The following is a 285,385-nucleotide window of genomic DNA, read 5'->3' as shown; positions in this document are numbered from 1 at the left end:
TGGAGGGGGGTGAGGGGGTGAGAGAACCTGGATTTGTGCAGGAAATGGCCCACCTTGATTATCAAAAAGAAAAGGAGTACTTGTGGCACCTTAGAGACTAACCAATTTATTTGAGCATGAGCTTTCGTGAGCTACAGCTCACTTCATCAGATGTTTACCGTGGAAACTGCAGCAGACTTTATATACACACAGAAATCATGAAACAATACCTCCTCCCACCCCACTGTCCTGCTGGTAATAGCTATTAAGCAGCAGGACAGTGGGGTGGGAGGAGGTATTGTTTCATGATTTCTGTGTGTATATAAAGTCTGCTGCAGTTTCCACGGTAAACATCTGATGAAGTGAGCTGTAGCTCACGAAAGCTCATGCTCAAATAAATTGGTTAGTCTCTAAGGTGCCACAAGTACTCCTTTTCTTTTTGCGAATACAGACTAACACGGCTGTTCCTCTGAAACCTTGATTATCATGCACATTGTGTAGAGAGTTGTCACTTTGGATGGGCTATTACCAGCAGGAGAGTGAGTTTGTGTGGGGGGGGGTGGAGGGTGAGAAAACCTGGATTTGTGCTGGAAATGGCCCAACTTGATGATCACTTTAGATAAGCTATTACCAGCAGGACAGTGGGGTGGGAGGAGGTATTGTTTCATGATCTCTGTGTGCATATAAAGTCTGCTGCAGTTTCCACGGTATGCATCCGATGAAGTGAGCTGTAGCTCACGAAAGCTCGTGCTCAAATAAATTGGTTAGTCTCTAAGGTGCCACAAGTACTCCTTTTCTTTTCACCTCGATATGGTGCTCATGCAATCTCCAGAGGGATCCAGCAGAAATAGAGGGGGGCCCATGTCCAGGGCCAGAACTGCGAGAGGCCTGGAGGGGTTTCTGTGTGTGACTGAAGATGCTGGCCCCTAGCGGAGAGGGGGCATTGCAACAGCAAGGTGGATAGAGAAGGTTAATTGGGTGCTGCCCTTCCCTCTTGCTCTCCTGCCCAGGAGCAGTCTGTGACCAAACCTACATAAACTCAGTGGCTAAAAGAAGAACAATGAAAGCCACTGGGCTCTCAGCTGGATGACTGTCCGGGGCTGTATAAGGACAGCATGTCGCTCTCTGTTAGCCTTGTTCTCTCAGACTGTTTTAGAATCATAGAATCATAGAATATCAGGGTTGGAAGGGACCTCAGGAGGTCATCTAGTCCAACCCCCTGCTCAAAAGCAGGACCCATCCCCAATTAAATCATCTCAGCCAGGGCTTTGTCAAGCCTGACCTTAAAAACTTCTAAGGAAGGAGATTCCACCACCTCCCTAGGCAACGCATTCCAGTGTTTCACCACCCTCCTAGTGAAAAAGTTTTTCCTAATATCCAACCTAAACCGCCCCCACTGCAACTTGAGACCATTACTCCTTGTCCTGTCCTCTTCCACCACTGAGAATAGTCTAGAACCCATCCTCTCTGGAACCACCTCTCAGGTAGTTGAAAGCAGCTATCAAATCCCCCCTCATTCTTCTCTTCCGCAGACTAAACAATCCCAGTTCCCTCAGCCTCTCCTCATAAGTCACGTGTTCCAGACCCCTAATCATTTTTGTTGCCCTTCGCTGGACTCTTTCCAATTTATCCACATCCTTTTGGGGATTTTTTTTTTTTGTTTTGGGGAAGCAAATAATGTACATTGTGTAAGTCGCTAATATTGTTGCTACTGCGGTGCCCAGGGTCTCGCTGCGCCAGGTGCTGTATGCGCCCAGCGAGTGCCGCAGTCCTGGCCCTCAAGCGATGCACAGAATCTCCAGAGATGTTTGCTTTTATAGCTCAAGCAGGAATCAGCTCTCCCCATCCGCCTCCCGAGCTGGTTTCCCCTAGCAGAGGTGGGCTGGGGGGAGAGTAGTGGACTTACAGATGGGTTCAGGAAGAGCGGTTCCTGTGGAAGAGGTAAGCATTGGCATGAGAAGCTGATGAAGTGGTGGGTGAGGTGGGCACGCTGGTGGAGCTGAGGAAGCAGGGGTGACATGATAGCTGAGACAAGGAAGTAGACATGGTGAGCAGGAGGGATTGAGAGGGGGTGATGAGCCCATCCCATGGCTTTCCTTTGGGAGACACTAGGGAGCAGAGCTCCCTCATTAGAACAGGTTTCAGAGTAGCAGCCGTGTTAGTCTGTATCCGCAAAAAGAACAGGAGTACTATACTCTCAGCCCAGCAGAAGCAGCTGTTCTATCTCGGGGCCTCTCCTTCTGCCCCTCCACCCCCATGAACATGATACAGTTCTGTGGTGACCTAGAATCCTATTTTCGACGTCTCCGACTCAAGGAATATTTCCAAAATACCTCTGAACAGCATACTAATCCACAGAGGTCTCCCTACCAACACTACAGAAAGAGGGATTCTAGGTGGACTCCTCCTGAAGGTCGAAACAGCAGACTGGACTTCTACATAGAGTGCTTCCGCCGACGTGCACGGGCTGAAATTGTGGAAAAGCAGCATCACTTGCCCCATAACCTCAGCCATGCGGAACGCAATGCCATCCACAGCCTCAGAAACAACTCTGACATCATAATCAAAAAGGCTGACAAAGGAGGTGCTGTTGTCGTCATGAATAGGTCGGAATATGAACAAGAGGCTGCTCGGCAGCTCTCCAACACGAGTTTCTACAAGCCATTACCCTCTGATCCCACTGAGAGTTACCAAAAGCAACTACAGCATTTGCTCAAGAAACTTCCTGAAAAAGCACAAGATCAAATCCGCACAGACACACCCCTGGAACCCCGACCTGGGATATTCTATCTACTACCCAAGACCCATAAACCTGGAAATCCTGGGCGCCCCATCATCTCAGGCATTGGCACCCTGACAGCAGGATTGTCTGGCTATGTAGACTCCCTCCTCAGGCCCTACGCTACCAGCACTCCCAGCTACCTTCGAGACACCACTGACTTCCTGAGGAAACTACAATCCATCGGTAATCTTCCTGATAACACCATCCTGGCCACTATGGATGTAGAAGTCCTCTACACCAACATTCCACACAAAGATGGACTACAAGCCGTCAAGAACACTATCCCCGATAATGTCACGGCTAACCTGGTGGCTGAACTTTGTGACTTTGTCCTTACCCATAACTACTTCACATTTGGGGACAATGTATACCTTCAGATCAGCGGCACTGCTATGGGTACCCGCATGGCCCCACAGTATGCCAACATTTTTATGGCTGATTTAGAACAACGCTTCCTCAGCTCTCGTCCCCTAAAGCCCCTACTCTACTTGCGCTATATTGATGACATCTTCATCATCTGGACCCATGGAAAAGAAGCCCTTGAGGAATTCCACCATGATTTCAACAATTTCCATCCCACCACCAACCTCAGCCTGGTCCAGTCCACACAAGAGATCCACTTCCTGGACACTACAGTGCTAATAAACAATGGTCACATAAACACCACCCTATACCGGAAACCTACTGACCGCTATTCCTACCTGCATGCCTCCAGCTTTCACCCTGACCACACCACACGATCCATCGTCTACAGCCAAGCTCTGCGATACAACCGCATTTGCTCCAACCCCTCAGACAGAGACAAACACCTACAAGATCTCTGTCAAGCTTTCTTACAACTACAATACCCACCTGCAGAAGTAAAGAAACAGATTGATAGAGCCAGAAGAGTTCCCAGAAGTTACCTACTACAGGACAGGCCTAACAAAGAAAATAACAGAACGCCACTAGCCGTCACCTTCAGCCCCCAACTAAAACCCCTCCAACGCATTATTAAGGATCTACAACCTATCCTAAAGGATGACCCAACACTCTCACAAATCTTGGGAGACAGGCCAGTCCTTGCCTACAGACAGCCCCGCAACCTGAAGCAAATACTCACCAACAACCACATACCACACAACAGAACCACTAACCCAGGAACTTATCCTTGCAACAAAGCCCGTTGCCAACTGTGCCCACATATCTATTCAGGGGACACCATCACAGGGCCTAATAACATCAGCCACACTATCAGAGGCTCGTTCACCTGCACATCCACCAATGTGATATATGCCATCATGTGCCAGCAATGCCCCTCTGCCATGTACATTGGTCAAACTGGACAGTCTCTACGTAAAAGAATAAATGGACACAAATCAGATGTCAAGAATTATAACATTCATAAACCAGTCGGAGAACACTTCAATCTCTCTGGTCACGCGATCACAGACATGAAGGTCGCTATCTTAAAACAAAAAAACTTCAAATCCAGACTCCAGCGAGAAACTGCTGAATTGGAATTCATTTGCAAATTGGATACTATTAATTTAGGCTTAAATAGAGACTTGGAGTGGCTAAGTCATTATGCAAGGTAGCCTGTTTCCTCTTGTTTTTTCCTACCCCCCCCCCCCCAGATGTTCTGGTTTAACTTGGATTTTAACTTGAAGAGTGGTCAGTTTGGATGAGCTATTACCAGCAGGAGAGTGAGTTTGTGTGTGTATGGGGGTGGGGGGGATGTGAGAACCTGGATTTGTGCAGGAAATAGCCCAGCTTGATTGTCATGCACATTGTGTAAAGAGTTGTCACTTTGGATGGGCTATCACCAGCAGGAGAGTGAATTTGTGTGGGGGGGTGGAGGGTGAGAAAACCTGGATTTGTGCTGGAAATCACTTTAGATAAGCTATTACCAGCAGGACAGTGGGGTGGGAATAGGTATTGTTTCATATTCTCTGTGTATATATAAAGCCTGCTGCAGTTTCCACGATATGCATCTGAGGAAGTGAGCTGTAGCTCACGAAAGCTTATGCTCTAATAAATTGGTTAGTCTCTAAGGTGCCACAAGTCCTCCTTTTCTTTTTGCGAATACAGACTAACACGGCTGTTACTCTGAAACCTTAGAGACTAACAAATTTATTAGAGTATAAGCTTTCGTGGGCTACAGCTCCCTTCATCAGATGCATAGATGGAACATATAATAAGATAGATAGATAGATATACAGATAAGATGGAAGTTACCCTACAAACTGTGAGAGGCTAATGAGTTAAGATGAGCTATTATCAGCAGGAGGAAAAAAAATTTTGTAGTGATAATCAAGATGGCCCATTTAGACAGTTGACAAGAAGGTGGGAAGATGCTTAACTTAAGGAAATAGATTCAATATGTGTAATGACCCAGCCACTCCCAGTCTCTATTCAAACCCAAGTTAATGGTATCTAGTTTGCATATTAATTCAAGCTCAGCAGTTTCTCCTTGGAGTCTCAGAGTAGCAGCCATGTTAGTCTGTATCCACTAAAAGAAAAGGAGGACTTGTGGCACCTTAGAGACTAACCAATTTATTAGAGCATAAGCTTTCGTGAGCTACAGCTCACTTCATCGGATGCATTTAGTGGAAAATACAGTGGGGAGATTTATATACACACAGACCATGAAAACATGGGTGTTATCATACACATTGTAAGGAGAAAGAAAAGGAGTACTTGTGGCACCTTAGAGACTAGCCAATTTATTTGAGCATTTGGTTAGTTTCTAAGGTGCTACAAGTCCTCCTTTTCTTTTTGCAGATACAGACTAACACGGCTGTTACTCTGAAACCTGTCATTGTAAGGAGAGTGATCACTTAAGATGAGCTATTACCAGCAGGAGAGTGGGGTGGGGGGAGAGAGAACCTTTTGAAGTGATAATCAAGGTGGGCCATTTCCAGGAGTTAACAAGAATGTCTGAGGAACAGTGGGGGGGGGAGAGGAATAAACAAGGGGAAATAGTTTTACTTTGTATAATGACTCAACCACTCCCAGTGTCTATTCAAGCCTAAGTTTTTTTCAAAACCAGACTCCAAGGAGAGACTGCTGAATTGGAATTAATTTGCAAATTGGATACAATTAACTTAGGCTTGAATAGAGACTGGGAGTGGTTGAGTAGTTTTTGTTGTGTGGTGTTAGAACCAGATTCCACCACCCCCCCCCCAAACACACACACACACACACCCCCAGGCACTGCAAGAGGACTCCTTTGGGTTGGCCAGTGGCCTTTCTAATGCGGATGAGCAATGAGGAATTTACCCCTGGGTGTGTATGTGTGATAAATAACAAAGCACCTTTATTGTGAAAACGAAGGGAGGTGATGGCAGAAGCTGCTGCTGGCTTTGTGGGAAATGATTAACACCAAATCCACTCTACTCAGTGACTTTAGGAAATCCTAGCTCCCCCCCACCCCCCCGGGGTGTATGTGGGGATGGGAAAACAAGAGCACAGAGCAGGGCTTTTTGACCTTGGGGTCACAAACAGATGTTGGGTGCTTGCAACACCCCGAGGAGGAGGAGGAGGAACCCAGACAGTATGGGAAGGTTGAGAATTGGGGTCACTGAGTTTAACGAGACTCTGACTCCTTGTGGCCTGTCAGCACTCCCCCAACTCCCTCATCTCCTCTCCCCTTGCCCTGGGGTGCTTATAAAACCATGTCCGCCCTCCCTGTGTCCATCTCCCCCTGCTGCTTAGGCCCTGCCTGACACCATCAGCCCTCCCCAGGCGGTGGGCCCTAAACAAGGATCTTTCACATCACTGACAGCTAGGCAGCCCCTGAACATGTCCATGCACCCTGGGATTGGGAGTGGCACTTCTGCAGCCTGGCTGGCTTCACCCCCCCCCCCCCATGTGTGTGGCAGGAAACTGAGCATTATAGCAAAGCTGCCCTGGCAGAAGAGTTCCCCTGGGTGCAGCAAGCTTCTTTTTGCCTCTGGGCAACTGCTTTCCTAGCCTGAACAGTAGAAAAGTGATTGCAGTTCCTGGAATATCCAAGTCCTCACGGCAGCAAGGGAGAGAAGGCTGTAATGGAGAGACATGATTGTCCTGGTGGCCTGGATTAGCTTCCTCAGTGCTAAACTGGAAGAGCCTTTCTGAAAGAGAACAGGGTGCTTGCCAGCTAAACAGCCAGGGAGAATGGCTGTTTGCAGTGTTCTTGTAACCATGTGGTCCCAGGATACTAGAGAGATAAGGTGCGTGAGGACTTTGCACCCCTTGATAATCTGTACTTATTCCCTGATAACCAGAAACTTCTACGCTTAAACTCTGTACCATTTTTTTATTTTAACAACATCATAATAAAATTATTAAATCTTCTATTGGACCAACTTTTGTTGGTAAAAGAAACAAGCTTTCCAGCTACTACATAGAGTCATCTTCAGGTCTGGGGAAGGTACAGAGCTAATACAAGGTAGAACTGGAACAGATTGTTTATCATGTAGTTAGCACATATTCCAAGGATCCATTCAAGGTAAAAAGAAAAGGAGTACTTGTGGCACCTTAGAGACTAACCAATTTATTTGAGCATAAGCTTTCGTGAGCTACAGCTCACTTCATCGGACGCTGTAGCTCACGAAAGCTCATGCTCAAATAAATTGGTTAGTCTCTAAGGTGCCACAAGTCCTCCTTTTCTTTTTGCGAATACAGACTAACATGGCTGTTACTCTGAAACCATTCAAGGTGAAGTGGCTCATTCACACCTCTGCAGTCATGGGACAAAAAGGGGGCTACAGATTGTTGTAATGAGCCATAAATCCAGTGTCTCTGTTGAGACCAAGGAGTACTTGTGGCACCTTAGAGACTAACCAATTTATTAGAGCATAAGCTTTCGTGAGCTACAGCATCTGAGGAAGTGAGCTGTAGCTCACGAAAGCTTATGCTCTAATAAATTGGTTAGTCTCTAAGGTGCCACAAGTACTCCTTTTCTTTTTGCAGATACAGACTAACACGGCTGTTACTCTGAAATCTGTTGAGACCATGATTTTTACAGCCTAGCAACATTATGAATTTAAGCACCCAGGGCTCAGCTTTTGAAGGTGCTGTGCAGGTTTCCATTGAGGATGAGGACTGAGAGGTCAGGTATGGAGTGATCGTTTTGTGAGACGTGTTCACCAACAGGTGACAGGGTTTTTGTGTTTTATCATTTTTCTATGTGAGTTCATTTGAGAGCATAGTGATTGTCTGCACCCCCATAATTGTTAATGAGCCATTTAATCCACTGGATGAGGTACCCCACATGTTGTGAAAGGCATGTATAGGATTCATCAATCTTGAAAGGTGTATTGTGGGAGGTATGGATCACTGTAGCAGTGGGGACAGGTTTTGCATCTCTTTGTTCTCGCAGCATCTGGTGCCGCTTTGAGTTGGTGGGTCCTGGTCTGTGAGGACCTTGCTTCTGATGGTGAGATTGGAGGGTGGCTTGAAGCCCAGAAGAGGGGGTTCAGGAAAGATTTATTTCAGGATGTGGTCCCCATCGAGTCTAGGCTGTAACTGTTTAATATACCCTGCATGGGTTCCAGTTGAGATGGTAGTTAACAAGGGATGTGCAGTCGGAGAGGGTTTATTTCTGTATTGAAGCAGTTCTCTTGGGCTATTTGGGTGACCCGTTCCATGACGTGATCTATTTCTCTGGTGGAGTGTCCCTGTTTGGTGAAGGCAGTTTTAAGTGTGTATCCTGGACTTTCTCCTCGCAGCGCATTCTGCAGTGTCTGAGGGCCTGGCTGGTAGAGAACAGATTTTCTGGTATGTTTGGGGTGGTTACTGGATCTCTGGAGATCGGTGTGGTGATCCGTGGGTTTCTGGTTGTCTGCAGCTTCCATTGTTAAAGCTTCCATTGTTAAAGCCAGCTCAGCCAGTGGCTGGAGAAGAGTAGGGATAGTGGGTCTGGTAGGGGACTGTAAGCTCTAGTAACACAACTCCTACCATGGCTAAATCATGTTGGTTTCCTGAGAAGTCCAAGCTCCAGGACTAATGATCTGGCTAGTTCAGGTGGGCACAGACCTGGTGTGCAGCTCCATGAGCCCACGCAAGCCCTATATCACGGGCCCCAGCCCCACAGTGCAGATGCTGCCTGGATATGCCCAAAGATAGCCTGTCCCCAGCCTGGGAACAAGAGTGACTATTGCAAAATGTGTACAGAGAAACCCAGAGATAAGGAAGCAGAAGGAGCTGTTGCAAAAGCCAGAACGCTAATGCAGCTACAGGTCAGCAAAGGAGGAAGTAAGGCAGCTGCCACTTGGGGAGGAAGAAGCTGGCCAGTCCACTCTCTGGAAGCCTAAATACCTGCAGGATCAACCCAAGAAACTGCCAACTGGGCAAGGGCAATTTGATCCACCAGAGAAACCAGGAGGAGAAGAGACTGTGCAGGGAGGAGAAGCGCTCGAGAGGCCTTGCCAGGCTGCCGAGATGCAGCTGCTCAGAGGAGGGAAACCCAGCACAGAACATGGTGGGCAGCGGATACCCGGGGGCCATGAGTGGCGGGACATGGGCCCTCTGGGGGAAATGCACCCCTCTGCAGGTGATCATAGTGGTTAGGCCAAGCATGGGTGGCAGGAGTAATATGTTCCTTATTTATCACTGCAAACTCCATCAGAAGCCCTCCAGAGTGGCGGAGCCCCTAAAGAAGCCCTATAAGTAAGTAACCTCCCCTCGAGAGGCAAGTGACTGGCAGGATCGCAGTTCTGGGAACACAATGTTTCTGGTGGGTAAATATCAGCTAACGCAGTGCCCAGTGTTTAGCAAACACTCTAGGGAGACAGCAATTACTTCCCTCAGAGCAAACACATCAAGGCTGCCACGGGCCCTGAGCCCCTCCTTCCTGGGGGTCATCCCACACACACCCCAGATCTCCTATCTCATGCACAAGAAAAGCTGCAACTCCCCATATCCTGAGGGCAAGGCAGAGAGCCCAGCCCCTTCTTGGGGGCGATGCCACGAAGTGGGGGGGTGGCCTGCACTTGGCAGCTGGGCTGGAGGCTGCCCCGCTCCAATGGCACTTAGCCGCAGGTGCCAAGGTGGGACTGGATCTCAGTCAACACCTAGTTGTTACCATGTGGAACACCCTGATGCCTGAGAGCATTTCACAGCCAAGGCTGAAAGCCAGATTCCTCTCCACCAGGGCTAGGGTTGAGGGATCCAGGACCTTCTTTACAGCTAGAGACGGGTCAGGAACTCTACCCTCCACTGCTCATCTCCCCACTTTTCACCAAAGCCTCTGCCCCTGAACCACTTAAGGCTGAAGTCTCTTTCCACTCACCCTCTCCCTCCAGAATCCCCCAAACCTGGGCTTGCCCACATGCATTTACTGCTGATCCCTAGGAGGTTCCGATGGGAAGCTTCTGATGGTATGAAACAGCCTGACATCCCCTTCAGGCAAAGGCCCAGAGCTGCTCTGTGCAGCCTGCTCTGAACCCAGGCTCTGTTGCACCAGGGAAACACGGGGCAGGGGACTCATCCCTTCGCTCTGGAATGCCGTCACTGGTCTCCTGCTCTGATGCCTGCGGTGACTCCTTTGCCCTGGGCAAGGCAAGTCCCACCTGGTTCCCTCTGCCCCAGCCTGTGCATGGGCTGATGCTACTCATCCATCATCTCTCAGTGGCATGCATTATGTATGGGACTCCTGAGCTTCAGCTCTTCACATGCTGGGGCTATTTTTGCCCCTTGTTCTCAGCGCCCTGCAGAACAAGTAGGCGGGTGCATGGATACAGCCTGACATCAGGGCAATTGCAGTGTCCTCAGCCCTCAGGATTTGGGGTGGGTTTTTTTCTTAAAGCTCCAGCTCCTGGAGTCCTGGGATTAGGGGAGAATCTCAGCTTTCATTTTAAAAAAATTAGAAGTTTCTGCTTTTCCTGGTTACTGAGAGAAGCCTGAAAACGTGACCCAAGTGCACCCTTAATGCTCAGAAACCAGGTGGCCAATAAGAAGAACTTTCTGTATTAAACCTCATGATTTTTAAGCTAATCTCATGATTGGGGGGGGGCACTGACTCATGATTTGTAGCCCCTGCAGTGCAGCCAAAGAGTGTCATGATACCCTGCATGACCAAGTCCCGTTACATGTGGAATTTGCCCTGTGCCTCCATAGCATCAGATGTGCCACCAGAACAAAAAGCCAAATTCAGCCTGGCCCAGCCTGTCAGAGGGCTGGGGGGATGTGATACTGGGGCTATGTCTACACTTGCAGAGTTTTTTCACTGTCAGTTTCTCCGGTGATAGGGAACCGGTGAAAGAAAAGCACTGGTTTGTGTACTCACTTACTTCCACCGGCGTCAGAGACTGTTCACATTTGCAGCACTTCTGTCAAAATGAGAGCAGCGCACTGAGGGCAGCTATCCCACAGTGCAGCTCTCTCCATTTTGACGATAGGTCTTGTGGGAAAGGGGGGGATGATCACGGGGCATCCTGGGTCCCTGCACAGCCTCCCCCCCGCAGACACTGATCAGCTCCAGGAGCTCAGCATTGCTCCAAGCAGGGGATTGTTTGCTCCATAGAGCAGGCATTGTCACCTGGCCAGATGATACATGAGCACTTGCCAAGAAAACAGGAAGGGAAGTTTCTAACTTCCCGGGGCTTTACAGATGTTTGTTTACCTGGCTTCAGAGCAGCAGCTGCTGGCCAGAGTGGTCACCTAGGCACTGTGGGATATCCCGCGGAGGCTAAAAGCTCCGTAAACAGTAAGAACGGGTCTTCACTTGCACATCACCGCAAAAGCCTCACTGGTAAGAGCTGTCCACCTCTCGTGGAGGTGGTTTTCTTTTTGTGGTGAAACTTCTGAGTTTCACCGCAAAAAGTCATTGGCAAGCGTAGGCGCTCCCACCAGACTTTTTCCGCTTTAAATGGCAAATGTAGACATCCCCTGAAACTGATGCCATGTCAGGTAGCTCTTTGCAAGGACTTCCTCTCTGTGAAATAACTGCAGTAGTGCAAAGGACCCTGCCCAGCTGAGACCAGCTCCTGCCGCTCAGACCAGGGTAGAGGGAAGGTTCAGCTTTCTGAACCATGGCGCTTTCAGTTTCCATTCTTCCCCTGCTTTTATGTGCCCCAGAGATCACAGGGCATCTCTGAGATGGAAAGTCCTGAGGCAGAGGCCTGAGCTCAGAGAGTTGCCATCCTGATGCCTCAATAGTATCCAATCCTACTCGGGGTAGGGGGAAACCCAAGAACTGGGAGGGGGAGGGGGGGCGGATGCTCTGTGTAGCACCGGAGAGGGCACAAACTCAGCCCTGTCATGCCCAGCAGGATGTTCCTGACAGGTGTTGTTTAAACACCCACAAGGTGACCCTGTTTAAATCCAGACGATGTCTGCCCCAAAGAGCCACTCTGCAGGTGGCTTGTTAGTGGGGCAAGATCTTCTTGGGAGCTGCTCGTCCCCTGAGTGCTGCACTAGTCTTGGGTTGGGAAAGGGGCATCGGGCCACACAGAGGAGTTCTGAACACACACCCACAGCTCAGTGGCAGGTGGGAACGCACGTCTAACCATTATTTCACTATCCAGTTGTGGCTCCTCCCAGAGAAACAGGACAACTAAGGGATCAACCAGCCAGGCCAGAGAGGGTGCAAAGAGAAGATCTGGGCAATATGTGGGCAGGATTTCCTGAGCAATGCTGTCGGGGGGGAAGGGTCATACTTGAGGGGGGTATCTACCCAGACAGTGCCAGACTCAAAGTCCATGTTGCTCTGTGTAGTGCAGTCCAGGGCACCTTCATTATCGCCATTTCCATGTGGGGGCTGGCGCTGCTGAGGCTTCTCTGATTGACCCTCCCTCTCCCTGTGCTTCCAGCAAAGCACACCACTGGCATGAGCCAAGATCTTTCTTGCATAACTGCAGTAATACAAAAATTGCATTGGAGTCTGAGTCATCCTGGCTTATCTCTGCTTCCTCAGCACAGGGACACATTTAGCTGGGGGCATGCTGGCAGCCTGAGGTCTCCTGGCTGCCACTCCCTCCCTTCTGACTTTATCTGCATGTTGGGTATAACCTGCGTATGGGGAAGTCATTGCTGAGTCTGTTTATGAATAGGTGCAATTCCCATTGCCCCACTCGGGCAGTCTCCAGGGGCTCCGTCAACATGCAAGGTTGCGGGGTGCACGAGTTTGCTTGAAAATGGGCAAACTTTGCCACTGCTCCCAATGTTCAAAAAATTTGCAAAAATTTTGCTCCATCCATTAGTCTTACCCCAAAAAATATTAGTGGGGGAAGGATAGAGAAAGCAAAAGTGTTAGAGAGAAAGAAGAGGTGTAATGAGAGTCTTTATCTAAAATGGCTGAAGCCAAACTGAAAAGTCACCTGGAATGTGGCATGGGGCAATGCCCCGCAGGGGGGAGCCAGAAAGGGGGGAACCTCCCCAAATCCCTTCTTCAGAGATAAACTGCTGTTGAGCTTTATTTTGAAAATGCTTCTTCGATGTGGGGCACGGAGCCATGAGGCTGTTGGACACAGAGGCAGTTTGTGGCGGAGTTTGGAAGACTCACTCTCCCGCTGTCTGCCCTGGGGAGAGAGGTTCCTGCAGCTTACATCCCATAGCTGTTTTCATTTAATTCCAAAAAGCCCAGGTAAGCCATTAAAGTGTTCTTTAAAAGTTCCCCTCCTGGCCTCAGTGCAGAGCAGGGCCCTGGCCTGTTGTCCCTACAGAGGAAATGGAGTGGTATTCTTTGATGGTTTGGAGGAATGTCTGCTGCTGAGAGTTGCTGAAATTCACTGAGAATGAGACCCCTCCCTGTGGCTTTGGGGCTGGTCCTGCCGGCAGCTCCCTTTACTCCCCCTTAGCATTCGTGTCCCCGAATATACACCCCATCACTCTCTGCAAAGGCTCTTTACAGGTGGCTCCATTAATTCACAGGATTCTCCAGACCAGCAGTGCTCCCTCTGGGAACCACAGGCCACAGTGATTGAGAGAGGCCTGGAAGCGCTAACACTGTATCAGCAATAGACTTAGCCAGCGAGGTGACAAGGTTGATTTCCTACAGGCTACATTTGTCCTTTGGGATGCATCTGGGACCATCCCAGGGCAACAGGGTGTGGGAGATGCTCTGAGCATGGGACTGGGAGGCAAACACTGCCTGCATTCCCCTCCTGACCATGGTCCTGTTCCTTGACCTCTCTCCCTGCATTTCTCCTACCTCACCTAAGGAATTGTGGGGAAGGCCCAGGTGGCAATTCCTGCACCCCTGTTACATAGCAGGAGTCACAGGCTGCTCCAAGAGCCCCAGGGAGCCGTGGAAGAGGCAGTAGTTGGGCGCACAGGTGCTGACTTTCTTTGGATTGGCTGGTGGGTGCTAAGCACTCCCTGTTTTTTTCCTGGGGGTGTTTGAGCCCATGGAGTCGGCTACTATAGTTGGGAAGATGGAGGAATTTACCCTGACTTAGGCACGGAGGCTGCTTCGAAAAGGAGGGGTGCCCCGTTGAGATTCACAAACAGGACTCTCGGATTCTGTGGCATGATCTGGGTGAAGAATACTCTTGGGAACCTTGTACTCCCAGCAGCATGCAGGGCCAGAGAAATCCACAGACACAGCCTGTTCTTGGGCAGTCTGCCAGTTCTGTGCTACCCACACCCTTCTCCAGAAAACTCTGCCCACTATTTTTACGGTGGCCATGGACTCTCTTCCCTGCGTCCATCAGCCTGACCCCTGTAGACTTTCCCACTGAGATGTGCAACTATCATTATTGATATCAGAGCAACACCCAAGCAGTCCCAAAACAGGGGCCTTGTCATGCTAGGTGCTTTACGTACAGGCAGTATGGCAGCGTAGAGTGTAAAGACAGACAAGGGAGACAAAAGAAGGATCATTATTCCTGTTGTACAGAAGAGAAACAAACACAGAGAGAGATTAGGTGACTTGTCCAAGGTTGCACAGGGAGTCTGTGGCAGAGATGGGAACCGGACCATGATCTTCTGGTCTCAGGTCAGTACCTGAGCCACAAGAACATCCCTCTGCTGGGAAAAAGGGTGACACACTGCATTACATTTTCCAAAATATCAGGTTCCGCAAGGAACTCGCCAGGGAGAGGTTGGTGAGGTCGGGGGTCTGTATTTCCTTTCCCATCATTGCTCTTCGTTAAGTAGCAGCCCAGGCAATCAACACACGAGGTCCCTTTTGGGTGACATCACATGTGCTATTGCCAGCTGACCTTTGAAAATAGCTGGGGACTAACCAAGGTCAAATCCTCAGCAATGCCGCCAGCCCCAAGTGCACAAAGAACACGAGGCAGGCCCCCCAAATCATGAGATTTTAAAAACAAATGGAACTTGGGTGGCTTTTATTGGCCTTTTGGGATTTGAACCTGTAGAGTTCATGGTTTTCAAGCTTTTTCTCCCCAAAAAGAAGGGCTAGAAACTTAGTTTTGCTAAAGTGAAAGCTGAGAGCGTCCCATAATCACATGGCCACAGGTGCTGTGGCTTTAAGAAAAACACCAACTATCACAAAACTTGAGATAAAATCATGGGAGCTGGCAGCACTGCTTCAGTCAAAACGATTCCTCTCCTCCCATCACAACTAGGCTGAAGCCCAGCCTGTTGTCCTGGTTTAGCCAAAACACTGAGTTCAGTAGCGCGATTGAAAGAGAGGAAAGTAGAGTCGGAAAGAACCCCTGGCGCCTCTATTCTCCATGTGTTCCCCACCTTTGCCCCATCCAGCCTGCCTCCCAGAAGCTGCGCTCCAAAACATGATGTATCTCCAGAATCTTGCAATTCCAGCCTTTTACTCTGGATAGTAGGGGAGTGTTGTGACTTATGTGGTTATTGCCAAGAGAAATCAGTCACCAAAGGCAAGAATTTAGACCAGAAACACCAATCAGACCCTCTTCTGTCTCAGCTCAACTTCATGACCGTTAGTTTCACTTTAAGTGAACAAGTTTATTCCCAGATCCTGGTGTGGCACCCTCCCCCAAGTCACCCTGGATGGATTTATTGCTAAATTAAGTAACATCCCAACTGCCTTTCTTCAGGCTAAACATTGTCCTCACCTCCTCCCTCCAGGACTTTCCAGCCATGTCCCACATCAACATTGTTGTACTTCTGCAGAGCAATTGTTCTCTCTGAAAAGAGGCCTCAAGTCTTTCCTCACTTTGCCCTGCCAAACACAAGACCTCCAGGGTTCTGGGGAAGCCAAATGCAAACTCACTGCTGAGTAAAATCCCACAGCAGGGACTACTGTGCCAAAGCCAATGGGGATCTAACTACAGTATTCTCATCTCATGTCATGTGCTCTTTGCTGTGGTTCTCTGATGTGAGTTGAAGGAGTATTTCCCCCTTAGGAATTAATCTCCTACCCTGGGGCAGGGAACTCAGAGTTTGTATCTATTGCCAACTCCACCTGCTCCTCTGACCTCATACGTTAGTCATTGCTATTGGCCAGAGGACAGGGCAGGGCTCTGACGTGGCTGTGTCAGACGAAACCAGCCTGGGCGGGATCAGGTCCGAGGTGAAGCAGTTCTTGAAAATCCGGACAAGAACCTTCCTCAGCTGTTCTTTTCCATTCTGTTTTGTTGCCAAGTCATTTGCATTTATTGTTGTGTCCTATTCACCTCAAACTGTGTCCTTGTTGGGACTCACACCCGCTCTTGTGTCTCAAGGTATTGGGAAAGGAAGGGGCCCCAGAGAGAAAGCAGGGATAAGCCCACAATTTACACAGCCCATCCTGCAAGGGGACCGCTACCTGAGTTGCTATTTCCAAGTAGATTTTCAAGTCCAGGGACTCCTTCATGCCCATTTCTATTACCATAACTATGGTTTGTTTGTATTACGCCAGCCCCTAAGGCCAGGACTGAGATCACAGCCCGGTTGCACTTGGGGCTGGCGGCATTGGACACAGGAAGAGACATTCCTGGCCTTGAGGAGCTTGCAATCTAAGTAGCTGAAATGGGAGAACAGGAGCATTAATATCCCCATGTTACAGGTGGGGAACTGAGGCCCAAAGAGGCTAAGTGATTTGCTAAGGGTCACTCAGAGAGGCTGTGGCAGAGTTAGAGATTGAACCTGGATCTCCCTGTTCCCAGTCTGGTCTCTACAAACTGCCTTTCTCAATTTCAAATGCTTTTAAAAGCTGCCAGCTTCCTTTTCTGTGACAGCCCTCTAGAATTGTAGGCCCAACTGAGAATCCCTTTCGCTGCTCAGGGGCTCACTGCCTCCAGCTCTCTTTAGTGAGGAATTAATGTCCACTCCAAGCTGGGATCGGTCAGCATTGCTCACTTGTGCATAACTCCCCACCACGTCTTCTTCCTCATTGTTTCAGGATGGCTTTCTTGTCCCTTTTCTGTTCTCTTAATCAGGACTTTCCTGATGACCTACCAATATAGGGCTTTGCCTGCACATTGTCCTTGGCATTTGTCGTTTTATAGGGTGGACAGGGGCGGGTTCACCTTCTTTTCTCTGAATCATTTATTTGTTTTGCAAACAAGCTGCTGCATAAATCAGCTGGCTGGGGCAGGCTGTGGAGCTATAATATTGCTGGCTGGGACTCATCTGTTTTGGGAGTTGGAAGGCTTAGGCCAAATCACGTACAATGCCCTCATTATACACTAGCAGCTGCCCGTAAAGATAACGGCTATAATCAAATCATGCTTCAGCTGGTCACCTACAGGGGCAGGAAGGAGCTTTTTCCCCCAGTAAGTACTCGATTGGCTGGATGTGCTGAGGGGGGCCAGTTGGCCTGCCTGAAACATCAGAGATTGACCACAGGTGGAGACAGACAGGACACCCTGAGATAGCACAGAGAATCCAGTTTCTAGCTGGTGGATCTTGCTCACATGCTCAGGGTCATATGCATTGGAAGATTTGAGGTCAGGAAGGAATTTTCTCTGAGGTCGGATTGGCTGGGACCTGAGCAGGGAGGACGGGGGACTTCCCCTTCCTCTGTGGCATGCGGATCATGCATGCATGATTGAGCTTTCTGGGATCATCTGGGTATATCTCACCTTATCAATTCCCTGCCATCGCCACGGCCTGGGTCTCTCCCATTCTCTCAATGAGGTACACCGTTTAGTCTCCTGAGGGCTGAAATGCTGTTTTGTGTAAAGTCTTTGGGCTCAGTGTAGGTGGATCTGAATGAAAAACAATGGCCTGTGTGACACAAGAGGTCAAACGAGGGGAACCCATGGAGCCTTCTGGCCTGAAACTATGAAACTGGGAGTTTGAACTTCCCAATGTTGCCTTACTGAAGTGCTGCATGGATGTTTGGGTGCAGCCAGGAGTCTGTGCATCTACCAGTGAGCCACAGCCTTCCTTGCACCCCAGTTAGTCAGCCCAGTCGGCTGGAAAGTCACTAAGTGAATAAATAGAAATGACAAGTTAATGATTATAAAAGCTGGGGATAACACCGTTCGTCAGGAGTAACAAGGCCTTGAATGAGGTCATGGAAAAAGCCTACATATCCGGGGAGGCGCTGAGGGATAATCCCTTGTGTGAGGGGGAGAAGGAAAGGGAAGAAACCTGTCCAATATCTCCTTCATTTTGAGGGATGTCACTCAGTTTAGTCCTTATGTTCCGCATGGGTTTGTTGTGCCCCTGCTTTTTATTGCTGAGAATTATTTATAGCTGAAAGTAGCTGAGGTTTCAAAAAAGTCTGTGATGCTAAAGGAACCAATCCCACAGCATTTGGCGTTTTCCTGCAAAAATAATGAAAAGGAGTACTTGTGGCATCTTAGAGACTAACCAATTTATTTGAGCATAAGCTTTCGTGAGCTACAGCTCACTTCATCGGATGCATACTGTGGAAACTGCAGAAGACATTATATACACAGAGACCATGAAACAATACCTCCTCCCACCCCACTCTCCTGCTGGTAATAGCTTATCTAAAGTGATCACTCTCCTTACAATGTGTATGATAATCAAGTTGGGCCATTTCCAGCACAAATCCAGGTTTTCTCACACCCCTCCCCCCTTTCAAAAAACCACACACACAAACTTACTCTCCTGCTGGTAATAGCTTATCCAAAGTGACCACTCTCCTTACAATGTGTATGAAAATCAAGGTGGGCCATTTCCAGCACAAATCCAGGTTTTCTCACCCCAAACCCCCCCCCCCAAAAAAACACACGCACACAAACTCACTCTCCTGCTGGTAATAGCTTATCCAAAGTGACCACTCTCCCTACAATGTGCATGATAATCAAGGTGGGCCATTTCCAGCACAAATCCAGGTTTTCTCAGCCCCCCACCCCCATACACACACAAACTCACTCAAAGTGGATGAGCTATTACCAGCAGGAGAGTGAGTTTGTGTGTGTATGGGGGTGGGGGGTGAGAAAACCTGGATTTGTGCTGGAAATGGCCCACCTTGATTTTCATGCACATTGTAGGGAGAGTGGTCACTTTGCATAAGCTATTACCAGCAGGAGAGTGAGTTTATGTGTGTGGTTTTTGGAAAGGGGCGGGGGGTGAGAAAACCTGGATTTGTGCTGGAAATGTCCCACCTTGATTATCATACACACAGTATGCATCCGATGAAGTGAGCTGTAGCTCACAAAAGCTTATGCTCAAATAAATTGGTTAGTCTCTAAAGTGCCACAAGTACTCCTTTTCTTTTTGCGAATACAGACTAACACGGCTGTTACTCTGAAACCTGCCATTGTAAAGAGAGTGGTCACTTTGGATAGGCTATTACCAGCAGGAGAGTGAGTTTGTGGGGGGGGGGTCGGAGGGTGAGAAAACCTGGATTTGAGCTGGAAATGGCCCAACTTGATTATCATACATATTGTAAGAAGAGTGATCACTTTAGATAAGCTATTACCAGCAGGAGAGTGGGGTGGGAGGAGGTATTGTTTCATGGTCTCTGTGTATATAATGTCTTCTGCAGTTTCCACAGTATGCATCCGATGAAGTGAGCTGTAGCTCACGAAAGCTTATGCTCAAATAAATTGGTTAGTCTCTAAGGTGCCACAAGTACTCCTTATCTTTTTGCAAATACAGACTAACACGGCTGTTACTCTGAAACCTGCAAGAATAATATGTCCCCCTCCCCCACGTCATTCTGGGGCTTTCTTTAGGGCAGCGTTTCCCAAACTGTGCTCCGCGGAACACTGGGAATAGGTGTTCTGTGAAAAAATCTAGAATTTCATTTTGACCCTTGCACTTGATTTTTGTACTACTTTATACACGCTTTCCACTTAGAAATTGTTAGTTCAAGTTGTTTTAAATTTGTATTTTTGCTTTGTTTTATAAAATAAAATATATTTGCGCATAAATAATGTAATTTCTTATTTGAAAACCAAATGACCACAAAATAATATTATAAAGTGTTCCGTAATAGGCTAAAAAGTGTTCCGTGGCCAAAAAAAGTTTGGGAAACGCTGCTTTAGGGGTTTGTGACAAAAATCAAGTCCAAGTAGAACAAGCCCCCCCTACCCTGTCACACTGCCCTGTCTCATGACAAGTTGTACAGACTTCCCAACCAGAGTCCATGAAACGCAGCACTGACATACGAACACCCCCGGACCCGGAATATTGGGTTCATCCCCTGGTCTCTGGAATCCATCCTTTCACAGCCGGCTTCCAAGCCAGGAACTATGGCAAAGAAAGTAGGTCCAAAGGCAGCCTCAAGTTAGACCCCTAAATCAAAGCTGCCTGAGTCCACTGAGTTGGAATTTGGTGTCTAATTTTTGGCTATTAAATTCTGGAAATTGTTGTCCTTAGTTTCCAAACCCTCTCCCCCCCAACCCCTCCCCCCCCCAAAAAAAACCAAAAACCTGATAAACTAATAGTGTATCAGCAAACCAATTGTTGGTGCATTTGGGTTATTCCTCAAACTGTTTTCAGAATAACGGGGGGGAGTGTATCAAACGCTAGGCTGTATGTGAGCTTCTGAGCTTCCTGCTCTGGTATCTGGGCTTCAGTCTCTATATAAGAGTTGTTACCCCGTTAATGTCAATTAAACGGTAAATATACGTTACATTACATATACCCCCTGTCTGGATTATCTCTGTATCATCATAAAGGCCCCATAAGAAACAGCTCTTGCAGGACATTTGGTATACAAAGATCCCGTAATTATCCTAGTACCTTTGTAGAGTCTCAGACCTCTGGTCTGAATCAAGATCCTGTTTCAGTACTTTCAGAAGACATGCAGGAGGTGCAGGGGAAGACTTGAGAATTGGAGGTTTGGGGGATATCTGGCAAATAAGTCGCTGTTGATATAGGTAGGGTGTAAGGACCTGCATTAAACTACAGAATAGAATAGTTCCTCGTTGAGATAGACTCCTTAAAAAAAAATGCAATTTGCCACGCTGCCAATCAACCTCAAGTTGACTAACCCAGGAGGCCAGTTGCTGAACCAGATACCACATGTTATCAGCATGATCTCAGCAGTGAAAAATTCCTCTTACTTCCCTTAAAAGAAAGAAGCTCTCTCTCTCTTCTATCTCCGACTGCAATGTCATCCATTAGCCAACTCTTGTGTACATGAAATTTCACAGAGCGTTGAAGTTCTTCCTGCTGATGTTGCAACAAGGGCTAGGGAGACATCAAAATCCTCTCCATATACAGAAGGACTCGGATGGCTGTCAAGGAATGTTCTGAACCGGTTCTGTAAATCCCTGGTCTGCTGCTTCCCTACCCCATCACAGCCAGAAAACAAAAGAATATAACCTTTGCAAAACTTAAAAAAAAAGGAGGAAATAAAATTGCCACCATGAGTCAGGTGTTTGCACTGAGATCATGGCGTTGAACCAAGCATCCCATTAAAGGCCATTTGTTTTCATCCTCCTTAATACTAATAGGACTTATGACCGAATAGGAATCTCTTTCATGTAACCAAATTATCTGGCTACCACCCACCAAATTTTGTGGCACTGGAGTTGGGAGTGAGAGGGGAAGAGGATGGAAAGTCCTACAGCATGTAATAGAAAATGATCCCTGTGCTACAGGTTTATTGAACAACCTTCTAGAACTGAATAGATAATTTTATCCCTGCTACAGAATTCTAGGGGCAGGGAATGTCAAAAGAACCACTGGAATCTAAGAAAATAAAATCTATCTAATTCTGTTCTATGGGCCCAGATCCTCCAACTGAGCTAGGCTGATTTACACCAGCTGAGGATCTATCTCTGTAGGCTTTTAGAGCAATTTCCCTAGAACCGTCTTAACTTTCTGTTGACCCCTCTTGGTTTCATCCTTATTTATTTCTAGAGTAGTTTACAACAAGATCTCTTGCTTCAGTAGAGGGCCACAGTATGGGAAAGTGTGAGACCTCCACATTGGCTCTTTGCACTGCTGTGGGGCTGAGATCTGAGGGTTGCACGTGACCCCCAATCCAGCACACACAGCCTTTTCGCAGGGCTCCCAAGAGGGGCCACTGAAGGCTGAGCCCTTCACTCCCTCTTACCCCAAACAGACTTGGTGATTGTACTGGCCTGTATCTGTGCACCGGGAAGAGCTATCCACTTTGTGCTTTACCCCCACTGGGAGGTGAAGCCCATGTAGGCCTGGACGCTAGGACACATGTATGTCCCATGCCGTTCCCTCCCACAGTCTCACACTTCTGCAGCTGCCTGGGTGAAGCATCAACACCACGCAACACTCCCCTGTGCAAAGGGCTGGGGGGGGAAAACTTGCTCTTCAAGTCCACAGATGCTTCGATGAGATGTAAAAGGCCCAGTGCTAAAGTAGCTCTTAGCAGCTAGTTTCCCCCTTTCAAGCCAGAACGTTGATTAAGATCCTGAGCAGGTAGAAGGAAGTTAAACTCCAAAAATGTGAACATGTGGAACCTCCCATTCAGGTGAGTGAACTGGAGTGGGAGGGAAAATCTGCCTCTGCCTCCTCAAGAAGGTGGTATAAATAGCCTTGCATCTGGTGTTCCTCCGCAGTACAGGTCTGTCCTTAACAGAAGGAGAGAGACTAGCAAAACTGACCATGGCAGCCCTTACCTCCTCCCTGCAATTGCTCTTCCTTGGGGCTCTGATTTCCCCCATCTACTTGCTGGATGCTTGTGAACTGATCCAGAATACCACTCATCTTGGCTCTTACAATCTATCTGTGATCCCTGATGACTACAAGGCAGACACAAACTACAATGGTAAGTTGACTCTCTCTGGATCTAGGAACTTTCCTCCTGCATAGATCTCGCTTTGCCTGGATGTTCTCTTGAGTTTCATGGTGTGTCTGCAGTGTGCAAGAATGAGCATGCATTTGAGCAGCTTTTATGTCAGCTGGGAAGCGTAAAAAGAAAGGTTTCAGAGTAACAGCCGTGTCAGTCTGTATTCGCAAAAAGAAAAGGAGTTCTTGTGGCACCTTAGAGACTAACCAATTTATTTGAGCTGTAGCTCACAAAAGCTTATGCTCAAATAAATTGGTTAGTCGCTAAGGTGCCACAAGTACTCCTTTTCTTTTTGTAAAAAGAAAGGTAGCAGTAATCATTTGTGTTTTAATGTCAGTGCCCTCCAGGGTCCCCAGCAGATGCTCTCTCCTTGCCTGCAGCTGGGATTCTTATTTCATATCTGCCAAAATTGTGCAGCAAAACTTGAAAACTGGTTGTTTGAAAAGGCATGACATTTGGGGTGATTTCCCCCTCCCCCCCCCCCACACGCACTATGAGAATTCACCCTTTCCTGGGGAAATAGAAGAAAGGACAAAGGTGTGGAGGCCAGGGCTTAAAGGGGGCGAGGGGAGGGATCACAAAGAGTCACAGATCCTGCAAAAATAAATACATTTTAAACTGAGCTGGGTTGCATTGTTTTACCAAAGCTGCCCCCCACTCACCCCATGCCTCTTTTCAGATCATGTAAGCACTGCTGGACGCTGTTTGGGGCCCATTCTGTTTGGGTGCATATACCTTTCCTGAACACCGCCCTGAAGTCACTTTTACTGCTTTTTATGCACCCTCTGACACAGTGATTAGTAGCCTGATCCTGTTCTTATCATCCAATAGCAAATCTTCCATTGACTTCAAAATGCAAAATGAGCAGGATCAAGCCCCCAGTGCTGAATAAATGTCTGGATTGACAGACACTGTGTATCTCTCTCTGAAGTCAGTGGAACTATCTTTCTTTACAGGTCAGGATCTGACACAAAGAGCAGCCACTTTGTAAAGTTAGGGATGGTTCCTTTTTTTTTTTTTTTTTTTTTTTTTTTCCATTTCTATACCAAAAAGGATTGAACACAACTGCAGATTAATTTCATTCCAAATGCCACTCACAACCAAACTTGGCTCTAATTAACGCACACGCACACAGAGTCTGCTGCTAGTTAACATCTATTTTATTGGCACCTGGCAGTCTGGCTGGTTTCTTTGAATTGTGGCTCAGGATAAACTCTCCCTCAGGCTGAGCATTGCCAAAGGGAGCCTTTCCCATCCTCAGGGGTTACAATGAGACACACTGGAGCCTGGTTTGCTGGTTACGGAGTAGCTTTCCTTGTACAGTGAGTAGCCCACTGAGTAGATGATCTTTGTAATAAAGATGCTGTAGCTAGGAAAACTGGTAAGACTGAGAGAGCTCCAGTCTTTGCCATGACGTGCAGTCAAACTGTACAAGGTAGCAAGGAGGAATGACAGGGCCTGGTCTTATCAGCTTAGGGGAGAATGGGAGGACTCCGGGCTCCAAAGTCTTGTGCTGCTTAGATTTTTAGGCTAAAAGCAGTTGTCCTGCTCCCCTTGTGTGTGGAGAATCTTCTTTTGGACCCATGTGAAGGGAACTCCTGAACTTGGATGAGTGGCTAGTCCTCTTTGGAACTTTACATTTCCCTTGGGGGGGAGGGGTCCATGAGACACCAAAGCAACACTCACCCCATAGATCTGTAGCATTCTCTGCTTCTCTCAGATCCCCTGGGGCCTGGTGGGGTTTTGTGGGTGCTGGTTCTCAGCACAGAGAACTTACGTTTTCCTCCTCTGCATTCTCTCTAGTAACCATCAGTAGTGGAGCCATCAACAGCAGCTCAGTTATCCTGCAGGCCGTCAATAGCCAGAACTCCTCTGTGGGCCACTGGGAAAATCCAGTTGTGAACTGCAGCAACGGCCTATCAGGGCAGCAAAATATCACCAACACAGCCACAGTACAATGGAAATCTCCAACCAGTGGGACAGACAGGGTGGAAATAAGGTAATGCTCTTCCTTACCTGGGAGAGGAGACGGAGTATGGGGAGCAGAGCTACATTCTGCAGGAGGCGTGCATGAAATGAGGGTTCTGCTTTCATTAAAAGGTTTAATGGGAAGGTTTTATAGAGGGGGGAAGTGCAGCTCAACCACGAAGTGCAGCTCAATCAGAGGAAATTCAAAGTGGAGCTGAAATGCAAATCCAGCAGGTCCCATCATCATTCCATCTTATTATTTTGATTTAGTTGGGGATTGGTCCTGCTTTGAGCAGGGGGTTGGACTAGATGACCTCCAGAGGTCCCTTCCAACCCTGAGTTTCTGTGATTCTATGATAAGCTATTACCAGCAGGAGAGTGGGCTGGGGGGAGGTATTTTTTCATGCTTTGTGTGTATAAAAAGATCTTCTACACTTTCCACAGTATGCATCCGATGAAGTGAGCTGTAGCTCATGAAAGCTTATGCTCAGATAAATTGGTTAGTCTCTAAGGTGCCACAAGTCCTCCTTTTCCTTTTGTGATTCTATGATTATTATTTATTGGTATTAATATATCACCTATGAGCCGTAAGCATGCACTAGGGGACACACACACACCCCAAAAAGCCGCGCCCCAAAGTCCTTAAGAGTTCGGGTGCTGCTGTTCACACAGCAGATGCCTTTGCAGGCCATTCTAACCATGCACCTGTTCCATGACTCCTCTGTTAGAGCTGGAGACTAACACCTCTGTGTGCTCCGAATTCTCATTTGGCTGCATTCACCCCCAATGGGTGAAAATCCAGAGTGACTCCACCGAAACAAATGGACTTGTATCAGCCTGGTCTACACTAATATTCACCTTAATGGAGCTGCATCAGTGAGAAATATTTACCAAAGAAAACCAGAGATAAGGCTTATCAGGCTGACTGAGAAAGGAAAGAGTGCACTGGTTATTTTCAACAATTAGTTCTATATTTAATTGTAATGGTTGGCATCAACAGACTTACAGCTTGCGACAAACATTGGAAAGTGCAAAAAGAAAAGGAGGACTTATGGCACCTTAGTGACTAACAAATGTATTTGAGCATAAGCTTTAGTGAGCTACAGCTCACTTCATCGGATGTAGCTCACGAAAGCTTATGCTCAAATAAATTTGTTAGTCTCTAAGGTGCCACAAGTACTCCTTTTCTTTTTGCGAATGTAGACTAACACAGCTGCTACCCTGAAACCTGTCATTGGAAAGTGCTGTAAAGCAATAAATGACAGGAGTATTGATGGCAACTAGTGACTAACGACATGTGTCACAGAAACAAAAGATAATAGGGAAATTTATCATGTTTGCTCAATAAAATAATCTCTTTATGACTTTATTCCTCCTCTCTTTATCTACCTTTATTGTCGCCTACATTATTCTAGGGAACAGAGGGTATTAGTGAGACCAAGCCCTTGATGTGTGTTGTTCCTTTATTTTCCACAGGGTGTTTGTGACGTTTTCCAATGGCTCTACACTGCTCCAGAAGACAACCCTGAGTACAGGTAAATCAGCCTAATATGCATGTATCAAATGACAAAGCAGTTGAACGGATTCATTTTTTTTTATTGTGGCTTTTGTGAAATAAGAATCAATTCCATCTTTTTCAAGACAAACACCCATTCTCTCCTGTAATGAAATATAAGGCAAAGACACTAAAACCAGTTGAAAATTGGCATCCGCATAAAATGAGGGTCACAAAAATATCATTGACATCTTGAAAAATGTCAGGTGGCTTTAAAAGATACAGAGTAGATATAAATAGGAGATCCTCAGCTGGTGTAAATCAGCATCACTCCATTGGCTTCAGTAACAGGCCTGATCCTCAAAAGGGCGTAAAGGGCATAACTCCCTCAACTTCAGTAAAGCTGTGGTGTCTTACACCGCTACAGGATCATCATTTGTCCGCAGCTTCCTCCTCTAATGCAGCTGAGCACAGTAAGAACTGATTATAGGAACTACATGGCACACTACAGACTAATTCCCAGTAAGTCTATCTGGAGGTTTTTCAGGCCATTTCCTTCCTGTAGCAGGAGGATCACTCTGTGTTCAGAGCAAAGCTAATCCTGTTCTTGTTCAATGTGGCTGTCTCATGAAAAAGCATATTTGGTGCCTTGACGGATGGTCACTGACAGCTGCTGCGGCTGCAGACACACAGAAGGGAGTTCTGATCGGAACAGCACCTCCCAGCCTGATCCAATGGGACCTTTGAATATAGATCCAGTAGGTCCTGCTTGGCACTCAGCCCCAGCTGTCCAACTGGACACCAGGAAATCACATGCCGTTGTGGTACCATCAGTGAAATGATGAGGGAGGGAGCAGGTGCTGCCCTGTGATGTTGGCACAAGGCATGGGATGTGTCCTTCTGCTTAACTTCTCTGCCACACACACAGACCCTGCTGAGATTGTGGCTCCACACACCAAACCAAAGGGACCTCTGCTGTCCTTGATCCCATTTATACTTATTCCACAGAAGGGAGAGACTTCTTTCTCTCACTTCTCCGCCCCAAGGCACCTAAGACAGGATCTTCAAATCCTTTTAATCTGCAATGCTCCACTGAATTCAATGGAGCAATGCCAGTTTACCCCACGGGCAGATCTGATCCCAATTTCTGAGAGATACATGCAGCAACAGGAATTGATGCACCGTCTTGCAGTGAGCCCACAGTTCATCCGCTCCGCCGATTTCTAATCCTGGTTTGCTTCTGCATTTCAGCATCTTCAATCACACCTGCGTCGACAACAAGAATACCCACCACCAGTTCCGTCTCCACAGTGCAGGCCAGCTCCTTCCTCCTGGCAGCTGTCCACCTGCTGTCAATCTTTGTTACCGGCAAACTGTTCTCCTAGTGGGAAACGCACCCCAGTTGAGCCACGCCCTTCCATCTTTGCTTTCTACCTGGATGCAAGGGTGGACAGCTGATCTACTCAGGAAGTCTCTCTTCTACTGTTATGTATTTAAGCATGATGACTGCACTTTCTTTTACACCCTACTCAACCAGAGAGCTGACACCCAACCCCATTGCCAGCAGCAGGAAACACAGGAAGAAATTCTGGCACATACTTGTCTCAAGAGTTTTCATGAGCTGAAATGTTCTGTAACAAGTCAGGATTCGATACATTCATAGAGTGTAGAATAGCGTCGGGTAGAGTAATCTGTCAAAAGGTGATTGAACAAGGTAACACCAAGGGTTCCTTCCATCCTGATCTCCTATAGTTCTATGAAGCAGAGACAGCATGTGCCTTCCACCAGGAGGGCTAAACTGTTTTCCACATTAGGGCACTGCAGGTTGATAAATGGGCATGGGGAAGGGTCTTCCACAGCTGCTGCTGCATCCCATTTGCTGTGGACACATCCCATTTGCAGTGTCTTTCTGAGCCAGTACCTCCTGTATGTGACTCATCAACAGTCTACAGGGCCCTAACTGGGGAGGGGCACTGTAATCAGTCGGACTTGCAGAGAATTGTGAAGGGCAGGGCAGACTTACACAGTTCAGACTGATTTAAAGCCTGCATGGGATACAAATTTAAATGATCATTAAATAAGTAAATACACCCTGTTTTTCAGTCTAGCCTGCCATATGGAGGCAAGTCCTTTCCATAAATCAAGCTAGAACCCCCTACTGGCAGGGCCTCTCCATGAAGGCCCCCTAACTGGAATTCCCTGCCAGTTTCAATCCTTGGCCCAAGATAACCTGTTGTACTTCAGGGCACCCTGCAATACCCTCCTTGATTTTTCTCTGGTGTTTTGGGGCAGAAACCTGAGATGAAGGAAGGGTTAGATCTCTGAAATGAGTAGGAATATTTTTAATAGACAGCAGATGATTTTTACTGCCATGTTGGCTGGGACGTGCCGTTGAATTTGTTGATCCATTTTCTTGTTGAGATTTTGGGGTTTTTTTGTATGGACTGCGTTCGTTTAGAAATTGTTAAATGGCCGTAGAGAAGTAGATTTTCTTACACAAATCTAAATAAATTAATGAATAAAATACTTCATATTGTGCCTGGGGCTCTTTCTTGGCTTTTCCATGACGTTTCTTGGAAGAGCTGGGTGACAGAAATGACTCTAAATACTGTGAAATGCTTGGTTTCTGCCTATAGAGGAGCACTTAAATGTTACGGTGAAAGACCAAGGTCAAAATCTCCCTTTAGTTGCTCCCTGGTAATCTTGTTCAAGTCAATATGGTGTAACTGTGGGTGAATTGTTTCCTCCAAAGCATGTGGCATGTCTCAACTGCAAAATGTCTAGTTGCTGGCTGGTTGATGTGTGAACGTGCATTGTGGGGAATGGACAGTTGTGTTCAGAAACAATAAGTCATTGCAAGGCATCTGGGGTGCATGCTTCAATATTGCACCAATTCATGTAGGATGCTCAGAGAGGCAGTAACACAATTCCAGTAATCCACCTGCCATTCCCTTCCACCCCAGGATACTGGGATCCAAAACATCACAGTAGTTATATATTCCCTGGGTCAAAGATTTAACTAAACTTCTCACTTCTTAGGTTTCAGAGTAGCAGCCGTGTTAGTCTGTATCCGCAAAAAGAAAAGGAGGACTTGTGGCACCTTAGAGACTAACCAATTTATTTGAGCATAAGCTTTCGTGAGCTACACACAGTATGCATCCGATGAAGGGAGCTGTAGCTCACAAAAGCTTATGCTCAAATAAATTTGTTAGTCTTTAAGGTGACACAAGTCCTCCTTTTCTTCTCACTCTTAGTATCTCAGAGTGAACAGGATGTAAACTGCCCATATTATCCATATAGCTAGCCCCCTCCCTCTCATAAACCCACATTCAATTTCTGTGAATTAGTGTTAATTGGTCAATTTTAATTTGAAGTGGACTAAATGGTGAACTGTTCAAGCCAGAGTGCCCCAGAGCACTGTGAACTGCAGGGGGGCGGGGGGTTGCAGGTGGGAGAATGGAGCTGGGAACTGAAACGCCACATTTCCAAGGAGATTGAATGCCCAGGAACAGTTGATTCCTGTTGTTCCTGCCTTCTGCATATTGACTCCTCAGTCATCAGGACATGGCTGTTCTTAGGAAAGGTGAGACTTTTTTGCTAAAGAAATGTGTGCAACATTTATAGCTAAAACATAATGGGCATGATTCAACCCTGCCCCCTGTGATTGTCACCACCCAGCTGGAGAGGTGGGTGTTGCTTCTGAAATGCATTTGTTTGTTACTTAAATATGTTCCATTGTCTCTTGGCCAGCTCACAACTTAGAAAGGGTTGTTTTGTGATCCCAGCCACTCATTCTTTATGCTTTTCTCTCTGCTTCAGTACTTCTTCCTCCCAAATAATGTTAGGGGTGGGATAAAAGGATGTCGCCTCTCACTGCCTCCCTCCCCTGCATAATGTTGAGGCTCTGGGTGAAAGGGTCAGAGCTGTTTTAAAGGGACATGTGAGGCCAGATTAGCCTCTGACTTAATATTTATGGAAGTTGTGGAGAGTCTGTTCCATGGTGAATCTGAACCTTAAGCTCCAGGAATCGCCTTTCAGAGACTCGCCTAGGCTAAACTGCAGCATTAAATGAACGTCGGCTGGCGCTAGCAGGCAACTGGCCGCAAGAGAGCAGCATCTCAGGAACCTGCAGTATGGAGGGCTACCCAGCCAGCTTCAGGCCTCTGAACCGTAGTGACAAACCCCAGCCTGGCTTGTGGGATCCATGGATCTCAGAGATGCTGGGCTTGAAGGCCAGAGAGTCTGTCAGCACTGGGGGAACCGTCAAATGATGGCCTCATTAGGGGAGAGGGTGTCCCCTAAGGCCTTCAGGAGGAAGGCCCAGGATCAATCAACTCTGATTTTGTAATCTTCCATCCACTGAATGCTGCCCACTAGTCTTTCCTTGCACCCCTCCCCTCCAGTGATATCACAACACAAAGGTAAACAGGTGGGGCTATTGTCTTGCATTCCTACTGTGAAGGGTTATTCTGACCTCAAGGGTGCAGCTGCAAAAACAGGCCAGAGTCTTTCACTTTAGTTACTTGCACCTCCAGCGAAGTGTAAATAGAGCTTTCAAGCAAAGGCTCAGGAGTAACTTGATAGATAGATAGGTTTCAGAGTAGCAGCTGTGTTAGTTTGTATTCGCAAAAAGAAAAGGAGTACTTGTGGCACCTTAGAGACTAACCAATTTATTTGAGCATAAGCTTTCATGAGCTACAGTTCACTTCATCGGATGCATTCAGTGGAAAATACAGTGGGGAGATTTATATACATAGAGAACATGAAACAATGGGTGTTACCATACATACTGTAACCAGAGTGATCACTTAAGGTGAGCTATTACCAGCAGGAAAGCTGGGGGGGCGGAACCTTTTGTAGTGATAATCAAGGTGGGCTGGAAATGGTATGCTGATATGCTTTCTGCTTGTCAGCTTCACTCCCTTAATTATCTGCTGTTCTTCTCTCTTATCACATTGCCCACACTCACCCTCTGCTCTTTCGCTGATGCTCGTTCTGGGAACTCTTTTCCAGATTACCACTTGGGGATGAAATGCTCTCTTTATCGAACTGATTCCTAGCACCACTGCCCCTCGCTTCCTTCCAGTACCACCTCAAGACCCATCTCTGATGTGACACACACCAGAAATCTGTCTCCAGCGATGTACAGCAGACAGGGAGGGCTTATTGCAGAGGCTTTAATGATTTGGAACTACCGCATGATCTAATTATAGTTCCCACCATCCTTCCTTGGGTTGGTCACGTTCACTTGGTGCTTCTTCTTTCCTATTGCATTTCAGGGCAGTGACCCCCTCTGCCTCTCCATTTGTGCAGCACCTAGAACAGTAGGGCCTCCCTCAGGCACCACAGTACAAATAACTATCTAGACTGCAGGGCTCTCAGGCCAGCTTTCAAATGTCACCTACTGATCTTGACACTGGGCATGTATACATTTCAGGGCTCCTTAGAACCATGCTTTCTTGCAGAACGTGCAGATCCAAAGGGGTGCCGGTGAGTTTGCGGTTACCCCAAAGATCCTGCCCAATCAGATGATGTGATTTATCCTAAAATGCCCACTACTAGATTCATGCCATGCCCTGTAGAGCACCTGGATCTTTCTAGATGTTTATCCTGTGCTTGGGATTTAAGCAGTCCATATGTGTATTGATCTAAATTCACACCACCTCTGTATTGCTGATCAAAGCAAGGGATTGGAAATCAGGATTCTTGGGTTCTAGTCCCAGCTATGACATTGATTTGCTGTGTGACCTTGAGGAAGGTGTTTCCTTGATCTGTGCTGCATCTGAAAATTGAGATAATAGTATCTAGGTTGCAGGGCTCTTGCGAGGATTAACATATTGTTTGCAAAGTGTTTTGCATTTCAATAGCTCTTTTCATATTGTTGGTTTATCATCAAAGGTTGGGGGCAGAACTTTGAATGTATCTTTCTGGCATTCCCGTAGGACTAATTTTCTCTTGAGATGAACATTCCCAGGAGCATTAGACATCCCCAGTGCACTCCTCTTTCTTCTCCCTTCTTTGTTAGAAAATGACCATTATTCTAGTGCTACATAGTGGAGACAAAAAATAAATACAAAGGAACATCAGAGCTAATGTTTAATCATCCCAGGAACTTTTAACGAGCCTTTTCCCCAAATTCAAAACATGCAAAACTTTCTCACCACCCATAGATGAAACCACATAGCCTGTTCCAGGAGGAACAGGATATTTTTCCCAGGGATGAGCATGGGACATCCCAGGGATGGGATATGCTGGCAATAGTTAGTTATTTGACCAAGCTCTGCCTGGCTCATCGTGGGGAGGATGGACTGCTCTGGGATGCTGCCCATTGGGTTCCTAGAGGCCTGGCCAAATGGTCTGCTCTAAGTAGTTGCATGCTAATATTTCATCTCACCTCAGCACCTGCCCCTCTGTATATGGGGGAATTTCCTCAGCAGTCCCGCAGGGGGATGATGTGTATTAATACCAGAAAATCCTTTTGAGATCTGTAGAGGAAGGTGCTGGAAGAGGGTTGAGGATTAATGTGTTGATTGTTGTTATATTTTTTCTTCTTTCTTCCTTTATCCTGTGCCCTTAAGTATATAGGGTGGCCAACAATTTCCACCATTTATTTTGGTCTTGTGCTGGTCTGTTCAGACTTCTGAGTGTCATGTTCATGGACTTGGCTTCTCTCCCTATTGTTCTATGTAATGTTTCTCTAAGTCACCCTCTTCCCAGGTTGTGTTTGCGTATCACTTGATGTGGAAATCATGTTAGTGGCATCCTTAAAGCGTACCTTAAATACATCCCTCATCTTCTTCTTACCATGTTTGTTGCTTACATTAGTTTGCTCTCCTTAGAATTTCTGATGTTCCATGAAATTCTTTCAAAGGGACTGAAGATTTTTCCCAGGAATTTACTCAGGAATGAACTGATCTCCATGACTTTGCTCTGTGAAGGAGGAGAAACACGATGCCAGTGTTAAAAATTCATATTTTTGTGTCGGTGCTACTTTCCCAAATCTTTTCAAGTTTACGAAAGCTGGTTTTTGCTTTTGATGTTTGTTGCTTGACATCTAGCCTGGTGCCAGCATCACTGCACATCTCACTCCTTAAGTAGGTAAAATGACTCGTTACCGTGTTTCTCCATCGAAGCTGATGGTTGCTTTTGGAACACGGAGAGCCACAAATTCTGTCTTCGCCTTATTGATGAACAAACCAACCAAAGCGTGACTTTTTTTCCCTGTTAAGCAATGGCTCAGCAATAAAGATGTTGGCAAACACAAATAGATGTCAATCCCTCTAGTTAAGCAATAAATGGCTTTGTCAGAGTCACAAAACCGGGCACATAATCTTTGTTTATGGTCTTTCATTATTAGGGGAAGCACACTCCACCCTTCTGCAACTTTCAGATGATGACGCACAATAAGGTAGAGTTGAGTTCTGACAAGCTGCCAGTGAGCTCAGCTGCCAGAGCCCCTCAATGCTTAGGAGAGATGGGCTGTTCCCTCCATTCGTTCTAGGAGCCTGTTTTATCCTGCATTACAACTAAGAAAAATCACCTCCATTCCCGAGGGGAAATCCTACTGCTTAGCAAGTGGGAAATCAAAATTTCGCCAGGGCTGAAGGGTTTAGATGCTGGTGGTGGCTCACAGTTACAGCACCTAGCAGAGCATGGAGGTGATTCTACTCTAGTCTACATAGATTCGTATGGCCCTGTGGCAGAGTGCAAGCAGCAATGCCCTGATCACTGACGTCACTACGGCATGGAGAACGCTGCAAGCTCCTCGTGGACATGCCACATGGGCCACTGTGGCCTGCAGGAGTGCCCAGCAAGGAGCAAAGCCGGGTATGTATAAACCCAAGGTGGAAAGGACTGAGCTGGATAGAGAGCCTGGGTGAGCCCGACGCTGTGAGGGCACAGGAGAGCCTCCCAAGGGGTGTCTTAGCTCAAGTGATTGTCTTTCCTTCCTGTTTGTTTCCCCACAGCTGTGCTATATCCAATATAGTCAGACCGGGAGAGTCCCAATAAGCAGCTCAATGAACAGCATTCACAAAGTATTACAGGCAGCTCCAAATCCATCACACCTGGTTCTCTCCACGCCCAGAGCCACCCGCATTTCCTATATCAAGGGTACACCTGCTACAGTCGGTCAGCCTTTCCTCGCAGGTTTCTGACACCTGCTAACAAGGTGGGTCAACAGAAGAGCGTGGACCTCAGTTACAGAGGCCCCTTGCCCTACCCCAGTCCCTCAGTTTGGTTTTCCTTTGGAAAGCGGTGTCCTCTGCATTAAGGGAATTACTCCTTGGGATGCATAAACAGGGAAATCTCAAATAGGAGGAGAGAGGTTATTTTATCTCCGTCCGCTGCTGGAATCCTGTGTCCTGTTCTAGTGTCCACAGTTCAAGAAGGATGTTGATAAACTGGGGAGCGTTCAGAGAAAAGCCGCAATTCGAAAACATGAATTATAGTGAAATACTCAAGGAACTCAATCTATTTAGCTTAACAAAGAGAAGGTTAAGCGGCGATTTGATGACAGCCTATAAGTATGTTCATGGGGAACAAATATTTAATAACAGGCTCTTCAGTCTATCAGACAAAGGTAGAACATCATCCAGTAGCTGGAAATTGAAGCGAGACTGGAAATAAGGTGTACGTTTTTAACAGTGAGGCTAATTAATGTTTAAAACAATTTACCAGGGGGCATGGTGGATTCTCCATCACTGGCAATTTTTAATGGATGTTTGTTCTAACAGATCTGCTCTAGGAATTAGTTTGGGGAAGTTCTATGGTCTCTGCTATACAGGAGGTTGGACTAGATGATCCCATTGATCTCTTCTGGCCTTGGAATCCCGTGAGATGAGCTGTCTGCCCTGGGTTAGCATCCAGGAATCTTGGCCAACATATTCCATACAGTTGTTGGGAACACTGGGGCATGGCCACTAGGTAACTCGAGGGGATGGAAGACCACAAGTGTCGATGAAGCCCCCTCGCACTAGGCCCCGGTGTCCTTGGCCCCCCCCTCCTGCCTGGAGGCACTCGCAGCAGCTCTGTGTGCTAGGCCCAAGTGTCCTTGGCCCCCCCGCCTGGAGGCACACACAGCAGTTATGCTGAGAATCTGCAACAGTATGTTGCAGAGTCAGACTGCCTGAAACTAAGCAAGGCCAAACAGGGGAGATATGGAAGAACAATGCTGAATAAAGCAGCTTTATGTATAGTTTAACAAATGATACAGAGAATCAGGGAACTAGCTGGGAACTGGATTGGCTGGCTATATGGATACTTGGGGCAGCTTGCTATTGGATAAGTATGCTGGGAAAAAGGATGTATAAAAGCCTGTGTAACTTCCTGCTCTGTTGTGCAGGATTTGAGATTTTATTCTCCCTGTACCTTTTTGAAGCTTCAAATAAACTTTTCTGCTTCTCCACCCCGTTGTGATTATTGGGTGTAGCACACCGGGTAACGAACCACTCAAGCTGTTGTTCAGCCTCTCGGCACTGGGTGCCGGCAACACTATCAAAAGGTCAAGACCCACCTCTGACTGGCCTATGATGCCAGTATCATCACCCACTTGCTAAAATTTCCAACAAACACCTTTGTGCTGCCCCTGACAGCTGGGAGGAGCTACCCATAGACACCTGCAAAGCTGCTTCTTTGTCCTCCTTTAAATCCCTCCTTAAAACTCCCCTTGGCTATGATGCCTACCAAGGACGTGACAACAGTTATATCACAGGTGAGCAAAGACCACAGCCTATCGCGCTGGCCAGGATGGACTCATTGTTTCCTTGCTCTGCTAACGGTCTCTGTATGCATCTGTCGTCTCTCGTCTTATACCGAGATTGTCAGCTCTCCAGAGCAAGGGCCGTCTTTTCGTTCTGTGTTTGTGCAGCACCCTAGAACACCGGGGTCCTGATCTGGGACTCAGAGCTCCTAGGTGCTACGATAATACAAATGATAAATAATAACAACATTCCTGTCTGGTGATCTCATTGCAGCCGGGGGAAATAAAGCAGAAGCATCGTCCGTGTCCTGTCCCGTCCCCCATCCCCCCCCCCCCCCGACCCCGAAACTACAGCTTGTGCACTAATCTCTCATCACAGCCAGAAAAACAGGCCTGAGCAGAGACAGCAATTGTCTTCCCTCTGGCTTTGTTCCTTCGCAAAGGGATTTTCCAACAATGTGATCAAATGGGCTAGCTACCCTGAAATACAAACAAATCTGTCTGCAAAGCACCACGGGCCATTCTTCTGGGGTGGCTAAACAGGTTATTCCCTCCCTTGCTAAACACTCATGTTCCTTAAGCAATAACTGGGGAACAGTGACATAGAGGAACCACCTGGCTCCCATGGGCCAGCCTGGCCTGCCCCCTTCTGAATGCACAGAAGAGCTGTGAGAAAGAGCATAGGGCCTTCCACATTGTGTTTAAGACAGAAACTGAAATGGTGCCTACAAAGCGCAGTGGCCAGCGCAGATGGCGAGAGCCGGGCAGCTGTGGCCCGGGTGCGGGGTGGCTGTAGGGTGGCTCCGTGAGCTCCATCTCAGCCGGAGAGCAGCCATGGCTCTTACATGTGGTGTGTGCTACGACGGGGACAAGGAATGGCCTCTCGGATCCTCTCCGCTAGATGCTGTGGGGCCTAAGGGGGGTGCAGAAGAGAAGACATCTCACACTAAAGTTGCACTGTGTTGTTAAGGGGAGCCTTTGGTGTGAGGAATAGCAGGCTGTTGTCATGTACAGAACAATGAGTTCAGAGCAAACACCAGGCAGTCAGCTGCCACACGCTCGCTCCCCCCTGCCCTCCAGCCGAGGAGGGGTTCAGGAAATCAATTAACACACCACCCAGAACATGTGACAAGCAGCTGCCAAGGAAAGCAGCTGACTATGAAAGGAGGCTGCTTGGCTGCATGGGCTTCTGCAGGCAGCTGGGTGCGAAGACAAGACCAGAAACCTCACATCTCGGCCCAGTTCAGAGAACAGGCCCTTTGACACTGACTGAATCTTGTGACGTGTCCCCGGGCCGGGCTGGTGATGACTTCTCATAGTGCGTCAGGTTTCAGAGCAGCAGCCGTGTTAGTCTGTAGTCGCAAAAAGAAAAGGACCTTAGAGACGAACCAATTTATTGGAGCATGAGCTTTCGTGAGTTACAGACACAGACACACTGACCCTCTGTTCTCCCCCTGCTGTGTGCAGAGCCCCACACTGCTGCGAACAGCAGGAAGTCTGTTCACATGCAATCCCACGGCCACTAAACGAGAGGGGTAACCTGCCTTGGAGAAGGCAAAAGGGAAGCAGCCTGTGCCAATGCCGTGTCTTCCTTCAGGCTGCGGGTGGGTCTCGCTTCCCCCGCTTCACCTCAAAACAGGAAGCTGCTGAGGCAAAAGCCGAGGCTCAGTGCTGCAGCTCTGCTCCATGGGGATGGGGTGCTGTGGGACCTGCTGTCGGAAGGGATGGTGGAGGAATGGGATGCTATGGACCCCTCTCCATGGGGACAGTATATCATGGGGTCCTGTGGGTCAGGATGTCAGCCCTGGGGCTAGTGTGCCTCACCCAAGTTAAACAGCTACCTCAGCTGCTCTGAAGCATTCATGGCAAATCAGTATTGCCCTGAGGCCAGTTGTCTATCAGTGAATCTTGTTTAACTTGTTCCTTTGTAAAACCAAAAGGAGTACTTGCGGCACCTTAGAGACTAACAAATATATTTGAGCATGTAGGATTCTAGGTCACCACAGAACTGTATCATGTTCTTGGGGGTGGAGGGGCAGAAGGAGAGGACCCGAGATAGGACAGATTCTTCTGCTGGGCTAAGAGTATAGTTGGATAGATTAACCATATTGCTGGGTGGGTTAAGGGAACCACTGTGTGGCCCCTTGTGGCATGTAGTAGTTTAGATAGTTTAGTGTCCTTTTTCTTTTGTAGAGAAGCAAAGTGTGTGTTGTAAATGGCTTGTCTCGGGGCCTCTCCTTCAGCCCCTCTACCCCGACGAACATGGTACAGTTCTGTGGTGACCTAGAATCCTATATGCTCAAATAAATTTGTTAGTCTCTAAGATGCCACAAGTACTCCAGTTCTTTTTGCAGATACAGACTAACACGGCTGCTACTCTGAAACCTGCCATTATGCAAGGCACTGAATTTAGCTGTATGGAGTGGAAATCTATCAACTTCATGAAAATATTTTTACAGATACAGACAGACATCATCTTCCTTTCCAAATGCAAACAGATGGACATCGTACCAAAAGGACTGAAGGTAAAAAATCCATTACAATCTACACACCACACAGACTGTGCTGACAGCTTGTGCCACACGCTCTCAAAGAAACTGCGGAATCACCTGATCAACATCCTCTACAGCAAACAGGGAAAGATTAAGAATGAGCTCTCAAAACTGGATACTCTCATAAATAAACAACCTTCCACACAAACTTCCTCGTGGCTGGATTTTACAAAAACTAGACAAGCCATTTACAACACACACTTTGCTTCTCTACAAAAGAAAAAGGACACTAAACTATCTAAACTACTACATGCCACAAGGGGCCACAACAATGGTTCCCTTAACCCACCCAGCAATATTGTTAATCTATCCAACTATACTCTTAGCCCAGCAGAAGAATCTGTCCTATCTCAGGGCCCCTCCTTCTGCCCCTCCACCCTAGTTCTGTGGTGACCTAGAATCCTATATGCTCAAATAAATTTGTTAGTCTCTAAGGTGCCACGAGTACTCCTTTTGTTTTTGCAGATACAGACTAACATGGCTGCTACTCTGAAACTTGTTCCTTTGTGTCATCTATCACTGCAGCGGCCTCTTCTCCTGGTACCTGGACTCAGTTGAGTTCTCTAGCATGTTCCTATCAGAGCCCAAGTTCAGGGTTCATTCCCACTAAACCCCAGGATCTCCCCAGCATCCCAGGGGATTTTGAACAGAGGGGACTGCGACAGGTGAACCTGCCTTTCCTGCCTCCCTGCCGGAGGCTCCACGGTCCTACTACACCCTGCCCAGGAAAGCAGTAGCAAAGGTGGGTCCTTTGGGCCTGCCTAGAGAAGCCTCGTGCAGGCAGCCAATCAGAGCCCTGCTGGCCCAGATAAAAGGAGCTGCAGGGCCCAGGTAGCTCAGTCCCTGGCTGGGGGGGCCTAGAGGGGTGGGTCTAGGAGCTGCTTTCTGGCCACAGGTGCTCAAGGGGTGGACAGAGTTTGGTTCTGGCTGCAATGGCTTAAGCTGGGGGGCAGGCCCTGAGAACTGAGGCAAGGGTGAAGATATAGGGGCCAGGTGGGAAAAGGTCCAGGGAGGTAGCAGCAAAGAATTGAAGTGAACAAAGCGTGGCTACTGTTTATAGGGTTCCTGAGTCAGAACCTGGAGCAGGGGATGGACCTGGGGTTCCCCTATGAGCGAAGTGGTGCAAACCCTGATAATGGGACAAGGCTACCTTGGAAGCCCAAGCAAAGGGCTGAATTTAAAGGGCCCAGAGCAGGGGCTGGAGACCCTGGTGAGAGCAGACAGTTTTTTGTTGGATTCTTTGCTACCCCCAGAAGGGATTCATTTTGACTGTGTGACCCAGTTTGAGGACCGAGCCAGTGAAGACCTGCCAAGTGAGGCCAACAACTTACAGGTGGCACCAGGAGTGGGGAAAGGACCACACAGCAGCAGGAGGAGGTGAGTGTCCCACCATTACAGGGGTCTTCCATGTAAGCAGCCCTGAAGCTGCAGACTAGCAGTGCAGGGAGAAATGTTATGAGCTGCCTTGGGCTGAATCCCATTGGGGACCCAGGCATGTTCTGTATTAGATCCTTCTGCACAAAGCTGAGACCAGGACAAAAAGAAAAGGAGGACTTGTGGCACCTTAGAGACTAACCAATTTATTTGAGCCACTCTTAGAGCCACTTAGTGACTCTAAGGTGCCACAAGTACTCCTTTTCTTTTTGCGAATACAGACTAACACGGCTGTTACTCTGAGACCAGGACAGTTCAAGGAATCATAACACCTAGAAACAGAAAATCCCTGACTCCATCTCCCCTTGCCAAGTGCAGGGGAGATTGCATAATATTGCATATTGACTTTGGCTTTGCTCAGTCTAGTTTAAAATGGGCCAAGCATGTCCCCCTGAGGGGAAGAAGCAACCTACACAGGAGATAGATAATAACTGGCAATAGAAAGAAGTAACAGGTACCTAGCATGCTCTGGGATGCTGCATAATAGCACTTCACCCACCTCTAGTGCCAATAGGCCCTTCCTGTCACTTATTTATTATTCTCTGTATTACAACAGTGCCTAGAGGCCTTCACCGAGATTCCTATTCATAGGTTTTAAGGCCAGAAGGGGCTATTCTGATTACTTAGTCTGACCTCTTGCATAACACAAGCCAGAGACTCTCACCCACTGGGGCCCCATTGTGCCAGGACAGACTATGAGAGAGGCCCGGAAGAGCTTGCAAGCTAAAGAGACATGGTAGGCAAAGAGAGGGAGAATTATTATCACCATTTTAGAGATGGTGGCGGGGGGGAGGGGGACTGCAGCTCAGAGATTAACTGGTTTGCCCTGGCAAGGTCAGCCTTTGGCAGAGCAGAGGGCTGAAGTTAGCTCTCCGTGATGCCTGAACCACAAGACTACTTTGTCTTCCAGGGCGTTGCCCAGCTGTCTTCTCCTTGCCCCATTACGCAGTAGCACAGTGTGCGTCTCCCAAGCTGAACTATATGAATTCTTTTCTGGCACTGATCACCCTTCTGAACCCTTGTCTGCCTTCCCTGAGAATCCCGTCCCAGCTGTGAACGAATCTTGTCTAATGGGAGATGACTTGTGGTCTCCATCCCTTGTCCCAGAGGGTAAGGGAAATAAGCCAAATTAACTGGGAAAAAACCTCCCAAATGATGTAGTCATGCAGTTTGAGCAGAGTCATCTGGGAAATTACCTTAGCCATTCCATCTGCCTGGTTGCTTTCCTGCAACACACACGATGTCATGTGGCTGTGTTTATTGAGGCTCTGAGTTCCGGCATGGCATACTTTCCACTTCGACAGCGACTGTGCTCCTTGCAATGCAGAGCAGAACTAGAAATGACAAGCTGAGCCCTGCTGCTAAGGTGGCCTTCCTCTCCAAAACAGAAACCTTCGCTGCCACTCACAGGCTGAGCAGGTAATAGGACACAATCAGCCTTTCGGGGGAAATTTTTTTGTATCCCAGGAGCCACTTGGACAGTTGTTGTCTGGCAAAGATGGGTCAAGCCTGTTTGTTACCCACGATTCCCTATTCAACCAGGACAGCATCTTGAGCCACCAGCAAGGGGGCAAATGACTTTTGCAGGCAACTTCTCTGCTAAGTCCAGGCAAAGGGCAATATATAGTGAAAGAGATGGGGCTTCTCTCAGGTTTGGACTTAAAAGGAGATTTGTCAATCCTGAGACCTTTTTTTTTTGTCCAGAGAAAGCTGAGATTCCATAGGCCAGGTCAATGCTTCGGGGGATTGTTTGCATGTGTAGCTAGAATGTATGTAGCAATTTCTATTTAACAAACCATTACACAGTTTGTGTGATATTTAAATATGGGTCATGGCATAATGTATGTTCTGAGACCAAGATCTCAAGCGCATTGTACAATGGTACACAATTAGCCTGTGGAACTAGCTGTCACAAGACATGATGGTACTAGAATTTTGGATGGGAACTAAGCCCTCAAATTTCCCTAAGTGATGGGATTGTGGGAGGGGGTGGAACTCGTGATGGCAGGTTATCCTAGAACTGCAGGGTTTTTTTAAATCTTCCTCTGAAACAGCTGGGGTGGGCCACTGTGGCATGACCAGATATTGGCTGGCTTAGACAGGTGCTCTATCTAATCTGGCAATTTCTATGTTCCTGTGACCAGCAGGAAGATAAAAGCAGAGCAGGTCTGAGCCAGGGAGCACAGCACAGGGAGGAGCTGGGAAAGCAGGGGGGTGCGTTTAAAGCTGCCGGGCAGGACCAAGCTGAGTAACAGAGAACAGGAGAATTAAGAAAGTAGAGAAGCTCTGTGCAGGAAAAGATAGGAAAGTGGGACAGCATCTTCCATGGAGATTTCCCTGACTTCTCCTTCCATTTTTAGATATGAGTGAGAGGAAGTTTCTCTTTCCTCTCTCGTCACTTTTCTTTGCTATCCAATGGCAAATACAGACACAGCTATTGTCTAGGACCTGAAAAATGGTTCTGTAAGGTTCTGCTCTGATCCCTCAGAAAGGTGACAGCCCAGGGCCTAAAGGTGACATGGGGTAGGGCACAGAGTGTTTGATAGAAGCTGTCTTGCCATTGGCTTCCTAAGGCTGGCTTTGTTTTTCCCCAGCAAATCATGAAGTGATGATGAAAACAAGGAACTCTTTGGGAAATGCAACCACAGTCATTGACACAACTATATACGTGAGGGACAGCCCTGCATGTTCCCCTGGTCTAGGGAAGGATCAATGAAAGGGAAATAGGGGTCGGTGTCTAAAAACTTGCTTTCCTATTCCCCATCCAAGCTAACAGCTTCTGTTGCACATTCAAAGCAAAGAAGCCAAAACTGGAGAGTTTTCTCTCCATGGAAAATTGTGAACAAAGACTAAGGCCAGATGGTAGTGTGGCCGAGCAAATAGGACACCTGATTGGGAATCAGGATATGATAACAGTTCTTATCTTCCTTTGTTATGTGCTTGGAGATCTATGAATGAAAAATACTACAGAAGGGCTAAGTACTATTACTTAAAAATCGTAGCTAGGGAATAACTGCTCTGCATCTGATCCTTGAGACAGCAGCCACTTCCCTCCCTTTCCAGCTGCTAACATCAAATGGATGGGTAATAATTTCAAGGTATTATTGTGGGTCTAACCCTCTAGGTTCAGGGCCTGATTTTCAGGGAGGCAGGACATCTGCAGTTCCCACCCTGACTTCACCTGGAGTTGTAACTGCTCAGGGTTTCTGTAAATCAGGCCTTTTAGCAGAGGGGGCCACCTCTTTCCATCGAGCCACAATGATTTGGGGTCTGCATTGCTGCTGTGTCTCTCCATGGCAGTATCTGTGCCTCTTTTATGGGGCACCTCCATGCTTTCCTCCATTGCTTTCCTGTCCCCAGGAAGCCCCCAGATACTGCTGGTAAGGGAAATATTGGACATGCAGTCAAAGATGTCTCATCAGCAAGGCTGCCACACCCAGCAGGCTCCAAAATGCAGGCTGTAATTTAAAGATCCCCATTGCAGTGATATTCCCCTTCTTTTCCCCATCCCTTCCCCCCCAACTCCTGCTCTCCCTGTGCCTGGCAGAGGCAAAAGCAGAGGGGGTTCTATTCACAGCTATTGCCTTCTCTTTGCTTTTCAGTGACCGTGACTGTGCGTGAGGAGGTAGGTGTCTCTGCTCATTTCCCCTTTATCCAGGCGGCGTTTAGTTTCATTTGGAATTCTAGCTAGCTTGGGCCTTGTCTAAGCTTGGGATTGTCCCTGAGCCAGCAGACAATGAAGCTGTACTGGCCCAGGCTCTGAGTGTAGGCAAGGAAAGCAGCAATTTACACCAGTGGAGTTTTCCTTGGCTTCAAGGAGGGAACAGCAGAGCCAGGGCATTTGTCTGCACTGGGAGATTGAACCTTTGCAGCGACGCCAGGTGATGGTGGCCCACCAATTGCTGAACCCCAAGTGCAGACAAGGCCTTAGTCCTGGGGCATGGCTCAGCAAGGATTGCCTCTCTCCTGCTCCCTGAAGCCCTATTGCTTTGCTAGCAGTAATGAAGTGTTTACCCAACTTGCTAGTTTGCCCAGAGTTTACCCAGCTCACTACAACATGGCCTGCATCAAGCCACAGTAAAACCAATCGCCTTTCTCCCTGCTGGACAACTCCTGTTAACCTTCCAAATAACAATGTGAGCCACAGGTTTGTTTATATTGACTTTCACTTTCTCTTCCTGTCCCTGTGTTAATATATCACTTTGCACCAGACAAGAACTTCCCAATGCAATACACAATTTCATTGACTAAGTTGAACTATCCAGTGTCTGTGAAGAAACTCTCAAATTTGTTTCCCTGGAGCACCTCAGTGAGAAGATTTCATTACTATGCAACTGAAAACAGCTCCTGTTTGTGGGTAGGCTAATTGCTATGTAGCATAAGAAATACCACGGTGATGGGCACAGGATAAGGAGCTAATTAGAATAGAATTATAGAGCATAACATTAAACTCCTTCTTGATTTGCATATCAGGTCTGAGCACTACCAGACAGGCAAGGCACTAAGTCTGTATTGCGCATATGAACTTGCTTTTTGCTCAGTGTTCCAGTGTAAAACTCCAGTTGTCATGTCTGTGTTTTAATCGTCCCCGCAGAGCATTTTATGACATTGGACTGAGTTTCCGCTCTCTATTTGTCCTGTAGATAAACCCCACCAGTGGCATGTTTATGAACATTCTCACACTTCAGGAATACATGAAGGTAATGTTATGGATAGTTCCTTTCATGCGGCTTACAATCCTCTCTGATCGTTGGAGTGATTTCACAAGTATCCGCAGAAAGTTTGGAGGGCCAGAAGGAAGAGGAGTGTGCTATGCGATGCCTGTGATTTAAATTCCCTCTGTGACATTTCCTGGTAATCTGAAATCTGGGGAGCAGGCTTAATCCCTGTGTGCCCTAAACTCTCAAGAGCAGAGGATGAAAGCTACGGGCTGAGTGCAAAGTCTGTGACGTTTGTGCTTTGGATAAAGACCCGAGGACAGTTAGGGGCTGAATTATGAGATGCTGAGGGGACCCAAGCCCCGTGTCTTGCTGGTGGAAAATCTTCCCACTACCAGCCTCCTCGCTAGCCTGTGGTGTGGAGAGGAGCTATTCGACTTCCCCTCACCAGCTGCATAACATGCTGCAGTCTCCCTTTAGCAGTTTCACCCTGGTATCTTCACCTGCCAACAGGGCCGGCTCTCAGTTTTTTGCCACCCCAAGCTCCAAGAGCACAACTGCCCACGCTAAAAAAGATAAAAATGGATGGCTGGAATGCCACCCCTGGAATTGTGCCATCCCAGGCACGTGCTTGCTTTGCTGGTGCCTAGAGCTGGTCCTGCCTGCCAACACCAAATCTCTAGGGCCTCACAGGAAAAGACTGAGCCAAGTTCCCCACATTAAAGAGTCTGGGATTCCCCTAACGGTGTCATAGGGCCTTCCCTGCTCAGCTCTGAGTCCAGGGCACCAGGAATGAGCCTGTAGTGGTTAAAATGTGCCACGCAGATGTACCCACTAATGTCCTTCCTCTCTGCTCCAGGAGACCATCCTGGAGCTACTTGACCACAAGAACCTGGATCAGGATGTGCCCTATTTTGCTGATGTTGTAAGGTAAGTGGCAGGGTTTCGTGGCAGAACTAGATTCTGTGCCTGGGAATTTTAGGGACAAGTGGCTCCCTTCTATTTAACACAGATCTTTCGCTCAGAAGCCATCTGCAACTGCATCTCTCTGTCCTGTCCTGTCAGCCAAATGTAAAAGGCCCCACTTGGGAGGGTGCTCTTGTGGTGCTAATTCTTACCACACTTCCATAGACACCAAATTCTATCCAATGTCCATGGAAACTGGTCAATCTCTGTCTCTGGAATTTCTAACCTGCTTCCCAGGGAGCTTCTGTGCTCAGTCAGCTGTTCAGAATTCTTGAACCTGAATGCACAATTTATTGTTGGTAGTGCCAAGGGGCCAGATCAAGGATGAGGGCCCCACTGAGGCTGGCACTGCAAAAACATGTCACAGTCTCTGGGTCAGTAAATCTACGAAGATTTACTGAATCTTTACAGACAGGCCAAAACAAGCAGAATAGGCCTCTTTATTGGAACATTTCTACAGTCCAAGGGGCAAAGCCCCTAGGGTACGGTTTTGTGTTCAACAAACTGCTTGGCTCATTTGTGACTGCAGAATTGTTATTCTGTGACTCCATGTAACAGGCAGAAAAATACAGCTGAATTTTCAGATCCCAGATTTAAGTTCATAGCCCTGAGTATTAGAAAAATCATAGAAATGTAGGGGTGGTAGGGACCTCAAGAGGTCATCAAGTCCAGCCCCCTGCACTGAAGCAGTGTTATACCAATAAAATGAACACCAGCAGGATCTTATTAAAGGGAAAAAGGCAAAATACCACATTTATTGTGAATACAGAAAGAATCATAGTAAGCAGTTAGTTATAGTTATAACATTCCATTCAATCTCATATTTATTCACACATTCATTCATACAAACATACACACACAGGTTCTGCAAGGTTGTTATCATAGTTACCAGCCTTAGAGTTGCTCATGCCAAGCCACTGGCCAGGTGGCCTGGACATGAGGAGGGAGCAGGGCCTTGTCAGATGCTCATCTGATGCTCCTGGAAGTTGGTTTGCAGAATCAGACCCCAAAGTTCTCACTTTTTAGAGTCTCTTTTTATAGGAATTTCTTCCTATGCCAGTCTATGGGAATTGCTTCATCATGCTGTTGCTGAATCAATCAGCAGATAGCACATTCCTGACGGCTCCAAGATGTTATCTTGTTCTTTGGTTCTCCCATCCTTGAGGCTGTTGGGTGGATTCCAGTCTGCGCTCCGGGGGGGGGGGGGGGGTCATCTGGTTATTTCCACTTGACGCCTTCTTCAGCCGATGGACACTGGATTCTTAGGCTGGCACCTCCCTGATCATTCAGTTATTATCCACACACATCCTCTCTCTATTTTAATCACAATTGTTAATACAACAAAAGGGTGGGGAGTCTCTGGGTGCTGTTTCTGTTGTTAGAGTATCGCTTTGAGTCTCTCTCTCTGTGAATTGCTTTGAGAACAGACTCTGTCTTAGAATGTACTAACACAATTAGCAGCTTGCAAGTTTCACACAAAGAGGGAGAGAAACAGTACCAAAAACCAAGAGACCTCTTAATTAGTAATACCCTGGAATTGAAACTCTGGGGAATCAAACTCATTTGTGATTTTAATACAGAACTTCTTTAATATGATCCAACAGCAGGACCAAGTAAACCTAGATCATCCAAGATAGGTGTGTCTGACCTCTTCTTAAAAACTTCCAAGGATGGGGATTCCACAACCTCCCTTGGAATCCAGTTTCAGAGCTTAACTAGACGTAGAAATCTCCCTTGCTGTAAAATTTAAATTTAACTTCTTGTCCTACGTTCAGTGGACCTGGAGAACAAAAGAATTGTTTTCTTAATAGCAGCCCTTAACATCTAATCCACTGATCAGATTGGATCGGGGAGTTGATTTTATCTAATCTATTGGTATGTGGGTTAGTGGGGGACAAAGATGGGTATCTTTGTGGAATGAATGGTTCAACAGGAATCTCAATGATCAGCAAATTGTTGCGATTTTCTGAGTTGTGGGATTCACCACATTTGGAGAAAAGTCCTTGGGGAAGAGACCTTGAGTTGACACTCCTGATTTACACTCAGGGAAATGAGCAAATAAAGTCCATTGAAATTGCTGGAGTCAAACTGTGTCTGCAAGAGGAGGAACCAAGCCCCCCATTTTCATAGACATGTGCAAAGTGCTAGAGAAATGCACAAGGAGATGGTGATGAGCCAGGTGCTCAGTGGGGCTGGGACAGAAAGACATTCATTACAATCCCACATCAAAGTGCAAGGCAAACTCCAAATACCTATTGTCTATTGATGGGGACTGAACATACTGGTTTAGTTGGTTGTCTAGGAAGGATTGGTTATAGTAGGTGGCTATTCAGTAAAGCAAGTACAGCGCAGTGCACTCACTTATAGGAGTTACTATGTGCAGAATGTCTGTACTGATGCAGTCAATGCAGCCACTCCAGAGGAGCTGGGGTAGGGACTGTGAAGCACAGGCCCAGTAGTGTTTGGAGAGAGTGCCATTTGCAGATGCAGTGCACCAGGCTGCAAGGCACTGGACAGGTGGAATCTGCTGCAAGCTCAGATATATCTGGCAACACCTAGTTTCACCTGAAACAGTGCAGTTCTTCAGCGTTAGACAGCACACTTCTTCCCTTGACTTGCTCCTCTTTTCATCATCAAGCCTCTCTTTCCTCCACAGCACAACAGAGGACCTAGCTGTATATATCTGTACAGACATCCCTCTGGAAGGCATTTCTGGAGGCTGTCCCAAAGTCAAAATCTATGAATTTGACAAACTTTATTGTCTATAAGGCCAAATAGAAGAATCTGAGGATAGTTAGATGCATCCTGAAGCCTAAACCCCCAGGGATTGTGTAATTGGTAAGCAAGACTGATATTGCGAACTTTCAGTCAAAAGAACATTTAACAATTAACAGAAATGATTGTTGCAAAGTCCTTAATATAAGTCATAAAGCTGCATTAAAGGGTTTCCCATCAGATTGGTTGCTTGTGATTCATAAACTTTACTCGCTATTGAAATGTCCTGTGATAATTTTGCAAATGAAACATTTGTGTTACACAAATCACAGTAACAACCCTGACGTTCTTCGCTCCAAACTTGACTTTACAGCTGAAATTTCTTAATAAACAACACAGGAGGTAGTGGAGGAGATTTGTAAAAGTCATTTGGGGGAAAAAAAAAACCTTTTGCAAGGTGAAAGTTTACTATGAGTGCTAATCAATCCGTGCCAAAGGCTATTGTATTTATTTCCCTTATTTATGTGACTCGGACGTACCACTGCAGAATTAGATGTAGCATTTGCCCTGGATCTGCAGTTGCTGATACTTTTCCCTTTCCAGGGGCAAGAACACCAAGACTCTGTCTCATGACCATTGAAATAGACCTGGGTAAAGAGTAGTCTACCAGCCTAGACTCATTTTGGGCATTAAAGGATAACCCAGCAGCTAGAAAAATTTCATTGCTACTATATTAGGCACATAGCTGTTAGTCATCTCCAAGGTGGATGTAGATGCTGAGTGTGGTGCAGTATTTCTATCTCATGTACTGTTTAACTGTTACAGGGGTCATGTGACTTCCTCTGTAGCCCTCTGGTTTGGGTATGTGCATCTGATATCACATGATGCTGGTTCAACTCCCACGTCTGCTTGTTAAGAGATTGGTACCTTAACCTCTTGCCCTCCGAGTGTTCCACTTTCACTATATATCAACTGGGGCAAAGGAAGCTCTCCAAGCCCTCTCTATAGTACAGGGGTTAAGGTGTTCACCTGAGGCATGCGTGCTCCTGGTTCAATTCCCCTAGGTGTTGTTTGAGACAGGAGGGGGTGCCTCAATCTCTTACCGTTCAAGCCTTCCACTTTAACAATATATTAACTGGGCCGAGCTAAGCTTTCAAGTCCCTCTATGGTATGGGGGTTAGGGTGCTCGCTTGGATTGCAGGTGACCCTGGTTCACATCCCCGCTTGGCAGGACAGGAGGGCCTCTGGTGGGCAGGTGAGAGGAGGCCCCTCCTAGCTGAGCAAGAGGCCCAGCCAGGGCCTCTTGCTCTTTTAATTAAAGAGGAAATGCTGCTCTACAGTAAAACCCCCTCTCACTCTTGTCCACCCTGATCAGGATACACGCCCAGGTTGTGGCAGACCCCAGGGCACTCCCCTGCTCTTTTGAGGGGTGTGAACTGGGGGCCGCCACCTCCTGGGAAGAGTCACTGGCGAACGATCCCTGTCCGAATCCCCTCTCCGGCCCAAGAAGACAACAGCCTCTTGAGAAAGAGAGAAGCTTCGGACAAGGATGGCCTACCCCAAAGGACGGTCGCCTAGGAGGCAGGAAATCCCTGTGCAAATTCCCGCTGAACAGGCAGCTGGGGTATTTGAACCAGGATCTCCCCTAACCCAGGCGAGTATCCTACTCACTGGACTAGAGAGTGAGGGTAGCCGTGAGGCTGGCCCAGAGCGCATTTATAGAATCATAGAATATCAGGGTTGGAAGGGACCCCAGAAGGTCATCTAGTCCAACCCCCTGCTCGAAGCAGGACCAATTCCCAGTTAAATCATCCCAGCCAGGGCTTTGTCAAGCCTGACCTTAAAAACCTCTAAGGAAGGAGATTCTACCACCTCCCTAGGTAACGCATTCCAGTGCTTCACCACCCTCATAGTGAAAAAGTTTTTCCTAATATACAATCTAAACCTCCCCCACTGCAACTTGAGACCATTACTCCTTCTTCTGTCATCTGCTACCATTGAGAACAGTCTAGAGCCATCCTCTTTGGAACCCCCTTTCAGGTAGTTGAAAGCAGCTATCAAATCCCCCCCTCATTCTTCTCTTCTGCAGGCTAAACAATCCCAGCTCCTTCAGCCTCTCCTCATAACTCATGTGTTCCAGACCCCTAATCATTTTTGTTTATGATTCGCTGGACTCTCTCCAATTTATCCACATCCTTCTTGTAGTGTGGGGCCCAAAACTGGACACAGTACTCCAGATGAGGCCTCACCAATGTCGAATAGAGGGGGACGATCACGTCCCTCCATCTGCTCGCTATGCCCCTACTTATACATCCCAAAATGCCATTGGCCTTCTTGGCAACAAGGGCACACTGCTGACTCATATCCAGCTTCTCATCCACTGTTACCCCTAGGTCCTTTTCCGCAGAACTGCTGCCTAGCCATTCGGCCCCTAGTCTGTAGCGGTGCATTGGATTCTTCCGTCCTAAGTGCAGGACCCTGCACTTATCCTTATTGAACCTCATCAGATTTCTTTTTGGCCCAATCCTCCAATTTGTCTAGATCCCTCTGTATCCTATCCCTCCCCTCCAGCATATCTACCACTCCTCCCAGTTTAGTATCATCCGCAAATTTGCTGAGAGTGCAATCCACACCATCCTCCAGATCATTTATGAAGATATTGAACAAAACCGGCCCCAGGACCGACCCCTGGGGCACTCCACTTGACACCGGCTGCCAACTAGACATGGAGCCATTGATCACCACCCATTGAGCCCGACAATCTATCCAGCTTTCTACCCACCTTATAGTGCATTCATCCAGCCCATACTTCCTTAACTTGCTGACAAGAATACTGTGGGAGACCGTGTCAAAAGCTTTGCTAAAGTCAAGAAACAATACATCCACTGCTTTCCCTTCATCCACAGAACCAGTAATCTCATCATAAAAGGCGATTAGATTGGTCAGGCATGACCTTCCCTTGGTGAATCCATGCTGGCTGTTCCTGATCGCTTTCCTCTCATGCAAGTGCTTCAGGATTGATTCTTTGAGGACCTGCTCCATGATTTTTCCAGGGACTGAGGTGAGGCTGACTGGCCTGTAGTTCCCAGGATCCTCCTTCTTCCCTTTTTTAAAGATTGGCACTACATTAGCCTTTTTCCAGACATCCGGGACTTCCCCCGTTCGCCACGAGTTTTCAAAGATAATGGCCAGTGGCTCTGCAATCACAGCCGCCAATTCCTTCAGCACTCTCGGATGCAACTCGTCCGGCCCCATGGACTTGTGCATGTCCAGCTTTTCTAAATAGTCCCTAGCCACCTCTATCTCCACAGAGGGCTGGCCATCTCTTCCCCATTTTGTGATGCCCAGCGCAGCAGTCTGGGAGCTGACCTTGTTAGTGAAATCAGAGGCAAAAAAAGCATTGAGTACATTAGCTTTTTCCACATCCTCTGTCACTAGGTTGCCTCCCTCATTCAGTAAGGGGCCCACACTTTCCTTGGCTTTCTTCTTGTTGCCAACATACCTGAAGAAACCCTTCTTGTTACTCTTGACATCTCTTGCTAGCTGTAGCTCCAGGTGCGATTTGGCCCTCCTGATATCATTCCTACATGTCTGAGCAATATTTTTATACTCTTCCCTGGTCATAATGTCCAACCTTCCACTTCTTGTAAGCTTCTTTTTTATGTTTAAGATCCGCTAGGATTTCACCATTAAGCCAAGCTGGTCGCCTGCCATATTTACTATTCTTTCGACTCAGCGGGATGGTTTGTCCCTGTAACCTCAACAGGGATTCCTTGAAATACAGCTAGCTCTCCTGGACTCCTTTCCCCTTCATGTTAGTCCCCCAGGGGATCCTGGCCATCCGTTCCCTGAGGGAGGCGAAGTCTGCTTTCCTGAAGTCCAGGGTCCGTATCCTGCTGCTTACCTTTCTTCCCTGCGTCAGGATCCTGAACTCAACCAACTCATGGTCACTGCCTCCCAGATTCCCATCCACTTTTGCTTCCCCCACTAATTCTACCCGGTTTGTGAGCAGCAGGTCAAGAAAAGCTCCCCCCTAGTTGGCTCCTCTAGCACTTGCGCCAGGAAATTGTCCCCTACGCTTTCCAAAAACTTCCTGGATTGTCTATGCACTGCTGTATTGCTCTCCCCTGTGTTAAATGCTCATCTCAAGCCCTTTTTAGCATCAGCAGACGTGGGAATTAAACCCACATGCCACACCTGGGGCCCAGCCACTGGACCACGGGAGGAGTGGTGCCTGTTGCTTTGCCTGAACAATAGTTAATTAATGTGGAACAGCTTCTATGGGCAAAAAAACAAGGGACGCCACAGATTCATTCCAGGACCACCGGCCAGCTCTTCTCAAGGCTTTTTGCAACAGACAAAGGGAGGATTAAAACCCACAGCGGCCACAAGCCAGACCAAAAGCATAACCACTGGACTACACAGGAAGCTGCTAAATTGGTTGGCCCAAATAATATTTCATTAAAGTGGAACAGCTTCATGGGCAAGAGAAAGGGAATCATGAGACCCCCCCCAACACCACCACCACTGGAGCTATAGAACCGCAGAACACAGACAGCCTGTAGGGCAGCGCTCGTCAAAGTCCCCCACAACCTTCCCAGCAGGATGAAGGGGGATTTGAACGAGCCAGCCTCCTTGCCCCTCTCTGAAGCCTAACCACGGAATCAGAGGGGGAGCCGCAGCCTTTAACTGGACTCAGGGCCCTTCAATTAAAGTGTAACAGCTTCAAGTGAGGGTGCTCCCGTCGCTGTAGCCCAGGACCCAATGATTAGGGCACTCACCCGGGAGGTAGGTGAGCCCTTTGCAAATCCCTGTGCTCGTCAGGCAGCGGGGAGAATTAAGAAGGTGAATGGCCATAATGCATCAGACCCATGGCCCAGCTAGCCCACTGTCCTGCTTTCCGACAGCGGCCAATGCCTGCTGCATCAAAGGCAGTGAACAGAAGAGGGCAACACTCAAGCCATCTATCCCATCGGGCCCCCCTCCCAGCAGCTGGCCATCAGCGGGCAAAGGACACCCGGACCACGGGTCTGCGTCCCTGACCGTCTTGGCTAATAGCCACGGATGGACCCATTCGCCACGCACTTTCTCAGTCTTTCTTTTCGAACCCACTTACAGTTTTGGCCCACCCCACCTCCACCGGCAACCACTTCCACAGGCTGAGCGTGCGTTGCGGGGCCAAGTACTGCCTTTGGTTTGGGTTAAAGCTGCTGCCTGCTCATTTCAGCGGGTGACCCCTGTTCTTGCGTTGCGTGAAGGGGTAAATAACACGTCCCGATTCCCGTTCCCCACCCCAGTCATGACTGGCTAGCCCTCTGTCAGATCCAACCTGAACCGTCTCTTTGCCCAGCTGAACCAGAAGCACGCTCCCCCCCACCAGCCTCCCTCACCGGCGAGGCCCCGAACCACGAGGTTAAAAGTTACACGAGGGGGCCTCCGCCTCCGTCCCCTGGGCTGTTTTGTGGGGCGTTGGGCCAGTCCCTAACCAGCTCACGCTAAGTCACCGGAGGGGTTCCTGGCCGTGGCTGGCAAGCAGAGGGCTGTACCTGGGAGGGGAAGACGCTGGGTCGATTTCCTTCTCCCCGCCTGATGAGCTGCAGGGAGTTGAAGAGGGCTCTGCAGTCTCTCAAGCATGAGCCCCAATACTGAAGTAAAGAACCGCCTTAGGAGGCTTGCTCGTTGTAGCTTGTCGGGGCCTGTGCCACTTCCATGAAGTGGTAACTGGCCAGCCTTGCAACATGAATCCCTCTGTAGTCCAGTGGTTTGGGCACTTACCCAGTGCGTGGGTGATGCTGGTTCAACTCCTCCCCCAGCTTGCTGAGGAAGGACTTAAACAGCCATCTCCCTGGTCTCAAGTGGATATCCAGCTTCTGGACTAAGAGGGATTCTCCTGGGGCGTGTGGGCCCCTGTGCCTTTCTTTTTCTGCTGAAGCTGTTCCACTTTTACATGACATATTCATGGGGCCAGGAGTCCCCCCAGCAGCCTGCTGTAGTCTGGGGGGTGTGGTGTGCACCCAGCATGTGGGAGGCTGTGGGTTCAAAGCCCCCTTCTTCTTGCTGAGAAGGGATTTGAACTTTGATCTCCTGCCTCTCAGGTGAATGGCCTAAGTGCTGGGCTCGGAGGTTTTCCCATGTGGGGGCTCTCTCGGTCTTTTCTGTTGTGGGAGAGCTGCGTTCCGTCACATATTCACTGGGGCAAAGACAAAGTAGGCAGGCCTGGGTAGGCTAGTGGCTTGGCAAACTGCCCAGCACATGGGAGCTTGGGGTTCAAATCCCTTTCTCAAAGAAGGAGATCAGGTTGGTTTGGCACAATCCATCTTTTGTAAAACCATGTTGTATTTTGTCCCATTTACCATTGACTTCAATGTCCTTAACTACCTTCTCCTTCAAATTTTTTTCCAAGACCTTGCATACGACACATGTCAAACTAACAGGCCTATAATTACCCAGATCACTTTTTTTCCCTTTCTTAAAAATAGGAAGTATATTAGCAATTCTTCAGTCATACGGTACAAATCCCTTGTCCTCGTCAGGCAGAGGGGTGAGGTAAGAAGGTGAATGGCCATAATGCATCAGACCCATGGCCCAGCTAGCCCACTGTCCTGCTTTCCGACGGCGGCCAACGCCGGCTGCTTCAAAGGCAGTGAACAGAAGAAGGCAACTCTCAAGCGATCCGTCCCATCGGGCCCCCCTCCCAGCAGCTGGCCGTCAGCGGGCGAAGGACGCCCGGACCACGAGGCTGCGTCCCTGACCGTCTTGGCTAATAGCCACAGATGGACCCATTCGCCACGCACTTTCTCAGTCTTTCTTTTCGAACCCACTTACAGTTTTGGCCCACCCCACCTCCACCGGCAACCACTTCCACAGGCTGAGCGTGCGTTGCGGGGCCAAGTACTGCCTTTGGTTTGGGTTAAAGCTGCTGCCTGCTCATTTCAGCGGGTGACCCCTGTTCTTGCGTTGCGTGAAGGGGTAAATAACACGTCCCGATTCCCGTTCCCCACCCCAGTCATGACTGGCTAGCCCTCTGTCAGAGCCAACCTGAACCGTCTCTTTGCCCAGCTGAACCTGATGCACGCTCCCCCCCACCAGTCTCCCTCACAGGCGAGGCCCCGAACCTCGAGGTTAAAAGTTACACGAGGGGGCTTCCGCCTCTGTCCCCTGGGCTGTTTTGTGGGGCTTTGGGCTGGTCCCTAACCAGCTCACGCTAAGTCCCCTGAGGGGTTCCTGGCCGTGGCTGGCAAGCAGAGGGCGGTACCTGGGAGGGGAAGATGCTGGGTCGATTTCCTTCTCCTCGCCTGATGAGCTGCGGGGAGTTGAAGAGGGCTCTGCAGTCTCTCAAGCGTGAGCCCCAATACTGAAGAAGTAAAGAACCGCCTGAGGAGGCTTGCTCGTTGTAGCTTGTCGGGCCTGTGCCACTTCCATGAAGTGGTAACTGGCCAGCCTTGCAACATGAATCCCTCTGTAGTCCAGTGGTTTAGGCACTTACCCAGTGCATGGGTGATGCTGGTTCAACTCCTCCCACAGCTTGCTGAGGAAGGACTTAAACAGCCATCTCCCTGGTCTCAAGTGAATATCCAGCTTCTAGACTAAGAGGGATTCTCCTGGGGCACGTGGGCCCCTGTGCCTTTCTTTTTCTGCTGAAGCTGTTCCACTTTTACATGACATATTCATGGGGCCAGGAGTCCCCCCGCAGCCTGCTGTAGTCTGGGGGGTGTGGTGTGCGCCCAGTGTGTGGGAGGCTGTGGGTTCAAAGCCCCTTTCTTCTTGCTGAGAAGGGATTTGGACTTTGATCTCCTGCCTCTCAGGCGAATGGCCTAAGTTCTGGGCTCGGAGGTTTTCCTATGTGGGGGCTCTCTCTGTCTTTTCTGTTGTGGGAGGGCCGCGTTCAGTTACATATTGATTGGGGCAAAGGCAAGGCAGGCAGGCCTGGGTAGTCTAGTGGCTTGGCAAGCTGCCCAGCATGTGGGAGCTTGGGGTTCAAATCCCCTTCTTTCTTTCTTTCTTTCTTTCTTCTTCTTGAAGAGAAGGGGCTTGAGCCTTGATGACTTATCTCTCAACTGAAAGGCCTAAGTGCCTGGTGAGTGGGATGTGGGGGATCCCTCAGTCTCTTCTATTGAAGGCAGGCCACTTGCAGTAAATATTACATGAGAATTGGGAACCCCACTCACCAGTATTCCCTGTGTAGTCCTGCGGTTGGGCTCCGTGCCCCCGAAGCAGTGAGCTGCTGGTTCAAATCCCTTTTCTGTTTGTTGAGATCAAGGCTTGGGTCCTTAACCTCTTGCCCCGCGAGCGTTCCGCTTTCACTATGTATTAACTGGGGCAAAGGAAGCTTTCTAAGCCCTCTATGGTATGGGGGTTAAGGTGTTGGCCTGCCGTGTGCGTGCTTCCCGGTTCAACTCCCCTGGGTGCCGTTTGAGACGGCCGGGGGTGCCTCAATCTTTTACCGCTCAAGCCTTCCACTTTAACTATATATTAACCGGGGCAAGCTAAGCTCTCAAGTCCCTCTACGGTACGGGGGTTAGGGCGCTCGCTTGGATTGCAGGTGACCCTGGTTCACATCCCCGCTCGGTGGGATAGGAGGGCGTCTGGCGGGTGAGAGGAGGCCCCTCCTAGCTGAGCAAGAGGCCCGACACAGGGCCTCTTGCTCTTTTAATTAAAGAGGCAATGCTGCGCTACAGTAAAACCCCCTCTCACTCTTGTCCACCCTGATCAGGATACACGCCCAGGTTGTGGCAGACCCCAGGGCACTCCCCTGCTCTTTTGAGGGGTGTGAACTGGGGGCCGCCACCTCCTGGGGAGAGTCGCTGGCGAGCGATCCCTGTCCGAATCCCCTCTCCGGCCCAAGAAGACAACGGCCTCTTGAGAAAGAGAGGGGCTTCGGACAAGGATGGCCCACCCAAAGGACGGTCGCCTAGGAGGCAGGAAATCCCTGTGCAAATCCCTGCTGAACAGGCAGCTGGGGGATTTGAACCAGGATCTCCCACAACCCAGGCGAGTATCCTAACCACTGGACTAGAGAGTGAGGGTAGCCATGAGGCTGGCCCAGAGCCCATTTAACTAAAGTGGAACAGCTTCAACAGGCAAGAAGGAGGTGGGCAACCCCCTCGCTAATAGAGAAAGATCCAGGGGAGATTCAAACCCACATCTCATGCACCCCAGGCACACACTGTGACCATCAGCCTACCAAGGGAGTTGTGGTAAAGAGAGGCCCAAATTCCATTTAATTCAAGTGGAACAGCTTTGAAAGGCAAGAAAGGAGGCACCCCCAGAAAGACAGCCACACACACACACACCAAGGGGGATTTGAACTCACATCTTCCCCACCCAAAGCACACAGTCTAACCATCAGCCCACAGAGGGAACTGGGTCAGCCTGTGGCCCAAATACCATTTAATTAAAGTGGAACAGCTTCCACAGGCAAGAGAGAAGCAGCCCCCCTCCGGCAGTACCCAAAGACCGACGAGGCCTGTGTTAAACGCTCATCTCAAGCTCTTTTCAGCATCAGCAGATCTGGGGAATTGAACCCACAGCACCCACATGGAGCCCAACCACTGGACCACGGAAGGAGCAGTGCTGGGCGCTTTGCCTGAACAATAGTTAATTAACGTGGAACACCTTCTTCGGGCCAAAAAGCAAGGGACGCCGCAGATTCAATCCAGGACCACCAGCCATCTCATCAGTTTTTGCAACGGACAAAGGGAGGATTTGAACCCACAGTGCCCACAAGCCAGACCAGTAGCGTAACCCCTGGACAACACAGGAAGCTGCTGAACTAGCTGGCCCAAATAATATTTCATTAAAGTTGAACAGTTTCACAGGCAAGAGGAAGGGATCCCGAGACCCCCATCACTAGATTTACGGAACCACAGAACACAGACAGCCTGTAGGGCAGCGCTCGTCAAACCCCCCCACAACCTTCCCAGCAGGATGAAGGGGGATTTGAACAAGCCAGCCTCCTACCCCCACTCTGAAGTCTAACCACGGAATCAGAGAGGGAGCCGCAGCCTTTAACTGGGCTCAGGGCCCTTCAATTAAAGTGTAACAGCTTCAATTGAGGGTGCTCCCGTCACTGTAGCCCAGGACCCAATGATTAGGGCCCTCACCCGGGAGGTAGGTGAGCCCTTCGCAAATCCCTTGTGCTCATCCAGCAGAGGGGTGAGTTAGAAGGTGAATGGCCATAATGCATCAGACCCATGGCCCAGCTAGCCCACTGTCCTGCTTTCCGACAGCGGCCAATGCCTGCTGCATCAAAGGCAGTGAACAGAAGAGGGCAACACTCAAGCCATCTATCCCATCGGGCCCCCCTCCCAGCAGCTGGCCATCAGCGGGCAAAGGACACCCGGACCACGGGTCTGCGTCCCTGACCGTCTTGGCTAATAGCCACGGATGGACCCATTCGCCACGCACTTTCTCAGTCTTTCTTTTCGAACCCACTTACAGTTTTGGCCCACCCCACCTCCACCGGCAACCACTTCCACAGGCTGAGCGTGCGTTGCGGGGCCAAGTACTGCCTTTGGTTTGGGTTAAAGCTGCTGCCTGCTCATTTCAGCGGGTGACCCCTGTTCTTGCGTTGCGTGAAGGGGTAAATAACACGTCCCGATTCCCGTTCCCCACCCCAGTCATGACTGGCTAGCCCTCTGTCAGATCCAACCTGAACCGTCTCTTTGCCCAGCTGAACCAGAAGCACGCTCCCCCCCACCAGCCTCCCTCACCGGCGAGGCCCCGAACCACGAGGTTAAAAGTTACACGAGGGGGCCTCCGCCTCCGTCCCCTGGGCTGTTTTGTGGGGCGTTGGGCCAGTCCCTAACCAGCTCACGCTAAGTCACCGGAGGGGTTCCTGGCCGTGGCTGGCAAGCAGAGGGCTGTACCTGGGAGGGGAAGACGCTGGGTCGATTTCCTTCTCCCCGCCTGATGAGCTGCAGGGAGTTGAAGAGGGCTCTGCAGTCTCTCAAGCATGAGCCCCAATACTGAAGTAAAGAACCGCCTTAGGAGGCTTGCTCGTTGTAGCTTGTCGGGGCCTGTGCCACTTCCATGAAGTGGTAACTGGCCAGCCTTGCAACATGAATCCCTCTGTAGTCCAGTGGTTTGGGCACTTACCCAGTGCGTGGGTGATGCTGGTTCAACTCCTCCCCCAGCTTGCTGAGGAAGGACTTAAACAGCCATCTCCCTGGTCTCAAGTGGATATCCAGCTTCTGGACTAAGAGGGATTCTCCTGGGGCGTGTGGGCCCCTGTGCCTTTCTTTTTCTGCTGAAGCTGTTCCACTTTTACATGACATATTCATGGGGCCAGGAGTCCCCCCAGCAGCCTGCTGTAGTCTGGGGGGTGTGGTGTGCACCCAGCATGTGGGAGGCTGTGGGTTCAAAGCCCCCTTCTTCTTGCTGAGAAGGGATTTGAACTTTGATCTCCTGCCTCTCAGGTGAATGGCCTAAGTGCTGGGCTCGGAGGTTTTCCCATGTGGGGGCTCTCTCGGTCTTTTCTGTTGTGGGAGAGCTGCGTTCCGTCACATATTCACTGGGGCAAAGACAAAGTAGGCAGGCCTGGGTAGGCTAGTGGCTTGGCAAACTGCCCAGCACATGGGAGCTTGGGGTTCAAATCCCTTTCTCAAAGAAGGAGATCAGGTTGGTTTGGCACAATCCATCTTTTGTAAAACCATGTTGTATTTTGTCCCATTTACCATTGACTTCAATGTCCTTAACTACCTTCTCCTTCAAATTTTTTTCCAAGACCTTGCATACGACACATGTCAAACTAACAGGCCTATAATTACCCAGATCACTTTTTTTCCCTTTCTTAAAAATAGGAAGTATATTAGCAATTCTTCAGTCATACGGTACAAATCCCTTGTCCTCGTCAGGCAGAGGGGTGAGGTAAGAAGGTGAATGGCCATAATGCATCAGACCCATGGCCCAGCTAGCCCACTGTCCTGCTTTCCGACGGCGGCCAACGCCGGCTGCTTCAAAGGCAGTGAACAGAAGAAGGCAACTCTCAAGCGATCCGTCCCATCGGGCCCCCCTCCCAGCAGCTGGCCGTCAGCGGGCGAAGGACGCCCGGACCACGAGGCTGCGTCCCTGACCGTCTTGGCTAATAGCCACAGATGGACCCATTCGCCACGCACTTTCTCAGTCTTTCTTTTCGAACCCACTTACAGTTTTGGCCCACCCCACCTCCACCGGCAACCACTTCCACAGGCTGAGCGTGCGTTGCGGGGCCAAGTACTGCCTTTGGTTTGGGTTAAAGCTGCTGCCTGCTCATTTCAGCGGGTGACCCCTGTTCTTGCGTTGCGTGAAGGGGTAAATAACACGTCCCGATTCCCGTTCCCCACCCCAGTCATGACTGGCTAGCCCTCTGTCAGAGCCAACCTGAACCGTCTCTTTGCCCAGCTGAACCTGATGCACGCTCCCCCCCACCAGTCTCCCTCACAGGCGAGGCCCCGAACCTCGAGGTTAAAAGTTACACGAGGGGGCTTCCGCCTCTGTCCCCTGGGCTGTTTTGTGGGGCTTTGGGCTGGTCCCTAACCAGCTCACGCTAAGTCCCCTGAGGGGTTCCTGGCCGTGGCTGGCAAGCAGAGGGCGGTACCTGGGAGGGGAAGATGCTGGGTCGATTTCCTTCTCCTCGCCTGATGAGCTGCGGGGAGTTGAAGAGGGCTCTGCAGTCTCTCAAGCGTGAGCCCCAATACTGAAGAAGTAAAGAACCGCCTGAGGAGGCTTGCTCGTTGTAGCTTGTCGGGCCTGTGCCACTTCCATGAAGTGGTAACTGGCCAGCCTTGCAACATGAATCCCTCTGTAGTCCAGTGGTTTAGGCACTTACCCAGTGCATGGGTGATGCTGGTTCAACTCCTCCCACAGCTTGCTGAGGAAGGACTTAAACAGCCATCTCCCTGGTCTCAAGTGAATATCCAGCTTCTAGACTAAGAGGGATTCTCCTGGGGCACGTGGGCCCCTGTGCCTTTCTTTTTCTGCTGAAGCTGTTCCACTTTTACATGACATATTCATGGGGCCAGGAGTCCCCCCGCAGCCTGCTGTAGTCTGGGGGGTGTGGTGTGCGCCCAGTGTGTGGGAGGCTGTGGGTTCAAAGCCCCTTTCTTCTTGCTGAGAAGGGATTTGGACTTTGATCTCCTGCCTCTCAGGCGAATGGCCTAAGTTCTGGGCTCGGAGGTTTTCCTATGTGGGGGCTCTCTCTGTCTTTTCTGTTGTGGGAGGGCCGCGTTCAGTTACATATTGATTGGGGCAAAGGCAAGGCAGGCAGGCCTGGGTAGTCTAGTGGCTTGGCAAGCTGCCCAGCATGTGGGAGCTTGGGGTTCAAATCCCCTTCTTTCTTTCTTTCTTTCTTTCTTCTTCTTGAAGAGAAGGGGCTTGAGCCTTGATGACTTATCTCTCAACTGAAAGGCCTAAGTGCCTGGTGAGTGGGATGTGGGGGATCCCTCAGTCTCTTCTATTGAAGGCAGGCCACTTGCAGTAAATATTACATGAGAATTGGGAACCCCACTCACCAGTATTCCCTGTGTAGTCCTGCGGTTGGGCTCCGTGCCCCCGAAGCAGTGAGCTGCTGGTTCAAATCCCTTTTCTGTTTGTTGAGATCAAGGCTTGGGTCCTTAACCTCTTGCCCCGCGAGCGTTCCGCTTTCACTATGTATTAACTGGGGCAAAGGAAGCTTTCTAAGCCCTCTATGGTATGGGGGTTAAGGTGTTGGCCTGCCGTGTGCGTGCTTCCCGGTTCAACTCCCCTGGGTGCCGTTTGAGACGGCCGGGGGTGCCTCAATCTTTTACCGCTCAAGCCTTCCACTTTAACTATATATTAACCGGGGCAAGCTAAGCTCTCAAGTCCCTCTACGGTACGGGGGTTAGGGCGCTCGCTTGGATTGCAGGTGACCCTGGTTCACATCCCCGCTCGGTGGGATAGGAGGGCGTCTGGCGGGTGAGAGGAGGCCCCTCCTAGCTGAGCAAGAGGCCCGACACAGGGCCTCTTGCTCTTTTAATTAAAGAGGCAATGCTGCGCTACAGTAAAACCCCCTCTCACTCTTGTCCACCCTGATCAGGATACACGCCCAGGTTGTGGCAGACCCCAGGGCACTCCCCTGCTCTTTTGAGGGGTGTGAACTGGGGGCCGCCACCTCCTGGGGAGAGTCGCTGGCGAGCGATCCCTGTCCGAATCCCCTCTCCGGCCCAAGAAGACAACGGCCTCTTGAGAAAGAGAGGGGCTTCGGACAAGGATGGCCCACCCAAAGGACGGTCGCCTAGGAGGCAGGAAATCCCTGTGCAAATCCCTGCTGAACAGGCAGCTGGGGGATTTGAACCAGGATCTCCCACAACCCAGGCGAGTATCCTAACCACTGGACTAGAGAGTGAGGGTAGCCATGAGGCTGGCCCAGAGCCCATTTAACTAAAGTGGAACAGCTTCAACAGGCAAGAAGGAGGTGGGCAACCCCCTCGCTAATAGAGAAAGATCCAGGGGAGATTCAAACCCACATCTCATGCACCCCAGGCACACACTGTGACCATCAGCCTACCAAGGGAGTTGTGGTAAAGAGAGGCCCAAATTCCATTTAATTCAAGTGGAACAGCTTTGAAAGGCAAGAAAGGAGGCACCCCCAGAAAGACAGCCACACACACACACACCAAGGGGGATTTGAACTCACATCTTCCCCACCCAAAGCACACAGTCTAACCATCAGCCCACAGAGGGAACTGGGTCAGCCTGTGGCCCAAATACCATTTAATTAAAGTGGAACAGCTTCCACAGGCAAGAGAGAAGCAGCCCCCCTCCGGCAGTACCCAAAGACCGACGAGGCCTGTGTTAAACGCTCATCTCAAGCTCTTTTCAGCATCAGCAGATCTGGGGAATTGAACCCACAGCACCCACATGGAGCCCAACCACTGGACCACGGAAGGAGCAGTGCTGGGCGCTTTGCCTGAACAATAGTTAATTAACGTGGAACACCTTCTTCGGGCCAAAAAGCAAGGGACGCCGCAGATTCAATCCAGGACCACCAGCCATCTCATCAGTTTTTGCAACGGACAAAGGGAGGATTTGAACCCACAGTGCCCACAAGCCAGACCAGTAGCGTAACCCCTGGACAACACAGGAAGCTGCTGAACTAGCTGGCCCAAATAATATTTCATTAAAGTTGAACAGTTTCACAGGCAAGAGGAAGGGATCCCGAGACCCCCATCACTAGATTTACGGAACCACAGAACACAGACAGCCTGTAGGGCAGCGCTCGTCAAACCCCCCCACAACCTTCCCAGCAGGATGAAGGGGGATTTGAACAAGCCAGCCTCCTACCCCCACTCTGAAGTCTAACCACGGAATCAGAGAGGGAGCCGCAGCCTTTAACTGGGCTCAGGGCCCTTCAATTAAAGTGTAACAGCTTCAATTGAGGGTGCTCCCGTCACTGTAGCCCAGGACCCAATGATTAGGGCCCTCACCCGGGAGGTAGGTGAGCCCTTCGCAAATCCCTTGTGCTCATCCAGCAGAGGGGTGAGTTAGAAGGTGAATGGCCATAATGCATCAGACCCATGGCCCAGCTAGCCCACTGTCCTGCTTTCCGACAGCGGCCAATGCCTGCTGCATCAAAGGCAGTGAACAGAAGAGGGCAACACTCAAGCCATCTATCCCATCGGGCCCCCCTCCCAGCAGCTGGCCATCAGCGGGCAAAGGACACCCGGACCACGGGTCTGCGTCCCTGACCGTCTTGGCTAATAGCCACGGATGGACCCATTCGCCACGCACTTTCTCAGTCTTTCTTTTCGAACCCACTTACAGTTTTGGCCCACCCCACCTCCACCGGCAACCACTTCCACAGGCTGAGCGTGCGTTGCGGGGCCAAGTACTGCCTTTGGTTTGGGTTAAAGCTGCTGCCTGCTCATTTCAGCGGGTGACCCCTGTTCTTGCGTTGCGTGAAGGGGTAAATAACACGTCCCGATTCCCGTTCCCCACCCCAGTCATGACTGGCTAGCCCTCTGTCAGATCCAACCTGAACCGTCTCTTTGCCCAGCTGAACCAGAAGCACGCTCCCCCCCACCAGCCTCCCTCACCGGCGAGGCCCCGAACCACGAGGTTAAAAGTTACACGAGGGGGCCTCCGCCTCCGTCCCCTGGGCTGTTTTGTGGGGCGTTGGGCCAGTCCCTAACCAGCTCACGCTAAGTCACCGGAGGGGTTCCTGGCCGTGGCTGGCAAGCAGAGGGCTGTACCTGGGAGGGGAAGACGCTGGGTCGATTTCCTTCTCCCCGCCTGATGAGCTGCAGGGAGTTGAAGAGGGCTCTGCAGTCTCTCAAGCATGAGCCCCAATACTGAAGTAAAGAACCGCCTTAGGAGGCTTGCTCGTTGTAGCTTGTCGGGGCCTGTGCCACTTCCATGAAGTGGTAACTGGCCAGCCTTGCAACATGAATCCCTCTGTAGTCCAGTGGTTTGGGCACTTACCCAGTGCGTGGGTGATGCTGGTTCAACTCCTCCCCCAGCTTGCTGAGGAAGGACTTAAACAGCCATCTCCCTGGTCTCAAGTGGATATCCAGCTTCTGGACTAAGAGGGATTCTCCTGGGGCGTGTGGGCCCCTGTGCCTTTCTTTTTCTGCTGAAGCTGTTCCACTTTTACATGACATATTCATGGGGCCAGGAGTCCCCCCAGCAGCCTGCTGTAGTCTGGGGGGTGTGGTGTGCACCCAGCATGTGGGAGGCTGTGGGTTCAAAGCCCCCTTCTTCTTGCTGAGAAGGGATTTGAACTTTGATCTCCTGCCTCTCAGGTGAATGGCCTAAGTGCTGGGCTCGGAGGTTTTCCCATGTGGGGGCTCTCTCGGTCTTTTCTGTTGTGGGAGAGCTGCGTTCCGTCACATATTCACTGGGGCAAAGACAAAGTAGGCAGGCCTGGGTAGGCTAGTGGCTTGGCAAACTGCCCAGCACATGGGAGCTTGGGGTTCAAATCCCTTTCTCAAAGAAGGAGATCAGGTTGGTTTGGCACAATCCATCTTTTGTAAAACCATGTTGTATTTTGTCCCATTTACCATTGACTTCAATGTCCTTAACTACCTTCTCCTTCAAATTTTTTTCCAAGACCTTGCATACGACACATGTCAAACTAACAGGCCTATAATTACCCAGATCACTTTTTTTCCCTTTCTTAAAAATAGGAAGTATATTAGCAATTCTTCAGTCATACGGTACAAATCCCTTGTCCTCGTCAGGCAGAGGGGTGAGGTAAGAAGGTGAATGGCCATAATGCATCAGACCCATGGCCCAGCTAGCCCACTGTCCTGCTTTCCGACGGCGGCCAACGCCGGCTGCTTCAAAGGCAGTGAACAGAAGAAGGCAACTCTCAAGCGATCCGTCCCATCGGGCCCCCCTCCCAGCAGCTGGCCGTCAGCGGGCGAAGGACGCCCGGACCACGAGGCTGCGTCCCTGACCGTCTTGGCTAATAGCCACAGATGGACCCATTCGCCACGCACTTTCTCAGTCTTTCTTTTCGAACCCACTTACAGTTTTGGCCCACCCCACCTCCACCGGCAACCACTTCCACAGGCTGAGCGTGCGTTGCGGGGCCAAGTACTGCCTTTGGTTTGGGTTAAAGCTGCTGCCTGCTCATTTCAGCGGGTGACCCCTGTTCTTGCGTTGCGTGAAGGGGTAAATAACACGTCCCGATTCCCGTTCCCCACCCCAGTCATGACTGGCTAGCCCTCTGTCAGAGCCAACCTGAACCGTCTCTTTGCCCAGCTGAACCTGATGCACGCTCCCCCCCACCAGTCTCCCTCACAGGCGAGGCCCCGAACCTCGAGGTTAAAAGTTACACGAGGGGGCTTCCGCCTCTGTCCCCTGGGCTGTTTTGTGGGGCTTTGGGCTGGTCCCTAACCAGCTCACGCTAAGTCCCCTGAGGGGTTCCTGGCCGTGGCTGGCAAGCAGAGGGCGGTACCTGGGAGGGGAAGATGCTGGGTCGATTTCCTTCTCCTCGCCTGATGAGCTGCGGGGAGTTGAAGAGGGCTCTGCAGTCTCTCAAGCGTGAGCCCCAATACTGAAGAAGTAAAGAACCGCCTGAGGAGGCTTGCTCGTTGTAGCTTGTCGGGCCTGTGCCACTTCCATGAAGTGGTAACTGGCCAGCCTTGCAACATGAATCCCTCTGTAGTCCAGTGGTTTAGGCACTTACCCAGTGCATGGGTGATGCTGGTTCAACTCCTCCCACAGCTTGCTGAGGAAGGACTTAAACAGCCATCTCCCTGGTCTCAAGTGAATATCCAGCTTCTAGACTAAGAGGGATTCTCCTGGGGCACGTGGGCCCCTGTGCCTTTCTTTTTCTGCTGAAGCTGTTCCACTTTTACATGACATATTCATGGGGCCAGGAGTCCCCCCGCAGCCTGCTGTAGTCTGGGGGGTGTGGTGTGCGCCCAGTGTGTGGGAGGCTGTGGGTTCAAAGCCCCTTTCTTCTTGCTGAGAAGGGATTTGGACTTTGATCTCCTGCCTCTCAGGCGAATGGCCTAAGTTCTGGGCTCGGAGGTTTTCCTATGTGGGGGCTCTCTCTGTCTTTTCTGTTGTGGGAGGGCCGCGTTCAGTTACATATTGATTGGGGCAAAGGCAAGGCAGGCAGGCCTGGGTAGTCTAGTGGCTTGGCAAGCTGCCCAGCATGTGGGAGCTTGGGGTTCAAATCCCCTTCTTTCTTTCTTTCTTTCTTTCTTCTTCTTGAAGAGAAGGGGCTTGAGCCTTGATGACTTATCTCTCAACTGAAAGGCCTAAGTGCCTGGTGAGTGGGATGTGGGGGATCCCTCAGTCTCTTCTATTGAAGGCAGGCCACTTGCAGTAAATATTACATGAGAATTGGGAACCCCACTCACCAGTATTCCCTGTGTAGTCCTGCGGTTGGGCTCCGTGCCCCCGAAGCAGTGAGCTGCTGGTTCAAATCCCTTTTCTGTTTGTTGAGATCAAGGCTTGGGTCCTTAACCTCTTGCCCCGCGAGCGTTCCGCTTTCACTATGTATTAACTGGGGCAAAGGAAGCTTTCTAAGCCCTCTATGGTATGGGGGTTAAGGTGTTGGCCTGCCGTGTGCGTGCTTCCCGGTTCAACTCCCCTGGGTGCCGTTTGAGACGGCCGGGGGTGCCTCAATCTTTTACCGCTCAAGCCTTCCACTTTAACTATATATTAACCGGGGCAAGCTAAGCTCTCAAGTCCCTCTACGGTACGGGGGTTAGGGCGCTCGCTTGGATTGCAGGTGACCCTGGTTCACATCCCCGCTCGGTGGGATAGGAGGGCGTCTGGCGGGTGAGAGGAGGCCCCTCCTAGCTGAGCAAGAGGCCCGACACAGGGCCTCTTGCTCTTTTAATTAAAGAGGCAATGCTGCGCTACAGTAAAACCCCCTCTCACTCTTGTCCACCCTGATCAGGATACACGCCCAGGTTGTGGCAGACCCCAGGGCACTCCCCTGCTCTTTTGAGGGGTGTGAACTGGGGGCCGCCACCTCCTGGGGAGAGTCGCTGGCGAGCGATCCCTGTCCGAATCCCCTCTCCGGCCCAAGAAGACAACGGCCTCTTGAGAAAGAGAGGGGCTTCGGACAAGGATGGCCCACCCAAAGGACGGTCGCCTAGGAGGCAGGAAATCCCTGTGCAAATCCCTGCTGAACAGGCAGCTGGGGGATTTGAACCAGGATCTCCCACAACCCAGGCGAGTATCCTAACCACTGGACTAGAGAGTGAGGGTAGCCATGAGGCTGGCCCAGAGCCCATTTAACTAAAGTGGAACAGCTTCAACAGGCAAGAAGGAGGTGGGCAACCCCCTCGCTAATAGAGAAAGATCCAGGGGAGATTCAAACCCACATCTCATGCACCCCAGGCACACACTGTGACCATCAGCCTACCAAGGGAGTTGTGGTAAAGAGAGGCCCAAATTCCATTTAATTCAAGTGGAACAGCTTTGAAAGGCAAGAAAGGAGGCACCCCCAGAAAGACAGCCACACACACACACACCAAGGGGGATTTGAACTCACATCTTCCCCACCCAAAGCACACAGTCTAACCATCAGCCCACAGAGGGAACTGGGTCAGCCTGTGGCCCAAATACCATTTAATTAAAGTGGAACAGCTTCCACAGGCAAGAGAGAAGCAGCCCCCCTCCGGCAGTACCCAAAGACCGACGAGGCCTGTGTTAAACGCTCATCTCAAGCTCTTTTCAGCATCAGCAGATCTGGGGAATTGAACCCACAGCACCCACATGGAGCCCAACCACTGGACCACGGAAGGAGCAGTGCTGGGCGCTTTGCCTGAACAATAGTTAATTAACGTGGAACACCTTCTTCGGGCCAAAAAGCAAGGGACGCCGCAGATTCAATCCAGGACCACCAGCCATCTCATCAGTTTTTGCAACGGACAAAGGGAGGATTTGAACCCACAGTGCCCACAAGCCAGACCAGTAGCGTAACCCCTGGACAACACAGGAAGCTGCTGAACTAGCTGGCCCAAATAATATTTCATTAAAGTTGAACAGTTTCACAGGCAAGAGGAAGGGATCCCGAGACCCCCATCACTAGATTTACGGAACCACAGAACACAGACAGCCTGTAGGGCAGCGCTCGTCAAACCCCCCCACAACCTTCCCAGCAGGATGAAGGGGGATTTGAACAAGCCAGCCTCCTACCCCCACTCTGAAGTCTAACCACGGAATCAGAGAGGGAGCCGCAGCCTTTAACTGGGCTCAGGGCCCTTCAATTAAAGTGTAACAGCTTCAATTGAGGGTGCTCCCGTCACTGTAGCCCAGGACCCAATGATTAGGGCCCTCACCCGGGAGGTAGGTGAGCCCTTCGCAAATCCCTTGTGCTCATCCAGCAGAGGGGTGAGTTAGAAGGTGAATGGCCATAATGCATCAGACCCATGGCCCAGCTAGCCCACTGTCCTGCTTTCCGACAGCGGCCAATGCCTGCTGCATCAAAGGCAGTGAACAGAAGAAGGCAACTCTCAAGCGATCCGTCCCGTCGGGGCCCCCCCCCCCCCCAGCAGCTGGCCGTCAGCGGGCGAAGGACACCCGGACCACGGGTCTGCGTCCCTGACCGTCTTGGCTAATAGCCACAGATGGACCCATTCGCCACGCACTTTCTCAGTCTTTCTATTCGAACCCACTTACAGTTTTGGCCCACCCCACCTCCACCGGCAACCACTTCCACAGGCTGAGTGTGCGTTGCGGGGCCAAGTACTGCCTTTGGTTTGGGTTAAAACTGCTGCCTGCTCATTTCAGCGGGTGACCCCTGTTCTTGCGTTGCGTGAAGGGGTAAATAACACGTCCCGATTCCCGTTCCCCACCCCAGTCATGACTGGCTAGCCCTCTGTCAGATCCAACCTGAACCGTCTCTTTGCCCAGCTGAACCAGAAGCACGCTCTCCCCCCCCAACCTCCCTCACCGGCGAGGCCCCGAACCACTAGGTTAAAAGTTACACAAGGGGGCCTCCGCCTCTGTCTCCTGGGCTGTTTTGTGGGGCGTTCGGCCAGTCCCTAACCAGCTCACGCTAAATGGTCCCTAACCAGCTCACGCTAAGTCCCCTGAGGGGTTCCTGGCCGTGGCTGGCAAGCAGAGGGCGGTACTTGGGAGGAGAAGACGCTGGGTCGATTTCCTTCTCCCCGCCTGATGGGCGCCGGGGAGTTGAAGAGGGCTCTGCAGTCTCTCAAGCGTGAGCTCCAATACTGAAGAAGTAAAGAACCGCCTGAGGAGACTTCCTCGTTGTAGCTTGTCGGGCCTGTGCCACTTCCATGAAGTGGTAACGGGCCAGCCTTGCAACATGAATCCCTCTGTAGTCCAGTGGTTTGGGTGCTTACCCAGTGTGTGGGTGATGCTGGTTCAACTCCTCCCCCAGCTTGCTGAGGAAGGACTTAAACAAACAGCCATCTCCCTGCTCTCAAGCAAGTATCCAGCTTCTGGACTAAGAGGGATTCTCCTGGGGCGCTTGGGCCCCTATCTCTTTTTTTTCCTGCTGAAGCTGTTCCACTTACATGTCATATTCATGGGGCCAGCAGCTCACCTAGCAGCCCACTGTAGTCTGATGGGTGTGGTGTGCGCCTAGCAAGTGGGAGGCTGTGGGTTCAAAGCTCCTTTCTTCTTGCTGAGAAGGGGTCTGAACTCCCTCTCAGGCGAATTGCCTAAGTGCTAGGCTCGGAGGTTTTCCCCTGTGGGGGCTCTCTCGGTCTTTTCTGTTGCAGGAGGGCTACATTCGGTTACATTATTCACTGGGGCAAAAGCAGAGCCACCAGAGTTGGGTGGTCCAGTGGTTGGACTCTGTGACTTGCATGTGGGAGGTTGGTGGTTCCCATCCCCCTTTTGCTTCTTCTTCTTCTTCTTAAAGAGAAGGGAGTTGAGCACTTGCCTCTCAACCAAATGGCCTAAGTGTCTGCCTAGGAAGTAGTGGGATGTGGGCTCTCCCTCAGGCTTTTCTGTTGCAGGTTGGCCGTTTTCAGTGCATATTACATGAGAATTGGGAAAGCAGCTCCCTGTGACTCCCTGAATAGTCCTGGGGTTGTGCTGTGTGCCCTGGAAGCAGTAAGCTGCTGGTTCAAGCCCCCTCTCTGTTTGTTGAGATCAAGGCTTGGGAGCTTAATCTCTTGCCCCGCCAGTGTTCCACTTTCACTATATATTAACCGGGGCAAAGGCAGCCCCCCAAGCCCTCTATGGTACAGGGGTTAAGGTGCTCACCTGCTGTGTGTGTGCTCCTGGTTCAACTCCCCTGGGCATCACTTGAGATGGGAGCCTCAATTTCTTACCACTCCAGCCTTCCACTTTAACTATATATTAACCGGGGCAAAGAAAAGTCTCCAAGCCCTCTATGGTATGGGGGTTAGGGTGCTTGCTTGGATTGCAGGTGACCCTGGTTCAACTCCCCTGGGTGTCACTTGAGATGGCACAGGGAGCCTCAATTTCTTACTGCTCCAGCCTTCCACTTTAACTATATATTAACTGGGGCAAAGAAAAGTCTCCAAGCCCTCTATGGTATGGGGGTTAGGGTGCTTGCTTGGATTGTGGGTGACCCTGGTTCAACTCCCCTGGGTGTCACTTGAGATGGCACAGAGAGCCTCAATTTCTTACCGCTCCAGCCTTCCACTTTAACTATATATTAACCGGGGCGAGCTAAGTTTTCAAGTCCCTCTATGGTACGGGGGTTAGGGTGCTCGCTTGGATTGTGGGTGACCCTGGTTCGCATCCCCGCTTGGCAGGACAGGAGGGCCTCTGGTGGGTGAGAGGAGGCCCCTCCTAGCTGAGCAAGAGGCCTGGCACAGGGCCTCTTGCTTTTTTAATTAAAGAGGCAATGCTGTGCTACAGTAAAACCCCCCTCTCACTCTTGTCCACCCTGATCAGGATACACGCCCAGGTTGTGGCAGACCCCAGGGCACTCCCCTGCTCTTTTGAGGGGTGTGAACTGGGGGCCGCCACCTCCTGGGGAGAGTCGCTGGCGAGCGATCCCTGTCCGAATCCCCTCTCCGGCCCAAGAAGACAACGGCCACTTGAGAAAGAGAGGGGCTTCGGACAAGGATGGCTCACCCAAAGGACGGTCGCCTAGGAGGCAGGAAATCCCTGTGCAAATCCCTGCTGAACAGGCAGCTGGGGGATTTGAACCAGGATCTCCCACAACCCAGGCGAGTATCCTAACCACTGGACTAGAGAGTGAGGGTAGCTGTGAGGCTGGCCCAGAGCCCATTTAACTAAAGTGGAACAGTTTCAACAGGCAAGAGAAAGGGCACCCAAAAGTCCATACCTGTGGAGATTTGAACCCACATCTTCCCTACCCCATGCACCTCACCTAACCACCAGCCTACAGGGGGAACTGTGTTTGGTTGCTCACCCAAATACCATTTAATTGAAGTAGAGTAGCTCCCATAAGCAAGAAGGAGGGCAGCTTACTTTCACTGAACCCCCTCTTCCCTTCAGGTTGCCTATCTCAAGTTATTCTTAACAAAAGCAGAGGGAGCATTTGGATCCATATTTTTCATTGGCCAGGCATGTAACCCAACCAGTGCACTTATTGAGGGAATATTGCACTTAACTAAAGTGGAACAGCTTTAACAGACAAGAGTGTTGCTTTGATACCTGCGTTTCATTTAATCAATTGTGCTTTGCAATAGATTGGAGCTATGTCCTGCATGATGAAGCTGTCTTGGCCAAGAGAGTGGAACATATCCTGAAAATATTTCACCATGGGGTACGCTGTATTAACATCAGTTGCCAGAGAAGGAATGATTCCACAGTAGCCAATACTCATAAAATAGCAGACAGAAAAACTTTTTCTCAAATCACTCCTTTATATAAATAATGACAGATACTTTGATGTATTATAAAGTATGAACAATCTCATAGTGTCATGTGATAACAGACTTTTGTTTTAACCAAAGGGAAAAAAATACAGGAAAATGCATAAAATATATCTCCTGGGGCTAAATATTTCCCAAAGTTTCCAAAACTGTTCTATTTTGAGTATATAAGTGCATTATCATTTGCATTTAGAAACCATTTGCCAATTTTGGTCAAAATTAGACTACGTTTCTTTGAATTATGACTCTTTTTGTGATTTTATGATTTTTTTTCAGTTTGGCTGTCCCAGAACAATCAAACATTACATGCTGTAATAAAACAGCACCACTTCCAACATCTATACCCACCCTGGTGATGACCACCAGCTGTGTCCCTAACAATGTGGTAGCAAGGACATTTTTCTAGCTGATAGGTTACACTAAGTCATTAATAAGCCCCTTTTAGATCTGGCTGGTAGACTATAGGCAAAACTTGCTGGAGAAATGAGGCAGGACTGGAAGAGCAGGAGGGCTGCAGGTCAGGACTAACATGCATCCACAGAGCTAAATTAGGGAAACTTTGTCGAACACACGCCTTCACTTTGCTCGACTTTGGACAGCACTGTTAGTCTCCCATTACAATCATAAACACACACAGGTGACCTGAAAGTAAAAGATAACATATGCCCTTCCTGGATCTCATTTAATGGCAGGGTTATAGGAACCCCTGCTTTGTCATATGTAAATCTCCAGGGGCCCAGGGCATTTACAATCTCCTTTAAAGTATTTGTGGGAGATATCAACAACTTCATTAGCAGTCTGAAAAAGGTATCACATGTTTTGCATTCGTCTCTGCAGGGTTCTGAGAAACAGAAAGGCTTTGTGAATCATCAAAGGCTTAATGGCTGTTCTGATCCTGCCCAGCTATGTCACAGTGACCTCCCTGGCAGCAAATGAGAACAATCCATTACCCTACTGCATCAGACTGGCAAGAACTGCAGCTGTATTGCAAACCCCTTTTCTAGCCACAGTCCACAGTGAAAGGTGCTGGCTGAGGTGCAGCTTCAAAGGAAACAACATTTGAGAAAAACTCAATTCATTTGATAAGGCCAATGGGTGCAGAACGCTCTCCCTCTGCATGGTGCTGACATGAATTTGCAGCCAGTTACACCCTAATGTGGCAGCTTTACTAGGAGCGAAATACGCAAGGGAGCTCTGATAATGGGAGTTTTCTCTCTGCCAAAATTGAACAATGGAGGAGAAAATTCCTTTCTCCCCCTCTCCTAGCCCCTGCTCCTTTGCAGCTGATAGAGGCCCAGCAGGAAAGCTGAGCAAAAACAGCTCAGGCAGGGGCATCGTACACAGCTGTGTTCTTGCTCTGTTTAAGCTGTTACAGCTTACAAGGAAGCAGTCTAGGTATTTTTCATGACTATGAATACCAGGTTTAGCATAGCTGATGGGCATAAAAGGGCCCCTCACCCTCCACGTGTTAAACTGAGGTCAAGGTTAAATATTAGATAAGCCTCATTAAACCTTTCTAACTCATTTTGATTTATTATTCCTTTGTGGTACACATATTTCTGTGTTTGACTATCGAATGATTGCCCCATCTCACCTCATTTTGAAACTGTACTTGTGAACTATCCGAAATCTCTTCCTGATCGTATTTTCTGATCACTCTTGCTGCCATTTAGACTAATTTTCATGTGATAAAGGAAATGTCACATAGCAATGCACCTTAACACACTTTAAAACTGCCTTCCTCAAACAAAGACATTCCACCAGAGAAGTAGATCGTATCATGGAACAGGCCACCCAAATACCCCAAGGAAACCTGCTTCAATACAGAAATAAAACCCCCTTTGACCACACACCCCTTGTTGTCCCCTACCACTACACACTGGAACCCATACAGGGTGTTATTAAACAATTACAACCCAAAGTCGATGGGGACCACATCCTGAAATAAATCTTTCCTGAACCTCCGCTCTGGCCTTCAAACAACCTCCAGCCTCTCCAAGCTCATCATCAGATTCAAGCTGTCAACAGACCAGGACCCACCAACTCAGAGCGGCATCAGACCCTGCCATAACAATAGATGCAAAACTTGAATACATATCTCAACTGTTATGATGATCAATACTCCCCATAACACACCTTTCAAGATCCACAGGTCCTACACATGTCTATCAAAACATGTGGTGTATCTCATCCAGTACACTAGATGCCCAAGTAACAACTATGTGGGTGAAACCAGACAATCGCTATGCTCTCAGGTGAACTCACAAAGAAAAATGATAAAAGACAAAAACACCCTGTCACCCGTGGGCAAACACTTTTCACAATACAATCACTCCATGTCTGACCTCTGAGTCCTCATCCCCCAAGGAAACCACAACACCTTCAAAAGACAAGCCTGGAGGCTTAAATTCATAACTTTGCTAGACACTGAGAGTTTGTCTACACTTAAAATGATGCAGCAGCATCACTGCTATAGTGCTTCCGTGAAGATCTACGCCAACAGGAGGGCTTCTCCCATCAGCACAGGTACTCCACCTCCCCAAGAGGTGATGGCTAGATTGATGGGAGAATTCTCCCATCCTCCTAGTGCTCACTCCGTGCTCACTAACTGCCTCACTTTGTGGTGTGGATTTTTGGCACTCCTGAGTGATGTAGTTAAACCCACCTTTCCTAGTGCAGACCAGGCCTAGAAATCATGGATTTAGCAAAGACACTGGATTTGTGGTTTAGTACAACCATTTATAAACCACTAGCCCCCACCCCTTTTTGTTTTTCTTCCTGTGACTGAAGAGGTGTTACCCAGTTGAATGGTCTCTTGAAATATGTGTTAACTATTTATGCTAAACAACCTGTTCCACCTTGTATTTAGCTGTCACACTCCGAGTACGTTTCCCAGACCTGAAAAAAAGCTGTGTGTAGACTCCAAAGCGTGTCTCTCTCACAGACAGAAGCTGGTTCAATAAAAGATATCATCTCACCCGCCTTATCTCTCCATAGAGCTACGCAGTGACATAACCCACGTCCTTTGTGGGGTGGTAACAGATATAGTTGAAGGCCCCAGAACAACAAACAGTAGCTGTATGGCAGTGGTTTTCAACCTTTTTTCATATGCGAACCCCTAAAAAATGTCGAATGGAGGTATGGGCCTCTTTGGAAATCTAGTGTCTGTATCTACAGTTGAATTCTGCTCAGTCAGTTTTCAGTCTAAATCTTTTGGGGACCCCTCAGACACAGCCTGCAGACCAAAGGTTGAAAACAACTGCTCTGTGGTAACTGTCCCCCAGCTGATGCTATGTGTATTGCTGCTTCATTTTCACAGTATGCACTTGATTTCTTGACTTATCCTGCACGTTCCGTGATGCTGCAAAAAACACTCCTGACGCACTAAAAGCCACAATGAAGCACAGTGACCAAATGCAGCACTGGCTCTGAGTCTGCAACAGAGACAGCCTGAAGCAACAGCCCTAAGACATGCCACATGCTCCTTTCCTCTACAAGGCCATGTTGACTCTGAAGCCTGAGGATAAAGATGCCAACTCACTGCAGATCATCACAGCAGGAACATCAGGCTAGAGTGCCTTCTTCATCTTTGTGGGTGAATTGGGGTGGGTAGGGAGAGGTGATGGGCAACTGGGTGTTTAGGCCCCTCCTATTTCAAGTCAGCTCCAACACAATCCACAAGAATTAGCTGCCTCCTCCCTATCCAATTTAATCCTGACACGTGACCTGACCCCACATCCTGGTCCTAAAGCCAGCAGATCCTTCTTTACAATGGAGACCAGGCAGATGTCCCCATGTTCAAATGAAACAGAGCATCTAGCCTTATGTTTACAGAGCTCGGCCCATCCCTGTGGCATTCAGCCGCCTTATGGAATTAAAAGATCAGTGAAGTCACTTATACAGAGACTGTGACTCCTGGGTGCTCAAAACCCCAACTGTTCCCTACACCCAGCTGCCAAATCCTCCAACTTTCCCCTACCTTTTGTGCACGAATGGCCCCCACCATGTATCTGAGCCCATCACAAGCTTCCACCTCCTCCTAGGCAGCTCTGCACTAGCCAAAAACGGCACACTGAAAAGGCACAGACAGCCTACAATTGAATTTGATATTTAAAATAAATAAATTATATGTTCATATCTAATTTGATAAAAATCTTATTTAAAAAGTCATTTACCTGACTCTGCTGCAGAATTCACCAGCAGACTGCTACAGATAGCTGGCCCTCTGATACCGGTGTGCTTGGTATGGTATAAATGCCAGACAAAAGGCAGCAGGCCCTGATTTCCAAACTCATTAGTCAAGTGTCTCAGCATTGGTCTTATTCCCACTGCTCTCTGTATCACCACGGAGTGAGTTGTTCATCACTTGGTGTTGTGTAACTGGTGCATTTGCGTTGAGTTCCAGCAACAGGGAAAGGGATCCCTCTGTATACACATGGAGCCTGATACATCTCTGTGCTGATGCAGGGACAGAAGGGAGGTAGTTTGCACCTCCACATTTCAGGGATTGCTGCAGACTAGTGCAGCCCAGGGTAGCCCTACCTTGTGCCTCTGCTGAAATAGGCCCCATGAGGCTTTGTAAGGGTGCACAATTGCTCGGGTGCAGGTCCACCCTGACACGTGCCTGCCATCCATATGGTGCATTTTAGCACATGCCTTACTTTGGAGGCTATTGCAGAGCATAAAAGTCCATTGTATCAGAGATAACCCTGGGGTGAGGTGGGAGCTTACACCTGCCCTGTCACCCCTTTGTCCCTAGCTGAGGGCAACAATGAATTGGGCCCATGGTCTGCGACACAGCTTGGACCAGGGCTCCTATATGGACCAGAGCCACTGCTTAAAACACAGGCACATGGCAAAGCTTGAGTAGAAGCTGAACCATTTGGCCCATGGGATTTCTGTGGAGACTGATCTAGTAAATGCAGGGGGCTAGGGCACTGATTAGTGTGTCTGTATGTGTGAGAAAAGCAGCAAAAAACCAGTAGAGAACTGGGAGAGAGGCACAAAAAGCCAAAGAGACAGCCATAGAAGCACTGGTAGCTTGACCCTGAGACAAAGAGAGAGAGAACTTTTAGGCTAAGTGCTGGCTGGAAAGGGGCTTGGAACTGTGAGCAAAGAAACTGCCTCCTGCTGTTTGATTCCTGCTGTGTTCAGAGAAACTGCATTTTATGTACCTTCATTGTAAATAAACAGCCCTGCACCAAAGAAATACCCAACTCTACCATCAATTTCTCCATCTAGCAGAAACAACTTGCTAGACCCTTAATTTCGGCTAACTATTCAGGTCAAAATGGGTAACAGCGTTTTCCTTTCCCCTCCAGCTCTGCCTCCTCGCTTCACCATAGAGCAGCATGCAGCAGGCCTGCAGGCTGGCATTGGCTAGCAAAACTTTATCAGCAGCACAATTATACAAACAAAAGCATTCTCTGACCTTGTGGTTTATAGCAGCCAGTTTTCATGAAACCCCAAGTTGTCTTAGATCAAAGTGTTACTGAGAACCAGCCTATGGCATAGGAGAAACAAAGCAAAAAACAGTTACGCTCACCACTACCGCCAGTCCCTTATCTTACGGAGAAAACAAAGAATCCAGCCACAGGGAAGAGTGGGCCTGCAGCACAAAAAGGGGAGAAAGTCTTTTCTCAGTCTCCACTTCTTCATCAAAAAAATACCCCATGGCCATTAAAAACCCATAATCAAATCCCAGCGGGACAGGTACATGTTTAGCTTGTACATTTCCGAGAGAGAGAGAGAGAGAGAGAGAGAGAGAGCTGCACAGCCTTACTCAACACGGGCAGAAGACTCCAAGGATTTCACATCACCTGGGTGGTTTTGGTTTGCAGAACAGGACTGTTTTGATTAAAACCAAACAAGAGGCCAGCAAATTCTGAGACCCCCAAATTAAATAGAAAACCTCATTAGCTTGCCACAATAATTGTCTTTAATTACCTAAAAATGACCTTATATTAAAAAAATAAACACTACAAAATCACTGTCTACATGTCACAGATACACCATGGTGTATACTCCATTGATATACTGGTTCGATTAATTCCTCAGAAGGCTGTGATCAGCTGAGTTGAATTTCATTTCTCAGGAGTCGTCTCTTCCCCCTTGTACACAACGATGTTCTGGTCCGTTTCATACACTTTGACTTTATAAAGAGTCCTTGCAGGCAGGCGCTTCTGGAGGTTTTCCCAGATGTACACTGCCACATTCTCAGTTGTACTGCAGGGGAAACAGGGCTGAAGTTAGACATGAAGCAGTCAAGGCACACACGCATATAATGATGGATGATAGAGAGAGAGGATGGGGAGGTAGTCAATCAACTTAAATTAAATGACACCTGGAGAATTAAGGAACTCTGAACTGGTGCGAGACAATATACATGACACCCATTATTATCCATAAAACAACACAGGCTGGACCCTGGCACCAATTCTAGTTCTACCCACCTGACAACATCAGCAAAGTAAGCCACGTCTTTATCCAGGTTCTTGTGGTCAAGTGGCTCCATGATGGCTTCCTGAGGGCAGAGAGGAAGGACATGAGGGGGGAACAACAGTAACAAAATATGTGGAAATGGAAGAGGTGCTTAATGACTTCTTTGTTTCGGTTTTCACCAAGAAGGCTGGTGGTGATTAGACATCTAACATAGTGCAGGCCAGTGAAAATGAGGCAGGATCAGAGGCTAAAATAGGAAAAGAACAAGTTAAAAAATTACTTAGACAAGTTAGATGTTTTCAAGTCACCAAGGCCTGATGAAATGCATCCTAGAAAACTCAAGGAGCTGACTGAGGAGAGATCTGAACCATTAGTGATTATCTTTGAGAAGTTATGGAAGACAGGAGAGATTCCAAAAGACTGGAAAAGGGCAAATATAGTGCCCATCTATAAAAAGGGAAATAAGGACAACCCAGGGAATTACTGACCAGTAAGCTTAACTTCTGTACCCGGAAAGATAATGGAGCAAATAATTAAGCAATCAATTTGCAAACATCTATAAGATAATAATAATCTAGAACAGTCATAATGGATTTGTTAAGAACAAATCATGTCAAACCAACCTGATAGCTTTCTTTGAGAGGGTAACAAGCCTTGTGGATGGGAGGAAGCAGTAGACATGGTATATCTTGACTTTAGTAAGGCTTGGGAGGGGGGTGGGGGGGGAAGAAAACCTGGATTTGTGCTGGAAATGGCCCAACTTGATTATCATACACATTGTAAGGAGAGTGATCACTTTAGATAAGCTATTACCAGCAGGAGAGTGGGGTGGGGGGAGAGAAAACCTTTTGTAGTGGTAAACACCCATTTTTTCATGCTTTGTGTGTATAAAAAGATCTTCTGTACTTTCCACAGTATGCATCCGATGAAGTGAGCTGTAGCTCACGAAAGCTTATGCTCAAATAAATTGTTTAGTCTCTAAGGTGCCACAAGTACTCCTTTTCTTTTTGCGAATACAGACTAACATAGCTGTTACTCTGAAACCAGCTTTTGATACTGTCTCGCATGACCTTCTCATAAACAACCTCGGAAAATGCAAGCTAGATGGAGTTACTATAAGGTGGGTGCATAACTGGCTGGAAAACTGTTCCCAGAGAGTAGTTATTAGTGGTTCACAGTCATGCTGGAAGGGTATAACAAGTGGGGTCCCGCAGGGATCAGCTCTGGGTCGAGTTCTGTTCAATATCTTCATCAGTGATTTAGATAATGGCATAGAGAGTCCACTTATAAAGTTTGCGGACGATACCAAGCTGGGATGGATTGCAAGTGCTTTGGAGGATAGGATTAAAATTCAAAATGATCTGGACAAACTGGAGAAAGGGTCTGAAGTAAACAGGACAATTGAAATTCAATCTGAAATTCAATAAGGACAAATGCAAAGTACTCCACTTAAGAAGGAACAATCTTGCACACATGCAAAATGAGAAATGACTGCCTAGGAAGGAGTACGGCAGAAAGGGATCTGGGGATCATAGTGGACTACAAGCTAAATATGAGTCAACAGTGTAACACTGTTGCAAAAAAAGCGAACATCATTCTGGGATGTATTAGCAGGAGCGTTGTAAGCAAGACACGAGAAGTAATTCTTCCACTCTACTCTGCTCTGATTAGGCCTCAGCTGGAGTATTGTGTCCAGTTCTGGGCGCCACATTTCAGGAAAGATGTGGACAAATTGGAGAAAGCCCAGAGGAGAGCAACAAAAATGATGAAAAGTCTAGAAAACATGACGTATGAGGGAAGATTGAAAAAATTGGGTTTGTTTAGTCTGGAAAAGTGAAGACTGAGGGGGGACATGATAACAGTTTTCAAGTACATAAAAGGTTGTTACAAGGAGGAGGGAGAAAAATTGTTCTTCTTAACCTCTGAGGATAGGACAAGAAGGAATGGGCTTAAATTGCAGGAAAGGAGGTTTAGGTTGGACATTAGGAAAAACTTCTTAACTGTCAAGGTAGTTAAGCACTGGAATAAATTGCCCAGGGAGGTTGTGGAATCTCCCTCATTGGAGATTTTTAAGAGCAGATTGAACAAACACCTGTCAGGGATGGTCTAGATAAGACTTAGTCCTGCCTTGAGTTCAGGGGACTGGACTAGATAACCTCTCGAGGTCCCTTCCAGTCCTATGAGTCTATGACACTGGTAGCTACATCAATAGGGCATGTCAAGGGGGCACAATGAATGGCAGATTCTAACCATCCTGCTGGGACTTAGGAAGGGTCCTTCTGTGTCTGTGGAGCAATTCCAGACACACACACTGGGAACTGAAATGTCACTGAGGCCAATGGTGGCCTTTTCCTGAGAGTCCTAGGTACCCAGAGTTAGTAGGAAGGTACCAGGGAAGCACTATTAGAGGGAGACAGCAACACATTGTGCAGCTGATGAGAGGAAGTCCAAGACCTTGCACATCACAGGCCAGTGTGGGGGCCAGCAGGGGACATTACACTGCAACAGGGCACTGCGCTGAAGCATTTTTAGCTCATAAACCACTCCCTAATTCTCCACTCCTAACAGTATCTACTCCCCACTTCTCCATGCCCTCACTAGCCCATTGTGCCATTGATGATTTCCATGTGAGAGCTCCAGGAACAAAGTTTTATTACCTGCATATATTCTTTCAGGTCTGTCAGGTTTATAACCATTCCTGAGGTAGGATCAATCTACAGGGCAAAGAGCGAAAGGAGATTAGGAGCACATCTACTAACCCTCACTACCCAATTGTGTTACCAATCCCACCAAAAGCTTTAGATGGCAAAAACCCAGACCACCTGGTGTCTGCAGTTTCCAAAATGGGCACTCAGGAATCCTGACCCATGAGAAAAATATCTCTCTTTGCCATCAGACACTCTCTGAGCCTCAGCCCTACTTATGTAATGCCATGAAAAACACGCCTTAATAGCTATATATGGAGTATCAACAACTCTCAAGAGACCAGTGAAGTTCATAATGCCGACACCAAGAAGAAAACTCCCCAGCACACATAGTTACTAAGCAGTGCTTGACCAGAGCCCATCAGCCACACAGAGAAGCAGCCCAGTAGGCAGAAACAAGGGTTTAATCAGTTGTTTCACCAACCTGACACACCACTGCTAGCTAGTAAGGGTCAGGCACAAGCCATGAGCACCAGTGGGGCCTAACCACAGTGCATAGGTAATCTGGCTTCCTCCTGAATTAACTGCTGTTCTGTAGGTTGATGGCCACAGTTCCCCTGTCTAGGACTGTCTAGCAGGAACCTCTGGCTGCCAGAAGTTGGGACTGGATGACCGGGGACGGACCACTCAAAATTGCCCTTTTCCTTTCATTCCCTCTGAAGCATCTGGCATTGGCCACTGTCAGAGGACAAGATACTGGGTGAGATGGATCATTCGTCTGACCCAGTATGGCTGTTCTCATGTTAACTCCGAAAATCAGCAACCACAAATTAAAAGCAATTGTTCTGTGACCCAGATCTCTCTGGAACAAGTTGGCTGAGAGCTAAGTGCAGGACTGTGGCCTCCCACCATTTTGCAGGGGACAGAGTTTAGCCCCGCTTTCGGTCAGGATGGAGGCCATCCAAGTCTGAGAGTGGAAGCTAAGGCTGAGATCCTGCAATGAGCTCTGTGTGGGTGGACCCCCGAAGCCACATGAAGCTCATTGCAAGACTGGCGCTGAAATGTGGCCTCCTGCATGTCCTTGGGAGAGGCAGGATGAGAAGGAGAGCTGCCTTCACTGGACCCATCACTCACACACACGTGATTACAGAAAATCTTCCTTTTTATAGTTGATGGAACACAGGGTTTTCAAGCAATGCAGGATTTTTAGCAATTCTACAAAGGAAAACACCTAGAGGGTTTGGGTTTTTTTAATGATTTGCAGCATTTGCACACGGAAACCACACTCTGATACCTCCAAGAGGGAAAAAGGAAGGAAATAATGATTGCACTTACCTCTCCACGCACAGTCACTACAACTAGAGGAAGAAAAACACCAAGTCATAAGTGTGATCCAATGTACACGAGAACAAATCATGTTAGCAGCAGATCAGAGAGCGCACACAGCATTAATCAGCCCCAGGAGGTGGGTTAATAACATCAGAAGCATTACTGTTTAAAACAATATCCTCTGTATAAAGAACGGTAACTGACCCTACAATAATGGTGGTTTTCCAAGATGGACACAAGATTGGATTCTTTAGGTCAGGAGTTTCCACTGGGACTGTGCCTGCATCCCGCACTGGAGGATATAAAGGGTGGGACAGGCTCAACCGTTCCACAGCAAAGTCCTACCAAAATAGGCATCTGATCTGGAAGCCTCTATTAAGGAATGGCATCTTGTAAATGTGAGGATTGTAGCCACCCAACAAATGTCAGATACAGGGACACTTGTCAAACAAGCAGCAGAGCCTGCACTGGCAATCTGAAAGACAGAGGTGGTAGAGGGAACACTACCAGAGGACCTATCAGCTCTGCTAATACTCTACAGTGATGTCCCAAGACGGAGAGAACACTTGGGGAGAAAACATGCATTAGATATGGCAATTTCCTGCAGTATCCTTGAAACACTGGATCAAATTAAGTTTAAGTATCTTTGGAGTCCATTGTATTAAATGCAAATGTTCTGTATGACTGTGGGCCGGGCTTGTACATAACTTTCATATGGGGGGGGGGGGGGATCTGATGTGAACCCTGGGAAATGTATGAACTTCAAAGGACTATATTGAACAATGTGCCTGACAAGAACAGACTTTTGGGACAGGGTTAAATGGTTTTCCTGGGGAATCTCTAAGGGGAGGTGAATGCAAATTTCCCATTTCTGGTTATGCAAAACCCCAGCCTTTTGAAGTTATGCCTGAGGAGAGGACCATTGTCTGCTGATTATCTGTTCCCAGAATCTCAAGGTCAAAGGCCCAGGCTGTATAAAGGAAAGACTGAGCTACTGAGAGGGTGCTCGTTCTGAGCTAAGGCTCATATGAACTTTTAACCACAGAAAAACCTCACTTTGGGGTTTTAAGGACTGATTCCTACCAGAGCCCTTGTGGGAGCCAGGGTGATCTCTGGTTAGCTTTTTAGCATGCATGCAGGTTCTTTTGTTGTTTTTAATCTGTTTTTGCTGTAATGCTTTTACTTTAAGATTAAATGTGCTTGCTTAGAAGGAGCTGTGTGGTGACTTGTCACTGCTGGCTATTACAGTTGTTCATAACCTCTGGAGTGGAAGGAAAGCACAAACTGGCCTGCTGGCAGCGAACTGTGCAGCCTTGGGAAAAAAACCCAGTCAAGAGGAAGAGAGATATGAGTCCCTATCTGAGAGAGCTGATGGCTGAGGAGCTCGGAGTCTGCAGTGGGTGCCCTTGCTGGACTCCAGAAGGGGAACACAGGTACAGTTGCTCTGAGTTGAGACAGGGCCCTTCAGGAATTTTGCCACTGCAGCATAGGAAAATTTAATATGGTCCTGGACAGGAGGTTGAGGAGCAGATATTGCTTCTAGATGGACCCTTATGGAGCTGACGGAAAGTCCAGATTGTTTCAGGGCTAGCAAATAATTCAATATTGCAGAGACTGTGGACATTGAGGGAGACAGATGCCCAAATCGAAAACCTTCTCCATTTAGCTTTAGGGCATTAAACTAATAACAAAAGAGGGTGAAAAGGGGGAAGAAACGAGTACTCATTTAGCACAAAACTGAGATGTTGAGAAGAAACGAAAGGATCTGAAGAGAAGAAATTCTTTAATTGCCTATATCCCAATGCATTGGAAGCCTGGGTAACCAATGAGGAAATGGAATTTGCTCATTTATGGGCATTAATTTGATCTGGTTGGTATTACTGAAACCTGGGGGGATGAAAAGGAGCATACCTCCTCCAAGGGAGAAGCCACTCTGTCAGGTGTGCCCCATCTCTATATAGGACAGTTCAGTACCAGGGACACTTCTCTAACCCAGTATACCAGTGACTCAAAGCTGGTGGCTTGGATGTCACCACCATAATCTTTCCAGGAGAGGTCACTCTGGTATTGGGCCCACCAATAAGTTACTCGGCACCATGTATGGTTTAGGTGCCAGGATAGTTAGTGCCAAGTACTGGGTACACGAAAGGTAATCTGTACCAAGATGGAAAGTACCAGGGCATATAATCACAGAGGCACTCAGTGCTGAGGCTCCAGGTACCAAAGCATTCAGTGTGGTGCTGAAGGATCAGTACTGAGGGCAGTGTAGTTGTTGATTTAGAGGGCACTGCATGAACTGACTCAGAAGTCAGTGCCAGGGCACATGAAAGGGCCTTCTTAGGCCTATGGCCCTTGGACGAATGACGAGTCATGTGGCCGATGACCCTTTGATCTCAGTTTGCTAGGTCTCAGGGACAGCAAACTGTGTCTGGGCTTGTCTTTGGAGCACTGCTCCTTTCTGCCCATCAGATGTCAATGCAGATGAAGTAATGGACAAGTGGGGCCTCTGAGTGGATGCATCCTGGGAGCTCAGAGTGGGATTATAGGTCTAACGGAGAGAGACTGACCTGATGGCTGAGCCCTGACTGCAGCTCTCCTCTGCATGTCCATGGAGACTTGCATCGATCTCTCATAAGGAACAGCTTCAGATGCACCTCCCTTGCTCTCTGAGTGCACTCAGAGAAAGAACGACAGACAGAACATCGCTCCAGGACATGTCCTCCTCCCAGAGAGAGCAGGCACCAGGATTGCCCATCATTAATGGCCTTAATGCTGGTGCTTTGGCTTCCGCTGTAATGCCAGTTCTCTGTGGGGCAGTTGGGCAGTGGGGGGGGGGTCTAAGTTAACTAAAACATTATATATTTGCCCATTGGGCATATAAAAGAAAAAATTACACTAATTACACTAACTTTATTATCTAATTATTATATGCAAGGCTAAGGAAAATCACACAGTACACAGAGTAAGCAGACATTGCAGAGGTACTGCCTCACTGTCAAGGGCAGTCAGAAGAAACTGAGGGACACCTGGGCCGCTCTGTCCTTTATGCCCTCAGATAGGAGGTGTCAGGGCACCTAGGGGGCAGGCATGGCCCTGACAGAAACATCTGACCAAAAGGATCCAGTCTTGCATTCATGGGGCCCATGCACACTAAGAATGGAATCTATGTGGACAATCTCTTGAAGAAGGTTTGTATTTTTTTTGGAAAAAATTTGTTTGCCAAGTGGAAACCGCCATTAAGATTTACTATCATTTTGAGTATAAGCAGATTTGGTTTATTTAGTAGCATTTTAAAATAAGATTTACTCTTTATTTAATGGCCTAAAAGTCAGATTTGTGGTTTGGACCGTTTCCTGTTGATGATCACTCTTATTTCTCTTTGCAGCCTCTGTCATCAAAAAAATAAATGGGCCAGATTCTGCTCTCAGTTACATAAGTGTTCTCGGTAGCATGGCTAAGAGCAGATCCTGTCCAAATGTCTCTCTCATACAACCATGTGAACTAATTCTCTCCGAGGCTGGATGAATAAGTATTAGCACTCAGGCCAATCAGCCCCCTCACCTTTATAGTTGTGTCCATGTCCATTTGGATTGTTGCATTTCCCAAAGAGTTTCAGGTTTTCTTCATCACTCAGTGACTTACTGTAAAAAAATAAAAAATTGCATTTGAGGGCCAATTGCAAACACTTAGGTTTTCATTTCAACTGGGACTGGTTTTTAGCTCCCCACGATCTTCTTAATGGATACAGCAAAAGAAACATCTCATTCACAGACTCTGCCTACTCAGATTCTGCACCCACTGTCTGAGTTAGTCCAGGCCCTGTGTATGAAAGATTTGCTCTCCACTCACCTTTTAGTTTGTGGTCTCATTTTTCATTGGCCAAGACAGCACTCTTAGCCTATCCTTGTCTATAACACACCCTGAAAAGGGGGTGGTGAATCCTTAAACATTTTATGTAATTTGTTTTTTAAAAGTTCATAAATTACTGTGTGTACTAGTAATCCAATGTAAAAATAATGTACTCTAGTCACTTTCTCTTTTTCAAACAGGTGGATTAGACTGGGGAGGTACTATTAATTTTTTTTTATTCTATTATAATGAACATTCATCCAGGTATTGTATTTCTCACTGACTCTGTACAGCATTACTGGCTAAAGAAATGGCATTGGAGAGTTGAAGGAGCCCAGTCAGGAGATTTGAGGTCTATTAGTTTGGATGCTGCTGATAGTTTCATTGTAGCCTCCTGACTTCTCAGTACTGTGTACTGTTGCCAAGTATCCACTCCTACTGTGAAAAGTGTATCAATTAGAGTTTGAAACACCACATGACTTCCAGCTGTTTATAAAAGGGATCAGATGCCTAACAGAACCACCTAGTTTCTGAATACAAACATTGCAGGCTGTAGTTTCCAGGATCACGGAGATATTTAAGAGACCAGTGGGACCATCGCTAAGTTTACAGTCATCCCTTCTGACTTTCACATTGTACCAACAAGTCTCCCAGAGGATGCGAAGTCTAGGGATGGACAGGTGGTGATCAGAGTAGGCCAGGCAGAAGGACATATCTGAAACATGTGACTCACATCTTGCTTGAAAACAGAAGACACCACTTACCATCAAGTCCCCTTTGCTTCAGGAAAAGCAGGAGATGAAGCATCTTAGATAATGGCTGGGGAAATAAGTGATTTGACCTTAAGTGTGTAAAGTACAATCTATCAAAGTCCACAGCTGCCCACTGAACAAAGAAGTTAGATTTTTGGTCTCAGGGACAGAGGTTGAAAACTGCCTTTGCTACTGCTATTCTCATCTACCAGCCATGAAAAACCTCATGCTTCTCAGAGTGAAATAGACAAGATTCTGGTCAGAATCAGGTTTGCCTGCATCAGTCTTGAAACTAACCAGAGTCTTGTCCCAATTGCACTCTGCTGTTGTTTAAAAATGTTCCTGTTTAGGAGGGCAGGCTGCGGAAAGAAAGGGGAGTCACTCCTTTTTCTCTCCCCCCACTCTCCACTCCCAGAGCCTCCATGAGCAGGAGAATTTTCTGTGCTCTGACCAGCTTCACTGCTGCCATTCCCAAGATATTGAATGGTACTGAATCTGAACTGACTTGCATCAACTTCACTTTTGCTGGTGGAGGGGTGGTGTGGTGAGCACAAGCGCATATAAAGTATTATCCAGGCAAGTGGTACGGGGGAGAAGAGAACCAAAACATGAGGTGAGAAAGCTGCACTCAAGATAGCAAGGGGGAAGGAGAGGCAGGAGGAAGCCCCCAAAAGGGGGCAGAAGAAATGTGCAGGATGATGAGAGAGGGAGTGAGGAAAACAGATGGATTACAGTATTTTCCTTCTCTTCGCCTATCCTTTGTCACCTCTAGCAATAACAATGACCAGACTGTAAGCTCTTTGGGGCAGGGACTGGACTGTTTTACTAGGTGTATGTACTGTGTCTGGCACAACAGGGCCCCAATCTTTGAGGCCTCTAGGTGCTACTGTAATAAAAATAAGAACGCATGGGGCTGTTGAAAAGGGAGCGACCCCACCTTCCCAGCAGCCGGGAGAGCGAGGCGTAGTGAGCTGCAGCCTGGGGTCCATTTTCTCTGTCTCCCTCTTGTGGGCTGTGAGCTCTTAGACAGGGGGACCGCCTGGACTCTGGGTCCGGTACATCGCTGGGCTGCTGGGCACGTTGCCCAGGCGGAGAGCAACTGGCTCTCCTGTCCAAATGGGACAGGAACTGAGGAGCCCCAAGTAAGAACCAGGGACAGCTCCCCCGTGATGACAAACGCCTCCCGTCCCAACGCACGGGGGATTTCTGACCGGGGCACTGGCCCCCGAGTCCATGGCGGGAGCGGGGTCTCCCCTTGCCTCTCCCCTCAGCCCGTTGTTCCAGCCGTCCTCGCTGGGAGCTTGGCAATGACTGAACCCCCCCGGCCAAGCGCGATGGGGGTGGGGGCCCCCCGGCCAAGCGCGATGGGGGTGGGGGCCCGGCCCCCGATCGCAGGGCCCCTCACCTGTGCAGCCGGTGGCAGGCGCTGAAGCTGAGGCAGCGGGAGACCCGCGCGGTGCGGCCCGGGGGCCTGGCGGGGGGCGGCGGCATCGCAGCGGCGGGGCTGGGGAGCGGGGGACCGGCCAGCTCGGCGCCTGCGCGGGGAGGGCGGACGGGGCCCACATCCGGGCATCCCGGGGCACCCTCCTCCCTCCGCCGCGGGCCTGGTCACAGGGGAGGTGGGAGCTCGGAGCTCCGGCCCTGCTCCTCGGGGGCCCCCCCGCCTCGAACCCCACCCCCCGCTCCTCGGGGACCCCCCCCGCCTCGAACCCCGCCCCCCGCTCCTCGGGGACCCCCCCCGCCTCGAACCCTGCCCCCCGCTCCTCGGGGACCCCCCCCGCCTCGAACCCCGCCCCCCGCTCCTCGGGGACCCCCCCGCCTTGAACCCCGCCCCTCGCTCTTCGGGAGCCCCCCCCGCCTCGAACCCCGCCCTTCGCTCCTCGGGGACCCCCCCGCCTCGAACCCCGCCCCCCGCTCCTCGGGCCCCCCCCCGCCTCGAACCCCGCCCCCCGCTCCTCGGGGACCCCCCCCGCCTCGAACCCCGCCCCCCGCTCCTCGGGGCCCCCCCCGCCTCGAACCCCGCCCCCCGCTCCTCGGGCCCCCCCCCGCCTCGAACCCCGCCCCCCGCTCCTCGGGGACCCCCCCCGCCTCGAACCCCGCCCCCCGCTCCTCGGGGACCCCCCCGCCTTGAACCCCGCCCCCCGCTCCTCGGGGACCCCCCCGCCTTGAACCCCGCCCCTCGCTCTTCGGGAGCCCCCCCCGCCTCGAACCCCGCCCCTCGCTCCTCGGGGACGATACAACCCTGCTATCCAGGCCTGTAACCTGGGGCTCATTGGTGGTTGTTCCTCTTCCCTTTCCTCAGACATGCAGGGCACATCCAGATCTTACTGCTTCTTAAGCAACAGTATCTCTAACATACTCCTCCAGCCTTTCATCGTCTCCTCTCTGGCCTCCCTGACATTCAGAGCTCCCCCTTGCAGTCCATACAAAACACAGCTGCTAAGATCGGTGAGAGTGCCTGTCACTTTGATCACTTCACCCATCCTTTGAATCCCTCCATCTTACCCCCTTCATCTCATCCTAGTCAGTCTTCTGGCCCATCCCCTTCAGGGCCCATTGTGACTCTGCCCCCATCTACTAATGTCTCTCTTTTATTGCATCATACAGTCCTGTGCCAGCCTGTCATGCCATCTCTCTACTTCCCCCACAAGCCTTCTAGGATGCCACTTGTGCATGGAACACCCTATCTGATCTTGGCTATGAGGCCACTTCCCCTCTGCTGTCATATCCCTCTACAAGAGCCACTTTTTCAGGAACAAGCTATGTCATCTGCTTCTCTATTACATCTCCCAGGGGCATTGCTCATCTAAGCAGAGGGCAGCATCTAGTGTTGGCAGGGAAGGATTGTGGTGTAAGAATATTTCATATGAAACTGGAGACTGGCCTTGGAGGAAAACAAGGGGGATGAACTGTGGGGGAAGAAAAATCTAGTTTGGTGGTAGTTTTGAGCTTGTATGCTATACCTTTCTCCCCCTGCCTGTGTGTTTCTTGTCTTTCAGACTGAGCACTCCTCAGCACAGGGATAGTGTCTTCCTCTGGGTTTGGAAAATGCAGCACATACTGCGGGCACTATATTAGTAAATTCATGGCAGCCTCACAGGGTCTGAGGTCAGAATCTTGGACAAGTGAATGAGCCAGTGAATGGCCGCAGCGTAGAAGAGGGTATTGTAGCCAGACAGACAGCCCCCCCCCTCAGACCAGCATTGCTGGAAACACAGGAGGAAGCCAGAACAGGGCACTTAACATATATTCCAGCACAGCCTTTGAAGCTGCGAAAAGCACAGGTGTGCTGCTACAATGTGCCTCTGGGAACAGATACGATTAAGCTCACAGCAGGCAGAGGCCCTGTGACAGACATGGCTCTTAGCCCCTACTAAATAGCGTGATGCACACACACCAACATCCTAGGTGGGAAAATATTTACCCTGATAAAAGAAATGTCCAGTAGTCGACACTTATTGTTTCTCTCCCTTGCAAGTGTAAACTACTCTTGCGAAAGCTGGCGTCACCCAGACAGACCAGCCTCAATTTGGCATAAGAAAGGAGAAAGAGAATAAAGGAGTACAGAGGTATAAGTAGGGGACCTACAGCACCATGATTTTTGAGTGCTTTTCATTATCTATCTGCTGGTCAGATAAGTGACAGCCTCCCAAGGCTTCTGCAGCTAAGAGGGTCCCTAAGCCTTGTCCCTTATTCGTCTTTCCGTGGAATTGAGTGACCGATCCTGGCTTGGCACCGCTGGAATTGAGAGACGCAAGGAGGGTAAGAAGCACCCACACCTGATCTCCTATCTTTAGTTTTCAGAGTAACAGCCGAGTTAGTCTGTATTCGCAAAAAGAAAAGGAGGACTTGTGGCACCTTAGAGACTAACCAATTTATTAGAGCATAAGCTTTCGTGAGCTACAGCTCACTTCCTCAGATGCATATCGTGGAAACTGCAGCAGGCTTTATATTCTCTGTGTATATATAAAGCCTGCTGCAGTTTCCACGATATGCATCTGAGGAAGTGAGCTGTAGCTCACGAAAGCTTATGCTCTAATAAATTGGTTAGTCTCTAAGGTGCCACAAGTCCTCCTTTTCCTATCTTTAGTGTACACATATTTTGAAATAGAGCTCTATACTTTGTTTTCTTTCTTTGAGATTGTGGCTTCAGTTTTGTAACTTGTTTGTGTGTGTAACATCTCTACATTTAAATACGTAGGCACTAGCAATTTTGTAACCACATGATTAGAATCTAGCTTAATAAATTTTGGTAACCATTTATGCATAAGCCTGACTTGTTTTCTCTGGTTTACTGTAAAGCAGCCAACACAATTAAAGAACCTCAGCCGTTTTGGCTCTAAAGCCTGGCCATTAGGTGAGAGTACTAAGAGCCTAGCGTTGAGTTGTGCCGCCTCCACGGGGCAAACTCTTGGGGCACCTGTCAGTCAATCCTGGCTGCCCGCTGCGAAGGAGCTCTGAGCTCTAGCAGTTAAAGTCACAGGTGTGGAGAGGCTCTTAGTGCTGCCATTGGGGCACCTGTCAGTCAGTATTGACTGCCCGCTGCGAAGGAGCTCTGAGCTCTAGCAGTTAAAGTCACGGGTGGTTAGGACCTTGGGGCATCCGTCAGCCTAGCCTGGGCTGCCCGCCACGAAGGGACAGTGCGTCCTAGCGGTTAAAGTCACGGATGGTATAAACGGGCATAGCTGGCACCTCACCAACCATCCTTGGCCGTCGGCTAACAGGTATTCGGCATGGGCAGCAGACAGTAGTATCTCTGTGGTTTCCCTGTACACAGCCAGGTGACGCTGCAGGTCAGTGGTAGCGTGAACTTGTGCTGCTGCTGGGGAGAGCAGGGCTCAGACACTGTTAGCTGGAGGCAATAGCTAACAGTTAGCAACAGTCAGGAAGCGGAGCCTGGCACAGTGTAGTGCACCACCTACTGTCCAACCATCTGTAGTGCCGGAGAACTAGCTGAGACATAATGTCTCCATGAAGGGAGCAGTCTAAGGATTTGCAGGAGCTAGTAAACAAGATTATGTAGGTTGATCTGGCCTGCAACCCAGGCAGCCAACAAGACTAGCTGCTCAAAAGGCAGAGAAATATGCCTCTCTGACCGAAACCTTGAGAGCTAAGGGCTACCAGGTTCAGACACACGCACTGATTGTCAGAGCCTTGGGCGCATGGGACCCCAGTAACAAGCGAGTGCTGAGAGGATGCAGAATTGGTCAATGCTACACTCAGCTGATGCGGCAACTCATGGTGTCGGATGTCATCAGGTGGTCGAGGGATATCTACATAGAACACATCACCGGACATTGGCAATACCAAGAGGGATGAGCTGGAGTGCCGATGAGAAGTGCAGTCAGGAAAGTGACTGAAATACTTTCCTCATGGATTGAATTTTCAAAATGGACAACCTACTTAATTCTCAATTACTGAGGGACAATCTCCATTCATTGTTATATTTTGCTTTCCACAACCCAACCTCTGTATAACTTTTTATGAGTGCTGTACCCGAGTATTCAGATTCTAACATCTAAACTGTATTGTTAAATCTATTCACCTAAATGTGGGTTAGTGCTGATTATGTACTCTATGTATCATATGACTTTAAAAACAAACTTTGTATTTGTGGATAATCTAAGCACTATACCCAGATGTACAGACACTCTTTTCTCAGCCTATGTATTATATACATTTCAATCACCTGCCTTCTGCTCTAGGGGATAGGTTTTATCCCTGTGAAAAGCTTGACTTTCACTGTATATTGAACCAAACTTTGTTACAACTATGGGTCTGGATCCAATTTCCTCTGTATGACCTACCAGCCGATGTGCCTGTAACGTGTGCACCTGATACTTGAACAGAGGAAGATGAGAGCTGGGAAAATTCCTAATATCTCATCCAGCTGTCCCACTAGCTGCCCTTTGCTAGTGTTTTATCCAGTCTCATTTCTCAGCCACTAGGGCTTTGCACCAGGAAAAGCTCCCAAGGAAAATAGTTACAGGACTCAGTTTTCCTTTGCTTTATTTCATCTATTGCTCCTACTTATCCCCCCATGTATCTCTGGTCTGATCTAATTCCTCACCCTCCCTCCCTTCTAGGAGCAGTAGAAGATTATGTCCCCCTGGAGTTAGTACTTAGCCCTCCTCTATTGATTGACCTCTTTCCTCATAGTGAATTTCTCTGGCCCCTCAACCATTTTCATTGCTGTTCCCTTAGCTCTCTCCCACTTTACGGCTACCTTTCTGGTAATGAGATGGCCTGAACTGAAAGAGATATATTTCAGGTGTGACGATAGCAGTGCCTTGTAAAGAGGGGCTCTTTCCTACCAAACCCTACTCAGAATCTTACTGCTAGGGGAGACATCTGCAAAAGAGACCAGACTCTTGTCTTTTGCTGCCTTCTTCCCATGCTGCAAGCATCTTTCCCTCACCCACATACAGACACATCTTGGACTGTTTCAGTATCCTTGCTCTCAGATTTCTCCCTCCCAATAAGCACCTGGGGGTTGGGTTACTTGTCCACACATATGTTAGCCTAAGTTGTATCTTATTTCATTTCCCGCCCCTAGAGCCTTTGGATTTCTCTGCCCTCCCTAGTGTCTGCGTCTCCTCACCATTTAGTGTTACCTGTTGGATTCATTGTTAGCCCTGGGCAAAGGGGCTGGATTGACATGGCCTGTCCCTGCTCTAAGGACCTCTGTCACAAGGACGTGGGCTATGTCAGCTTCCTCCAGTCACAGCTGCTTTCCCTTGTCCTGGAGGCCCCTACGCTTATTCCATCTGTGTGGCCCATTCATTTGTGGGTGCTATTTGCAGTAGTTGAGATGGCTCTGAGGGCCCAAGATAAGGCCTGGTTTAATTTGGAAAGGGCTGGATTAGAGTGCAGTGAGAGGGGGCCTTGCCTGTGGAATACTCTCCCCCTGCTTTGCCACAACCCTAGTTTAAAACTCATTTCTCTTCCTTGGCTTTCTCTGGGGCATGGGGGGAGATGAGTAGCAGGATCAGGCTCGGGATAGAGCTTGTTATTTTGGGAGAGTTGCATCTGAATTGCTGTGCTAATTTGGTAATCTGTTTCTTTATTTAGCCTACATGATGCTTTGGAGCTAGGTACAAAGCAGAGCAGGCTAGCTTGTGTGTAGTGAACACCAGCCGCCAAAGTCCTGGGGTGGAGGCTGTGCTCTTCACTCAGGAAAGGGGGGTAGTGTAGTATTTCTGAAACAATACATGCCCAGGGGACTGGCTTTCTGTCCCTCACACCTGCATCAGCATGAACAACTGCAGAAATGTCTGGGTGGGTTTCTCTATGTTATGGAGGAGCTCAGAAGAGATGATCATAATGGTCACTTCTGGCCTTTAAAATGTATGATTCGAGAAGTCCCTGAGCAAGAAATTGAGCCTATTCCCCATGTACCAATCACTGTGAGCAGTCTTTTATTAGTAGAGCCAGACAGATAAGTTGCTGTATGTGGCCTCCACAAACAAACAACTAACCTGTTCCCTCTTCACCCATCCCACCACAACTAAAGCATCTGAGCATAAGGGACTTGCCCATCTACCTGAAAGATGAATGAATGAGAGTTATATTCGACTGGAGGAAGGTTAATTAAGGCAATGCCCTCTAAGTGTGCCTAAGCAGAAAAATAAAAATAGCTGTGTTTGACACCTGCTGGTTTCACTGTGGATTGTGGGGGGCATAATGGGGGCATGACAGATGTGTTGACCCGCGCTGATTTCACAACAGGATGCGGCGTGGGGGCATATTTGACTCATGTTGATTGCACTGGGGGATGTAGCAGGGATGTGTCAGGGGCATGTTTGATCCATGTTGGTCTCACTGGGAGACATGATGGGAAGGGGCATGTTTCACACACTAGTTTTGCTGTGGGCACATGTCAGGGATGTGTTTGCCCCACGCTGGTTTCACTAGGGGGCATGGCAGGGACACAGCAGAGGGGTGTTTGACCCACGCTGGTTTCACTCAGAGGCGTGGCAGGGGCATGGTTTGAGATATGGAGGGTTTCAATGGAAGCATGGGATGACACCGATCCTTTTTCTTTGAGTCGTGATGTTTGCACAGGCTGTTAGCGCACAGCGCATAGACAGACTAGAACGGATATTTTCCAGCTGCCAAGTAGGGCAGCTCCCTCTCTGCTCTTCCTGGCTGAGTTGAGACAGTTTCCTGAAGAAGCAGTGGCATGCTTGGGACTCAGAGGAGGCAATTTCCCCTCCTTCCCTTGATCCCTTCTCGCCTTTAGCTTTGTGCACTAAAGCCAAAGCCACCCCTCCGAGCAGAGCTGCTGACTAGCCTCTCCAACTCAGAGCGCATTGCTGCTGGGAAGAAGCGTGCTCTCTTGGCACCTGCTGCCTCCCTGGCCTGCCCAGCTCTTGGCAGCATGGGGGTTACAGCAGACCGGCAGAGCAGGACAGTGGAAGGAGCCAAGGCACTGGGCTCTTCTAGAGAAGGGGCTATCACCTTGCGCAGTATTAGCTTCAGACCCATTCACTATGCATTAATAATACTGCAGCAGCACACAAAACAGGTTTGGGGGCAACAGAGGCAGCTCCTTCAGCAAAGGCACAATGCAAAAGCGAAAGGAAAGGAAAAGCAGAGATTCACACTGGGCTTCACCTAGCCCTGAGCTCCAAGAGGCCAGGAGCTTCTAATATGAGGTAGCAGGCTTCTACATTAACGTGGGACAAAGGTACCATGGAATCCATAAGGCATTTGCACTGGGACTTCTGCGCGGCCCAGTTCTCTGAAGGTCTCTGCATCCAGGACCAGCAGGAAAGTGTTTTGGTTCTACAGAATGAAAGACAGCAAGAGAAATGGCAGTGCTGGGTTCCACTCTGCCTTCCCATCCCCAACGCATCTCCTACTCCACAAGGAAGAGTCTGTCTGCACAGCAAGACTGCTCAAACCAGTACCCAAGACGGTGAGCCAGACCCAGTGCTACTCAGACATATCCTTAAAGCAGCTTTGACTCTGGAAACTAGGCTGCTATTTGGAATCTGATGCTCTGCTGAGATTGACAATTGCAGAGGATGTAGTGACTGCAAATAAACTCAGCAGTACAGGGACTGGAAAACAGATGAGCATGGGGAATAAAGTGTTGGGATTGCCCTCTCGAGGGCACCAAATCCAATTCTATGATTTAAAAACCATACAACAATTTCTTGCTACTTGTGAGACGTGAGAATGAGTTACCTGCAAGGGTGTGACCACTACAGACAGAATGACCCCACTGTCTTCTGCAGTGGCTTTAGGAACTGGCACAAACACGGGCTCCGAAGGGTAGAATCCATCCTCTTGCCAAATCTATCAGGCCAAGAAAAAAAAAAAGAGAGACAGAAGAGATGCACTTTATTATGATTTAGATACTGCTGATATCCAGAGACCTGAGTCAGGATCAAGGCCCATTTGTATTGTCCAGAAAGGCAGAGACACCTTGTGCCCTGAAGAATTTACAATCTAAGGCCCTGATCCTGCAACTAGCTCCACACAGCTGGACCTACTGAAGTCAGTAGAGCTCCACTCAGGCAGATCTCTGTGTCTAAGATGAACCCATTTATTTCCAGCCCATGACTAGCTGATCATCAAGGTTTAGAAAATCCCTTCAATGCTGAAGAGTCTAAAAGTCATCTGTAAATCTAGTAACACATGCTGTTGCTATATTCAAGTGTTTGTTTTGTGGCAGTCATTCATTTTAAAGGTCACATGCTTATTGGTACACTTGTGCCTATTATCAAGAGTTCTTGGCAACTAAACATACAAGCGATTAAAAAAAAATAATAATAATGAACCCCACTGACTTACTGGAGCTGCCTACACATTGCTCCCTGCAGGATTGGTCTAAATTAAGACAAGATGCAACAAGTGGGGACAGCAAACTAGTGGAGGGAATGCAGAAGGGAACAAAGGGGGCATAGACCAGCTCTGGGCATAGTGAGATACTTCATTCACAGATGGATTTCGCTCTGTTTTTCAGTGACAGCACATCAATAAAGCAGCCCTGAGTGTCCCCATCTGGCCATCATCCAAGGTGAACAAGAAGTCAAGTATTTCCCATTCTCACCACACCTACTGGAGCTAGATAAATCAAGAGCAGGACTGAGACAGACATTTTCCCACTGGTAGATAAAGAGAAGAGTAGCATTAAAGAGAGGACCACAACTGAGACATCCCCTCCAATCTTTCATATGCACAGTGTCACTACTTATCCTAAATAGGAAAGGGTCATTTACTGAACACTAAAGAGAGAGTTTTCAAAAGCATGATCAACATTATTATTCATTATTTCTGTTCCAGCAGCATCTCAAGTTCCCAGCTGAGATTGATGCCCTATTATATGAGGCATTGTACAAACACAGTGAGAAACAGGCCCTGCATCAAAGACAGGCTAAATAGACAAGCAAGGCACAGGGTGGATATTGAGTCATGAACTGACTTGCCCAAGGTCACACACCAGGTCAATGGTAAAGCCAGCAACAGAACACAGGTCTCCTCTATCCCAGTCCAATGGACCACCCGGCTGCTTCTAACATAGACCACCTGGCCATTCCTAACACAGAAAGTGTTATGATCTGCAGGAGGATCTTCTGGATTCTAGTTTCTAATCTGATGTTTGCTTTTAAAATAGGAATTCTTTATAAATGCAGCAGCTAGCCCAAGCCTGCACCAGGTTTTTCTAGGTCCTGTAAAATTTGCTACAACCATTAAGACATTGCCAATCCCTGTAGTACAGGGAGGGTAACTGAAACTAACTCGTCTGTTTTGATTTCAGCAATAACATAAAGGGGAGAAAATGTTTGCTAAATAAAAAAGCACCAATTAGTAGGAGAGATCACCTTTCCTTTTCCGAAAGCTGTTAAAAACAGTAAAGAAAGTAAGAGATGTACTTGAGTGTACTAAAAATCATGAAGTCATTACAGCTTAAATATTATTTGTTAGTGCTCTGGTGGGTAGGGCACTGATCTCTTGCCAGCTCTGCCACAGATTTGCTCTATGACCTTGAACAAGTTTCTTCACTTCTTGTTCATCCCCCTCCCTTCTTCGGTCTTGTCTATTCATCAGGGCTGGGACTCTCTCTCAGAGAGAGAGAGAGAGAGAGAGAGAGAATGCGCATGTGTGTACAGTGCCTAGCACAACGGGATCCCGGTCTCAGTGGGGCCTCTGGACACTACAGTAATACAAATAATCAGTTAATGAACCATTGTTGCAAAGCCAGGATGGACTGAGCCCAACAAGGGTTTCTTCCTGCACAAAGAGAGCCTTTTCAAAAACCTGTGATATTTAGAGTTTCCAGAGGCTTTTCCCAGCCAGATTATGACAATCTGGAAAGAGAGCAAATTTTCAGGGAGAAGTCTTGACCATTCCTGTAGTGTTCAATAAAGAACTTGCTCGTGTTTTTAAAGCTTGGGGAAATCTTACATAAAAAGGGAGACACCAGAATAACTACTTTGCGTTTAATTCATATCTTTCATCATTTCGATGCCTCTGTGGGAGGACATTCTTATTTCACCATAAACATGCCCCTGTTGTGATTTTGCCTAAGGTAATTCATTCCAATTAAAGCTAAATCAAAACAGGATGACTTTCTTCTAAAATAAGAATCCACACACAAACTTGCATTGAATTAAACCCAACTGAGGACTTATTTCAGACAAACCCCACCTCCCTTTGGCCCCTCAGCCTATTAGTGTTGACAAGGAAATACTGGTCTGGGGTTTAAACCCACCAAAGCAGGAAAACACTTGTGGCTGCCACAGACCCATTATGCCACTCAAGGTCCCACATCACAGGCCTAGAGATTAAGATCTGTCCCAGTGAGGTATAGTATAAACTCTGCCTAGTCACATACTGCACACTGGTAGGGCAGAACACCCTAGCTTTATGTTCATTGCCCCAGATCCCAAAAGCCTGAATTCCAAGTGCCCTGGAAGCATCACCTCCACATTGTGAATTTCACTGTATTTTTAGAGTCATAGAGCTTAAGACCAGACAGGCCCACCAGATCAGCTAGTCTGACCTCCTGTATTTCACAGGCCACCAGCACCACTCAGCGTCTGCACACTGAACCCAACAATAATCTTTTGGTACACACATTTCTGGTGCTGTGTTCATTGTGATAATGTGGCGGCACACCCTTTAAGATCTTCTTGATCCTGTCTCCATACCCAAGCCCCCTTCCCCTGCCCTGGTCTGTCCAGAGACCCAGAGATGTCTGCTTCTTGTGTTAGAGTGTCACATTCATGCAGTGCAGGGCAGAGAATGGAAGTGCGGGCCCAACCCCAGCCCCTCTGTTAAATAGATCCCAGTGCTGATGAGTGACAGTGCTGCCTGGGCTGCAGGAGGTCAGAAAACTCACAACAGCCAGTTCACAGGCCGAGTCATTGAATGGGGACAACTCCAGGGTCTTAAAGACTGTGTCTCACCTTCATTTTCTTGGTTTCTGTATCCATCTTGATCAGCGAATCCCCCACCAGGTGCCGAAAGCCGCAGCCATAGAAGAAGCGGTACTTCCTGCCGTTGCACCGTGAGTAGTTAATCTGGGGGAACTCCAGGCCCCCTACCTCCTCCAGGTCCTCGGAGTGGAGATTTTCATGCATGCACCAGACCTAGGGCAAGCAACAGAGCACAGGAGTGTTACTGAGCCCTGACCTGGGACAAGTGCTTCAATGCTGAACTGGTCTCATACACATGCTACACAGCTATTACAGGGAAGATGAAATGTTTGGCTTTGTTCCCTGGACACCTCTAGCCAGCCCATCTCAGAACCATGCTGGCTCCCTTATCCACTCCACACAAGGAAAAGACTTACAGCATTCTGGCATTTCAAAAGGGTCCATAAGGCTGAGCTATGGGGGAAAGCCTCCATACCAGCATCAGCACTCCAATGTATTGTACAGCACCTTTCAGCTTGCAGGATCCTAAAGCACTTGACAAGCTGATCCAGGGATTACTCCTCCACCACTGAGATGACTCCACCTCTGGGGCTATGTCTACACTGCATAGTAAGCCCAGGTCTGTGGGACCTGGGCTTGCAGACTTGGTGTGTCTGAGTCTGTGCTTGAGCATCCACATTGCACTGCAAACCCGGGCCTCCCAACAGTGTTAACGTGTCCATACAGCTCTACACAGACCTGAGTCAGCCCTTCTGCTTCTGGGTGGAACACGGGAACTGATTAACCACCCACTGCAGCACTACACAACAGTTTAGAGAAGGAGGCTAAGAGCAATCTTGTATCCAACTGAAAATGCAGGGTGAATTTTGGGATCAAAAGACAGAATTTGGTCAAGTTACACCAGGGCTAACACCCCAACTCATTCCAAAAGTGCCACAGGGGCTTTAGTGACCATGTGTGGTCAGGATCTTGGTTCTACATCTCATCTAAAAGATAGCATCTCCAGCAACACAGTGCCAGGGCTTTGTACTGACTTCCATCCAAACACAGACAAGCCTGATTCTGCTTAGGTGGCAAGATCTAAAAAGATCACAGGACAATACAATACGGGTGCACACAACCTTCAATGTAGTTATTTATGCCTGTAAGACGTACCGTCCCATCTGCTTCTTTCACAGCACTCGCTGATGTGTAGGGCAAAGGGCTGAGGTTCTGCCCCGTGGGCATGCTTGAATCCACATTCAGGGGTAGAACAAAGCGGCGGGGGAAAGCTCTGGCTGACGAGTTATAGATCTGTTAGAAAGAGAGGAAGTTACAGGGAGAGAGAGAGAGCTGAACAGGCTGGTGAGCTCAGTCCCCGGGGTGGGACATCTCGACTTTCCCCCCAATTCCAAGGCTTCCTGCTCTCTGATTATTTGTATTAGCATAGCACCTAGAGGCCCCACACTGAGGTTGGGGCCCCATTGTATCAGGCACCATACAGACATAGTGAGAAATAGTCCTGCCCGGGAGAGCTCACAGTCTAAATAGATAAGACACACAAAGAATGGGTGGGGAAACCGGCACAGAGAGGGGTAGTGCCAAGTTCACTCAGCAGGTCAGTGGCAGAGCCAGGAATAGAAGCTTGATCTCCTGACTCCCAGTCGACTGTCCCATCCACTCTGCCTCTCCCTCCTACCCAGCACTTTTTATTCCTTCCTCCTGGCCATTCCCCTGGCCCTTCCTTGGCTTAATGTCATTGTTACTTAGATACAAGTTTACAGCTTCTAAAACAATGAAACATTCTCATTTTGCCCACGATAAGAATCACCCACAAATCAATGAGACCAACTAACTCCAGGGACCGTAAAGCTCCCTCTGCATTTCCCAGCCTTCAGCTCAGCCAGCCTGGGATCAGCAGGTCCCATACAACAGACACAGAGACAGGGGCTTTACCTGATCCAGACCCTCCCCAGCTTTGCGCAGGTTTTGAAGCTGGTAAATATGCAGGTTCCCTTCACCATCCTGGCAGCAGAGGTCAAGGACCACACAGCCCTGATCTTCAAAGGCATTGATTTGATGGAAAGTAGCAAATGGCTTGCTGTAAAACTGCCCTGGAAGCAGCTGCAGTGAGACAAAAAACAGCTTTGTTCCTGCCTCCAGCAATCTCTTTGGCTAGATTCATCCAGTACTACAAATTCATCCAGTACTACAGAGTCCCATTTTCCCTTTCCATTTCTCCAGTCACACTTTTCGCACCAGTTTTTCTTAGACCCCAGCAGAATAACAGCTTCACAGCCAGTTATGGGCAGAACCAGATTCAGGAAATCTGGAGCCCAAAGCACACCATGACAAGGGCCCCTCCCACCATTCACCACCCCCCACCTGGAGTGGCAGTGGAAGGGATCCCTTCTCACGCCCCACAGAAGTAGGGACAGTGGCCGCAACACCCACATGGCACCTCCTGGGGAACTGTCACACTCCTCACCCTACACCTGGATCCCCACGTGACTTGGCAGGTACATCTCAGCCCTTGTACCTGCAACTCCAGGACTGCTTCCCAGGAGCCCCTAACTGCCTGTTGATCTACATTCTTTTAAGGGGCAGCACAGGGATTTCTTGCATTTACCTCTGCTCCAGCACCGAATAACTCCTCATCCAGGAGGCCTAACCATTCCCTGGTTTTCAAGCCAATACTACGGTAGTTCCTGGACTGACCAATACAGCCCAGGTTGCTGCTGCCAAAAGCCAGGGGCATTTCCTGTGGGCTCTAAGATTGACTGATCAGGAGAAATCTAGGCCTGCGTACCAGCTTGAATGGCAGAAGATTTACCTCTCCCGTGTGCTTATTCACCACGTGGAAGCGGGTTTTGTACTGCGGCTCCCAGTTTATCCCATCAGCAATGGGCTTCCCCAGGAGCTTGGATGTGATGACCTGAAACAGATTAATCTTGATGGGCTGCTCAATGAAGATCACGTAGTTCTCACTCATTCCTGAATGGACAGAAGCAGAAAATCAAAACATTTTACTCCAAAAGGCAAATGAGGTCACGAGAACTGCTGGGAGCATGGGTGAGTGAACAACCTGCCTCTGCTACTAGAAGCCAGTATGGCAAGTTGTAGCTTGTAGACTGTGTGCTGGATCTGCATGCAGAGGGCCTATTAGAGGATGGGAGGCACCTCACCAAAGCTGTGATAGTAGGAGGGTTTCATCTTCTCCGCTGGAGCGATGGAGCACAGAACTTTTGCTCCCTGTAACGTGTCATTGTGGTTTGACTTCTGCGGAGGAATCCGAATAATGTTATAGCTGGAACCTGGAAAGGAGAAACAGTGTCCATCAGCCCAGAGACCCAGGATTGACCCAGTCAGCACTTCAGGGCAGGCACCAAACAGGTCTGTGCATTAGCCCTCTCCGTGTTCAGAGTCCCAATGGGTCAGTCTTCAGATACAAGACATGCCAGATGAGATTTTCAAAGCAAACTGGGGGATTTAACCACACAATTCCCACTGGAATAAATCCCCCAGCCAGCTTTAAATATTTCAATCACCCACCCCTGAATCCCATCAGGTGCTGACAATAAATCCCAGCTAATGAGCTCTTAAAGCTTTGGCTAGATTCATCCAGTACTACAAATCCCCACTTCCTGTGGAGCACACACTCATGCCTTCTCCTTTCAAACAGTCTTCCTATTTCTTTTATTTATTGGGCACAAGGCAATGAAAGCTCCTCTCTAGCCATGTGTTCAAGTTCTCCCAAACCCATTCCTTCTGTCACAGTATACAGGCTGGCCAGAGCACTCCAGTTTGAGATCAACACAGAATGGCAATTCTTTGATTGTCCCAGGAGAATACCATGTTGACAAATACATTTTATGAACAGGAGCTGCAGTGTTAATGCCTGACCATACCCTGACACATGCTGAAATTCAGATTCAGTTCACAGCAGAACCCAAACCCACCCCCACTTCTCTATCCACCTGCCAGGGGCGCCATTTCAGATTTGGGTAGGGGGAGGCAACTTTAACTGGGATTCCAGGGGCTACTTAGGCACCTGAAAATTCTAGGGTTTTGTTGCCGATAATAATTTGGAAATTAGCTAATAGGAGCACTGTATCTAATTCCTATATAAAAAAGAGGATTAAATAAATTAGACCCACTCGCCTCTAATACTAACATGTTCTCACATCTTGTGTCAAATCACTTAAGGGACACCCAGGGTAGGTTTAAAATTGTAATGTATATTCTTTGTTACTAACTCTTAAATACAACAATTGTAGAAAAATCTAGATGACTTTCTACCACTTTTTTGCAGTTCATCAAGCTTGGAATAGATCATTTAACTTTGGAAACATCCTGCTAGGGCAAGGCCCCATGAGTTTATACTGCACCTGCCTCACTACAAATAATGGACTAGAAACTAACCTTAAACAGGAGTGAAACTGACACTTTCCAGTTACTTTCACAGTACTGCCAATCCCAAATGTTCAAAATCATGAATCAGGCTCACCAGAAATAAGATTGGCTTTACAATCATGAGATTATGTAAAAATAATAGTGTTTTTATAAATTTGGTGTTAAAATGGTGTTTTTTTTTAATTTGCCTTCTGCTTTTTGAGCCTTTAGGGTGCACTGGGTCACATTCTGAATCTTTCCACAGCCATGAGGGCTAGAAACTTCATTTTTCTTTAAGAATAAAGGCTGAAACCATCACATATCCACTTGACTCCAGGAGCTGAGGCTTTAAGGAAAACAATTAGCATGAGATTCTTGACAAAATCATTAGAGTTGGCAACACTGCTTTTACTTCTGTTTAAAGGCTAGTTACTTTCCAGAAGGCTCTTAAGCACAGCACTACAGTGACTGAGTTGCAGTTCTCACAGGAGAATATTTAAAACCAAACACCAAGAAAATTTTGTATTTTAAAGTTGAGAAAAAACCTAACGCTTCTGAGGTATCTCAGGGCCACTACAGGCAGGAATGGAAAATAATCAGGCACAGGAGCTCTGGGCAGCTCTTCCTCTAGAAAGAAAGTTGGAGAGTCAAATCTTCTAGTCCTTAATCCAGTAAAACTTCTACTCCCCCCATGGACTTTCTGTATGACCTCAGGCCAGTGCCTTAGGGACAGAATTTCAAAGGTTTTTAGGCACCCAAAGATGCAGCTAGGTTTACAAAGGACCTAACCTTCTAGGCGCTTATGAAAATCCCACTAGGTGCCTTAATGCCTTTGAAAATCTGGCCTTTAGTTTCTCTGTACCTCAGTCCCTGATCTGTACAATGGGGATAATAGCCCTGCTCTACCTCACCGAGGGGCTGTGAGGATAAATAGGTTAGACCTTGTGAGGCACTCAGATACTGTGGGCCACAGGGTAAAGTAGGAAGTTCTCTATAAAGTGAGCTATAGCTCACGAAAGCTTATGCTCAAATAAATTGGTTAGTCTCTAAGGTGCCACAAGTCCTCCTGTTCTTTTTGCTCTATACTACTGCTATCCCTTCCCCTGATTTTGATCCCTTTTCACTTATGCCCCCAAATCTCACCCTTTTCTTAACGTAACCTTGGCTCAGAGGACTTGGCTGTATTTTTTCTGAGTCCCCTGCGTTCCCTCTAAAACAGCTTCGCCCACGCCCAGGGATTCCTGTTTTACAGGTTTCAGAGTAGCAGCCGTGTTAGTCTGTATTCGCAAAAAGAAAAGGAGGACTTGTGGCACCTTAGAGACTAACCAATTTATTTGAGCATAAGCTTTCGTGAGCTACAGCTCACTTCATCGGATGCATTCATCTGTTTTACAGGCTAGACTTCCAGATCCTTAATTTAATCACCAGCCCTTTCTTATCTCTTATCTTAGTCACCCTGCTTCTGTTTGTAAACAAAATACTGACTCCCTGCCCCAGGGGCACATCTCCTCTGCAGAACTTACATTTCACAGGTTTCAGAGTAACAGCCGTGTTAGTCTGTATTCGCAAAAAGAAAAGGAGGACTTGTGGCACCTTAGAGACTAACCAATTTATTAGAGCATAAGCTTTCGTGAGCTACAGCTCACTTCTGAAGAAGTGAGCTGTAGCTCACGAAAGCTTATGCTCTAATAAATTGGTTAGTCTCTAAGGTGCCACAAGTCCTCCTTTTCTTTTTACATTTCACACTAATTCTGTGCTGTAGTTAAGAACTCCACCTGAGAGCTTGCACACCTCCTATACGAAACTCTCACGTCCCCTCCCCACTAATGGGCGCCCCTGGCACCTGCCCCCATGCTGAAATCTAGGCACAGCTTCCAGCCCCAGAACAGGGGGTCCCATTGGATTCCTTCATCCATTACAGCAGCAATTTCTTCTGATTTGTTCCAAGTCTCACTAGTGGCCATTTCCACATAGCTATTGTCAGGCTCTGCTGTTTTCTCTGCCTCATTAAGAGAGTTGGAGCCACAGCACCAGCTAAGCTGAGCAGATAACAAAAAGCCAGTTTCCTACAACAGGGCCTCAGTCAGAGGAACTGGAATCAAACCTAAGCATTTGTACTAAGCTCATTATCACAACATCTGAGCACCCACAACAATGGAATGAGGACTCAAACCAACCTCACAGCTCCTGGGTCAAAGGGAGAAACTAGAATTCTGAGTCCAGGTGAAATTTAATGATGTTTGTCTACGGAATCTGATCCCCGCCCAAGTGGGATTGATGGCTTGGTAACTCAGCCATCGCGAGGCATGTGCTGTGCATGATCCTGTGGGGGAATACGAAGCTACATGCTGCTGAAGCACAAAGGAATTAGCACAGCAAGAATGAAAGAACAGCAAAGCCAGGGAATTGTTCGGTGAATTGGTGCAAGCCAACAGTGTCAGATATAACAACACGGGGTATTAGCTGCTTTCTCTGGGCTGAGGCATACTGGGGAGGAATGTCTTTATGCAAAAAGAAATTAAAGTTGGTTTTGAAGAGCCACTCGAATAGGGTCATGGTTTTGCACAATATCTTCCTAGTATTGGAAAATCTGCTACAGAAACTGATCCCACCCTAACCCCTGGCTGCAGAGGACAAAGGATGGGGATCAATCCTGGCACCTCAAGTGCAAGGGAATATGGACTAATAGGTTTTCTACCACCACACTCCCCCATCTGTAGGAATTGACAAATTGGATCTCACAAGTGGTCTGTCTAGTCCACTATTCCAGTGGCCAGTACTGGCTGCTTCAAAGGAAGATTCAAGAAGCCCTGCAGTTTTGGGACAAATTGCCACCAGGGAGGTTTCTTCCTGTCCCCCAGTAATCAGAGGTTGGCTCATGCCCCGAAATATTGGGGTTTATCTCTCATCCAGAGCTCTTGGTTATTTTAATCCTTGCTATTCTAAATCTTCTTGTTATCCATAGAAATGTCCTGTTCTGAAGCCTGCTAAGCTTTTGGCCTCATAGACATCTTCTGGCAATGAGTACTACAGGCTAAATGGACATGACTGTATTTAAAAAAAAATTAATCCAACTGTGCCAGTGTTTAGTCCTTTCAATAAACACCTTTATTCAGGTTTGTTTCTGACAGCTGTCCTACATCAGTTTCACACTGTTTCATAACTGGGAACTGCAGAGAGAGTAGCTACAGTGCTGCAGATTTGGGGGTGATGCTTGAATGTGCATAATTTGGCACAACTGAGAATAACTAGCAAGGAGTGGAGTACTTTTGGCACCTTAGAGACTAACCAATTTATTTGAGCATAAGCTTTCGTGAGCTACAGCTCACTTCATCGGATGAATGCATCCGATGAAGTGAGCTGTAGCTCACAAAAGCTTATTCTCAAATAAATTGGTTAGTCTCTAAGGTGCCACAAGTACTCCTTTTCTTTTTGCGGATACAGACTAACATGGCTGCTACTCTGAAACCTAGCAAGGAGTGGGGATTTCACTATAGTGTCCAGGAAGGGTCAATGCACTCACTCTACTGCAGGCTACTGCCCTCATAATAATTTTTCTCTTCCCATAAGGAATGCTTGAAGGCCCCAACCCAAAGCCCATTTAAGTCAATGGAAAAACTCTCACTGATTTCAAAAGGCCTTAGATTCAGCCCTGACACTTTATGTAACTTCCTTAAAAAGCATCCTCTCTCTACCAAACTGATCCACATGTGTGCATGACACATCTCATCCCTACCCAGGGCAGTGCCCTGAGCGTCTTCCTCACCGCTCACAGAAAGGTCTGTGCTCACTGGGATGAGGCAGTCACCCAAATCACATTACCTGAAGAGGCCAAACATTAAGAGAACAAATGTCATGGTGAGACTGACGGCAGCCACAATTTAAGACTGATTCTGCTTTGCTGTCATTGTGTCCCACAGAGAAATGGGAGCTTCCTCACTTTGTTAGACTCCACCAAAAACCCCTCCTTACAGAAGCAGCATGTAGTCTGCCTAGCCACCCGCAGGACTGGCCCTACCTCACCCCACCCTGCTTCCCAGAGCAGTTACCCTGCCTAGCCTCACCATGTTTCCCATAAGAGTTGCCCATGTTGTATGCTGTCCCATCAGGCTCATAATGTGGATGGGCTGTTGCTCCATTCACCACAATGAATTTGCTCCAATCCACCTGCAAATTCAAAGATTTTCAGAGTCAGAGCAGGAATCACTTCCGAGCAGCAGCCATAAGCCAAGAAGCAGAAAGTCACATCCTTACATTCCTTCTAAATTATATCAAAACAATATAATATCAGGCAGTTAAGAAGGTGCCCCTCCTAATAGTACCCACCATCACCAGATAAGCAAGGAATCTCTTTAAGATGTTTTAAGAAAACTTTGCTTGATAGCATTCTCTCTGGCAAGGAATCACTTATCAACAGTTGTGATTGTGAAATTAATACTTCTATTGTATTGTCTTTATGTATTGTCCCTACTTCTCTATTGTTTATCTGTATGGTCTCTGTCTCGTTCTTTGATTGTTTCTGTTTGATTGTTGCATAACTAATTTTGTAAGATTTAAGTCAACTAAGGTGGTGGAGTATGATTGGTTAAAGAATTATTTCGCAATATGTTAGGATTGATCAAAGAATTATTTTGTAATACTTCAGTAAAAATGACTGGTGAAGGTACAGCTAAGCAGGACTCAAGTTTCACTATATAAACTGGGATCCAAAAGAAAGTTCTTTGGAACGAACTCCAGGACACAGCCCCAAGATCAGAGCTGCAAGACCTCAATACCCTGCCAATCACACCATGCAGAAGCTGGAGTCCTCAGATGACCTGATCCTGACTGGCCAGCAGGAACAGTTCACCTGCCTTGTTGGGAGTGGTGAGCATTGTATGCTTAGTGTGTGCATTCTGTTTTGGTGACTGTTAATAAATAGAGGTTAAGGATTACTATGTAAGGCTCTTTCAGTGGTAAAAGACCCCATAAACCCACAAAAGATTACGCCCTGAGCAAGTGTAGGTGCCTTTCCGCTGAAGCCCTAGCAACAGGGAAAGGGTCGGGGTACCTAAATTAACCGAGTTATGCCTTGAGCCCTAGGAACTGGGTAAAGTTGGGTGCCCTAGTATGCAGGTAACACTATAATTTATAAAGCAATAGTATCTGGGCACTACTCAAGGCCCAGGGCATGTGAAGGAGGGTTGTCCAGTGGTCAGGACACTAATTGAGGACTTGGAAAACATGGATTCAAGTTCCTGCTCTTCCAGAGACGTCTTGTGTGACCTTAGCCTCTCGGTGCCTCAGTTCCCATCTGTAAATCGAAGATAAAAGCACTCACAGGGATGATGTTTGGATTAAAGCTTAAAGAATGTGGGGTGTGTCGAAACCCCAGTAATGGAGCCATATAAGTACCTAAGATAAAGATGGCCCCATTGTGCTAGGTGTGTCCAGGCATGCAATTAAAAGACAGTCTCTGTCCCAAAACTATCAGTTCTATTGCAAGCAGACAGAGACATTTGGTAACTGGTGTGTTTTCTTCAAACACCAATATAGGCTATGCAAAGATGCAACAGAGTTTAATATTATCTACAACTAAAGATTTTCTGGATAGCAAATGTTGTAGCAAAGGTCCCATGCACAACTTAATTCTAATTCTATCTTCATGTGCTCATAAGTGTTCAGAATTCTCCTTTGTGGCTGCAACTTTCTATGCTTAGACTTAGTCAAAAGGTGAGTCTCTTAGGGAGAAAGTCTGATGGAAATGCACTGAAATGTCCAAGTGTGAAAAATACACTTCTCAGCCAAGATTTTCAAAAGTGACTAGTGATTTTTGGCTTCCCAACTTGAGACACCTGAAAGGGCCCAGATTTTCAGAAAGTGCTGAGTGTTCACCCTCTGAAAATCAGGCTCTTTAAGGTGTCTTGAGTTAGGCACCCAAAAATTCAGGGCCCCAATTTATTAGCCACTTTTGAAAATATTAGTCCACCTCTTTAAAAATGGCTGATGAGAATTTGTATGTCCGGGTGTCTCCACTTGGCTGAACTTTACCACTGAAACCACCCCCATGGCATCACTTCACTGGGTAATAGTCCCTGGCAAGGGTTGAAATAGGTATTATGCAACCACCAAAATCAACTTAGTTGGATACATGCAGCACGAAATGGCTGCTAAGCTTAGAATTTCCATATGGCTTGCAACTATGGCACACAGTGAATACACGAGAGCTCTAACAGAGTGTTGGGTAGGTGTGGCTTTGTGCTGCTGTTCCGCCACAAAGGAGAGTTTGCCTAGCTCCCAGCTCCGTGCAGCTGTAAACCGTCCCAGTAAAAGCAGCCGCAGTTTTTAATCGGTTTCTCCTGTTCTCTCCTTCCTTGTGTTTTTCCCCCTCTTTTCTATTTTCTCAAAAAGCCTATGAAATTAACATGCCAACTAAATCTTATAGGAATGGAGCATTAAGGTTAGAAATGTAGGCCATGATTCTGCAAGCTGTTCCAGGTGGGCAGATCCCTGCATTCTTGCAGAATCCCCTGGAGTTAATGCAGCTGTACACAGAGCAATTTGCAAGATCAGGGCTTTAATCTGATGTAAACGCCACAAAATGGCAGAAGACAGCAGACAGCTTAATCTGAAATGCAACAGCACATTCGGTGATACGCAGGTGAACAGCATGTAGGCTAGTGCACAGGATGAACACAATGGGGAGGTGGGGTTAGCCAAGAATTCAAGGAGCATGCCGGGGTAGGGCTGGCTTGGAGTTGGGAAAGGTTGAAGGAGATGAGGGGAGCAGATTGGGTGGGACCATGGGGTAGGGCAGAGCATAGGCAGGAGTGGAATTCTGTAAGAGTATTAACATCTATAACCTTGATGTTACATGGGTATATATTTTTGCATTTCCGTACACTGGAATCGCCAGACAAGACCAGATCCTGCACTTCATGGACAGTGACCAAGTTGCGAGGGACCCTGCTCTACCCTTGGTTGAAAACATAACTGACGTGAGGAGTCCTCCAGTCTAACCCTGCCTGCTGCCAATGGCTGTGACTGGACCTCAAGCATGGCAGCTGCTTTACTATTCACCTCGATCCTGCAATGCCCTCCAGCACATGCACCACAGAGGGATTTTTAAGACCATGGGGTGACTGGCAGTGACTGTAGATTTCCTGGCAATTCCAGTATCTGCCACAGAGAAGTCATTTTTGCCAGGAGAGAGAGGTACAGAGGATCTCAACAACAGCCATGGATTCTTACCATGTTGGACATGCAGGTTGGACACAAAGACCAAGAGGGTCTTTGGGAATTGTCCCCACTAGCTGCCATCCTGGGAACAGTGTGACATGATTCCCCCACGCCAGGTGCTAAACCCGTCATCCCACCCACTCTTTACCTTCTCCTTGGTTTCCAGGGTTTCTGGATCCACTTTCTGCATGAAGTTGGTCTCGGTGCTGACATAATAGTCTCCCTTGTACACCACGTAGTTCACATTGGAGTTATCCGTTGGCCCTGAAACAAAATCCGAGAGTAATGCAGATGCATTAAGCTCACATCTCACTACAGCAAGTTAGGCATATTTAAACAAATAAACCAGTTTTCCTAATGACACAAATCCCTTTCAGGACAGACAGGACAGATTAAAACCATCTGGCCAGCAGGACCTGGTTACTTGACAGCCTTAGAGTGTGAGTGCACCTCACATTGCTGTGTCTGCACTGCACAGTTGACTCAGTCTGAGCACCTGAACCCAGGTGTAAGCCTCCCCTCTGCAAAGTCTTACCCACATTACATTGTCCTCCTTGTTTCTGCACTCACCTGTCTCTCTCTGCAGGCCTACAGCAGGGTTTTATACATAATACTTAGTCCTGCCTTGAGTGCAGGGGACCGGACTAGATGACCTCTCGAGGTCCTTTCCAGTTCTATGATTCTATGGTTTTCTTTCTTTTCTATCTCAGTGATCTATAGCAGCACACAGGGCTCTACCTATGCAGGTGAGTTCATGCCAAAGAAAAGACTTGTTTTTAATGCAAACTGAAGAAATCTGATTCCTTTTGATTCAGGTACTACTAAGTCATTGTGCAGGCTCATTTCAGTGTCTTGCAACTAAAGGAAACCAATGATATTACAAACGGAATGCAGACCTGAGGGAAAGGCAACCCCTGGCGAGGGCTGAGATATTCTTTATTATAAGGCCAGACAACCAGTTGCCAGTATTTATCAGAAAGCATGAGCAGAGAACCCAGATTGCACTCTGTACAGGAGGCCAGGTCAGCAATGTAAAAAGCAGAAGCAGGCCCCATACTGGGACAATGCAATTCAAATTCAATGCAAGGGGCATTGTCCCATCACTTGGGACATTAATTGGACTGGACAAAATAACAGGAAATGTACAAAAGGGGATTATCTGTCACTGACTTCTAATGGGAGTGCAAGGGGAATTGATTGAAGGAGACCTGGGAGGCATTTTCCTTCTCTTAACTTCACTAGGGTCTTGTCTACACAAGAGAAGAAATCAGTTTGTAACTGAACTGGATGCACTGAAATAGTTTAAGACAAACATTTCAGCACCAACATGTGAAATAGATTTGTTTCACCCTGCACTCACGCTAGCATTGTCCTAAACCATTTCGGCTGCAATGTCCTCTGGATATCTAGCCTACAATTCCTAGCTGAGCTCCTGGACGCATTCTAGATTGCAGAAGGCTACGACTGGTTATTAAACCCACTGACAGATGGCCTGTTGTAATTATTTATTAGAGCAGGTAGGGCATTTCTAGGTATGGACACAAGTGTTCTACAAATGTTCTAGAGCAGTGGTTCTCAAACTAGGGCTGCCGCTTGTTCAGGGAAAGCCCCGGCCAGGCCGGGACGGTTTGTTTACCTGCCGTGTCTGCAGGTTCAGCTGATTGCGGCTCCCACTGGCCGCGGTTCGCCGCTCCAGGCCAATGGGGGCTGCGGGAAGCGGCGCGGGCCAAGGGATATGCTGGCCGCCCTTCCTGCAGCCCCCATTGGCCTGGAGTGGCGAACCACAGCCAGTGGGAGCCGCGATCAGCCAAACCTGCGGACACGGCAGGTAAACAAACCGGCCCAGCCCACCAGGGGCTTTCCCTGAACAAGCGGTGGCCCTAGTTTGAGAAACACTGTTCTAGAGGCTTTAACCAATTTAATCTCCCAAGTGTAGACCAGACCAAAGGAGCAGTCAGTGGGCCCTGACTGATTTGCAGGGAAGGAATGGGATGCAGGCTGAGCTGCATTTGCTGGTTTCATACAGGTAGCTTCGCCCCTCCTCTATGCTTCACTCAGGAGATAGAGTAACAGCCATGTTAGTCTGTATTCGCAAAAAGAAAAGAAGTACTTGTGGCACCTTAGAGACTAACCAATTTATTTGAGCATGAGCTTTCATGAGTTAACTATATTTCCTTCAAATGTACCTGAAGCGAATCCTGTGAGTCACCATCCACAAATAACCTGGTTCTATCTAAGCAAACAATACACTATAAATTATTAAGGCTATGATTTTTTCATGGATATTTTTAGTAAAAGTCATGGACAGGTCATGGGCAATGAACAAAAATTCACGGAAGACGTGACCTGTCAGTAACTTTCACTAAAAACATCCCTGATAAAATGGGGAGGGAGGAAGGTCCAGCAGTGGGGGCTGGGGAGCTCCAGGGAATCCCCCACCACCCAAGGGGCTGGGGAGCTCCAGGGACTCTCCCGCCACCCAAGGGGGCTGGGGAGCTCCAGGGAATCCCCCGCCACCCAAGGGGGCTGGGGAGCTCCAGGGAATCCCCCGCCACTCTGCAGGACTGGGAGCTGGTGTGGGCCTGCTGGGAGCTGGGACAGTCCTCCACTGTGGCGGCTGGGCTGCTGCAGGGCCCCAATGTCACGGAGGTCACAGAATCTGTGACTTCCATGACATCCGTGACATACTCATAGTCTTAACTATAATCCTACAGCTAATGGTACGTCCGCTTCGGTGTGCCATCCTCTCCTCACCCGTATCACCCTCCCGCCCCTTACCGCAGGAAGGAAAGGAATAACCTACATACCCTAAAAGCTTAGCAAGGTGTGGGGCTTTCAAGACAGGTTTGTACTAAAACCGGCAGATTGTAAGATGCTCATTACGGCACCCTACAGGGTGTTGCTTGTGAGAGGAGGTGCAGAATTTACACAAACCCTGGAACAAGGTGAATCAAATTTGGTAACAAACCCAAAAGTTAAGTAAATGGCATCAAAGGGACCAATGGCGAGAGGTGCTGAGCTACCAGTGCTCCTGTCAACTTCACCTGGAGCTCTGGGTGCCCCCAGCACCTCTGGAGACCAGGCCCAAGGTGCACAAACAGTGAGCTACATTTCTGATTTTGGGTGGAAACAACATGGGGGGGGGGAAGGGGAGCCAAAATCCCAAGTTAAGTGTTTCTATTTCAGCTGAGTTTGGCTTGGAGTTGTTTCTTCAGAGGGGTGATCCCCACAGAAACATGACCACTCAAAGCAAAACCACTAAAACTTCCACACAGCTCCCTTCAAACCTAAAAACTGTTCCTCCAAACAAATATCACCCACTTGGGATGCATACCACCTCCAAAAACATTGCTTTCAACTAAGGAACATACTTACGTGGCATCTCAAACCACGAAATGAAGCGACCAAAGATGCTCTTGCATGGGTCCGGCATAGCCAGGGTTCCGAACTCCGAGACCATGATCCGATTGTGCTGGCTGTTAGTCACATAGGAATCACTCTGCAGGAACTTGCTCCTGTAAGTCACGATGCCATTTTCCAGTTGGAACTGATGCAGCAGGGCCATGCCATCAAACCAATGGTTAAATCTTCCAGCCGAGCAGAGAAACAAAATTACAAGAAGGATCAGTGCAGTGCCGCATCCTCCCACGCCTTCTCCTAAGACCCTGGTGTTTGTTATTATCTGCGCTATAATCTGAGAACCAGATCCTACAAACACTTTTATCATGAAACAACTTTGTGTGTGTCTGTGTGTGTGTAAGAGAGCACGAACACAACGGAAAAACTCAGACATGCAGCTACTCATGTGCCTACATGTTTGCAGGCACAGGGTCCAAGTTTAGAGACAGGCTCAAATTATCAAAAGCATCTAGGGGTTTGTCTACACAGCAAGCTACAGCAAGTCTCAGACCCCAGGTGCTAAAAATAGCTGTGTAGACATTTGGGCTCAGGCTGGAGTTCAGGCTCTAAAGCCTGGAGGGGGGATGAGGGCCTTCAGAGCCCAAGCCCAAACATCTACCCAGCTGTTTTTAGGATGTATTAGCAGCAGTATTGTAAGCAAGACACAAGAAGTAATTCTTCCTCTCTACTCCACGCTGATTAGGCCTTGACTGGAGTATTGTGTCCAGTTCTGGGTGCCTCATTTCAGGAAAGATGTCGACAAATTGGAGAAGGTCCAGAGAAGAGCAACAAAAATGATTAAAGGTCTAGAAAACATGACGTACGAGGGAAGATTGAAAAATTGGGTTTGTTTAGTTTGGAAAAGAGAAGACTGAGAGGGGACATGATAACAGTTTTCAAGTACATAAAAGATTGATACAAGGAGGAGGAAGGAAAATTGTTCTTTTTTACCGCTGATGATAGGACAAGAAGCAATGGGCTTAAATTGCAGGAAAGGAGGTTTAGGTTGGACATTAGGAAAAACTTCCTATCTGTCAGGGTGGTTAAGCACTGGAATAAATTGCCTAGGGAGATTGTGGAATCTCCATCACTGGAGATTTTTAAGAGCAGGTTGGACAAACACCTGTCAGGGATGGTCTAGATAATACTTAGTCCTGCCTTGAGTGCAGGGAACTGGACTACATGACCTCTCGAGGTCCCTTCCAGTCCTATGATTCTGTGAAGCACAACAAGCCCCATAAGTCTGGCTGTAGACCCAGACTTTGAGACTTGCTGTCACAGGCTGCTGCTTGCAGTACAGATGTACCCTAAGAGTAAGTCTGCACTGGAATAAAAGACCTGCAGCATGGCCATGGCTCTCCCGGATCAGCTGACTCGGGCTCGCAGTGGTTGGGCTGCGGGACTAAAAATTGCTGCATAGACCTTTGGGTTTGGGCTGGAACCCAGACACTGTGGCTCTCCTCATACGTGGATCCTGGAGCTCAGGCTCCAGCATAAGCCCAAATGTCTGTGCAGCAATTTTACAGCCCCGCAGCCTAAGCCCATTGAGCCCAAGTCAGCTGACCTGGGCTAGCCACGAGTGTTTAATTGCTGTGTAGACGTGCCCTAAGTGGCTTAAGCGTCTAAGTCTCATTTCCAAAAGTGACTTTCGACACCTAGAAGCCTGAGTTCCGTTCACTTTCAATGACTCAACCTCCTAAGTGCTTAAGTGTCTTTTGAAAATGGGCCTTAGTGCTTCTGAGAACGTTACCCACAAGCTTTCATGGACTGAAACTATGTTGTTCTACAAAGCCCCTGCATGCTTATGGTGCTGCAGAAATAGAACACAAATTAGGGTTGTCTTCACTAACTCTTAGTGCATGGCAAGCTGGGGTGTAAATCTATCCTCAGGAGCCTGCTGTGAGCTGAATGTCTAACCAGTCCCTAGTATGCTTTGGTCTACTCCTGTTTTGTTATTTAAAGCCCCTTGAGCAAGAAACAATCTGGGAGCAATGGGCCAAACTACAGCACTTCGCAGAATTCCATCCCCTCCACAGAGGAGATGCCCTGTGAGGCCTTTTGAAGAAGACCAGTTTTTCAGAGGTAGAACATCAGGTGTGCTAATCTCCATCAGCCACTCTTGCTCCCATCCAGTCAATGTGAAGATGAGCCAGCTCTGTGGGTTTGCTTGAGTGACAGACCATCAGTCAAACACTGGCTTGGGTTCTAACTTGTTAAAAATATAGATCTACATTTTTTTGTTTTGAAATGAGAGAACACCAACCAGCGTGAGGGCTGGGTTTGTTTTTATAGCCACATAAACAGCTTAGTGTAATCAGGATGGCAAATCATGCCTGGGACTACAGGGTGGGCGTGGGAAGTGGCTGTTACAGACAGAGCACTGGGAGTCAGGATGCCAGGGTTTCATCCCCAGCTTTGTTAGCTCATGTTGTGGCCTTCCGCTGGTCACGGCCTCCTTTAAACTGTGGAAAAACACCTTCCTACTTCCCAGGGAGGTCACGAGGATTAATGAATCTGGCTAGTAAAGGTGCTGAAAGCTTCTTGATGAGAGAAGAGTTTGTATTAGAAGAATGGGATCTATAAGCATTTCCTCATGGTCACACACCTTCAGAGCTAAGGAAGGCCTCTAATGGCTGATGTATTTATGCAGGTGCCTTCTAGGTTTGACCAACCCCCAGCCTGGAATCATTAGAAAGTACAATCAAATCTAGACTTACTTCTCCTCTCCAAACTCAAACTTCCCAGGCCCATTCCTTAGCAGGCTGCCATTGAGCCACTTTGGAATGTGCCCTTTGACCTTTGTCAGGATGGGCTGAGGAGTCTCTTCCACACTTCTCATTAGTGGCGAGATGCATTGCAAACCCTTCCGGTTGCTGAAGGTGAGCGGCTCCTGTTGTGGGCTCGGCAGAAAGTCCTTTAGAACTGCGAAGAACAAATAAGAAGTTAGAAGACAGCAAGTGACTAAGGCCCTTAGTGCTAAAGGCTACAGACTGACAGCCACCAGCCTAGATATCTGCAAGTCGGGCTTGGAGTTCCATGACAAAAGCATCCTGCAAATAACCAAAATGCAACCGATGTTCAAAATAAAACTCTGCTTCCAGAGTTTCTGTCACTGCCATGGGGAGCTGAAAATTCAGTGCATTAAATCTTACTGTGATTAATCCAGCACAGACACCTGCAAGGTACTTTTGTATGTTGCAGAGAGGGAGGAAATGAACTTTTCAGGAAGACTAAGCTAATATAATTTATTTGAACATGTAACAACAGTAAGTGAGACAGACATTTGTTACGACCATCTAGAGAGAGAGACTATAATGTGCCCAGAAATAAATATGTTGCAACCTAAATAGAGATAACACAAAGTGGTGCTTATAGATTCCCCGGAAAACCTCATGCTGAACTCCTCCAAAGGCTCTGCTCTTCCACCAACACCAGTGTAAGAGGATCTGTTACAGAGTCTATGCAGGCACCTAGGTCTCCCCATTGAGTGACGGTCCATTGTAGTACCAGGTGGGCTGGGCACAATGCAGGTATGGAAAGCAGTACAGAGGAGCCACCCTAGCACTACTACAGCCCAGACCCAGGCTCAGCCAGCCTGGGAGCAGTGTGCAGGGAACATGCTCAGTCCCAGGGGTTTCCAATCAGTGGTGGGAGGTGATGCATCAGTGCAGGGCAGTACCTCTCAGTCAAGCTCTCAAGGCTTCATTATCAAATGTATTTCTCTGTTCACCTAGATACCTTGGTGATGGGTGCATTAGAAATGCAGAGGAGACCGGACACAGGGGAACATTTTTATACAGCTTGTTACTTAGTTAACTGGCTCCCATGGCCCCAGGGTGGCTCTGAACACACACTGTAGAGGCATAAAAAGCAGGAACATACCCCGAGAGAGCAAGATCACTATGTTCATGCCCTAGGGGATACATGCAGCTTGTCAGAGATGCAACAAGTCAGATGTCACACATGACTCAGCAGGTGGGGCGAGGGCACATCTGAGTATCTGCCGGGGACCTGTCCCTCCTTCAAAGTAGGTTAGTCACATCTAGGCAAAAGGCACTTTAGTCCCCTAACAGTCATGCCTGCTACTTGCTTTTGGAAACCAAGAAGAATTAGCTTTGTTTGTAAAAAATAAAACAAACTCTCTGTATAGTTGCTGACTGGGATATGGGATTGGCCACCTCCATAAAAGCCACCATTAGAACAAACAGCCTTCTCTGTTTTTTTGTCATGCAAGACCCCTTTTTAATCGTGGCACCAGCAAATCACCTGCTAGGCGGAAAGTCCCCTGTGCTGCAACAACTGTAGAACAAAGGTCAGTTCATTGCAAGAGCTTCTGCTTCTTAGCAGCTTTCTCCTCTATTTTACAGATCACATTCTTTCCCCCTTCTGTGGCATTGTTCTCTCTTAAGATTCCTGTTTCTTACCTGCTCTGAGAGCCAGACAGCTTCCCCTCCACTGGGGTGATTCCTGTGTACAGGATTAGATGTTCTGTATTCCAAGTGCAAAAGCTTGACGTGGGAGTGAAACAACTCTCCAGAAGAGACCTGGTTGCACAGCATTAGCATACACCTTTCTGATCCCTGAGGTGGAAGCAGCCAGCCCCATGCCTATGTATTACAGCATCAGAGCTGAACAGTGAATAAAACCTTCTGCAACAATTCTCTTTTCTCAAGATATTTCCATTATACCTGTCACTGTCATATCTGAGCCTTAATTTTTATACCAACCCACGAAAGTGGTTTTGCCATAGACCCAAATTCTCTCTCCTCCCATCATTTCCAGTAAAGTGTTTTTTAAAGAGTGCCTGATTGCAACATCTTACACTGTGAAGGCAACAGTCAGTGTCATGCACAGCAACAGAGAACAAGCTGAACAGATGCCTGGAATGAGATGGACTGTCTTCCAGCTGAAGTCTTTAAATCAAGACCAGACACCTTTCTAAAAGATCCAGTTCCCTTCAACCAGAAGGTATTGTGCTGGATGCAGGAACAGAAATTCTTCAGCCTGCATTATGCAGAAGGACAGAATGGATGATCACAATGGTTTCCTCTCGCTAGGAACTATATATACAAAAAGATGGGGTTTAAATTAGCTGTTATGACTCAAGAACAAGATCTTGGAGTCATTGTGGATAGTTCTCTGAAAACATCCACTCAATGTGCAGCAGAGGCCAAGCAAAGCTAACAGAACATTAGGAACCATTAAAAAAGGGATAGATAATAAAACAGAAAATATCGTAATGCCACTATATAAATCCATGTATGCCCACACCTTGAATACTGTGGGCAGTTCTTGTCATCCCATCTCAAAAAAGATATATTAGAATTGGAAAAAGTACAGTGAAGGGCAACAAAAATTATTAGGAGTATGGAATAGTTTTCCTACTAGGAGAGATTAAAAAGACTTGGACTGTTCATCTTAGAAAAGAGATGACTAAAGAGGGATATGATCGAGATCTATAGACGTACATATAAAAGCATGTATGGTATGAAAAAGTGAATAGGGAAGTGTTATTTACCCCTTCATATAACACAAGAACTAGGGGTCATCCAATGAAATTAATAGGCAGCAGATTAAAAACAAACAAAAGGAATACTTCTTCACAAAATACAGTCAACCTGTGGAACTCATTGCCATGGGATATAGTGAAGTCCAAAAGTATAACTGGGTTCAAAAAAGAATTAGATGAGTTCATGGAGGATAGATCCATCAATGGCTCCTTGCCAAGATGGTCAGAGACACAACCCCATGCTCCCGGTGTCCCTAAACCTTCAACTACCAGAAGCTGGGACTAGACCACAGGGGATGGATAACTCCAAATTGTCCTGTTCTGTTTATTCACTCTGAAGCATCTGGCACTGGTCAGTCAGAATACAGGCTACTGGGCTAGTTGGACCATTGGTCTGACCCAGTATGGCCATTCTCATGTTCTTAAAATCTGCAAATCTGGTCTACGCTCAAAAATTGCTCACTGCTAACAATGGATGTCAGTCACAAGTTCAGCAGCACAGTTTAACAACTAGCAGAGTTTGACTAGCAAGTCAAAGCATGGACATCAGTGCTGTTATGTTCACAGCACACAGAGAATTAGATAAGCACATAAATACCCTTGATGAAAGGTTGCAACATAACACCATTTCATTTCTTAGAATTCAGAACAATAACACACAAGAACCCCAAAACAGAGAGAGAAAAAACAGGCTACTCTCTACAGCAGTGAGACAAAGCTCACCCTATCTTGCTTTAAATTGGCTCTTTCCAGATTGATACCAATTGCACTGACTGCAAGCAGGACCAGAAACCTCCAGCCCCACTGTCAAGTGATAGTTTGCAACTCCCCACATTCCATAATCCAACACAAGTGTTGTTTCAGACACCTGTGATTAAAACTTAATCCACGCAGGGGTTAACCAAGGGTTTCCAGAATCATGCTGAAAAGTTTAGACTGGTGTACCTTTGCTGTCTGACTGCACCTCAGCCCAGTGCTGGCACCCATTGTCAGCAATGGGTAGTTCTTCCTCATATAGACTGCGATAGAGTGGGCTGAGGTCTTGATAGGTTCATGGTATTATAATTTTTAGTCTATGGTAACCCCACAATGTACTGGGTACTTTCCTGACATTCAAGAAGGGACAGTCCCTGTCCCCAGGAGCTTACAATTACACGCAGTAGAAAGAGGTATGGGGAAGGGGAACCTTACAGAGGAAAGGGACGTTGCTTAGTGCACATTGACTAGGAAGCTATTCTGTGTGAAGGGGCAGCTGGGTAAAGCAGACAGACAAAGGGAGCAGCCAGAACAGAAACTTGGGCAGAGCACGAGGAGCTGGGCATGTAGGGGGAGATGAGGAAATGCAGTAATTCGTAAAGTGCTTTGAAGACATAAAATGACACGCAGAGCTTTTCTTGGGCTTTCGAGATGCAGCTGGGCCAAGCCCTGAAAGGGAGGAACTGCAAAGATATGATGCAGGAGAGTGGAAGTCAGCAGAGCAACAGAGAAAGGTGGCAACAGGAGGGACCCTGGCAGGAGAGCCCAGGTGGGCTGCAGCAGGCTTGCAAGTTGTGCACACCCCTGGCTAACTGAGCCACCTATACATCCTGTAAGGGGGTGTTGTGTCTTTTGGTCTTTACCCAACAAATGTAATACGAAGGAACTATATGAGCACAGTTGTGGGGGTGGGGGAGGGTCTAAGTAACCATGCTTACTATGTAGATTGAACATGCCAGGCCTAGCTCCATACACACAGGGACTGGGTGGCTTCTGACACATAAGGAACAGTCAGGGCTACTAGAGAGTTCACAAACTATTTAAAGGGATACTATCCAATTCTTCTACACTACAGGGGGAATCTTTGCTCCCAGGGGACTTTAGAACTCAGTCTCTGATCCTTTGCCTTGCAGAGAGAGCTGAAAACATGACTAATATAAACCAGCTGCTGAGACTGGACTGGGCTCCACATTTGGAGCATGAACGGGCAGATTTTACCTAGGGAATATCATGTGCATCACAGACTGAGGAGGAGCATTTCTGAGGAATCCCCTTGTTGAAATGTTGGCCACACATCCCAGTTAACAGGTGCAGCAGCCCATGGCAGGCACAGATTGAGGAGAACTCTCTTAAACCAACACTTACTCAGTTTGTGGGCTCAGCCAGCCGAGCTCACAAGGCCTCATCAGCACAAAGAGACAGGTGTGGTTCAGCATTTGGTTTAGATTAACCCGTATTGACTAAGGTTTAGCTGTAAGCATAACAAGGACAAACAGTGGCCAGCAATGGTACAGCTAAGCCCCTTCCTGAAACAGAAATATTTCCTAGTGCAAGCAAGGCCTGAGGCTGAAGAAATTCTAGACAATATTAAAATTCCATCTCTTATGAGGTGGCATTTCCTATCAGGAAGCAATTCCTTCTGACAAAACCAATCACTTTCACCACCTCAGCTATATCTTCCAGCCTCCCTCCTTTAATCCTTGAGATTAAATTAAATTGCTGCACAAATGATCTGTAAATCTCCAAAGCCGGATGTCTAGTTCTTCAGAGACAAATTCAGCAATCAGTACAAGAGAACAGAGGAAGGACAATTCAGCAAGAAACTGGTTGACAAGCTGCACTTTTGTAAGCTTGCTTGTTCAGATCTGCTACTAAGGACAGGTAAGGTTGCATGTTGTCCTGAAGGGATATGGCAATTTACCCTCCTACAATGTGGATATCTGGCTCACCAATCCTCAAATCCTTCTTAGATCTCTAATATGAGACTGCAGCTAGATAAATAAGTCAGGTTGCAGGGCTAAAGTAATTATCCTGCAACATATAGCTGCCTCTCCCTCTTAAAACTCAATTAAATTCTATTAAATCCCATATAAAATAATTCATCCAATCCCAACATTAATGCTGATAAAAATCCATTAGAAATAAAGAGAGGGAGTCTTTTCATACAAGCTGAAATCTGACAGCTATACAGACTGATAGAGGCATTTATAGAGGAGTTGGTTGAGATATTCTAGCTGTAAAACATTTTCATTTCAAAATTTTAAACAGAGAGGCTGCAGTTCCACTAAATAGACATTTCTGCAGAGTTGTTATGGTCTAGGATCCAGAACGGGAACTGAGTAGACTCTGTTCTGTAGATTTTTCCCTGTCTCCAAAATGTGAGTACTCCAGCTCATCTCTCAACACCTAACCTCCCCAAAAATGGTCCCCGCAACTCACACGAATCAGATTTGGGCAGAATTCAAGGACAAATCACATAGCATTCTTTTAAACAGTGTTTGGCTCAAAGAGGAGCTGGGTTTGTCCACAGAAGCTTAAGCTGAGAGCATAGTTACATTTATATCCTTAGAACAGTTAACAGTAAGGCAAGCAGCTGGCAAAACTACCATAAAGTGATATAATTTTAAGATGAAGACCCAGACACCATTAGAAAAAGGCAACATACAAAAGGAAAACAAGTGGGCTTTGTACCCTGTTTCTTGAGATGAACAAAGCCTGATACATTCTTTGTTAAACATTTGTTTTAATCAGATATCCCTCAAAATCCTGTTTTTCATGGAAAACTCTACGGATAACTGGAGAGCTAGCAGGATTATGGCTGACTCTGGGGAAGTGACAGCAGCTAGAGTGAAAAAGGGATTTTTATTCAGACTGTTTAGGGGTTTTATCACGACCTGTTTCACTCAAATGCCTGAACAAACAACAGGAAGAAAAGATCTTGTTACAGATTCAGTATTCAGCTAAAGGTTGAGAAATCTCATTCTACGTCCTTGGGGTCTCCAACCAGACTACCAGCAAAAACAATACTGGGAAGACCTAGTATTGCCAATTAGGTACAAGGGGGGAGGGGGCGGGGGGAAACCTCAGGCCTTTTTTCCCCAACTCATAGAATCAAAACAGGGCACAGTCCCATATGCCTCCCTGTACAGCTCATCTTTAAGGATGATTTAGATATAATGAAAGCAGATAGGGGGAGATGCTGAGGGATGGACTATCCAAGAGATCCCCACCCTAAATTATAGAGTGATTCAAGAATCCACCTTCAAACGTACCATGGCCTTTGTAAGTTAGAACTGTGGAAGTTTCACATACATGCTGCCTTGATAGCTTTGCTTTGAGAAATATAGCTCTTCTATCAAAATATAACACAAGACGGCCACAGACACATGCAGTATTGGATCTTTCAGTGGAAAACACTTTACTTTACCAGATCTGAAATGGTGGGGCCAGAGGTTGTTACAGATAGCACTGAAGCCCAGCACTAACATTCCTCAGACATTTTGTGTTGATAATTCCGTCTTTATATTTTCCATCTCCATTCTGATAAAGAACTGCCTGATATTGGATTTCTTGTCATGCCTCACAAATTTAGCAACAGATTTGATTAAAGAGTTAGCCTCTGGGGCTGGCTCCTAACTTCGTATCCTGAGATACACACTGGATAACATCATCACAAGACAGGCTTGGAAAAATATCCAACCTCTTGATGTCCATGGGAGCGGCCCTTTGATTCTACCAAAAAAAAATTCAGCGGGGAATCTGGTTAATTCCTTTCTTTTACAGCTCACCTCCAGATCGCAATGAGTGATGACAGATCTCTCTGTTAAACAAGCAGCAGATTTAAAATTGTGTAGTGGTAGCATACACTGCTGAGTCCCCTGGAGATACTGCACAGAACTCCAAATGGTGGCCTCTTCCTGCCTCCTGTGGTGGGTGATCCAACGGTGGGTGATCCAAACTTCAGTAGGGGCCCCTGCCCCAAGCAGCCATTTCCCTGTTACAACCCACTGACACTTCCCTCATACAACAGACTCCCTGCAGAGACGCTGCTGTTCCTATTAATTTAGGCTTAAATAGAGACTGGGAGTGGCTAAGTCATTATGCAAGGTAGCCTGTTTCCTCTTGTTTTTTCCTACCCTCCCCCCCCCCCCCCCCCCGATGTTCTGGTTTAACTTGGATTTAAACTTGAAGAGTTGTCAGTTTGGATGAGCTATTACCAGCAGGAGAGTGAGTTTGTGTGTGTATGGGGGCGGGGGGGATGTGAGAAAACCTGGATTTGTGCAGGAAATAGCCCAACTTGATTGTCATGCACATTGTGTAAAGAGTTGTCACTTTGGATGGGCTATCACCAGCAGGAGAGTGAATTTGTGTGGGGGGGTGGAGGGTGAGAAAACCTGGATTTGTGCTGGAAATGGCCCACCTGATGATCACTTTAGATAAGCTATTACCAGCAGGACAGTGGGGTGGGAGGAGGTATTGTTTCATATTCTCTGTGTATATATAAAGTCTGCTGCAGTTTCCACGATATCCATCTGATGAAGTGAGCTGTAGCTCACGAAAGCTTATGCTCAAATAAATTGGTTAGTCTCTAAGGTGCCACAAGTACTCCTTTTCTTTTTGCTGTTTACTGATGGTTTCCCGAGCTCTAAACCTGTATTTTCCATTTATAATCTGATATAATCTGTGCAATGCATTTGCTCCTCCTGTTTATTAGCTTGCAAAATAACTAGGGATCTCCGTGCTGTCTAGCAAACTCATTGTATCATTTAATTCCTAATTTCTATTAGAAATAAAATTCCTCTACTGACCTGTCTCCAGCAGCAGATCTAAGAGCAGGAGACCCGTCAGTCCCTGTGCAGGAGGGAGAGAAGGGGATTCTTACCTGGGATGGATTTCATCAAACAGCAGAGGAAATGTCCCACATTCACAGGCAGGAGACTGATGGCAAACAGAAGGATTTGGGAAAACATCTGGAAGATCCTCAGCTCTGAAGAAAGCCTCAGATCCAAGGGTATCTGGGAAAGATGGTATTGTGCAGCTGGCTCCGATGGATGTGTTGAGTAGGACTGGCTGAGGCCATCACTTCAGAATAAAAGCCTGTACAATGGTAGGGATGAGCCTGCACAGTGCAGCAGATAGCTAAACCAATGTTGTGGTTTAAGTGCACCTGCAGGTCTCTAGCTGCTCATGAGGGGGCGACTTTATTCTCAGAACCAGTCTCCCTTAGAAATAAATCCTAAGGCAAAAGCTGCTGCTTTGGAGATATCAGTTGCTCTAGGCAGCTCAACAGTGCTTATGTCCTTATGCAGATTGGGCTAGGTAAGTATTATGTATGATGTATAGTTAAGACTGCACATTTCCCAGCTCTGACAGGCAGGACTTTACTGAAGAGCTTTGCATAAAACATAATAGTTCCACCAGTAAGCAAACTATCTGTAGCTTTCAGAATGATTTTCTTTTCGCTACAGAAAGTCAGGGGCTCCCAGCAGAGACTGTTCTGTTCAGATCCTGATGAAGAATTATTAGCACTTAGTGCTTTTTAAACTGTTTCTGCAAAATACTTTCCAAGCATGAGTCAAACCTCAAAACATTCACATATGGCACTATTCCTATTTTATATTAACAAACTGAAGCATGGAGTTATCAGGTGCATAAGTTAGGTCGCAGTAGTACTGATGCCATGATACTTTATTGTGAGTGGTGCTGGGGGATGTGGGAGTGCATATAAGGAGGGAAGAAACAATATATGTGCCCAGGTACCCAGGCCTCCAGGCAACCTTGATAAAGGATGGCATCTTTCTCTTCAAAAATCCTTTCCACTTAGTCTCAGCAGTCAGTTCAGGAGCTGGGTGACCTTTTTTACCTAATGACAGGTTTCAGAGTAGCAGCCGTGTTAGTCTGTATCCGCAAAAAGAAAAGGAGTATTTGTGGCACCTTAGAGACTAACCAATTTATTTGAGCATAAGTTTTCGTGAGCTACAGCTCACTTCATCGGATGCATGCAGTGGAAAATACAGTGGGGAGATTTTATATACACAGAGAACATGAAACAATGGGTGTTACCATAAACACTGTAACGAGAGTGATCAGGTAAGGTGAGCTATTACCAGCAGGAGAGAAAAAAAAAACCTTTTGTAGTGATAAGCAAGGTGGGCCATTTCCAGCAGTTGACAAGAACATGTGAGGAACAGTGGGGGTGGGGAAAGGGGAAATAAACATGGGGAAATAATTTTACTTTGTGTAATGACACATCCACTCCCAGCTTTATTCAAGCCTAATGTAATGGTGTCCAGTTTGCAAATTAATTCCAGTTCAGAGGCTCGTTCACCTGCACATCTACCAATGTGATATATGTCATCATGTGCCAGCAATGCCCCTCTGCCGTGTACATTGGCCAAACCGGACAGTCTCTACCTAAAAGAATAAATGGACACAAATCAGATGTTAAGAATTATAACATTCAAAAAACAGTCGGAGAACACTTCAATCTCTCTGGTCACTCGATTACATACCTAAAAGTGGCAATTCTTCAACAAAAAAACTTCAAAAACAGACTCCAACGAGAGACTGCTGAATTGGAATTAATTTGCAAACTGGACATCATTACGTTAGGCTTGAATAAAGACTGGGAGTGGATGTGTCATTACATGCTTTTAAAATTGTGCTGCATCTTCATTTCACAATTAAGTGAGAATGATCCCATAATATACATTGCTAGTTCTGAACGTATGTACACTTGGATACTAACTTCTCCTGATCTTTTAGAAGCTAAAGGTTGTGACACATTTGAAAAGGTGAGTGAAGACTGTGGGGTTATATATCTGCCTCCCTATATTTGCATCTGTAACATTCCCTTCCTTCCACCTTGATACCTTGCAGTTGCTTGTTTGGATAAGGATATAGAGTCCTGGATGCCAGAAGTTGGGAATAGGTGACAGGGGATGGAACACTTGATGATTACCTGTTCTGTTCATTCTCTCTGAAGCACCTGGCATTGGCCACTGTTGGAAGATAGGATACTGGGCTAGATAGACTTTTGGTCTGACTCAGTATGGCCGTTCTTATGTAATAAACAGCCAAAAAGTATTTTGTTCCATCCTAGAGAGTGAACATATATTGCCACAATCCACATAGGCACATAAATCCAAATCTAAATATAGTTTTCAGTTCCCATTTGTAATTATGCAAAACCCAATATGTAAGAATACTAAGGAATCTTTCAGAACATACGGGTACAGTTCCCTGCACTACTTTAAGTGTTTGTGTTATCACACCTATTAAGTGCTGGCTTGTCCACAGCCCATGAAGGACCCACTACCAGACTCAGAATCTCTTTTCAAGCAGTTTTATTTTTCAAACCCCAGGGTATGTCTACATTGTGTTTTAAAACTTGCAGCAGTGAGTCTCAAAGCCTGGGTCTACTACAGACTCAGTCAAGCTGATTCTAAAAACAGGCGTACAGACTGTAATGGCATACTTGGTGCTATGTGCAACTTCCCTTATTTAGGCTAACCTCAACCATATATGGCAGTACATTAAAGGATCTTATACCCAACACATCCAGTGTATCTCTCTGGGAAGGAAGCTCCGTAGTCAGTCCATATCTGGCACAGGCATCTGACTTGCTAAGTGGCAGCCCTAAAATCTACCGTGTACAAAGTTTACATAACACACACATTTGGGCTCAGGAGCCCACCCACATCCCTGGGCTTCAAAGCCCAAGCTCCACCCAAGCCCAAACACCTACATAGCTGAATTTTTAGTGCCATAGCACAAGCCCCATGAGCCTGAGTCTGTGGACCCGGGCTCTGAAACTCATTGCCACAGATTTTAAAGTGCAACGTAGACGTATCCCAAAACAACAACAGTTCCCCAGCCCACCCTGGGCTACAGCTCCCAGGGAATTTCCCCCTTTGCCTTTCTCAGGCCTTCCTGCTTCACATCTTATTGCACAAAAAGGACTGAGAAAGGCAAAGGGGGAAATTCCCTGGCAGCTGTAGACCATGGTGGGCTGAGTAATTCTTTTGTTGTTTTTGCTTATGCTTGAAAAATAAAACTGCCTGAAAAGAGATGCTGGGTGTGGCAGTGGGTCTGTCATGGGCTGAGACAAGCAAATACCTTATACACCTATTGCTGGGAAAACAGAACCCTGAACACAAAATCAGGTTGCTAAAGGAAGGATTCTGGGAAAACATGTGAGATTCACCACTTAGTAAGCATCCTTATAGAAGATGGAAGACTGAATATTGAAGTCAGCACCAGAACAGCAAGAGCAAAAGACATTCTGGAAGAATAAACATCTGATCAGAAAGCACATAAATTTGGAGACTAAATTCTAACTCTTAAAACTTACATTTGGCCTGTATCAAATTATGGCTGTGAAACATGAACATTCCAACAATCAGTAACAAAGAAACTATAAGCCTTAGAATTATGATCTTATGGAATAATTTTGAAAATATGATGGATAACCACATAATCAATGAAAAGGTATTGGAGATCATTGGAACTCAGTAAATATTATTTAAAGAACTTATGAAAAGAAAGATTTGATTTACAGGGCACACTTTTAAGAAGTTCAGCAGGCAATGCATGTTCATGGGCATTGGAAGGGAAAGTTAATGACGAAGAATATGAGGCAAAAAAAGATCTTTGGATGGATGAAGTGAGCTGTAGCTCACGAAAGCTCACGCTCAAATAAATTTGTTAGTCTCTAAGGTGCCACAAGTACTCCTTTTCTTTTTGTGGTATCCTGGGTAGATCAAAAGGACTATTCATCCATACAAAAATTACCAGAGGATTGTCCAGAATGGGTTCCATGGTTGCTAATCTCCTGTAATTGAGATGCCACAGAAGAAGAAAAAGAGGATGTCACCGCATCCCTTCTCTTCTGCCTCTCCACACCCACTGCCAAAAAGAAAGTTTTAAAATGCAGGCATGAAATCTGGGCCTCTATTGAAGTCAACTGAAAAACTCTCATTTACTTCAGCAGGCCTACTATTTAACCCCAGGCCTATTTGCTATTTTTAAAGTACATTTATATTCTGTTACTGATCTGAGATTTTACACTTTTTTTTTAAAATTTACTAAGGCAGTACAGTTTAAACAGTGGAGGAGAAGCTTAAAGGAAAAGTAATTGCCAGTTAAGCTTTGCTGATTAGATCTGGCAGGTTTAAAACCAATTAATTTTCAGTTCAAACCTCCCTCAGTAAAACTGGAAAGCGGATTGTGGTGGGAAAGGTGCCAGTTGGAGTCCATAGGTAATTCATTCCTCAGTGACAATGTGGAACAGCTTTTAGATTCATTGTAGGTGATAAAAACAGTTTTGTTTGTTTCTTCCCCCAGTAAATCTTGAGATATTTGAGAGAGGCGATTAGTAAAGATCACCATCAGTGTGGACAAGATAATAAAAACAGCAAAATGATACTCTGGTATATCAGAGAAGGGAACTAAAATAATCAGCAAGGAAACTACTGTGCTGTGAACACTACTATCTATATAGAAGTGTGAAGAACACTAACAGGCAGCCACCAGGCACACAGAAGGAGCACACTGATACTTTTAGCCAGTAAGATGGTCACTGCAGATTCTTTTTTCAACTGAGAGAAATTGAAACATGAAGTCAGCCAGTTGGTCAGTTTCTACACTGATGAAAAGACTTTTTATAAAATCAACAGAGAAGGAGAAACCTTTTTCTCTAAGGAAATGTTCTAAAGATTCTGGACATATTATTTTAAAGGATGTTCTATAACAGGGGTGGCCAACCTGTGGCTCCAGAGCCACATGAGACTCCTCAGAAGTTAATATGTGACTCCTTATATAGGCACCAACTCCAGGGCTTGAGCTACAGGCGCCAACTTTCCAATGTGCCGGGGCGGGGGGGCCTCAATGCTCAACCCCTGGCTCTGCCACAAGCCCTGCCCCCACTCCACCCCTTCCTGCGTCCTCCCCTGAGCCTGCCGTGCCCTTGCTCCTCCTCCCCCCTGCCCCAGCCTCCTGCACACCACAAAACAGCTGATCAGGAGGTGTGGGGAGGGCTGCTGGTGGGTGGGAGGCACTGGGAGCAGGGGGGAGGAGGAGCTGATGGGGGGCTGCTGACGTGTTACTGTGGCTCTTTGGCAATGTACATTGGTAAATTCTGGCTCCTTTTCAGGCTCATGTTGGCCACCCCTGTTCTATCAAAAGCTAAAACTTTATAAAATTAGTTGATTTTTTTAAAAATAACCAAGTTGATAATATTCCTTTGGGTAGTTGCCTAAATGTACATAGGGAAGAGATGGATGTTTTGTTCTTCTTTGGAGGAATTTCATCTAACTTTAATTCCATGTATTTGCTACCCAGATATGATGATGATAAGCACTTTAGAAATGCATAAAAGTGACTATTTCAAAGTCAGACAAACTTCATGTCTGCCCATTTAAAAAAAAACAAAAACATGTCATAAGAATTTTTTTTATTTTTGGCAATTCACTTAACTATGCAGTGTATAGTTTACCAATACCAAGTCCAGGTATTGTGGACATGACAAATGACTTTACTTTCAATGTGTCTTTGGACTATAAAGCGCACTCACTAGAACAGAGTCCCAACATATGTAACATCTTCTGCAGATGCTTATACCTTGGGTGACATAGGTTATGAATATTTTACAACTCAGATGCAAAAAGAATACGACATGACTACACAAAAACAAGGATGATTCTTCAAAGATGATCACCTTGCATTTAATTGAACCTTAATGCCTGACTGTGCAATCATACTTATAAGACATGCACTTATATCTATAAATTATAGTCCTATTAAATAGATTTTAGAATTTTGCAAAGCACTTCAAAAGTAATAGTATTGGACAGTGTTCTGTAAAAAAATAATGTTACTGGTAAAGAATTTAACTATGTGATGCAGTGGGTCTTTTGTGAGCTCTAATCTTTACTGATACTATAAATGTTATGACCAACATTTTCAATACTTGCATGCCTCAAGTTAGACACCTAAATCCATAGTTAGGTGCCTAAATAAGTGGCCTGGTTGCCACAGATGTAAGCACTGGCGATGAACTCCCTTTGACTTTAGTGGAAGCTGTGGATGCTTGGCACCAATGAAAGTCTGATTATGTTTATTTAGGTGCTTAAATAAGGATTTAGGTGTCTAAATTCAGAAACAAGAGTGCTGACCTGTCCTTTTTATCGTCATTATACTTTATAAAGTAAACAATTTGGATGGAGTTTTGTGAAACTATAAATAACCACAATTTTTCAAGTTTCCCTTTTTTTAAAGAGTCAAATTCTTAGTCTAAGATAAACATTTTAGAGTAGTAAACAAAAACATTATATTACTTGGTATTATTTCTAAATTAAGATTGATAATATCTTCCAGTGTCTTCACATTTTGATTTTGTCTAAGTTACGGTGGAGTGTATGGCAAGATAAACATACAATCCATAGTAGCGTACATTAAATATTAACATCTTAACAGTGATGTCATCTGTAAGTTTAAGTTTATGAAGTTTATGCCTGCAGCTACCATGAATTTCTACAAATTCTAGTTGTCTTATACATACCTCTCCCATTCTCCCAAGTTAACCTTTTACAGTACCTCTTAATAGCAATGTAATCATTTATTTTAAAAGAAAATAGGTAAAATTGTTAAACTAAAGTAATATTCTTATAAAATGGACAAAAAGTCAGAAGTAGACGAAGGTTCAGATTTTCAAAGATATTTAGGCACCATCCTACAGGACGTTCTAGTGGTTTTCTTTATTACATTAGTCTGGCAAACTGCACAAATGATGTCTTGTACATTTTATGAATCATTGTTTGAACTCAGTCAATAGACAGTGAAGAAAAATTGTTCAAATACTACTTAAGTATTAAGTAAATTGTATATACGCCACACAATACTGACATAGTATGGGGTTAAATTTCAACATATTGCCTGGGGATTTGGCAATGTGACCCAAACTATTGTTAATGTTAACGCTATGATTCATTTAAAATCAATAAAAGAGCTAAAGTGTATTTTCAAATAAATATTGCCAAAAGCTATTTTTACACTCTTCCCGGAATAAGATCCTTGATAGTTCCTCATTCCCACGCTTCCTTCCTCTCTCTATGTTCTGAGACCAAAAAATAATATTTATTCTAGTAAGAATTGTTTGTAGACAGTATAGAAACAAACAATAACAGAAAATCAGTAAGTGGGAAAACAATTTAAAGGCTATTTTCATTTATACTGTTAGCCAAGTTTGATAAGGGATATCACATAAGTTCGGGGGGGAGGGTGGGGAATTTAATCATAACAATGTTTGATAAAATCTTAGATTTTAGTATCAAAATCCTCCCCGCTTCTGTTCTCTTGTGATAGCCCCAAACCCTAGCATCTCAAGCATCCCAAACCTTATTTTGTTCTTCCCATCTCTTCAACATACTCAAGGGAAGGGACTCCAGGGCTCAGCGTAAGCAAGTCAATAAAGATGACAAACTTATGACTTGATTTTTAAAGCGCCTTAAAGGTACGGGTTTTATCATGGAGACCAGTGTTTTGTATCACTAATTACCACGGCACTAATTACTGTCTGTTGTCTTCGTTTTGATTTTTTTTTTGCTATATTTCAATAAAGTATGCTGCTTCCAAAAGTGTTAAAAATTGCTTGTACTGTTAAAGATACAGACAGAAAACTAAATATGTATGAAACCCGGCATCTTCCCTTACAGCGTATGTTCTAGTATACAACACCATACATGACCAATACTCTGTGCCCTACATTTTGGCTTATTTGCCAGACAAAATCAATTTTAGCTTTGCAGGGTGTTTGCAATGACTGTGAACCTGTGTCTCAGACTCTCTCTTTTCTGTTTCAAGTGATTTTCTATGATCTTTGCTTCTTTCAAGATTCCATCAAGCTCTTGTACATAAGAAGCATCCATTGCCGCTCTCTCACTTAATTGGAAAAAAAAACTAACATTAAAATAAATACTTAAAAATATTAACATTCTCAACTACTGCTGATATTTGGAATTTGCTTTCATGCTTTGCTTATAAATCTGTTGTCTCTCAGTCAATGGAATTCATGACTAAGTTAACTCTTCAGTTTCACAGACTAAATAGATTTCAGAGTCCAGCGGTGTTAGTCTGTATCCGCAAAAAGAAAAGGAGGACTTGTGGCACCTTAGAAACTAACTTGTCAGACTAAATAGAGGAGTTTGTTATTTCAGGATTTAGGGTTAATCTTTTCCTTCTGCAGTTTCTTGACATTGCAGACATTCCACCACACCACATGCCACCTTTATGTATCAATCATCTAGGTATTCATATTAGCACTCTTCGGTGTAGTATCCAAGTGCCTTCCATCAGTTTAAAAAATTGCTAAAAATATTTCTGTCTTCCTTTCCTGATGCTAAGCAGGCAGGTTTTTTATTTTGTTTTTTCAATAAAAAGAACTGCGTGTGTTTGTATTGTAGTGTCAGCATGTAGGAAGGCTAGGGCAAAAAGATGGATTTTGTATTTTGTTCTGAGGTTAAGTTTTGTGATCAATCTGGCAATATTCTAATACAGTGGTTCTCAAACTTTTGTACTGGTGACCCCTTTCACATGGCAATCCTCTGCGTGTGACCCCCCTTATAAATTAAAAACACTTTTTAATATATTTAACACCATTATAAATGCAGGAGGCAAAGTGGAGTTTGGGGTGGAGGCTGACAGCTCATGACCACCCATGTAATAACCTCGTGACCCCTGCGGGTTCCCGACCCCAGTTTGAGAACCCCTGCTCTAACACTACTCAGAACTATGAGCGTGCATCAAGGGAAGAATTACACCCATGCAGCTGAAAGCATTAGCCCATCAAACCACATTGCATCCTATCCATGTCTCAAAGTTGGCAAGTAGTTAGACTAAAAATATTCTAAGAAACAAAAATTATCCCAGGTTATTTTAAGTATATAAAAATTGTATAAAAGGTTAAAGCTCACTTGCCTTAAAATGTGGGCATATTTTGACAACAGGTTATTAATTTCCTTGTTCATATCTGTTAATACAAATATTTATTTTATTTCAAAGATGTGAATTGAGTGCTTCATGTCAACATTTATCTGTCTGAGTAATCTGAATATTTTTAATACATCACCATTTAAAACCTTTTCCAGTGCTTCAGGTTTGTAAAGTGACTGTGAGCTTTCAGAAAGAGCCAAGTCTGGTCTTTCCAGGGAGGACAACTGAGGACTTTCTGAAGCTTCATTCTAGTAACAAAACACATGGGAAAAAATGCATGCTAGTACAGGTTCTTAGGAATTTGAAACTTTGCAGTTTGGACCTGCATTTTGGATTTTATTTTAAATTAAGGTTATAATATTGCTGACTTCACATGCAGTTTGTGTTCTTAACCATGTGAGTGTATTATGCCTCCATCCTGAATGTGAACAGGTAATGTGATTATCAGGTTATAATATGGTTCTGCTGTATAGACAAGACCTCATAAACCAGCTAGTCAGTTTTACCTCCCCAGTATCTTGCTAAAGGACACTACAAAGTGCACTGTACCATATGAAAAAAGCAGCAATCTTCTGCTCTGAGCACCAACAGATGAGGCTGTATGGGACAGCTGCACAGATTTCCCCCCAGTGGCAACAGTTTTGAACAGGCCCAGCATATGGCACATGTTAACACACAATGATGCTATGTTAACACACAATGAAATGAAAATACACAAAATGAACCTAACCATACAGACTGGTCTTGTCTTCCTTGAGTACTTGAATAGTTAAAAAAACTAGCATTATCAGAAAGATAATAAAATTTACCATGTTCAAGACAGCACTTGAATTCCTGGCACTATTATTCCAGTCAGAATAAGAGATAGCAATGAAATTTCAAATTCCCACCTGCGAGAAAGCAAGCTGATTTATGGGGATGGATGAAATTAAAGTCTGTTTGCAACACTGAGTTGAGAGATTTGAGTGGTTCAATAGACAACCTGCTTCTATGCAACCTGAAGTTTTGCTTTCAATCAGGATAAGCCCTACAGAGAAGTGCTGCTGTATGTAAGTCAAATTTCGTTTGTTGTGAAAAGCAAAAGCTTTATTTTGTAATCTCCTAATGCACTCAGGAAAACTCTTCTGTAATTTACATGGAGTGAGATGGTGGCCTGAACCCTGTTCCTACTGTTCCTATTGGACAGTTATCCATGGCAGTCTCAGTGAAGAGTGTATCGACTGAATGGGCATTTTAACTGAGCTCCCCTCATCCCTAGAAGGGTTGCCCGTCCATTCCTCTCCCCCACCAAAGTCAAAGAAAACCACTCACCTCCATCTCCTTTCTACGCTTACTTCTATTTTCATCAGCTTTTACTGTGTTACTTGTCATTGTTACCTAACAAAAAGTGTAATGTCACATTTGATGAGTACATATTTTTATCTTGTGTAACAGAAAAACAAAAGACTATAACATGAATTTTCAGCATAATGTGATCTCCATAGATTCCCACTTTATGAAAGGTGAAGCTAAAGCCCCAAGTAAAGCGTGGCAAGAGAAGCACAACTGGATAGAGTAGGAACTGAAGAAACAATATGTCACAATGATCGTCTGCCACAACCTGCCAGTCTACATACAGTAATTCAGACAACATGAGTACAATTCCATACTCAAGCTCAGATGTCGTGAACTACACTGAGATGGACACCATACTGGCTATGGAGCTATTTGTACCAGAACTACCAATGAAAAACATTACTATTTAAAGCATGACATAGTGTGAGAAGGCCATAGAGTGATCCTTTCGGTCAGCACTCAAAGCAGAACTCTCTGGGCTGCAGGGAAGGCAGCCTGATCATGTGGTGAGAGCCAGGGCCCAGAGTTAGGACTCCTGGGCTCTATTCTTGGCTCTGGAAGTGTGGTCCAGGGGTTAGTGCTGGGGGAAACAGACAGACAGGACTCCTGGGTTCTATCTTCAGCGTCACTCACTGTGGAGCCCTTCCCTCTACGTCAAATGGGAATGGCACTCACCCATCCAGCGCACAGGGACCTGTGAGGCTGAACTAGTTAGTGCCAGCCAAGTGTTGTGAGCTCCTTGGACGAAGGGGCAAATGATTATTCACTCCAAGCCGCTTCTGACAAGCCTCTACCTTGACTGTGCGGCCTATGGGCAGTACAGGTGTGAACTGGGGCGTGGTGGGTCCAAACGCCCCCCACCGTCCCATCTCAGAGGGGATTACCCCTCTTTAGGGAAAGCAGTGCCCACCCAGATCCTAATAATCCCCACAAACTCCCTGCCGCACCCCCCTCACACACCCTCCATTTCTACCCCACCACACCCCTGCAGCTCCACTTCCCGGAGGACTTGGTATGCAGCCCCTAGTGACCCCTCCCCATACACCCCAAAGTGCACCTCCAGACATACACCCCGTTCACCCCACAGCTCTACCTCCTATGGGGCTTGATATGCAATAACCACTCAAACCCTAGTAACCCCCCCCACACACTCCTTTTACCCTCACAGCTCTGTCTCCTGGGGGGTTTGGTATGCAATGACCACTCAAATCCTAGTGACCCCCCCCACCTATAACCTACCCCCACAGCACTAGGAAGGGGCCTCCCCCGCCCTTGCGCACACCTCCCACCAAGCTGCCCCCTCCCCCGCAAGCTGCACGCGCCCCGCCCTGAGGACGAAGGGGGAAGAAGGCTCGCGCCTGAAGCGGCCGTTAACGGTTCAGCGCGCGGCCGCCGGGGAGGGGGCGCGCCTCACTGGGGAAGGGGGGGGGGTCTGCACTTCGCACTGAAGCTCAGCATCCTCCCCCCCCCCGCACCACCTGCGGGGGAGCCCTGCCTAGTCAGCGGTGGAGTTACCCGCTCCCGCCGCCAGGGGGCAGGCGGGCACTGACCGAGCCCTGGCCGCCGAGTGCGCTGGGCTGGGCGCTCGGGCAAGCGGGGTTCGCGCGGGGGCTCAGCCCCGTCAGTGCGGCAGGGGCTGGGCCCTTGCTGGAAATAAGCGCCCCCGGCTCTGCGGCTGCTGCGGTGGGCGGGTTCCGGCTCGTCCGGGCTACCGCAGAGCCCCGGGCGGGATGACACGCACCCCCCCCCACACACACACCCCGCAAACACACCCCGACAGCCCACAAACCTCACACACACACACAGCTACACTCCACAAACTTCACCCCCCCCACAAACGTCACACACACACACCTACACGCCACAAACCGCACCCCCCCACAAACCTCACACACACCTACACCCCCACCCCCAAACCTCACACAGCTGCACACCCCCACACAATACAACCGCCACATCTGCACACACCCACCACACACTAAGCCCCCCACCTACACCCACAGACCAGTCCCCCACACTACCCCCGACCTACACACAACCCCCCACACCTACACACCCCAACCTCCATATCACAACCCCCACACATTTACCTCCACACAGCTACACCCCCCAAACCCCACACCTATACCCCCATACACACCCCTACACACCACATCACACACTCACCTACACACCACAATCCCCACCACGCTGTCTAGAGTGACTCACAGCTGTGAGTGCCTACGTCAGGGCAGACTGTCAAAAGCAGGGTAGATGCCCCAAACTGGTGGTATGTTCTACAATTAGATTTCACCAGCTCAGTACCAAGTGTGAACTCCCAAAGTACTACACTAGTCTTATAATGCAGTCACAGACAGTCTCCTTAGACATGCCAGTCTATCTTGCTACCCAGGCAAGATGAACTATGTGATAAATTGTCACACCCAAAATCACAAAATATTCCAGGTTATGACTAATCCCAACAGACCAGTAACTCAGGTCAATTTTCATCCTAGATCTCACACCAAAAACAGCGCTGATAGCCAATTCTATAGTAAACTAAAGGTTTATTAGGCTGAGAAAAAGGAATGGGAGTTATTGAGAGGTTAGAGCAGGTAAAAAATGTATGTATAGGTGAGTCACAGTCCATAATTCCAAACAGTAGCAGAGATTTTGTAATCTGCCTGTTTCCCCCAATCTCTCAGGGCTATTTGCATAACTCTTGGGATCTGTCTTCCCATTCAGTTATTCTGCCCTGTTAGAATCCAAATAGCACCGAGATAATTCTTCCTTGTGTCCATATTTATAGCTTCTTCTCCCAGAAACAAAATGACAGGGTCACTACCCACTGGGCTCTTTCTTTGAGGGCAGAGAGAGAGGAATGCATTTAGTTTTTGATCTCTAGTCACCACACACAATTACCACTTGCCTTCAAATGCACAAGAACTGGCACTTTCATGTTAAAGTTCTTTATTTACATTACGCAAGGTTTCTTTCTTGTTTGATGGGTTATTTTTAGTTATAGGGATCTATATAATGTAAATGTTTGCTATTGCATTCTACCACAATACAGATAAGTGAAAACAATCCATGCAGCATCCCATTCATTTTCATTAAGGTTAAATACCAAAAACATTCTTGTATATTTAACAATCACTCTGATCTATACTAATACACAAGTGAATAATCGTGGCTTCCACCTGTGAGTTTGTCAGTTCTCAGCTCACGCCTAGGCCTTGGCCAGAGCTGGTACTTGGTCTGCCACCATCACACATACACCCTACCACACCCACATTCACACACTCCATACCTACACACATCCACATTCACAAACCCACATACACACTCAACTCCCCTGCACCCACACACAGTGAAGGGCAGTCTGGCACACAGCAGTGACTAACACCTGCCACACAGTGGAGAGAGTTGTTTTGGGCAAGGATGGTCTTATGCAGTGGGCCATAAAATCTTTAATATCCACACAGAGCATCCTGCACCTCTGTTTCCCCTCTGCACTGTCCAAAAGACACACACTAAATGGCACAAGGCTCAATTTCTCTCCATCAGGAAAATAAATAAATAAATAAATAAATAATGGAGAAATGAGGTTAGCCCGGCTGGGAATCAGACCCCTGGTCTGAGGAGATCTAAATATTCCAAACTGATGCTTAGAGCACAGGTTCTTAACCTGGTGGCTACACACCCCCTATAAACAGCCTCCCCTGACACCTACACATCTCTCACACCTACCCACGACAACCCCTCCACACAACCTGCCCCACATACACATGACTGGGTGTCAGAAGGTCACAATCACCTTCTCTTTCTTGATAGCCAGATGGCAAGGAGGTCCCAGAATTTACAGAAGAGGGGTGCTATTAGAGCTATGAATAATATTAGAATTTTTTCCTATTAATATGGGAGACCCACCAGACACTGATTTAATCATAAATTCTTTTATAAGGTCCAAATAGTATTTTATACAATTGCTCTAAACATGCCTGACCGCGTAAAAATAAGCAATACAGTAACAAAGTATTCTTAAGGACAGGTTTCAGAGTAACAGCCGTGTTAGTCTGTATTCGCAAAAAGAAAAGGAGTACTAGTGGCACCTTAGAGACGAACCAATTTATTTGAGCATGAGCTTTCGTGAGCTACAGCTCACTTCATCGGATGCTCAAATAAATTGGTTCGTCTCTAAGGTGCCACAAGTACTCCTTTTCTTTTTGCGACTACAGACTAACACGGCTGCTACTCTGAAACCTCTCCTTACAATGTGTATAACACCCATTTTTTCATGTTCTGTGTGTATATAAATCTCCTCACTGTATTTTCCACTGAACACATCCGATGAAGTGAGCTGTAGCTCACGAAAGCAAAGCTTATACTCAAATAAATTGGTTAGTCTCTAAGGTGCCACTAGTACTCCTTTTTTTAAAAGTATTATTAAGTAGGTAATCAGTATGCTGACAAATAGGCCAGACCTAGGGGAAACTGTCTCATTTTGGTGTGCTCCAGCATGATTAGGTAGGGTCTCACAACGAACCCTCAAATTCATACCTCTTTTTATACCCTTTAACAAATTATGTCATTGACAATTACAGACTTCAGCTAAAAAATAATTGAGACAATTTATCCTCATTTTCAGTCTGAATCCAGATAAGAGTTACAACCTCCTTTTCCCCCAAGGCCTGGCCTTTCATCCTTATTTCTTCTTGCTGATCAACAGTTTTTCCATTGCACCTGGGTTTACACAGACTTTACTGTTAAGATCACACATAATGTGTGTATGTGGAGTAGGAAGGCAGGCTCCTTTTAAGACAGATTCCATTTGTCTTATTTAAAACTACTTGCAGTCACCCCATTGGTTTTTTAGACATTTCTCCGTATCTTATTAGTTATTCGTTGAACCAGACCTCCCTTCTTCATTCCTTCTGGCCTTGTAACTTATTCTTTTCAAGATCTTCTTCTGCTTGCTCATCAGGGCTTTCTTTACAGAGTACATATATGTCCTTAACCAAAATTATGCTAATTCTAATTCTTTAATTTCATATTTATCCTACAGGTTCCAAGATTTAATGTGGGATCCCAGTATGGAAGGCTGAATAGCACTTGAAGCCACCTCTCCATCTGCACACATGTAACCATACATGAAAACAGAAGAGACTGGAGACCTGTTTCAGACACTTTAATTGTGATTAAAACATTCCGAGCATTCTCTGTTCTATTTAGGCTCTTACACCATGTCCCTCTATATCACAAAAGCAATCTTCCTCATGTGGAAACAAGAATGTAGTCAATAACTTGGAGACTGATGAATGGGAAATAGTACTAGTAAGAATATGTAATGATTTCAAGAGAAAGAATTTTAAGTGATACATAGCAGTCTTATTTCACCATAGTTATATGTTGTCATTTCTAAAATTTGATAGTAAATAGAAAATGTAATAAATATAAATAATAAAAAGTGACATCTATTTTATGCATTCATAACAAGTACCTTCACTGGTATCTAAGCCCCATTGTGTGTTGTGGAGACAGAATCTGGATTACAATTGTCTTCTGGAATGTGCAAGAACTTCTGAAAATCATTAATTTCCTATTGCTAGAACATCTTGGGCTGACAATGCAAAGTCAAACTGGAAACCTGGATCAATCTAATCAGATAAATATGGCCATGGATTAATGACATATAATAAATTACAGCATCTCATTCAAAAATTAGACAGCTTTCAAGCCAAATAGTCTTTAACTACACCTCGTTTAAGAAGACAGAAAATGAAATACCAAATTTTTCTCATGTTGTGCTTAATTTCTCTGGATTATTGTATGCTGCTTTTTTTCAAGAAAATAAATGTATGTTATTAACTAAAAACACAAATACTAAACAGCATTTAAAAGTTATTATTTTCCTAAACCCTAAATTGATACCGTGTAGAAAAGAAAAAACATTAGAACAACCAAAGATACAGCATGAATCAGTTTTGATTTCTCTTGTTTCTTGGAGGAAAAAGTAAAAAATACAGACAAGAAATGAAACTGCTTATAAGACAGAAAAATAACTAAATACTTCCCCAAAATTATGGCCCATATTCAATGTACTGCAACTGTGAACTGTAGTGAAATGATCAGGAATTAGTCAATTGCTCTTACTGGAGAGTTAGTTTTACATTATGAATACTAATGTCTGAGATGGTCCAACAGATGTTGTAATAATTGCCAAAAATTTACCCTAATTATGAGCTCAACTGTGAGAAGACAGTGAAATGTTATAAAGTGTCACAATAACGTATAATAATACATGGGTATGCGAAAAGGTGCAAAAGTGAGACGGAAAGACTGAATTAGTCTAAACAAAAAAGGCCTACAGATATAACTCAAAGACTGTGTTAAGATCATGCCTGGTAACCAAGAAGAGTATGGACCAACATTGATGTGTTAGAAACTGGGTGTAACTGGTGGACGAAATAATGAGATGACGGGCTATTCCAGCCATCACTCCCTTTGGGGGTTCTTAACAGATTTTGGGGAGAAAGCTAGCTACCGCAACGCTGGCTGAGGGGAGGCAAACATCAGATGACCGAAAGACCTGCTTTAATCTCTCCCATCTTAAGAAAAACCCAAACACTTGACCCCACTTATCTCTCCAACTACCTCCCCATCTAACTTTATCAATTAATTGAACACATGGTTTACAATTGCTGTCTGGAATTAATCTCTACCAGTTCCATCCTAGGCCCTCTCCAATCTGCTTCCACCCCTTACGTTCAACTGAAACTGCTCTCACCAAAGTCTCCAATAACCTCTTCTTAGTCAAATCTCCGAACCAGTACTTCATCCTCTTCCCCCAGACCTGTCAGTTACCTTCAACACAGTCATCCATGCTCTTCTTGCAATCTTGTCCGTCCTCTTTTGGTTTCCATGATTCTGTCCTCTCCTGGTCCCCCTCCTACATCTCCAATTGCTCAAGGTGTCCTTTGGAGGAGCCTCCTCATTCCTCCTCCAGCTTGTTGTAGGGATTCCACAGGGCTCTGTCCTTGGTCCCCTTTGCTTCTCCCTCTCCACCTTATCTCTGGGTAATCTCATCCACAAACACAAATTAAACTACCATTTCTATGTGAATCATCCACAGAACTTCCTCTCTACTCCAGAGTTGTCTCCCTCTATCCGAACTATTTGTGTCCTTTTCTCTATCATATCAAACATAAACTACTTGTCTTCACTTGCAAGTCTTTTAATGACCTATCCCCACACTACCTATCATCTTTCACTCAGCATCAGAAAGTCAATTCTCGCCTCTGATTGGCCCAGGATGTCAGCCTCTATTGTCTATTTGTTAAATTTTTGAACAAGCAACTTTGTGCTTTCTCCCATGATGCCCCCCAAGCCTTGGAGAAATTCCCCATAAACTTCCACAAAGATAACTCATTATCCTCCTTCAGATCCCTCCCTAAAACTCTCCTTTACTGTAATGCTTCATGTTCACATGTTTTGGCCTCTAGAATATTTGGCTGATCTCCCCAGCCTTTTCCTAGTCATAGAGTTTAAGGCCAGAAGGGGTCACCAGATCATCTAGTCCAACCTTCTGTACATCACAGGCCACCAACAACAGCCATCCACCCACACAGTATACCCAGCAACCAGAATTAAACCAGACTATTACAGCCCTTAGCAGACTACACTATTGTGTGCCACAGGCAAAGAGAGGACGGACCAAAATGCACCAATCCCCAAGGCCCCTGAAAATAGGCAAGTGAAAACACATCCCCTCAACACAGGTTGTGTAACAAAAGCTCTTTAATCAAGCAATAATTGCCTCCTAACCACAGTATAAGGATATTTGTAAAAAGAACAGGAGTACTTGTGGCACCTTAGAGACTAACAAATTTATTAGAGCATAAGCTTTTGTGAGCTACAGCTCACTTCATCAGATGCATACAGTGGAAAATATATTGGGGAGATTTCATATACACAGAGACCATGAAATCATGAGTGTTACCATACAGACTGTAACAAGAGTGATCAGGAAAGGTGAGCTATTTTTAGCAGGAGAGCGGCAGGGTGGGGGGTGGGGGCGGTGAAGGTTTACCAGAAACCTACTGACTGCTATACTTACCTACATGCCCCCAGCTTTCATCCAGACCACACCACATGATTCATTGTCTACAGCCAAGCTCTGCAATACAACCGCATTTGCTCCAACCCCTCAGACAGAGACAAACACCTACAAGATCTCTATCAAGCATTCTTACAACTACAATACCTACCTGCTGAAGTGAAGAAACAGATTGACAGAGCCAGAAGAGTACCCAGAAGTCACCTACTACAGGACAGGCATAACAAAGAAAATAACAGAATGCCACTAGCCGTCACCTTCAGCCCCCAACTAAAACCTCTCCAACGCATCATCAAGGATCTACAACCTATCCTGAAGGATGACCCATCACTCTCACAGATCTTGGGAGACAGGCCAGTCCTTGCTTACAGACAACCCCCCAACCTGAAGCAAATACTCACCAGCAACCACACACCACACAACAAAAACACTAACCCAGGAACCTATCCTTGCAACAAAGCCTGTTGCCAAACGTGTCCACGTATCCATTCAGGGGACACCATCATAGGGCCTAATCACATCAGCCACACTATCCACGGCAGTTACTCTGAAACCTATCAGAGGCTTGTTCACCTGCACATCTACCAATGTGATACATGCCATCATGTGCCAGCAATGCCCCTCTGCCATGTACATTGGCCAGACTGGACAGTCTCTACGTAAAAGAATAAATGGACACAAATCAGACGTCAAGAATTATAACATTCAAAACCAATCGGAGAACACTTCAATCTCTTTGGTCACTTGATTACAGACCTAAAAGTGGCAATTCTTCAACAAAAAAACTTCAGAAACAGACTCCAATGAGAGACTGCTGAATTGGAATTAATTTGCAAACTGGATACATTTAACTTAGGCTTGAATAAAGACTGGGAATGGATGTGTCATTACACAAAGTAAAACTATTTCCCCTTGTTTATTTCCCCTCCTACTGTTCTTGTAAAGTGCTGGAAATGGCCTACCTTAATTATCAATACAAAAGGTTCCCCCCCACTCCCGCTCTCCTGCTGGTAATAGCTCACCTTTCCTGATCACTCTCATTACAGTAAAAAGAAACGGAGTACTTGTGGCACCTTAGAGACTAACCAATTTATTAGAGCATAAGCTTTCGTGAGCTACAGCTCACTTCATCAGATGCATATCGTGGAAACTGCAGCAGACTTTATATATACAGAGAGAATATGAACCAATACCTCCTCCCACCCCACTGTCCTGTGTATGGTAACACCCATTGTTTCATGTTCTCTGTGTATATAAAGTCCCCCCTTTACATTTTCTACTGTATACATGCGATGAAGTGAGCTGTAGCTCACGAAAACTTATGCTCTAATAAATTTGTTAGTCTCTAAGGTGTCACAAGTACTCCTTTTTACGGATACAGACTAACACGGCTGCTACTCTGAAACCTGTTATAAGGATATTTGTTAGCCTAGTCATAAACCTTGAGTTTGCCAAAGTCAGCGGGTGGACTGGACAGTCACTCCCTGGGTGTTTTGCTATCTGGCATTATAAAAAAGATAGCAAAACATGGGACTATTATTATTCATTATTATTATTATTATTATTTGTATTACAGTAGTGCCAAGATCAGGGCCGCATTGTGCTACATGGTGTACAAACATAAAGACAGTCCCCAAAGGAATGACAAACTAATTAGCATCACATTGTGGGACTGGAAGGTTTTGGGGGATTAGTAATGGGACACAGAAGTTTTTATTTCTTTGTTTTTAGTTTGTATCCAGCCTGGGTCAGTATAAAATAGAAACACAATGTCATCTGGCGGATGTTTGGTAACATGGAAAATGAGTTGGTGGTCTCATTCCTCCATCCTACTGGACTAGAGAAACATTCTCACAATTGGTATTTCTTGGCAATTTCATTACAACCAAAAGATTGACTATTCACACCTAAAGTGGCCCCTCCAGAGCAAGGGAGAGACACTTGCGGGATGTTTTACACAAGTGGGGGGTGGGTGGGAAGAGTATGCACTGATGCTATTTCTGACATCTGTTTCAAAACTGCAACTTCCATCTGTGACATCGGTTACAGAGCAAGACAGCTGATTGTAACAAGTTGGGTAAGAAAACAGGATGTGCCTTCTGCAGGGATGGCCTCAAGCTCCCAGCATTGCATGTGCTGGCATGTCCCACTCTGAAAGCTCCAGCACACTGCACAAACTGATATATTTTGTTTCTTGATTGTGCTGACAAAAGGGGAAGTGATACGGGCCTGCCTGTGTGTATACAGATCTATTGGGAACATCCTGATTTACACTTCAGATTGTCTAGTTGGCTTGATATTTCTCATAGCAATATTACAAGAATCCAGAGTAAAATGCAACAGCTCAGGTCCCCAGATACAAAGCCCTATCATTGATGTTGAAGGAGCATGCCTCAAAATCTAGCCAATGCCGCAGCATGATGCTGGGGCAAGCTGCTAGTTGGAAGTGCCTTCTTTTGGACAATATATAAAACTAAAGTCTGGAAGATGTATGGTCATTAAAGTGTCCATAGTATATGAGAAAACAACTGTTAACTGTTGCTTCTGGTGTCCTGGCTCACTTCTGATTTGGGTAATTCCATTCATTCCCTCTGAAGCTCCAGTTTGATGGGGATTACTCCACACCCTATGTAACTTTGAGCTGTCAGCTGCTGTGTTCCACCCCAGAGGAGGCTGCATTTCAACCACAGGTGAAGTGGTTCCTGGGTCTGGCTTGCAAAGCGCTTTGGGGTCCTTCTGGCTAGAGAACTGCAGCTCCCTAGCAGTATAAACGGGGCAGGAGAGCAAAGGGCGGACCTGGCTTCGAGCATCGCTGCAGCTAAATAACCCAAGGGCAAGTCAGGGGCTCTGCAGGGCGCGGGGCTGAGCTCGACGGGCGCTCGCTGGTGAGCTCCCGGGGCTCGGCGGGGCGGGAGCCCGGCGGGGGACCCTCCCGTCCCCCGCGAGCAGGCAGCGTGCGCTGCGCTCTCCCCGCCTCCAGCCGGGCTGCGCTCCTCCCTCCCCGGCTTCTGGCTGCGCTGCGCATTGCGCTCCGGACTCGGCTGCAGGAGGCAGGTAGGGACCGCTGCCCGGCCTCGGGGGTGGCGGGAGCCAAGCTGGGGCGCTGGCGCTAGGGCGGAGCCCCGCCAAGCGGGGTCGGGAGCCGGTGGTCCGGCCGCTCCCCCCGCGCCCCCGCCCGCCCGGGACCTCTCTGGCTGTCCCGGGGTGGGATGCTCCCTGCGCGGGTGCCTCGGGGCTGGGGCACTGGGGAGGAGCCTCGGCGCAGCGAGCCCGCTCCTTCCCCACGGCACAGCCCCGGCGGCTGGGACAGAGGCGACCACCGGCTTCCACCCAGCGCCGCCGCTTCTCCGTGGGGCGCACAGGCTGCTCCCGAAACTCAGCCGGGGCTCGCTTGCGGCTGTGCCCTCCTCCCCCTAACTTCCACAAGCCAACAGCCGGCTGGCGCCTGGAGCAGCCTCGCCCTTCATTCCCCAACATCCACCTTTGCTTTTAAAACACATCTCCCTTTGGACCGGTCCAGTTCAGGGGTTCTCAGCCTGCCTGGGACAAGAGAGACTGAAAACTGAATTCAACTATATATCCAGAAAATAGATTTCCAAACGGGTCCATACCTCTGTTCGAAATTGTTTAGGGGTCTGCCAATGAAAAACGGTTGAAAACCCACTGATCCAGTTCACGGGGGCGGCACATACGTTTTATTAAAGAGCGGGGCGGGGGGCGGAAGGAGAGCTCTTTTGGGCACTGAGTTAAAGTGCCCAGATAGAGACTTCCAGTGAGAAAAATCTGGCCCTGACCAGCAATCCCTGCTGCTTTGATTCTTACTCCCCCAATCGGCACAGGGGAACCTTGAAACTGATGAAGTGTTGTGCATTTCTTTGTTTGATAGTTTTTTCAGCGTAGAAAGACCTTGCAAAATAAATGTTTACTTATACCAGGGGTTGCCAAACTTACTCACCCTCCAAGCTGCATATGACAATCTTCAGAAGTTCAAGAACGGGGCATGACTGCTGGGGTGGTGGGGTTCAGGGCTTCAGCCCTGTGGGGAGGGGGATCTTGGGGCTGTGGTCTGCCAGGAGGTGTCTGTCTGGATTTGGGGCTTCAGCCCTGCTCCTGCTGAAGTCCCGAGCACTGGCAGGAGTGCCCCACAGGGTTGAAACCTTGACACCCTCTTCCTTGCTGGGCAAAAGTCTGAGGTGACATGGGGTGGGGGGGAAGACATGGGGCCACATACCCTCCCCCCAGATTTTTGCCAGGATTTGCAGGCTCCCTTCAGTCACAAGGTGCCACTGGGCCCCCTCCCTGCACAGCAGCTGCTGGAGCTGGCAAGCTGGGCTGTGGGGAGAGGCAGCAGCAAACAGCTGGGATCTGCAGGGAGAACCACTGAGGGTAAGAGGGAGGGCGTACCTGGGAGGGGCATAACTCAAGCTGTTGGGGGGGGGGCTTTTAAATTGTTCCCCCCCCACACTCTCAACGGGCAACCATCCTCTCTCTGGAACAAGCCCCTAGCCCCACCACCATGCTGCAGCCAGGGCAGAAGCCATGAGCTCCACCCCCTTCTGGTAGGCAGAGAATGGGGATGCAGGGGGGGGGGCTCTGCAAGGTGCACTTTAACTGTAAAAGAGCAGCAGTTTGGCCATCCCTGGCTTATACAGTAAGAGGCAAATGCTGTCCTCCACACGGAGCCTTCACTTAAGCACCTGCATTTAACAAATATGCCCAGGTTTATTAGTGACTTCAGTCTGCACTGTTATGGTGAGTAGGGTTGGGAGGCAGATAAAGTCCTGTCTGAGTGGAATAGGTTTGAAGGAGGCACTCCGTGTGCTCTGAGCTGTTCACAAGAAAAGTAACATTAATGTGTATTTTAACAAAAGACTAATTGCTGTACAATTGCAGCATTTTGTTTCATCTGCCAGTAATGATGCTGTGGATTTGGAGGAAATGTGGCAGTCTAGTGTTTGAGGATGGTTAGTTCCATGGAAAAGAGTGACATTTAATAACATGAGAGCAATGTGCAGAAAGCTTCAGTTTGAATCTAATTTGTGTAGAATTTCTCACCCTTAAAAAGATGCCCCTAATTAGCTGACTTTTAACATAAATTGTGTACTTTAATTTATTTATTTAGATTTGAATAATAAAGGATGCTCATAAAATACTGAATCATAGAAATATGGGACTGGGACATGCATAGGTCATATAATCCAGTCCCCTGCACTGAGGCAGGACCAAGTATTCTAGACCATTCCTATAGGCATTGACCCCAGCAATTAGACTTACAGTTGCAAATAGTGGCCACTTAACACATACAAATAATGAAAAGCACTTTTCATCTCCAGATCTGGTGTTTGCTGGTATGATCAGATTTACCAAGGAAACATTACTGTGGTTAGTGGAAAGGCATCTCAATCTCAATTTGGAGGTGCCAGGTTTGTCACCTCTGAAGTGTCAAACCCGCAGGGCAGCTTGGTTAACGTACAGTTTTGCTCATGTTCTCACCAGTTTACAGAAATGCTTGTGTCAGACCAGTGATGAAATGTCTTGCAGCATTTCACAAAGCCAAGAAAATAGACCTAGCTGTTGCCTGAGTCAGTTTTCAGAAGGGTTTTACTTCTGTAAATTTAAATAGAGCAACCAAGAACAGTTAATTCCAAAATATAGTTCAGAAAACTGACAGAGTTTCATTAGAGTACAGACCAGAGAGCACGTTTGTGTTCTTGTGGCTCAGGAGAGAAAAATGGAAAGTAACAAGAAGGGAGGGTTTTAAGCCATGTGAGGTAACCTGTGCTGTGTATAGTTTGCATCCGATGAAGTGAGCTGTAGCTCACGAAAGCTTATGCGCAAATAAATTGGTTAGTCTCTAAGGTGCCAAAAGTCCTCCTTTTCTCTTTGCGGATACAGACTAACACCGCTGCTACTCTGAAACCTGTCAGTATCTTTAATGGTTAGCAAAGCTATTAAGGATGCAGATGGAGGTTTCCCTGTGGCAAAGCAGCAGGGAATCCAAAATCCCAGTAAATCCACAGTGCTTTGGACTAGACTTTATCTCTTCCTACCTGAGCTGAACACTCATTGTCAGAGTGGGCCACTATTCAAGGCTAGCCATAATGAGGCATTGGTGTTTTCCAGAAAGGAATTTAGATTTATTCTACCATCAAACTCCCAAATTTGTTTGTATAGTTACTCTGGGTGCCAATTTGTTTTCCTCTTTTGTCTGTGTTAGATGTAAAAGCAGCAAGTTGAGGACAGTTCAATAGTAGGATATAGACCATTTGGTTATAATCCCTTTACAAATTATTAAGAGTAATAAAAAAGGCAATTTCTAAACACAAGATATAAGAGCCAAGAAAGAGTAAAGTGGTAGACATAGAAAAAAAAAAGTAAGAGCGGTAAACAAGCCTATTTCAGAAGGAAATAATACATTCAGGAAAACTCGCAACTGCCTACTGCTCCTCATCGAGAGAGAATACCAAGCGATCTGCAGTCTCTCAAACCACCCTGAAATAATTCTCTATTTAGGCAAATTATTTGACACCCCCCATAATTATCCTTCACTGTACCACTTGTAATTGAGGCACAGAGGAAGAGAAGTGTTGGTATCTCCTTCTTGCACATATCCTCTTTTCAATCAGTGATGGTGAAAAGTAGGGTACAGAATACAAACCTATATCCCCATGGAAGCCCCACTCTGCAGATTTACCAAGACGGTATCTTGGAAAGAAAGTTCCCTTACAGGGAGTATTCATGAAACCAGGCCCACTTCAACTCCTTTCCTACAGCCATACCTAGTTAGCTGAGCACTTCTCACAGAAAATCCTTCTAACACTTATACCAAGTTGTAGTTTGCCCTTGAGTGGAGAATTAGTTAACCCCATCTGAACCCTCAGTGAAAGCAAGTTAGATTATGAGATATACTTTTGGAAGCATGCATGAGTTGGGTGTTACTACAGCATTCCCCAACAAACAAACGAGAGCCATCTCACATCATTAGTGTTAACAGGAACAAGGGAAATGATTAATATATTTTTATAGGAGAACAAACGTTTCAGAGGTTATGTACAGTGTGAAAAATTGCATATGCCTGTGAAGAATTCAGCATATAACAATACATAGTTAGGTACCGCATCTTGGAGATTACAGATTGTGGGTTTACTTCTACAGCAATATATCCAGACAGCTAAGAAGCTAATTCTTACCCTCCCGATATGCTTACTACTCACTGTGATTAAAGTGTGACCAACACCTCTTACACTGGAGAGGGGAATATGAACTTTAGGCCTGTGGCCTTTTGGGAACTATAATTTAGTAATTGCGTTATTTGTATGTAGACACTCATTTGCAATCTGTTACAGAAGATTGTGTTTTGTTTCTAGTTAGTTAGCTAGACAGTTAACCATCTAGTGAAGAGAACCCATTGAGGACATCTGTCACCCTACAGTTCATGGTAATTTGGGGCTCAGATCTACCTAGTTTTCAATATCTTTACTTACATGAGGAGTCTCAAGCAACAGGAACAGCAATCTCAGTTGCCAAGAGGAAGAACAAACACTGAAGATTTAATTAAGGACATCTGAAACTGGGCCTGTCTGAAACTCACTCTTCTGGTAGAGTTTAGTCACAGCTAGATTAGCAGGAGAGCAAGCAGGAAAAGATTAAATGTAGCAGTACTCTATTGGGCAGGAGTTTTAATGCCAACTTTTGCTCTAAATTAGCTGATCACTTCTTAAACTGTACAGTAGTTTATTTTTTTGGCACTTTAGCTTTTAAAATCTCTTCTATAATATCCCAGCCTCTTGCCAGACCTGGTGTATTGCACTGTACAACCAAGAAATGTGCCCATGCATACGTACCTACGTGGATTGGTCTCTCTGTTCTGGTCACCAGAGTATTCGGGTTGCCACCATTGCCAGCTAATAGTACTAACAGCAATGGAATTGCTGATTTGGAATCCTGAAACCTGTGGGTCAAATCCCAGGCAGGAGAGGTGACCACATCCCATACGCCTTTCCTGACATGCTGCTAGCACTGAAGACAGGGATGTTTGTGAACTGCATAGAGTCTCCTCAAATCAACCTGTAAAATCTGAAGTCAGACAAAACAGAAGAGTATGGAGTAGCTGTACGTAAAGTGAACAGGCCTGGCAATTTTATGGCCATTACTCGTATGGGCACATGCGTTAGCAGCAGCTCTGGCTCACCTTGCCTTTAGGTAGGAGGGGGAAAAGTCTACTTGTCTGACTGCCATACAAGGTCACTTGAAGAGGCTGTTGCACAGCACGAACCTCTAAGAACATGAACGATCTAAGAGCACCTCAGTAGTTTCAAGTTAGCCATGAAGAGACCAAAGCCCTGAGGTAAGTGGGAAAGCGGGATACCGGGAGGAAGCACAGGCAGGAATGTCTGTGAGGGGAGGGCTCCTGCCTCATATTGGCAATGAGGGGCGATCAACAGGTTATCTCAAGTGCTTATATACAAATGCACAAAGCCTTGGAAACAAGCAGGGAGAACTGGAGGTCCTGGTGATGTCAAGGAACTATGACGTGATCGGAATAACAGAGACTTGGTGGGATAACTCATATGACTGGAGTACTGTCATGGATGGTTATAAACTGTTCAGGAAGGACAGACAGGGCAGAAAAGGTGGGGGAGTAGCACTGTATGTAAGGGAGCAGTATGACTGCTCAGAGCTCCGGTACGAAACTGCAGAAAAACCTGAGTGTCTCTGGATTAAGTTTAGAAGTGTGTGCAACAAGAGTGATGTAGTGGTGGGAGTCTGCTATAGACCACCGGACCAGGGGGATGAGGTGGATGAGGCTTTCTTCCGGCAGCTCACGGAAGCTACTAGATCGCATGCCCTGATTCTCATGGGTGACTTTAATTTTCCTGATATCTGCTGGGAGAGCAATACAGCGGTGCATAGACAATCCAGGAAGTTTTTGGAAAGCGTAGGGGACAATTTCCTGGCGCAAGTGCTAGAGGAGCCAACTAGGGGGGGTGCTTTTCTTGACCTGCTGCTCACAAACCGGGTAGAATTAGTGGGGGAAGCAAAAGTGGATGGGAATCTGGGAGGCAGTGACCATGAGTTGGTTGAGTTCAGGATCCTGACGCAGGGAACAAAGGTAAGCAGCAGGATACGGACCCTGGACTTCAGGAAAGCAGACTTCGACTCCCTCAGGGAACGGATGGCCAGGATCCCCTGGGGGACTAACTTGAAGGGGAAAGGAGTCCAGGAGAGCTGGCTGTATTTCAAGGAATCCCTGTTGAGGTTACAGGGACAAACCATCCCGATGAGTCGAAAGAATAGTAAATATGGCAGGCGACCAACTTGGCTTAATGGTGAAATCCTAGCGGATCTTAAACATAAAAAAGAAGCTTACAAGAAGTGGAAGGTTGGACATATGACCAGGGAAGAGTATAAAAATATTGCTCGGGCATGTAGGAATGTTATCAGGAGGGCCAAATCGCACCTGGAGCTGCAGCTAGCCAGAGATGTCAAGAGTAACAAGAAGGGTTTCTTCAGGTATGTTGGCAACAAGAAGAAAGCCAAGGAATGTGTGGGCCCCTTACTGAATGAGGGAGGCAACCTAGTGACAGAGGATGTGGAAAAAGCTAATGTACTCAATGCTTTTTTTGCCTCTGTTTTCACTAACAAGGTCAGCTCCCAGACTGCTGCGCTGGGCATCACAAAATGCGGAAGAGATGGCCAGCCCTCTGTGGAGATAGAGGCGGTTAGGGACTATTTAGAAAAGCTGGACGTGCACAAGTCCATGGGGCCGGACGAGTTGCATCCGAGAGTGCTGAAGGAATTGGCGGCTGTGACTGCAGAGCCACTGGCCATTATCTTTGAAAACTCGTGGCGAACCGGGGAAGTCCCGGATGACTGGAAAAAGGCTAATGTAGTGCCAATCTTTAAAAAAGGGAAGAAGGAAGATCCTGGGAACTACAGGCCAGTCAGCCTCACCTCAGTCCCTGGAAAAATCATGGAGCAGGTCCTCAAAGAATCAATCCTGAAGCACTTGCATGAGAGGAAAGTGATCAGGAACAGCCAGCATGGATTCACCAAGGGAAGGTCATGCCTGACTAATCTAATCGCCTTTTATGATGAGATTACTGGTTCTGTGGATGAAGGGAAAGCAGTGGATGTATTGTTTCTTGACTTTAGCAAAGCTTTTGACACGGTCTCCCATAGTATTCTTGTCAGCAAGTTAAGGAAGTATGGGCTGGATGAATGCACCATAAGGTGGGTAGAAAGCTGGCTAGATTGTCGGGCTCAACGGGTAGTGATCAATGGCTCCATGTCTAGTTGGCAGCCGGTATCAAGTGGAGTGCCCCAGGGGTCGGTCCTGGGGCCGGTTTTATTCAATATCTTCATAAATGATCTGGAGGATGGTGTGGATTGCACTCTCAGCAAATTTGCGGATGATACTAAACTGGGAGGAGTGGTAGATACGCTGGAGGGGAGGGATAGGATACAGAAGGACCTAGACCAATTGGAAGATTGGGCCAAAAGGAATCTGATGAGGTTCAATAAGGATAAGTGCAGGGTCCTGCACTTAGGACGGAAGAACCCAATGCACAGCTACAGACTAGGGACCGAATGGCTAGGCAGCAGTTCTGCAGAAAAGGACCTAGGGGTGACAGTGGACGAGAAGCTGGATATGAGTCAGCAGTGTGCCCTTGTTGCCAAGAAGGCCAATGGCATTTTGGGATGTATAAGTAGGGGCATAGCGAGCAGATCGAGGGACGTGATCGTTCCCCTCTATTCGACATTGGTGAGGCCTCATCTGGAGTACTGTGTCCAGTTTTGGGCCCCACACTTCAAGAAGGATGTGGATAAATTGGAGAGAGTCCAGCGAAGGGCAACAAAAATGATTAGGGGACTGGAACACATGAGTTATGAGGAGAGGCTGAGGGAGCTGGGATTGTTTAGCCTGCAGAAGAGAAGAATGAGGGGGGATTTGATAGCTGCTTTCAACTACCTGAAAGGGGGTTCCAAAGAGGATGGCTCTAGACTGTTCTCAATGGTAGCAGATGACAGAACGAGGAGTAATGGTCTCAAGTTGCAGTGGGGGAGGTTTAGATTGGATATTAGGAAAAACTTTTTCACTAAGAGGGTGGTGAAACACTGGAATGCGTTACCTAGGGAGGTGGTAGAATCTCCTTCCTTAGAGGTTTTTAAGGTCAGGCTTGACAAAGCCCTGGCTGGGATGATTTAACTGGGAATTGGTCCTGCTTTGAGCAGGGGGTTGGACTAGATGACCTTCTGGGGTCCCTTCCAACCCTGATATTCTATGATTCTATGATTCTATGAAGGCAGGGAGACAGAACTGCAACCTGTAAGCCACAGAGGCCAGCAGGTTTGTGGAGATAATCTCCAGGTTTGAAGATGTAAGTCTTTTGGTGAATAAAGTTTGGTAACATGGAAAATGAGTTGTTATCCTCTGGGTGAAACATTTTAGCCTCCTCTTCTAGATGTCTGCTGGCTCTCTCTAAAGAGGTCGCATCAAGGTCACAGAGCCAGAATTCAACCTGGACTAAAAATATGGTTAAAAACCTGCCCATGAGCAAATCTCCACCACTGCAAAATAAATTACATCCCCCTTCCCTGCTGGAAGCACTGCACCAGCCCAGCCCAAGATGTTTCACACTATCAACTAAAAAGATCCCTAAAACTTTATAGGTCACACTAACATCCGTAGGATCCCAAATTGGAAACAGTTAACCAAATGCACACAAGGTAACATAACTTTTTGCTTGCACAGTAGGGAAGATTAAATGGTGACATGGCATTTTGCTGAGCTATCACCATTTTAGGTTTCTTATGAGCAATTCATTAAATGAGTGACATTTACAAATTTGTAGCTCAGTAGTTTGAGCATTGGCCTGCTAAACCCAAGGTTGTGAGTTCAATCCTTGAGGGGGCCATTTAGGGATCTGGGGCAAAAATTGGGGATTGGCCCTGCTTTGAGCAGGGGGTTGGATTAGATGACCTCCTGAGGTCCCCTCCAACCCTGATATTCTATGATTCTATGAACTACTGTTTAATTAGCATAAAGCACTCCGGGTCTTATTCTTTGTTGCCCTATGTCTTATGACATCATTTACACCACTGCAAGAGTGTAAAAGGTGAAAAACAGCATCAAACCATAATTCTAGTATTTTACATCCAGTGTACACTGGTTTAAATGACACAAGGTACAAGGTAATGGAGAAACAGATACTCAAGAGTCTATGACGGGCACTACAAAAAGTAAAATAAAATAAAAATCAGTCTGCCCTCTCCCCTGTACTAAGTGGTAACGTCAGCCCTCCCACTGATGTGTAGTGAAACACTTCAGTCTCCCTCCCAGCCCTGTTGTGGGCATAACTGTGCACCAGCTGAGAGCAGAGAACTGGCCCAAGTTAGCCCTCTAGATCTGGAGGGTGAGAAGTATTGTTCCCATCTCTGAACCCTTTCCCTTTGCTCTGTTCAGAGTGAAGATGAGCTGTGAAGAGATCCGTGTGTTTGCAGTGAAATTTGGGCAAGACTTTGACCTCTATTTTGCAGGTAACTCTCCTCTTTTATAACTGGATGGGGTGTGCATTTTGGGATTTCTGTGCAGCTGATCAGCACTTGCCATGCAATTCAGTCCATTGCTGGGGTTGATTTATGGACTTCTGTAGCTGCCCACTTTGCTTCTCCATAACCTGTGAAGCCTTCAGAGCAATACTGGTCCTCACAGCTTGGCGAATGACAGTTCTGGGTCTCTGAGTCAGTCTTCCCGACATGCTCTTTAAGAAGTTAGTGGAGCCAAACCTGCTTCTTGAGATTCAAGCGAACACTCTAAGGGCTTGTCTTCACATACAGTGCTACAGTGCAGCTGTGCCCGTGCAGCTGCACCCCTGTAGGGCTTTAGCGAGGCCACTGCTATGCTGACAGGAGGGCTTCTCCCATTGGCAAAGTCCATCCACATCCCTGAGCGACGCAGTTATTTTGATACAGGTCTGTCATGTAGACCTGGCTTGAGTCTTCTGTAATTTCAGCTGTTAAAATGCTGAATTGTTTTTAAATCACTGTTATTCTGATTTCACTTCAGTTTCCTCATAGGCATCAATCTGGAGCATTGCAGACTCAGTACCTCGGTTGATGGGCTACTTGCTGCTTATACGACATCTCCAGAGAAAGGATAATTGGAAGGGGTGATGGTTGTGGTGGAGGTGGGCTTTCCAGCTTACACTGGGGAATGAAACTGGTTAGAAAATGATCTGTTGTTTGTATACAGTCTAACAGTTTTTTCTCTTCTCCCCTTTCGTCGCTCGCTTGGAACACAGATGATGAAGGTAAAGTTGAAATCTGTTTGACATTTATGACTCTGGACTCAGCTAGTGCTGATTCTGCTTGCCATTCCCAACACTGTTGGCTAATCCCCCCCATGGTGTTCATCAGTATTTGGTGGTGACCTTAACACACGAGTGGTGGGCATGGGAAAAACTCCCTCCTTCCTGAGTTCATTAAGTGACTCCAAGTCAAAGATGTTCTGCAGCTGAAGCAGCTCACCTGGCACACAGGTGGCTTTGAGGATCGGGGAAAGGCCACCTATAGGATACTCCACCCACTGTCCTTACCTGTATTTAGCCTTCTCTTCTGAAGTCTAAACTGGAAGAGCAAATGCACATCCTGGGCCATCTTCCAATGATGGAACATGTAGAGCAGGGCTCTTCAATCTATCACATGGAGGCTCTCCCTGGGCACAAACTGGTTGGTGGGCAGTTTGGGGACAAGAGTAAAGATGGAATCCACTAATCTACTTAAGTCCGTGCTGCGATCCACCAAACCCAGTAAGCACCTAAACTCACTTGGTGTCGAAGTTTTTCAGAGTAGAAGTTTCCTAGATGCCTAAGTTTCTGCCTCTAGGGCCCACACCGCTGCCTCACACTAGGCGTCCAGACATCTACCTCCCACCTAAGCCCTGGAATGATTCACAAACTGGGAGACAATAGGTGGCTAAATGCCTCACCCAAGAGGCCCAAGCCAGCAGGTGCCCTCTGAGCATGCCTACTTGATCGGCCCCATTCAAAATTCAAGGGAGGAGGAGAAGGTACTGCCTCCATCCACTCTATAATTTCTATCACGAAAGAGTCATTTGGCCAGAGAGCGAGAGAATAAGTCTACTACCCAGCTCTTTGGACACCCACCTGAGGGGCAGGAGACCCTGGGTCCAATCAACCTGCTCCAATCAGTCTTTCAATATTTATCCACAATGGAACAGCTTCAACAGGAGAGATGGAGAGAACCTTACATCAGAATTAGTATCCCATTCTTCAGTGGTTAGCGCATCTCCTGAGAGGTGGGATACCTCTGTTCAAATCCTTTCTTCCCCTCTGTCAGGGAGGGGGGAACTGAATCTGGGCCTCCCACATCCCAGCTGAGTGCTCCAACCACTCAGCTAAAAGTTATAAAGTGGGCACCACCAACCATTTTGTATGGAACTAGGTCAGGAGACAGGCTAAAGGGGCTTTCTGGCACTCTTTGGACTATACCCAAGTCCCTAGTTGTTTCTGGGAAGAGTGGAGTTAGTTGTGACTGTCTGATTAATGTATATATTAAAAGGTCTGGAATGCGACAACTGGAAGAAGGAACACTCCCTACAGCACCAGATCTTTCGAAACACATCTAATCAGGTACTCGTGGTACAGCCAGGACCAGAGAATACTGTCACGAATGTATTTGAGTCTATGGCAGATCAAGAGATGATACCTGGTATGATACTTCTGGTTTCTACATGTCCTATAACAACTGTTTCCTCTAAGCTGTGCGCGTGCACACAGATCCTAAACCCCACTCACACGGCAAAACCCCGCATGCACAAAAATTTGCACAGAAGCACAACAATTTAAACAGACGCAATTTTTTGCACACACGGCCTGTCAAAAATTAGAGGGAACATTGCCTGTAACCATTGCCCCAGCTCTTCATTCCAGGTACGCTTTTGCCCCATGTACCTCTTGGATTACCTCAGCTAGACCCAAGTTTAGCAACAGTTTCTAGTAATTGTAGTTTGTCCTTAATGCCAGCTAAGAACAGAGCTAAGCTCAGATAAAAGACATCAATCCTCGCCAAAAAAGATTTTGCACATTTTGGAGGTCGGCCAATCTGAGTACAGCTTCACATCACAGCAGAAGCCAAAGATCAGAAGTTCTAGCTGTGGGCAGACAAAAGATCAGGGAATTCCTCCCCCCCACCTACGCCCAAACATTGTCCTGTACCACACCTATGAAAGAGACATGTGGCTCTATAGCCTGAAACTAAGCCCAGGGGCTAGGGAAGTGCTGCAAAGATTTCTAAAGACCTCTATCACAAGCAAAGTTCTGAATCCCCATTTTGTATTAAGTGTCAGTGAGAAGCATCATTTTATATTGAACAAGCAAGGCAACGTATCTGGCACGAAGAGCAATTCGTCAGTCTCTTTTGGTGTGCATCAGCACCATCTCTACATGCCCCCACTTTTTTCAGTTATTCGTTCAGTGCCAGATTTCCAGATCCTGTTTACATTCAACATGAGAAGGAAATGCAACCCTCACCTTGTGCATGTGCTCCAAGGGATTTGCACACTGACATCACACTCTCTAGCCCTTAACTCTTTTGCCCACAAGATAACAGAAGTCCAATTGAATTTTTGTCATCAGCAGTCACAGGGCAGTACACAAAACAAATCCCAGCTCCATTCAGCTGTAAGGAAGGTCATGGACAGAGGCTGCTTGTGGTGGAGTAGTAAGATGCCTGGATAATAAAACTGTTGGAACCCCTTTACGTCTGTTTTTAAATGGCTGTTTGCAAACTTTCTGCACAGGTTCCTAACAGTAAGTACTTTGTGTTTAGGATGCGGAGTGCATTTCACCATCCATTATTACAAAGACTACACATTGGAGGAAGGGTTGCCTGTGGCATTCAGTGTCCTGGTAGAAAACAAGACTTACTGTATGTACTGCACACATGAAAGTGGGGAAAAGACTATTCGATTTAGGGTAAGTAAATCCCTCTGTTTCTAGTGTTTGCCTTAACTCGACAGTTACATCAGGAACCCAAATTAAGAAAAAACTTAAACATGCTAGACTGTGTTTCTCAAATGTGGCCACCTGGGGATTTTTCTGCGGCCACAACAGCCTCATGGGCGGAGATAGGGATGGGGGACAAAGCAGCAGCCCGTCCCTACAGCTTCCAGCTGTTGCTCTTGGATGCACTGCCTTGATGTTTGCTGGCACCACCAGCAGGGGATTGGTGCCATGCACCGCACAGCCTCCTGGGGACTCCAGGCAGCACATCTTCAGGCACATGGGGCCATGGTTTGTGCTCGATGTGGGAGGAACCTTCAACACCTCAGGCACCTGGTGAGTTCCCAACCCACCTTCCCAGGCGTAGAGGGGCTTCGGGCTTCAGCTTGCCGGGGCTCCAGGAGAGGGCTTCAGCCCCGGGGCTCTGGGCTTAAGCCTCCCCATCCCCACCCACAGCTCCAGTCCGGTGGCGGGCTCCAGACTTCAGCCCCTGGGCCCCAGCTCTGGGCTTCAGCCTGGGGCAGTGAGCTTCAGCTTCGGGCTTCAGCCTTGTGGCAGTGGGGCTCCAGCTTGGAAAAACTGTCAGAGGAGCCACCAGCAAGAGTTGGTGGCCGCACTCTGAGGCAACCAAAAAATCTGTTATGAGAAACCCTCTGCTAGAACATGTTAAACTGTTCTTGAAGTAGAGATGTGAAAACTACAGACAAATGTCAAGTTTTTGCACTGGTAGTTAATCTGCATATTTCCTCCATTTCAGGAAGAAGAAGTTCCCGGAGAAATTCATGAACAAAGCAGTGACATCATCTTCATCCAAAAGTCAGTTTCACCAATACACACAAAAGCATTCAAATTTGAATCTTCACTAATGCGAGGCTACTTCTTGGCCTTTCAGAAAGAAGAGGACTTAAGCAAACTGATTTTAAAGCAATGTGAAAATGAAGACCAAGTGGATGAATCCATATATATGACTGTCTCCCAAATAAACTGATTTGATAACGTACCATACACAAGCAATATCTTGGCCATTTTTATCCAACTTTTATTACATAAGTGGTCAAATTATCTCTATGCTAAACTGTGTAACCACTCGAACACACAGCCTCCGGGCACTGAGTTAAATTCCTCGGGGTTTGTGCTGAGTTTATTGACTCCAGGACTAACACTTTTCAATTCTTACCTGCAGCTGAGAGCAAATACTGAAACATAAATTGGCGGACATGGAGCTTAGGAATTTTATGATCATAGAGATGAACGTCTGTTGCTAGTTACAACGGCTTCTATGGTAAGGCTGCTATTACCACAATGCCTTCTCCAAAAAAATAAAGCAAGTCTTTGCATAAAATTGTCATTGCCAACTTTTTGAATTAAGTATTACATTTGGAATTAAATGAACTTTTTGATTTTTTTTTTAATGAAGTGTCCATTTATGTCTCCCTCTATCACAACACGTAAAACTGAAGTAGATTTTGCAGACTCCTATGAGGAAGACTCGCTGTCTTTCTATCCATCTGTGCCGTAAAAGGATGGGTCCGGGTCCGACAGACTCCGTTTTGTACTAGGAACTGACCACATGGCTAACCTTGTCAGCTTAGGCACATATATAAAGGGGAAGAAACCGTATTTTAAAAGGGGGTGTTATGAAAGGCTACATCTCCCCTACACGCTAGGGGTGTGATTTCCCAGCTCATTTACCTATACTTGTGATAGCTAACGCACAAGTACGAATAGTAGTGTAGCTGCAGGATTGGGGGAGCAGCAGCATGTCTTAGCCATGCTGAGCACAAAACCCGTGGGTACGTACTCAGCCCTACTAAGCCATGCTACCTCAGATACTCTGTACACATGCTAACTCTCATCAAGCTACCTAGCTTACAATTAGATATAGCCTGAAAAAGGTGGGCTGTCTGTCATCATATATCAGCAGGAAGGACCCTGCCTAGCCTAAATGCTGTCCCAACCTCAGACTTCCAGAAGGGTGGAGGTCCGATTAGGGGAGGAGGCATCTCAGGACTTTTAGTTTATTTTACTAGCTCTCTGGTGCTTTATAAGAGCACTGACTGTTGTTAAGAAACTTCTTTGCTAAGCCTGTGCTCCTTGCTTTCCTGTCACACTGTCCCCAAAAGGGTTAAACTAGAATGCAGAGTGCCTACAGCTAGGTAGAAGGGGTGTGGGGGGAAGAGAAGGGTATGAAAACAGGTGCAAGGTCTGAGGCAGCTGGACTGCAGAGTGCCACATCCTGAGGAAGAGGTTAGAAAAGAGGGTTGAAGCTGGGTATAAACTCTACAGCCAAAGATCTAGAGACCGGGACTAGACTTAGCCCAGACCCAGTTGGCTTCAGAGTACACTTATGACACACCAGTGATCACACAGGAGTGAGACAGGGCTAGGCTGCACCACACGTCACTACACAGAGCTCTACTGGGCTTGTGTAGTCGTGGCAGAGCGCTGGGAGAGAGCTCTAAAAAATCCACCTCCACAAGGGCCGCGGCTCCCAGCGCTGGTGCACTGTCTATACTGGCCCTTTACAGCACTGAAACTTGCTGCGCTCAGGGGTGTGGGTTTTTTTGCACCCCAAGCGAGAAAGTTGCAGCGCTGTAAATTGCCAGTGTAGACAAGCCCTTAGTGACAATAGCCACTTTATAAAAGGCTAGAAATTTGTATCTGAGAGTGGAGGAGTTGCCCTCTAAACTGCAGGCATGGAATTTGCCGAGCCATGAGAGCTGCACCCCAAATATAGAAGTCCAACTACACGTATGGGGGACAGTAACTGTGAATCAATTAAGAGCAGGCTCTCACCACTATCTTTCACACCAGCCCAAGAACTCAGTTGGGGCCCATTATCATTCAAACATTTATTATGCTGGACAGTTGGCAAAGATCCCATAAATAACTACAGATGACTCATTTCTATGGCTATTGCATCCTCCCAAGCAGGAAGCCATTATACTGACAGGCAGCCAGCTGCAGTGATGATTTCACACAAGAACACCCATATTTGAATTCTTATCCCAAAGACAGCTGTGATACTGACGCTGCCCTAAAATGCTGAGTAGATTCTAAAACAAATGAGATTTAGACCTTATGTGTAAATCTTAGTAGTCAAGAAAGGAATTAAAAATTTAAAACCATCTTGGGTAACATGAAACAACTTCATATTTCCAATCATTAGTTAACGAGACTGACAGTAAAAATAAATGTAGGCAATTTTCTTGCTTGAAAAATCCCATATAAGTCCCCCCTACCCTCCATTAACCTGGGCTTTGGAAACCTCTACACAGTCACAATGAGCATGTAAATCAGAGATCACTCTCTTTCCTATTTATTAACAAACAGAAATAAGTATGATGTTGCAGAGAGTTTAAAATCCACGTAAGGTGGCAGAATATGGCCCCTCTTCACATAGGTTGAGGGTTTTGGGTTTTGCCATTTGACTTCAAGACTGTCTCTCCCCTGTGGAATCACACAGGCAGTACTCAGGAAAAGTGGGTGGGTGGGTTATATTTTCTCCATGAGAGAGAATGCTGCTGACAGAAACAGACAATTTCCATTTGCACTGGTAAACCACATGCAGCTCATAAGTCCTGGAAATTAAGCTGCATTGAAACATTCTTTCCTTCTGTGTTTAGAATGGTTCATAAACAGAGGACAGTCTCAGTAACAACACTCAGCACTGGATCTATTCAAAACATTGCATAAACAATGATTTCTTCCTAAAATAATACCTTCTTCAAGACAGAGTGGTGAGAAGATTTTAACTGTTTATAGCAGATAAAAATGACTGTCAGAATCACACACACACCCAACATTTGTAAATTCTTTATTGTATAGATTAACAAAAAGTCTTCCCTTTTTCAAACTGACTCTCAGGGCCCACTCAGAACATTATGTGAGGCACCTTGTGTACACTTCACTAATTGGAACACTGGAAACAATGGCTGAATCTTCCCACAGCCAAATTCATTTTACAAAATGGGCAATTAAACAGTAATTACACTGCAGCGATCAAAACAATGCAGCCACGGAAAGGGAAAATGGGTTGCAGCCATCCAAGACTGTTCCTGATACAATAACTCTACTAATTCAACCCCAATTACACTGTAGCTACATTAATTTACTCTTGTCTGAATCCAGTTCACATCAGCCTAACTCCTCTCTTCTGGCAGAGCCCCACTTCTAGCCCATTTTTTTGCTACGGATATTGGCTTTTGCAATACGGAGCCAGCTCAAATTGTAGATTTCTACCCATGCATTATGGATTCTTAATTACTGTTTTTCTCTCCTTGAATGATTTAGTAACAATATGATGAAGCAGAGGCAGCAGTGAACAATGATGTTTTGCCAGCAGTTCGGTTGCATCTCAGAGGCTCCACAGCATAGCCACAGCCTTGCAGATACCCACATCGTGATAGTTGAAGTAGCAGAGGCCTGCAAAGGTCACAGCTGAGAGAACATACAGACCTGTATTGGCCAGTTTAATAGATGGCTCCCCATGGACATAGTCAGTTATAACCTGCCCAAGACCCCTACAAAGAAAGAAAGAAAGAAACATGCTGAAAAGAGATCAGAGCAGTCCCTAATCAAATCTGGCTGGCTTTCCTGGCCACCATCTATGGGGACTTTCCCTGAAACAAATGCCCTTGTAACACTCACATGTCTCAGTTTCCACATCATCTGCCTAAACTGAGCCATGTGCCTCCACTACTCAGAGGCTTTTGCTGGAGAAAATGACCCAATTCCTACTCAGCAGGCAGCTGTAGGCGCTCACAGAACAGTTTGTGCTGACTAGTGATTACGGAGCCAAATAAAACTTGGCTACTAACCCTTTTAACAGTATCTAGGAAACACACAGCTAAGAGCTATCCCATTAATGAGTAAATTTCACTCCCAAACTAAGGAACAGTAACAGTGCAGAAGATCTAGCAGGATTCATTGTGCTAAAGCAGCTGTCACTGCGAGGCGGGGAAGAAATACCTGTTTTACCTAGATGGGCATTTTGATAGCCCCGGGTCACCAAAAGGCAGTGAGAGGACTATAATTCACACAGAAGAGGAGGTGGGGAAGTCAGGAAGCTACAAGCCACAGAAAGAATCAGAGGAAGTGCAAGGGGTGACAACTCTCAAACTGCTAGAGCTATGTACTGCCACCAGGTAGTGGAACAGGGTGGTGGTGGGGGGGTCTGATTGGTTCCTATCTGCACCCCTGGCTGTTCTGTATAAAGCCCCATAAAACACAAGGAGAGCAAATATGTATCCACAGGCAGCCCTTATGACCGCACCTTAGATAACTTAGCCTTTGACTGTTTTTACTTTGAATGGCAAAGTCAGCCTATAAATATTACACGCCAAAGAAGCTTGGTCTAAGATCTAAGTGACTTCAGGTTTCTTGTGCAAATAAAGTCAGATTTTGTACTGACACTCACTTCATCAATCATCATGGTTGGCCTGTCAGGAGTGTGTGTTTTGCATGTGGTTTATGACAATACTTGCTGAGTAGAGATTTATACCTGAAGGTCTGAATGTATGGAGGTGCAGTGCAGAGCCATGACGCAGGATTTTAGCACGCCCCCCAAAGTGCCAAGTGAGAGCAAAGGAGAAAAACCAGAGGAAAAGTCTGCAAATGCTGGAGTTTCAGATCAGCCATTAGTATGGGCTCTCTGGTTTGTCACTGGGATTACAGTAGCTTAAAGAGCCTTCCCTTTTTAAATTGTCCCAGCAGCAATGATGCACTTCAAGTCCAAAGCAATGGCTCCAAATGTAATAAAATCCCAGCCCCCCAGTAGGGGATGAGGAGAACACCCTACAAGGGTGCACAGGGATCTTTCACATTCCTACCTCTATCCATCACAGGAAAAACATGACAGGAGAAACAGAGGAATGGCATGACTGACACACACTGGTCACTAGCGCAACAAGCCGGCTGTTTTTAGCCATCTTAGTAACTGAAAGTTCAGCTCCCCTACAGACCTCTAAACAGCTTAAGCCCCTGTAACCTTTGCTTTGGAAGTGGAGAGTTTCTTACTATCAGAGAAACATTTTCAAACTATGAACCCCCATGTGCAGGGGGAGGGTTTCATTTTCTGGCCTTTCTCCATGAGTCATAACAGAAAAGCCAAGACAAAGAGTGTTTATCCTGGAGCAATAGATAAGTGAAACTGAACAAGTTAGCTCTCGTTTTTTTGCTGGGGAAAGCCCCTAATTGTCTGCACAAAAAAGGGTTTTTTTTATTGTGGACATCCAGTTTAGAATTTACTATCCTACTCTTTGCAGAATCACCACAAGGTAGTCATGGAAGAAATGTCAGCATTTGCAAATATTTTTACTCACAAGGAAGCCCAGACAGTACAACTCAGTATCCTGCTACAAACCATGCCATGTCATATGTAATATCCCCTAAAACAGGAACCACCACTGTGACAGTGAAAGGCTCACACACACAGGATGCAGACACCTCTGTAGGAAATCTTAAGTCTGGTTTCATTTCAACACTTCCCTCGGCCCTATAATTGTATTTAGCGAAAGAATTCCTAACAGTGATGATGTTTCAGAGGAGCAGCAAATAGGCAGGACCCAGATTTCACAGCTGCAGGGGGAGCTTCTGCCATTCAGCAAATCACAGGGGTCTGGCACAGCTATGAAGGGGCAAGACTGAGACCTCTCAGGACATTTCTCTTATATTTAGGGAGCACCTTTCATCCCAGAGAATCCCGAAGTGTTTTTCCTACCGATATACAAGCTATATCTAACAATTCACCTTAACTCTGACCCTTGGGGAGTTGTATGCCATGTTGTTGCAACTGTGTCAGTCCCATAAAAGATATTATTACCTCACTCACCTGGGTAGTTGAGCAGTCTGCCACTTTCTAGACATCTGGTACACCATAAGAATGGCAACACTGTCAATTAGGCCTACCACACACCTGTGGAACTCCCCAACAGGAAGAAGTGAACAGAGGAAATTCCAGTGTATGGGAAAGATGACTAAAGAACTACAGTCAATCGGTTGCAGTCAGCAAACAGATATTTCACATGGGCCAAACAAAACACAAACCTACAAACTTCAGGACCTCAGCCCCGTAAGTTCAAGATGAATGCTCAATAAGTCCTTCACTCTCCATCGTCTTCTCACTGATGAGCTGCCAAGCCTGAACTACATCACAGAACCCTGGCAGACTGATACTGCAGTTTCAGTGTCATCTTCCCTTGACTCTTTGCTCCTCTCTCCAACACAGCATGACAGAGCACAAATCTGGAGGTGAAGTAGCCAATCTACTCCCCTCCTGGCTAAAAAGTAGGAGAAGCTCTCTTGAGCTAAAGTCCGCTTAATCTGCAAGGAGAGAGACTATACTCATCTGGGCATCCTACTCATCTATAAGCCACCAGATAGAAAAGTCTTCCCAGAGGAGCAGAAAGAAATGCAGTCTGACCTGGTGATGAAAGTCAGAAGACTCATCATCTTGACAGATTTCAACATTTATACGGATGATCATGTCACTAAAACAATTACCCAATGTCTCCTATTCAAACTTTCCACTATAGGTAATTTCTGGATGCATGCGTACACAGCCACACCATGAAATGAGTATGACACACACACACACACTCTCATGTCTGACCTCCAGGTAGGGAAAAAAGCTCTCTGTTACAAGGCAAGAAACCACCACAACCAAACCCCAGGCCTGAAAATTCTTGGGATCCTGCTAAATTCTAAAACTTAGAAAACTCTATCCAACCAAGAGGCCAAGTAGTACAAGAATTAGCAAGACACTCCAGCCACTCCTTGCTGCTGCCATAGAACACTGTAGCATGATAGCCATCTCTCCAGCCCCCCTGCAGACCACTATGACACTCATACAACCTGCAACTTGAAGAGTAAAAGATAAGAAAACAAACACTGGTGGTGGAACATGCAGCCTGAAAAAGGAAGACAAAAGGAATGTCTACAAATCTATGCCACTACTGTACAGGAGGCAAAGAGCCCACCTCTCCTTTGCTGCAGAGGAAGCAAAGCCATCCTGTATAAAACTTTCCCATACCATAAACCCAGACTGTTCCTTCCAAGCACAGAACCTCTTCATGCTAGGGATTACCTTATTTTACAGAGAAGATCAACCTCATCCAGGAAGACCACGTGGGTGAGCAACAAGGTCAAGAGCAGGACCAGATACACACACCCTTCTTCCACAGAGCTTCACGGAAGTTCTGAAAATCAGGTCACCGCCCCCTGTGACTCCAACTCCTGTCCTTCCTGGATAGGAAGAGACATGGGAACATCCGAGATCCCTACTATCAGATTGTCAATACCTCCTTTGATTAGGAAAATCTAATATGCACCCTAACCCAGGCAATATGCCAACCAACACTAGAATAAACCACTGCTTGACACCAAAGACTTCACGGTGTCTGAGCCCCCTTCGCCTAAGCAAACTAATCTAGTAGCTAGTCAGACAGTCTCCAGTGTTATCTGTCACATGCCAGTATCCTTGATCCCTCTTAGCCAGGACCTGGTGAAGAGAGAGGACTTTTTGCACTGGAAGATTACCTGGTTGTGGACAAGGGAAGTATATCCATAATGCTGAGGGACCGGTCTCGGGTATCTAATACCGGCTCATCACAAAAGATTCCTGTCCCATCTCCAAGAAGCTGTAGTGGGAACAGACACTCCTAGGACAGCTCAGATTCTTCCTCTCAAACCAAACCCAGAGGATTATTATGGGACACTGTTCCTCTACCCCCAAAAACCTTCACCTGGAGAGTTCCACAAGGCTTGATCTTCTCCCCATTCCTTTATCAATCATATCAATACGAAGCTGTTAAAAGAGTTGGTGAGACAACTTGGGCTGAAATGTCAGCAGTACAGAAACAGCCATCTCTATATCCCCTTTATGTCGAATGCAAACAGTAACGTCTCCAAGCTTATTCAATACTTGGTTGAAATCAGCACCTAGATGAAGAGTAACTGGCTAAAGCTGAACCCAAGTGAGACCGAGGCTGGTAGGAAGAGGGAAGTATGCTAAAGTACTTGTCTCTATTAGAATATTCCCCCACTATTGAGGGCAACTGTCCTCAGATTGTCTTAGGATACTTTTGGGCTCCTCAGTGCTTTTGGATGCCCAAATAACTATGGCAGAAAATGTCCACTTCCATCGGAGATAAGGTGGGTGAGGGAATATCTTTTATTGGACCAACTTGTGTTGGCAAGAGAGACAAGCTTTTGAGCTACCACAGAGCTTTTCTTCAGGTCTGGGAAAAGTACTAGAGTATCACAGCTAACTGTGTAGCTCGAAAGCATGTCTCTCTCACCAACACAAGTTGGTCCAATAAAAGATAATCCCTCACCCACCTTGTCTCTCCAATACCCTGGGACCCACATAGCTACAACAACATGGCATACAACAATTCCATCTGTGGCGGATTAGAAGACAGCGCCCCTTCCTGTCAAACAAAGACTTGGCCACAGTGATCCACACATACATGATCTCCAGGCTGGATTATTGCAACTCATATCTAATAATGAAGCCAAAGACCCGTATAGCATTTCACCTAGTACAAAACATTGCGGCAGGTCTCTGTCTACATGATTCCAGTGCTCTGTTCTCTGCAATGGCTCTTCACTGAATATAGAGTCCAGTTCAGAATATGTCCTGACAGTCAAAGCCTTCCATTGGCCTTGCTAAAGCAACCTAAGAGACCTCCAAGGACAACTACTTGCCTGCCAGTCAGGAGAGGCTGGTGAGTGCAGAAAACAGAACTTTCACAGGAGCTTGACCTAGAATTCTTACATCAGACAGAAACCACAAGCCTCAGCACAATCAGAATTAAATGTCAAAAACATTTATTTGACTAGCTTCCCTTCAGTGAGTCATGCACTCGCACATACAAATACTAATCTGATAAAAGTGTCAAACCATTTGTCCTACAGGCTGAAAAGTAAGAATGATGCTATTTCCATTTTAAAGTACTTGGAAAATGCTCAGTTACTAGAATGATGGGGGCTACGTAGACTTAGAAAGGTAACAGATAAACACACCCTCATGGATGCAACATCCTCTGGTCGAAAACTTACAGCAGTTTAACAGCTATACAGCCACAGGAAGTGAAAAATACTGTACCCAACTGAAACTGAAAAAGGAATTTAGGGAGGTAAAGTGGAGTTACCCAAAAAGATATCTGGCCAGGATTCAGGACCAACATCCTGACTCTCGCAAAAATGCCAGGGGATTAACAAGCATGTATAGTCAAGACTGATTTTTGTCTCACCCTAAAGATGGCATCTCCAGTAATACAGTGCCCTCTAATGCTAAGCTGATGCCCAGACTCTGTACTGCCTTTGAGGAAAAAGAGCTACCAATAAAATCCTGAGTTTCCCTTGGAGGTCTTAGTTAAGCACAGATCTGTCCTGATTCTGCTTTAGGGGTATGCTCTGAAACAGTCAGATCTGAAGGCCATATATAATCTACTAGCCAAAGACAACCAATAGTCCCCCTTAGGTAAATTTTCCTACTGTCTACAAAGTATGAGATATGGATAAGGAGATAAACCCAGGAGACAGAGTGAAAGAATGCTCTCCTAATAGGAGTATCTACTCTGCCTTCTAAATGAAGAGGCAAAATGACAAAGAAGGTACCAGGTGTTAATCTGGTCAAGGCTATAACATGCTAAGATGCCAGTAACAATAACACAAGGAATAAGAGTTTTGCTCTTGAGTTTTACCAGGTGTTCCAATGTGAACTTTCTGATTCACATAGATTTGCTGCTCAGCTCCTTTGCATCCAGGACTATAAGCCCAAAGAGTAGCTCTGGCTGGTCCTGGTGAGACATCTACCAGACTTTTTTATACCTACGCTTACCAGTGACTGTGGAGTGTGAGGGCTGCAGCCAGTGAATAGTCCATGGCAGGTCCAGGATACAGATAGGCTGCAGGGAGGAGACCCAGCAAGAGGACACTGACAGCTCGCTCACTCGTCCAGTGCAGAGATGCAGCCTTGGAACCGGCTGCAAAAAAAAGCATTTTCAACACAGAGTTTCTGTGCACAGTATCCCAATCTGAACAATGGTTAACTCATTCTGACCAGCTTTGTGCAACTAGGTGCTTTCTCAGACCTAGATACGCAGCTCTTACCTGGGCAAAACCAGGTTGCCTTTGACTTCTTACGAATATTGTTTGTAGCAATAACATAAGAATGACCATACTGGGTCAGAACAATGGTCTATTTAGCACAATACCTTGTCTTCTGACAGTGGCCAGTGCCAAATGCTTCTGAGGGAATGAACAGAACAGGGAAATTATCAAGTGATCCATCCTGTCATCCAGACCCAGCTTCTGACAGTTAGAGATTTAGGGATACACAGAGCATGGGGCTGCATCCCTAGCCATCTTGGCTACCAGCCATTAATGTACTTATCCTCCATAAACGTATCTAATTCTTTTTTGAACCCCGTTATACTTTTGCCCTTCACAACTTCCCCTGGCAATGAGTTTCACAAGCTAGCTGTGCATTATGTGAAAAAGTACTGCCTCTTGTTTAATCATACCTGTTGTCTACTAATTTCACAGGGTTACCCCAGGTTCTTGTGTTAAATATTCCTATTTTAAATACCGCCTTAAATGGTTGTTTTAAATATCTCCTCTGAATGCTCCCTCTGCTGTTCAGAAAGTAAAGTTCCTTTAATTAGGATACAGACAACAGACTGAAAAAGCTGATAGATGAGGCCAAAGGAAATGCCACCTTTGTTTGTTTCATGGCCTGCTGGTCATTAACAGGCCCTTTCACAAACACCACTGAACAGGCATTTTTGAAAACAATAGTAAAGGTAGTTGCCCTAGTGCATAAGTGTATCAAGAACTGCCTGCAGATGCAGTGCTTGCCGGTTTTGCCTCCCTGTGGCCTTCACTGAGGGCCCTGCTCAGTACATGACAGTTTGAAAGGAGTGGATGAACAACAATGAAGCAGCACAACAGGATGGAGAGGGAAGAACACTGGGCACCAAGATGCATTGGTTCTATTTCTAGTTCTCCCATCAACGGTGTGATCCAAGGCAAGCCACCTCCCTTCTCTGTGCCTTAGTTTTCTACCTGTGATATGGGATAATGATATTGAAACTCCTCCCCTTTCTTTGTGAAATGTTTTAAGACCTATGTATGGAGTATGCTGTATCTGTTAAGTATCTGATACATCTGTGATAAGATCATGAAGAGCTGAGTGCATGAATTAGGATTGCTGTTATCTTAACAAGAGTAGGGGCTGGAACCCCCAGGTATTCAGTGCCTAGAAGTAGCTTAAGAGGCCACATGATCTCAATCCTCTTCCATAGACAACTACCAGAACACAGTTCTGTTTGCACACAAGGTGACTCAGACAAGCACAGAAGTGGTAGTTTGGGGTCTTTGTACCTTGCCTACTCTTCCTACACATTTTGGACACCACTAGAAGAAATATGGTTCTAAGAGATGTTGACATATACTGAGGGAAGCAGGACACCTTACAATACATGGGCATTTAATAGGCGAGAGCTAACAGCATAAAGTTACAAAGAACTGGTTTTAAACACACATCAGATCACTTGTCTAAATTCTTACTGCTGTTTGATCAACCTGAAATCATGAGCTGGAAAAGAGATTTAACGTGAACTGTACCAAAAAGAAGACATGGAATTTCTCCTGCTCTGCACAGGGTGACCGATATTAGAGAAGAACTGCTGTGACAATGGAACAAAAAGATCACCAGCAAAACAACTGTAGTAGACTAACATGCTACTACCATGAACTTTGAGAAGTACTTTCCAATGTGCAACAAGTTTCTTCTTGACATAAATGTAGCAAACTTTTTTTGAGTTGGACTTGTTTACATATTGAGACTGTCCAAGGCCGCGTTGTTTCAAGTAGACATGTTCTGTGGAAAGAACTGTTAACACAGTGTGAGTAGTTTCCATAGCTCGAGAAAGTAGAAAACTTGTAGGGGAAAAGGAGTGGGGGAAGCGTGGCTGTCACTTTTTATCGGTTTGTTTGGTTTGTGTCTGCATTCTTCTTTCTATTTTCTGCCACTTCTTTCTATTTCCAGCTCCACTCTGCCCCTTACTCCGCCCCTAGCCTAGCTCTGCCCTCATTCCCTCTCTGCCACCAGGCCAGCTCCAGCCACAGCTCCGCTCCACCCCCAGCCCAGATCCAGCAACAGCGACGGCTCCGCTTTGGCCCCAGCCCAGCTCTGCCCTCACACCCTCTCCACCCCAAGGCCAGCTCCACCTTTAGCCCCAGCTCCTCCCCCATCCCCAGTTCTACCCCCAGCTCTGCCTTCAGCCCACACTCCTCTGCTGAACCAACTGTGCAGTAATGGAAGGGGCGGCGCAGGCAGATTCCATTACTGGTGCGGGGGTCAGGGGGGCGTGACAGGAAAAGTTTGGGTTTAAAGGATATAAAATCCTAATTAATCCCTGGTTATAGTATTTCTCAGGTTTAATGGCATACATTATGACAGTCCTGGATTTTTGTCTTTGCCTGTTTATCTTACACCACTCTCCACTGATTCTTGGTACGTGGAGAAAGGAAATTTTGTCCAGCAATGAATCTTGCCTCCAATCCAGTCTTTATAGCCTGACCTCAGATGGACCAGAAGCTCCTGTCCAACAGAGGAGCCACAATTTCTGCACCAAGCTTACAACAATCACCATCAATCTATGGGAGGGCCATAAAAAGGATCACCCATTCTTTAATCTAGCTTCCCTTTTCCTATCTTGTGGAGGTCTGTGGAAATTGACTGGATAAAACTAACATCTTTGTTAGTAAACTGAGAATGTTTGTTTGAAACTCAGTCAATTTCTACCATTTAAGAAAGATGCTAAGGGGAAAAAAAAGCTGGATTTAGAATTCCACTTTTCCTGCAAACTGTAATAAAATGACATTGCATGTGAGATTACTGAGAAGTTAGTTTTAGGCTGACAGAAAGAATCATGAAGTTTTCAGCAGAAAACATGAAGTGCAAAGTGAGATCTAATAAACCATTACAGCACAATTTCCTGTTCACAGAGATGACTGCCTGAATTTTCAGGCAATACCAATTTCCATGCCCTTCAAAACAGGAAGGAAAAACCTCACAGCAATTTGGAAATTTTTGTAGCATTGAATTATACTGTAGATGTTTACTTCTCCAACTCCTAATTTAAATTATGTCAATTGATTTTAAATCAAAAGCTTGTTCAGATTGAGGTACAGTGAGTAGATAAGGCAACTTCTTATCTGCGACTATACAAATCACTCCACCGGGGCCAAGAAAACACTGTAATGACTAGGGTGATTGAGCTGGCTGAAAAGGTCAGGATCAAATATCACATAAAAACAAAAATATAGATAAAGAACAGCAGCTTCCCAAGTGGTTATCAACTGAACTTTTGTCCCATCTTAGACTGACATACCATAGCTTCTGGGAGTGATGTGGATTTGATGTGCCAGAGTTGGCCGATCCAAGACTGTTGTACAGGCAAGCATAGGTCTGGTCAACAGACTTTTACTGAGAAGAACTGTCAACGGAATAAAGATTGATTAGTTGCCTTTTATACCCCAAAAACTCAAAGGTAAATCCCTGCAAGTTAAACTACAGCAACCAACATCTTAATCAATAAGCAATAAGAGTCCAGAGGGCCGCCTGAAAAAGGAAGCCAGTGGTTTCTTCAGAAAAAAAGATGCACAAAGTTAGAATAGGGAATACAAATTATACCCCACAAACAAGACCATGGGGGAGAGGGGGAATGTGTTATTTGCAATATTTCTAATAAGCCTGGTGTACACATATGCTTTAGAGTTTCCATTCCAAGGATTTAAAATCCAAAGCCCCATGCCTGCAAAAGTGAGACAAGCTGCACCCAAAACAGTGCTTCCAGGAATCTGAGACAAGAACATCAGCCACCAACTCTGGCATGACAAACTTTGCAGCTATGTTGTGAGCATTAGGGAAATCTTGCCTTTATTTCATGACCTAAACAGGCTACATTAGAAAAGACCTGCTCAATACTAAGCTGTTATGGATAACTATGGTATTTTCAAAGATCTGAACTGCTAGTAGGTCTGTTGTGTTCTTTCTGATGCTTGTTTGCACCTTTAAGCTACCAGATCTTTGTGGCATTGATTCATTCAATGGCTTGACATAGCAGACACATAATATAATATTCTGCACATCTATAGTTAAGTAGTAATAGCACTATGCCTTTCACAAAGGGACCTCAAATGAGCTTTATTTTACTGCCTCACTAAAGCTCACACAGGCAGGTGGAGTGCTGTACAATTACAACTGACAGAGGGAGAACTAACAGATAGCTTAGAGCAGTTGCTCTCAACCTTTCCAGACTACTGTATACCTTTCTGGAGTCTCATTTGTCTTGTGTACTCCCAAGTTTCCCCTCACTTAAAAACTACTTGCTTCCAAAATCAGACATAAAAATACAAAAGTGTCACAGCACACTAGTACTGATAAATTGCTTATGTTCTCATTTTTACCATATAATTATCAAATAAATCAATTGGAATATAAATATTGTACTTACATTTCAGTGTACAGTATATAGAGCAGTGTAACCAAGTCAGTATCTGTATGAAATTTTAGTTTGTACTGACTTTGCTTGTGCTTTTTATGTAGCCTGTTGTAAAACTAGGCAAATATCTAGAGCAGTTGATGTACCCCCTGGAAGACCTCTGCATACCCCAGGCTGAGAACCCACTGGTTTAGAAACTGTGAACCGGGGGTCTCAAACACTTGGCCTGCGGGGTTATTTCCTGCGGCCTGCCAAGCTCCCCATGCCCCCTGGAATTATTTCTTGCTGCTGCCAAGCTCTCCTCACCCACTGCCCACCCTCCCCCACAGCGTGCCGCACTACCACTCTTCTACTTACCTCCAGGCGCTTCCCACTGCCAAACAGCTGTTTGGTAGTACTTAGCGCTTTCCAGGAGGGACGGGGGAGGAGCGGGGAGCACCGCTCAGGGGAGGAGGAGGAGGAGAAGAGGCGGGGCCGGGGATCTGGGGAAGGGGTTGGAATAGGGGCAGGGAGGGGGTGGAGTTGGGGTGGGGACTTTGGGGAAGGAGTGGGAAGAGGCAGGGCAGAGGCAGGGCCCCATAGAAGGGGTGGAGTGGGGGGCAGGGCTTTTGTACCTTTTTATGAAAAGGTGTCAGTGATGCGGCCCTCGGGCCAATGTACTAGTCCTCGTTGGCCCTCGTGGTGAGTTGAGATCCCTACTGTAAACTCTCTGGGGCAGGGAGCATCTCTGGCTCTGCGTTTGTACAGCACCCAGCACAAGAGGCTCCAACCAAACATAGAGCCTTGGGGGGTAACAAGCAATATAAACAGCCGTGGGGGAAAACAACAGCCCAACACCCCCCCAAAGCACAGCCTGCAATGGGGGAGGGAGGAATAGCTCAGTGGTTTGAGCATTGGCCTGCTAAACCCAGGGTTGGGGAAATTGGAGTTCAATCCATCTAGGGATCAGGGCAAAAATTGGGGATTGGTCCTGCTTTGTGCAGGGGGTGGGACTAGATGACCTCCTGAGGTCCCTTCTAACCCTGATAGTCTGTGATTCTATGACCAGCGCTAGTCACGGGATTTAGTGGGGAGGCAGAAGCTGGGGGCCACGGGGGAGGCTCCCAGACCGCGAGGGGTGACAGACCGGCCCAGGACCAGGCAGGCGGGCTTCTGGCGCCCGGCCCGGCCCCGCCCCGCCAAGGGGGTCGTCACTGTCGCTGTGCCGCGTCACCCTTGCCAAGGCCCCAGGGCGGGGAACAGACCCCCCCGCAGCCCTGGCCCAGGGCAGCTCCGTGGAGGGGCCGGGCTGAGCCCCCCCCGCTCCCCATGTCCCGCGCCCCCGGCACTCACCCAGCGACCCGCCTCGGGGCCGCCACAGGCCCCCCCGCACGAGCAGCGCCGCCATCTTGCCGTCTGCCCCTGACCCCGGCCGCCCCCACAGCTCCAAGGGCACCCGGAAGCGGAAACGGACCCGGGGGCGAGCTGCTGGAGTCGGGTTGGCCCCGCGGCGCGAGGAACCGCCCCCTTCCTTCCGGTTCCGCCGGGGAAGGTCACAGCGGCCGGAGTCGCCTTCCCCATGGCGGAGCTGGACGGGGGCCGGGACCCCGCGGTCTCCGAGCTGCAGCGGCTGGTGGCCGCTGAGCAGCAGCGGGCGCAGTTCACTGCCCAGGTACCTGCCCCCCGGGGCCCCGACGGGCAGCCGGGCCCCCTGCGTCCCGCCCCGGCCCGGCCCGGCCCCCCTCCCCCCGGCACGCTCTTCATGGAGCTCCCCCCACATCAGCCCCGACGGGGTCCAGACCGTCAGTCCCTGGGGCCCCTATTGCCGCCCGCCCCCAAGGGATTCCTCCTCCTCCTCCTCCCCCTCGACGCTTGTCACCACTGCTGCACGCTGGCAGCTGATAGCCCTGGCGCCCCTGGGCTTGCTCCATCAGTTAGGGTGCAAAGAAATTGCTTGAGCCGCAGCAACTCTTTTCTTACAAATTAAGCCCGGCTTGTAACCCTCCCAGAGAGAGCAAGGCAGCCCCCTGCGCATATCCCCTGACGCTGGTTTGGGGAGATGGTGGGCGAGCTGGGTAATGTGAGAAAGCGAGTTGGTCCCGTTCCTAATGAGTAGCTGCATGGAGCACAGAAATCACATTGTCTTCAGCATTAATGGACCCCTTTGTGCCATGTCAGCAGAAAGACCAAGCACTGAATTGGCCACAGTGACTGAATTCTCAGTTCTGAGGGTGATGGTCCCTTCGAGCATAAGGCAGAGGGGGAAAGGATGGTGTTCTGGCAGGACTCCTAGACAAGTGATTGTTGTACCCCTCTCATATTTTAGCTTCCCCATCTGTAAAATATTTGATTAAATAGTATTAACTAACATGTTTCCTGTTCACATCCAGGTTCATAATTTCATGGAAGTTTGCTGGGACAAATGTGTGGACAAACCTGGCTCAAAGTTGGACTCCAGAACAGAAGGCTGTCTAGCCAGCTGTGTGGACAGATTCATTGATACCACATTATCCATCACTAACCGCTTTGCTCAGGTTGTACAGAAAGGGGGACACTGACTACTGCATTTCCCAGCTCCGGACAACCCAATCTTTCCTGTTGAGCTCAACGGACTTATCAGCTGTCGGTGGAGCATCATCATGTGTTCTAAGCTACATTTTTTGTGACACTTTCACGAAATGCAGAAGTGGTTGAACAATCATTTGCGGAAAGCACAATTGTCCCTGTGAATTCTTTAGCTGCATTAAACTGTTCATAAATGTGTCATCGTACTGCAATTTAATAAAGCATCAGGAACACTTGTCCAGACAAGTCTTGTGATGTGAAAGTGTGTATCACTGCTCTTCTACGTCTTTTATCTAATTAGAGGAAAGTAGAGAAGAGATGTGCTTGCTACTGACACAAGGGATGGGCATAGTATCTTACATTTTTAAAATTTAATTTTGATGCTAATATGAATATAAATGTTTTCAATGAACTAATAAATTAATGAAAACACTTGTTCTGCTGGAGTGTTTGCAGCCTAAACCTAGAAGCTGCACAGTAGGCTAATGCATGAAAACCAAAAAGTGAAACTAGTTAAAAGCTTATTGCTAGGGCCTAGCCTATTGCACAGTTCTGTGGCTGTGAAATTTGCTGCACGCACCAAGCTTTCTTTTTCTTTCTTTTAAATTGGTTTTAGCCCCTCTGGTTGTAAAGAAAATCTTGAAAATGTCAATGTAAATTGATACAGTATCTAAACTTTTGTCTGTATTAGAAAAATTGTACTGGTTTAACTAAATCTAGTCAAACAGGTGGAAGACCCTCTTATAGAAGCCTTTTCATGGGGTTAACCCTCACTTATATCAGCTGAGCTTAATTTAGTGATACATTAATGCAAATGACAGAAGACCCCAGTTATCTGAGTATGTTGTAGTCCAATGCAGAAGTCTAATGCGGGCTTGAGAGACTAAAATAGATTTCCCTTTACTCATGTTTAAAGGTACAAGAATAGATACAGTCTTATTTAATGGTCTGCATCTAGACATTTTACACAAATTTAGCCTAACCTGATGAGCGGTGGTTGTAAATAAATTGACCACACATTTGAAAAGTCTGGTTTATTCTCTGAGCCCATCAGGACTTATGTTATCTAATAAGGTTAACATCCACCACTGTGTCACACACACACACATTAAAAATCCTGTACTTAAGTTTCATAGAAAGGATCTAATCCACCCGGCCTTCTCTGGCTACCTCTTAGAATTCTCTTCAAAAATATGTTCAATGGTGGTAGTACAACACCACACAGAGCAGTAAAGCTGGGAGTGGGCCTCGGGTAGGAGATTATCCAAACAGAGCTGGAGGGTACCAGAATCACAGACACACAAGCTCTTTAACAGATTTGGGGTAGGTAGAAAAAAAGGGCAACTTCATAAGTGAATTGCTGGTCTGTTTAACAATGATGTTTAATGCTGTACACACTGCTGCATTAAGGGGAAAGAAAGGCAAAGTTAGGATCATCTTGGGTAAATAAATAGTGGCCAGGGCTGGGTAAAAGATCCTGAAGCCCATTCTGGCCAGCCCATTATCCTGAGTAAAATGCCTTTAACTGGCAGGTGCCCAATTGGCATATGTTCTTAGGATGAAGAAGCATGAGGCAACCAAAGTTCCAATGCCTGGAGACACTAGTCCATCAAAGCAAAAAGTACTGACATACCAAGCACTCTATTCACGGGTTGCATTGGGAGCTGGACCATCTAGGATAGTAGGATCACTGTTTGAGCCCCAACGTTCAGTCCTGCCCTAAAATCCACCCACAAAGTCCACACTGGGTCCAGTGCAATATATGAATCTATTAACTTCTGCAGTTATGCATTTCCTAATTTAAAATCTTTCTGTAGAGGATTTCTTTATAAAAATAATTTCCTTGAACATTCTTGTGATGTGTGAAAAGCTGCTGCATTGTTATTGTATGAATATTTCTGCAGATTGAAATAGAAAAGTGGCTCTCACACTGAACTAGAAAAGAATCATTGACAGCTCCCCTTCCTGCTCATGGAAATCCCTGCACCAGGAGACAGGACCTTAGAGAACTAGGACATTGCTTAACTCCATCAGAGAAGGAGCTGCCCACATATCCGTGCCCTGGAAAGGAAGTCACAAACACTGGCCTTCTAGAAGAGGGAGTGGATGACAAGGTGTAGACCAAGCACTGTGCCAGTGGTGGGGAAGGGGGACACAGAATGACAGACACTACAATGATGTCTCTCCATTTTATCAGTGTCAGCCCATATGCACAGGGAGAGCTAAAAAAGCTTCACCAGCTACAGGTGGAGAAAGGGAGACAACAAATTTAAACAAAGACCAAGGATCTGGGCTATTGTGTATTTATCCAGATTCCCTCCTTTTCCTCCCAAGTATCTACTAGTTCTCTGATTGAGCAGATTATAGACAGTAAGGCAGGGAAGATTTGTTTGCCAGGCTGACATATAAGACATTCCCACTAGAAGATAAACCACCCCGACGTTGTGCTTCTGCTATCTAGTTTTGAACTCACATTGGGATCCCCCTTACCTCTGGTATTCCTCCAGTCTATGCTGAGGCCCAAATCCCAGGCACTATTCCCCCATCCCTTTGGGGCCCACCACCTGATTCTTAATTCCTAGGGGCCTGATTCTGCTCTCCTAGCAGGGTAAATCAGGAATAACTCCACAGAAGTCAACAGAGCTACAGTGATATAAGAGTGGGGAGTTAAGAATTGGAGTCTCAGGCAATTTACATCTGCCAAGGGCTGTACAAACATTAATTCCACTCACAAAGACCAAAGAGGTAGGTAGGTATGAGCGAGGCACTTCGTCTGCAGCCCCAGGAGCTGCGAGTGCTGTCTCAACAAGAAGTTCTGAGGAAGAAATCTATAAAACCCTTACCTATTGTATAACCTGCCTTCATGGCGCTGCAGAAGCACAACTGGGAACAGTATTAGTTCATGGATTAGCAGAATGAGGATCAGTACGAGTGTTTAATACAAAAGCATGACCCAGCCTCAATATGTCGGAGGAGTAATCTACACTGCTCAGACCAGAGAAGGCCATCTCACCCTTACTCATTTAGCACTGTCCAGTCTCAGTGGTAAAAGCCTTCAACTGGAACTTCACTCAAGCAAAGCTAAGTCAAAGGAGGATCCCAAGACAGGTACAGATCTGAACTCTCTTAAGAATGATGTTTCCTCTTGACTTGGGCACAGATTTGTAATCCCATTGCATCTCCATGGCTTACGTATATGCAAGCACACATAGAGAGAAAAGGCTTTGTGAAACGTTTGAGACCATAGTTTATATATCTGGGAGCCCAGATACCTCAATTCTGATCTAGAGAGATTCAAGACCTCCAAATTCTGGGAGTGTAGACACCACCTACTGTCGCATATGGAAATTCAGGGGAAATTGGGATATGAGACTGTACATGCTAAGAGTCCCCTTTGCCATCTTCTACTGGAGGGTATTGAGCAGGGACGCAATCTCCTATATACAGACTGGCTCCACAAAACATATTCACAGGTCTATGGAACCTGATCAGTGGTGAACTGATTTTGTACAAAGAGAGGAGCAGCCCTCACCAGACCTTTAAAGAATCCCTGAACACATCCATGCTCTGTCCCTGGGTCTTGCTCTAAAGTGGTGGTAAAGAGATCAGATTTCAAAAGGAAAGTACAAATGGAGTCTTCATGTTTATTGCAGGGAGAAAGGGTTCCTTTCCCCCCCTGCATCCCAATCTTTGTGTCAAACACATTGGGCCAGCCAGAGACAGAACAGGAAACCTATCAGAGGCCCGTCCATCAGCACAAGTGGATCCAGAGGGACGTGTTACTGATAGGAAGGAGGGAAAGTCAGTCACACAAAGGGCAGAGGTAGGGGATCTGAGGTAAATTTGAAACAAACCACTGCAGTGGGGTCACCACACCCGCAGCTAGAATTGTGACACCCCACCCGCCCTTCCTTGTTCCAGACCAGCACCTCCTCCTTATTTTGACTGTCCATGTGGGGCCACATCCGTTTATTTTCATCCTGGCGATAATGCTGCAGTGAAGGACCCCTGCTGTTAAATCCAATGGCACATCCTTTGTAATCAGGCTGGCAGAAGTGCTGTTAGGCTGTGGCCTCTGCTCTTTATTGCAATTGTGTCTTGGCCATTACGTGGTTACGCATGAAAAGAGGAACAATTTAAAAAAACCTAGAGACAGTGCCAATGCACCCGTTTCCCTTCTGAAGACAGCCCACAGGAACGGTCATTTAAAACTGAATATGGCCATGAAATGAGAACAATTATAGAGTCAGGAGTCTGGGGTGGGTGGGCAGGAGATATGACCTGGGGGACAGACATCTTCTCCACAGGTCTTTCAGCTCTCCTGGTTTTAAACCAGCAAAAAAACAAAGAGGTGCCCTTTGCGAGCCAGCAAGGTGCAGAGCCCATACCTGTGGCCTGGCAGGGTATAAAGTTGCTGTGCTCCAGAAATCAGTTAGGCACCATATTTGTACCACGGGGCAGTGTTGGGAGAAAACATCGGCCTCCATTCACTGACGTGCAATTTCACCCATGGCCCCAGACTCACTGCCTCTTATTAGTCCTCATCGGAGCTGTCCTCCGACTTCTCATCAGCTGCCACTTTCCAGTTCGTCCTCTTGCTTTGCTTCTCCGGAATCTCACTGTGCCTCTCTGAGGCAGACACAGGGCATTTCCTCCTTTTTTTCTTAGACCACTTTTCCCTTTTCTCCTCAAGTTCGCTGTCCTCAGAGCTGCTCACACTGGAAGAGTCACTTTCCTGCCCAGAGGAAGAGGCAGGTTCCTTTGCGAGCCTTTTCCTGGTCTTCTTCTTGTGCTTGTGTTTCCCTTTCTTGGTGCCCGAAGTCCCCTCTTCTGAGCACTCGCTTTCCGGGGAAGAATCTGATGATGCCTTCACCTTCTCCTTTTTCCTCTTCTTTCGCTTTTTGTGTGATCTCTTTTTCTGCTTCTTCTTCTGTGATTTCTTTGGCCTCTTCCGTTTGAGTGACGCATGCACAGATTGTTTTCCTGGGTGAGATTTCCTCTTTCCATTGACAGCGTTTTGTTCATCTTTCTCTTGCTGGTCACTGTAACAGGAACAAAGAATAGAGGCCTGGGCAGAGTCTAAATTAGCATTTTCTATTTCAAAGCATCAATCAAACCCATCTACCTGAGCTCCTTTCAGGATAGACATATGGGTGCTATGTCAGATAAGTTGACTGCGTTTTTAACTTCACCTCTTAACAGTTTGAGTCCATATCTTATAATTGGGATGAGAGGCCATTTCAAAGGCATTTTAACCAACCCAGAGTATGGAAAAACATAACATAATGCTGAAAAACTTGCTAAGAACTCCTTATCTGTGACTATCAGGAATCAGGTAAGTGCTAGATTTGGCAATTCTACTATGTACGGTTTTTAAAATAAACGAATCTGTGTCCCAATAGATTTTTTTTTTCTGCATTTTCACTCTTTATTGCTCTCATGCTACTGGAGCTCTCATTCTGACTAGCATTTCTAGGTGCAGACGTGCTTGCAGCCAGCCAGTGAAAGCTGGATCACTTCAGGAAATTGCTCAACTCCGAGAAGCCAAACACTTACTTGCATAACATTTCAGCCACACAGGGTTAAAGCTGGATGTCCTGTTATTAGAAGAGATACAATCACCTCTGAGGACTCAGAACAGGGAGGGATCTTCACTACAGGAATGAGGCCACATATGGGCAAAGTAAGGACAGCATTCAAGCCTTAACTCAATATTTATGCCTTATGAAGTGAAGCCAGCCCTCTCACATTATTGTCAGAATTGTTTTGAGTAAGAGAACACATTAATGGACCGGAATTTCAGGCCACATGTCTGCTAGGTAAACTATTCAATTCTGCCTTGAAAGGTCAATTGACAAGCTCTATATTTCACTGTGCGACTTGACAGAAATTAAGACATTGGACTTTTCAGTAGGCCTGTTTGCCCTTACCTGTCAGTATCAAATTCCTCTGGATATAACTCTTTATAGCCACTGTGACCCCATCTGCAAGAGAACAGCAGGAAACACGTTAAAACCACACACGATATTCAGAACCAAAATGAGGGTGAAATGAAAGAGAGAGCCTTAGGAAAAATATAAAACAAGAGTCCAGAGGAATAACAGCTAGTATTTTCCTTACTTGTTTAAGGTGCTAACATTTTGCTTTGCTAAATTCTGTTCAGATCATTCTGAGCAGACTAACGGCCATTTTGCTTTTTTCTGGTAGGGAACTTGTACCTCCCTGTGCAGCAGAAGCCCAATGATTTTCGAGCTCACACGTCTCATAAACACCCAGGGAACATGGGGTGAAATCTTAGCCCCACTGAAGTCAATGGAAGTTTTGCCATTGACTTCACCCATGGCGTGAGTACTTTGAGTACTTTGCTTTGCTCAGCCTGTGCATTTCCCCATAGTAAGAGGGTTTCATTTGTATTCAATTGTGTGATCACAAAACTCCATTTATAATGCAAAACACAAGTATATGGTTCTTTATCACTGTGGTAAAATCTACATACTACTAGATTCAACATCTAAAACCTGTCTAAATACAGAATTACAACTGTACTGAGAATCTTCAGGCAGCAAGAATGCCAACAGCCAGATTAGGACTGGGTGCTAATAAAAATAAAAAAAGACACCTGGAGGAATGAAACGACTGGCTAAAATGACAGTAAAGGAGGAGTTCAGGGAGGCACAATGCAGGTTCTGTTTCTTAGAAATACCCCCAAAAGCACTGACCAGTATTTCCCTGTAACTCTGGGAGATTAGCTACCTTGATATCATAAGTAGATTCGGTTAAATTCTACAGAGAGCAGTACTAAACAAGTCATGGGTTTAGGGCTGCATTTATTTAGTGCCAGAGAGGAAGGATGCTTTTGTGACTAACGCACAGGACTGAAACTCAGGAGATCTGGGCTCAGTTCCTGGCTTTGTGTGACACTGGGCATGTTACATAAGTCTCCCTGTGCCTCACTTTACCATCTCTAAAATCGGGATGATACTACTTCCTTATTGCACAGGAGTGTTGTGAGGATAAATTCACTAACTTTTGTGAAATGTGGGGGCCATAAAGTACCAGATACTTTTTCTATAGGCACTGTGCCAGGATAGTAATTCACCCACAAACCTGTCTGGCATGTTGGCTTCACATTCGTAGAGCTTCTTATTCCAGGTCCGGGCTCTGAGAAGGTCGTCTTCGATCATGTCAGGAACATGCACAAAGTTCTTTGCCTTCCAGTCAGCCCTTTGGCTCTCCTCATCAAAACCGTCACTGCGCATCCGACTACTGCAGAGAGAAAAGGAGTGTTCTCCAGTGGTAAATTCAGAGGAACAAATGACTTTTTGGGCAATGAATCAATCTAGGGCACAGAGGGCATTGGGGAAAAAGCACACATCTGACACTCTCTGGATGTCAGTCCATGCAAAGAGATTCACTCCATCTCTACAGGATGGTCACTCAGAGCTTCCATGGGACCAAAAAAGGCAAGTATGCATCACGTCAAGCACCACTGAAATGCTACCATCTCTGGAATGGATCGCAGCAGCTGCTTAACAGTGCACAATGACACAACAATTTAAGGCGGGAAATTACGATGACAGTATCCAATACAAACTGGAGAGGGAACATAATTACTGGAGTTGGAATTTGGTCAGAGTACCAGGGTTAACAGCCTGAATCTAATAAAAAGTGCCATGGGGTCTTTAATGATTACAACTGATCATGACTTCACTTTTACATCTCATCTAAAAAAGAGCATCTCCCAGCACCAAGCTGGGCCACTGGGCTCAATACAGACTCAAAGGCAAGAGTTAGCAAAATGACTTCTCACATCACTTGCTAATTCCTTGAAGGTCTTCATCCATGTACAAACCAACCTGATCCTGCTTAGCTTGTGAGATCTTCAAGCACACCAATGACCATTTAACCAGTTTGTTATTGTGAGAGTAACCACAGGTGACCAACTATTATCTACACTAATACTGGCCAGGGGCAGGGAGGAATTTATGTGGTGCAAGACCTTCGGTCAGAATGATTTCATTTAGTGATAACCCACATCACACTATAAATACTAATGCACCAGCACTGAGTACATCTAGCAAAGACAGCGCAGACTTTTCAAATATCACTATCACATTTCTTAACACTTCTTAACCAAACTATAATCTTGCTATTTCAGAGGCCCCAGCCTACCTAAAGTTACATATTTTTAAAACTGCACACCTGGATCACCCCACAAAGATGCAGTGTGAAACTTCAACAGGAAGAGTGGGGTATACAAGTGTGATGGGGCACCTGCCCCACGCTGGGCTCTAAAGAGTTAACAGAGCCCTAGGGAGGCTGTGCAGGAGGCAGCCAATCAGAGAATGGCTGAAGGGAGCAGCCAATCAGGGCCAAGCAGGCCCATATGAAAAAGGAGCTGCAGGGTAGAGAAGGGCAGTTTTCTGCTGGGAGCCCAGGGAGGAAGGACTATGTCTCTGGAGGGCTGTAAGACCTGCCAGCACCCTGAACAGAGCAGTGCCGTGAGCAGGGACCAGGAGAGCGAGAGACAGCTGAGGCAAGGGTAAAGAGGATGCTGGGACCACAGGGAAATAGCCAGACAATTTGCTGCAGTAGCCACAAAGGGAAATGGCTGAACAGTGGACTACAGATCCCCTAGAAAGGGGGAGCACAGCGTGTGGCATGGCTGGAGGGCTGTCACTGAAGAGGATGCCAAGGTCCTTGGAGAGAGGTGGGTCCTAGAGCAGGAGTAATGGTGGCAAGGCACCACCTGGAAGAGGGTGTGCTAATATGTGGAGCTAATCCTGAAGACAGCCAGCAGGAGGCACCACAGTGATGAGTGAACTGTTAAAACCAGCTTATATAGGGATGCTCCTGTGTGATCACCAAAATGGTTAATAAATTTTTGGCCCTTATGCAGGGCTCCCGCTCTCTTTATTTAACTTATTAAGTATTAAATAATACTACAATACAGAGTGGTAAAGAGGATTATTTCCTCCAGATAACTAAGTCCCACCTGGAGGTATTGGGTGACATTCTCCCTTGCTTCCACCGGTAAGTCTCTTGAGTCTGCTTCTCCAGCTCCCTTATTTTCCACATTTCTGATTCTTCCTGAATCTGAAAAATATGAAGAAAATGAGAAAATAAAATTAAGTACCTTACAGAAGTGATGCTCTGCAACTACAAAACATTGTAACCTCACTTCTTCTGGGTCAATAATTGAAGTTTGATGGATTTCAAACTAAGCTGACCTGCTACAGTGACATAAACGAGCCTTTTTAGCTACATCAAGTTAACCAAAATGAGAAATATAATGACAATTAACTGCAGTAACAAACAACTTTGTTTTATAGATGAGGAGCCTTATTCTGTAATCTGATCCATGCAGGTAGACCCTTCAGTTAATACAGAACCTCTCTCTCATTGGAGCTCTGTACTCATCCAGAGTTCTGCTCACATATCTATTGCAGAACTGAGTCCCAAGTGAGTAGTCCTGTAAAATGCTTAAATACAGCATAACCAGCGCTTTGACACAGATTTTGTTCACATAGCCTTGTTGTGCATGTGGCATCATCTTAAGCACATATGAGCTTTGGAAAATGAGTCTGGTGAATTAAATGTCTTAGTAAAGAGGGCCAATTTCTAAATCTCTCAAGAAATAACAGCCTTGTACACTGAAGTGAAATTCAAATCCCAGTGGGGATCCATTTTACAGAGGCACAAAACCCTAATAAATGCTAAATTAAAATAATTTTTCTTATCTTAGAGACAATAAAACCTCAAAGTAAACGTTGGGGGGGGGGGGGAGGGAAAGCTTTTACAAGACATCAGAGCCACAGAAAGACTTCCATTATTTTTAAATAAATCAAACTTGTAAACAAATATTCCCTTGCCATGCTTACAAACCAAACAAGGCAGTGCTGAAAGTGAAACTGACTTTTTCACTGCCCTAATTGAGAGAGAGGCAAAAAACAAAACAAGAGTTTAAACAGGGAAAAGCTAGATTAGTAAAAATACAAGTCATTGTTAGTAATGTAGGTAAGGAGCTGTGCTTATGCACAAATATGATTTTTTTTTCAACTGATGGGGCCCTTTTAAAAATTAATTCACCTATGCATTCAGGATTAAATTAACTTCTGTGCAGAAAATCAGCAGATAGCCTTGGCACCACCTAAGTCTCAAATACAGCCCTGTGAAATTCTTTTATACATTTTTCATTTTATTATATGGAAATGTAGTGTTATTTCTTTTATCAGCTCTCAGTAGGTGGGTTGGATCATGCTGGGGAGGTGGGTTGGGTTGGGTCCTGCCCCTGGGGTGGCGGGGGGGAAGCCTGGGAGGGACAGGTGGGTTGCAGAGCAAGCCCTCCCCACACTCACCATGCAGCAGTGGCTCCTGTCCTGCGGGGCTGGGCTCAGCTCCAACCACTGAGACTGGTGCTGCAACTGCATGCACCAGTTCAGGTTTGGCCTAGCCAACCCTCCATGATGATGGAGGGGCAGCTGGGTCAAATTTGAGCTATGCTATGACTCATGTGCCAGGTGGCAATGTGTGGAGAGGTGAGCCACGACCAGCCCTGAAGAACAGGAGCCAACACTGCAGGGTGAGTTTTTTCATTTTATTTTGTGTTTTGCGTTTGCAAAAAATGTGGGGCTCTAGCCCCACATACACTCCCAAACTAGGGGCCTTGCGCTGGTCTTCTGCCCAAGAGTGAACTTCACCCTAAGCTTTGTCTGTTAAATTTAAAATTAGTGCGAGTTTTTAAGATGAGTAATATCTTAATTTAGGAAGGAAAATGTTGAAACAAATTTAATCATGCAAGTAGCATGGACTTCTCTCTGCCTCCACCTGCTATGGGGCACAAAGGACCCCAATGATGCACTGCAGAAATTTCTACCTTCAAAAATATACTTGTGTGCTGAACTTATTTGCTGTGTGGAACAACTTAAAGTCTAGCCACCATAATTTAGCAACAACAAAATGAAAATACCATAGCTTGACACAATGGCATCAAGAAAGAGCTTTCCCCTGTAAATATCATAACTCTGGACATGCAACACTAAACAGGAGACAGATCTTGATATACAGGAGGAAAGTCAGACTGTATCAGCAAGACAAGGTTGATAAGGTAATATCTTTCATTAGACTAACTTCTGTTGGTGAAAGACAAGCTTTTGAGTTTACAGAGAGCCCAGACTTGAAGAGCCATAAGAAATAGTACCATACTTTATCACAGGAGAGAGAAGCAAAGGGATATAACATGGTACCATACCTTGTTGTGTGCGTCAGTGTGACGAATGACATTTCGCAAGAGGACTTTTCCTAAAGGGACTCGAGACATTCTTTAACCTTCACAGAAGTAACAAAAAAATAAGGCTATTAGAAACTCACATATAAGACTCTGTAATGCAGAAAATGCTCTTGTCAGGACAGTGAGACGAATAGCGTAAAGGCAAGTTTTTTCCATCTGTGACAGTAAATGTGCTATTGACTCAGGCTGAGATGTATGCTCCCAAAGAAGCCACTCCATTACCCCAAAACTAAGTCTCCTATGAAACAGTCTGCATGTACAGGGGCTAGAAAGGATGATCTAGCAGTTGGTGCCCACATCCAGAGTCTTTGATAAATCGCTGTATCTCATATCCCACATACCAATGAGAAGACAAGTGATAATTACTCCGTGTCTCTCAATCTAATATTTTGATGTTGAGCGCTTTACAGAGGGTGGGTCTGGGCCTGCTCTCACTTACCCCAGCATAAGTCAGAAGTAACGGCACTGAAATCAAGGGAGCGCGGCTGGTGTAAAACGGACAGGAGGAGGACAGACCCAGGCCCTACGTATACAGCCATTCACCCACCCCTGAAGCGCAGCCCCCTGTGTGGCATCACCCCGCAGCTAGCTGACCGCTCCCAGCAGACCAGGGCTCTAGGGAGATGTGCTTCAATATCAGCCCAAAGCACCGGCCCGCCTGGGACCCATCAGCCGCAACACGTGGACAGCCAGGCTAGAGGCCCGGACGGGGAAAGCAGAAACCGTGCCAGCTGGCAGGGAGCGCAGGGCGGCAGCCACAGCCCTGGGCGCCTGGTTGGGGGGAGCGGGGGCGGGCGAGGTATCGCCCCACACAGATACGTTCAGGCCTGGGGAGGCCCCCCCCTCCACAGGCACAGTCCTCACCCCTCCCCCAAAGGCCTCACGCTTCCCCCCAAAAAACTCCCCCAGAACCCTCGACCCAGCGCTCCCCCCAAACCCAGAGCCCTTCTCACCCACGGAGGGAGGGGGGTTGCTCGCTCCCCCCCCACCCGGAAGTGGGCGACCCGGAAGTGATTCCACCGGAAGGACTGGGCCGCCTGCGAGGGCCCCGATCCCGAGGGCCCGGGCCGGGAGAGAGACAGCTTCTGCCGGGCTCCGGCGTGGGGACCCAGTCAGACGTCGGAATTCAGGAAGCTGGGGAAGATGTTACGTCACTTCCTCTTCCGGGGGACTGTCGCGTCCGTTGCTATGGAAACGGCGTCGTGTGCCCGGAGGCAGGATCTGCGTGGCGAGGGAAGGGGAGAGAGTGGGGGCAGCACGGGGCGCTGGGGGGAGCCAAGTGGGCAGCATCAGGTGCTGGGGTGGGGACTAAGGGGGCAGCACTGGGGCGCTGGGGTGGGGGCCAATGGGGCAGCACGGGGCATTGGGGTGAGGTCACGGGGCGCTGGGGTGGGGTCAAGGGGGCAGCATCAGGTGCTGGGGTGGGGGCTAAGGGGGCAGCACGGGGCGCTGGGGTGGGGGCCAATGGGGCAGCACGGGGCATTGGGGTGAGGTCACGGGGCGCTGGGGTGGGGTCAAGGGGGCAGCATCAGGTGCTGGGGTGGGGGCTAAGGGGGCAGCACGGGGCGCTGGGGTGGGGGCCAATGGGGCAGCACGGGGCATTGGGGTGAGGTCACGGGGCGCTGGGGGGAGCCAAGTGGGCAGCATCAGGTGCTGGGGTGGGGACTAAGGGGGCAGCACTGGGGCGCTGGGGTGGGGGCCAAGGGGGCAGCACGGGGCATTGGGGAGAGGTCACGGGGCGCTGGGGTGGGGTCAAGGGGGCAGCATCAGGTGCTGGGGTGGGGGCTAAGGGGGCAGCACGGGGCGCTGGGGTGGGGGCCAATGGGGCAGCACGGGGCATTGGGGAGAGGTCACGGGGCGCTGGGGTGGGGTCAAGGGGGCAGCATCAGGTGCTGGGGTGGGGGCTAAGGGGGCAGCACGGGGCGCTGGGGTTGGGGGCAGCACGGGGCGCTGGGGTTGGGGGCAAAGGGGGCAGCATCAGGTGCTGGGGTGGGGGCTAAGGGGGCAGCACGGGGCTCTGGGGTGGGGGCAAAGGGGACAGCATCAGGTGCTGGGGTGAGGTCAAGGCGACAGCATGGGGGCACTGGGGTTGGGGGCCAAGGAGACAGCACGGGGGTGCTGGGATGGGGTCAAGGGTGAAGCATCAGGTGCTGGGTTGGGGGCTAAGGGGCAGCACAGGGCACTGGGGTTGGGGGCCAAGAGGGAAGCATGGGGTGCTGTGGTTGGGGGCCAAGGGGGCGCTAATGTGACTCTCAGATCTCAGGGGCAGGTGAAGGGGGTGGGGAGCGGTTGGCAGATACCCCATCTTTTTTCCTGTTAATAGAACTGATTTTGCCCTGGAGTCGAGGATACAAACCCCTGGACCCTGTGAAGGGCAGCTGTTCAAAGCAGATACTCCCCCTAATTCTCCTTCTTCTCTTATAGGCGTTAAGCATAGGACTGGGGTTGCTTCCTGCAGTACATTTGTGCCAAACATGGCTGCCCCTTCTCACCCAGAGGACATGCTGACCCAAGTGACCCAGCTCTGGAGTATGCTGGATGAGATGTCAGAAAGCACCCCTGAGAGTTACCACAGATTTATGCAGCAGCAGCTGGAAGATGCAAAGCAATATTGTGCTCCCCCTGAACCACATCTTTGCCTACAGACCCACATCCTGGTACGCGGGGCAAGGGCTTATACTATGAAAGAGCCCTGAGATTCCAGTAGGATCTCACCTGGCAATGGTAGTGCCTGGAAGATGCTTCCAGCTGCAAAAAGGCTGTAACCAGCCACAACTAGCTGCTCTGTGTCATGGGAGCCCTCACAGGCTGTCTGAATACCTTGGGAGTGGGTGAAGGTCCTTCTGAGCACCACTGTTCACTGCTAGAGACCCAAGAGAACTGAGACACCAGTTGGGGATGGAATGAGGATATCATTCAGCCTAACGGCTCAATAAGGTTAAAAAAGAATTAGACTTTTGTGAGGAAAAATAGCCTCTGCAGTGCCACTGGCTAGGATAAAAACGATAAAGGTTCTCATGCTTTGTGCTTCAGGATGTGAGCCAGTGCTTCTTCCCAAAATGCACTATCACGGAGGGCACAAAGAGGTGCATTGTGGAAGATTTTTATTTTCACAGAAGCATTGGGCAATGGCCATTGTCAGAGTCAGGTTACCCAAGTGGTCTATATGCCAGTGGCAAAAGTACCATGTTTACATGGGACTGGAAAGAGCAGCAGATGCAGATATGAATTCTAGTGTTAAATGCAGAGCCATTCCTAATTAAACCAAGCAGTGTCCCAGGAAAAAGTAAGGGTCTGGAGGAGATCACATATAATTCAGGAAGGAATACATTGTGGGCTGAGGTTCATTAATAAACTGCAGTACATCCCAGTGTGATAGAGCTGGATTCCTAGCTCTGAGATTCTGCCAGAATTGATGATTATAGCAGATCACTTAATGTAATTTGGAAATCCAGGATATGTTCTGCATCTAAGAGCACAGTAAGCCTTGAAAGGGTCAACCCCATAACTTGAGCTGGATACTGGCACCTCTGGGCACTGAATACAACAGTCTTTAGAGACGCAGCTCTCCCACCTTGTGCTATGAAAGTAGCCAACTCCTAGATACTAGAAACCTGATTCTCCTCTCATACTATTGCTGCAGTGTAATTCTATTGACTGCAGTGGAATTACTTGTGTACACTGGCACAACCATAGGTCACGCTCAGACTCTAAAGCAGTAGTTTGTTTTTGAATGTCCTACATAGCACAGACTGCGACAAGACTTGTACTGTTGGTGTTGTCTGGTAAAAAGGCCCCTTTGTGTCCCGAAAATTGATGTTCATACACTGTATGTAAATCCTATCCTGCTCCTGGTGTATGATCATTTAGACTAGCTTTTGTTTTTTTCTCCTCAGTGTATCTTTTCTTCAATACGAAAGCCCTGTGGGCACAAAGACACACACAGCTCTTTACATGTTTTATATAAAGTTGAACAAAGAAGTTTATAGGTAGTTAAGAAGTTGGAAGTGGCCTATTATTTTACTTTTGGAGATAAGGGGACCTAAACATTTGTGGTGATTAAGTGATTTTGCGTTCTCTTTGCAGGATCCTAATGAAAAATCATTATTCATTAACCTCTGCAGGTGGAAAAGGGTCCCAGCTCCTAAGTCACCTACAGATCCAATACCTCTAAGTGCTGGACTACTAGAGGAGGTGTCCGGTAAAGCGGGCAAGTACATAACGGGTTCCAAAATACTCTCTGTACATGCTACAGTTAGGACACTTTCCCCTCGGTCCTGTAGTATTGTATTGGGAAGGCAAAGGCCTAACTTTGACAAAGAGAATTCCATTGACTGGTATATAGCTCGCAACTTGAAGGTGGAGGAGGCATAGACAGAACCTTAAGTAAAAGTGGTTGTTCTTTCTGAAAACGCAGATCATAACACTAAATGCTTAAGTACCTTGCAGGATTGGGGCCTTAGCATATGTATCTATCTATCTATCTTTAGGCACATGAGTAATCACAGTTCCATTAAACACAGGGAAATTATGCCTATGCTTAACTTTACACGTGTACATAAGTGGTCTGCTGGATAAAAGTGGTATTTTCTACAGGTCAGTTTTCTGGAACCAGCACCTCATAGGAAATCACAGATCAAGCCACTCCCTAGTCACATTATTGACTCTTCAAAACATTCAATCATGAAAAGCATCAAAATTATTCTTAATATAGGTTACCCCCATTGTAGCCACGGCAGATGGTGTATTCTATCCCCTATAAAAGATTGTAGCAGTACAGCAATAATTTTGACTCTCATTGTTTTTCTAGAGCTTTACTCCATCATAGATATTGCATATAACCCATCTGTTCTTCAGCGAGAGAACCAAGCAGAAATGGATCATTTGATCACTCTGACGTTTAAATACATTGAGGAGCATTACAACCTCTCTCTGTCCCACTCTTATCACATTGCAACATTCACACTCAAAGGAAGCCTGAAAAGGATGAAACAGAGTCTGAGAGGAGGGCCAGTACCAGCTCCACTTCTCAACAAGAACATGAGGAACGGTACATACACTTCTTTTAAATTACTGTCAGGACCAGCAGGAGAGTGAATTTGTGTGGGGGGGTGGAGGGTGAGAAAACCTGGATTTGTGCTGGAAATGGCCCACCTGTTGATCACTTTAGATAAGCTATTACCAGCAGGACAGTGGGGTGGGAGGAGGTATTGTTTCATGATTTCTGTGTGTATATAAAGTCTGCTGCAGTTTCCACGGTAAACATCTGATGAAGTGAGCTGTAGCTCACGAAAGCTCATGCTCAAATAAATTGGTTAGTCTCTAAGGTGCCACAAGTACTCCTTTTCTTTTTGCGAATACAGACTAACACGGCTGTTCCTCTGAAACCTGTCAGGAGATGGTGTAATGGGAAAGGCTAAACTCCCAGTCCTGTTCATGTGAGAAGTAGTTACAATGTTACTTTCCATATCCATGAAATCTAAACAATACTGAAACTGACCTGTGCCCTGTTCCAGGGAGATGCTGAGCATCTTGCAGGTCTGGGCCCAGTAGAATCAGGCCTTTGTGGTGTTACTGTAAGGTATAGAACACTGGAAACTTGAGTTTCAATCTTATACCTTACAAATAAAATAAATTACTTACAAATAAAAGTGGAAATGAGGAATGAAGATGGAAAGAGCTCCATGAAATTAGTATACAAGCTTTAGCAGCTGACTTCATAATCACAAAGCTGAGACTTAAGTTTTGGCACATTTTGCCAACTGGTATAAAACCATCAGTTAAATCTACAGCTAAACTATTTCTAATAATAGGTTTCAGAGTAACAGCCGTGTTAGTCTGTATTCGCAAAAAGAAAAGGAATACTTGTTGCACCTTAGAGACTAACCAATTTATTTGAGCTCATGCTCAAATAAATTGGTTAGTCTCTAAGGTGCCACAAGTACTCCTTTTCTTATTTCTAATAAGATATTTTAGTAACTACCTATGTGAATAATATTTTTTCCTGGAAGAACTGACACTGGACCTGATGAAGCACAACCTCGGAGAGGAGGACCACAATAATACTACATTGCTGCCGAACAAGAATGTTACACAGTCTAAAGTGCATCTGATAGAAGAAATTGCCAGTATGGAGCTGCCAGAGGAGGTAAACACACCAGCCTATGAACTGACCATTGCAAAGGATGCAAACAGGAAACCTCTAAAGATTGAACTGAAAGTTGAATTGCCTAAAGTTAGTTCCGTTTCTGAATGTGAACTGAGCATTTCAAGGGTAAGTTTTAAAGGAACAAAAAAACCTCTATTTTCTCTCTGTTGAACCCAAACAGGCTTAGAAAGTCACTTTTAACTAACATATATACTTGCTTATGGAGTATTTTAATTTGCCTATGTTTTAGGACGATGTAATCGTTGAAGTCCCTGAGAAATACAGATTACAGCTGGATTTACCAGAGTTGGTCAATGAAGAAGCAACTACAGCAACATTTAACAAAGGGAAAGGTGTGTTGCTTATCACAATGCCAATTCCCTAAGGAAAATGTTAGGGACAGCAGGTTCTCAAAAAGTTAGTGGATATGTGTCACCCTTAAAGATTAAAAGGAAGGTTAATGGTAAAGATCTTACCCATAAGTAGAAATCAGTATCACTGTGTTATTCTAAGAATCTGTTCTGCTGTCTGCACACACATAATTTCCTCTGAAAATAGAGGGTCATGACGTGTACAGTATAAAGAATAGGAAGGAATTCTTAATGTAAGTTGTAAACATTTAAGTGTTACTTAGATCATTTTATCTCTAACACATGATTCTACATTATAAACTTTACTACCATCTTCAGTTTGTCCATCAGTAGAGCAATAAAGAGGGATTAACTTTGAAGAAATAGTGTTTTTCTTTTTGGTTTTACTCTGCTGAAAAAACTTATCTGGTGTTAGCAAACTGTTTCTTTTTAAATAGAGGATTTAATGCTGGTGAAAGATGGTGACATTGATGATGCATGACATATAACAGTGCAAGCTCTCCCACAACCTGGCTTCTTTTTCAAATTGGTGTAATGCAGGGGTTACCTTTAAAAGGTGAGGTGAGTCGTCTCCAAAGCCAATTCAGTCACTGGCTCCTCTGCCGATAGTACTGAGGGCAGCTGTGCACTAAGAGTTGGCCTTAACCCACCAATGCAGTGGTACTGCAATCTCAGCAGAACTAGGCAACATAACAATAGCGCTCTAGAACTAGTCTGCCCATTCAAGGCCTGTTTACATAATGAATATTAAGGCTCAAGAACCCTACAAATGAAGGTATCTACCAAAAGGGTTTCTCTGCTATAAACATTTTCCAAGTGCTATATCTCTGTGGTGCCTGCTAGCATTCATGAAGAAAACAAGCCAATGCAGATGAAATAATATTAAAAATTAGTACTTCACTGGTTGGGAAAGGTTGGCGAGGAGTCAAGTTGTCTTACAAAGGCAATAATGATCATATTCTATTCTAATATGAAATTATTTTTCAGACTCTAAGTGAGGAAATAAAGCATCAATTCCATGATGCCTTTTGGTAAGTGATTTGATATCACAATGTACTCACCCTTTTATGCCAGGTTGTACCCACTTTAGCTTTACACTACGCTTCTCCCATACAGCATATGACAATATGGCAAAGGAATAACCATGTTTAAAAATAGATCAGAAATTCAACAGACAGGTTACAAATGTATAACTGTATTTAATTTTAACAGACTAATTTACTCATGAGCAGCAATTCTTAGTTTTCCTTTTTTGTTCTGAAACAGTTACAAGGATTGCATCTAAAGACTGCATTTCTATAGTTATAGGTCAGCCTGAAATAGCGTTAATGTACATGAGCTGCCCTAGTTGGAGTGTATAGTGTGCAACAGGGCACTGCAAGCAACACAAAGCCAAATACAAACACAGAGCTGAAAGGATCATTCTGCTGTTCTGCAGCCTGTTCACCAGTCAGGCTCGCAATAGGACCGTGGTCCTTTGGCACAAGCTAGTTCCTGTTTTGATTTTCAGTTTATTACAGGGAAGGAACAACAAGAGTGTCCAGGATTTCCTTAACCCGAATTCTAAGTACTTGGTGCAGTGGAGTCAGAAACATAGATCATCCAAGTCTAGTGCTACATGACAGTGGCTTAACAGAGACACTGCTGAACACTTATGGCGGAAAACCTTAAGGTTAACAGGGTAAAATTGCATTTGCCCAACCAGAAGGGCTGACAACTTGCACAGACTGTGCACTAGCAGCGAGGTCAGCAGCACCCATTACTAAACAGAAAAAGCACTGGGACAATTTTTATTAGTCTAACAATTCCAAAGATTTAATAGAACACATGGACTCACCCAAGAATCTGGAACTGAGAAAATCAGAACATTTTTATACTTAAATGCAACAACTTTTCTTCTTACCCAACCATCAAAGTTAGGTATAACTGCAACCAACCGAGTAAAACATTAAATAGTTCTCACAAAAATATTTCATCTCCACAGTGTATTTTTTCAGTATTATCTTTAGTGGATTCTGTAGCACAACTTTACAAGAGACAATATTTAATGTAATGTATAGGGTACAGAATAACCTTTCATTCCTACCAAGCTCTCCAGGTCACCGATCAACTACATGATCTTTCTTTTTAAGTTAAGATTTCCCTTTGGAAAGTGGAATATTGGGAGTGGCCACTAATGTATCCCCCCACTGTAGGACACAACTATTAGTGTATTTGGGTACAAGTCCAATAGAAAACCATTTAAAGCATTTTACATACATTATATACATGGGACAGCACATTCACAGTTTATGAAGGCTGGGGCAGTAAAGACATTTCATTTAAGAATTGTGATATCAATGACCTCAACTCATGTTAGAGCTTCCCGTGTCAAGAATGTCTGAAAAATCAATTTTCAAACATGCAACTCATCACAAAAATGATTGCCAGGGATGGAATTCCAATGGCCAAATTACACATGCTAACAACAGGTATCGACACACCTAGCAAGAAATTCTCCTGACAGGTCTGCAGTACAACTATTTCCATTGCAACAGGGTGTACTGTTAACATTGCAAAGGGGAAAGCAGCCATTTAAGATAATTTCATACAAAAATACACACATGTGAAAATCCACAAGGATGGGGCACATTCTCTGTGACATTTAGAAGAGATTTGATTGTACTGTTTTGATAGCTTGATTAATTTAACTTCTCTCTTGCCTTTTTTTTTTTTTTTTTTTTTTTTTTAAGTCCTCTAAAAAGGGATCACTTAGCTGTGAAAATCTAAGCTAGTGTTGAATTCCAAGGAGGAATTGCAATGTGAACCCTTTGTCCTATGAAAAAATATTCCTCCTCTCAATGTATGCCTGTCACTCTCACTAATACTAACAGGAGAACAGACCACTTAGGGTTCACTTTTTTTGTTTTGTTTTTTGTTTTAAACTAGCTTGTAGATTTCAGCTACCAAGCCTTACAGATTCTTTTGCACAGATGTTTACAATCTGGTTCTCTTAATTTCTGAGAACATAAGAGATTATATATCTGTGTATGCTCCTGCCCACCCCAATTCAGGAGCATACATGAAGCATACAGTGCTCACATGATTTTAAATCCAAGACACTTGACTTTTTTTTGAGAAACACTGGCAAATTCATTAACTGTATAAAATACAGTATAACTGTATATTGCTCTGTAAAGCCTTTTGCAAACTATTTATCTGTACAGAATGGTAAAAATTACCAGTTAATATACATATTTAAAATAAAAAAGGAAAATTTGTTTAATAGAGTCTAATCACTGAAATATAAATAGCTTGATTAGAACAGAACAATGTGACCTAGGAAAGTCTTGGTTGTTTGGTTCGATTATAGCAGCATGGTTGTTGGCTTTTCAAGGAACTTTTTGAACTCAGCAAGCCACTGGGCTCCAACTGCTCCATCCACAACTCGATGGTCACAACTAAGAGTAACTGACATCATGCTGGCCACATCAAACCTGGGAAGAGAAACAAAATCCCACATTTAGCACTCGCAAGTTAGTTTGCGGAGATTTGTCAGCCAGTGATATTCACACCACCCAGGACTTAAAAGATAAACCCCAAAGGGTGTTGGTCCTGTAGTACTCAGATCTACATGTATACCTTCACAAATGCTTATGATAAAGATCTACATGAGAGAGTAGATCAGATCCTTCACTTTCTGAAATTAGGTGATCCCTTTGGAACATGCAGCTCATTTTATTTAATAAAATGCATATACATTGGTGATAAAACTTCACTCTATCCCCATGCTAAGTCACACTCTAGGCCTGGCTACCTCAGCATGAGTTTTCAGGCAGTAAGACTGTCTTTTATCTATACGTGTCATTCATTTGCTCACCAGATTCAAAAGTCTGCACTGTGCCACTCAAAATTTGCCAGCGAAATATGGTCCTGTGAGAAAGGCACTAATCTAGGATTTAGGAGACAAAGGTTCAGTTCCCTTCTCTGCCACACATTTCCTGTGCAACCTTGAGCAAATTATTTACTCTCTGTGCCTCAGGCCCCCATCTTACAGATGGGGATAATAGGACTTCTCTAACTCACAGTGGCACTGTGCAATACTGCTAAATATTGATCATCTGATGGGAAAATTAGAATACTAGCCACTATTCCAAAGTAAATGTCACCTGTTTGAAGAATTAACTGAATCTAGATAATGCTCTATTTAATACTTACCCCTTCTCATTATTTGCTGGCACCAGCCTGTTCTCTGAAGTACCAACTGCCAGAATACATGCCTGAGGTGGATTGATTATGGCAGAAAAATTCTTAATCCCATACATTCCTAAATTGGAAACCGTAAAAGTGCCTCCCTACAGGAAATAAACACATAGATTAATATATGGATCACCACAAAAGTTACTTCACATAGCATGTTAATTAACATGGCTAAACTAGATCATGGATTTGAAAGTGCCTGTTCTGAAGGGGTCATTTGACCCACATGTCATGAAATGGTTCACTTTTTTTTTTTTTTTTTTTAAAGTCAGGGACAATCACCGCTCCAGTAATTACTAACACACCAAGCTCCTCACCTGGAATTCATGGGGCTGAAGTTTACCTTCTCGTGCTTTGGCTGCCAAAGAGGCAACATCTTTACTAATGGAAGCCAATCCCTTTATGTGCGCATTGAACACGATGGGAGTTATAAGCCCTGCAGGAGTACTCACTGCAATGCTAACATCCACTACATGATTTCTGTAAGACACAATGGGGACACAACCCATATTACTTGAGCGGGACACAAAAGAAAGATTTTTTTTAAAGCATTAAAGCCACCTCGTATAAACAAGTGGTTACTGTCATGTCCATTAAGTCTAGTGCCCAGGCCTCACTCACAAGGGCACTTTAAGAAAGGTATATGAACTCTTGAGAATCCCCTGAGTTTTATACTGCAGCTGCTCCCATTCCTGCCAGCCTTTATGAGATCCTGCCAAAAGTGTGGGAGAATTGCTCCATTTTGCTATTAACACCATACTGAATAAAGTTACTAGCTACATTTGGACCATATACTTACTGCCTGATAACAGTGTCCAACCATGAGGAATTGGCTTCAGGCACCTTCACACATGCCAGAGCTGAAGCTTTAATGATGAAGTCATTGATGGAAAGCTTAATGTTCTCCGACACCTCCTGTAAAGAGAAGACAGAGGTCTGAAATGTCAGTGATTTACTCACTCCTTATAGTCACCATAAAAACTGAATCAGTTTGCATAAACACAAGACTACATGGCCTGTTTACACTTACTACTGACCCTATCACAGTCAGTCAATCTGGCACATCTCTAAGAGGAAACATTTGAAAGTATCTTAAGCCCATTTAACATTTGCATTCCTCCCCCCTGCCCCTGCCCCCGCCTTGTAGTCCGAGAAGCAGTATTCAGTTTTGGGATATGTGATCTTCATTTCCCCAAAAGAAAGAACTCTGCTCAGACGCAGCATCTCATTTACGATTTGATCCTGCTCTTTATCCTATTCTCTAGCTGAGGCAACAATAGTAAAAGAAAGCTGTGCAGCTTGTCTAGGATTCAGTGTGATCAGGCTGGGGAACTCTGAGCACGCAATGGGCAGTGTTTGGATGGAGAAGACTTCTCCACACTCTGTCACAAGAGGGTCAAGACCTGATTAGCAGGAGGCAGCAAAGTTTGGATGCGAAGGAACCTGTTCTTCCCAAGTCCAGCTGGCTCAACCCTGAAGAACAGATGCAGGAGGCTCATCATACTGATTATCTACCTGTCCTCAGACCCACACCACCCTTCAGTTGTGTTACCTTATTAAGTTCTTTCCTGAGCTCCAATATTTCTTCCACATTTATATCAATAGACAGATAGTAGTGAGGTATTGTTTGTTTAGACTGCATCAAACGCTGAGCAATGACCTGAAGGCAAACACAGCAGGTCATTAAAACACAACACACTTTGCAAAATGGGCTTCCATCCAAGTTAAAAGTAGGGTTGACAACGCACACCACTGTCTTAGATGCACACATTCTAGCACAATTAGGTTTGGTCCAAGCATCTTTGGAGTTGCTACATAAAGACCACTGAGCAGCAGACAATAGTCAAAAGACCAATATAAGGATTTTGCATTTTTAAATCAGCTAGAATTTATACCCCTACTCTCATTTTGCTGGATGGCGCAGAGAGATGAACAGATGGGCTGAGACAGAGGAAAACTTTGTTATGGTGATTTGGGAAGCATCTTAGTTTTGGGGACAGTGGTCCTAACTGTTTGTATTTTAGAGAGAGCGAGAGAGATTGTACATGAGGCCAGAAACGTTGGATGGATGCATTTTTATAAACGCAATAAAGCAGCTGCTGTATATAAAAGGCACCTCCACAAGAAGATCTCGCCCTCACCTTCAAATGAAGTTTATTACACCAGAAGAGAGAGATTTGGCTAACAGGAATGGTTGTCCATTATAAGCCACCAGACACCTAGAGATGTCACCCTACTATAAATCACTAATAGCAGTAAAATTTTTGCTTCAACTTTCATTTCTCACAGCGTGGGTGGATCTGACCCTAGTCTCCTTTTTTGGGTACATCAACCACCACGACATGATTTAGCACAATTGGCCATCTCTGCTCAAGGCGCAAATGGAATAGAAGGGTTGCTGCAGATTAGGGCTGAGGTGCATTGACAAAGCTGCATGGTCTCGCAGGTCAGAATGGAGGTGCATCAGCAAAGCTGCATGGGGGAAGCTTGCTCAACACCTGCCAGTTCTATGCCTTGCTCAAGCCAGCGCTATTAAATCACTTACTCTCATGAGCAAGTTTTTCCCACCAAGTTCACTACCCTTCAGCATCCAATTGGCCCTCCTAGTTAAAAGGGACCTTAGTCAACAGTGGTTAAATGTTTAATGTTTCTGGAAAGACTCCTATGTGTAAATACAATCATCTCTTTAAAGGGAGAGAAAGAAGGAAAACCTCTTACCCTCCGAACATTACTGATGGGGATATCTGTGAAGACACCTGAAGGAGGTGGTGTTGCTGTTGGAGCTGCAGGTGTAACAGGAGCTGCTGGGGCCTGTGCACAAAGACAGACAGACAGCCGGGTTTCCGATCATCACTCAAATGTGAGCTGGGGTTTGTCAGAAACTAGAAATCAACATTACGGAGACAAGCTTTGGGATGACTCCTGTGAATAAGGCTGTGGTGGAAAACAGATGGCTGAGACACGGCTGCTCTCCGTGTTTCCGGTCGCCTTCTTTAGTAAGCAGAAGGCACTCCCGTCCTATAGCTTCCTACCCAGATACATTTTAAGTGATTCACAAACCCAAATGTTAAGGCCTCGATAACATTCTGTTCCCAGAATGTGGCGTTTGTGGGTATATGAAACATATGGTATTGACATCTGTAGCTACTATATTCTAATTAAGGACTGGTAATAAATATTAGTGATAGGTACCAGCCTACACGGTTACAGCTACAAAGCAGAACTCTATCAGACAATGATTGCAAAGTAAGGAGGACTGCAGAAGACTTTCAGTTTTTAATACTGGCCTTCCTTTGATTTTCCCCTCCTAAGCTGCCTTCCTCAAGGCTCCACCACTCCATTAGCTGTTCCGTTTATATGGTCCCCATTACCATAGTAACACCTGGAGAGGCAGGATGTGCTTCTGCAGCAAAATTCCAAAAAGTGACAAATTAAAAAAGGAGAACATCTCATCTCACGTTTCTGAAGTCCTACACATGCTGACTCCCCAACACTTTCCACACTGTCCAATCACCAGCAAAACTGTCAGTCTTCAGAATGCTCGTACTTCACCTGCTGGTTGCAGTCTTCAGCCGCTTCCAAAGAGCAGCGGGTAGCTCTACACTTCTGTCAAAACAACTACTAATGCAGTAGTACGAGATCTCACGGATTTCAGTCCTACTCACAGGGACAACCTTTGGAGGCACAAATGACTCAATATCTTTCTTCGTGATTCTGCCATCTGGTCCAGTACCTGGTTAAGGGACATGTGAAATGTAAGATGATTTCATGCAATGCCATATTGGGAAAATGCAAATTAAAATGAAACCCACTCCCTTCTAACCCAGTCACTCAGCACAGCAACTGGACATTCAGCTGTAATCTGTGACCAGAAAACATTTTTGATGGACTGGGAGCGAACAGACAGCTAAGCACATATCTAAGGGCAACAGAGACTGGGATAAGAACGGAAATGGCAACTCACCTTTCACCTGCGCAATGTCAATTCCTCTTTCTGCTGCCATTTTCTTTGCCAGGGGGCTAATTATTACCCTTCCTTTATGTACAGGAGCCCCAGGTGATGAGACTGCTGGAGCTGAAGGGGCAGGGGGCTGGGGAGGAGGAGCTGCCACCTTAAGAGAATGGGTTAGACACAGTCATTAGCTGCACAGACATTCAGCTAAAGTCTTAAAGTTTCACTTAAGTATGAGGAGATGTAACATGCAAAGAGAACATGGGCATCTGGTAACCAAAAACCAACTAGAGAATGTTCACAGATCAGCAACAACAGTGATCAGGGGCTGGAGGGGCTGATTTAGGAGATTAAGGAAGAGAATGAGAGCTAAATCAGCAGAACTGTGGCTAGAGTGATGATCAGAGGTAGGGAATGAAACACTGCAGGTATGGGGGAGAGGAATTATTTAGGAATGTGCAGAGAAATAAATGACATTATGAGAAAATTTAGTCTATCAGAATGCCTTTCTGGGAGTGTGACTGATTAGGCTGTGGAATCATCTCCCAGATGAAGGGGCAGTAAGTGACTTGTATCCCCATCATTTGGAGCATTTAAAACGAGAATGGGCAGCAGTCTGGATTACAGACATAGGGAACAACCGCCATCAGTTCCCAGAGAATAGATTAGCTGGTGCTAATAGGTTGTATTCATCTCACGATATCCTTCCACTCATGATACCACAAACACATTACTGGAGTTCAAGCTTCACAAGGTTCAAACCAGCAGGATTATTCAGGTCAGATTAACAACTGCTAATGGTCCCCCCTCTTCTCTTCCCCATGAGAGATAGTCTTTACCGGAGGGAGAGGACTGGGTGGTGGTGCTTGTGGTTTGATATCAGCTACTCCAGTATCCCTGTAGTCAGCAAATGCTGGAATATCAGACTCCTTCTCCACAATGATACAGAGTGGGGTTCCTAATGGCACATCCCTTGTTCCTTCAGACACCAGAATTTTTGCCAGGTAGCCTTCTTCCTGCACTTCAAAGCCTTAAAAGAAAATGACTGATGAATGCTGGAGAAGATCAAATAACCAGAAGGTTGGCATTGATGTCACACAATCTCAACACTGGCACAATGAAGAGTTCTTTTGGATGATGCTTTCAGTCTCCCCATAGTAACTAAATCCCTGCCACTTTTTAACACATCTTTAAAACAACACTGAATGGGGAGAAGTCTCCATGTACTGCAGGTTTAACACCACAGGGCTGGTGCAAAGCTGGGAGCTGCTATTAGCAGCTCCATCACCTAGAACTACAAGAGGACAGGAAATAGCTTTACATTGCTCCTTTTACATTGCACCAAGGCCTGCTGCCCTTTGCAGCTGGAAGAGAAGAGGCTGGTTTGAAGCTCTACTGTGGATTACTCTCTCTCTCTCTCCAGAGGTTAAAGAACAATCTATGGTCTCTCTCAGGGTAAGAGATTGCTCACCTATTGTGGCTTTATCTGTTTCAATTTCTGCCAGTAAGTCTCCTTCGCTCAGTTTCTCACCAACCTTCTTCTCCCACCGCTGAACCGTGCCCATTGTCATCGTTGGTGAGAGAGCAGGGAGAACAATCTATGGAGTCAAAAGAATGCGAGGGTATCATAACAGATAACTGAAAGCCAACAGGAGCATGACTTCAAACCCCAACCAGTGTATTACCCTGGAGAATGAGCCAGCACCAATATGTTCCTGGGCCTGCCTAACCCAACGGAGCAGGGTGCAATGCTGCTGCTGCCAGATTCTTCTTTAAAGACGCTAAACCAGAGCTTAAATTAAGGAAGAAAATTGAAAGGCAACAACTGAGGGATTTTCCTGTTGGGATTCTGCTTTGCCTGTTTAGTGCTAGTAAATAACCATCACCTAGCACTTATGTAACAGTTTTCACCTGTAGCGCCGAAGTGCACAGATGGGGAAACTGAGGCATAGATAGGTGGAGTGCCTTGTGTGAGGTCACACAGCAAATCAGTGGAAGAAATGGAAATAAAACTCCCAATTCCCAGAACAGGTGAGGTTCCGCCAACTCCATTTGGAATCTGACTCCTTAACACAATACTATGAAAAACGAAGGGGAGAATGGGAAAACCTGTGCTGGGAGTGACACACCCTGGCCCTCAGAGCAGTCGGGTACAACAGCGATGGGCATTTTAGATATGGATGCAATAATAATAATAATGGATGTGCACAACTTTGCAAGACACTAGTAGCTCTTCTACTGCATCACTGCAGAACTTGTTAGAGAATCAACATTCGACCAGCCCTGAACAAGAAAAGAGCAGTAGAAAGGAAGCATGGTCCAGTGGGCAAGGTGCTAGTCTGGGATTCAAGAGACTTGGGTTAAATTCCCTGTACCACCATACACTTCCTGTGATGCCCTGAGCAAGTCACAATCTCACTGTACCTCAGCATCCCACCTGTAAAATGGGGATTATAGCAACTCCCTACTTCACAGGAGTATTGCAAGGCTAAACCCATTAAAGGTTGTGAGATGCTCAGCTACAATGGTAAAAGGGCCATATAAGTACTTAAGATAGACAAACACAGGATACTGTAGTAGTACTAGGCAGTCACACAGAGATACCTCAGCATCTAACCACATGAGAACTAACCAAGCACAACTGGTCTGCTCCTGGGCTATGCAAACTTAAAAGAAATTCTTCCCACATAACTGGGCCCCAGCAGAGTAACAGAGGGTGCGATGTAGCTCCTAAGTCCCTTTGTTTCATGCTCAATGTCACGGCGCCTAACTTTCAGTTGCTAAATCCAGGGTTGTGAGTTCAATCCTTGAGGGGGCCATTTAGGGATCTGGGCCAAAAATTGGAGATTGGTCCTGCTTTGAGCAGGGGGTTGGACTAGATGACCTCCTGAGGTCCCTTCCAACCATGATATTCTATGATTCAGACCTATGATTCAGTGGCCTAAAGAAATCACATGAACAACTCTGCAGTCCACAAAGCTGAGCTAGAGGCCTAGGCTTCCTATCCAATGAATGGGGAGAGATAAGGAGTACTTGTGGCACCTTAGAGACTAACCAATTTATTAGAGCATGAGCTTTCGTGAGCTACAGCTCACTTCATCGGATGCATACCGTGGAAACTGCAGCAGACTTTATATACATACAGAGATCATAAAACAATACCTCCTCCCACCCCACTGTCCTGCTGGTAATAGCTTATCTAAAGTAATCATCAAGTTGGGCTATTTCCAGCACAAATCCAGGTTCTCACCCTCAACCCCCCCACACACAAACTCACTCTCCTGCTGGTAATAGCCCATCCAAAGTGACAACTCTCTACACAATAAGAAAAGGAGTACTTGTGGCACCTTAGAGACTAACCAATTTATTAGAGCATAAGCTTTCGTGAGCTACAGCTCACTTCCTCAGATGCATATCGTGGAAACTGCAGCAGGCTTTATATATACACAGAGAATATGAAACAATACCTATTCCCACCCCACTGTCCTGCTGGTAATAGCTTATCTAAAGTGATCATCAGGTGGGCCATTTCCAGCACAAATCCAGGTTTTCTCACCCTCCACCCCCCCACACAAATTCACTCTCCTGCTGGTGATAGCCCATCCAAAGTGACCACTCTTTTTTCATATTCTCTGTGTATATATAAAGCCTGCTGCAGTTTCCACGGCATGCATCTGAGGAAGTGAGCTGTAGCTCACGAAAGCTCATGCTCTAATAAATTGGTTAGTCTCTAAGGTGCCACAAGTCCTCCTTTTCTTCTTGCGAATACAGACTAACACGGCTGTTCCTCTGAAACCTGGGGAGAGATAGGCACCAGAGAACATGAACCATAAAAGCCAGCCAATGCCAACAACAGGGATGTGTACTAAGCCCTGCCCCACTCACACTGATGGGCACTTGAGTCTGGGCTGCAGGGAGGCACCTAGCTCTGGAAGTGATCGTGAAGGGGAACCAACCGCCTAAGCCACTTCTTGTGGGAACGAGTTCAGCACCTGCCTCGCTCCACACAAAAACGGCTACAGGAGGAGGTGGTGGTGCCTCTCACCTTATAACTTTTAGCCCAGAGGTTAGAGCACTCACCCAGGGTGTGGGGCACCCAGATTCAGTCCCCTCTTCACTCTGACTAGAGCGCAAGAAAGGATTTGAACAGGGGTCTCCCACCTCTCAGGAGAATGCTCTAATCACTGAGCAATGGGATATTCTGATGTGGGGCCCCCTCAGTCTCTCCTGTTGAAGCTGTTCCACTGTGGATAAATAATGAACGAGTGATTGGAGCAGGGGGACTGGACCCAGGGTCTCCCCTCTCCCAGGGGGGTGCCCTAAAACTGGATTACAAAGTCTCTTTCTCTCTCTTCCTAGTCCAATGACTAAGTATTTTTTTTCAGGGGACTAGTCACTTGACCAGAGACAGAGTGCTGCTTTATAGCTTGCTGAATGCCTTCATCCTTTACTCCATTCTATATAGCTAGGCCATCTACTAGCCAAATTAACCAATCAATGTCATTGCCTTTTAATAAGAAGAGAATCATGTGCATACAGGAGCTTTTCATAGTCTGAGGGAACAGACTGTCTTCTTCGACTGATACCAGGGGCCCTAAAACAGTTTTAAAGCTTAACTGATTGGGGTTTTTTAAAGCCCATTTTAAATCTGTACGATTGACTCTCACTCCTGCAGCCAGAGCTAATAAGGCCTATGGTTTATATCTACATCACAGTGCCTAGGAGCTATTAGTGTTCGACAGGCAGAAGACAGACACTGAAGAATAATTCACTACAGGTATGTACATGCCTTACCTGCATGTGAGGAGGATAGGAGCTGCCTGGAGTCTGCACAGAGGGCTGAGCTGGTGCGGGGGGAACTGCCGCTGGAGGGGGAGGCACTGAGGCTGCTGTAGCAGCAGGTGCTGCAGAATCCAAGGTAAAATTCTTAAAGGCATCAATAAACTCGGGCCTAGAAGAGGAGCCAAAGGAGCCATGAACAATATGGAAGATAACGTGCCTAATGCTTCATCCAGGGCACCCAACCTGCCAGGTTCCCCAGACAGCACTCTACTGAGATGTGATCGATTTACTTACTTTTCAACTGTGATACATATTACAGACCCAATGGGGACATCCCTTGTCCCTTCTGCTACCAGGATCTTAGCCAAGTAACATTCTTCCAGACTCTCAAATCCCACAGTCGCTTTGTCTGTTTCCACCTTTGCAAAAAGAGAACGATCTTGTTATGGCCCAAAAGAAAGAAAGAAAAAAATAAAAAGGGCTGCATACAGCTCAGACTCCTCCAGTCTGATGTTTGTGGGTGAAGCTCCCTGGCATATAAAGCCATGGTGAGAATCATCTCAGCTGACAGCAGCAACTTGGCTGACAAGGAAAAGAGACTGTAGAGGTTCAATCCCCCTCACAAGTCGCTAAGAAACAGCAGGCAACTCTGAGGGGTAGTGAGGTTGTGGCTGTTTTTAATCCCTTCAATAAAGTGGCTTCAGAAAATTAATATTAATTTTTATTATCTGTATTTCATAGTATCTAGGCACCCCAGACATTGATCAGGACACCACCGTGCTAGGTGCTGTACACACACAAAACACAAAGAGAGTCCCTGCCCCAGACAACTCACAATCTAAGTATGAGAGGGACCAGATGGATGGACAGACTGACAGGGGAGTACAAGGAAACAATGAGACAATATATCAGTAGGACAGCCTGTGGTCTCAGCCCACCAGCAGCCTATCTGTGGACAAATTTTATGTAGGCCTCACAGCAGAAAAGAATTTTAAGAAGAAATCTGACGGAGGAAAATGAGTTAGTTTTGTGGATGTTTATGGGGAGCTTCTCCCAAGCCTGAGGGGCAGCACAGGAGAAAGTACAAAGGTGCTTGTTTGAAAATTTAACAAGTGGGTAATGGAAGCTGGCATTATGGGCTGATCAGAGGCAGGAGTCAACCTTCCAATGCTGAATCAGAGATAATGGGTAAGGGTGAGGAAAGAACAATTATACCTGTTTGGGGTGACTTGTGACAAAATCCAGGGCATGCAGTTAGTACGGGGACAATTTTAGAGACCATAACCTGCCTCATTCTCTGGTTATGGTGCAGCCTCCCACCCCACCAGAAAGTGAGAGGCCCCCCACAATCTGGCCCTTGGTGCCCCATAACTGGGGCCGTCCTGGTTAGGGGCGACCTCTCCACGGTACCTCTGCAATCAGATCACCCTCGCTGATCTTCTCCCCTTCCTTCTTCTCCCACCGAGCGATAGTCCCCATCTGCATTGTAGGGGAAAGAGCCGGCAAAGGCACCTGCAAAAGAACAACCCAGCCATAGCATTAGTGACTCTAGAACACCTTCTACCAAGAGAGGCGAGAGGCCAGTCAATGCTCTTGAATCCAGAAACAGTCAAGGTGCCAACAATAAAACAGCCATAATGCTAATGCAATAGTCTCACGTTTATTCAGAGCCTTTCATCCCAAGGTGCTTCATAACTCAGACTGACTCCAGGGAATTGCTTGTCCCCCGGAGCTCTAAAGGGCAGCTACCGACTGGTGCACAATACCACAGTGGGTGGGGAAGGGGCACGAAGACAAGGGCAAATCCGAACTTGGCAAACGACTGGGCTATTGGCAAGTGGGCTCTACGGCTGGCCGGGGTAACATCCTGTGGTTTCGGGGGCCAAGGAACAGGAGAAGGACGCCGCTTGTAGGGCCTGGCCAGCAAGTCTGTGAGAGGGGATGCCGGGGGAGGCTGGGCTGGGGTTGTTTGCATCTCACGGGGGTTTTGCAGGGGAGGTCCCCCATCCTAGCCTCTCCAGCGACTGTAGAGTCGGGGTGGGCATGACCCCAGCGAGCTGGGGGAAGAGAAAGAGAGTAACTCCGTGGCTGTGGGGCTGGAGTAGGCATGACCCCAGGGAGCTGGGGGAAGGGAAAGAGGCTGACTCTGTGGCTGGGGGTCTGGGGGGCATGACCCCAGGGAGCTGGGGGAAGGGAAAGGGGGTGACTCTGTGGCGGGGGGGGGGCATGACCCCAGGGAGCTGGGGGAAGGAAAAGGGGGTGACTCTGAGGCAGGGGGGGCATGAACCCAGGGAGCTGGGGGAAGGAAAAGGGGGTGACTCTGTGGCGGGGGGGGCATGACCCCAGGGAGCTGGGGGAAGGAAAAGGGGGTGACTCTGTGGCAGGGCGGGCATGACCCCAGGGAGCTGGGGGAAGAGAAAGAGAGTAACTCCGTGGAGGGGGGGACATGACCCCAGGGAGCTGGGGGAAGGAAAAGGGGGTGACTCCGTGGAGGGGGGGCATGACCCCAGGGAGCTGGGGGGAAGGAAAAGGGGGTGACTGAGGCAGGGGGGGCATGACCCCAGGGAGCTGGGGGAAGGGAAAGGGGGTGACTCTGTGGCGGGGGGGGCATGACCCCAGGGAGCTGGGGGAAGGGAAAGGGGGTGACTCTGTGGCTGGGGGTCTGGGGGGCATGACCCCAGGGAGCTGGGAGAAAGGAAAGGGGGTGACTCTGTGGCAGGGGGGGGCATGACCCCAGGGAGCTGGGGGAAGGGAAAGGGGGTGACTCTGTGGCGGGGGGGGGCATGACCCCAGGGAGCTGGGAGAAAGGAAAGGGGGTGACTCTGTGGCGGGGGGGGCATGACCCCAGGGAGCTGGGGGAAGGGAAAGGGGGTGACTCTGTGGAGGGGGGGGCATGACCCCAGGGAGCTGGGGGAAGGGAAAGGGGGTGACTCTGAGGCGGGGGGGGGCATGACCCCAGGGAGCTGGGGGAAGGGAAAGGGGGTGACTCTGAGGCGGGGGGGGGGCATGACCCCAGGGAGCTGGGGGAAGGGAAAGGGGGTGACTCTGAGGCGGGGGGGGGGCATGACCCCAGGGAGCTGGGGGAAGGGAAAGGGGGTGACTCTGAGGCGGGGGGGGGGCATGACCCCAGGGAGCTGGGGGAAGGGAAAGGGGGTGACTCTGTGGCGGGGGGGGCATGACCCCAGGGAGCTGGGGGAAAGGAAAGGGGGTGACTCTGAGGCGGGGGGGGGGGCATGACCCCAGGGAGCTGGGGGAAAGGAAAGGGGGTGACTCTGTGGCGGGGGGGGGCATGACCCCAGGGAGCTGGGGGAAGGGAAAGGGGGTGACTCCGTGGCGGGGGGGGCATGACCCCAGGGAGCTGGGGGAAGGGAAAGGGGGTGACTCCGTGGAGGGGGGGGCATGACCCCAGGGAGCTGGGGGAAAGGAAAGGGGGTGACTCTGTGGCGGGGGGGGGGCATGACCCCAGGGAGCTGGGGGAAGGGAAAGGGGGTGACTCTGTGGCGGGGGGGGGCATGACCCCAGGGAGCTGGGGGAAGGGAAAGGGGGTGACTCTGTGGCGGGGGGGGGGCATGACCCCAGGGAGCTGGGGGAAGGGAAAGGGGGTGACTCTGAGGCGGGGGGGGCATGACCCCAGGGAGCTGGGGGAAGGGAAAGGGGGTGACTCTGAGGCGGGGGGGGGCATGACCCCAGGGAGCTGGGGGAAGGGAAAGGGGGTGACTCTGTGGCGGGGCGGGGCATGACCCCAGGGAGCTGGGGGAAGGGAAAGGGGGTGACTCCGTGGAGGGGGGGCATGACCCCAGGGAGCTGGGGAAGGGAAAGGGGGTGACTCTGTGGCAGGGGGGGGCATGACCCCAGGGAGCTGGGGGAAGGGAAAGGGGGTGACTCTGTGGCGGGGGGGGGCATGACCCCAGGGAGCTGGGAGAAAGGAAAGGGGGTGACTCTGTGGCGGGGGGGGCATGACCCCAGGGAGCTGGGGGAAGGGAAAGGGGGTGACTCTGTGGAGGGGGGGGCATGACCCCAGGGAGCTGGGGGAAGGGAAAGGGGGTGACTCTGAGGCGGGGGGGGGCATGACCCCAGGGAGCTGGGGGAAGGGAAAGGGGGTGACTCTGAGGCGGGGGGGGGCATGACCCCAGGGAGCTGGGGGAAGGGAAAGGGGGTGACTCTGAGGCGGGGGGGGGGCATGACCCCAGGGAGCTGGGGGAAGGGAAAGGGGGTGACTCTGTGGCGGGGGGGGCATGACCCCAGGGAGCTGGGGGAAAGGAAAGGGGGTGACTCCGTGGAGGGGGGGGCATGACCCCAGGGAGCTGGGGGAAAGGAAAGGGGGTGACTCTGTGGCGGGGGGGGGGGCATGACCCCAGGGAGCTGGGGGAAGGGAAAGGGGGTGACTCTGTGGCGGGGGGGGCATGACCCCAGGGAGCTGGGGGAAGGGAAAGGGGGTGACTCCGTGGAGGGGGGGGCATGACCCCAGGGAGCTGGGGGAAAGGAAAGGGGGTGACTCTGTGGCGGGGGGGGGGCATGACCCCAGGGAGCTGGGGGAAGGGAAAGGGGGGTGACTCTGTGGCGGGGGGGGGCATGACCCCAGGGAGCTGGGGGAAGGGAAAGGGGGTGACTCTGTGGCGGGGGGGGGCATGACCCCAGGGAGCTGGGGGAAGGGAAAGGGGGTGACTCTGTGGCGGGGGGGGGCATGACCCCAGGGAGCTGGGGGAAGGGAAAGGGGGTGACTCTGAGGCGGGGGGGGGCATGACCCCAGGGAGCTGGGGAAGGGAAAGGGGGTGACTCCGTGGAGGGGGGGCATGACCCCAGGGAGCTGGGGAAGGAAAAGGGGGTGACTCTGTGGCGGGGGGGGGCATGACCCCAGGGAGCTGGGGAAGGGAAAGGGGGTGACTCTGAGGCGGGGGGGGGCATGACCCCAGGGAGCTGGGGGAAGGGAAAGGGGGTGACTCTGTGGCGGGGGGGGGCATGACCCCAGGGAACTGGGGGAAGGGAAAGGGGGTGACTCTGTGGCGGGGGGGGGCATGACCCCAGGGAGCTGGGGGAAGGGAAAGGGGGTGACTCTGAGGCGGGGGGGGGGCATGACCCCAGGGAGCTGGGGGAAGGGAAAGGGGGTGACTCTGAGGCGGGGGGGGGCATGACCCCAGGGAGCTGGGGGAAGGGAAAGGGGGTGACTCCGTGGAGGGGGGGCATGACCCCAGGGAGCTGGGGAAGGGAAAGGGGGTGACTCTGTGGCGGGGGGGGGCATGACCCCAGGGAGCTGGGGGAAGGGAAAGGGGGTGACTCTGAGGCGGGGGGGGGCATGACCCCAGGGAGCTGGGGGAAGGGAAAGGGGGTGACTCTGTGGCGGGGGGGGGCATGACCCCAGGGAGCTGGGGGAAGGGAAAGGGGGTGACTCCGTGGAGGGGGGGGCATGACCCCAGGGAACTGGGGGAAGGGAAAGGGGGTGACTCTGTGGCGGGGGGGGGCTCTGGGGGTCAGGATCCGGGGTGGGGGGAGGTCCGGGTGCCCCCGTCCCCAGTGCCCCCCAGCCCCTCACCTTCTGGTGGGGCGGGAGGCTGCACCACCGCCGGGGGACGAGGCGGGGCCAGGGCTCCCTCAGCAGCAGCAGCCGCCCCGCGGGCCTGGGCCCCGGCGCGCTCCGGCTCCGGCTCCGGCCCCGGCCCGGCGGGGGCTGCGCGGCCCCCAGGCTCCCTCCGTTCAGGGCGCGGGCCCCCCGGCCAGGGCTCGCTCCCGCCGCTCCGGGCACCCGCCGCGGGGCCGCGCACGGGGCGAGGCGCCGCGCGAACACGCGCCACATGCTGCTGCGGAGCCGGGACCCGGCAGCGGCGATGACCTCGCTCCCCTCCGGACTGCGGGCGCCCACCGCGCTTTACGGCAGCAGCGGCTGCGACAGTGTCGTGAAGAGCCACAAAACGGGGGGGGGGGGAGCAGCTGGAGCGAGGGGCTGGCTGGGAGGACAGCGCCGAGGAGATAGCGCGAGAGATCTGGGTGCAAGGAGGTCTGGGGGTGGACAGGGGACTCTGGGGTAGGATGGGGGAGCAGGGAAAGTCTGGGGGCAGGATGGGGGTGCAGGGGTGCTTAGGGGCAGGGTGGGGGCAGGATGGGGGTGCAGGGGTGCTTAGGGGCAGGATGGGGGAGCAGGGAAAGTCTGGGGGCAGGATGGGAGTGCAGGGGTCCCTAGGGGTAGGGTGGGGGTGGATGGGGGAGCAGGGGAGGTCTGGGGGCAGGATGGGGGTGCAGGGAAAGTCTGGGGGCAGGATGGGGGAGCAGGGGAGGTCTGGGGGCAGGATGGGGTGCAGGGGTCCCTAGGGGTAGGGTGGGGGTGGATGGGGGAGCAGGGGAGGTCTGGGGGCAGGATGGGGGTGCAGGGAAAGTCTGGGGGCAGGATGGGAGTGCAGGGGTGCTTAGGGGCAGGGTGGGGGCAGGATGGGGGAGCAGGGGAGGTCTGGGGGCAGGATAGGGGTGCAGGGGTGCTTAGGGGCAGGGTGGGGGCAGGATGGGGGAGCAGGGAAAGTCTGGGGGCAGGATGGGAGTGCAGGGGACCCTAGGGGTAGGGTGGGGGCAGGATGGGGGAGCAGGGAAAGTCAGGGGGCAGGATGGGAGTGCAGGGGTCCCTAGGGGTAGGGTGGGGGTGGATGGGGGAGCAGGGGAAGTCTGGGGGCAGGATGGGGCGCCACTGGGGTCTGAGGAGCAGGGGAATCTGGGATTGTATTCATGGGGAAGTGGGGGCACTTAGGTGCAGATTGTGGGAGTAATTGTATAGAGGAAAGCAGGGGGATTGGGGGTGTGGGATAAGCGAACAAAGGATTGGATGGGGGGATTGGGGCAGGGAGGAATCACAGGGACTTGGGGGTCTCCAGCCCCACACCCTCTTCTGTGCTGTTCACTCCCATACCTATCAGAGGCCCTGGTGCTGAGATGGCTCCACAGTTGGGCACTGGGGAGGTGGAAGGTTACGCGCAGGCAGCTAAATACCAAACCCAGATGTGCACGTTCAGTGCAGCCTTCTGCAGGTGTCACCCCAGCGCCTCGAAGGTGCCCGCTGTGCTGTCCCTCGGGGGAATGGAACTCCCTTTATGATGATTGTTTTATGGCACACAGGCAGATGTTGTGATTCTTGTATTAATCGATGAAGGGGAAATGCCACACTGACTTAAACTCATGCAGACCCACAGAATGCCCTAGGTGGGAGGGAGTTACGTAGTACAAAAGCTGGGCCTTGTCATCATCTTCCAGGTGAGGCACATGAGGCTGTCCCCAGCTGGGAAAATAGGCTTTAGAGCACAGCCAAACCTGTATGTCAGTTCTGGTTAGGCCCACAGCCCCCTTGACTCCGACAATAGTGCCATGTTTGAGTCTCCCATAACATACATCTGTGTCCCAGAATTTATTGAGCTATCGGCCCCAATTCTGCATCTGCAAGTGAACCCCCAACACCATACAGAGCATGATTGACTTCAGTGAGGCTCACGCACAGATTTCAGCATCAGGGTCTTAATTTGTCTTGTTCAGGGTGTCTCTTTGCCTCAGTTTCCCCATCGGTAAAATGTTCCAACCCATCAGCTATCCTTAGCAATACTGACATTTCCCCCTGGGGACTAAGAGGCTTCATTAACATCTATAAAGTGCTTTGAAATCCTTGGTTGGTAGGTACTGTATATATGCAAAGTATGATTGTCCTTATCACTACTGCTTCAGGGTTTTTAAATTATTTAGCAAGAGCTGTTTTCAGCACACAGGGCTTGCCTCTACTGTGCCATCACCATCAGAAAACACAGCCACTGCACCTGCATGCATAAACATGAGAATCTGTGGCTGCAGTGATATTTGCTCACAAATCTCTGAGTTAACTGAGCCCCAAACCTATTGCATTTCATTTTAAATTATATGAGCAATATGGTCTGGGTCAGGGGTTAGTTGTAGTTTTAAAATATCTCAAAAGCTCACTTGTATTTAAAAATAAAAACAACTCTTGCAAGAAATTGAACAGCCCAGAGCTGTTTGCTGTTTAATGTGCGTGGATCCAAATCTTCTCTTCAAAGTGAGGTTCAGTCTCTGAGCTTTCCTGCTGTTTTTGAAGATTTTGGAAGCCAGATGGAACAGACCCTTTACTCAGTTCCAGTGCAAGATTGTCTTCTCTGCTGTGTATTCTGTTCCTACTACCTAGCAAACACACCCATGCACATGAGCATCGTATGCCTGTCAACATATTAAAAGCTTCAGTTCAAAGGAACCTCCCTCCCCAAGCAAAATAGATTGATCAGACTCCATTTGCAAACTACAGTTTATTGAGATGATTTTTTCTTGGTCCACAAACCCAAAGTACATCCAGTCAGATATATACAGCTCTTAGATGTACAGATAAACCTCGGTTCTCACTCTGTTGGAGGACCTGGATTTTGAGAGTAACTGACCTTTTAAAAAGTGATGAATGCAAACGTTAGAGTTTCTAGGAAAATATAACTTTACATATAGTGTGTATGTTAAATAATCAAGTTACAATTATAAGGAAACCAAAAAGTAGCTTTGAAGAAAGTAAGGCAGAAATAAACATATATAGAATCAAAGGAAAACATTTAAACCAAGTCCAAGGCTGGATTCTGATCCCATATGCCCTGCTCTAAATCAGGAGTAAATCCATTTAAGCCAATGGTGTTACACTAGAGTAAAACTGGTATAAGTGAGAGGAGAATCTGGCCCCGTGTGTACCTACTCTTTTCCAGGATTGTCTCGTTCCCCTTTATTTTGTGAATAACTTTCCCTGACCTAACTCATACTCCTGTCTGCTCATTCATACAATGACAGGAAGTCAAGAGAAAACTGCCATGTCATTGCAGGAACAAAGCTGAACCTGAGCTATGCATGTGTTAGAGCCTAGGGGAGCAATCCCGGCGGAGAACAAGGCATGGCCGTGGCCTCCAATTTTAATGTTAGAAGTACTAATAGTTCTGTCTCCAGGCTCTCTCACACAAGTCCCAGTGACTTCTCTGGGAGGTGGGTGTGTGTATCCGAGGGCAGAGTGCTGCCAATGCTTTTCAAGGGTTTGAACTTAGTACAGGGATTATCTGTTCTGTCACAGAGGGAACAAGGTTTCTGTTCTAGTTCGTATGTGGTTTTAGCACTGATGAAGGCTGCTTGGCTGATAGTGCTACAGAATGAAATCTTTATCGCCAGAATACGCATAGGCAGTGGCAGTGCAAGTTTCCTTCTCTGTGCCTCCTCCTCCAAATGTACTTTGCCCCTGCCCTGAAGGGAACACGAGACAGCAAGTGGCTCCAGGGCTGATTCAGTCCTTGGCCCCTCTGCGGAGACTGCCAACAGGCGTTTCACTGGTGACAGTGGTTATGGGGATGGGGAACCCCTAGGAACAGGACAGATTCCCAACTCATTCCACCTAGGCCATCAACCAGCCATTGCTGGATCACTACTGAGTGAGACTGGACTGAAACCTATGACCTACAGGTGAGAAGTTCTATCACATTAGCAATTACCTCAGCCATTGAGTCACCAAAGACAACTCTTAAACACTGCTCATCTCTTAAAAGCAGAGAGGGATACAGGACGGATACATGGAGGCCTTTGAAAAATTACTGTTATAATTGTTTCCATAAAATGGGCAAGTCCTACCTGAAGCGCGCAACTCTGACTGAAATTAAGTGGACTAGTAAAACTTGAATGAAAAGACATTCAAGATAAATTGCAACTGAAATATAACAATGCATTTTAGTATGATAACCCCATGCTGTCTTATAGCTACGCACTAAAACACATGCACCAGAGAAACCAGTGATTTCCAGGGAGGAAGAGAACTTCTGTTTCTTTTCAGGACTGATACTGCTTTTCTCCCATTGAAGAACTTTCCCAAATGCTGATGTTCCAACGGCTGTTTGCAAAGAGAAAGAGTGTCTACAAATCAGCTGATGAAATGGTACTGGTCGATAACAGCCACCACGTGTTCTACCAGTGCAGGAATGGGACAGAAAGGCATCTGAGCTCTTCCTGCACATAAAGGGAGTGATAAGACAAACTACACGTAATTCCCGTCTATACAAGAAACAGCTGGCAAAATATAAAAACAGTAGGAACTAGTACTTTTGTAGTAAAGTAAAGCTAGTCATGGGACCCATTTTGCGTGGTGTTAACAGGAGACTGTACAAAACATACTGACATTCTCTAGAAAATGAGTAAACTACAGCACAGTATTGTGGAAATACACAGAAAGCACTTACACTGATATAAAAATATACACCTCAGACAATGATGTAAACTGGTACAAAATAATTCCAAAAAACAGGAACAAGTTTACAAAAGGTCATGTTAATATAAAATAATAACACCAAGTTTTCTTCATCTCCCAGCCTCACCCGCACAACTCAGACAAGCAGGCAGTCCAATGATGGGGCATGTGTACCAAAGATGAACAGACTGAGGCTCGACTCACTGTTTGACCTTTTCAGTCAACAGCGCCTGTCTGCTGCAGACTGCGGCCAGCTTTGCAGAAGTCTGGCTGCTTTAGAGTATGACAGCAGGGCCTGGCACTGCAGTGAGAAAACCTGGGACCCTAAGGTATGTCTATACTGCAAGGAAAAAAAACATGGTTGGCTTGTATCCGCTGACTTGAGCTCGGGCTGCAGGGCTATAAAATTGCAGTATAGACGCTCGGGCTGGAGCCTGGGTTCTGGGACCCTCCCCCTTTGCAGGGTCCTGAAGTCTGGCTCCAGCCCAACTTGAATGTCTACACCACAATTTTATAGCCTCATGAGCGCAAGTCAGCTGATATGGGCCAGCCATGGATGTTTTATTGCAGTGCAGACACACCCTAACGGATCTCATAGCACGTGCTCTCCCAACTGACCATTTTCTACTCCATTAGGTGCCAGAAACGAAAGCATGCTGGAAATTGGGGTACTGCTGCTCACAATATCTATCCTACCAGTTTGGTTATTTGCTTAATGGCCTTGTCAGTCAGTGAACATCAAGTACATGGTGATGCCTGCACAAAGAAAGTTGGAAGAATGAATACAGATGCACCAATAGAACAGACTCTGTCACTTCATTCCTGAAGAAACATCCTGCTTGTTTCCTGGGAGAGTAGATTAGAATTTCTGTTGGCCTTGCTGGATGTATGGAAAGGGCAGGGATGGTAATGGCTGTAGGGAAAGGGCTGGCAAAAGGAGAAGCAAAAGTACCTCATCACCCATGCGGGGAAGCTAGGAAATTTCCTGCTCCCTTCCCCGAAACAAAAATCCATTGGCAGTTAAGTAAGCACCTGGTTACCAAAGAGTTCCAACTTCCCAGGGCAACAAAGCAACAGAGCTCAGACCTGATTACAAGTTGGAGGGCAAACAGCAGAAGCAAGTCTAGGAAGTGGAAGCCTGCATTTGGGGAGAAAGACAACGTTGCCCACCTGGTGGTCTTTGCTTTGGTAGTGCTTAGCACAATCCACAAGCTTCTTTCACTGTCAGGTTCCTGGTGCTCCTTGTATCAAGAGCTTGCAAAGTTCACTGGAGGGAGCTCTGCCTCTTCAGCACAAATACTCTGGGCACGGATTTTGGCTGGTCAGATCTTCTGGTAAAAACTAGAATCTAGCAGCATCTTCTGGTCCATGAGGGCAGAACTTATAGTTTCAGGGATCACTGAGAGTTCATATAATACTGAATGTGTCAAATCAGAGTTGAAATGTGCAGTTTACAAACAGCAGCAGGCATTTCAGGGGGTGGGGGAACCAGGAGAATGGAGAAACACATTAATAAGGCCTCCAGGGTTTTGTTGACAGGACAAAGCAAGATGATTCTTTCCCACCAACCTGTAATTTCAGTCTCACAACACTGTCTGTATTTGGCCATGGAAAGTTAAATGCCCGGCATCCTCGCACACAAAAAGCATTTTACCCGTTGGTTGCAGAGAAGTCCTCTCTTTTGGCAGCTTGAATTGGACATGTCCCAGCTCACACTCTTTTTGGTCATCATCTCTGAGCACTGCAGCCAGTTATGGGTCCCCACAATAACAAGACTCAAGAATCTGATTAATTTTCCCCGTGATCCTCTTCCACCCAGGCTACAATTTTCCCCTCCCAACCAGGAACGATGTCATCATCATGGAACACCTATAAAAAGGCAGGGAGAGAGTCAGGTCACTTCCGGAGAATAGACACCGCTTTGTTACATCTGAATGGCATGAAAAATGGAGTAATTAAACCCAACAATAAAAATAACTGGCACTTACGTAGTGTTAGTTCCCACACGTACACACGTTAAGTTCCCAACATGCTTTAAAAACAACAGTATAGCTGCCTATTCCTCCCGCATAGAGAAAAAAAACAGGATTATTATCCCCATTTTTCCAAGAGGCAAAGTGAGATACAGAGAAGGATCATGATTTGCCCAAGGGCACCGAGGCAGTATCAGAGCCAGGATTAAAGCTTGGGAACTCCTGGCTGCCAGTCCAGTGCTCAGAACATTAGACCATCTCTGGAGAAACTGGCACTGATGTATCTTAACAAAAGTTTTTTTGGAGGAAGGGCATCATTTAGGGTTACTGTGTGGAGGAGGAAGAGGATTCTTTACTGTATAAAAATAGCTAAATTACAAACCAAGAACCACATTCAGCTGTGGCATAAGTAGGCTCACTGACTTCAACAAGAGTTGCACCGCTTATGCCAGAGTTGACTCTGGCCCCAAGCATTTAGGATACTTTAGAGAAAGCCCATCTCCACCAGCCTGGCTCATGCCCATTGGCCAAATGGAGCAAACTCTGCATTGGTTTAGATGTAGAAATGGCCCAAATCCTGCTGACCTGCCCTATTCAAGAAACCTCTCTGACATCACACCTGCCTTAGCCGGCTGCCCCGCCAACTGGGAGCCACCTCAGGTAACCGCCACCCAGCTGGAGCCTGCACCTGGCAATCCCTGTCGCACCCTAACTCCCTCCCAGACCCCAGACCCTTACCCACACCCCAAGCCCTGAGCCCCCTCCCACACCCTAACTCTCACAGAGCCCGCATCCCAACTGGCACACCAACCCCCAGGCCTGATCCGTCTCCTGCACCCAAACTCCCTCCCAGAGCCCACACCCCAACCCCCGCTGCAGTTTGAACCACCACCCCCCCCGCAACCTAACTCCCTCGCAGAGCCCACACCCCCACCCAAACCCCCTGCCCCAGGTTGGAAACCCCTCCCACACCCTAATTCCCTCCCAGACTCTGCACCCCCACCCTAACCCCTTGCCCCAGCCCTGAGCCCCTTCCAGCACCCCAAACTCCTGCCCCAGCCTGGAGCCCCCTCTTGCACCCTTAACCCCTCATTTCTGGTCCCACCCCAGAGCCTAGGGGAAGCCCCGAGCCTCTGCGCCTCCCTGCAGGGCTGGTTGTGGCCTGCGACTGTTTTTTTCTGTGGGTCAATGGCCCCTGATAGAAAAAAGGTTCCCCACCCCTGTTTTAGAGGTATGACTTGAAATCTGCATCTTCCGAATGGTGCTATCATAGGAAGTGTCCCTGGGAGCAGCTGGCACAGTGAAGGAGGGACCCTGCAAATCACCATCCACCACTTGTGCACCTTTGTGATCACACTATAGTCAGTGCTCTGGGTGGGACTGAAGATGTCCCTTTTTGGCTCCTTACTTGGGGGCTGTTGTCCGTTAAACTGTAGCTCTGAAAACTAGCTCTAGCAAGTTAGAGATTTTGCTCACATGGAAAGTGAATGTGGCAGAAATGTCCAGGCTGTTGCTGGTGCTGTGACACCATACACAAACTTAGATTACGAGAGAGCTGCTACTGAAGAGGCCAAACATACCTCCTCCTTGACTGTGCCAAATTCTGGATCCAGGGCCTTGAAATGGTATCGGTGGGTTCCTTCCCGATCAATAGCTGCCTTGAAGTCCTTCAGAGTCACCTCACCTAACCTGCAAAACAGGAGTCAAGAGCTATCCTCGCTGGCAGATTCTGCCACGGGATTGAGATCAAGTGCTTGGACGAAGCTTGTCATATGGCACACTGAACACTAGCACCAGCATGGATCCCATGTGGCACAATGGACAGCAGCACACTGAGGTGAGCCAGAGTGCCTGGAAAATACCTGGTACATCCCAAACCAAAACATCTGATCACAGATAGAATAGTGTCTGATATTTATTGAAAACAAATCCAAATCAACTCTTTCATGTTTCTTTTTTGCACTGACCGCGATAGCTGCTATTTTAGATGGAGAGTCTTGCACTAAATGGTTTGTGTTGTGCTGGAGTAAGAGTAAAACTGTCTGGCTGCTGCCTACTCATAAAACCAGAGATGAATTATCATACAAACCAGAGATCAATCTTCTGGGGCTTGAAATAAACTAATTACATATGCATCAGCTGGGAAATCGGGTCAGGCCTAAAGTGACAAACACACACATCCTGGGTCTGCTTTCTTGTCACCACTTCCTCTTTGCAATGAAATAAATCAAAAGCCGGATTTAAGGGATGGAGGGCATGTTTTGGTGGGTAGAAGTACCACAGATTAGATCAGGGCTTTCAGTGAACCAAACTCTATTAGTGTGGCAAAGCCAGATCTCACCTCTTTGGTATATTGACCATGAAAGGTGTGAGTGAGCGATCAGTGAAGTAGAGCACTTTGGTGCAGGCACTGCTGCTCATAGTGGGTGTGCTGTGAGAATGAGGCAATTCTGCAAAGAGAGAAACACAAAGCACTGTCACTGCAGCCAAGGGAGAGCACAGTTTTCTTTCCCCACCGCCCATTCCCCTAGAGGCATTCTCAGCATCACTGCAGCATGGGTGCAGAGACCCAGAGATAGGAAAGACCTATTCGATGATGGAGTCCATCGCCGCACAAGGGCAGGATATTGCCCCCTTACAGGAAGACAATGCACTGCAAGGTGAGTATTACAAGGTTAGCCTGAAGGGCCACCCTAGCGCTGCCCGAGGGGATGATGACACACAGCCCAATGCACACAGTGCATACAGCCCACTGACTACACGACAGATACTTTGCCTGCTGTCTTTGTAGTAACTGGAGAATTCCAGCCCGTTCTAGGAGAATCATCCCGTGAGTGACACCCCTTCTAGCAGCTCAGGGGTGAAGGAGGAATACAATATAAGTGATTATCATTCTGCTTGTCTTCACTGACAGAAAAGGGGGAGCAATAATTGATTGACACCTACAGGACAAGAGGTCATGTGTCAGCTCAGCCCTACTAACTCAGAAAGGTGCAACAGACCCAGGCACCTGCTCTTCTGCCCATATTACATAGAGTAGGGATGTGTCTGTGCATGTGGTGGGTTTCTCTTTGTTAATATGCGCATCTCTCTTTCTGACTGCACCATTAGCCTCCCCATTCCTGCAATACAGGTGTGTCTATGCCAAAGGCTTAGGCAGGGGAAGGTTTACACAGCGAGACCCTCTCACAACATGTAAACAAAGAAAGCGAACTGCAGATCTGGACATCACTCATAAGGGCTTCGTGGCTTAATTAATCTAGAGCCATCTAGAGCCACTTTGAGCTCTTTACAACCAAGCAGTTCTGGGTTTGTGGTCCGCTAGAGCCTGAATAAATTGACTGCTGCAGTTGAGGGAAAGGTGCCTGCAGGGGCTTTGGGAGGCGGCAGGTGAGGCATGTTTTGCATGCATTAGGCTGATGACATGGAGGCTGCAGCATGAATTGCAGCTTTAGAGAAAAGAGAAAAGGCAACCCAGGTGACATCTCAGCAGAACCCACGTCAGGCTCTTCCTTCAGATACTAAATGTCCTTAATTCCTTTGCTAACACCGCCCTAAAATCCTCCTGGTGCTGAGCACTGCAATGTAGTTAAAAAGTGGGGCTCTCTATTCGTCCCTAGCACCAACAGGCTGACTCCTCACGGCCACTTTGAGAATTCAGTCTTTACAAACCAATGGATTTTTCAGGTTATATTTACAACCGACCCCAGAAAAGCAGTTCCCATGATGGAGAGGAAAATATCGCTGCTCTCAAGTCAGGCAAATGCAGGGAGGGAAAATCCTGTGCTACAATGTACATATTGACAGGTTTCAGAGTAGCAGCCCTTGTTAGTCTGTATTCAAAAGAAAAGGAGGACTTGTGGAACCTTAGACTCTAACCCCGGCCTAAGGATGGTACTCATGGCCACTAGGTGGTGCAAGCACCCAGTACAGCCAACAATAATCCTTAAGGAGTGAGAGAACATGGCATTTCCCCCTGCATCCAAGGAGTAATTACTATTATTTATATTGTGGTAGTGCCCAGGGATTCCAGTCAGGATCAAGCTCCCATTCTGCCTGTCCTTAGTCCCTTGCACTGAAGCTTGTCTATGAAGCAAATGGGCCAGGAGAAGTGCTACAGTAATGAGCAATGGAGTGAGAGGGCAGCCTGTTCTGCTTCCCAGGAGGGACACTGTGCAGTGAACTCTGTCCAGGAAATCGCTGAGCCGTGAAGCCAGCTTTTGGAGAGATAGAGCTGAAATGCGCTCACTGGAGTTGGGAGGCCAGGAGTCTCGATATTCATTCACAGCTCGGCTTGCAGGCGACTTCCCTTGAACCTAAGGGGAAAGCCAAGACAGTGAGGGCAAAGGGTCAGTTCCCAGGGCCCGCAATGGTGCAAGCAAACTGACCAGGGAAGGAAAATGTCATGCAACAGTTTAAGAGAATCTTCTTCTTCCACACACACACCTAGCAACCAGACCTACCCAGACAAACACAACCAGATCTACACACAAGACCCCCCCACCACAGACACACAGAGACCCCCAATACATACAGATTTTCACCCAGACCCCTGCTGCAGGATATGGTATTTAAATGTAACCAACATGAATGACTATTTTCTCCCAAGATACTAGGAGTTCAGATTTCCCACAGCCCAGAGATGCAAAATGCCACCATCTACAACCCCTACTGAGGGTCAGCATGGCTATAGGGATGGACAGCCCTTAGAGAACAACAGTCAGAGCATAGACTCTGGAGTCAGGTTTGCCTGGACTGTGAATGTCATTGTTAACTTCTTCGCTCTGCCACACTTTTTGCAGACATGAAATAGACCCCAACGAAGAAATAACAGATGGGTTGGGCTGATTAAAAATGCTAACACGGCTCTGCTCCCAGACAGAGACAAACTAACCCTGTGTAGTCATAAGGCCAGCAAGTGTCTGCTTCCAAATACCACCGTCAGGCCCAATGGGCAGCACAACAGAGCCCAGGCAGCAGCAGTGACAGCCCGTGGTGGCTTAGTCACAGCTCTTTGCCCATACAAGCTTCACAATACTCTGCAAATGTTGACCAATTAATCCTCACAGCCCCCAGTGGGAGGGAAGAGGTGAAGTGACTTACCTAAGGTCACACAGCAAGTCAGTGACAGAAACAGGAACAGAACCCAAAAGTCCTGACTTATAGGCCCCCGTTCCAACTACTTGACTAGATCAGTGGCTCTCAACCTTTCCTGACTACTGTACCCCTTTGAGGAGTCTGATTTGTCTTGTGTACCCTGCAAGTTTCACCTCGCTTACAAAATCAGACATAAAAATACAAAAGTGTCACAGCACACTACTACTGAAATATTGCATACTTTCTCATGTTTACTATACAATTAAAAATAAATCAATTCAAATATAAATATTGTACTTACATCGCAGTGTATAGTATACAGAGCAGTATAAACAAGTCATTGTCTGTAGGAAATTTTAGTTTGTACTGACTTTGCTCGGGCTTTTTCTGTAGCCTGCTGTAAAACTAGGCAAATATCTAGATGAGTTGATGCACCCCCTGGAAGACCTCTGGGTACCCCCCCCCCCAGGGATATGCGTACCCCTGGTTGAGAACCACTGGATTAGATGACTGCTTCTCAGTGATATAAGAAGCACATCTTAGCATTAGGCCTCCAGTGCGAGACAGTGAGAGCAGAGATGTGAGGTACAGTAATGAAGCACCATCTGCTACACCCTATGGGTTCCCCCAGGGCTGTGCTGGGGTCCTTAGGGGCCCTCCATCTGCCACAATCTAGGCTTCTTTAGGATTCAGTGAGCAGAGTGACCACATGATCAGCACACTGCAGGGAGAGATGTGAGGGGATGGAGCACTCCCTGGTTGCTAGCTTTGGTCAGTAAGAGGAGGTGGAGGTATGAAGCCAAGCCCAGTGAGGAATGTTTACCCTTCTCTCTTGCCTCTTCTGTGTCTCCATGCGGTGCAATCTCTCCATCAGGCTGGAGATGCCTTGTTCCAGGCTGTCGATGGTGTGGTGCTGGGGGTCGTGGCCACTGAAACTGTTCCGCAAGCTGCGGAGGGCATCACGCACCAACTGCAGGTCGTTCGTCTGCCCAAGAGACCAGGAGAAGTCAGCCAGTGCAGGGATTCAGAGCCTCAGTGTAACCTCCCTCCCGGCACTGCACTTCTCCCAGGCCCAAGGGACCCTGAGGGGCCTGCACTTTCCCTTACAGGCTGGCAGCTGCAGAGGGAAGGATGCTGACTGGAGTCCTGAGCTGGCTCTGGCTAAGCAGCAGGGTACCTACCACTCTGTGGGCTGTGGGAGCAGCTCCTTTTCCTGCTGTCTGGAGGAAGCCATTGCTCTGAGTGCTGTGATTGCTGTAGGCCATCACCTGTTGCAAGGAGAAGAAACTTTAACAGAGGGTACAGCAAGTTTCTGAACTTCCTAGAAGAAGATTCCAAGGTGCCAACTTCAGATTTGTGAGAGGGCAGGGAAAGCAACTGCACCAACAATACAGCCCCATTGCCAGCAGCATTCTGCAAGGGTACAAAAATTCACTAAAGAATCCACACACCGCTGGAACCTAGGCAAGTGTAATGATTTTCATTTTGCAGATGGGGAAACTGAGGCAGAGATGGGCAGTGACTTGCCACAGGGTCTTGGAGGGGGTCAGTGTCAGGGCTGGAATTAGAACCCAGGAATTCCTGTTTCCCCATCCTGTGTTCAGACCACTGGACTTCACCCCTTGTCAGGTTGATGGACGAAGTTGAATAGGTCTGAACTTTCCCAGCTGACCTGCAGCAGAGAGCAGCCCCTCCCAGAAGCTCCAACTGTGATGTTCCATGGAACCTGGCCTCTCTGGGATACAGGGGGAACCCAGGGGAGCTTGGCACTGGACTCTAGCTGCACATTACATAATGTCAGACAGAGACCTGCATTCTGAGAGCCTGATGTGTTCCAAGTACTAATGCCCCACTCACCTCTTCTGTCTCTCTCTTCATGCACTGAGCCAGCAGGGCCTCCTTGTACTCCAGCTCCCGCTCCAAATCTGCCTGGAAAGGGAACAGACAAGTCAGTATGAACAGAGCTGACCAGGCTGGCACCAGCTTCTCAAGAGCAGGGCATGTTGGTGGGCTCTGTACCTGCTGGTAGCTGGCCTCGGAGAGCTGTTGGAGCATTTCGTCTAGCTTGGTCTGGTGCTGCTGTAAGTGCCGATCCTTCTGGCCCAGCTCCTTCTGCAACCCAGAGGGATTGGGGGCATCAGTGTATGAGCAGGTGATGAAGGCTCACCTTCACCTTCCTAAGGAGCCAGGAAGGGTTAAAGCTGGCACAGCCTATTTGCCTTAAACCCCATGTTCTAACTGTACCTTAAGGCCTTGTTTGGAAGGGTCAGTCAGGCCCCCACTGCCCTGGGCTACAGACACACCACAGGCTCAGCACTGAGGCCAGCAGCACAACTGATCTCAGCACAACAGGCCCAGGATTCACGTAAGGCCCTGAGGAAAATTTAATGACACAGATGTGATGAGCAGTAGGTTTGTGGGTGAGCATTGTGCACTCAAGTGCACACGGCTGATGCCAAAGTAACCCAATGACCACTGTGAAAAGCACTCTGGAGTACAGCACAGTCCTTCTTAACCTGAGCAGCCATATTCCAAAGGACATCACAGAGATCTTTTGTTATTGCTATTTATTCACAGTGACAATCCATGGGGGTGACAGAGCACAAAGCACAGAGAGGGCAGGAGCCCTACAGGAAGAATGTTTTCAGGGCTCTCCCAATCTCCATGTGGCTGGGCTTGGAGATTCTCTTACTTTGTATTCTCCCAGAAGTCTGTTCCTCTCTTCAACCTTCCTCTGCAGATCAATCTGCAGAAACAAAAGGGAGGTTTGTATCTCAGAAGATCCAGTGCATCCACTGACACAGTCCTCTCCTCACCCTTGTGTGATAAAGGCTGCCGTGGGGCGTATGTGCACAGAGTCACACAGCCTGAGGTTAGCAGCAATGAAGTTACATGCACAGATGCAGGGCAGTAAGCTGTTCCCCTGGATGTGGCAAATGCGCTGACTCCTCCTTCACCACTGCTGCCTCCTCAATGCTGATTCTACACACACACATGCTCTATCTGCCAAACGTCTCTTGCCTTTAACATGTGGAACAGAGATGAAGGGAACACTGCAGTTTTAGCCCAGTTACAATGAAAATATAAAGCAAAGTTTTCCTCTGTTTCAACCAATGAGGAGGGCCTTTGGAGGATGGGGGAGAAGAAGAGGGACCCCCATAAGTGGAGGGAGGAGCAGGAGATTCCAATGAGTCTGACTATAGGCCACTGGGCTTGCACTGCACTTTTTCCTCTGAATAGCCCTGTGATCACCGCTCCATCTATCCCATGGCTCACGGACCCACACAGTGCCCACCAGCCCCACACTGTAACTGCTGGGCCCTCTGCCCTGTAGTCTCAGACCCTGCAATCCCCAGCTACCCTCCCCAATACCTGCGACACTGTCTGAGTGAGCAGCACAAATGACTCACATTCTGGTTGTGCAATTCCTCCTTGTCCATATTTGCTCTCAGCAGCTCCTGCTTTAGCTGAAGAACTGAAGCTTCCTGCTGAGCCAACCTCTGCTGCAATGCATCCTGGGAAAATACACGTATTATTGTTAACACAGTGCCACTGGTGTGCATGGAGTAGGCAGGTGTCCTGCCATGAGGAGCTGATGGTCTACAGTAGATAGATAACACAGTGAAAATGACAACAAGCCCAGGGGAAATAGAGAGACATGCAGAATGTCCAGACTGTGGCCCATGGACAAGGGTGAGCCCCGGCACCCACAGAAGGATATGTGAAGGCATCTGCCTGAACAAGCTCTCAGGCCTTACACTGTGATTCTGTCTGCTGCTGAATTCTCTGCCTTTAGCTAGCTGTCAAAATCACCGAGGAATGTCTGTACTTCTGTTTGAAGTTCCTGCTCAGGCATGGGGTGGCCAATCTTCCCCAATGGGGAGAAGCAGCTGTATGTCTGGAGGCTCTTTTTGGTGGCACAGAGCCAGTGTCGCCCGTCTATTGCCTGCACCACCCACGGGGGAGAAACAGGCAAACATCAGTCAAGGGAGCAAGGCCTCAGATGTGAAAAATTCAAGCTTTCCAGTGAGGCATATCAGTGTTGGGCAACTCCTCTCTGAAAGTGTCTCTGGGGAGCCAGGATCCATGCCTGAATCAGGGCTCACCCTTTCACTTTTCCATTCATATTACTGTGAAGCAAACAGCTCCACCTTGTACAGCAGTGTGCTTCCTCCATAACACAGTGTGACAGGCAGCTATAAAAATACCTTGAGCTCAGGAGCAGATTGTTAAATGCCCGTACTCCAGAGAGAGGTGCTGGGCAAACAGGAACACAAACAACCAAACAACTGCCCCAGCTAAGGAGGGCATCTGCACATGCCACGGTTCCCTCTCTGCTGCTAGGAATAAACCAATCCACCACACTAAAGTGTTTATTCCCAGGATAACAGGGCTAACAGGCCATGAGAACCACCATACACATACCTTGTTCCACCCATCCCTTTGGGAAACTGAGGCCCAAAGAAGCAATGTGATTTGGCTAAGGTCACAAAGACTGTGAAAGAGTCAGGAATAGAACCCAGCTGTCCTAACTCCCAGTTCCCTGCTCTGACCATATTCACTTCCCAGTGCCAGGAACAGAACCCAGGAGAAGAGCCACAAGAACGATTAAGGATTAGAAAACATACCTTATAGTGATAGATTGAAGGAACTCAATCTATTTAGTTTAACAAAGAGAAAGTTAAGGGGTGAGCTGATTACAGTCTATAAAAATCTATATGGGGAACAGATATTTAATAATGCGATCTTTAGTCTAGCAGAGAAAGGTATACCACAATCCAATGGATTGAAACTGAAGTTAGACAAATTTAGGGATTGTCTCCACTTACCAGTGGTCCCTTCTGGCCTTGGAATCTATAAAGCTATGAGCCCTGACTGCCACTTCCCTGCTCTAACAGGGTAAGCTGAGAGGTATCATGTCACCCCGACCCCTCTGATAGGCTCCCAGCGGTTACTGTTAACTATTTAATTAATTCTCTCTCTTCTCACCTTTATTCCTTGTAGGTTTCGTGCTTCTTGTTTGTATTTCAGTAACTCCTTCTGTAAACCCAACACAATTTGTTTAAATGGTAGTTTCATGTCATCCCAGAAATATCCCCATCCCTCCCAACATCTGGTCTCTGGAGACCCTCTGGAATAAAACAAACCCCATCTCCTCCCACAGACCAAAACACATGTCAGACCAGGACTCGTTTTAAAGAGTTTACAAACCCAGCAATAGAAATCACTCTTTCTCCATAAAACACCTTCTGAGCAACCATAGCTCTCCTAAACTCTATATTAAATTGCAGAGATAAAGTCTGCAAATCCCCCAAATCTACACCTTTGGAGCAATACAGAGCACTTTACTTCCAGCATTAGTGCTGGGCCACTGCCAACTTCAGTGCAGAGCACAAGAGAGACAGGCTTGACAGGAGGGTTTTTCTAAGCTGCTTTTATCTTCCACATGAAAGCTTGTTTACACCCAAACATGGCTAGAAATTTAACAATTGTCCTGGATAAAGGTTTCTAAATGCAGCACGATATGCATCTCTCGAGAAAGGCTCCAGCTTTGAGAACGTGCAGAGAAGTCTATTCGGGGCTGGACATAATTCAAATAATTGTTTGGTGTTTTTTTTTAAAGGAAAGCAGCATTGACAGCATTATTTAGAGGCAAACTGGATGAAAAGGGGGCAGTTCCCCAGATTCTACCCTACACTAGCTTACAACACAAATGATCATGAAACTATTCATGCGTGCGTAATAACAACAACACTCATAAAGCACCTCCCATGTGAGAATCTCAAAGCAATTTCCAAATTCATTCTCACGGCCCTTTGGGAGGAAATTATTAATCCATTTTAAAAATTAGAAAACTTGAGGCATAGGGAAGTGACTTAACCAAGTTCGCATCGCATGACAGCAGCAGAGCTGCTGACTCCCAGTCATCTGTGTGCAACAACATTCCCTCCCTCTGCTTAAATTAGAGAGCTATATTAGTGCACATAGAGAAGGAGCCCCCAAGATCCCAATCCCAATAACCATTCTTTGTTGTTATCTGTCCTCTTCTAACCTTTAGATCCTGATTTTCGTCCATGCTCTGGTCCAGACGACTTCGGATTATGACCTGAATGCAAATGCACTGCAGTTATTACCCATCCTCTGGCTGAACAGTGCACAAAGTTAACTAAAACTAGATCTTAAGGGAAAAGAACATGCTCACCAGCTGCTCTTCTGGACAGGCTCCATGTTCACAAAGGACAAATGATCCCTCCTGCTCATCCTCAGGTAATGACCCATTGAGCAGCAATGCCTGGGCAACAGCAAAGGCAAAAAGAATCCCCAATCAGGTGATTTCTTGGAAAGCCATAAGGAGAAACTCAATCCCATCTCCACATCTTTAGCCAGGAGCATTTCACAGCAATATAGACCCAAACAACCTCTAAACAATTCTCTCTATCATTTCTGCTGACCTCTTACTGTACAGAAAAGGGGGCTTGTTTTGAAACAAACAGATATCAGAATTCAGAGTAGCAGCCGTGTTAGTCTGTATTCGCAGAGAAAAAAGGAGTACTTGTGGCAACCTTAGAGACTAACAAATTTATTTGAGCGTAAGCTTTCGTGAGCTACAGCTCACTTCATCGGATGCATTCAGGTAGCTCACGAAAGCTAATGCTCAAATAAATTTGTTAGTCTCTAAGGTGCCACAAGTACTCCTTTTCTTTTTAGACATCAGAATGTCCCCATGAAAGGATCCCCAGCAGAGAAGTCTGTTGGTGACAGGCGTACACATCTCCCGTCAAGGTGAAGGGAAATTCTGCACCAAACTAAGGTATTAACTCAGCCCTTTTTATGAGCAATGTCTGCCCTGGGTTTTAATCTGAGCTGCATAAAATCACCCTTTACAGACAGACAGCATATACGAAAACTGAAGGAAAGCAGCTGAAAGCCAGGCAGAGATTTCAGCAAGAGGGGTTTTTTTCAGACTAGTTTGGAACGTATGCAGGGCATCAATAAAAATTTAATTTAAAAAACAAGCTAGTCTTTCAGTCAATGGACATTCTAATTTCAAAGATATTGGAAGGAGGGCACCTCTGGATTGAACAAGTACAGCAAAGCCTGGATGTGTTTGTTAGGAATATTTCCCACTCCTAAAACCTGCTCAGTAGTCTCTGTCCACACTAGGAAATGGAACCATGGCTGACAATGGCATTCAGCAGCAGATCTCCCCTGAGCTGGTATTGAAAGCACTTTAAATGTGAGGGTAACTGCGACACCTCTGTTTTCAATACCCTTTCAGAATGCACTACAGAGACTTGAGGGACCACTGCCAGCAACAGGTCACTGTCCTAGTGTAGACTGACCTGGGCCACACATTTACTGCTGGGACTCAGAAGCAGGATATTTAGGAGCAGCCTAGAATTCTGCACCACTCAGGGCGAGATGGAGAGAGGTCTGCAGAACTGTGGCCCAAGTTGTAAGGTGAGAGGAGACCCTCCGTCACAGAGACAGAAGGAAAATCTGAAGCATCTTAAGCAATACCACTGCGGGTGGAGAAGACAGGGAGGAATTCAGAAGGAGCACAAGATTAACCCTTTCAGCCTACCCAAAGTGAACCTGTGTGTCCGCGCACAAGGAAGACCACGAGAACTTTAAAACTAAATTGGACAGCGCCCTGAAGAAGAGGGAACAATTCTGCAGTGGCTTGTGGGTATAAGAAGTGCGTTGGGGGGACCTAATGTGGCCAGATAGTCAGCAGATGTAAATAAGCATAGCTCACTACCCTGATTTACACCAGCTGGAGATCTACGCCTAGTCTTTCCTGCTTCTAGGTTTCAGGAGCCAATTAGTTTATGCTGGAGAGTAACATAGAGGTAGATAGACTAGTAATACAAGGCAGAACTGGGAGGCTGATGAGAGTTAGCACAGAGGATGCTAGGACAGTGGCATCCCTTCCTTTCAGATAGTTTTCTATTTGAGTTCTACTCCAATCTCATTGCTGCCAATTAAAAATCTCATTTGCAGGGATGTTCCATCTTGAACCCAGAAATGCCAAGGCTGAATGGTCGAGTCAGATTTTCTCACCGGAGAGATGCAAACCTTGCTGAATGCCAAATAGACAGCAATTTGTATTCATTTAATGCAAATCCTCCTGGGGAAATGCTTATCTGAGAGCAGGCCCAAAGTTTGCTCAGCAGGACATCTAGGCAGGAGTCACACAGAAACACTGAAAACTGCACAGGGCCTCAGAATTTCAATCAAACCCTTGTGGTCCAGAGGCTTTTAAATATTGAGCAAGGAGGAAAAATCAATTAATCAACTCCAATTTCTTGGACAGCTGTGTCAGCTGCCTCCTCCTGCTTCTGAGGAGTGAGGGGGGCAGCAATGCCAGCTGCCTTCCCTTGCTCCCGAGGTGTGTTTGGGGGGGCAATGCCAGTCTACCCAGTGCTGCCTTCCTCTGCTCCCAGAGAGCGCATTATGCAAGTGGATTGCACCAACCATCTATTTTCTTTTGGAATCTTTTGTGTCCCTTGCCCATTGTCAGCTGGGAGCATGCCTGTGTGCTGCTCACACAATGCGGGGCTTTGTTTATTTGTACATAAATATTTACAATTCAAAATAAGTGCGGTTCCCAGCACAAACAGAAAGGGGTATTCCTGGGAGAGTTCAGGGTCTTTGCCATATGGAGCAGGGAGTCTGCTCGAGCAGAGTCACACAAAGGCACAGAGGCAGGGGTCATTTGGTCAGGGAAGGACTAGATCAGGGCAGCTAGAAAAAGGTCCGATAGAGAAAATTGATTCAAATGGTCATTAGGGAAAGTGCCAAATTTTACAGCCCAACCAGTCTTACTAAAAGGAGACAGATCTGATTCTTTATGTCTCTTGATCAGTTCTATGAATCTCTACTGATTTTCCTACATTCCTTGTCTCTTTGCATTACTTCCAATCACAAATCACACAAAGCCTGTTTTATTCGCCTTGGCTGCTAACAAAAACCGTGGGCTGCCAAGCATCTTGGCAAGGAATGGGAGTCCCAACACATGGGGAAAATCTGTTGCATCTTGCTACTTTGGGTAGTAACATACATGTTTTTCATGGTGACAGCACATTCAAGTGTTACCATGTAATCAGGGTATAGGGCACCCACCTAATTAATCCAATGAAATACTGGACTGTAACCAAAAGACATTGACAAGGGAGATGATCAGTTACTAAGCCCAGACTTGTCAGCACCCCCTGAAGTAGATCCCTTTCTGGGTGCTCAAAATGTATCCTCTGCGCTTTCCCAGTCTGTCCCAGTCACCATTACTATAACCAACGATGGCGCTCATTAGACTGAAGTCTCTTCATTACTGTATGCACAGTCAGCCCCTATAAGGGCATGCACTGGACATGAATAAAGCCTGCATCCTTGCACCAGCAATAAACACACTTCCATGCACTGTCTCAGCCTCTTCCACCCCTCATACCAGCCTCTCGTCACATCTTCCCCACAGAAGAGATAGCCTGGGAAACTTGGAAAGGCCATTCTTTGCTTCCTATCACCTGATTCAAAAGTCCTGAAAAGAGGGAAAGATGGACTGCAACAAAGCACAAGCCAATGAAGATAAGAAAAAGAAAATCCACACTAGGGCTGGGGCAAGAAGTGGAGAGTGCAAGAGCCCAGCACGATTAGCATCAGGCTTAAGGAGCAACATCTTCAACTGCTGTGATGAGTCCTTTCTGTGGTCTATCAAGGTACTTCCCTACCCCCATCAGCATATTATCCTTACAACCCCCCATGCGGTTGTATAATAATCCTAGGGAAGGATTATTATACAACAGATGACCACATTGAGGGATTAAGTAATTTGCCCAAGGTTATCCAAGGAGTCTGTGGCAGAGCCTGGAACTGAACCCAGATTTCCTGAGTCCCAGGCCACAAGAGTAGTCTCTCTCTTAGCTAGAGCTCAAAGGGAAATAAGAGTATGAAGGGAAGATAAGAGAACGCTGGCTGAAAAGCAAAGTGAATACCTGCAGGCCTGAAATCATCTTCTTTGCTTCCTCCATTTCCTTTTCTAAATGGTCTTGTTGTTCCAGCAGCTGATCCTCCCAGGAGGTCTCTAGGTATGTCCCAGGGCTCCTGGCCTGCCACTCTGGGAGAAATGGAGAGTCTGTCTCTTCTGCAAGAGAAAAAATCATAGAATATCATCTAGTCTAACCCCCTGCTCAAAGCAGGACCAATCCCCAATTTTTGCCCCAATCCCTAAATAGCCCCCTCAAGGATTGAACTCACAACCCTGGCTTTAGCAGGCCAATGCTCAAACCACTGAGCTATCCCTTCCCCCCTCAAAAAAGCTACATGAAATACAGATGAACAACAACAGAGGAGTTCTGGAAAGCAAGGCACAACATACAGAGGTCTCCAGCTCTCTGCACTTGGTTCTCAGTGGCAGGAACTGGAATCTCTTCCAGCTGGTGTCAAGGTAACAGCTAGGGTGAACCATCTTCCCCCAACTTGGGGATTTATGCTTCATTCACCCTGCAAAAGAAACATTACCTTCCCTGTGTGTGCATACCTGTGAGCGAAAGGTGACCTGAATCCTTGATTTTCATTAGCACTGATGTACAAGGTCTCCTGGTGTTAGAGAGTTCTAGGGAAGTTGGAGAGGAGGATGCAGTGTATGGGGGTGAGGGTATTCATAGCTCACTGTTGGAGCTAAAGGAAAGGATGAAGAGGAATGGGAAGGGGGGATCTCTCAGTGTTGCAGGAGGCACCCCCTCCCTGGCTACTCCAATAAGCACTAATGGACTGATCTAAACCCCACTAAAGTCAATGTAAAGACTACACTGACTTTAATGAGCTTTAGATGAGGCCCTAAACACTTGTGATCAAGATTTTCCATTGTTTCGGTATCTCTTGCTATTAAGAGACTCCGCAACTGGTTGTTAAGCCATGGGTGAAAACCCTGTTAGGCAAAGCCAGAATTCTTGAAGCCCTGGCAGGTTTTGCTCCACATACTGAAGCATTATAGGTGCTGGCAGGGAGTGCATGCCACTTTTAACTGAATCAGAGGGGTAGCCGTGTTAGTCTGGATCTGCAAAAGCGCCAAAGAGTCCTGTGGTACTTTGTAGACTAACAGACATATTGGAGCGTAAGCTTTCGTGGGTGAATACCCACTTCGGAGCGTAAGCTTTCATGGGTGAATACTCACTTCGGAGCGTAAGCTTTCGTGGGTGAATACCCACTTCATCAGATGCATGCATCTGACGAAGTGGGTATTCACCCACGAAAGCTTATGATCCAATACGTCTGTTAGTCTACAAGGTGCCACAGGACTCTTTGCTGCTTTTAACTGAATGAATGTCTCGCTCCAGTTGCTGTGCTCGGGGAGTGAAATGCACGCAAGACACATTCACTATGAGCTTCTGTGTCCCATTCCTGAATAAGCCAAGGTTTTCCAGGCAGAACCCTGTTTACCAATTTATTCAAGGCCTGGTTCTGTCAAACTTACTCATGCTGAATAGTAATTTACTCCATGAAATTCATGGGGCTACTTGGGGAGCCAGTTCCTATTCTGCATAAGGTTGGCACAATTGGGTCCACAGTAATTGGCTGTGTGAAACCTTTTCCTACAGAGACATTTGTAACGAGTCAGTTCATTATTCCTGCCTTATCTATCTACTGTATTTCAAGGAATCCCTGTTGAGGTTACAGGGACAAACCATCCCGATGAGTCGAAAGAATAGTAAATATGGCAGGCGACCAGCTTGGCTTAATGGTGAAATCCTAGCGGATCTTAAACATAAAAAAGAAGCTTACAAGAAGTGGAAGGTTGGACATATGACCAGGGAAGAGTATAAAAATATTGCTCGGGCATGTAGGAATGTTATCAGGAGGGCCAAATCGCACCTGGAGCTGCAGCTAGCCAGAGATGTCAAGAGTAACAAGAAGGGTTTCTTCAGGTATGTTGGCAACAAGAAGAAAGCCAAGGAATGTGTGGGCCCCTTACTGAATGAGGGAGGCAACCCTCATGATTTCTGTGTGTATATAAAGTCTGCTGCAGTTTCCACGGTAAACATCTGATGAAGTGAGCTGTAGCTCACGAAAGCTCATGCTCAAATAAATTGGTTAGTCTCTAAGGTGCCACAAGTACTCCTTTTCTTTTAACCTAGTGACAGAGGATGTGGAAAAAGCTAATGTACTCAATGCTTTTTTTGCCTCTGTTTTCACTAACAAGGTCAGCTCCCAGACTGCTGCGCTGGGCATCACAAAATGCGGAACAGATGGCCAGCCCTCTGTGGAGATAGAGGCGGTTAGGGACTATTTAGAAAAGCTGGACGTGCGCAAGTCCATGGGGCCGGACGAGTTGCATCCGAGAGTGCTGAAGGAATTGGCGGCTGTGATTGCAGAGCCACTGGCCATTATCTTTGAAAACTCGTGGCGAACCGGGGAAGTCCCGGATGACTGGAAAAAGGCTAATGTAGTGCCAATCTTTAAAAAAGGGAAGAAGGAAGATCCTGGGAACTACAGGCCAGTCAGCCTCACCTCAGTCCCTGGAAAAATCATGGAGCAGGTCCTCAAAGAATCAATCCTGAAGCACTTGCATGAGAGGAAAGTGATCAGAAACAGCCAGCATGGATTCACCAAGGGAAGGTCATGCCTGACTAATCTAATCGTCTTTTATGATGAGATTACTGGTTCTGTGGATGAAGGGAAAGCAGTGGATGTATTGTTTCTTGACTTTAGCAAAGCTTTTGACACGGTCTCCCATAGTATTCTTGTCAGCAAGTTAAGGAAGTATGGGCTGGATGAATGCACTATAAGGTGGGTAGAAAGCTGGCTAGATTGTCGGGCTCAACGGGTAGTGATCAATGGCTCCATGTCTAGTTGGCAGCCGGTATCAAGTGGAGTGCCCCAAGGGTCGGTTTTATTCAATATCTTCATAAATGATCTGGAGGATGGTGTGGATTGCACTCTCAGCAAATTTGCAGATGATACTAAACTGGGAGGAGTGGTAGATACGCTGGAGGGGAGGGATAGGATACAGAAGGACCTAGACCAATTGGAAGATTGGGCCAAAAGGAATCTGATGAGGTTCAATAAGGATAAGTGCAGGGTCCTGCACTTAGGACGGAAGAACCCAATGCACAGCTACAGACTAGGGACCGAATGGCTAGGCAGCAGTTCTGCGGAAAAGGACCTAGGGGTGACAGTGGACGAGAAGCTGGATATGAGTCAGCAGTGTGCCCTTGTTGCCAAGAAGGCCAATGGCATTTTGGGATGTATAAGTAGGGGCATAGCGAGCAGATCGAGGGACGTGATCGTTCCCCTCTATTCGACATTGGTGAGGCCTCATCTGGAGTACTGTGTCCAGTTTTGGGCCCCACACTACAAGAAGGATGTGGATAAATTGGAGAGAGTCCAGCGAAGGGCAACAAAAATGATTAGGGGACTGGAACACATGAGTTATGAGGAGAGGCTGAGGGAGCTGGGATTGTTTAGCCTGCAGAAGAGAAGAATGAGGGGGGATTTGATAGCTGCTTTCAACTACCTGAAAGGGGGTTCCAAAGAGGATGGCTCTAGACTGTTCTCAATGGTAGCAGATGACAGAACGAGGAGTAATGGTCTCAAGTTGCAGTGGGGGAGGTTTAGATTGGATATTAGGAAAAACTTTTTCACTAAGAGGGTGGTGAAACACTGGAATGCGTTACCTAGGGAGGTGGTAGAATCTCCTTCCTTAGAGGTTTTTAAGGTCAGGCTTGACAAAGCCCTGGCTGGGATGATTTAACTGGGAATTGGTCCTGCTTTGAGCAGGGGGTTGGACTAGATGACCTTCTGGGGTCCCTTCCAACCCTGATATTCTATGATTCTATGATTCATTGCTGTGGTACCTAGGCACTAGTCTCCTGCTACATGTCCTCAAAAATATCTGAGCAAGAATTAAAGCAAATTTCAGAAAGCTATTAGCCCATGTTTTACAGATTAATAAACATCTGAATCAAAGCCTGATCCCAAAATGCCTGTCCTTGCTTTTCTTACTTTTTGCATTCATATTCAGTATCATCACTTCTGCTCATCACTGGCCTTGATTTTAGATCAAGAGCTCAATGGAATCTTTTTAAAGAGAAGAACATTAAAATATTTTATAAACCCTGAAACCTTTTGTAATCTCCATAAGACAAGACGGTCTGGCTGGCTAATGCCACAGCTCTGGAGTCTGCAGGGATTTAGACATTGTACCCAAGGTGTGATGCTAAACTTGGGGATAAACATCCTAGTGGGGCACATCACACAATTAACCAGAGGTGTGACTGATCCTTGCAGGCAGCTACAGTCTCTAGCCAAGTGACAAAGATATTCCCCTGTGCAAAAGGTAGATGGGCACGCTGATGTTGAAAACACTAGTGAAATATTACAGCCCACCAAATATTTCAACCTCAAAAATATTTTACAATCAAATATTGTAGACTAAAGAATAGTAAAGAGGGGGCTTCATTGGCTGGGGTGACAAAGCAATTCCTAGAGCGATTCCCTGTCACTCAGCCAGGGGATGGAAGCTGATCTGAAAGCACTGTTTCTACACTATGTTCCTGAGAGGAAAATGATGTCAGAAACTTCATCAAAACCCTTTCCTTTGCACTCTGTGGACTGTTAATAAATTTTAAACAGGAACTAACCCAGCAGCAGGACATTTTGGCTAATTCCTTTTGCTCACTTGAAATGAAACAAAAATCAGGGTCACCGGTGGGAGGGGTGGGGAGGGGTCCTAGTAAAAAGTAAGTGATGTGCCAGTAAAACCAGGCAATAATCCCCAGCCCTGCAAAGTGCCACTGCAAGTGAATCAGGTGGTTTTGTGCACCTGTAGCATAAATCCAGAACCCCACTACACAGGCTCAGCTCCAGCCTCAAAGTTCAAACAGATTAAATCTTTCTGTGAGACGGGACTTTCCTTCACAACAGCTTAAAATAAGGACAAAGCTTCCACCCTATTCTGTAACTAATAAATGACACTGAACTCCATCCATTCTCCAAGGCTTTTCATTTTCAAAGCATGCTAGTGAGTCTCCTGGACTTTGCCAAACAATGGCACAACCTTAGCACTACTAAACAGTGAGTTCGGGGATTTAATTTTCTACGAACTGATGTACCAGCTCACAAAATTCTACACTCATATGGTCTCTGGGAATCCATCCAGCAAGTCTCTGCCATAGCTCTCACGTGGGAAATCCTCGTAGTGGGAAAGATGAAATACATCATCTGTGCTCTACCTGTTTTGGTTTCTGTTTCTTCAGCTCGGATGATCACAAAGCCTGCTTTCTCCTCCGACTGGGTTGCAATGGACTCGCTCTTTGTGCTGTGTATGGGACTGGGTGATGTGAGACTGCAGAGGAGAAGAGGAGATACAATTATTTCCAGTGTGAGCTGCAAACACAGCAGGGGGAAAAGAGCAGCTTCATCTCTGTCTAAAATAAAAAGCGAATATGCAAGAAGTCTGGTTACACTGAGCGCTGCCCACATGCCAATGAATTCATTAGCAGGCCAGACAGTGCCTGTAACTTTTCAGGCCAGTAGCTGACTGAAGTGCTGCAGAAGTAATTAGTCTTTTCACTTTTCCTGTAGCTTAAAAAGATGTAAATAGGAGAGACAACCACCGCAGGATTAACACAGATCCCAAAGTCAAGGAGCTAATTCTAGACTATCCTTCAGTCTGCAGTTCTGCTTACAACATAATGTATTGCAAGGCTTAGCCTACAGTTGCAAACTGCTACCAAAAGTCATTCACAGTATCCCAGCTCTCTTGGTTTCTCACCTATTTAAAGGGACAATTACTATATGGGGAACTAACCTAGAACTCGCATGCTAAGGAGCCCTCGAGAACACAGAGACACCAACACATGATCTTGCTTTAAATAAGAAAGCTTCTTGAAAGCAGCTATGTATTTCTACAACAATCTCAGCTGGTTGTGAGGTGCAGACTCTCAAGCTCTTTCAGACATTCTTCCCAAATCCATCACCGGGACAACAGCAAAGGCATCCAAAGCTCAGTGATCCATTTAATGTGCCCCCAAAGTCTCCAGGAACTAATCCTTGCAAGTGCAAGGAGGAGTTAATGTTTCATTCTCCTCAAGACAGACACAAAAGCCAGAGAGAATAAAAAGAAAACACGATGAAAGTAACAGAATAGATTTAGAGAAATAAAATGCACTTCTACAGCTTGCCTTCCCAATCTTCCCAGCACTTCTGATATAGGTCCCCCAGCTCAGGAACATACACATCTCTCTAATAAAATCAGAGAATTTTAGAAATTAGAGAGGAAATGACCTGTTAGCAGCTTCCATCTAGTCCACTCCCGGGAGCCACCCACAAGAGATTGTTCCTAGTCTATTTTCCAGGCCTTTGACTAATCTAGTTTTAAATGATTCAACTAAGTCAGCTTCCACTGCAGTAAAAGAACAAATGAGTGTGAGTCACTAAGAGAAGAGAGTGTAACCATTCTGGACTAGATACAAAAAGTAGCAGCAGTGTTTGCTCAGACCCTGTTGCTCATACAGTGTATGTCTACACTGCAAAGGAACACCCACAGCCCACAGTCTCGGGTATAGCCACACTGCAATAAAAGACCTGCAGCTGGAGCAAGTCGGCTGACTCAAGCTTGTGGCATTTGGGCTGCAGGGTTATAAAACTGCAGTGTAGACAGTCAGGGTCGGGCTGGAGCCCTTGCTCTGGGACCCTCCCCACACCTGGGTTCCCAGAGCCAGGGTTCCAGCCCAAGCACCAATATCTACACTGTAATTTTATAGCTCTGCAGCCCAAGCCCCGTGAAACTAAGTCAGCTGACCTGGGCCAACCATGGCTCTGTGCTACGGTCTTTTATCACAGTGGAGCTGTACCCTCAGAGCCCAGATTAATTGACTCAGGCTCACGGGGTTCAGCTGCAGGGCTAAAAATTGCAGTGTAGACATTCCCGCTCGGGCTGGAGCCTGGACTCCAAGACCCTCACCAGGTTTCAGAGTCCAGGGCCCAGTGCTATTTTTAGCCCCACAGCCTGAGCCCTGCAAGCCCAAATCAATTGACCCAGGCTCTGAGACTAGGCAGTGCAGGTTTTATTTTGCAGTATAGACATACCCACAGCGTGCAGATTTGCTAAAGGTTGTTGGGTGTGCCCAAAGATTTACCTTAAAGAAAGTTTGAATCCCAATGCAGTGCTCCCTAACAGATGGTGTTTAAAACTGAAATCATTGCCCAGGGGCCCAGCAATGGGTTGTTTGTGTTCTGAGGAAATAATCAATTATTAAAGACAAATGATCAAACTTTAAATCAGTGCAGATACTCAGAAAATCATACAGACAGACTGACTGACCTACCCGCCCAGGAATATTGCATGGGATTTGCCTTCCTTTAAGGTGCAGACACTAATGTTCCCTCTGCGCATGTTCACCTCAGACCCCTGGGGAGCCATCAGCCCTATATGATCATTGAGAGGTGTATTTGTGGTTTGTCCCCCCCACAAGCAGTAACACCATTAGGAAGCAGGCCAAGAAAACAAAATCAACATTTGGTACACATGAAGAAGGCTACCTAGGCATACAGGGGAAAGATCAATCTAGAGGACCAGAAGGGAAAAGGCACATGTGGCAGAGGGTGCTCTAGGGAGGTGCAGGATATGGGACGTGTAGGCCATGTGGCAGTGAGCAGGACACAGCACAGGAAAGTAACATTTCTCCCCAATCTGCTCTTTTCAGAACTAGATCCCCTGCCCAAAGTGAATGTTTTGTGATAGATTTGGGGGTTAACGCAACTGAGACAGGATCAGATATTTCACACCACATCTACAACAGGATTTTAATAGAATCCTTTAGGTTTTCTTACAGACACAGCTCCATCTCCAGGCAGTTTCCCTGCACATGAGAGAAACATGGCCATTTGAGCAGGAACACATTTACATGCACGGAGATTGCTCCTGAAGCAGCAGCACAGGCCAAAGGTCACCCCTATTTATCATTCTGCCAACTGGTTAAAGCTGGCCAAATTCCCATGGTTTTTCATATCAATTCCCAAAATTATTCGAGTGAGAGATATCCAAAGACGCATTCAAATTTGATTTCTTATTTAAAAGGATACATAACTATTCATCACTGAAGCACACAGAAATGAGTGCTGGGAAATTAAATCAATTGAGGCAGGATTTATGTCACAGGAAAACACTCTGCATTATTCCTTCTAGCATTGCTTGGTTTCTTAGCTAAAATCCTTGCCTAGTTGAATTCCTGGATTGTCAATGCTTTGGGGTCTTGCACGCAATCAGGGCTTAGGGAAACAGTTTCAGTAACAAGCCTGAATTCCCTGGAGATTTTAATAAACACCCCGACCCTGCTGTTCCAAATGACAATGACAACAATCGCTCACCATTTGACCTGCTTCCCTCCCATGATCCCACTTTAACCTTTCGCCTCACAGAGTCGGTTTCCCGTGGAGCCTCAGGAATCCGCAGGTCCTGGCTGCAGACATGCCTTGTCCATTCACAGGCTTGGAATTCGGTGCCGGGGATGCCAATTCCTGTCAAACTAACGAAGAAATATTTGCCGGTCGGACTCCCCCGCGTGAGCCGAGAGACTCACAGCAAAAAGGTTCAGGGTCTTTGCAAGGAGATGTTTAGTGATAAATCGGCAGCCCACACAGACACAGATTTGATTACAGAGTCAGAGTATTCTGCAGTCCAGGTTTTGATTCTGCTGCTGCATTTTGGTCCACCATATGCCCTGGTTGTTTTCATCACGAGAATCTCGGTCTGGATTGCAAGTTGCGTTTCTCATCCCATTGTGCCTACTTCAGCTATACAGCTCCTGCTACAGAGACCCAGGATTCAGTGAGGGAAAAGTGCTCTGTTAAGAGTAGGTTCTTTGCTCCACCAGCCTCTAAGCAGTGTGCAGCGTTTCCCAGTCCTATGAGTAGCTTCCTTCCTCGCTATCTCCAGCTCCCTCTCCCTCTGGCTGTCACACTGTGCAACGCAGAGTCTATTCTCTGAGAAGATGTCTAGCTCAGGGTGGGGGAGGGAAGGTTGGGGGGAGGGAAGGAGAGGGGTGGGAAAGGGAAGGGAAGCATTTTGGCAAGTTTCCCATGAATAATTTCTGTTGTCTCTTCTTATCAGAACATTCCTTCCTGGAAATTCTGATATCAAGAACATGTGTGTGCCCCATAGCAAATAAATGTGCTAATAAAGTTTGTGGATGACACAAAGCTGGGAGGTATTGCCAATACAGAGAAGGACCAGGATATCATACAGGAAGATCTGGATGACCTTGTAAACTGGAGTAATAGTAATAGGATGAAATTTAACAGTGAAAAGTGCAAGGTCATGCATTTAGGGATTAATAACAAGAATTTCTGTTATAAACTGGGAATGCATTACTTGGAAGTAACAGAGGAGGAGAAGGACCTCGGAGTACTGGTCGATCAGGGGATGACTATGAGCCGCCAATGTGATATGGCCATCAAAAAAGCTAATGCGGTCTTGGGATGCATCAAGCAAGGTATTTCCAGTAGAGATAAGGAGGTGTTAGGACTGTTATACAAGGCACCGGTGAGACCTCATCTGGAATATTGTGTGCAGTTCTGGTCTCCCATGTTTAAGAAGGATGAATTCAAACTGGAACAGGTACAGAGAAGGGCTACTAGGATGATCTGAGGAATGGAAAACTTGTCTTATGAAAGGAGACTCAAGGAGCTTGGCTTGTTTAGCCTAACTAAAAGAAGGTTGAGGGGAGATAGGATTGCGCTCTATAAATATATCAGAGGGATAAATACCGGAGAGGGGGAGGAATTACTTAAGCTCAGTACCAATGTGGACACAAGAACAAATGGATATAAACTGGCCACCAGGAAGTTTAGACTTGAAATTAGACAAAGGTTTCTAACCATCAGAGGAATGAAGTTCTGGAATAGCCTTCCCAAGGGAAGCAGTGGGGGCAAATTACATATCTGGCTTCAAGACAAAGCTTGATAAGTTTATGGAGTAGATGATATGATGGGATAGCCTAATTTTGGCAATTAATTGATCTTCGACTACTAGCGGTAGATAGCCCAATGGCCTGTGATAGGATGTTAGATGGGGTGGGATCTGAGTTACTACAGAGAATTCTTTCCTGGGTGTCTGTCTGGTGAGTCTTGCCCACATGTTCAGGGTTTAGCTGATTGCCATATTTGGGGTTGGGAAGGAATTTTTCCCCAGGGCAGATTGGCAGAGGCCCTGGGCAGTTTTCGCCTTCCTCTGCAGCGTGGGGCATGGGTCACTTGTTGGAGGATTCTCTGCACCTTGAAGTCTTTAAACCACAATTTGAGGACTTCAATAGCTCAGACATAAGTTAGGGGGTTGTTACAGGAGTTGGTGGGTGAGATTCCGTGGCCTACATTGTGCAGGAGGTCAGACTAGATGATCATAATGGTCCCTTCTGACCTTAAAGTTTATGATTCTATGAAATCCAGAAATGTGCCGGTATTAGGCTGGGACACTGCACTGGAATTGTGCAATGGGATGGGAGGGGGTAATGTTGTGATTACAAAAATATAGTCAGTTCGCTAATAAGAAATGTGGTTTGCTCTTGCCAGGCAACTCTGGGGATCCCATGCTCCAACTGGCTTAGTCCCTTCTCCAAATAGGGAAGAGAAAGCGAGCATCTTATTTTCCTCTGGAGTTTCCATCCAGGAGACTGGTGCCACCACATCCCAGGAGATGTCACCTGCAGTCAGGAATGCAGGCTTCTCCTTGCTTCTTCTGAGATTGCTCACATTTTTCAAAATAATTTATTTTAAAACTAAAGAGACTGACAATGAAGAGCCCCAGGGTATAAATATGCAGCATGTCACAGAGCAATAAGATGAGATGGGGTGACATTCAGTGTCAGAATGAGTACAAGGAAGACAGACTGATAACAACAATAATGTTCTGCCTGTCTCTAACACCTTCCCCTTGAGGATCTCAAAGTGCTTTACAAACATGGATGAGTTCAGCCACACACCCCTTGTGAGGCAAGTCAGAATCATTCTCTTGTTTAGAGATGGGGAAATGGACATGAAGAGGCGAAATGAGTTGTCCAAGGTCACACAGTGAGTCAGTGTCACAGGCAGAAAAAGAATTCTGATCTCATGAGGCTCAGTCCCCAGATTTAACTAGTTGACCACATACCCTTCCAGACCCAAAAGAGAACCCAGGAATCCTGACAACCAGTCTCCATGTTCTAGATAATGCTGCCTATACTCAAATTTGCTCGGGAATGAATGCAGGCAGAGCTTATTCTCAACAAAATAGAATCCTGACTATAGGCCACATGGCAGATTCACACTGAGTAGCACCTTACTCCATGTGAAGTCCTACTGAAGTTAACAAGACTATTCACAGAGTTGTGAGGAAGGGTATCATCTTAAGTGACCGTAAGGAGCAGGAGGGTGAATTGGGAGGAGGGGCCAAGGGGGAAGATGTATATGGGAGGATGGCCAAGAGGTAGGGGTAACAAGTACATCCCTTGCTCCTCGTTGTGGGCTCCTCAATGTGGGGATTAATTGCTAATGAGTTTAACAGGTTCTCTATTCCATCTCTCTTTTTTTTTTTAAATCAAACAGCCCCACTGGGTTCTAGGGCATATGTGATGGCTCCTAGAAACCCTCATGTAAATTAAGCAATGCAAAATCCTTCATGGACACACACAATCCCTCATGGTGGTAGCTTACTGGGTGAAGGAGCAGAACAGGGGACCTGCCCCCTGCCTCAGGTGGGATGCAGGACCTGAGAGAATCAGAAAAGGCAGAAATGGGTCATAAGAGTCAAGACTCATGACAGTAGGGCCCTGAGCTCCAGTAACAGAATACTAATATCTCTTGAGGTGATTCATAAACCCGCAACAATACCAGGCCAACATGAAACTTCCTACTAAATGTTCACACATAGCTAAGTCTGCACCATGCCTATTATCTAACACCCTTTTCTCATAGATCTGCAATTCTAAATGAAACATACAAAGTTTGGCTACTGTCAATTTTTCTCTCCTAAGGCACTAGCCTCTGCCTGGTGTCTTATCACAGGAACAACATCCTCCCGACTTCTGATGAGGCTTGATAGGAATAAATCCTTCCTCACTTGGCAGTTACTGTTGCAATTAAACAGCCAACCTCTGTGTCTGCAATCGCTGTGCCTTTGGCTAGCGGCATCAGATGCCCTTTTCTACAATAGCCATAATCTGCTCCCCCCCTCTTGAACACATAGAACAAGTTCTATTTCTGGCACTGCTGGAGGATACACAAAACAGCCCTCAGCCTGGATCCGTTCCCCAGGGGGCCCTTGCATGCAAAACTCAATAGTATTTCCATGTTTGCTCTCCTTTGCAGCCCTCAAAAGCTATGTGGTTTTATCCTTTGACAACACTGACAGAACCCTGCCCCCTAACTCCCTCTCAGCCTGTCTCTTGTTTCTCAATGCTGATGCACATAGCACAGTCTCTGTCCAATGTCTTTGAATGTACAAAGCCAGGGAACAAATCCACAGTAATGGACAAAGAATATTCCATTCTCAAGACGTTATGACTGAAATCTAATTACACATCAGAGCACATTCCCAGCTTCAATTAAAAAGCATTTTAGCTCCAGCTTGATACAGTCTCTGATCATTTCCTGTGGAGCTGTCAGTAACTCTGTCTGCATCCCAGTAGTGCATGATTAGTAGAACTCTAGGAAATATACACACCAGGTAACGTAAAATCTTTGGGCTCCCTCTGCCACTGATCCAACTGCACAGCAAGGAGGGAGCAAGACGGAGAAAACAGAACCCAAAAGAGTGCTGGGCAGTTTAGAGATCTTTAACTCAACCAGAGAAAAGTGATTATTAAAGACAGTAACCAATGAGAAGAGTCTTACTTTCGGAGGTACGGACTGTGCCAATGCCACTCAATGCTGAACTGATATACACTCTACCATTCCAGCCCTGCCCCCCATCAGCCAATGCACCCCAAACCTGGTCCACAGCACCCCCTGCCATTCCAGCTCTGCCCCCGAAAAAGATCAGCCAATGCACCCCAAACCTGATCCACAGCAACCCCTGCCATTCCAGCTCTGCCCCAAAAAAAGATTAGCCAATGCACCCCAAACCTGATCCACAGCACCCTCTGCCATTCCAGCCCTGGCCCCTCCAAACAGATCAGTCGCACCCCAAACTTGATGCACAGCAGCACCTGCTATTCCAGCCACGGGACCCCAAGTAGATCAGCTGATGCACCTCAGTAGTGATCCATAGCACCCCCTGTTATTCTATTCCAACATAATTTCAAAAGTTCCAAACAAACATTTTATTAACAAAGTAATGATTTTAGTTCAAAAGCAGCACAATTAATTTTATGGTTTTATCTTCAGTTCTGTAAAATTCCCTCTTATGATCATAGAGATTGTTCAGGAAAATATTTGCTGGTTTTATATAATATACAAGCTACTCAGTGACATCACTTTCTGTCAGCAATAATAATAAATATCATCTTACACTTGGTGAACTGTGAAAAAAACCAAAGCACTTTGCAAAGTACAGCTCCTCATTGGCTACCTTGTCTCTGTGCAGTGTAGCTGCCATAGAAGGTCCTGGCCTACGGATGAGTGGGTCTCTGACACAGCCAGGTCCCATTCTATTAAGGGCTCCATAGACTAGGACTAGGGCTTTGACATCTGCTCTGGAGCAACTGGGAGTCAGTGGAGCATGTGAGGAACCAAAGGGATGTGTTCTCCCAGCACTTGCTGCTGAGGCTCACTTCTGTGAGTGGCACACACTTCAGCCTTCATGTGTGTTCAGCCCCAGGTAAAACATGTTGTAGTTCTAACCAATACCACTTCCTGCAAAACCCCTTTCCTTAGAGACCTCTCAGTCAAGTGTTGCCTCAGCTCAACTTTGCTTAGCTCGTGAGATCTAGCGAGTCCCCAGCCAAAGCTGCAGGTATAGCAGGAAGGGTGTATTTCTCAAGATCCAAGTCCCACTTTCAATGGCAAAAACTCCTGCTGTATAGATGGGGGTAAACACTGACTTTAATGTTCTACAGCAGGATACAGGGGATTTTTCAGAAATCAGTTAAACACTGAACTTGATTGAACATGAAGGTCCATGGGAGTTGGGGGATGGCTGGATAATGAAATAACTATACAGCTAAAAGCAGTTAAAGGTGATGGATGAGGGCACAACAACAGTGGGAACAGCTGCGGCGTCCACTTCAGAGACTCTGGGTCTGAATCACAAAATAACACATTCCTGAAACTGAGCCTGCTGCTGAAATCCCCACTTCCCCTGCCCTGAGGTCTGGGTGTAGGGCATCAGGCTTGCTTGGTTTGGAAGTCTCAGCTCATTTCTCCTTCATGTCTCTTACACAAATTACTCCTGAGGAAATTCTGCGGCAAAAATAAAAAATTCTGCACATAATATTTTAAAATTGTGCAAAATTCTGCAAGTTTTATTTGTCAATAAATAAATGCGGAGGCTCCAGCATGGCAGTGGGAGCATAGGCCACTGGCTGCATGAAGGTGGGACATCACCCTGCGGCCCCTCCCCTCGCCTGGGACATGGACTCAATGGTGAGGCTGCACTCAACCCTGACACAGCACAAGGGCTGGGCCTGCCCCAGAAATACCCTGAGGCCCTGCCCCTCTATGTCAGATGGGCCTGGTGTGGGGTAGGTAGGCTCAACCAGGCAGGATCTAGAGGCTTCCAGGTGAAGGTGGTTGGGGCTCAGCCAGAGGGTCTGAGTGCTGGGGGAGTGGGACTTCAGGGGGGTCTGGGTGAACTTAGTTGGGGATCAGTGGGGTGGGGGTTTGGATGTGGGAGCTCAGGGGGACACAGGAGGGTGGGACTCATCAGGGTGGGGGTTTTAGTGCAGGGAGCTTAGTGCGGGGTTGTTTGGGTGCAGAGGTGGGGGTCTGGAGGCAGGGGGTTTGGTTGCAGGGGGGCTCCGGATGCAGGGGTTGAGGTTCAGTGGGATGGGGTTCAGGTATGGAGGGGGGTTCTGGGTGTACGGGGTGAGGTTTGGCGGGGGAGTCTGGATATGGGAGGTCTGGATGCATGGGAACTGGGCGGATAGGGGAGCAGCTCCTCGTACAGTGACCCCTCCTGCCACAGCTGAGGAGTGATAGGGGCAGGAAACAGGGGAGGATGCTGAGCTTCCTGCAGCTGGGGGAGGTTTCTGGGGGTCTGACACAGCCCCAGCCACTCCTTCCAGGGGAAGAGGAAACCCCATCCTTTCCCGCCTCCAGCTCAGCCAGGACTAGCAGCTGATCCTGGCAGAAGGTAGGAGCCACCGGCTGGGATATCCCCAGCCCTGTGGTGATTTACCTCTCCGCTGACTGCTCCAGGTGCCTGAAACGATGTACCTGCGCTGCTAGGGAGGGGTGCATGACTGCTCTTGCAGCTTCCCTTTGCTTCCCTGTCAGAAAGTCACTTTTCTGCAGGGAAGGAAAGAAACCTGTGGGGGACACGAATTCTGTGCACATGCAGTGGTGCAGAATTCCCCCAGGAATAGATGGTATCAGCTTGTAGAATATCCATTCCTCTTGCACTGGTTGCTGTGTCCCCTTCTTCCCTCACAGGCCTGGATGGCTCCTCGGTCATTTGCTGGAGCAGAGTTCCCGTCTCTTCAGCCTTGGGATCATTCTGCTCCTCCACTACTCTCAAGCAGTGGCTTCACTACAGAGCTTACAGCCGCGCAGCTGCTCTGCTGCAGCAACGCTATGCCGAGGGGAGCGAGCTCTCCCATCCACTGAATTACTCCATCCGCCGCGAGAAGTGGTGGCTATGTCGGCAGAGAAGCTCTCCCGCGCGATCTATGCCGGCGCGGAGGTTGACATCATTTACATCACTTGGGGGGTGACTTATTCAAACCCCTAAGCATCATAACTCCAATGTAAACTGTATTGTAGCGATAACCTCAGTCTCATTCACAGAGTCATAGATTCCAAGCCCCGAAGGAACCATTGTGATTCATCCTCTCAGCTTCTCTCAATCTCCCAGCAAACCGTCTGGTTTGATGTTTCCTACTCCTATTCCCTCTGTTCTCACTGAGCCAGAATTACAGTTCAGGAGTTCCCACCTCCTAGCCTTGTGCTCACACCACCTCGCCATACTGTCTCGTGGATGAGACAAATCTTACCTGTGGGAGAGTCTGCAAGATCAAGGGAGTCAATGAAATGTCACTCACTGATAGCTGGTGTTTCATGTTCCAGCTCAACTGGGAAATCTCAGTGTATGAAATTTTTCTTATTCCTAAAACTAGTCAGAGACTGGGCTGTGAGGGGAGCACATCTATAGGGTAGGCAGGGGGCTGTGCTGCAAGGAGGCCAGATGTGGGGTGGGCAGGAGACAGACTCTGCCAGGCTGTGAGGGGACACATCTCTGCAGTGGGCATGTCTGTTACCTGGAGGAGCAAGACTCTGAGGGCACGCTCTGCTGTCCCTCATACTGCTGCACCAGTTCTCGGACACTCCAGTAAGGATTCTCAATCTCTTCGTCTATGCTGCTGTTTCTGAAGATAAAAATGACATAATGAATAACAGCTTCACAGAGCAGGGGCAGAAATCCTTGTGATTTTTTTTTAAATTTATTATCTGAACGTAATGATATACATTCTTGGGGGACAGGAAGGGCAGAATGGGGGCTGATGAAATAAAGGGAAGGAGGAGAAGGCAGCAATCCTACGGGCCTCTTATGAATGAGAAAATCTAATTTCTGCTCTAGAAAGTGTGAGACAGGAAACCCTTTCCCATCTACCTGTGATATGGCAGGGGAGGGGAACAGTGTGTTACCTGTTAAATGCTTCCAAACTCCTATGTGTAGCAGCAGAGCTTTGGAGAGAGAAGGGAAGAAGGGAATGGGGAAAAGGCTAGCTTCTGCTAGTACTACAAGGGCTGACCATCCTAAAGAGGAACACTTGCCCAAGTCCTTCAGAAGAATAATAAAACGCCAAACCCTATAGCACTGTAGGACACAGCAGCTGATAAACAGCACTCAGCAACATTACAACAATTTCCACTGCTTGGCATAATGTGAGACGGCAACAGGAATGTAGGGAGGCATAATGGAATTGGACAACAGGGTTAGCACCCTGACTTTTACAAAAAGTGCGCCCAGAATCTCTAAATTCCACAAATGGTCAGTGCCTTGGTTTTATGTCTCACTTGAAAGACAGCACCTCCAGAAGCCACAGCACCTCCTTTTGCCATGCAGCGGCATTGTGCTCAGTACTGATGCAAAGGGAAGGATGTAGCAGAGCTCTTAGGCTTTGGGCTTGGCTACACTTACATTTTATACCGCTCTAACTTGCTGGCTCAGGGGTGTGAAAAATCACCCCCCCTGAGCGCAGCAAGTCAGAGCGCTTTAAAGCGCTAGTGTAAACAGGCTCCCAGCGCTGGGATCTGCACTCCAAGTGCTCGGAGCTAATCCCCTCGTGGAGGCGGATTACCAGGAGCACTGGGAGAGCTCTCTCCCAGCGCTCACGCACGACCGCACTCGCACTTCAAAGCGCTGCCGAGGGAGTGCTCCCATGACAGTGCTTTGAAGTTTCCAGTGTAGCCATGCCCTTTGTCAAAGGTGTTTTCTTTTCTTTTCTTTCAAAGCGAGATAATAAATGTGTGCTAGTTATCGTGCTGTACAATCCTAGGTGAAGGCAAGGCACTGTCGTGTTTACTGCAAGGTGGCTAGGCGAGGTCAGCACTGTACCACCTGTCCGTGGCTGGCCTCACGTGGCTTCCCTTATGGTAAAACTACAGTGCCTTACCTCCACTGTTTTTACACGCACGTTAGTTATCCCATGGTAAAAACACACCTTTTTGTCAGTGAAGACATAGCCATAGAGGTATCCCATCCAGGTGCTAATGCAGTCCTACCGTAGACTGTTTGTGAGCTCCAATAAGATTACAGCAAAAGGTGGCCTGGGTTCAGGTCAACAAGCAATGTATGAATTCATAATAGAGAGGCAGACACCTCTTTATCTGTCCTGTAGGGAGATGCCCCCTTTACCTGCCCCGAGGACTAAGACTTAGCATCAACATTCACACTCATTCCAATGAGACTAGATAGGAGTACCCAGTACCTCTGTCTGTGCCGGAAAACATCACGTCCTGAGCGTGAGACATCCTGACGAACATCTGCCAGAGCAGCCACGGCACCCTGGGCCACTGCGGCCGCTGAATGAGGCCTGTGACTGGCTGATGATGCCGAAAGGCTCTTCCCCACCGTGCTGGCTGGTCTTTGAATGGCTGTTCTACCCGAGCCAGGTTTAAAATGAGCAGCTAAGGCAAGGATCAGCCTCATGATGGATTTCAGGTTCCCATCAACGATATCTGCAAAATACAATCAAACCTCAGGGCAATGGGGCTCAGCAGGTTCTTGTCTGACCAACATGTGTGAATGTAATTAAACTCAACAGGAGCATTCCAAAAGAAAGGGACTGAACAATTAGGACTGAAAAGGAGTACTTGTGGCACCTTAGAGACTAACAAATTTATTTGAGCACAAGCTTTCGTGAGCTACAGCTAACTTCATCGGATGCAGTGAGCTGTAGCTCACGAAAGCTTATGCTCAAATAAATTTGTTAGTCTCTAAGGCACCACAAGTACTCCTTTTTTTTTTGCGGATACAGACTAACACGGCTGCTACTCTGAAACCTGTCATTAGGAATGAGTTATCATTCCAGTGCTCCACAGAATTTGTTTTGTATGAAGCAGCCTGAAGTAAAATCAGTCACTGCCACCTACAGGACAGAATTTTATCTGCTTTGGGCATATTTGGGACTTCTGTATGGGATTATTTTCAACAAATAGTCCAGCCTATGTGTGACAGTGTTACTGAAAGATCACTACAAAGGTGTCACAGTCACTGAAATCACCACTGTCCCAGTGATGACTCCAACTGGCCCATGGAATTTGCATTCACATTTTTAATAGGAAAGAGGAGGGCGCTGAGCAAGAATGGATTTCTGCAACAATAACATCTAGTAATCATTAACTAATCAATCCTCATCACTATGCACTTTACCTCAGTGTACAAAACAGACCAAATCTGATGACCTTCAGGGCTCGCTCCAAAGACCATCCATTCTTTTTCTGGGGCGGTAGAGGGATTTTTCTAAGCCACCCAATGGATTTGGACACGCAGTGGCCATTAAGTCTAATGGGAACTGGGCATCCAATCCTGTAGGCAGCTTTGAAAATCCCAGCCCCAGACTTTTGGGGAGGGACTGGATGCCTGAAGTGTGGTTAAATTTTACTTTTGGAGGATGGGATGGAGCCAAAATAAACATTCTGTTAAAATAGATCATAAAGGTAATTAATCAATGTCACTCACAGAGGCTCTGAGGCAGAGAGGGGAAATGACTTGTCCAAAGTCACAGAGCGAGTCAGTGTCAGAGCTATGATTAGAACTCAGGGGTTCCTGTGTCCCAGAGTCCTGCGCCCATACCTTACTCTGCACAGTAGCTTTGATATGTTAATCCTGCCTCAATCTGGGGGGGATGGACTAAATGACCTCTTGATGTCCCCTCCTGCCCTACATTCCTCTGATTGCTTCATAACATGTCCAACTTCAGAGCCCTTACACAAAGCTCTCAACAAAGTCCTGTCACCGAGAATGGCCAAAGGAGACTAGAACAGGCCAGACATGGGATGTGACATTTTTTCTAGGAAAACCAGAAGGGATGCGGACCACCAGCCCTGGATTTCAATCTTTAGAGCTTACTCTGCTCTCATTTGTGCCCTACCAAACTCTGGATGCTCATGCTTTACTTCCCTGCTACCAACCTGGATACAAGAAAGCAAATTCAGATCACTGAGTTAAGCGGCCTCGAGAGACCTGCCTGGGCTGGGCCTGTTGATATATTTGTTTACAGTGTGTATAGACAAGGTTTTATCAGTATTAGCAACAGCTTATAGAGTCAGTGAAATGGGGCGAACTGGCATGTAATGCCTCACTGAATGGGAAAAAATAGCACAGACTCCAGTCTGCTGGTAGCCATGCTGCTGGCATGGAGCACTTACTGTGTACTCTGAATACACAAAGGCTACCCAGCTGAGGCTTGTAACCCCCAGGGCTGTGCTCTTCTCCTCCTGATAACAACAGGAAAGGTCAGATGCTCCACGATTCCAGTTTGAGTCACTGGGCACTGCATCTCACCCAGTGCCCCAGGAGGAGCAAACAGTACACTCAACAACCAGCAAGAATAGGGGACTGTTTTCCTCCAACCATGTGCTGTCTGTGACTAAATGATGCCACAGTAAGAGGCAGAAAGTGCATGTTTTTGCTCCTTGTGTCTCTTTCCCACCACATGTTCTGTTCCTCTTATGACAGGAAATGCTGGGAAACAGAGTTTGCCAAGCATGGGAAACAATACCACTGATTTCCAGTGGTCTGGAATTATCTTGTTCCCACCACAGAAGGCAACAGCCCAATAACAATTTATTTATGTCCATTCAATTAAGGTTTCCACGTCTGTGTTCTCAATTATACCACTTGTTTGGTCCTCTGACCACTCAGAGGAGAGGGGGCATTTCTTCTTCTTCTTAAATATTATTATGACAGGTTTCAGAGTAGCAGCCGTGTTAGTCTGTATTTGCAAAAAGAAAAGGAGTACTTGTGGCACCTTAGAGACTAACAAATTTATTGGAGCATAAGCTTTCGTGAGCTACAGCTCACTGCATCAGATGCATTCCGATGAAGTGAGCTGTAGCTCACGAAAGCTAATGTTCAAATAAATTTGTTAGTCTCTAAGGTACCACAAGTACTCCTTTTCTTTTTGTTAATACTATTATGTATTTCTTGCCCTGGACTGCTAGCTGCTCCTGTTTGGTACTGTTACCAAAGCAACCAAGAATTTAGTGCCATTCAACTGAAAACTAAACATGTTACTGGGCTGTAGCAACAAGAGAAACTGGCCTGGAAATAAATTATCTGTAGGACGCAAAACAACAAAGCATCCAGTTCTCACATATATAGCTAAGGATCATGGTGACACTGTCATTGGGGAGCACTTACCTTTCGCTGAAGTTTGGTGCATACGTATCTTTTTTGATGCCACGAATTGCAGGACTTTCTCTACATTTTCTCTCATTTCCTGCTGGCTGGTGGGACTGACCTCAATGCCATTCAGCTTCTCACCGGCTGGGAAAATCAAACAGCCTAATTATAGAGAGGAATGGACCTGCTTGGTGCTGACTGGCACTGGAACGGTTACAGGTGCAAGGAATGTAGGATTCAGCAGCTGTTATGTTGGGAAGAATAAGGGAGCCATATGTGTGACTTCTCCCTGCTCATGAGGTGTCTAATGGCAAAATAAATCCGTAGCACTGCCTGTGAAGGTGCTTTCTGTGGATAATTCATTATTCCTTGTATCTTCTTGAGTCAGCACATGTCCCTTCTGTGCAGATACACTGCACTGCATAGCATAGTCTCAGCAAAGGACAGCATCAGCTTCTAGAACCATTTCTGCTCAGTCCTATTATTTCTTTCTTGTAAATATCTGTGTCTTAGCAAAGAGATTAACTCCGACAGACAGGAATCTGATCCATTAACACCTACAAGTAAACTCCAGGCAGGGCTGTCCACATTAGGCAGAGATACCGAACAATGAGACTCGGGTCATACATTCAAATGAAGTTAAGAAGACACATACTAGTCCCACCTTAGCCCATACACCCCTCTGGGTCCCTGATGCCATTCATCGATATGGGAAATCCTTTCATGGCTCCCTTAAAACAGCTCAGCTCCTCTTGTGGCAGTTATCATGGCCATGCTAGCGGGTTTTGGCATGTGTCAGGTGACAAAGTGAATGCAGTTCTCAAAGGGCCTGGAACTTGGCCAGTAGCCAAAGGTTAGCAAGTGATATTGAACTAACACATAAGGACTTCAGTGGAAGATTGGCTTTTATGATCCACAATTTTCCTTCCTCTTAAAATGACCACCCTGCTCCGATACTGCGAGACCTGCTGGCCAGCCTCACACAGTTCCAAACATTCCACTAGCAGGGCCCCACCAAGACGAGCTTCCTCCACGCAACACCCCACAGCCCCAATAGGAGCAATAGAGCCACTTGGTGTTACTGACCTACAATTTCAATGAGAGTGGCCAGGATGACCCCATCTCGGAGATCCTGCCTCAGGTCCTGCACTGGCTTTATTGCTGGCTTCTTCTTCAGCTGGGAATTCACCCAGGCCACGTACGCCTGTAGTTGATGCTGTAAACAGAAAAGAAAACAAAATTTTGCAAGTCACTGTTGTTTTAGGAAGTAGTTGCACAACTCTTACCTTTCACTCAACCGTATGTTCGCTTAGATCACAAGTACAAATGGGTTTCATCCTACCACCTACCTGACACTGGTTCACAAAACAAAACCAGCGTTCTGTTTGGAGTAGCTCGGTACAACCCAGAACTGGAACAGCAGGAAGAACTGCAGGTCAGGACCGAGAGGTATCAGCACAGCTTAGAAGGAAGCTTGCATTGAACCTGCCTGAGGCTGCAGTATATCTGGTTCAAAGCAACTACTGCCAGTCCCTCATTTTTATTCCCAGCATTAATTCACTCATAAAATGTTAAAAACCAAAAATTACTTTCTTTCAGATATTTAAAAAATAAAGAAATATAGCTTAGTTGACAGTTAAAATAACCAGTGTAATTTTCAGTGAATTACACTAATAGTTAAGGAAATGATTGGATTTGATAATGGGCCAATTTCACTTTGGTATATGGTCCTGACACTCTTGGGCTCAACTTTCCACACCCTTGCACCTTGTGTCATCATTTACATCAGTGCAAGAAAGCGCAAACTGTGTGAAGAACACTACCACTCTAACTGGGTAGTCTTCTACATTGTCTTTGCACAGGTGTAACTGACAGCAGGAGGCAACAGATAATGGAGAACCAGGTTTTTGAGCTCCCTAAGTAGTCATCTGGTGTCAGGGGCTGATATGCAAAAGCAGTCCCATGTGCATGTGTAAGGGGTTCACTTTTTCATTCCTATACTTTACATGAGACGTTAGTGGCTAGTAGAAGCCCTGGTGAAACGGGAATTCCTTTGGGACAAGGGCTTGTGCAGCACGTGGAGTGTAATCAGATTTATCCCTTTATGGGATTACCTCCCTTTTCACTAAGCTTCCCATTATTCTGCAGCTGCGGCGGGTTTTAAGTCTCCATTCCACATTATCTCAGCAATATCAGTCATCATTTATGCTTCTACACCCTGCCACAAAGTCACATTTTGATAACAAAACCACTTGTAATCATCCTGACAAGGGAAATCCAACTTTAAACACAACACAGCTCAGTCTGTCTGCTCAGAAAGGTGCCCGGACACTTATGTTCAATTGGTTCTGCTCACTCAGCAGATAAGTATGGAGCATGGTGTGAGAGGCACACTTGGGGGCGGCTGCTCAATTTGTTGTAAAAAACAAAAGTGGAAGTGCTGAGTGGGAAGTCTAGACTTTGGGAGACACATGAGACTAATGCAAGCTTGCTGGAGTGGATTTTGCCTCCCCTGCTTAGAGTCCAGAATAGTCAGCGCTCTAACTCATCTAGCGTAAATTAGTTCTGAAAGTACCAGTAGCTATCAATTTCGCCTGCCCAGTTGAAAATATCACCAGCTTCCACTGAACGGGAACACGAACCATGAAGCATAAATATAACAAGCATAGTCCTGGCTTCTCTCCCACTCATACAATAGGTACAAGAGGATGATCCCGCATTGGTTTTCAGGTCAATAGTAATAACTACCCCTGCTAAAGTGCAAGGAGGAGTTGAGTTCCTATGTGACCTAAATTAGACAGAAGTGCCTGGTCCCAAGAAAGGAGGGGCCTGGGACTTTACACCAGGATCCAGCCACACAACACAATTTAATTTCAAGGACAGACCAGAACTCAAACCTTCTATTACACAAAGATTCAGTGAAGCTTTAATTTATTCAAGTAATTATCAGTGGAAGAGAGAGATGTTTATTTACAGAGCCATCTGTTACCCGCTGAAACAGCTACAGCACCCTTATGGAAAAGTCCTATACAATTCAATAAGGTTCCATAGAGATTGAACAGGGTTACATAGAAAATATTTCAAAAACCTATAAAATGAAAGAGAATCATCTCCTTTTTACACATTTTTTTATTAACCATCCTATAGGAATCTACCTTAGGGGTAAAATTCTCTACTAAATTCTATAGGATGGTTCAAAATACTCTAGAAAGGTTGCCATATTCTATTAGATTCTGTGGGTCTTTTCCCTATAAGCAACTCCTTTTTCACACAAAGGAAATAAATTATATAAAAATACAGCCTTATGATTAACAATTTAATACTTTTCCCTTTGTTTTCTCCCATTCTTTGCACACAAAATAAAAATAACTATTTTTGGGTAGGCATTTTTACTGGTATGGAATAATTAGTATCGTAATTAGAAAATCACTTTTAAAGCCCTGTAAATTTACACTTTAAATGATCCTCTCCAAAAAGACAACTTTTTGTGCCTGTGCAATAGTGATGTCACTATTACAAAGGGAAGGATTTCACAGTTGTTACTGCTACAATACTGCAGACTTTCATTTAATTAGCATGTTTAGTATTTTTTCCCCATTCAGAGCATAAGATTTTCCTGGCGCAGTTCAGACTGTTGGTTATTTCATCCATAGCTTATTATGTGTCCAGAAAAATCTACCAGCTAATTAGTTTAGTGCAGGACTCCAGAGATACTCTGATTTCTGCAAAGCTAAAAGCCCAAGCGGCAGCCTGTTATTTCTGGCAGCTGAGATGAACAGGTGACTGAATTTCCCAAGAGAAAAACAGACATGAAAGTTTAATGACCTAAAAATTGCAGAGTGGTGTTAAATGCACTAAGGGACAAAACCAAAAGCCCTTTATTCCAGACAGAGAACTCCACGTGTCCATATTCTAGTAAATGAAAAAAGGAGAGCAAATTTTGTGAGGATGTATTCTGCAAATGGAAACAAGCATTTCTACACAGCAGATTTCATCCTTCAGGACAAAAAAAAACACTTCCTGCACCATATCTCTCAATGAGATCAGATCCGACTTCTGTATTTTTCTCCATTCAGTTCTTGAAGGTACAAAGAGTTACACTTGTTCCGGGATCAGGGAACAGGTCATGAAAAATCGGGAACAGGTCATGAAATTCACTGCACAACTTTTGACATTTTCTCTGCATTCTTCTGTACCCAAACATCTGAAAAACAGGTTGGGGATAATTTGGAGTCTCTTTGTCTGTCTGAGGTTCTTCCAGGAGTTAACTGCTCAGGAATTTGTTTGGTAAGCTTCTGTTAGCATCATGTATCAACTGGCAATCACAAAAAAAAGAGTTTTCTCTGGAGAATAATTCTATCCATAATGCTATAGCACTAAGTTTAATTAGCAGAAAAGACGATGGCTACTTTTGAAAATGTTAGTGTCCAGTTTGTATAGTGATGAGCATGTTAGAAATGCTGACAGGCAGATTTCTCACAATGTGATGCAGGTATGTACTAGGTATGAAATGATACTCAATATAAAAAATGTCTGTACTTATTGGAAAGACAATGTGTGCTTTATAATTCTTCCCACAAATGTAATGTTTTACTTCCTCTTTCTGATTATTTATAGAACTCACCCTATCTGGGAATGTAACTAGTCATGTTTCCTTGTTCCCTTAGTGGTCCACATTTTCCCCTACTTGTTTTAGGTCTGTATGGAAATTCCTGCAAAAGACACTGAAAAGTTTCATCTTGGGATAATTAGCCAAGATTAGTAACAATATCTGAACTCTGGATACAGCTGTGGGCAATAAAAAAGGGAAGCTGGAGTCTGCAGTCTGTCCCTTTTCCCAGCCTCTCTCTAGGGAAGATTTTTCCATAGTGCTAATTAATAGTTTTCATCTGTGCAAAGGATATTTAAGATCTAAAAATTATCCACTATTCTTTTATTCTGGAGAATCACAATCACTCAACAGACCTCACTAGCATAGTGGGCATCAGGGTCTAGCAGCCTCATTAAGCCAATGCTGTCAAAATTCCCTGTATTACATTTAGCTTCTTTAAATTAATATCCACCGAGTCAGGGTGTTCTCTCTTCTGCTTCAGCCTTTTGCTTGCTGAACATCCAGGGCTCCCCTCTCTTACCCTCGCTTCTTCCATTTCTCAAGAACTGGCTGTCTCTGCAACACTGGTCGTCAGTCCCTGATCAGCATTTCTCAGGCACTTAGGCTGCAGACACTGGACAAGATTTTGAACCTCAATACAGCTTCTTTAAATTGCTCTGGTGGCATGAAGGAGCCACAATAGCCCAGAGAAAGAACGAGGAGGACTTGTGGCACTTTAGAGACTAACCAATTTATTTGAGCAAAAGCTTTCGTGGGCTAAAGCCCACTTCATCAGATGCATGTAGTGGAAAATACAGTAGGAAGATAGATAGATAGATAGATAGATAGATAGATAGATAGATAGATAGATAGATAGATACACACACAGAGAACATGAAAAAATGGGGGTTGCCATACCAGCTCTTACAAGACCAGTCGATTAAGGTGGGCTATTATCAGCAGGAGAAAAAAACTTTTGTAGTGATAATTAGGATGGCCAATTTCTAACAGTTGACAAGAAGGTATGAGTAACAGTAGGGGGGAAATTAGCATGGGGAAATAGCTTTTAGTTAGTGTAATAACTCATCCACTCCCAGTCTTTATTCAAGCCTAATTTAATGGTGTCCAGTTTGCAGATTAATTCCAGTTCTGCTGTTTCTCGTTGGAGTCTGTTCTTGACGTTTTTTTGTTGAAGAATTGCGACTTTTAGGTCTGTAATTGAGTGTCCAGGGAGGTTGATGTGTTCTCCAACTGGTTTTTGTATGTTATCATTCTTGACGTCTGATTTGTGTCCATTTATTCTTTTGCGTAGAGATTGTCCGGTTTGGCCAATGTACATGGCAGAGGGGCATTGCTGGCACATGATGGCATATATCACACCAGAGGAATTCTCAAAGTGCAGGAGCAGTGTAGGGCCAATGTACATTCTACTCTGCAATGTTTTCCTGCAGTCCCGGTATGGGGGTATGTTGGGCATGGGATGGGGAGTGGTCAAAGAATTCTGCGCTGCCTATGGGGCTGCTCAAATTTATAATGGGTCCCCACTGGCCCCCAGAGCAGCTCAGAATCCAGGCGGCACAAGGTGGTATTAAAACATCTTTCTACCCCATTCCTCCTATACTTCACCTTCTGTGTTGTGTCTCCTGACAGACCACAAATCTGAGTGAGAAGAACTGATCAGCCTGAAAGAGGAGTGACTGATGCAGCAAAAGACACCCATGCCTGGTGGGAAAGAGAGAAGATGGAAAGAATAGAACAGCCATTCCTGTTTCCCTCATCCCCCCTTCCTCATACCTTGTGATTGTTTGTTACATCCACTTGTGGTGTCACGTCTTTATTCGACTGTAAGAATTCTGGGACAGGGATCATCTTTTACTCTGTATTTGTGCAGCACCTATCACAATGGGGGCCCGATCTGGACCACGGCCCTGTATGTGCTACTTCAATACTAATAAATAGTATTAAGGTGTCCTAAGTATGGGAGCAGCACAGACAGAGAGAGAAGCCCAGGCCAGGGACAAGGAAAGAAGCTCCAGGTCTGGTAGAGGAGGCAGAAAGAGGGCCCCCAGGCCTGGACTGGAGAAGCCCATATACTTCCCTGCCCGCTCAGGCCCATAGCCCTGACAGCTGCTCAGACCCTAACCTATTCTAATGTTGAACCTTTGCTCTTTGAGTTGAAGAGGAAGCTTCCACAGGGTCTATTACACTGGCTCCTGTGACACCATTATGCTGCTGGCTCCTACCAACTACAGATGCTTCCAAACAGCACAGGATTTAACAAATCCCTGGAGCTTCCCCTTGCTGTCTTATAATCAGGTCTGGCTCATGGCTGCATCCCAAAGTGTTCTGAGAGGTAACAGCTATTGATCTAGCCACCCCAGCCTCCTTCTTTTCCTGAAGAACTCACCCTTGAACCAGTTACTGCTCAACAGCTTGCCCAACTTCTGTCACTAACAGGCTGTTTAACCGAAGTATTGGTCCAGCCATATCCTGGGCTCCGTGGGGCAGGAATAGGTTCTGGTCCCACACCTCAATCTGAATTTCTCTCAGAAGTGAGGATTTTTTTTTTTAGGAATAACACAGCACCCTCAGCCCAAAGATTTACTATACAGAGCACAGATTATTAGGATTGCAAAGGGGTTAAGATTAATCCTATTTAAATTAACACGGCTTTGTGTTCCAAAAGGGGGCCTACTTTACCTGAGCTCTGTGAATGGGAAAGTAGCTGCCTTACCTGGAGCTGCCTGGGGCCCAGATTGCTGAAGCTCCCAGGCAGCGTTTTTCTCTTATGTTTAGATCACTATGGATGTCCCTAAAAGATCTTTCAGGACAGGGCCAGAGTTTGAAGGAATGGACCCTGGGGCCATCTGCTGTTGTAGACACACGTAGCTCCTTCTGCGGGTGAATCACAGCTGGGAACGCTCAAAGTTCTCCATTGAGCACAGCACTGATAGGGGCAGGATCATAACTGTACAATATTTCTAGGTGTGCAGTTTTGCTATCTTAATTACAAAGTACCCAGGACTGAGGAGGTGGCTCAGACCCAACTGATGATGGGACAGCCTTTGCTCAGGACTACTCACCCCAGGAACTATTTTGCTTCCAGTAACAGGGAGCTATAACCATTTTTCAGTGCAAAAAACACCCCTTTAGGGTGAGCGCCTCTTCTAAGGCACTGGAGGCACTTAACGGTTGATTAGTATTATCTAATACTTCTGTTGCAGTAGTCTGGAGAGTGCAGTCAAGATTCAGGCCCCATTGGGCTAGGCACTGTAGAAACACACAGGAAGACAATATAATTTATAATTTAAGGAGACAAGTGACATACAAAGGGTGAGGGGAGAGGAATACAATAGAATATATAGAATTGTGTACATATTTGCTTTTTTCATTATAAATAATGAAGTAAGAGTCAACTATCCTCATCTGCCCCTCAAGCAGTCATTAACTGGCTGATATATTTTGGGAGAGTCACAGCAGAAGTATGTCTTGAAGAGAGAGCTGACAGTAGAGCAGCCCTACAGACTGGTTCAGGGAGGGTCTTCCATATGTAAGCAGCAGTGTGGATGAAGGTGCAGAGACTGTTTTATGAGGCACTGATAAAGAGGTGAATGAGGCAGGCACTGATAGCAGAGCGGAGATGGCAGGGTTGACATGGTAGAACCCATGGGCAAACAAGCAGGAAGGAGTAGAGCTGGGAAGGATCCTGAAAGCGAGGACCAGAAACGTGAACTTGATGCAGTGAAGCAGGAGGAGCTCCGAGAAGGATTCAAAGAGGGGAGTGACAAGATCAGAGAGACAAGCAAGGAAAATGATCGCAGTAGACTGTGGGGATGGAGGACAGTGTGAGTGCTACGGAATCAGGAGACAGAAGGTTGCAGTAATCAAGGTGGGATATGAAGACGACTTGGACAAACGTTTCAGCTGTCTAGACAAAGAGAAAGAGCTGGATCATGAACATATTATCAAGGAAGAAGCAGCAAGATTTGGATATGGGCTAGATGTGCAGGGGAAGAGAGCGCAAGAAGTCAAAGATGATATCCAGATGATACTGATTGTCACCAGTGACAAGGAGAGAAAGGTAAAGAGTAGATAAGATACAAGAGATTGGTGGGAATAGCTAAGGCATGTGAGAGAGAACTCACAACAGATGTGTTGTTTACTTCCTTTCTGAACTTCAAACTTATGCCTCATTACATGCCAAAGGCAAGTGACTCTCTCAAAAACCACATGCCCCATTATGTGTTAATATTTACATAACACAGTTTAGATACATATGAGGGACAGAGTGTGTCAGCTTGTGGAGTCAAGACTCCTGGGTTCTATTCCTTGTTACAGAAATGATGTGTGACTTTGGGCATGTCACTTACTCTCTGTCCATTTTTTTTCCCTGTCTGTAAAAGAGGGATATTAATCCCCACCATGCTAAAACGTGTGAACATCCTGGAAAGGAGGGTGTGATAGAAGGGGAAAATACCCAACACCATCTCTTCCCAATGTCACATGACTCAGCCTGCAGGTGGAAAGAAGGAAAGCATAACAGCATCAGCAGCATTAATATTCCCCTCCTGCTTCTCCCATCTCAGTCTCAAAATGAAATACATAAGTTATATAGGGCTTGTACTGAATTAGGATTGTACCTGGTACTTAACTGGCTGGTTTGCCCCTTTCCCCAGTTGAGAGAGAAGAGAAATAACTAGCACTTGTAGCGTGACATCTCCCATGATGCTCGAGGCATTGCTCTTGGCATTAGTTGCTCTAGGCATTCTCATCAGCCCAGTGTAACTTACCATCTGCCACTTAGGGCTCAATTCCCTCTCCTTTCTAGCACAGTATCAGTGGGGAGTCAGCCATGTCTGCCTGGCAGTAAACAAAACATCATGCTTTAAGGGCAGGTTACTGTGCCTCCATGTACTAGTCTGCCCTTTATTTTACCCCTTTTTAGAGTCCCACTTGCATGGGATAGTACAGGGATAACTCCCTTGAAACTTTCAAAACTCTCTCAGAGGTTTGGGGGCTGCTTGTTTTGAAGTTCATCCAGCCTCTTCTGCTTTCAGTAGACAGCACAGTTGATATAACAAATCCCTGACTTTTCTTGGGTTCTGAACTTCTTGCGACCTCTTCCCCATGGACCCTCACTGCCATCTTCATCTGCTTCCGGGAAAAGGTACTTCTTCCTTATTTCCAAATTTATTTGGTGACAGAAAAGGTCTCAAGTGTCTGAATCTCTCCCCATGGCTGGGCTTGGGGGTTCAATCTGGGATGGTAACAGGTCTCACAGTCTTTCCTCTGCTTTTCCTTTACATCTTATGAACACGGCTCACAGAACAAGTCTAGTGAGATCAGTAAGAAGCATTCTGTGCCCACTGCCCTTATGCTGTGGGGCTGGTTTCAATATTAAAGTAATTCAGTGTCCTGGATGTTCAGAGCCCTGAGCCAAGTGTCTGCAGCAATGAAGCTCAAAGGCCAACCTAATTGCATCAGGAGGTAATGTGTTTAAGGCCTTGCATGGTTTCTAAGCTCTCTGACATTATCTTAATTAGATGATCTCTGTAATCTCCCATGTTCTTCCACTTTGAGTTTCTGTTGGTTTTGTTTTGACTAGGTCTTTGTAGAAGCAGAGAATAAAACCCCATAAACAAATAGAACAATGTTACCCTCCAGACCAGCATAAAATGATCCATCCTGGAAAGAGATCCCTGGGTCTGATTCAGGCTGCCAAATAAACAGGAGCAGCCTGGATCTGGCCTCCATGTAATGAAACCCAGGATACTATGGGCCTGAGTGAGTCCAGCTTGTCTATGTGGGGTATGTTACAGCCAAGGCTGCTCATTCATAAAACGTTCACTTCAAAGCCTGACATTCAATTTCTTTCAAAACAACGTTTGGGCCAGTGTAAATTCTTTCTTATTCAGTATAAGGCCTGTCCCAAACACACAGAATTCCTCAGTCATGGCTGCACTGTCTGGAAAGGAGGCATTAGTGCAATTTTGCACAGATAAGGAGGCAGAGATAGTGCATGAGCTGTAAAAGACAAAGGTGCATCAAAAATCTTGACGTAGCATCCAAGCGAGTGGTGAATCAGGTCAGAATCAAAAAGAACTATCTGAACCATCACCCATATTTGGAATTGAACGTGGGCATTTTTAAAATTCTGGAGTGTTTGGAGAAGTGCTTTTAGCTGACTTGCTGAGATATGGAGAGAAATATCATCCGGGGGTTCTGCTGGAATTCTAGCCAGAACTGCAAAAACTGTTCTCCATGTGATTTCTGGCCCAGTTTTGAAGACCCAAAAGGTTCAAACCACTGGGAGAAGCGACGTAGCCAACCCCTTATACCACACTATTTCCCGAGTGTGATGATAATAGCTTCCCAATAGGGGTGCTTTAGAATGATTATGTCTAGGAACTTACAGAACTCTACTTTCAGGAATGATTTGACGAGAGAAAACAATACATGTGGAGGAAGGAATAAAGCCTGAATGTTGAACTAGCCTTGGCTCCTTCCCTTTTTATGCCTGAACACAGAGCACTGGGCATACTCAACAGGATTTTCATGCCTGCCTTCCAGTTTGTATGGTCTTCAGCTAAATTGTTGCTTCAGATCAGTAAACTAATCTCAAACAATGGTCCCCAGTTTAATTAGCTGGATTTTTTTTAAAAAATAGAAGCACGGGGTTCTCTTCTGCCCTCCTTTATACCATGCAGCCCTGCTGAAATTATTGGGGGGTATGTGGCCATGACCAACAGAAGAATTTGGCCCAAAGACTTTAGACTGGATGTGCCCAAAGCTGTAGAAAGCCATTGACCAGGTCTCTCAAATTGCTGAAGGGATATTCCAGTCAGTTCTGTGTGGTCAGGATGTGTGTAATTGATGAAGCAGAGTTCTAAACTCAGCTGTCTAAACTCACCTTTCTAAATATAGATCTCACATAGTAACATCTCTAACCTTCCATTTAAAACTCCTAGTTTGGCAGAACAGTATGTCTGGCTCCAAGTACAGAGAAGCTGGAATCTTTACTTCTGAAATCACTTGCTCGAGTCCTGGCAGTAATGGCTGGGTGGGAATGACAGCCACCATCGGAATCCCAGCTAGGCTGCCATTTGCTCCAGGGAGGGAACTAAGTTACTGGCCTGTGAAGATTGTTTGGTCTACGAGGGAGCAGCTTGTTGGCAGAGTTTCAAATGCCAACTCAAGCTCCAAGAGGTATGTGAAGGATGAGGTGATGGGCTAAAAATGCATTTCGCACATTAGCCAAAAGAAGACAAGGGCAAGAATTTCCAGAGCTCCCAACCACCTAACATGGCATTTGTCTATAACAATTTCTCTAAGAAATTTTCCCATTTTCTCCTTTGTTTCAGCCACAACCAAGGTCCCTCTTAATAATGGGAATCTTGGGTTTCAAAAGGGGTATCCCCATATTTCCCGCAAGAAAATCAAACTCCAGCCAATAGAAGGGGTAGGGCCAATGTGATAACAAAGGAGTTGTTGCCCATTCCAGGTCTAACCCCCGTGTGGCAGCATATAATACCCAAAGGCACTGACTAATAATCCTCTTCATTCAGCCTCCAGAGCTCTGAGAATTAACCATTTGGAGTCTCTCATGTTTTGATCAGAAAATCATGCCTGAAATGTAATTTTAACACCTTCTGTCACTCAAGAGCTCTTAAGTCCACATGGACTTATTAGTGATGCTGCAAACTCCACACTCTCTCTTCTTTCCATGCAGACTCAGGTCTTAGCAGTGCTGGGTACAGCTCAGGGAGCCAGCGAGCCTGAGACTGTTAGCAAATTTTCAAATATGTTATTTTCAGAAATACCATTTCTAGAGCCAAAGAAGAGTAATTGGGAATTACAGACCCTATTTTTGTTATGGTAAAGTCAGGCCCAGATTAATCAATGAGCACTCGGCGCACTTGCACAGAGCCCCTATCTCAGGGGGCCCCCTAACCACCCAGAAACAAAAACAAAACTGAGTGGCGCAGCAACTCACACAGATTTGGCCCAGCTGCTCTTCCATCTTGATGGGGCTATATGAATGCAGGTCGTGCAATGGGAGTGAGCAGAGCTGGGTGGCTGGGATCAGGAGGAGCCACCCTAAACCAGCACAGAAGCAGAGCGCTGAGCCAGGGGGATGCTGGTGAGTGCCCAGGAAGATCCCAGGGGCAGTGGGTAAGGAGCTGGAAGTGAGTTGCTGGTGGGCTATGTGGGTGAGGGTGGAGAGTAGAAGGGCTGTGGGTAAATGGGGATTGTTGGGGGTGGTGGGGTTGGGGTCCAGGATGCTGAGGGCTGCAGAAAGTGGGGCTGCAGTGAGTGGGATGTATGCCAGGGCTACTAGAATACCAGGATAAGTGGGGGCTTGTAGAGGGTTGTTGGGATATATCTGGGGGGGCATTCAGGGATCTCTGTGTGGGGGGTTGGAGGGACAGGGCATTTGAGGGTCTGTGTATGGGGTGGTGAAAGAGTGGCATTCTGAGATGGGCTATGTAAGGGTGGGGTGCTTTAAGAATGGAGGGGAAGCCCCTAATTTCCATAGTGCACAGGGTGCCAAAATTCTTTAATTTGGACCTGAGTACAGTGTGAAACCGCATACATTGTGGGCCCAATTCTTGGCACAGCTGCTCTAGAACCATAAAGGGCTGTACAGCAGTGAAACTGACCTCCAGGGAATACCCCCCCCCCATGTGTATGTGGCCCCACTTGGCTCAGAGCTGGTAGAATAGCTCTACACCAACCTTCCCCTAACAAGCCTCGGGGTAGGGGCCTGCCAGAGAAAGGAGGTGCGGGGTGACTGAAATGCAGTACCCTCTGGAGCTGTGGTCGCTCAGTGTAAGTTAGAGTCCTGAGCCTGCTGTAACTTACACAACAGCTAGGCAGGCTGCACCACAACCTATTACATGCCCACACACACACCTTGTACATTTAGGCCAGGAGATGAGAAAGAGAGAATCAGGAGCGGTGTGATGAGGCCAAAAAACCGGAGAACAAATCCATTTCAGACCCTCTCTTCAGTTTCCTGCACTCTGGGCTGTTGCTGCTATAAGGATCACGACACCTCGAGCTGAGAGTACATAGAGCTAGTGCTTAGCAACAGGTTCTGTACGTTTAAAAATAGCTGGAACATTTCCCTTATATTTTAGTCTGTTTCCAAGCAGCGATGAAGTGGCTCGCAGCCAGGAGAGGGGGCTGTCAAATTCACAATTTAACCACTTTGGCACCACTGTGCATCAAATGAAATTGGGCCTTGCCCAAGCCCCAGCTACCTACCTCAGTTCTGATTCTTTAGGAGACCGGAAGCTAATGCTTAAAACTGTCATTAGATGTGCTGCTGGATGTGCCATCTTTCCCCTGAGATATAAAACTCAGCTCTTGAACACTTGTCATCATTTATTACAACCCATTTTTTGGCAAGAATTGGGTTTTAATGACAGTGTCCTGAACAATTTCTACCTCAAATATTCATATTCTGCCTCCCTTTATCTCCCCCCACCCAGTTTTAATTCTTCACTTCCTCTCCTAAACTCTTGCACAGCCATGTTCTAAATAGCCATCTTGTTCTACCCCAGAGATGATTACATTTCAGTGCTGGGTGAAATGATTCTTGCATGTGCATATGTATATAGATATTTTATACAATCAGCAATGCACTTTGGGGTCCATTTGGAAAAGGTGCTATAGGTAAAAGACTTGTATTTCTATTTATTATTTGTAAAGGGACGGCTCAGTGCACAAGAAACAAACTCTGCTTACAGTTCTGCTGGCTGGGAACAAGCTGCTTTATTCAACTACATAACAGACTGGGGGGAAACAGGCACTAACTAGGAAGTAAGGGAGGAGTGGAGCATGGCTGCCATCCATAATACTCACTGTAACCCATTAACTCCTTGACCACTTTTACTACAGTTTTTTTTATCACACATGACACAGAAGCCAACACCACCACTCACACTCTACTGACCACAACTTCATTTCAGTTAGTTTGCTGCAATGTAATAACAACTCCCCTTAAGTATCCTCCAATGAAACCAAGCCGAGGTGAGGAGACCGCAGAGAAGAATGATCTGTAACAGACATCTGAGTATCAACCATTTTTATCACTATAGACTAACAGGGTATTTAAACTTTTGCAGGACACAAGTGGGAGAAATGTCCCTGTGAATTCCTTTGTTTCCCCCAATGTAAGCAACCTCTACCTTCCTTTGGCTCTGCCCAAATGGTTGCCTCCCCAACATCTGGTAAAAGACCGCACCAAGACATATGGTAGCTGTGATACCAGAAATCTCACTCCATTCCTGCCTGCAGTGGGGTGTTTTTGTAAGTGGCACCTGATCTTGCTTTCCCCAACTGGGAACTTTGCTGGTCACTTCCATAACACGATGGGCAGACCCTGTGATTGTGCTATTTTCCTACGCATGTACCTTTAGCCCCTCAGACTGTTTCTAAAGGCCCTGGAAGTGTTGACCAAATCCCCTATCCCTAGACAGGCAGCTCTGTGCACTGATGCTATGCCTGAAATGTACAGTGAGTATCCATCTGGTTAAATACATCTTGGCACTTCTGCAGGATATAATTACCTCTGAAGTTTAACAAGAAGGAAAGTCACTAAAAGGCAAGATGCCAGAGTGTTTTCGTTTTAAATTGACTGCTGAACTCCCCACACAACACGCCATTCCCTTCCCAAGCTGTTGCCTCAAGAATAGTTTCTGGCACCTTGCAGAGGGTGTTTTAGTGCCACAGCCTCCTCTCCAGGCTGGTTTTTCAAAGCCTTTTTTCTTTAAATAAACATAAGGTTTCCATTCAAGCCCACATGTAACAGGCTTTGCCCTTAACAGTCAGAGATCACCAAATGGTTGCTGCTAGTATCTTGGAGTAGAGGCTTCTTTCACCCAGAATCTCAAATGGTTCCACTGCACCAATTCAAACAAATCAAAGACCTAGTTTAAAGTTTGTCAGATCAAATCTGGACGAAACATTATTCAAAACTTCAAGGAAGAAAAGGAACATTGTCCCTTTATATTCAGGGTTAGACAGCAGCCAGCTCTGCATACAATGTAAGAGAAAGGGAGTCAGGAGTCTGGTGTCCTTGGGAAAGGCTGGGACCAATGTGGCTGAAGAGCGCTGTGGATGATGCTATGTCAAGACAAAAATGGGTACCCTCCAAGGAGCAGGAAGTAGCCAGGGAGGCAGCATGATCTGATGTACAGGGCACTGGACTGGGAATCAGAAGACCTAGATTTTATTCCTAGCCAGTGACTCACTGTAAACTTCGGCAAGTGACGTCTCCTCTTTCTGCCTCAGTTTCCATTTGTAAAGTGGGGATAACAATTTTTACCTTTCTCCGTAAAGCACTTTAAGGTCTATGGAAATAACAATAACGACTTAACTGTTAATATTTTTATTAATATATCCTGCAAAAGGATGGCAAAGCTGCTGCGGAGGAATCGATGCATAATCTAGCCCAAGGTCATTTAGTGAGTCTGTCAGAGCTGGGAATAGAACCCTAGCTGCTTGACTCCCAATCCTGTACCTTAACCACAAGGCATCTTTCCTCTGTTAATAGCCCTGCTGCTGGCCAGGCACAGGGGCTTCTCTGTCAAAGTGATCAGAAACCCTACTTGGCCAAGCACTGAGGGATCACAGTATCTTGGTAGGAAGAAAAGAATCTCTCAGTGTAAATCAACATCTGGTAAACCCCAGCTGTGTTTTCCAATGCTTGTACAGCAGAATTACCAAGCAGCAGCTGCCTGGCATTTCATAGACCAGATGGGCAACCTGGCAGGGCCATGTGGCATTAGCAGTTCTTTCATCTCCCTGCCTTTCTTGATCTGAATAAGCTTTAAGCATCTTGAACCTGATTCTCCACTTACTTACAACAGTGTAAAACAGGAATTACAAAGTCAATGGAGTTACACTAGAGTAAAACTGGTGTGAGACCAGAATCAAGCCCACTATGTGGAAAATATCAAAGCCTCTAAGGAGTCACATATAGCCTAGTCATTGGAATCCAGCCTCAGTTGAGCCACCGCATATCAAGAGTCACGGCCCCATAGCAAGTATACAGGGATAGGAGTGACCCTAATGATCTGAGCTACTACAGGCAGGGAGACAGAAAAAAGTGAAAGACAGCTCTCCATGGTGAATCCTATTAGCCAAAAACAGTGTTCATTACAAAGGGATACCTACGGCAGATTTTTTCTGCTAAGATCTCTACAGTTGCGAGAGAGATATCTATCATGGACCAAGAGGAACAGAAGAGCTGAGAGAACCACATTGGAGAGAGACTCTTCAATGCCAGAGAATTACTCTAACTTAAAAAAAAAAAAGGCTCTTTCCCTGGCACTTGGATCTCACGGAGATGGGTACTGTTTAAGAACCTACATATAAAAATGGATATAACAAATCCTGTTAATGCAATAAGACAGACTGTACATGCATAAAAGTCAGGCACTTCCCATCACAGCAACCACTCAGCTAAAGCCCTGCAGCGCAGGAACTATTATTATTTCCCACAACTAAGTGGCAATTCTGAGACTCTTTGCCGCTGTCAGGCAGTGGCACACTGATTCAGAAAAGATTCACACAGGGGTCCTGGAAGAGTCCTCAGTGTTTCATCCCCCAAGGAGGAGTCAGCCCTATGCAAAGACCATGCATGTTCTTCAAACACAAGCCTGGAAGGAGCAAACAGCCACTTTAGGCAACACATTGCTCATAAACAGCCACCTACTGAGTCTGTCAAAGGAAATGATCCTCCTACTTCCAAAGGAAAGTATGAACAGGGGAATAATTGTTGAACTTCAGCAGCATTAACTGCTTGGAGCTCTCAGGGCCTTTTCTGCCATGTTTACTGAAGCTCTGAATTCCCCATCAGTCTGAAACATCCAACAGAAGTCTGTGCTCATGTCCTAAATAAGTTGCATTTCTTCAGTGAAAGAGGTGCTGAGTTGAGACCACATGGACTGCGTCATAACAAAGTAGATCCTGTCCTCTAGGGTATAATCTTAATGTTATAATCTGCCACTTACAGCCACCGTGCATTCCCGTGCTGCCGTCCAGCTGTGGGTCTGAATTATTTAAAGGCTTCAAAGCGGCAAAAGCTGCCTTTACAAACAGCAGGGAAGCACCTTCACAGCAGAATATTCCATTAATGAAAAAGGAACAGGAGTTGTATGATGCCCATGGGAGAGCTTTCTGCATTTGAACATTAAACAAAACTCACTCTGCTTTAGATGTGTCCTGATGACATACTTGCAGCCTCTTTTGGCCTAGGGACTTTAAATGGGAAGGGAAACAGCCCAGAATTGCAGTTTGAAGGCCCCCTCAGCAATCAGGGATTATGTTAGTCACTGAGAAAGCACCTTCTGACAGGTGAAACAGAACAGGCACCAGCTGCAGAAGGGGCAATAATGGCACATTTCAATCCCTTCTCCTGGGTTAATGAGCCTGGTCCTTAGCCAGCAGGATGGATAGGGAGGGAAGGAAACAAAGGGAACCTACCCAACTCAGTTTACAGGCTACATGCAAATTCCCATGTGCAAATTGACTCCTGCTTAAGCCGGAACCACACCTGCTCTGGAAGACTGCCTGTACACTGGGTGCATCGGAGCCCTGTGTGTGCATCTATATGCATACTAGTGAGTGGTATGCATGTGAGTTGTGTGTTTGTGCATAGTGTATGGCATGTTCATCTTCCATGCACAGGTTTGGAAATGGAGCCCACATTCTGCAAGGTACATAATTCCAGTAACAGCCACCAGCTCACGGGAGAGATGTGCTACCAGAGGCACAACAAGAGTTAAGTTGGTATGGTGGCTCCTTCAGTACCGCGCTTAGCCCATTGTGTGAAATCAGGTCTAAGACTTTTTAGCTTGGACCTGGTTTTATACTCTACCCCAATGCTGAGAAGTTTATCCCTCTCAGCGCTCCTGACATCAGCATGCTGGGTTGGCGTCCATCACCTTGACCTTTGCCTACACATAAGGGCTGCACAGACATTGGGGGACACTGTGTCAAAGCTGTGGGAGGTCTATAAACAACCCTTTTAAGTTATAAGAAAGTATAATAGAGGGAGTGTGTCTAGTGGGTCAGAGCGGAGGATAAGGAATAGGGACTTTTAGTTCCACTCCCAGATATATAACTGACATGCTGTAAAATGGGGATAATGATACTGTCCCACTTTACTAACTTGCTTTTAGTTTAACTTGCAGTGCATGGGCTAGCCTAGTACACTCAGCTGCCATGAAGGGGATTTAAGGGGGAATCCCAGTCTTGTTTCTCTGCCCCATGGCTAGACCAAAGTGGGAATATTGGAGTTTCTACTATTAAACTGGGAGAGGAAAAGGTTTTTGTTTTTTTCCCATGGCTACCAGGACAGCCCCTGGATGATACCAGACAATTTGGGTGGGAGGTTGCAAACAGACTGATTTCTGCTCCCACGTGGAGAACACTTGCTTCATGGCCACCATCTTGGCTGACACCAGGAACTGAACAGGGCTGAAAGCAGGAGTCTCTACAGCTTAAGCTAAAGAACCCAACTCTCTAGCTCAGAGCTATAACAGACTGACATCCTTTGTAATGGGCACAGAAGAGATAACACACACTGACCAGTGGATTGTACTAAAACTGCATGTGTTTGATATAGGGTTGGGGTTTTTGGTACAGGTCAGGCAGGAGGGCCTGGTACAGGGATGCTGTATTGAGAAGGGGGAAGAGTATTTATACTGTTAAGCAGGAGGGATTTCAAAATGCAGTAGAGTATTAAAAGAGATAAATGTGGCCTGCCATGAAGCTGAAGTCTCAGGCCCTTCTTGTCCCCCCCATTTTCTGTCTGGGCCTACTAAGCCCAGAAGGGACCTGTGTTTGTGGTGAGAATGGTGACAAAGAAAAGTCATGTGATGATGGGCCTTGGAGTGGATGAAGAAGCACTAAATACAAACAGAACAAGCCACACTACCTAGGAAGTAGTAAAATGTAACAAGATCATCACTTCCATGTGAGAAAGGAAACAGAAGGAAATCCTTAATTCCAGCACAACCCCCCTGTTCTCCTTCCTTCTCATCTTACAGACAGAAAATCCCTCCCTACTGTGGTCTATATGGTGCAGCATACTTTGCCCAAAGAACCAGCCCAGCAGTGGCATTTTTTAGTGGGGCAACACAGAGGCAAATGGCAATTAGACAATGTTCATTTAAACTAACTTTCTGTGCATCCTACAAAAGGCGGGGTATAAAACTATCCACTTCCTGATGTAGTCTCAGGAGTTGTATCTCAGTAACTTCTTGGCAGGTCTTACCCAGTGATTCAAAACTCACCTGGCTCCCTGCAATCAAAACAAGGAACTTAGACACACTTTAAAAATGATAGTTTCCTCCTGTCCAAGCTGAGTTTCAATCCCTGGCTATTTAACCTACAAAACGTGATGAAAAACGAACCACACAGACTACAACATGCCACCCACTCTCAATGACTCTGCATGCCCTTAAAACAGATGTACAGCCTTTCCAACAGCAATTCAAATACAGAGACCTACAGAGCACAAGAGGAGCAGCCAGTTTTAAAGGGTAACTGTTCCCTCCTGACCTCGCTGCACTTTATATTACGTTTTGATCCCAGAGTAAATGCTTCTGCAGCATTTTGCGCTGAAACTACCAGCAGTTAATTACCCACAGACTCTTCAAAACTACTGCAGATCTGCAGAATGCCAGCTGGGCTGCCCAGTATGCATCTCTTTCTCCCTTTCCAAGACAATTTCTCTCTCCCTGTTTCTTATTTAGTTCTGCGAAGCATTGGGAGGGACACAGCTTTATGAGAGATGCTATATAACAGAAAGCTGCACTGCCCTGTAAGGGTCTTTATGAGACCTGGGACATGCATTTACCTCTGAGAAGCCCTCTTGCAGAATATCCAGTAAATTCCCCCTGGCCAAACAGGCAAGCATTCTTCACGAGCCCGCCAAAGGGCCACGTTCTCAAAGCACACAGAGCAGATCCTCCAGCTCAGGGTGCGACCTCCTCCTCCTCCTCCTCCTTTCAAAGACAAAGAGTTGGAGCTCATCGGGGACCTTATTCATAGTCTCATATGTGCAGCCCGTTACTGCAAACAGGATACTTGAGCCAAAGTCAAGGCTCGTACTGAGCATGCTCATGAGGGAGCCACTGAGGGAGTAGCAGGCGAGATGTCACACGGTTCCTATAGAAACGACTCAGCTCACAGGATGGAGGCCCAGGAACCAGGGGGTGAACATCTGAAACCTATTTCCAGCCAGCCGCCCTGGGCCCTGCGTCTCACATGGCGCCTGCTGGTACAAGAGACTTTCAAACCTACTAAACACAGCTCGCCCTGTGCTGTTTGGGGGTGGAGAGAGCATGCAGGGTAGAGGTTAGCAGACAGCAGATTCCTGGCTTACTTAAGAAAGAAAAGTTAGACGAAAGGCTGGAACCGCTGCTAGCTGTAACTTTCATTGTTGCTGTGAAGCCATGGAGAAAAAGCAGAGCGCTCAGCAAACCCAGCTCCAGTACAGGGACAGGAAGCTGCAACCAGGCCCTTAGATAATTAGTTATATTTATACAGCACCAAAGCAGAGCTCTGTGTGCTGTGAGATAAAGTAAAGAGGTAAAAGGGACGCAACTTCCAAAAAACAATTTAACACAAAGAAACTCTTCAGAGAAAAATTACAGCGTAACTCTAGCCAATCCATCAGACTTCAACCCATCACCATTGTCAAGGGGCACATATCAAAAAGGATGTAGCCTCCTGAATGAGTGCCACCTAGATGGATCTCTAGCTAGGTCCATAAAACAATGGGTTGCTCCTGCAAAGTCTGGCCTTTCTACTTTCACCCATTGCCTGACAAGCATTACAGGGTTGGTGGGTGATTAATGAGCCACTTATCAAACTACAGCCCACCCCCTTGTCAAATGCCCAGAAAAAAAATGAAGAGTCTTACAGTGTGGTCAGAAGATTAGCAGATCCAGGCTCTTTCTGCAAAGATATGCAGCAATCCCAGAACTGCCCAGTGAAACTCAAGCTGCTCCTTAGGATTTCATCATATGGTTTTGGCCATGCATTTGGGAGCAAGACAATAAATGTAATACACACTACTGTTTCCTGCCCAAATATAAAAAAGCAGAAGGCTTTGGAGTGGTTATCAATGCACAGATATATTATGCTTTGCTAGTGATCTCTCTAATACAGCTGGGTGGAACAAAATCATGGGACCAAAGAGTATGCATTATTGCCTGCAAAAATTCAGAAACTCAGGCTACAGGTCATCCACCAACATTGCCAACCCCAAGCTTTCAAAAATGAGTTGGGCCCCAAAAATCATGAGAGTGGCTTAACAATCATATGATTTAAAAAAATAATACATTTTAGGTTATTTTTATTTGCCTTCTGGTTATCAATGTGTTCAAGCTTTTCTCCAACCACAATGGCTCAAAATTTACATTTTTTTAAACTATTTAATAAAAGCTGAGGTTCTTGTGTAATCATATGATTGCAAGGGCTGGGGCTTAAAGATAAATGACAACTATTGTATGACCCACAATAAAATCATGAGGGCTGGGAACATTACTTATGTGCACTCAAACACGTCCCTCATGCATCCTTGGTCCTTCCTGCTTTTGGAACACAAAATGGCCAACAGAGTGAATGCAGTTAAGATTCAATCACTATTTTTAATAAATAACATAGATTGGGCCTTTAGGTTTTCAAGCAAGAGCTAGATAAAAGGTCCTCCTGGGATAGAAACATGATCTCAGCTGAGAAATAATGTCCTCAGCTTTTGCAAAAGACATTATAATCAAACTCTCAGCTATTAATCTCAAAATTAGGCCCTATTTATGATATACTTTTTAATGCAAAAAGTGCTATATAGTAAATACATATTTGTAGCAGATATCTGAGCATTAACAAGTGAGAATATTATGGTCATCTCTCTGCATCAATTGAGTTTAAGACAAAAAACGAGACAGAAATGTAGTTAAGCAAAATCAAATGCATGCAAGTGCAAAGCACTCATCTGCACATAAAGGTGACAGATGTCTCAAGTGGTCTTTGATTTTTTTACAGTTTGGTTTATGAGTTTTATAGCAGATTAAATATGATCTGCTCATAATTCCTACAGTCCAGAGATATTTTTCAGCTACAGGAAAGGCAGGCAGCCCCCAGCTCCAGATTTTTTTTTTAAAATGATGAAACAGAGAGAGATGATCTTCTTGAACAGCTTGGAAATGTGGGGCACCCAACAGTATTTAATCTGTAAAATATATTGTTCAAATAATGCCAAACCAAATTCACTGAGAAGAATTTTCCATTTGTCATAGTCCCAAGGACAACTTAGTGTGTAGCTTTCTGTATTAATATTAGGTAATGATGAAGCACCTTTATTAGCGCTTTCACCCCAGAGTCCAGAGACTGGAAAACATTTGGGAAACAAATTGAGATGCTGCCAGCTGCTTTGAGGAGTTAACTCTGCTGTTAAATTATTACAGACAGTTTGTAACCTTTCATTCAGCTACAGAAGCCATAAATGAGATCATGGCAGAGACTATTCTGGCTTGTCTGGGATGCAGATTCACTTTCTCCTGAAGTAGGTGTGACTATAAAAAAATCTAGAGTATAAACAACAATCCCAGGTCTCAGTGTGGGCTCTATATGGCACCAGCACCTTGAAAAATATAACAACCGGGGCCTGAAATAAGGGGTAGGCACTGGCCTGGCCCTAATACATACAGCATACTGTGCATGGTACACCTTCCAGGGCACCCTGGAGTGTGTACCAACACTGACAGGGCACATCATGCCATGCATGGAACACATTGCACAGCACACTGCAACACACAAAGTTCACTCCAATTGGAGACAGATGACACGGTTAACAGATTGGGTGTTTCACACAGTTGATAGCCTCATGGATTGAGCAGTTGTTTTCACACACTGACCAACAGAAGAGTCCCTGTACTTCCTTTGGAAAGCCTTGTGGCAGATTTCAGAGTAACAGCCGTGTTAGTCTGTATTCGCAAAAAGAAAAGGAGTACTTGTGGCACCTTAGAGACTTGTGGCAGAATCACTGAATGGGAGGGACAGGCCTTGCTGTTCATGGGGTGGCTATGTCTTGCAGGCAAAGCAGAGTCCAGTGCAGTCTGGGGAAATGGCATTTTGTTACTAAACCAAATAGCTATTAAGCCTGACAAGCATCTCTCCACTCCACCCCCCCCCCCCAGGAATGTGTTAGCCAAATTGGGCATTTTCCTGGCATGATCCAAGGAACCTGAAGCCAGAGGTGTTGCCCATAAAACTGAAGAGGTCCCTTTTAGTCCTCTCATTATGTGGCCATCCCTGAACAAGACAGAAGATTCTGTTCAGATGCACTTTGAGAGAACTGTGGAGAGACTGGGCTGGCCCTGAGCTTACTCAGTACGCTTCCAGATATTACAGACCATCTGGGCGATGAGCTCTCATCTGTCTACCCTGTTGAATCAACCTGTAAAACAGTATATTGGCTTGAAAAGATCATAAAGATTATAGACCTTCTGCCTGGTACCAGATGTGCAGGGAGGAGGGAGTGTCTAGAAGAGGAATAAAACAGCCCCCTCCAGTCTAGAAAACTGATAGACCAAAGTGCAGGATGTTCTTTTATGGTTGTCGGGAATCAGAGATGAAGCCATCTGTGGTTTCCATTCTGTAAACTGGTTTTACTGTCAATCACTTGCTTCTTCACTGGGACTCTGACCCCGAAACTACAGAATTGTGACAATCTGAATGCCAGAAAGAAAAAATCAACCAAATGATGATGGCTGAACTGAGAGGCAATGGAGGATACTTGGCCCTTTATCTGTTTACAATCATAATTTAAACAGGGGAGATATAAGTGCATATTAAAAATACTGTATCTGTGATGGTATCTCCCTGATCCTACACTTTGTGGGTCACTGTCCTTTCAGACTGTAAACCTCTTGGGGGTAAGAACTGCATCTTCATATAGGTTTGTACTGCACCTAGCACAATGGTCTAGATGCAGTACAAACCTATAAAAACAATCTGTAACGCACCTAGCCCCCTTTTTTGTCCTATGACTGCAAGAGTGTTAACAGACCACTTCATCTTCAATGGTCCCGTAGAATACGTACCAACTACTTATGCTAAACAATCTTGTATTTAGCTGTGAGACTCTGAGTACCTTTCCCAGACCTGAAGAAGAGATCTGTGTAGCATGAAAGCTTGTCTCTTTCACTAACAGAAGTTGGTCCAATAAAAGATATTACCTCACCCACCCTGTCTCTCCAATGACCTTCAGAGCAGACATGTAGGATGTTAGAGATTTGTTGGTTACAGTGACCTCTGCTGGCCAGTTCCAATATAACCCTTAAAAAGAAAAGGAGTACTTGTGGCACGTGGAGTTTCCACGGCATGCATCCGATGAAGTGAGCTGTAGCTCACGAAAGCTCATGCTCAAATAAATTGGTTAGTCTCTAAGGTGCCACAAGTACTCCTTTTCTTTTTGCGAATACAGACTAACACGGCTGTTACTCTGAAATATAACCCTTGTGCTTCCATACCCGTTGTCACAAGCATGAAAAGTACAATTGTTAAATCCCATGGTCTTGCTTCTGGATTTCCTCTATTTGAGATGTGATTACTCTAATTTAACAATTAAAATGTAATAATAATAATTACAAACACTTTGTCCTTCCATTGCCCTGTCTGTCCAAAGATTTCAAAGAGAGACAAGGTAGGTGAGGTAATATCCTTTATTGGACCAACCACTGATGATGAAAGCAACAAGTTTCAAACTGGACAGAGCTCTTCTTCAGCTCCATGTAACTCAAAAGTTTGTCTCTTTCACCAACAGAAGTTGGTCCAGTAAAAGATATTACCTCACCCACTTGGTCTCTCTGATATCCTGGGAACATACGGCTACAACTATACTGCAAACAAAGATTTCAAAGCACTGAACAAACATTAATTAATTATTCCTCGTGTCTACCCTTGGGAGGTAGAGAAGTATCACTGGAAGGACCAAGGAGCACCAGTGAGACAATACTTGGCTCCATCTCAGATCCCTGGCCCTCCCTGCCCAATATGCCATCTCTAGCAATGGCCATCCCTGATGTTTCAGAAGAAGGAAATAAAAAAAACCACAGGCTACACTGAAGAAAAAATCCTTTCCAGACCCCTGCAGGTGTCTAGCTGAAGCCCTGAAGCATGAGCTTTTAGGAACATAAGACATAAACCGGGAATGAGCCCTAGGGCTACTGAGCCCCACCCCGTACCATCATAAGCAACCCCATCAGACAATCATACTCTTAAATTTGTCCAGCTCTCTCTTAGAACTAATTTAGTTGCTTGCCCACACAACTCCTATTGGGAGGCCGTTCAGAACTTCACCCCACTGAGGGTTAGAAACCTTCCAATTTCCTGAATTTGTTCATGGCCAATTTATAGCCATTTGTTTGTTTGCCAACATTGTCCTTTAGCATAAATAGCTCCTCACCCTCCCCTGGTATTTACCCCCATAATGCATTTATAGAGAGTAATTATATCCCCACTCAGCCTTATTTTGCTAAGCTAAACAAGCCAAGTTCTTTCAGTTTCCTGTCGTAAGAGAGGCCATCCATTCTCTTGATCACAGAAGTAGCCCTTCTCTTCACCTGCTCCAATTTAAATTCATCTTTCTGTACTATGGGTGACCAGAATTGTATACAATGAGTCAGTGGCAGAAACAGAAAGAGAACCCAAACCTTCTGACTTCTAGTGCCCTTGCTCTCACTGCTAGATCACACTCCCTCCATATTTAATAAAATTAAACAAAACAAAGTCAGAGGTATTCTTGAAACTGTCATAAAAGGAGAAATGAAGGCAAGTGAATCTGATGCTGAAAGTATCTGAGGCTATCATAGCCCCTACCATATTACATACAGCCCTGTAGTGCCCCATCATTACATTCATTAGCTGCCCTGGCATCCAACAGAGAGGTTTTCTCCTGGGCAAAATAAAGAGTATTGGAAATTTACCGAAGGCTCAGCATGCTGAGTTGCACTGCTAGGCACCACGTCCATAGGAGTTCCCATGTCAGCCTCCACGAAGCTAGATCAAAACACGTTGGAATGGACCAGAAGATTCTCCCCTTGGAAACCTGAGGTGAAGAAGGAAATGCGTTAAACACATGGAAAACAAACTTTTTAGGAAAAAAAATTCTACCTCTAATACTTTCAGGGGAAAGCAACCCACTCCTCCCATCCCCTGCAGCAAACACCTGCGAGGGGCTAGGGACTCAGGTAATGGAAAACTAACAAACTGTCTGCCTCACAGGCAAAACCAAAGCATTTATGAATATGTATCCTGCAAGTGGTGGGTCCTTCCAGAATTGTCTAGAATAATCAAAGCACCCATGCACTGTGACTGCTATAAGGCCTTTAATTATACTCTGAAGCCTCAGTACTTCCAAATATACAGGTTTCAACACTTCAGCTTCAGTACTTAGTACTTCTAGTGTCAGTGATTTACAGAAATAAACAGTGAGTTAACAGCAAGTTTTTGTGGGACCAGAGTGAAGGAAATTTCCCTCATAGGTGAGGGTGCTGCTTGAGCTTGGAACATATTGGGTTTGTATTCTGTCCACCATTTGTAAAGTATATATAGTGAATTGAATGCTTCCGAAACATGTGTAACATAGAGACTACTGGTCACACTGGCTCATACTATATAGATTTCACAAAGGATCGTTTAGCCTTCATGTGCATGCAGGAAATGCCATCCAACTTCAGTAGGAGCTATATATGCCAAGCAGAAGGAAGTCTGACTGTGGGAGCCAAAGCAGTACCACTCCCTATAGTCTATTCTCCACGGCATTGTCTGATCTAGTTATAAATGACCCAAGCAATGGGTCACTTCTTTTAGGAAACTATTCCACTGCCTGTTAAGGAATGTTTCCTGATATTCAGCTTACATTTTCATTTGTTTAGGCAGGTATGTCTACACTACGAGGACTATACCGGCACAATTATGGCACTGTAGCTACGCCAAGATAACTCTGTAGC

At 46.8% G+C, this 285,385-nt stretch overlaps 9 protein-coding genes across 19 annotated transcripts; 3 read left to right on the top strand and 6 right to left on the bottom strand.

Annotated features, from left to right (window-relative positions):
• Positions 1 to 72,503: 72,503 nt before the first annotated feature.
• Positions 72,504 to 89,188, bottom strand: PTS (6-pyruvoyltetrahydropterin synthase). Its single transcript, XM_073320809.1, has 6 exons — positions 88,954 to 89,188; positions 86,509 to 86,588; positions 82,954 to 82,976; positions 81,631 to 81,687; positions 78,985 to 79,055; positions 72,504 to 78,757 (listed from the first exon to the last, which is right to left on the bottom strand). Exons 1-6 carry the CDS (start codon positions 89,037 to 89,039, stop codon positions 78,616 to 78,618), a joined length of 459 nt encoding a protein of 152 aa, XP_073176910.1. The 5' UTR covers positions 89,040 to 89,188; the 3' UTR covers positions 72,504 to 78,615.
• A 5,755-nt stretch (positions 89,189 to 94,943) lies between these two features.
• On the bottom strand, positions 94,944 to 177,612 carry BCO2 (beta-carotene oxygenase 2). Of its 4 annotated transcripts, XM_073320799.1 has the most exons (13): positions 177,485 to 177,609; positions 175,040 to 175,144; positions 117,643 to 117,847; positions 114,902 to 115,113; positions 111,675 to 111,790; positions 108,373 to 108,475; positions 103,102 to 103,230; positions 102,750 to 102,910; positions 101,873 to 102,040; positions 101,093 to 101,230; positions 99,968 to 100,150; positions 96,741 to 96,851; positions 94,944 to 96,335 (listed from the first exon to the last, which is right to left on the bottom strand). In XM_073320799.1, exons 1-13 carry the CDS (start codon positions 177,537 to 177,539, stop codon positions 96,222 to 96,224), a joined length of 1,800 nt encoding a protein of 599 aa, XP_073176900.1. In that variant the 5' UTR covers positions 177,540 to 177,609; the 3' UTR covers positions 94,944 to 96,221. The 4 variants fall into 4 exon arrangements, with proteins under 4 accessions (XP_073176900.1, XP_073176902.1, XP_073176901.1 ...); XM_073320801.1 differs by lacking the exon at positions 175,040 to 175,144 and having other exon boundaries at positions 177,485 to 177,612; XM_073320800.1 differs by lacking the exons at positions 175,040 to 175,144; positions 177,485 to 177,609 and adding an exon at positions 126,073 to 126,545.
• TEX12 (testis expressed 12) lies at positions 132,130 to 144,358 on the bottom strand. Its single transcript, XM_073320812.1, has 5 exons — positions 141,994 to 144,358; positions 136,491 to 136,556; positions 135,316 to 135,427; positions 135,165 to 135,216; positions 132,130 to 134,129 (listed from the first exon to the last, which is right to left on the bottom strand). The coding sequence occupies exons 2-5, from the start codon at positions 136,548 to 136,550 to the stop codon at positions 133,985 to 133,987; spliced, it is 369 nt and encodes a 122-aa protein (XP_073176913.1). The 5' UTR covers positions 136,551 to 136,556; positions 141,994 to 144,358; the 3' UTR covers positions 132,130 to 133,984.
• IL18 (interleukin 18) lies at positions 147,568 to 161,634 on the top strand. Its single transcript, XM_073320811.1, has 6 exons — positions 147,568 to 147,663; positions 157,076 to 157,149; positions 157,914 to 157,922; positions 159,193 to 159,342; positions 160,462 to 160,607; positions 161,392 to 161,634. The coding sequence occupies exons 2-6, from the start codon at positions 157,083 to 157,085 to the stop codon at positions 161,620 to 161,622; spliced, it is 603 nt and encodes a 200-aa protein (XP_073176912.1). The 5' UTR covers positions 147,568 to 147,663; positions 157,076 to 157,082; the 3' UTR covers positions 161,623 to 161,634.
• Positions 177,613 to 177,651: 39 nt separating the features above from the next.
• Positions 177,652 to 179,128, top strand: TIMM8B (translocase of inner mitochondrial membrane 8 homolog B). Its single transcript, XM_073320810.1, has 2 exons — positions 177,652 to 177,803; positions 178,522 to 179,128. Exons 1-2 carry the CDS (start codon positions 177,711 to 177,713, stop codon positions 178,687 to 178,689), a joined length of 261 nt encoding a protein of 86 aa, XP_073176911.1. The 5' UTR covers positions 177,652 to 177,710; the 3' UTR covers positions 178,690 to 179,128.
• Positions 179,129 to 179,715: 587 nt separating this feature from the next.
• Positions 179,716 to 191,130, bottom strand: NKAPD1 (NKAP domain containing 1). 2 transcript variants are annotated; one of them, XM_073320807.1, is made up of 6 exons: positions 190,940 to 191,130; positions 189,948 to 190,024; positions 187,692 to 187,792; positions 185,804 to 185,962; positions 184,627 to 184,680; positions 179,716 to 183,738 (listed from the first exon to the last, which is right to left on the bottom strand). In XM_073320807.1, the coding sequence occupies exons 2-6, from the start codon at positions 190,014 to 190,016 to the stop codon at positions 183,231 to 183,233; spliced, it is 891 nt and encodes a 296-aa protein (XP_073176908.1). In that variant the 5' UTR covers positions 190,017 to 190,024; positions 190,940 to 191,130; the 3' UTR covers positions 179,716 to 183,230. The 2 variants fall into 2 exon arrangements, with proteins under 2 accessions (XP_073176908.1, XP_073176909.1); XM_073320808.1 differs by lacking the exon at positions 190,940 to 191,130 and adding an exon at positions 190,426 to 190,779.
• Positions 191,014 to 196,887, top strand: PIH1D2 (PIH1 domain containing 2). Of its 3 annotated transcripts, none has more exons than XM_073320803.1 (6): positions 191,014 to 191,200; positions 192,411 to 192,643; positions 194,073 to 194,196; positions 194,797 to 195,036; positions 195,998 to 196,260; positions 196,385 to 196,887. In XM_073320803.1, the coding sequence occupies exons 2-6, from the start codon at positions 192,461 to 192,463 to the stop codon at positions 196,517 to 196,519; spliced, it is 945 nt and encodes a 314-aa protein (XP_073176904.1). In that variant the 5' UTR covers positions 191,014 to 191,200; positions 192,411 to 192,460; the 3' UTR covers positions 196,520 to 196,887. The 3 variants fall into 3 exon arrangements, with proteins under 3 accessions (XP_073176904.1, XP_073176905.1, XP_073176906.1); XM_073320804.1 differs by lacking the exon at positions 191,014 to 191,200 and adding an exon at positions 191,619 to 191,636; XM_073320805.1 differs by lacking the exon at positions 191,014 to 191,200 and having other exon boundaries at positions 192,561 to 192,643; positions 194,111 to 194,196.
• A 797-nt stretch (positions 196,888 to 197,684) lies between these two features.
• On the bottom strand, positions 197,685 to 215,345 carry DLAT (dihydrolipoamide S-acetyltransferase). 2 transcript variants are annotated; one of them, XM_073320796.1, is made up of 14 exons: positions 215,009 to 215,345; positions 210,889 to 210,990; positions 209,773 to 209,897; positions 209,491 to 209,647; positions 206,168 to 206,294; positions 205,536 to 205,726; positions 204,709 to 204,856; positions 204,410 to 204,477; positions 203,463 to 203,555; positions 202,297 to 202,404; positions 201,544 to 201,659; positions 201,062 to 201,224; positions 200,703 to 200,839; positions 197,685 to 199,981 (listed from the first exon to the last, which is right to left on the bottom strand). In XM_073320796.1, exons 1-14 carry the CDS (start codon positions 215,267 to 215,269, stop codon positions 199,852 to 199,854), a joined length of 1,926 nt encoding a protein of 641 aa, XP_073176897.1. In that variant the 5' UTR covers positions 215,270 to 215,345; the 3' UTR covers positions 197,685 to 199,851. The 2 variants fall into 2 exon arrangements, with proteins under 2 accessions (XP_073176897.1, XP_073176899.1); XM_073320798.1 differs by lacking the exon at positions 215,009 to 215,345 and adding an exon at positions 211,137 to 211,229.
• Positions 215,346 to 220,135: 4,790 nt separating this feature from the next.
• DIXDC1 (DIX domain containing 1) lies at positions 220,136 to 284,408 on the bottom strand. 4 transcript variants are annotated; one of them, XM_073320858.1, is made up of 20 exons: positions 284,360 to 284,408; positions 258,845 to 258,974; positions 257,777 to 257,902; positions 254,841 to 255,090; positions 253,167 to 253,274; positions 242,010 to 242,122; positions 236,772 to 236,920; positions 232,982 to 233,071; positions 232,832 to 232,885; positions 231,769 to 231,819; positions 230,190 to 230,294; positions 229,472 to 229,525; positions 228,799 to 228,891; positions 228,637 to 228,708; positions 227,961 to 228,047; positions 227,603 to 227,764; positions 225,932 to 225,998; positions 224,024 to 224,132; positions 223,263 to 223,371; positions 220,136 to 221,578 (listed from the first exon to the last, which is right to left on the bottom strand). In XM_073320858.1, the coding sequence occupies exons 1-20, from the start codon at positions 284,402 to 284,404 to the stop codon at positions 221,498 to 221,500; spliced, it is 2,055 nt and encodes a 684-aa protein (XP_073176959.1). In that variant the 5' UTR covers positions 284,405 to 284,408; the 3' UTR covers positions 220,136 to 221,497. The 4 variants fall into 4 exon arrangements, with proteins under 4 accessions (XP_073176959.1, XP_073176958.1, XP_073176961.1 ...); XM_073320857.1 differs by lacking the exon at positions 284,360 to 284,408 and adding an exon at positions 278,224 to 278,440; XM_073320859.1 differs by lacking the exons at positions 220,136 to 221,578; positions 224,024 to 224,132; positions 284,360 to 284,408 and adding an exon at positions 278,224 to 278,440 and having other exon boundaries at positions 223,288 to 223,371.
• Positions 284,409 to 285,385: the final 977 nt, after the last annotated feature.

Source organism: Lepidochelys kempii, chromosome 22, assembly GCF_965140265.1.
Source record: "Lepidochelys kempii isolate rLepKem1 chromosome 22, rLepKem1.hap2, whole genome shotgun sequence".
NCBI lineage: Eukaryota > Metazoa > Chordata > Testudines > Cheloniidae > Lepidochelys > Lepidochelys kempii.
Note: the sequence above shows the minus strand (reverse complement) of the source record. Positions and strands in the feature narration are given on the sequence as shown.

What these genes read in the sequence shown, in the direction of transcription:
- PTS (XM_073320809.1), bottom strand. Translation starts at nt 89,039, where the DNA reads ATGCCGCCGCCCCCCGCCAGGCCCCCGGGCCGCACCGCGCGGGTCTCC. An exon ending in GCCTGCCACCGGCTGCACAG is followed by an intron (nt 86,589 to 88,953) that starts GTGAGGGGCCCT and finishes ATTTTTTTACAG; the next exon opens with TAAGTCACTGAGTGATGAAG. An exon ending in ACATGGACACAACTATAAAG is followed by an intron (nt 82,977 to 86,508) that starts GTGAGGGGGCTG and finishes TTCTTCCTCTAG; the next exon opens with TTGTAGTGACTGTGCGTGGA.
- TEX12 (XM_073320812.1), bottom strand. Translation starts at nt 136,550, where the DNA reads ATGACAAGTAACACAGTAAAAGCTGATGAAAATAGAAGTAAGCGTAGA. An exon ending in ACTGGAAAAGGTTTTAAATG is followed by an intron (nt 135,217 to 135,315) that starts GTGATGTATTAA and finishes TTGTATTAACAG; the next exon opens with ATATGAACAAGGAAATTAAT. An exon ending in AAATATGCCCACATTTTAAG is followed by an intron (nt 134,130 to 135,164) that starts GCAAGTGAGCTT and finishes TTTCCAATTAAG; the next exon opens with TGAGAGAGCGGCAATGGATG.
- IL18 (XM_073320811.1), top strand. Translation starts at nt 157,083, where the DNA reads ATGAGCTGTGAAGAGATCCGTGTGTTTGCAGTGAAATTTGGGCAAGAC. An exon ending in AGATCAAGAGATGATACCTG is followed by an intron (nt 159,343 to 160,461) that starts GTATGATACTTC and finishes CTTTGTGTTTAG; the next exon opens with GATGCGGAGTGCATTTCACC. An exon ending in AAAAGACTATTCGATTTAGG is followed by an intron (nt 160,608 to 161,391) that starts GTAAGTAAATCC and finishes CCTCCATTTCAG; the next exon opens with GAAGAAGAAGTTCCCGGAGA.
- BCO2 (XM_073320799.1), bottom strand. Translation starts at nt 177,539, where the DNA reads ATGGCGGCGCTGCTCGTGCGGGGGGGCCTGTGGCGGCCCCGAGGCGGG. An exon ending in TTTGAGTTTGGAGAGGAGAA is followed by an intron (nt 115,114 to 117,642) that starts GTAAGTCTAGAT and finishes CTCGGCTGGAAG; the next exon opens with ATTTAACCATTGGTTTGATG. An exon ending in CTCCTACTATCACAGCTTTG is followed by an intron (nt 102,911 to 103,101) that starts GTGAGGTGCCTC and finishes CTGTCCATTCAG; the next exon opens with GAATGAGTGAGAACTACGTG.
- TIMM8B (XM_073320810.1), top strand. Translation starts at nt 177,711, where the DNA reads ATGGCGGAGCTGGACGGGGGCCGGGACCCCGCGGTCTCCGAGCTGCAG. An exon ending in GGGCGCAGTTCACTGCCCAG is followed by an intron (nt 177,804 to 178,521) that starts GTACCTGCCCCC and finishes GTTCACATCCAG; the next exon opens with GTTCATAATTTCATGGAAGT.
- NKAPD1 (XM_073320807.1), bottom strand. Translation starts at nt 190,016, where the DNA reads ATGTCTCGAGTCCCTTTAGGAAAAGTCCTCTTGCGAAATGTCATTCGT. An exon ending in ACACTGACGCACACAACAAG is followed by an intron (nt 187,793 to 189,947) that starts GTATGGTACCAT and finishes CATATTTTTCAG; the next exon opens with ATTCAGGAAGAATCAGAAAT. An exon ending in GAAGCCAACATGCCAGACAG is followed by an intron (nt 184,681 to 185,803) that starts GTTTGTGGGTGA and finishes GTTCTCTTGCAG; the next exon opens with ATGGGGTCACAGTGGCTATA.
- PIH1D2 (XM_073320803.1), top strand. Translation starts at nt 192,461, where the DNA reads ATGGCTGCCCCTTCTCACCCAGAGGACATGCTGACCCAAGTGACCCAG. An exon ending in GCCTACAGACCCACATCCTG is followed by an intron (nt 192,644 to 194,072) that starts GTACGCGGGGCA and finishes TTCTCTTTGCAG; the next exon opens with GATCCTAATGAAAAATCATT. An exon ending in CAACAAGAACATGAGGAACG is followed by an intron (nt 195,037 to 195,997) that starts GTACATACACTT and finishes TTTTCCTGGAAG; the next exon opens with AACTGACACTGGACCTGATG.
- DLAT (XM_073320796.1), bottom strand. Translation starts at nt 215,269, where the DNA reads ATGTGGCGCGTGTTCGCGCGGCGCCTCGCCCCGTGCGCGGCCCCGCGG. An exon ending in CCTATCCTCCTCACATGCAG is followed by an intron (nt 206,295 to 209,490) that starts GTAAGGCATGTA and finishes TTGACTCCATAG; the next exon opens with ATTGTTCTCCCTGCTCTCTC. An exon ending in TCAGGAAAGAACTTAATAAG is followed by an intron (nt 201,660 to 202,296) that starts GTAACACAACTG and finishes TTCTCTTTACAG; the next exon opens with GAGGTGTCGGAGAACATTAA.
- DIXDC1 (XM_073320857.1), bottom strand. Translation starts at nt 278,283, where the DNA reads ATGCTTGCCTGTTTGGCCAGGGGGAATTTACTGGATATTCTGCAAGAG. An exon ending in AGAAACAGAAACCAAAACAG is followed by an intron (nt 236,921 to 242,009) that starts GTAGAGCACAGA and finishes TTTCTCTTGCAG; the next exon opens with AAGAGACAGACTCTCCATTT. An exon ending in CCTGTCCAGAAGAGCAGCTG is followed by an intron (nt 232,886 to 232,981) that starts GTGAGCATGTTC and finishes ATTTGCATTCAG; the next exon opens with GTCATAATCCGAAGTCGTCT.